The 288,358-nt window shown below is 42.1% G+C and overlaps 3 protein-coding genes across 12 annotated transcripts; all 3 read right to left on the bottom strand.

Moving 5' to 3' along the window:
* Nucleotides 1-1,165: 1,165 nt before the first annotated feature.
* On the bottom strand, nt 1,166-80,943 carry PFKFB4 (6-phosphofructo-2-kinase/fructose-2,6-biphosphatase 4). 5 transcript variants are annotated; one of them, XM_036738410.1, is made up of 15 exons: nt 73,490-73,771; nt 44,230-44,346; nt 42,567-42,663; nt 34,484-34,550; nt 32,671-32,745; nt 31,094-31,150; nt 30,126-30,247; nt 27,414-27,621; nt 24,319-24,465; nt 23,027-23,131; nt 17,195-17,324; nt 16,910-16,972; nt 14,511-14,575; nt 8,002-8,092; nt 5,292-6,086 (listed from the first exon to the last, which is right to left on the bottom strand). In XM_036738410.1, exons 1-14 carry the CDS (start codon nt 73,584-73,586, stop codon nt 8,033-8,035), a joined length of 1,410 nt encoding a protein of 469 aa, XP_036594305.1. In that variant the 5' UTR covers nt 73,587-73,771; the 3' UTR covers nt 5,292-6,086; nt 8,002-8,032. The 5 variants fall into 5 exon arrangements, with proteins under 5 accessions (XP_036594306.1, XP_036594305.1, XP_036594308.1 ...); XM_036738411.1 differs by lacking the exons at nt 5,292-6,086; nt 8,002-8,092 and adding an exon at nt 1,166-2,811 and having other exon boundaries at nt 73,490-73,791; XM_036738413.1 differs by lacking the exon at nt 73,490-73,771 and adding an exon at nt 80,797-80,943 and having other exon boundaries at nt 5,292-8,092.
* Nucleotides 80,944-108,826: 27,883 nt separating this feature from the next.
* Nucleotides 108,827-156,795, bottom strand: CARD19 (caspase recruitment domain family member 19). 6 transcript variants are annotated; one of them, XM_036738933.1, is made up of 7 exons: nt 156,688-156,795; nt 127,543-127,685; nt 120,091-120,244; nt 113,216-113,275; nt 112,239-112,310; nt 110,618-110,686; nt 108,827-109,196 (listed from the first exon to the last, which is right to left on the bottom strand). In XM_036738933.1, the coding sequence occupies exons 1-7, from the start codon at nt 156,701-156,703 to the stop codon at nt 109,081-109,083; spliced, it is 630 nt and encodes a 209-aa protein (XP_036594828.1). In that variant the 5' UTR covers nt 156,704-156,795; the 3' UTR covers nt 108,827-109,080. The 6 variants fall into 6 exon arrangements, with proteins under 6 accessions (XP_036594828.1, XP_036594829.1, XP_036594830.1 ...); XM_036738934.1 differs by lacking the exon at nt 156,688-156,795 and adding an exon at nt 146,554-146,650; XM_036738935.1 differs by lacking the exon at nt 113,216-113,275.
* Nucleotides 156,796-165,291: 8,496 nt separating this feature from the next.
* On the bottom strand, nt 165,292-236,262 carry SUSD3 (sushi domain containing 3). The gene is made up of 5 exons (XM_036738939.1): nt 235,657-236,262; nt 182,436-182,624; nt 179,173-179,320; nt 169,768-169,932; nt 165,292-165,971 (listed from the first exon to the last, which is right to left on the bottom strand). The coding sequence occupies exons 1-5, from the start codon at nt 235,748-235,750 to the stop codon at nt 165,746-165,748; spliced, it is 822 nt and encodes a 273-aa protein (XP_036594834.1). The 5' UTR covers nt 235,751-236,262; the 3' UTR covers nt 165,292-165,745.
* Between the last annotated feature and the right edge of the window lie 52,096 nt (nt 236,263-288,358).

A 288,358-nucleotide genomic window follows, 5' to 3' on the forward strand; every position in this document is an offset into this window, starting at 1 on the left:
AAGTCAAACTGGCCCACTTAGTCAGCAGCCATGCTGCCATGTTAGAGGCAGAGCAGAGCCAACCTTTGGGAGAAGAGGTTCAGGAGCCCATCAAGGATTGACTTGGCTATGAGAGGCAGTGCAGAAATAGGAATAAGAAATAGGAAAAGCCTTGGACTTGGAAACAGAGGACCTCGGTTCCAATCCCAGCTCTGCCAATTACTATCTGTGTGAGTTTGGGCAAGTCATTTCTGATCATCATTTCCTATGTCTGGGCCTCAGTTTTCTCATCTGTAAAATGGGACTAAGCTATATGACCTCTATGGTCCTTTCCATTTCTAACATTCTGTGTTTCTTGGTTCAGGGGCCAAATTGGCTTTGAATACAGATGCCTGGATCTGGGTCTAGGGATCCTTTGCCCAACACCAACTGCTGGCAGATCAGTTCTAGCAGATCCAATCAAGGGTGAGTGGTTAGAAAGTTGATGATCCATTAGAAATGTCAGCTGAGGTGGCTGATCCAGCAAGTTTATGAATTCTGATTTTTGCAACAGCTACTCTGCTTATCTTTTACAGTATCCCAGAATATAGGAAGAGGTACAGTTAAATCTGCTTTAAAAATATCAATGTTGGATCTGATGCTGGTTAAGCTAAGGCATAACCTGAAGCTTTTACTTGAAGACCTCAAGTGATAGGAAGAACCCACCATCTCCCAAGGCAGCTCCATTTGAGGATCATTCTCCATGTTAGGAAGGTTTTCCTTTCATCAAGTCTTAATTTGGCTCCTTGCAACTTTGGCCCAACACTCTGTTTTTCCCTCTGGGACAAGCAGTGAAATACCTTTCCCACTCAACAGAGAACTCTTTGAATATCTGAAGGGCTGTCATATGTCCCCTCTAACTTCCAAGGCTTCTCTTTCCCAGTTCTTTCAACTGCTCCTCCAAGCCACCCACCATTCTGCTCAATCCCCTCTGAACATGGTCCAAATTAATGGCTTCCAGTCAGGGCAAGGCTCAAGATGGGTTCCAGACCAATCCTTTCATTTCATAGAAGAAGAGACCAAGGCTGGTAGAAAGAATATGACTTTCCCAAGGTCTTCAGACACTACCTAGAATCGGATGGGACCAACACTCATCTGGACCCTATTTTCATAGTCCCGTCCCCCCCCCCCCCGCCAACTTCATGCTCTCCAGAGCTCCTCAGAGTTCTACCTCTCAGTTCTTCCTTTCCTTTAACTATGGCTATTTTGTATGTCTCCCTGAAGGACAGGGAAGGAACCATTTATATTTGTTTCTTTTTTGACACAGGGGGAGGAAGGCAGAAATGGTAATCAGTGAATCCCTGTGGGCTGAATAACTTCTAGTGAAACATTTTGTCTGACTTGCCCTCTTCTATTTTCTGCTGCCCCCACCTCTTTCCTCTGTCTGTTCACAACCCAGTGGCTTGGCTGAATTGTGGTTTGAAGGCTCTGCCCTGGCCAATAGCCCAGTTGTACTTTGATGGTCTAGCTCTACCAAGAAAACCTGACTCTCCTGACTCCCTTGTTTTGCTCTAAAGCCCTGGATCTTCCCCGGAGGAATAACTTTGCTCTAAGAGTCCATCTTTGCTCCAAGAGCCTGGCTTGTCTCATTCGTTGGAAAAGTCAGGAGTCCAGAACCCAGATGATTCAGTAACCAGGAGGAAAAACAGAAGTTTTAGGATTGCCCAACCTGGTCCTTGGCAGGTCCAAAAGGAACTTTCTTCAGTTCTGACCCTAGAGCTGCCTTGGCTTGTGGTTCTTATCTTTCATGACATGGCTGGTCAGATTTGGAGAACAGAGAAGCTGAAGGAACTTAAGGGACCTGCAGGTTATTTTTTTCTCTTGGTGACTCTGGAGCATCTTCTTGGCTCTGGTTGTAGATTTTTGCCCCCAACAAATGGTCCGGAATTGGGCTGCTGAAAGGAGCCTTGAATGGCCAAGAGGACTAGGAGGAAAACTGTCGTTCTGGATATGGATTTCAATGCCACTCAATCAACACTGATTATGCTATGGCTCAGATTTATAAATTTTCCGCCAAGATCCAATCACCCAAAAAACTCAAGAACCTAGGCTCACTGATAACCCAAGCTCAGTTTCTAGTGCTTTTTCTCCCCCTTCCAACCCTATCACCACCAACTCTTCCCCTCCCATCTCCACTTTTGGATTCACCAACTCAAGACCAAAAGCCAGTGGTGTTGCCTCTGCGACCTTGGAACACTTGCATCAGAGACCCATCCCAAGACTCATCCCTATCTCCATAGACCACAGGACACAGTCTCTGGGGAAGTTATGCTCTCTGGGTACTGGAGATACATCTGCTCTCCAGTCCTGGTCTCCTGTGGGCAGGAAGGTGCTTCATAAGGGACACAAAAAATGAATTTGCTGAACCTACCTCAAAACATCCATTTCTGCCCCATCAAGTTGGGAAACATTAGACACACAACTGCCCATAAAGATTAGAGCAGAGGTCAACAGGAACATCTATTTTCAAGCAGCATTTTAGAGTAAGAGATGTGTTGAAAATATCACAGAAAGAGGAGGGGTCAGTTTATATAGTCACAAGCTGTCCTTCTCTCAACATCCTTCCACAGGGGGTACTTGAAGCATGCTTGCAGCTGGACCCTTGAACACACCATCTGGTCTGAGGGTACAGACAGCTCTACCCAAGGGCTGGCAGGGGAGCAGAAGGCAAGGAGTGTGTGGTGGGCTGGGGTTAGGTAGGCCTCTTCTGGGCCCAAGCCTCCCTAAGCCAGGCTACAGGTGTTTTGGAACGGTCCTCAAGGCCTCCTCCCGGGAGCGGTGAATGTCCACATTCTGCAAACACAGACAAAGGACCATTAGGGCCCCACTGGACTTTTCCTTTGCTCCTCCCTACCCACCCAGCCACCTCCTTTAGTCTACGGCTGCAGGAGACTGTCAGTGGCTGGGCTGAGAGCCACTGCCCACTCTTCAGTGGCCTAAGGCCAACTGACCTTTGGGGATATCTGTTGTGTTTCAGAGGACCCTTAACCCTAAGAAATGAGGGTGGGGCAACATGGGCTACCCTAAATCCTGGGAAGTCTTGGATATGGAGTAGGTGGTTCAGAGGTAGGGAGGCTGGGGGAAAGGCAGAGGGAGAAGAAAGAGGTTCAGGGGTGAGATCCTTTCTGGAGTCTTTTTTTAGGGGTGGGGGGCTGAGGCAACTGGGGCTGACTTGCCCAGGGTCACACAGCTAGTGTCAAATGTCTGGGATTTGAACTCAGGTCCTTCTGACTACAGGGCTGGTGCTCTGTCCACTTTGCCACCTAGCTGCCCCACCTTCCTGCCGTCTTGACAGGATTAATGCCACCGACTCACTCCCCCTTCCTCTTAGTTTAGCCTTATCCAAAACAGGAAAGCAGGTATCACTTGGAATAGGAAATGAGTTTTAGGCAGTCTGATGAGGTGAGGTTCAAATGAAGGTTAAGAAGGTGACTTCTCTCTGGCACGCCCAGTCTCATACACCAAAGCCTCCTAAAGTCTGATGTTCAATCCCACCATAGGAAGCCCCCACATTGTCCAGGAGAAAAGGAGTCATAGCCATCTCGGCACTTAGTATGGTGTCTGGCAGACAGTAAATGCTTGTTGATTGATTCTTTTCAAAGGCCCCTCTGAACCAAAGGAAAAAGGTTTCTGAGCGTCCATGGCTCTCCTGGGACATAAGAGACAAGGATTCAACCTTGCCAGTCGTGGTTTCTCTAAGTGGCCCTGGGATCACATTGGGGAGCTAGGTTCAGGAGATAGGGCTTTCTGCTGTTGCTGACTAGGCCCTCTTTGGAAGATAAAGGACTGATTCAGGAGCAGAGGTCCACCAACTTCTATTTGTTTGATTTGTTGATTGGTTTCTTGGAGGAAACCTAGGACAGGCAGGGGCAACCCAAGAACCCTTTCTTTGTACATCTGTTTTCGGCAGAAGCTGTTTGTCTCTACTTTACCATACCCATCACAGCCCACCTTCTCTGTTCTTGCAAGGAACATTCCTCAAACTTGGGCATGGTTTCCTTCGGGGAGCCTTTCAGGTGACAGTGTATATTCTGGGGGAAAGCTTGAAGGAGTTGGGGTTATATGGTAGAGCTGGGAAGGGAACTTGAGCTTTTTTCAGAACCAGAGAGGAGTGGGGGACCTATAGTCCTCAGTTGAGACTCCCCACCCCACCCCCTCCTGAATCAGCTATACTTGGGACCCAGCCCCATGTGCTAGAAAGGAGATAGAGGAGAAAACAGCACATTGTAGCTGAGAATACTGGCAGACTTCCTAACCCAGGAACATTAACATTGGAAGGCCTGGTGACTATCATCAATACACATAGCACCCACCTCCTGCTTCTTGATAGAACGGGGTTCAGAGGACAACCTTGAAATGAGTGATAGGGAGATTGAGACCTCTACCTTTGAGTCTTGGTTTTCTCATTTATAGACAGGGAAGTTGGTCTGGGTGACTCCCAAGGTTCCCTCCAGCTCTATGATCCATGTTTTCAATCAGTTTGCCAGGAAGGGAATGGATAATGCATGACTAAAGGCAAAGGTCTGGATCTGATGGCTTGTCTGGGTCCCTCCTATTTCATGATTCTGAGGACCAGGCATATGATAGATTTCAAACAAGTCTTCCTCCAGCCTTTAATGTTGTAGTTCCTCTTCCAGGCAGCCATCCCATCCCACATTCAGCAAGGACCTAAGAGTTATGTATCAAAGCCTAAGAGTACACAGGAATCCTGTCCACCCCATGCCCACCCTACTTGACTCTCTGGGATGTTTCCACTCCTCTTGGGGTTCCTCATCTCAACCAAAATAGCAAGACTCTTCCCACTTCATCCAGCAAGCATTATAGGGTCATCTCTTCTCAGGGGGCTGATACACCCCAATTTAGTATGATCAGGCCCATACAACTCTCCCTATCACATTTCAGTGAGGTACAAGTCACTGGCTACTCCTCCTCACCTTGTCACACCTAGATGAAATAGGTAGTCAGATCCATGACACCCTGATAAGGTACAGTCATGACCATACAACTAAGTCTCCTTCCCTGGGACAGCTACAGGATATGTTGCAGGTGCCTGCCACATTTATACCAGCAATAAATTCATTTTTCCAGCCAGAGATGGAGAAAGAAGAACAAAATCAAGGCTCTCCCAGACTTGGATCAGCACACTGGGTAGGAATTGCTCAGATGACCTCAACTCAGGCAGTGTGGGAAATGGGGGAGTGCCCCCTCCTCCCCATCCTGAGGCTGAGCCTGGTGTTCCGCACAAATGAAGCAAGAAGTTTTCCAGGACACACTGAATTCCAAAGAGCATTTATTGCAATTAAAAGTCTGAAACAGTGCATGCACCATGGGAACAAGACACAATACAATTAGGTTTGAGAAAAACAAAACAAAACAAAACAAAACAGGAAAGGCCTCCTGTGAAGGTGTGTGTAGTTCAGGTACTACAGGCTAAAATGCAGAGTGAACAGAAAGTGGGGATTTTTTTTTCTCAGTGGTTTTCAGTTGAAACATGGCCTTGTGAGACAGGCTGTCCTGGAAGGGGTCCTTGCTCAGGCAGAAAAGCACTTTCCCCTCCTGGCAGGTGGGAACTCAACCCAGGTTTCCCGGAGCTCCCTCTTGACCCCTCTCTGGCCTCAGACTCCAGCTCTTTCCAGTCTAAAACCAAGGCCAATTGCATGCTAATGCCCCTGAGAACAGGCACATACGGCTACAGGAAAACAAGGAAGGCATGCATAGACCAAGGCCACAATAGCCACAAAGAAGCAGCAATTTGGTCTTGCTGCAGGGAACTCATACCTATTCAGGATAGCTCTATGACCCAGGACAACAGTAGTCACTGACAGGCCCATGTGTGACCCATACCAGTGGCCAGTGATGGAGCCATGTACCACAGGTTGCTGGGGGCCAGTAGTCACCAATGAGTCTATAGGGTCCAGGATACCAGGAAGGTTTTCTAAGGGAAAAGGTTCTGGCCCAGGGCAGAGGTACTGGCTGGTTCCTAAGAATCTTAAATGTCACAGGTCAGCAGGTGTCTGGAAGGATAGTGATTTCTGGAAGACACTCTCCTCTGAGTCATCCTGTGGGTCCTACATGAGACCAGAGGAGTCAAAGGATCAACTACCAAAGGCCAATCAGGCCCGGACATACAGTTGTAGGGTTACTGTTCCCTCTCCCTTGACAACCACTTGTAGAGTTTCCTTTCCTATTAATAACCTATGTGTGTAGTTTCTCAGGATAGCTGAAGAGCCAAAAATCAAACCTCAAAAATCTCTTAGCCATGGAAACACCAAATGCTGAGCAGGAGGCAATGAACCTGGCTTTAATTATTTGACTAATTTATTCCCAATGCCAAGGGAGTGTCTGGATTCATTTCTCTACAAAGCTTCAGTAAAGCAGAAATATCCATATAAAAATTTTCAAGTATTCTGTGTTAGGAGTCAAGAGACCTGGGTTCAAGTTCAGGGTCCCCCATGAACTCCTGGTATGACTTTACATAAGTCATTTTCATCTAAGGCCTCAGTTTCCTCACCTGTCAAACAGGAATAATGCCTTCCTTGCTAACCTCACAAGGTACTGTGATGCTCTAAGAAGAGAATGTATGGGAAAGCATTGGCCAATAGTGAGGGATTATTTTTGTTAAGCTTCTATAGACACATAAAAGACAGCCATGACCCTTCCATAAAGTGCTTGGGACCTTCTGGTCCCAGCCCTGGTATCCCCATCTCTCAGAAAGGACTCAAGCCACAAACCTGATCCACAGGGAAGATGTCAACATACTTCAGCCAAAGACTTTAAGGGGGCCAGAGAAATTTTTCTGACGCTAGTCACATCCACATCTCTTTCTCCTCCTAGGCATTTTAGTTTGAGTAGAGTTAGCAAGGGACTATAGTCACCATCTACCTTCCTGTGTGAATTACAGCTTGTGATTACACTCAGGAAGTGGGAACTACGGCTGTCAGCCTTCCATGGTAATCTCAGCACTGTATATAAAATCACAAGAATTTCTGTGTGCACGGCTGACTCAGGGTGATGATAGCTGCTGCCTCCCTATGAGAACTCCAGTGTGTGTACGATCCACAGGGGGCCATCAGCCCCTTTACAAATTTCAGAGTGGATACAAAATCAGCAAGAGGTGACTAGAACCACATACCCCTTGGGGAATTTCAGTGTGTGAACACCTGGCAAAGGCTCATTATGGCTGGTACTTTGCTATATGAAATTTGGTATGCGTATAGTCGAGGAGGGAACGATGACAGCTGTCACTTCACTGTTTGGGATTTCAGTGTGTATACAAATCAGTAGTGGGTGAATCTGGTCACAGAATGGAGTACAGTGTTTAGCCATGCAACTGGAGGTGGAAGATGAGTCTGGCTACTGACAGCTCCTGCGTTAGGAAGCTGCTGGTAATTTCAAGTGTTTAAAAGGGAAAGGAGATCTGGATCCCTCCAAAGTGAGGGTGCTCAACGGAAAGATGCTGCTTAAGGCAAACACCACCAGGGGAAGGCTCTTTGCTGGCAACAAGGTGTACATGCCCGCTGGTCCCAGCCCCTCCCCAGGAGATATTAGGGGGATGTGCTTGGGAATTTTGCCAATCAGCAAACTGTACCAGTTCAACAGCTCAGCAGACAAGGCAGTCTAAGGAAATGGCACTGGCTCTCCCCTAGGGCAGTCAACCCAGGGAATTTGCTAACATTCAAGTCAGTCCTACAGAGGACGCGAGGTTTCACAGTGGCAGAGTTTAATACTTTGGACAGGTCTGTCTGCTACTGCACATTAGAGTCCAAACATGGGAGTGGGAAGATTAGATGATTAGAAAACTCTGGAGAAGATGAGTCAGTAGATTAACTCTAATGATTAACGCAGAACAGGGGCCTGCCTAACTCTGGGGAAGCTCCTTTGGAGCCGAGCCCCTCGGGGGAAAAGTCTCTTGAAAACAACTGACTGAGTTGATTTAAAGGTGACTAGAATGATTGAGTTTATGAAGAATAATGAAAACTGCACCACAGGTTTGATGACTGATGAGGACACAGGTTCACTGGTGAGCAGGGACGGTGACAAGGGCTTCCTCTGGAGGTCTTGAAATGTCTACATTCTGCATAACAAAATACAGGAGAACACTTATCATGCAACGGGAACAGTTACTCTGACACCAAAAAGCTACTTTCTCAAACACAGAGTCCTGTCTACACAACTGAAACCCGGAATTTACAATAGGCAGTTTTTCCAGAAAAGTCATTTCCAGTATTAATTTTAAGTGTTTGTGATCTTTAGAGATGGTCATCTTTACGACTGTCTGTTGTAGGAAGGGAAATGTGGAACATTTTAGGGAAAAAAACCACTCACTTTTCCCACAGAATCTTTGTTTCCCTCTCCGCCCCATCCACCCACAAAAAATAAGCTGAGGGTGGGGTTGACTTTAATTTTGCAGGCACTCACACCTCTAGTGATTTTACCTCAGATATTTCAAATCCCTGAAAGTTAAGACAATATCCCTGGTTCACTGCCTGTACATCTTCCCTGGAGCCAACACACTAGTGAAGATTTCTGTCCATAGCACTGGTTTTCTCTAGCTGAGGATGAAAGGACTTCCCCAAATCTCAAAATGAGACTATGTGCCGAGCTTCAGTGTCCTGGGTCTCGCCATCCCTCCCACAGGTTGACTTCCTCTCCAAGGGAGAGGTCTGAAAAGACCCTACACTTCTGGAGTCCCCAAAGGAGTGGGCAGTGATTTACGTAGCAACTGCTAAATCTGAAGAGCAATGCAAACAGAACGGATAAAAAGTCCCATCTGTTCTCCAATTCTACCTATAAGCCATCAGATCTGCTCTAATTAGGAAAAGCTTTGCTTATGTTCTTGAGACAGCCGACTTCCAAGATTCCTAAATTTCTGTTCTAAATTTGACTTTTGACCTAGAGTTTCTTTCCCCAATTTGGAAACTGATCCCAGTTTTGGAGCTGGTTCCTTCTCTCCAGCTGCCCTTGACATAGCCAAACACAGAAGTGGTCATGCAGTAGCTGCTCAGTGAAGGGATATGTGAAGAAATCGGCCGTCTCAGGGACCCAAGAGGAACCAGAAGCACCTCTCCCCACACAAAGGCTTGTGTCACAACAATCTTGTACAGCCTGATTGTTGAAGATGGGAAGGGACAGAGGCAGAGACAGTCAGCAAGCATTTCTGTTAAGCACATATTATGGGCCATGCACTGTGCTAAGTGCTGGTGATACAGAGGTATGTAATAGCAAGCAAAGTAGGACTTTTTGTTTTGCTCTTTTTTGGAGTTCTTCTCAGTACTAAGGTAATCGAGTGCCTTTGATTAATCAAGAGTCTTTGATGACCTGCTTAAGTCACAATAAAGCCTAAGCCACGTTTGTGACATTTGAGTCACATGGGTGTGATGCCCTCTGACCCTGAAAAGTGTATATGTACTCTGAGGTTAGCATTTTGCTTCAAGGGGCTCACTCAATGGAAGACTGTGTGCTTTGGCCAAACGAGACTCTGCCCTGGCTTTGAAAACTCAGATGTCTGTGCTTCTCTCTCTGGTAACTATGTATGTATTGCTATGGACAGACGGTTAGAAGCCCTGTCTGCTGATTTGTGTTATTTGCTCTGTTTATATAATTTCTGCTTGTAATTTCTGTTTGTTTCCTCTGAGGTTCAGGGTGCTAACTTTTTCCTCTGAACTAAGTGAGTGATATATGTATGTTTAATTGAAGTGAGATTGTAAACCCCTTAAACTTGCTTTCCTTAGAAAAGCAGATCAAAGAACCTGTGCTAGCAGCCTTTCTGTATTGCTGGTGGTATTGGTCTTACACAGCAGCTGCTGGTAACATTGCTGTTACAAGGCGTTGCCCATACACAGGACTGCCCTGACAACAGTCTCATGCTTGGGCTCCAGTTGTACTTGTAGCTAGAAAGGGGAATCTGGGAGTGAATTGTCTCAGTTATCGTATTAGGGCAATGATGTAAAGGGTCCTTGTTCAAATAGGGGTAGGACACAGCTGCATTCTTCTTATCAAGCTAATTTAGATTCCTTGAGAGAAAACAGAGAATCCTATACTACTGCCTTCACCCATCTTCTGAGAAAGCCATTCTCCAGCTTCAAAAAGTCAACTTCCAAGATGGGGAGGCCTAGCCAGGCAACAAATTGTGTGAAAAAGATCTGGAGTTTTTAGTGGACTGCAAGCTGAATTAGTTTGACATGGAAGTCAAAAAAGCTAATGTGATCTTAGGTTAGAGGAAAACAAGCATGGTATCCAGAACCTGAGAAGTGCTGGTTTTGTTGTACTCTAACATAGCCAGCTGGTATCTGGAGTGTTGTGTCCTTTTTCAAGCACCATATTGGCAAGTAGGATTGGTGAGAGGGCTGGAGACCACAGCTATACAAGGATAAGTTGAAGGAAAGGGATTTTTAGTCTGGAGAAGAGACTTCTCAGGGGAGAGCAAGGAAAAAGAAACATGATGGCTGTTTTCAGATATCTGAAGGACTGTCCTATGGGAATGAGGTTCAAGTTATTGTGCTTAAATTAGCCTCAGAGAGCAGAAGAAGAAGCAAAGAGGAGAAGTTGGAGAGGAAGAGACAGTTTCAGTGTTTTCATCAACCCAATGGCTTGCCATGATTCTGAAGGACGGAGGAGGAAGCATGTCTGAAACACACACTTTTTGGACATGACCAACATGAGAATTCATCTTACTTGCTTATGCATATTTGTTACAAGGGTTTTGTTTTTCTCTCTCTCTCCCTCTCTTCCAATGGAGGATAGTGGCTAGAAAAATGCAATTTGTGTTCATTGACAAAATTAAATTTTAAAAGAACCTAAAAACACAGTGAGCTTCTCCTTACTGAAGGTCTTCAAGCAAAGGATGGACAACCACCTACTTGGGATGCTGTGACAGTATTTCTGCTCAAGTATGGATTGGTTTAGAGCATGGATCCTTAAACTTTTTTGTGTCATGGGCCCCTCTGGCAGTGTCTGCTGAAACCTATGCTCCTTCTGAGAATAATGTTTTTAAATGCATAAAATAAAACATACAAGTTTACAAAGAAAACCAATCTACTGAAATAGTTATCAAAATATTTTTAAAACAAGCTCACAGGCTTTTGGTCTAGATGGTTTCTGAGATCCTTCTCACCTCTGGGATCCCATGGGACCAATTCCTAACTTGTGGAAGGCCCTCAGTAGAACTGCAATGGAAAAAGCTGAAGCCTAGAGGGCCCCAAGTGAGAAGAGTCTGCCTCCTCAGCCTGCTATGTGGTGGTTCATAGTTCTGGCCTGAACTTCCTCAGAGAGGGTTTCTTTCTCCATTACAATGACCCTGCTGATGCTACATATAAATCTACTTCCTCTAAAGCAAAATTCTGATTCTATCTCCCCAAAAGGACCTAGAGAGACCCAGTAGCTTCAGGGTGTAATGAATTCTTCTACTGGCCACACCCACATAAGCATGCATTTTTCTTTAAACCTTGCTATAAGGGGGATGCCAGAATATGATCCCCAGTGACAATCCTCAGTCCAGAGGAAGACCCACCATTCACAGCTATTTCAGGGCAATAGATAAGAATACATGGAGACCTGAGTTGAGTGCACCCTATCTATCACAGATTCAGGGGATTAGGAAACCTTGATACAGCCTCAAACTGAAAGTGGGTGGATATGTAAGGTGCTTTTTTTTTTTTTAAACTACTTTCAGAAAATTGTTCTTTTTTTCCTGCTAGCAATCCAGAACTCTGGCATCAGAAAAACTATTCGGCTCCAGCATGTCCCCTGGGTGAAGTCTGATCCCAGCATCAGAAAGACTTGATAAAGGCAGTGGGATGTAGTGGTTAGAGCGCTGGACTTGGAGTCAGTCAAGGTTCCAATTCCAGCTCAGAAACCTATGAGTCATGTTAGTACGGGCAAGTCTCTTGGTCTCTCTGGTGTGGCATCTTTTTGTCACTGGAAAAATGAAGATAAATAATACCTATAGTATCTACCTCCCAGCCTGTTAGGAAGCTCAAATAAGATACCGTGATAAGGATGAAGCCCTTTGCAAAGCTTAAATCACTTCACAAATATTAATTATGACTTATCACTACTCAGTTACAGGTCATCCAAGCATGGGAAGGACTGCCCAGCCCCAAACTGTCCCCTGGGTTGACAGTGACACCAGCCTGATGCTCATCCCTAGCTTGTCCCCAAGACACAGCATCCGGACCAATGAGAACCATCCAGTCCTCTGGTCTGAGGTAGTAGATTGAGCAAAATAAGCACAACTATATAACAACTGAAAGAGAATGCTGCAGAATGACAAACAAGCATGGCCCAGGGAGGAGATATGAGAAGATACCCCCTCCCACTCCTTGGCAGAGACAGAAGGTCCTTGGACATGGAACAGAGCTTGTATTTTCTGACTTTTTTGATGTATTGCTTGGCTTGGCTGATTTTTTCTTCTTTATCTTTTTCTTTAAAAATATTCTTTGTTACATGGTGATAGCTTTCTGGGAGGTGAGGGGAGACATGTAGGCAATGTTAAACAAAATATACCAGTCTTGTCTAGATAGTGCTTCTGGGTCTGATATCACCTGACCACATCCTTATAACTACTGGTACCCAGCTCTACTTTCAGAAAGGAGTAAGCAGGATGAACATTTCTTGGCTTTTAGCAGACCAGATGCCCATGGGGCCACTTAATTCAGGATGGAGGGTTTCTCCATGCAGTTCCATACCCAGCTTCTCTCTGTATTTCTGTTCAGGTATGGAGAATTATCTGGAAGATGCTCTGTGCCTTTGCAAACAAGTCCTAGGAGCTTTCCCAAGCAGTCCATAAGGAAAGCTTCCGAAGCAAGCCCCAGCACCTGAGTAGGAATTCCCTCCTCAGAGATTCGAGGGTCGCTGGATCCATCCTTTCGTCCCTGGGGCTGGTGGTGCTGGACCCATGTTCCTAGGCTCCAGGGTTAGCTGGGCAACCAGCATTGTTTCAATGACACTAGCATTCAATACTTCCAGCTGGGCATTATCCTCCCCTGCCCAGCTATGGGTCTAGAAGGCAGAGTCCTTGCAATGTGCACCAAATCTCTTGTGATTTTCAAGGAATTTGCATTATGCATAACTGCAGAGGAACCAAGAAGGGCTATCCAGGTGGGAGAGTTCAGAGATACAAATTAAAGTTTAAAGGCTTACATGAACAATAGCTGGATCCTAAGTGGACAGTGAACTTCAGGTCCTCTTATTCTACTTAGTTCTCACCTTGGTCCTGCTCTCTTCCTACATGGTCTGCATCTCCTTCCCCCTCACATTCTAAGGGACCACGCATAGGAAACAATAAGCATTCCTGGTCATTATGTAAACAAGAGATGAGGCCAGTGTCCAGGCAGTGCATAGACCACAGTGAATACCTGGCTCTCCCTTTTCCACCGTGCTGCAAATGAAATCCCTGACAGCAGATCTTATGGAGTGGCCCCTTTTTCATTGCCAGCATGAGCTGCGCCATGTTTCTCTGCAGCACCTGAAGCACCTGACCAATCTCTTCAGCACCTGGTCTACTCCCTAACTACCAAGGGCTTTAGGAACACCAAACCAATGGGCATGACTGTAGGGGCAGCAGCAGGCCAGGTCAGAGGAACAAAGGTAAGTGGGAAGAGGGGCAGGGGTCAAAGGGGAAGGAGAATTTAGCCTGCTCCTGAGTTTCGAGGCAGCTGAATCTGTGCATGCCACCTATCACAGATGACAGGATGTGAGCGACCTCATGGGGTCATTTTGAAAACAAAGCATACACAGACTACTTTTCTGCCTAAATCGTCTTTTCACTTGTGTCTCATGGCTACTCTCTGCCACTATCCAGGTCAGGGTTGATGTGCCTGAAGAATCCTCTCTCTAAGAAATTAGAACGGACTCCTAGAACTCCCAGGAACCTGGAGCCAGTTTCCTGATGCCAAGCAGATAAATGCTGAAAATCAGCTCTAAGAGCTAGCTGAGTGTCCAGTCTGATCTCATTTAACCCTTTCCACCAACCAAAACATTCCTCAGCTCTGGCTGTGGCCAGAACTCAGGTAGAACTGTGCTCAGATCCCACCTCAGACACTTGCTAGCTATGTGACCCCAGACAAGTCACTTAAATGCTTTTTGCTTCAGTTTCCTCATCTGTAAAATAAGGATAATAATAACAGCGCCTCCTCCCAGGGCTGTTGTGAGGATCATGAGATAATAACTGCACAGAGTATGCACTACACAAACATTAGCTGTTACTATCATCCTGGCTCCAGCTGGGCACTGGTGTGTCAGGGTGTCCTGACACTGACTGGAAACTGTCCTTCTACATTCTGCCAGTCCTGACCGATGGATCAACTTATGGGTCAGAAACGGGCAGAGACCCTGAGGAAAACCAAGGGTTTACCACTGAGAATGCAGAATGTAAGCTCCTAGAGGGTAGGGACTGTCTTCAGTTTTGAATCTGTAACTTTAGCTCCTAACATAGTCTCAGGCACTCAGGCAACAATTGATAATTATTAACTGATAATGGGGCCCACTCCTACCTCAGGTCTGTCTCTGTGCGTGTTCACAGCTTCAACATTCAGGAATATGGATTCCAATTTACAACCTATAGATACAAGACAAAGCAAATTAATTGGCTAGAAACCACAATGATCCTTGTTTGTGAGTGCCTCCACACCAGGGCCCCCTAAAGCTACGTTTTTGGTCCTTGTTTCTCTTCTCCTTTGTAACCTCTCCACTGGTGATCTACCACTCCCAATTATTACCTGAATGTAGGTGATCCTCAGATTTATATCCGACCTCCCCCGAGCTCTAATCCTGTATTCCAAACGCTTGTATCAACACAGATGTCCTGCCAGCATTTCATATTTAATGTCCAAAATGAAACTCATCATCTCTTCCTTAACCTGACCCCTTGTTAAAAATGGCTCTATTTCTTTTGAAAAATAATTTCTTATTGACCTATTTTTTTGCTTCAACTATATTTCCTACTGTTTTCCTCCTTCCACAATAGACAAAATGAATAAGTAAAAAAAAAAAAAAACCAGGAAGGGAAAAAATTCAGCAAAACTAATCAACTAAACAATGAAAACTAAAAAGGCTGTTTTATACAGTGTTCCATACCCGTGGCTCACTGCTTCTGCAGAGCAGTAACTCCTTTGGGTTTTAAGAGTTTCACAGCCTATGGCTTCAACTGCTTTGTTGTTGCTCTTTCCTTTTACTCTGTCAAAGTCATCAGTACATTGTTTTGGTTTTTGGCGGGTAATCTGTTTACTCTGCATCAGTTCATTTATGTCTTTCCATGCTTCTCTGACACAGTCATTATATCTTACAGCATAGTCCTATCACATCACATGCATGAGCCTCAATTTGTTCAGCCATTTTCCAGCTGACGAGCATCTGTTCTGAGTTGTCTGTTGCCACAAAAAGAGCTGCTAGAACTATTTTGGTGTCTGGGGGAGGGGAAGTGTTTTTCTTTTTGTCATGAACTTTTCTATTTCAGTTGAGTTGGACCAGGTGTTCTCTGAGTTGCTTTCCAACTAAGTCTCAGGATTCTGGGATTCTCTCTCTGATCCACTCTTCATGATATTGGCAGAGGAATCTTCCTAAAGACAGCTCTCATCATGCTGCTTTGCTTTGAAACCTTCAGTGGTTTCACTGCGTAATGAACTAAGTATAAACTCCATGATCAAGCCATTCAGTGTGTTCCAGAGCCTGATCCCAACCTACCTTTCTAGCCTTATTCCACATTGTTGTCTTTCACATAATCTGTGCTCCGGCCAAACGAGATTAGGCACAGTGCTCCATTATCATCCTGCCCTCTTCCATCTCCCTGACTTTGTTCATGCCAACTTCTACACCCAGAACAGACTCCCCAGCCCCCCAGCCCATCTCCTCTACATGTCCATCTATTGAAATCTTGGTCTTCCTTTAACATCCAACTCAGTTGAAATGTTCCATGAAATGTTCTGATATTCCTAGCAATTTCCCACCCCCAACACTCCCCATAATATTCTAGACCTATTATTTATACATATACCATTTTAATAGGTATTATAGTTATCCATGTATATGAATAATCTCCCTATTCAACTAGTCTCTCTATTCTACTCCCTAAATTCCCTGAGGGCAGAAACCACATCTACTTTCACTTTTGTATCAAGGCTTTGCACACAGTAGGCTCTTAGATGCTTGCTGAATTCACTTGAAAGGAATGACATCTGAAACCACTTTAGTGGTGGGCGATTTCCCCAAAGTGGGCCCAAGAAGCAGCTAGACCAGCTGTACCAGCTGCAAGCTCATGTTACAATCTCCTCCCTTCATTGCATTTCTCAAATTCAGCATTACTCAGGCTTGAGTAGGATCAGCTAATCCACTTCCAATTATAATGGTAAAATCAGTGGCTGTACCCTAAACAAAAAAAGTGTTCTCCATCTTAAACTGGTGCTTCCTCAGGCCCTCACCAAAGCAAGATGGCTTAGGAAGAAATTTGCTTGGAAAGAGTGTGTGTGTGTGTGTGTGCGCGCGCGCGCGCGAAGAGCTAAAATAAATAAATGTCCCATCCTCATACAAGATCAGTAAATACCCAGCCAACACAGAGAATTAATAATGACATAGGGCCCACACGCCATTTGCTTTAAAAGCCACAATTTTTGGAATAGGAGATAGTGGGTATTGGAATCAATGGAACATGATCACTCTTTCTCCTTTTCTTCTAGAATTTAAACAAAATCCCCTACACATACAGTAACTTTGGGAAATCTCTTGGTAGGTCACTTCTATAAACCTCTTGCATACTAGGTGGTGTCTCAGATCATCATTCTCATTTATTCAATACATAGGCCACCTGGAATACCTGGCTAGGTCACAGCACACATTCTTTGGTACATTCAGGCAGACTGACTGGGCTGGAAGATAAAGAGCAGGTCTCTTTCCTTACCGTAGGCCACTGGGGTTAGCTTTAAAACTGTGTGCAGCGGGCACTTGAGATAAGGCAGCTGTTCTGAGAAATAGAAAGGGGAAGAAAGTTAGTCACATCACAGAAACACTGAATCCTCCCAAAGCACAAACAACCTCTACTGAAAGGCCTTTGCCCAAAGCCCACCACAGGTATCTCCTGTTTCCAATTGCCCTTCCATGACACATGGCACGGACACAAAGACATCCCAGGAGGCCGAGTTTGGGTGTTCCCAGGGCTGGGCAGTACCACCTTTGGCACCCATACCTGCAGTCTTGTCGAGAAAATAGGCAAGCAGGCAGCGCATTACAGCTTGGTGACAGATAACAAGGACATTCTCCTGCCTCTCCAGCTCCATAATGACTGGCTCCAGTCTCTGTACAAGGTCTTCATAGGACTGAAAGAGAACAGAATTGCTGAGCAGAGGTGACAGACTCAATTCCAGCAGAGGTAGACTAGGATGGAATGGGATGAAGAGGGAAAGTGGCCAGGATTCAGGGGGGCAGGGTTGTACAAATAAGGGAAGCGAGTATGTACACACCTCTTCCCAATGCCACAGTCCTGAAGACAATAACATCCTTCCTAAATCTGAGCTTTCTCTAGCTAGTAAGGCAGAAACTAATCCACAGTGAGGCAACAGGGTGGGGGGATAAGTTGGGCTCCCTCCCTCTACAAGTACATCCTACCCACCAGTTTCAATGTCATCAATGGGGCCTCTCATGCTCCAGTGACTGATGTCACAACCACAAGACTTCAGAGCCTGCAGTTCAATCTCTCATCTATACAGAAATCCCTTCTATAGATTCCCCCTACAGATGGAAAGGGAAGATAGATGGCACAGTGGATAGAGTGCCAGGCATGGAGTAAGGAAAGACTGAATTCAAATCTGGCCTCAGACATTTACTCGATGTTTGACCCTGGGCAAGTCACTTAACCCTGTTTGCCTCAGTTTCATCATCTGTAAAATGAGCTAGAGAAAGAGACAGCAAACCACTCCAGCACCTCAGTTAAGAAAACCCCAAATGGGGTCACAAAGAGTCGGCGGACACGACTAGGGGACAAGAGGCGGCCACCCAGATGCTGAACACAGTCAATGGCAGGGCACTCACTATGATTCACGAGTTAGCCCATGTTGAACATGTACTAGAGGTCCCAGATCCTTCTCACATGAACTCTCGTCTAGCTGTAGTCCCCTTATTCTAAAATCGTGTAGTAGTAGTAGTAGTAGCAGCAGTAGCAGTAGTAGTTGTTGTGGTTGTTGTTTTCACCTTAAATGAATGTCAGAATCTACAAGGTGAGCAGCCCAAGGCAGCAAACCTCATGGGAGCAGGCCAGGATCAGGTGTAGCCCTGCCTCCACACTAGTTAACAGTGTAATTAACTGTTTAATTTAAGTAAAGGAGAATCAAAGGAAAGTCACTGGCATTTGAAGACTGACTACAAAATTCTCTGGTGCAAGCAGACCATTCTGTGAAAGTGAGATAAGAGGAAGGCTGGCAGAAGGGGCGCCCAAGTGTCCCATGGTGGTTAGGGATTCTAAAGCACCATTCCTTCTTTAAGAATAATAGTTAGATTATGTAAATAAGTTTAACGTGAAGGTATACGTAGAACCTACATGCTCTCTTGGCGGGGAGGGGGGAGAAAAAAAATTTGGAACTCAAAGCCTCCTGGGATGTCTTTGTGTAGCTGGGAATAGGAGGTGCTTGTGGTGGGCTTTGGGCAAGGGCCTTTCAGTAGAAGTTGTGATGAGTCAGTTTTTCTGTGATGTGACTAACTTTCCTCCCCATCTGCATTCCTCAAAACAGCTGCCTTATCTCCAGTGGCTACTGCACACAATTTTAAAGCTAATCCCAGTGGCCTACGGTAAGGAAAGAGACCTGTTCCTTATCTTCCAGCCCAGTCCCTCTGCCTGAATGTGCCAAAGAGTGTGTGCTGTAATCTAGGCTTTTGGTGGCAACTCCTTTGCAGGCCAGGCACATTTCCAGTTTGACCTGTAATATCTGATAAGAGACTGAGCATGTAACTAAGAGCCAACCTGCCTCTTGAGGGAGATAAAGAAGATGAATGGAGGATGATTCCACCTGGTCAGATGTTCTTCCTAGCACTGAGTTGCTCTGGTAAAGGGGAGTATTGAGTTGGGGACTTCCCAAAGGGCGCTGACTAACTCTGTATTAGCATGGACTCTCGAAGACTGCTTTTGCAAGTCAGCATAATTATGGACCAATTATGGAGTCTTTTTAGTTTAGTTGGCACCAGGTGACAAACTTATATAACTTATGTAACAAATTTATATAACCAAACTGTATAAAAGTCTGCTCTGATTGTATGGGAGGGTCTCTGATCACTGAGTGATCACTGATCTCTATTATTGGTAATTGCTTGCCTTGCCAATAAACAGATTAAGCTCAGACTTTTGTGCCTCAATTTCTTTCAATCTAAGAATTTTCATGACACAAGTAGATGGGCACTTGGGGGTGGTCCAGGCATGTACAACATCAAAGAGGAATTGTGTAAATGTGGGGCATGTTCACTGAAGAAGTGAGTGCCCTACAGACAGAGCTATCGATGACTGCCAGATGTCCCCTCTTGAAGCCAGTTCCCTTCCCTTAGGGACTGTCCCTGGTAGAATCTACAAACCTTAGAACTTTCTGGTTATCCCTAATTAAATGCATTTTCTTACACTGATTTCCAGCTCTGGTACTTTACTGTGGCATGGAGACAATGCCAGTTACAAGAGTATGCAAGGAAAAAGCTTTGTCAGGTCTGGCTTAGTCTGGGAGGGTTTCATTTACTCAGGTTTACAGTGCTGGGGTCATTCTTGACTTTTCTCTCTCCCTCAACTTCCACATCGCCAATTATTAATGTATGAGCTGTATACCTGTCATGTGAGGACCAGCCTGTCCAAGTTCTGGAAGACACCATCCCAAAGGGAGAGCATCTTAGGCCATGGAAACTCTCAAAGGCCATCTGCTAAGTTGCAGAGGAGTTGTGATCAGTATAGATGCAGGATTCGCAAGGACAAAATCATAGATGTTTGAAGAATTGTAATATGTTACTTCTTACTAGCCTCAACCCATCCCATCAGTATCTTTAAGGTCACACAGCTAGTAAGTGTCTTTGGCTGGATTTGAACTCAGGTCTTTCTACTCCAGGGCAAGTGCTCTAACCACTCTAACTCTAACTAGCTGCCCCATCACCAGTATCTTTTTACATCTGAAGTTCTGAACCCTTTTAGGTGAGACCCTTCTCAAATGACACTAAATAGATAACAAAATACATAAGGTTACAAAAGAGGCCAATTATATTGAATTACAGTTATCAAAATAACAACAAGACAAGCTTATGGACTCTAGGAAAAGCACTCCAGATTTTGTAGGGCATGTATCATCCCACTGGAATCTCTGTTATCTGCATGGTCAGGCTATTGGTCTTCAAGAAGCACCTGCTGATTTGGGGGCAGAAGCAGCTGTCTCTGCTGTTGGATGACAAGAGACAGATTCCATGAAAGAGTTCTAGGCTATTCATATGACCCTAGGGCCCTGAAGGGCACTGTGGACCTCATCGGATGATGATTCCAAGAGACTTAAATGCACCCAGGGCCTCTTGGTGATACTATCTAGGGCCCTTAGATGAGACGCTGAACCACAGAGGGTTAATTAGTTTTGGGAAGGAAGAACCTCCGGACCTGGCCTTCTTCAAACGTCTCCCACAACGCTGTAGCCAACGAGGGGCTGCTATGCGGGCAATTTTTCTTTTTTTTTAAGTTCAGTTTCATTTGATTTTCAGTTCCAAATTTTTTCCTTTTCTTTCTTCTCCTCCACCCATTGAGAAGGCAAGAAAAACAAAACCCATTTCAATGTATTATCATGCAAAACAAATTTCCCTTTAGTCAAGTCCAAAGAAAGAAAAGAAAATATATGCTTCAACCTAAACTCTGAGTCTATCAACTCTCTCTCTGGAGATGGGCAGAATGCTTCATCATGAGTCCTTTGGAATTATTACTGGTCATTGTGTTGATCAGAGTTCTTAAGACTTTTGAAGTTGTTTATCTTTACAACTGTTATTGTATAAATCATTATTGTATAAATACTGTTGTTGTTATATAAATTGTTCTCCGGGTTCTGCTTACTTCGCTTTGTATCAGTACATACAAATTTTCTCAGGTTTTTCTGGAACACCCCCTTTTCTTAAAACACAATAATATTCCATCATATTCATATACCATAACTTGTTCGGCCATTCCTCAATTGATAGGCATCCCTTTAGTTTCCGATTCACTGCTATCCCAAAAAGAGCTGCTATGATTTTTTTTCTTTAATACAGGTTCCTTTTCTTTTCCAGGCCACTTTACAGCTCCAATACCAGTGCATTAAAGGGCCTGTTTCCCCACAGCTCCTCTAAGCATGTGTTTTCTTTTCTTTTTTTTTTTAATCTGATTATTTTAAGGTGGTACCATGGAGTTATTTTAATGTACATTTCCCTAATCGTTAGTGATTTAGAGCATTTGGAAAAAAATTATGGATATTGATAGCTTGGATTTCTTCCTCTGAAAACTTCCTGTTTATATCCTTTGACCATTTATCAATTTGTGGGGGGCAGGTTAGCTGTCCTTGGGAACCTTCATGCCAGAGATCTGTCTTGCTTAACTCCTAGCAGAGGGTCAGTTGGAAGCCTCTGTCACTTTAAAAGTTTTTAATTTTTTATTCTTAACTTAATAAATCCCAAATACCATGAGCATTTGCATAATACATAGTAAATGAGAAAAAGAGGAATGCATATGAAATATCAGATCTCTATTATGTAGAGCTTTTCTTTTTAAGTATAAAATACATTCAACCTGTGGCTTTCAAAGCTGTCTTTCCTGATTCTGCTTCTTTAAGGCCTTCTTCTGTTCTCCTCTTTGCATTAAAAAAAAAAAATCGATGCTCCAATGGCCCTCTTTTCTTTATTTTGCTTTTTTATTTTTTAATACTCCATCCCTATTTTCCCTCACCCTTCAACCCTCCCCTACTGGGAAGAAGTCCATGTAACAAATATGCCTAATCAAGCAAATCAAATTCCCACACTGAGTCTGCACCACTAATAAGGGCCAGAAGAGGGCAGCAGCAACATCAGGTTACTGCAGATGAGGACTGCTCCTCTCAGGGCTGACTGGGAGAAGCAAAGGTGTTTATCAGCTAGAAGCCCCTTTGGTATCTTAAGGGGCTTAGCTGAAGTCTGACACTGACGAGGCTGAGGGTCCTGGCCCAAGAGAGATAGAGTGACTATGGGTAAAACTGTCCTCACTAGCAGTTGGTCACCTCCCATGGGAAAGGTACAAAGCCACCTTAAATCCAGCCCCCACAAAGCAGGCTCAATTCTGAAGAGATCGTCCTGAGAGATCGTCCTGGGATCCAGTCTACCTCCTTTAGAGGACAGCGCAAGGTCCTAGGTTCATGGTGGTGATTGTTGGCACTTTTCCAACACTGGAAATTATTTCTAGGGACATTGAAGTGGCCAGACCTTCCTCAGGGATCTGGCTGAAAATTTCCAGGAAATTCATGCCCAAGTCAGAACCATCCCTGTGCAGTGACCTCAGAATTAGGACTGGCCAGATATGGATGGACAAGGGCCACGATGCTCTTCTAGGAGACCCCTGCTCAGGATGGGACTGGGGAGATTACTGATGGTCAAGGTCACTCAGGGGCTACTGCAGCTGCAGCCACAGCTCTTTATCCTTTCTCTATGTCCACGGCAAGAGACAGGCAGTGGTCCCAGAAGAGACCACCAAACCTTGGGAGACCCATCTCTAGCTAGATCAGAGTTTCTTATTCTAAGGGGATGTGAACTGATTTTCTAATATCTTGATGGCCATATTTCAATATATCTGATTTCCTTTGTAATCCTAGGTACTTAGTCTTACTAATTAAAAAACACTGTTCTGAGAAGAGATCCATAGGCTTCACCAGATTGCCAAGAGGGTCCATGATACAACAAAAGGTTAAGCACCCATGACCTAGATAATGATGCTACAGAACAAATCCTCTTCACTCCAGCCAAGCCTTGGCTCACAAAGGTCTGAGGCAAGTCCTAGATCAGGGGCTGAAGGAAGGACACATACCTCTCCCTTTGGGTATCGGTATCTATACTTGTCTTGATCCCGAAGCGCAAATTCCAGAGGATGATGCTCTTGAATTTCTTCATAAGTCATTTCTTCACAGACACCCTTGAAAACAAGAACAGAAGGCATTAGCTTTATCACACCCCCACCCCCAAACCATAGTTCTCTTATCCCTAGAGCTCCAGGTATCAGCTCTACCCGCTAGCCCTGGAGACATTAGCATTATTATGGGGTAATTAGGAATTACCCCATATATTCTAGAGGTCTGTCATCCAGGGATTGCCCCCCTACTCTGAGCCTTCAGTATTCTAGGTATTGCTCCCTCATCCTCAGCCTGGAAAAATGAGGTCCAATATGAAGGGCCACCACTCTGTGAGAAGAATGGGCTCAGGAATCAAGAAGCCTGACAACCAGTATGGATAAGTTAGGAACTTACCCCCTTCCTGACTGGTAGGACCTCCAAGCCTGGATGGGGAAGCATGATACATAAGGAAAATAAAACTTATAACAACAGGCAGCTTGTGCTAAGGACCATAGTAGGGGTTCTAGTAGTTTAGAGAAGCTCAGGCCCCTAGGATGGGGTTAACAGGGAAGCTTCTCGCAAGTGGGTGGCATCTGAGCAGGGCCTTGAAGGATAGGTAGATTGATAGGTGGAAAGTAGGTAGTAAGACTTCCAAGCAAGGGGAAGAATATTGGTAAATTATAGGGAGGGGAATCTATACAGGATATAAACAGTGAGGAGTCATCTCTATGGAAAGTTAAAGAGAAGTAGAAGATAAAAGCTGAAAAGACAAGATTGGACCATGTTGTAGACAGTCCTGAATGCCAGTTTTTACTTAACCTTATGGGTAGTTGGAGTCAATAAAGGGTTTTGAGCAGGGAAGTGACATGGACAGCTCTAATCATTAGGAAAATTTCTCTGGCAGCCTGTCTGGGATGGACCAAAGAGGGAGAGAAGGGAAGTGAGGCAACCATTTAGGCAGCTGATTTAGTTGTCTAGGTGAGAGGTGATGGGGGCCTGATCTAGTATTAGTGTGGAGACTGGAGGACCTCTCCCAGGGCACCAGTCCCGGAGATAGATTTTTCAGGGATAGAAGTTATTTCTTTTCTCCTTCAGCCTGGACATACACCCCTGGATATGTCCCTATTTACTCTATAGACAAGATCTACTCTAGATTTCACCCACATTTCCCAAGTAAATAGAACCATGTCTCCACTTGTTGATGGGTTAAGTAGGTGAGTGGGTATGATACTCATTATAATGGCATCAAGGTTGGGGGAGGGGGACTTACTGCATCAATTTCATTCAGAACCTTCCACTGCTCATAGGGGACTCCCAGGACCTCTGCAGTTTGAATTGTCCTCTTCATCTGGCTAGTCCAAACCTTCAGATCTTTGATATTCTGATCATTAATGAACCGGGCCAAGCTCTTAGCAAACTGAGGGCACAAAGCAAAATTAGACTCAGCAATCGTGGACTTGCCTTTCATTCATGGGTTCCCTGAACTCCCTGCAAAGCAGAAACCATCCAATCAAAAGAAATCACAGCACCCCTTCACCTGTGTTTCATAAAAGCATGAGAACATCCCCCATTCCCCTCAACCAAACAAAGCCTGTCCTGATTGTAGGTCTGCACAGATGGATCATCTGTATCTAATCCTGACCAAGTCAAATTCTGAGTGGTTATGTCCTCTGGATTGCTCCCTAGTGAAGGACAGTGGTTCTGATGTTGGGATGAATTCCAAAAGGGTCTTAGTGAATGCCTTAAGGGAGTCCTAGCTGCTCACATGTCTTGAGAATTCTCCGGCCTGTGGTCAAAGAAGCGCCAGCATCAGTCTGGCTCAGCCTCAAGCTGAATTCACCCCTATCAATTAGGGACTGTGATCTTTCACTCCCTGCACCCTCCCATTCCTCAGATTATTGCCTTCTCATCTCTTTCACAGCCAAACCCCTAAAAAAAACCCAAACCCCAAAAAACAAAACCTGTTTACACTTATCCGTGTCCTGTCCTCTCACTCACTTCTCAATCCCTTGCAATCTGGTTGCTGATTACATCACTCAACCAAAACTTCTCTTTCCCAAGTTACTAACAATCCTATTGCCAAATTCAAAAGACTTTTCTCAATCCTCATTCTTCTTGACCTTTCTTGAGCAATTTACACTCCTCCTGAATACTCTCTCCCTGCTAGGTTTTTGGTTTTTTCTGCCCTCTCTTGGTCCTCCCTCCCCCACACACCTCAGTTTCTTTTGCTGGATCATGATCATCCAGACCTCAACCCCTAACTAGGAATATACAACAAAGCCCTAGGCCCTCAGGTTCTCTCTCTCTTGGTGATCTCATCAGCCCAGCTCCCATAGGTTATATTATGATTGATTATGCAGATGACTCAAATATATACATTTAGCCCTAGCCTCTCTCCTTAGGTCCAGTCCCGTATCTCCAGATGCCTTCTAGACATTTTGAACTGGATGTCTCAGAGATATTTCAAAGTCAACATGTCCAAAACTCAATATCTGGCCCCCCACCCCCACCCCCCTGCCCAAACCTCCTTTCCTCCAAACTTCCTTATTTCAGTCCAGGTACCACCTTCCTTTCAGTGGACCAAATTTGCAACCTCCTAGTCATTCCTGATTCCTAAGTCCATCACTTCCCATATCAAATCGGTTCAAGGGCCACCTCCTATCCAAGCCCTTTCCTGATCCTCCCAACAACCAGTGGGTGTTCAGTCATGTCCAGCTCCTTGTGACCCCATCAGCTACTAGTACCTCCCCCCAATATTTCCTGTATTTATTTTTTATATATTGTATGGAGGGGTAGTGAGAACCAGCCTCAATGTTAGGAAGACCCACCTCTGACACAGACTGGCTGAGTGAAACCAGGTAAGTTACTTAACTTCTCAGTACTCTTGGTAACACTAAGCTACAAGTTGCAGAGAATATGTCAGTTTGCATTGACAGTGCTTTCTCACTTGAGAAACAACAGGACTGCTCTCTATTCCTAAATCTTACATATACTTATATAGGGTGTCCCAAAAGTCTTAGTGCTGTTTAGCCTTTATAACTTCACTTAAAACATTAAGTTTTAAAAACATATTTTATTATAATTCAACATAACTGCCATTTTGTGCCTTAATCAATTCCCAAACTTTGCAAAAGCTTTGATCACCTGTCACTCAGTGACTGAAAACGCCTGCATTTGTAATCCTAGCTTAAAAATCATCCAAAAAGTTTTGTTTTATGTATACATGATAGTTTTAATGTGACTCCCAAAGAATAAGTCTAACGGAGCTAGACCAGGTGACTGAGGTGGCCACACAAGAGCACCTCCTGTACCTATCCACTGGTCTGAGAAAGTGTCATCCAGAAAAAAACCAAAAACCTGTTGTACACACAATATATAACAACAAGGTACTTTGGTTAAAATTAGAATTTTAAAAATTATTATTCAAAATTCACAAAATTAAATAGAAAAGAAATTTAAATAACAAAGCTTTCAAAATGGCATTTTTGTAGGTTTGTAGCATTTCTATTTCTGAGGTTATTAAAGCTTAAACCTGTACCTAAACTTTTGGGACACCCAATATCTGTACATGCTGTCTCCTCCAAAGAATGCAAGGCAGGGAGGGACTGCTTTATTTTTGTCACTGCAGCTCCAGTGCTTAGCACAGAGCCTGGCACTAGTTTGAGCTTAATAAATACTTGCTGATTGACTGATTTCCCAGAAAGGACAATTTGCCTGAACATTCGGTGAGTTGAGCCGTCACCAGAGTGGCTACACTGAAGGCAGCTCCTAGTGTGCCACAAGCTTTCCACCAAGACCTGAGGATCCCCGTGATTCCACAAAACCTCAGATACAGAGCAGTGCACATTTCTAAGGAGAAAAGCTAGGAGCACCATCCTAGTCTAATTTCTGTTAACTTAGGCCCAGGTAATCAGCACTGATGCAAGTAAATACATGGAAAATGATCTCTGCCCACCTTGGAGGTTCTCAGCTCTACTTCTCACAGCATGAAGGGGAATTCTATCAAATCCCACAACCATAATTTCCTGCACAAAAGCTGTGCCATCCACCTGAGCTCAGTCCAGCTGGGCTCTAGGAAGGGAAGGAAGCTCCTGGTGGGAAAGATTCTACAGTGCAGACACACAAACCAGCCTGGGTGTTCTTGGCTCAGACTCTTCCTATCTGTGGGATGACCTTAGGGCAGTCACTTAACCTCCCTTATATTCAGTGTCTTCATCTGTAGAATATAACAGTCACTTACCCTACTTACCTCTCAGGGCTGTTGTGATGTCAAAAGAGAAAACATATCTAAAGCACTTTCTAAATGGTAAAGAGGTATGTAAGTATATCAGCTATCATCACTGTGACCAGCACATCATCACATACCTCCTTCCCCCTTGGGGACAGTCCCGTGTCCCCACCTATCCTTCCTTTAAGATTCAGTTCACTTTCTCCATGGCGACAGAGGTAGATGGATCGAGGGGTCACATGAATATTCATGAGGTAGTAAACAATCCGACTCTGAATATGGTCCATCACTCGATTTACCAGGTAACTCCGTCCCACATCCATGATCTTAATGTAAGAGAGATCCCTTTCCCCCACAGAGGAGGGAAAGAGGGAAAAGGGGATGAGACACAGAAAGGGGGTCAGAGAGAGGAAGTTGGGGAGAGAGAGAGAGAGAGAAGAAAATGAAGGGGAAAGAGAAAGATACCAGAAAGGAGAGAAGATAACAGAAGGAGAAACACACATAGGGGAGAGAAAGATACAGAGATAAAGAGAATAGGGAAGGGAGAGAAAGAGACAGAGACATGGAGAGGTGAAGTGGGAGGAGACAGGAAAGCGAAGGAGAGGAGAGAGATACAGAAAAGTGGATATGATGAGAAGGAAGAAAGTGGAGCAGTAAGATAAGGGGAAGAATGAGGAAGGGACATATAGAAAGGCAAAGAGAAGGGAAAGACAGAGTCAGAGGAAAACAGGAGAGGGGAGGAAGAGACAGAAAGGGTTAGAAAGCAAAGGAGAAAGAAGACAAGGAGAAAGATGGGAAGAGATTCTCATTAGGATAACTCAAGCTTCCAGCTCAAACAAAAAGGACATTTCAATCAAATTCTTAGCTATTTGTGGACAAATTCTAGCTCCTGTCATCACCTCATTCATGGCATACACTTCCATAACAAAAAAATCTTTGCAAACAGCTTAGGTTCATTAGTTGACAGAGGACGGACAGCAGGAGGCCACTGTGACGCTGGTAGGGTTGGACAAGGATCACGCGTGTGCTCGCTAGGCTTCTAGTGTAACACTGAGGTTCACTTGCACACCACATGTGACAAACAATCTGACCTGCAGAGCAGCAGAATCTCAGGCCCAAGGAGCCACTTTTAATGGAGTTTTATTGACTTTTCATAAAACAAAAGGCCAAGTGAGTCTGTCCCAAGTTTTCATCCTCACCACGCTCTTCTTGTCCCCCATAACCCTTTCATCTCATGACACATCTGTGAGTCAAACCAAGAAGCCATTTCAAGCACCATTCACCTCAAAATGACCTGGCCAGGTTGGTAGATATCACTCCCAGTGTCTCCCACTAAGGTTTTTCAGGCCATAGGAATGCAGATTTGGAGCTGGAAGGGACCTTGGAGGCCATTGAGGCCAATGCCTTCCTTTTACAGATGGGAAAACTGAAGCAGAGAGAGGAAATGACTTCCCTAAAGTCACTCAGCTACTAAGTGTCTGAGTTGGGATTTGAACCCACATCTTCTTGACTCTAAGCCCAGCATTGTCTCTGTTACGCTGTTCACAATCTCTCTCAGTCCTCATCTCCCCTTTTCTATAAAAGAGCCAGTGGTCAAGTTAATCCCCTCTCATTTATAGAGGAGACACAAGCCACCTGACACATCTGTCCAGAGGCCCGCAATGTGCCTGATGCTGCGCTAGGCTATGCTGGATGTGGATGGTGAATGTGCCAAGAAGAGGCACAAGAAAGAATCGATATAGAAAGTCAAGTCTTCTTTGTGCCCATCACTGGCTTTGGCCATTCAATAGGAAGGAGGGAAAGGACTAAAGTTTTCATGAAAGACCAGTGGCCGGCTTTCAGTGAGTCACATGGTATAGAAGAAGGTCATTCACCTAGTTCCAGGCCTCAGAGACCTTGCAACCTAAAAGCATTCTGAGTGCGGGTGCAAGAGGGGCTAGGAGGTGTCTATGAGCCAAAACAATGGGATAATTCTCAACATTCTCACACAGCTCTTCATGGACAGCAAAGGTCCTGTTGACCCCGGGAACTTCCTGTTGTCACCACTAATCATCACAGCAATAAAAGCATGCAGGACGATAACTGTCAGAAGAATAAAAGAAACAACTCTTAAAAGAAACGACTCGTTAGCCTCCATAGCTACCGAGGTCGGGGGAATCCAGCCAGGGACCCAGGCAAAGGGCTGCACTTGGATACGAACAGGTCAGATCTGGTCCTATGTCCTTCCTATAGTCCAAACCAGCAGACTCAGCCCCCAGCAGTCCACACCCAAGAAATTCAGGGTACCACTGGCTGCTATCCAGGGCACACGGTGAGGGTGACCGGAAGCTGCTCCCTGGGCCCTAGGCAGGGATCATCTAGGCTTATTCTAGAAGCATGATCAGGAAAGGCTATTTCAATGGGATTTTGAAAGGTTCCATTTTCTCTAGGCGGCTAGGTGGTATAGTGGCTTTTAATTCAGGAAGTCCTGAGTTCAAATCCTGCCTCAGACATTTACTAGCTATGTGACCCTGGGCACATCATTTAAGCTGCTGCTGGCCTCAGTTTCCTCATCTGTAAAATGGGGATAATAACAGCCCCTACCTTCCAGAGCTGTAGTCTTTGCAAAGCTTCAAGGGCTATGTAAGAAATGCTAGCTATTACTGCTTTTATTATCATCATTATTAGCACTGTTACTCCTTGCCCTCGCCCCCAAACAGTTCAGGAAGGAGACTCGCCTTAGACATGCCATATGGGACAGGACAGAAGAAGGAAGGGGCCTCTCTGAATCAGCCTACTCAAAGGCGCTTCCTGACAAGTCTGCTGAAGGAGGCCTGGCTCTTCTGGGACCAGGCAGCGGGGACACTTACTTGTCCAGATTTTCATCCAGCGTCTCATAGGAGTTCTTGTAGCATTCAATCCTGTTCATGAAATCTTCTGTGGCTTCATCATTCCCACAGTCAATGTAGTCGGGACTGCCCAGCTTCACTTGCTGTGGGAAAGAGAGGAAAGGGGCAGTGAACAGTCCATGGGAAGGAAGGAGGCGATGAAAGAGGGTTAATCATTTTTCCTGCTTTAAGGCCACAGCACTAAAGGGAAAATGCTACCCAGGGAGCAACTCTGCTCAAAACTGGCTTTGTGCACATCCTCTCCTCAAAGTCCTTTGGATGGCAAGACTTTTCTGGAAAAATGCAAAAGTCTCTCCTGAGAGAATTAAACTTCCCTCTCACCTTTTTCTAGTCAGGCAACATCTAAGTTTTGATAGGGAAAGAAAGTGGAATGGGCAGGAGAGGGGATAGCAGGGTGGAAAGCCTGGGTAAGATGAGGTGCTCTGGATAGCCAGAGTGTGTCAGGGTGCTGGAGCCTGGGAAGAAGGATGTGAGAAATGGGTTCAGAAAAGGAGGTAGGAGAGGGATTTATAAAGGGAGTTTGGGGGAGAGGAGGCACAAAAGAATTTGCCTATCGCAGGAGTGTTGTTAGTCATTAATCCTTGAGTTATGGTATTAGGACTAATTTATAAAATTAAAAATCTTGGCTACCCTCAATCCAGGCTGGGCCAGGGCTACATCTCTCCTTTCCCTTGCTGTTTTCCTTATGTAATCTGACCAGCCTCCACTCTAGGTATATACAGCAAACCCTCTCCCCACCCCACCCCCCTTTTTAATGATATAAACAGTGTTCTCAGGAAACTGGCCATTCTCACAATGCTGTGTCAGGCAGCGGGATGACAACAGACAGAAGAAAAGCAGAGAAGACTCCTTTCTTCAGCCAGGTTCTACTCTAGCTCTATATCATGGTCCCCTTAATGCAAGCAAAGACTTCAGGTTGATTCACTCACCACTATGTTGGCAGCAATGACATCAGGATCCACACAGATTGATTCAACAAAGAAGGTCTGCAGCCTCAAGTCCAAGGAATTAAGGACCCCCCCAAGAAGGGAAGAAACCGAGACAGAAAAAGGACAAAGTTGGGCTAGATGTGTTATCTGCTGAGACAACTTCAAGTTTAAAATCATGGCTCGGACATTGAGATCCTTTCTCCCCAGAGGGCAGACCTTAACTGCCCCAGGACTCAGAGAGCATGGAAGTCCCTTCCATCTCCCAGGGAATAAGCTATCCGAGGGAGCAAACGGTAGGAAGCTCCTCTCTTAATAATATTAGCTAACATTTGTGGAGCACCTCAAGGTTTCCAAATGGCTTTACACACATCATCTCATTTTTGCTTCACAACAATCCTGTGAGGTAGGGGCTGTTATTATCATCCTCATTTTACACAGTGGGAAACTCAAGCCAAGAGAGACTCAGTGACTTGCCCAGAATCATACAACTGTTAAATAGCGGAGGAAGGATTTGAACTCAGATCTTTCTGCCTCTTAGTTGAGCATGATTTGTTGTGCTACCTGATTTCTTTTAGAAATACTCAAGTTTGTATCCCAAAGAGATTTTAAAAAAAGAAAAGAACCTATTTGTACAAAAATATTTATAGCAACCCTTTCTGTGGTAGCTAAGAATTGGAAATTGAGGAGATACCCATCAACTGGGGAATGGCTGAATAAGCTGTGGTATATGAACGTAATGGAATATTATTGTGCTGTAAGGAATGATAAGCAGGCGGATTTCAGAAAAACCTCGAAAAACTTACACAAACTGATGCAAAGTGAAGTGAGGAGAACTAGGAAAACACTGTGCAAAGTAACGGCAATATTCTACAATGATGAACTGCGAATGTCTTATCTATTCTCAGCAATATAATAATCCAAGACAATCCCCAAGGATTCATGACAAAAATGCTATCCACCTCCAGAGGAGAAATTGATGTTATCTGAATGCAGACTGAAGCAATCTTTCTTTCTTTCTTTCTTTCTTTCTTTCTTTCTTTCTTTCTTTCTTTCTTTCTGGTGTTTTTGTACAAAATGACTAATATGGAAATGTTTTATGTGATTACACATGTATAATCTATATCAGATTGCTTACCATTTTGGGAAGCAGTGAACGGAGGGAGGGGTAGAATGTGGAACTCAAACTTAAAAAAATGTTTAAAATTCTTTTTATATGTAATTGGGGAGAATAAAATATTACTAAAGTATTAAAAAAATATTTCTCAAAGCTCAGACTCTAAGAGGAAGTTCTTTCCTAGGAAAAGCCTATTCCAGGGCTCAGAAAGCAGAAGGGCTCAGACAATGTAAAGCCTATTTCCTAACAGGGATGGAGCCTTACAGCGCAGATAGCAATATATCTCTTTCCCAGTGGGTCATATTCCAGCTAAGGACACAAGCTTTGGCAGAACCAGAATTCTTAGTTCAGGGGATGGACCACAAATGAGCCTTGGTTGAGAGACAAGCCACAAAGGGACTAGTGTTTGGACATTTGGCTCCCCTGGTCAAGTCACACAAGTCAGGAAAGACCAGAGATTCACCTTGTAGCCATTCTCCTCTCCAAATTTAAAGATGGTCTCTCTGCGTTCTCGTGTTGTGTTTGTGGCATCAAAAACCTAGAGTCAAATGGAAGAATATGACTATAAACAGTCCTTAACATTTGAAAACAGCAATAAAAGGCCCAGATGGACACCATGCTTTCAACAATGTCTGGTTTGGAAATAACGGTTCATATCAATGCCAACCAAGAAAAACTGGATATTACAGAGATTGGAAGGGAATTAAGGGATATAAAGGAGGAGAAGACGGAGAGAGCTTCAAGGGGAAGAAGAATGAAGCTACTCCCATGGCAGATTCTGGTTTGAACCACCTGCTTCATCTCCTCAACCCTCTGTCAAAATGAAAACTCCTTCCCCCCTCCAGAGCTGAAACAAGGATTAAACACACATGCACTTACGAGTACAGAGAGCAGGTGTTCTGTCCACAGAAAGTGCTGAGCTGACAGAACAGACCAGTTCTACTTTGATGATCATGTAGGTGGGGTACTAGGCCCCTAGTGCCCCTCTTGTCACTTGACCAACAAATACTGCTTGGAGGGGGCAGGGAAGGGAGGCTGGCATATATCCTGGTGAAGTTCTGATTTTTCAAAGCTGGCAAGACATGGTCTATGCCCATCGGGGACATCATGAAGGCCAAGAATGGGGCATATATGTCTAAATAGTCAATCCCCAGAGCACTTCCTCAGAACCTAGCTTGGGAATTTCTACACTAACTTCCAGATCAGGGCTTCTTAACCATTTTTGTGTCATGGATCTCTTTGGCAGTCTGGTGAAACCTATGGACCTCTTCTCATAATGTTCTTAAATGCAAAAGATCAAATCCATAGGATTCCAAAGGAACCAATTATATTAAAATATGGCCATCAAAATATCAGAAAATCAAGCTTACAGATCCCAAGTTAAGAACCTTTGCTCTACACACACACCAAAAATGATGATGATAATAGCTCACATCCACCTTAAGGTCTACAAAGTACTTCTCACATATTTCTTCATTTGGTTCTCACAACAACCCTGTGCTGTAGGTACTATCATTATATCCACTTTACAGACTGAAAGGTTAAGTGATTTTCCCAGGTTACAGAACTAGTAAGTGTCTAAGGCAGGATTAAAATCTAGGTCAAGTCTTACATTCTATTCACTACACCAAAGCGTAGCCCTGACCAACCCACCAGCTACCTGAGTCACAAACCATTAAAGCTTTCTATCCTATGAGATGTTAGAATTAGCTCCCTCAGATTCGGCGAGTGGGGGGTGAGGTGAAGGACCTAATGAAATTCCATCATTCGTTGGGGTCCAAACTCTCAGCCCTGAGACCCTAAGGATATGCTTCCATGAGGTTTCCTTCTCATAACTCAGAAGCAGGAAAATAGCTTTCATGGGGAAAAGCCTCACTTCCCCCAGAGGTCTTGGGATTTGGCAGCCTTGAAGAGAAGCACAGATGAACTCCCCATTTGGGGCTGTCAGGGACAGTGAACTGCTTCCCTCTCTCCTCTCCCCTCCATCTCTTGCCTTGGGTGATAGGTACAGTGTCATCGAGGCAGAGGGTTAGACATGGGAAGTTTTGCCTCAAGGATTACCTGAGCACCAAAGGCCAGCACATGCCCCACATAAACATGCTTTTTACACAAAAGTATTCAACCCTTCTCTTGCACACAAGGGCAGGAACTGTGACCTTGAGAAAGGCCCAGGGAAAATGGGCGCTATGAGTGTAACACACCCCACTGGGGTGTGTCTATGTGGAGCATGAGCACAATACACTGCCCTGTGTGCTGTGGTGGGGTGTCATACTCACCGCTACATGTCCACCCTCTTCACTGAGGAACCTCCTGACATCTCGGAGCGCTGCCTCTGCACACTGTCTGGGAAAGAGAAAACACCTGTAAACATTCCAAGTTTGAATCTACATTAAAGAAAGACAAAACCTCACACTGTTAAAAATGGTTCCCTCAATAATTTAAACATTATAATTAAGGTAAACTTTAATTTTTTTCAGCAGAGTTTACTGAAACTTCCTCTGACAAGTACAAATCTTCAAATATACAAAAGTAATTGAGCAACCAATCTGCAAGCATTTATTAAGGGCCTAGTGTATGTGAGGCCTTGTGCCAAAGGATCAGGATACAAAGATGAAATTGATGAAGTTTTTGCCCTCAAGAAGCTCATGTTCTATGAGGGAGACAAGTACATACAGCTATGATAAAGTTATATAGCCAATAGACAGATACAAGGTAATTGCTGGGGAGAGGAGTGGGGAGAAGGCACCAGATGCTCAGGGGATGAGGAGAGGACAGGAGTGGTACCTGACAAGTGTTTTGAAGAAGAGATTCTAAGATATGGAGGTGAGGAGGAAAGCACATGCCCTAGGCCTGAGTGGGACAGTCAGAGAAAAAGCAGGATATGATGGGGTGTAGTGTATGGGGAAAATAAATGAATGTAATAAAGAAACAAAAAGCACTAATAATTCTTTTTTTTCATTTGAAAGGAAAAAAAAAGAATTAGCATCTCTAGTTTCTCTTGCTTGTTACCTGGACTTTGTGAACTGTTGATACAGACATCTGGGACCATGTGTTTCATTATTGGGTCTTTTTTTTTTTAACATCTTGTCTTTTTTTTTTAGTGTTATTTTTTGTTGGCCAGCCCAGTTCCTGCAGTAGATACAGTAGAAGGGTCTACAGAATACCCCAGAAAAGGGCAGGAAGTACTACGTTTGGAAATAGGAACTAACATTGAGTAATACTGGTCACCAGGACTAAGATCTGTCACAATGGCCAATCTTACTCAGTGTAATAATATAAAGCTTGCTGTAAGATCGAATATTCACTGATGAGGTGAACTGTGATCTGTTGTGAGAAGAGGTAGAAAGCAGAAATTTTTGGTGACTGAGAAGGAATGTAGAAAAATAAGAACAAAAGAGCTCTTGTGTTAGACAATCAGGCCTAGCTCCATGGCCAGAAATACCCCTAGAATGAAGAAGGTTGGTGGAAATTTCCCTCAACAACATTTGAATGCCTTTGCACTACTTTTACATATACCAAGCATTCTGATTTTGTAGTTTGGCATTCCAAGGGGGAACCTACCCAGCTTCCACCAGAGGGGAAGAGCCTGTGGCAGAATGCTGCAACAGCCTGGTGCTCTTGCCAGGACTATTTAAATAAATGAACTGACATCTCGCTTGTTAACAATAAGACAAAAACAGATAACCTGTATTTCTAAAACACCTAACCAATTGCTTTCTTCACAATAAGCCTGTGAGTTCTAGTTTTACAGACTGGGAAACTGAGGCTCAGAGTGGTCAAGGAACTTGTTTATGAACATAATGGTGTGACTAGCACTCAATCTTCTAATTTCAAGTTCAGTGTTCAACCTACTAACCCACACTATCAGCACTTTGGGGGAGTTGGTTGGTATGAATTAGTTCCCTAAACCTCTGAGTAGACTGGGAGAATCAAAATTCTGACCCTGAAGATCTTGATAGTAGATCCTGTCCCAAAGTGATCTACCTTCCCCTCTACCCCAAATTCTATCCCAAGGGTCTTACCACGGTAGGAGTCACAGACTGATCAGCTGCCTGACCCCAGTGTCTTCAGACCATCCCTGCTGTGACAGGCAACACGGGCATTCAGTAGTAAGCGTTTACTGAGTAAGAGTTTAACTACAGTGCTTTTGTATGAAGTTTTACTAAAATTCAGCCAGCTATCCTGTATATTTAAGGATTTTAAAATAAGAATCTGTTTTTTTCTAGACTAGGGCTGTTCCACCTTAGGTTTTTATTGAAACAATAGACAATATATTTTGATTTGCCATCTTAGTGAGAGCTCTGTGATAGCTCAGCTTTTTTACTAAAGCATTTATGTAAATTTCTATGCTTGTAGGCGCATAAACCCCACTGCAGGCTGCATTTCGGACAGCCCTGTTCTAGACCAGTGGTCTCCAAATTTTTTTGTTTAACCACTCACAATATGTCTATATTTACTTTATAAATCATATACACGTTGTTGCTAAGTCATTTTCAGTCGTGTCTGACTCCATGACCCCGTTTGGTGTTTTTGTAGCAAAAATAGTGGAGCCACTTCCTTCTCCAGCTCATTTTCCAGATGAGAAAACTCAGGCAAAAAGGGTTAAGTGACTTGACCAGGGTCACAGAGCTAGTGTCTGAGGCTGGATTTGAACTCAGATCTTCCTGATTCCAAACAGGCTGGAGAAGGAAATGGCAAACCACTGCAGTATATTTGCCACTGAGTAAGAGTTTAACCCTCTTGAGAAGCGTCTGAGGCCAGATTTGAACACAAAGAGATGAGTCTTCCCTACCCACTGTGCCACACATCAGCCCCATGTACTACATGCACTACTGTATAAATGACTGTATAAATAATGAAGTATATTATAAAACTTAAACACAAAAAAGAAACATTTTAAAAGAATGAAATAGCATTTGAAACTAGAGTCACTAGGGTACCAATGCAGTTTGCAGAGGAGTGACATGGTCAGACCTATGCTTTAGAAAAATCACTTTGGCTGCTGTGTGGACTGGATAGGGCAGACACTAAGGGCAGAGAGACCAATTAAGTTATTGTTTGTCCTTCTTTCTAGAAGACCATGATGTCGGGAAGGTAATGTCATGACTTGCAAGTGAGCTGGATTTAAGTGAGGCAGAGCTGAATCCTGAAATAGGAGGTGACCAGAAGGATAGTGGGGCCCATTGACAATAAGGAAGTATGTAAACAAGAGGGTGGGGTGGGAGGGGTTGAGAGTAGGGTGAAGATAGTGGTGGCAGCTTATCAGTGCCTGTTTATTTGGTGCAGCACACTCTGGGGACCAGGGGATGAGTATGTAGGAGAAGAGGGATGTTAGAATTTAGCCATTTGCACTTGTTTGTGATGTTCTGAGAGTCCAGGGAGTAGTTTTGCCCTAAGGGGCTGACCCTTGGCTTAGAAGAGAATTTAGAAGGGATGGGAATTTACAGACTGAAGGCCAAGGAGTGTTTGGGGATAAGGGTAGATGAGATTATATTGGAGACAAGTCTCATGACTGGCTACCACCCTCAGACTACGTGATCACATATCCCTTGGGCTCAGGCCCTTCCCCCCAAGGGGATACGGGCCAACACTTTGGACTACCCTTCTGGACAATGTGTCTACACAATTGTGAATGTTAAGTAATTTTTCTCTTTGTCATTTTGCATGGGTATTTTTCAGGATATTTGTTTACCAAAATTAAATTTTCCTTGTTTATTAGGCAAAAAGCCACTTTGGCATGGATGAGTTGTGTTTATATGACCTGAACTTAATGTTCCTGCCTCTGTACTCACCAGGGATGCTGGATGGAAATGTTCTTAAGGATTTTAATTGGTCTCAGAATGTCACATACGCCTCAAAAAACAAATTTATCTTAGGACAATGACCTGTCTTTTAAAAGCCCTGCCTCCTTATACTCTTGTTTCCAAAGTTATCTTGATTTCTTTGATCTTAATTCTTAATAGAGCCTTTGATTCTGGTAGAACTGGCTTTTTAAGTTTTAAAGAATGGGGTGTCTCCAGAAGTTTAAAATTTTCCTCTTCTTTCACTTTAAGAAATACCTATTAGGATTAATAGCATTTAAAAGGTGTACTGTACCTTTATTTTTCACTTTTTTTTTTTTTACTGTTTTCATTGCTGACAGCTTGGGCTCATCTTTCCACAACTTTCATTAATGTGTCTTACATTTTCCATTTTGTAATTTTCCTTCTACTCTTGCTTAGATGTAAAAGCAAGTCTTTATCCTTGATAAGATATACATTTTGGGACATGGCCATGCAGAAATTTACTCTGCCTGACTAGGCATATTTGTTATAAGGGTTTAATTTTTATTTCTTTCATTTGGGAGGAAGGAAAGTGAGAGGGACAGAAAATAAGTGCTTGTTAACTGAAAAAGATAAAATAAAAAGTTCTTGGCTCAGACACTAACCATGCTGGATCGGTTTTTCCAGGATAAGGGAACCAAACATTCTCTTCCTGCCACCTAAACCACCGCTCAGACAATATGAAGTCCTCTTTGCTATGACTTGCTTGTCTCCAGATAAATGTATTCTCTACAGCTCCTCCTTTCACAGTGATTATTTCACAGTTGCCATTTGCTCAGGTTCTCAGGTGGTATTTCTGCCCAAACCCTCTGATGTTCTCAGACCTTTATTTGTTGTCTCCCTGGCTTTCATGAACCCATATTTTAGTCCCATTGACACCAATCACTGCTGATGATGAGACTTCTTGGTCTAAAACAACTTGTGAAATCTTTTTTGACAGCCACTGAGAGGAGAACCAGCACTTTAAAAATCAGATTCTAGCTTCTGCTGGGCCACTACTACTCTGATTTCTAGCTTCTTCCTCTGTAAAATGGGAAGATCTCTTGGCTACACAAATGCATAACATGCACATATGTGCACAAATACCGAGGAGGAAGGAAATGACAGCACATTGGGGTCGTCCGAGAAAGGATGCAAATATAGCTAAGATATTCACATCTTGTTCTAATTTTCTTCAAAGGGCAGCTGGTTTTCCATTCTTCCAATTTATCTACACTGAAGGGTTAAGTCTTATCAGGAAGGCCTATGTTCTCCCAGAAGTAGAAGGAATGGATCCTAAAGTCAACAAGTCAATTCAACAGGTTTTTATGAAGCACCTTCTATGTGCACTGAGATAGAAATAAAGGCAAAAAACAATGCCTGCTCTTAAAGGGCTATAACAGGGAAGACAATATGCAAACAACTATGTACAAAATTATATGTGTACAGAGTAAATTGGCGGTTACTTCAGAGGGAAGACTAAGATTAAGGAGGCCTGGAAATGGCAGGAGGTTAGTTGAGATGTGAAAGAAACCTAGAAAATGAAGATGAAGAAGGAGACAGTTCCAGTCATGGGAGACTCTGGGCAGTGAAAGTGCCTAGAAACTAACATTTTAGAGGAATGGCCCCAAAGAGGGCTACATGACAATGATTTGGGTTGGTTCTGACAAATGTTTTTCTCTTATCCAAAGACAATGGCACCACTGTCAAGAAGAACATAAAGTCCTGCATGTCTACTTAGCCAACACCCCTATCCCAGCCATGCCTCTACCAGAAGCCATGAGGAAGCCAGAAAGCTTTGTCCTGAGATGCCTTCCAAGCAGAAATAGATGAACATCTAGCTTGCCACTCAGAGACAGCCCTTTGGGAGTGTGAAGCTGAGAATATAGGGCAGAGCACTCTAATAGGTGAAGAGGCCACCAAACTAGGCTAATCTGATCATCAGTAACTTTAAGAAAGTATGGAGGAAGCACCAGGCAACAAGTATGGAATGGCGAAACATGACATACAGAGCTTGGACCACATGTAGGGCAGAAAACAGTATTCAGACAATATGAATGCCTGAATCAATACTCATGAAAACTAAGATGGCCTATTCTTTGCTAGGTTCTTGGGGTAACACGTAGGAAAATGTCAGAGTGAACAGCCAGGTGGGATTCTGGGGAACTGGGTAACAGCCCTTCAGGTAATGGTAATCAGTCTATCTTCTAAGTCACCTTGATCTTCTCCATGATTCTAGCTGTTGGCCCTCTGGGAGAGGTAAGTCAAGAATTCATATAACTTGTCTGTGTTCCCCCAAGAATATGCATATGGGTCCATGGTCAAGTTATATGTTCTTTTGGAGCCCAGACATATATGCTGTTATACAACCAATATCTCCCTAAAGCAGCTTCCTTCTTCTTACCTACAAAACGGGGAAATTTTACCTAGAAGAAAACAAAGCTTCTCCAACACTAGAATGGACCCAATTTCCCTGATCCAACTTCCTGGTCACCTGGAGATGAAAAAAAAAAGTCCTGGTCGTGTGGAATCTTGACATCTCAGACTTGGTAGGTGCCTAAGATCATATGAGTCACCATACCCTGATGACCCAGTGACAAGATGTATTTCCAAATGGAGATGAAAGGAGAAACTAAGTACCACTATATCCCTGTTGTAGATCCTTGCTGAGTTAGAGAAAAGTAAACCTCAATTTGTAGGTGTTCAATGACTTATAAGTGCCTCATTTTATTCCCAAATTGAACCTGACCCAAGTACTAGAGTTAGAGCTGTACTCCCAACACACAGATTTATGTATTTATTCATTAAAACTATCAGGCAATTTCCCAAGACAACCCAGCTCACTTTCCTTCTCCTGTTCAATGCTGGACCTAGCTTGCTAGAAAGGAAGAAAGACCAGACTATCCTGCCCTCAAGAGCTGTTGCCCTGTTTCCTGGAGTCTCATTTGGTTATTCACTCCCATACTCTCCCACACATACCCTCAGGAAACTTCAAAAGGGATGTGCCAGTTTGATGTTTACCAGCACTGACAGACCAATTCTAGGGGCTGCCCACCCAATTGTATATAATAGTCATTCTTCATCCATTTGGTTTTCCTTTTGATTTTAAGTGATTATGGTTTTCATTTAGGAGGCTCTATAATGTGGTGTAATCAGCAGCAACGTCATCTGCAAATAGAAGCATCTGGGGACTTCACTATCTATAGCACGAGTCCTTAACCTTTTTCTGTATCACACAGTCTTTTACAATCTGGCAATCTGGTAAAGCCAGTTAAAATGTATAAAATAAAATACAAAGGATTACAAGGGAAAGCAATTATATTAAAGTAGTTATCAAAATATTAAAAAAAAAAAACCAAATTCATGGATCCCAAGTTAAGTTGCTATTCAGTTATTTCAGTCATGGCCTCTTCACAGCCCCATTTGGGATTTTCTTGGCAAAGATGTTGGAATGGTTTTCCACTTCCTTCTCCAGCTCATTTTACAGATGAGGAAACTGAGGTAAACAGGGTATAGTGACTTGCCCAGGGTCACACAGCTAAGTGTCTGAGGCCAGATTTGAATTCAGGAAGCTGAGTTAAGAATCCCTGATTAAAACAGGTTAAGAACCCCTGGTATACAGGGAATTCCTTATTCACCTTAATAAAAGTAAGCCTGTAAGGTGATATTTTTTTTTTTGGAGGAAGGAGACAAGGAAATCAGGATTAACTTGCCCAAGGTCACATAGCTAGTGTCAAGTGTCTAAGGCTAGATTTGAACTCAGGTCCTCCTGACTCCAGGGCCAGTGCTCTATTCAATGTGCCACCTAGCTGCCCCAAGATGGCATCTTTTGCTATCGGATGAAAAAAAAAGTTCTTCTAGTTAACACATAATAAGCACAGTGGAACCTTGTATTCTCTATCTAGGAGTGGGGAACCTGTGGCTCTGAGGTCCTCAACTTTGACAGAATCCAAACTTTACAGAACAAATCCCCTTCATAAAAGGATTTGTTCTATAAAACTTGGACTCAGTCAGAAGGCCAAACCCAAGGACCTAGAAGGCCACCCATAGCCTGGAGGCTGCAGGCTCCCCACCCCCACATACCTTTCGGCCAATGGTGTGATGGTCAAAGATTGCGAGAGCCTGCTGGTTCCCTTTTTGAACCTTCACCAAGGATACCCTGGTTGTACGGGTAGATAATTCTCATCAAAATGCTAATGACACCACGCTCCTCATCTTTTTAATAACAACAGTCTTCTGTTGGTGATGCTGTATAGCTCTGAGTCATACAGTACCACGGTCTTCAAAGAATTCAAGTTAAATGTCACAAAAGATCAATGCATGAGCAGGCCAACGACTTGATGAAGAACACAGAAATGAAAGACTTATGGAAATGAAGGACTGAGGGGGAAAATGGTGGATTGATCATGTAATGAGAGCAAGGTGGGGAAGAAATAGGCTCCCATCCCCTTAATTAGCACCAAATCAAAGGCTAATCTTAAGAGTCTTCACAGCAAGTCCAGCCCTGTCTCCTCTTTCTTGGTCTTCCTCTATGGGAAAAAAGAAGGCTTCAACTTACTTTCGGATTTTCAAGCCTTCTTCATTGTCCGGAAGAAAGAACTCAAAAGATCTATATGTTTTCACCAGGTCTCGACGATACTGGCCAACGTTAAATTCTGAGATGAAAAAAGAGAAGTCTCAAAACAGTAGGGCAAGTGGGAGTTGCAGCACCTCTCAAAACAGCACGTTGACAGACCACTTTACCACACTGGCAGAGGACCCACCTCCTCAGCAGAGTCAGGGTCAGATCGGCCTCCTCTAGGATCACCAATGAAGGAGCCTATAAAGACCACAGGCCCTTTCATGCATGAGAATGACTGTTCTGCTTATTACCTTGTAAAAGAACAATGGGCAGGGGCCCCAGTTGGGCTCCTGCCATACTCCCTCTCATCAGCTCACCCCCAACCAGCATAGAGGCTTCTCAATGACCCAGAACCATGTAGGTCTGAACCTTATGCCAGGGACCAAGATAAATGTATTCAAAATTTCATACTCTGCCTCCCATCCCTGGTACACTTCAGTGTCCTCAACTCTGTGATCCCCCAGAGTAACTGATGATTCACAGTCAAAGCCCTCAGGCTTGAGACATTTCCTAAGGAATATGGCTGCCTCCCAACACTTCCAAATACCAAAACCAAAGAGGTGCCTAGGCAAGTTTAGACCCAGAGGGTAAATTCACATCATGGTATCCGGGTACCCTAACCCCACCCAATCTCCAGGAAGTCTTCCTTTAGACCCAGGAAACCCTCTTCATGTGTTCATCACCACTGCTGTCTGGCCAAAGTATAAGGTGTGAGGGTATCCTGCCCCTCCTCTTTCCCTCCCCTCCCCCCAGGCTTAACGGGCTCCTTTTTGGGATCCTCATTTTGAGGGTAGATTAGAGGGAGGAAGGGATGAAAGGGGAACTTTATCAGTACATAAAATTCTATGTTAATGTACATTTAATGTGGATTAGCCATTAAAGTTACAAACTTAGTCTGCAAACAATGATCAGGAGCAGGAATTTTAGATCCAACCTACCAGCCTGACTTGCAACAGATTATAAGAAAATTATTCTCCTAATAAAACTGAAAGTGTCCACTAAGTCTTCCTATCATGCCTTCCCATGCTATGGAGCTAACCCTGGGTTCCCAAAGTGAACAACATGGGCCAGCCTACCTAAGTGTGGAAAAACTCATTATGAGAAGCTTGGTCACCAAGCAATGAAGCAATTCATTTGGGAGGTTTCCAGCTCTATGAATGGAGAAAGGAACCATACCAGTGAACTTACACACCTTTCAGAGTATCAAGGCATAAAATGAAAAATGAGACTATCACTCCTCATATTTCAAGATAGTCCCAGGGAACAGTAAGATAATGTCAGAGTTTTCCTAACCTGGTCCTTGTGATGACACAAACCCTGTGACCATCAGTCCCTTAGCTAAAAACTAGGCCAGTGAGACTGTCTAGAATTCAGAGGTGGGGAACCTGCATCCTTGAGGCCACATGTGGCCCTCTAGGTCCTCAGGTGCTGCCCTTTGACTGAATCCAAACTTCACAGAACAAATCCTTATTTACCTCATCCGTAGACCTTACCCCGGGTCTATATGAAGAGCTGCTTCCTCCCAGAGGCATCAGTAAAGAGAGTCCAGCTCAGATAGGAGATAAATCACAACCCACACACCACACACTCTGGTCCTCACCTCTGGTTGGGACACCAATCCAGTTTAAGTAGCGTGTCAGCTTCTTGGAGATATAGGTCTTCCCTCTAGCTGGCAAGCCCACCATGACGATCAGTGTGGGACAATTGGTCACACAGACTGTAAGAGAGAAAGACACAGATAGTCAGCATCTCTTCTTGCCATGGGAGAGAAGCCTTGGGGCCACAGTCTGGAACAGCCTTAGTCTCACACACCCAATGAAAGTCTGTCTTGGGGCTCAACAACCCCCAATGCATGTCCATCTGTGTGATGCCAGTGACCACTGACACTGTCTTATATTTATATTTTGTCTTTCTATCCATAGTACCCAGCATTTTCTTATACATATAGCATTTGATAAAAGGTTGCGGAATTGAACATGCACCAGGTACAGACAGACCCATCACACATTAGGGACATGTTGCTAGACCAGGATGGAAGAAGTGAGGTATGACACTGTAGTAGGACTCAGGTTCAGTCATGTTCTAGGTTTTCTTTCTGACAGATAACAGATGGGAGGGGGTTCCACTGAGTCCTAACACAGAGAAGCCCCCAAACTATCAATAAATTAAACCAAAGGGGGAAAATAATGGAACACAGTCCTGGAAGTCAAGAGTCCCTTGATCACCCAGATCCCATTTAGGGCAGATGGGGAGGAAGAGCTGCCTGTCAGTGGGGGTGCCTTTCCTCATCACTTTCCTACAATCCCTCCCCCACCTTGGCAACCCAAATCCCACCAGGTAAGTGGGCTGGGAAGAGCAACACAGCTACTCAAACCATTTGGATAAACTGGAAGTCTCTAATATCCCACCCACCCCTTCCCCCACCCCCAGCTGGTGTTTGAGGTTGCTTCTAACATTGGATGAAGCCTCAGGGCTGCCCTCTCCCAAGCCCCATTCAGTATGCCAAACTCTACAGAGTGGCCTCCAGAAGCCTCCTGTAACTCGCTTTTCACCATAAGCTCTTCAGTTCCCACTTATTTGAGTCTTTCTCCTGAGTCTTCAGATGGGGAAATTCTGCTTTCTGGGCCTAAGAGACTGAAACTAGATACTCTCAAGGACTCTCCTTTGCCGCTGGTGACTTTGAGGAAACATCTTTTCCAAGGAGGTCTCTCCAGATAGGCTCAGCAGCCCAGCATGGCTGAGCCAGACCGGCTCAGGAGACCTCCCAGACTAGGCCAAGGTCTCTTTTTACCCAGGAGAAGTATGGTGAAAAGCAAATAATCCTACCTGGAGGTCAGGAAATTTAGGCATTAGTCTAGGCTTTATCTTTAACTCCCTAAGTACTTGGAGGTAAATCTCTTTCCTTCCCAAGGCATCTTCAGGGTTTCAGGGTTTGGTATTTTTTTGTTGCCTTTTTCCTGCCTTTTTGGTAACCTGCTTGGGCTAGAAAAAAAAATTTCTGAAGTCCTTCAGACTCTAATATGCTATGAGCCCACAGGATGTGTTTGCTTTCCTCTGTTCCCTGACCAGTTACCTAGGCTGATTTCTGCTAAGAGCAGAAGTTGCTCCATCACATTTGGGTTGGGGGGTGGCCCCCCTGGACAGCACTTGCTCCATCATGGGTCAGGGAGAAGCACCTGCTCCACCAGAGGCAGAGCATAAACAATGCATGAGGCTTGAAAAAAAAAAAAAAAAAAGCCACAGCTGACTCAGGAAGAAGAAAAACAAGTTAAGCAATGAATTGCCTTCTGGGGCCAAATGGTGAAAGCCTTGAACTGGGGGGAGGGGATGAAGACTCTACTAAGCACAAGGACCGTATTTCAGTCTCAGCTATCCTCCAGCCCCCAACCAGTGAATACACACATACACACACACACACACACACACACACACACAGAGTTATTAACAGTAGACATTCATAGAGTACTTGTCAAGCATTTTTAATATGTTCTCTTATGTAATCCTCACAACCACGTAATGAAGAGAAGACCAGAGTTGGAATTAGGATCTAGGTTCTAATTCTGGCTCTCTTAAGTCTCCCAGTAACCTCAGGCAAGTTACAACCTCTCAGAGCCAATTTCTTCATTTGTAAAATAAGGGAGTTGGCAAGACGGGGGCTGGAAAGCAAGGACTAACGTGACCTCCCCCGCCGAGTCCCTACAAAAACCTATAAAAATGGCTCTGAACCAATTCTAGAACTGCAGAACCCACAAAACAGCAGGGGGAAGCAGGGCTCCAGGCCAGGACGGCCTGGATGGTCTCTGGGTGAGGTCTATCCCACACGGAGCTAGGAGCTGGGAGCGGAGCGGAGCCCAGCATGAGCGGCACCGACCAACCAGACCAGGAGCCAGGCGGAACAGGCCCTAGCGCCCTGAATCAGTGAGCTGCGGCAGTTACCAAACTTCTCAACTCACAAACACCAAAGACAGCGGAGAAGGTTAGTGGGAAAAGCTGTGGGAGTGGAAGGAGTTCGAAGTTCAAGTTTGCCTTTCGGCCACCACCCCCGGGGGCAGTGGAGGTGGGGCAGCTACAGCTGCAGTTGCTTCCGGCCCCAGGCCCACCTGATGGGAGGAATTAAGTGGCAGATCAGAGCAGGAGTGCACAGCCTGCTGAAGATCTAAGCCCAGTCTGGGTTGGGGGTTCTTGGGGAAGGAGGAGTGCTGGTGTGGCAGAGCTGGTGCATCCCCCCCAAACGTGGAACATAAAACTCTTTAGTCTACAAGCAGTCATACCCTACTGAAAAACTCAAGGGTCAAGTTAGTTGGTTGGGAATATGGCCAGGCAGCGAAAATGCACCCAGATTCAGTCTCAGACTTTGGATTCTTTCTTTGGTGACAAAGACCAAAACATACAGCCTAAAGAAGTCAACAAAGTCAAAGAGCCTACAACAAAAGCCTCCAAGAAAAACATAAACTGGTCCCAGGCCATGGAAGAGCTCAAAAAGGAGTTGGAAAAGCAAGTTAGAGAAGTAGAGGAAAAATTGGGAAGAGAAATGAGAAGGATGCGAGAAAACCATGAAAAACAAGTCAATGACTTGCTAAAGGAGACCCAAAAAAATACTGAAAAATACACTGAAGAAAACAACACCTTAAAAAATAGACTAACTCAAATGGCAAAAAAGCTCCAAAAAGCCAATGAGGAGAAGAATGCCTTGAATGGCAGAATTAGGCAAATGGAAAAGGAGGTCCAACGGACCACTGAAGAAAATACTACCTTAAAAATTAGATTGGAGCAAGTGGAAGCTAGTGACTTCATGAGAAATCAAGATATTATAAAACAGAACCAAAGGAATGAAAAAATGGAAGACAATGTGAAATATCTCCTTGGAAAAACCACTGACCTGGAAAATAGATCCAGGACAGATAATTTAAAAATTATTGGACTACCTGAAAGCCATGATCAAAAAAAGAGCCTAGATATCATCTTTCAAGAAATTATCAAGGAGAACTGCCCTGATATTCTAGAGCCACAGGGCAAAATAGAAATTGAAAGAATCCATCGATCGCCTCCTCAAATAGATCCCCCAAAGAAATCTCCTAGGAATATTGTCGCCAAATTCCAGAGCTCCCAGATCAAGGAGAAAATACTGCAAGCAGCCAGAAAGAAACAATTTGAGTATTGTGGAAACACAATCAGAATAATCCAAGATCTGGCAGCTTCTACATTAAGAGATCGAAGGCTTGGAATACGATATTCTGGAGGTCAATGGAGCTAGGATTAAAACCTAGAATCACCTACCCAGCAAAACTGAGTATCATGCTCCAAGGCAAAATATGGACTTTCAATAAAATAGAGGACTTTCAAGCTTTCTCAGTGAAAAGACCAGAGCTAAATAGAAAATTTGACTTTCAAACACAAGAATCAAGAGAAGCATGAAAAGGTAATCAAGAAAAAGAACAAGAAAAAGAAATTGCAAGGGACTTACTAAAGGTAAACTGTTTTGTTGACATTCCTACATGGAAAGATGATGTGTATGATTCATGAGACCTCAGTATTAGGGTAGCTGAAGGGAATATGCATACATATATATTTATGTATATATATGGGTGAATGTGTATGTATGTATATATCTATGTGTATATGTATTTATCTATATCTATATCTATCTATCTATATCTATATCTATATATATATATAGAGAGAGAGAGAGAGAGGAGGGAGGGAGGGAGGGAGAGAGCAGACACAGGGTGAGTTGAAGATGAAGGGAAGATATCTAAAAGAAATAAAATCAAATTAAGGGATGAGAGAGGAACATACTGAGAGAGGGAGATAAGGAGAGATAGAATGGGATGGATTATCTCCCATAAAGGTGGCAAGAGGAAGCAGTTCTGTGGGAGGAGGGGAGAGGGCAGATGAGGGGGGAATGAGTGAACATTGCTCTCATCAGATTTGGCCTAAGGAGGGAATACCATACATACCCAATTGGGAATCTTACCCCACAGGAAAGAAGAGGGAAGAAGATAAAAAAAAATGGGGGGGATGATGGAGGGGAGGGCAGATGGGGGAGGAGGTAATCAAAAACAAACACTTTGGAAAGGGGACAGGGTCAAGGGAGAAAATTCAATAAAGGGGGATGGGTTGGGAAGGAGCAAAATATAGTTAGTCTTTCACAACATGAGTATTGTGGAAGGGTTACACATAATGATACACGTGTGGCCTAGGTTGAATTGCTCAACTTCTTAAGGAGGGTGGGTGGGAAGGGAAGAGGGGAGAGAATTTGGAACTCAAAGTTTTAAAAACAGATGTTCAAAAAAAAAAAATAAAGTTTTTGCATGCAACTAGACAATAAGATACACAGGCCATGGGGCGTAGAAATTTATCTTACCCTACAAGAAAGGAAGGGAAAAGGGGATGAGAGGGGAGGGGAGTGATAGAGGGGAGGGCTGACTGGGGAACAGGGCAACCAGAATATACGCCATCTTGGAGTGGGGGGGAGGGTAGAAATGGGGAGAAAATTTGTAATTCAAACTCTTGTGAAAATCAATGCTGAAAACCAAATATGCTAAATAAATAAATTAAAAAAAAATATATAAGGGAGTTGACCTCCATGATCTCTTGGGCCCTAATAGCTCTAAACTGATGAATAAGCACAAGAGGTACTATCTTGATTTTATCAGTGAAGAAACTGATGATCAGAAAGATTAAGTGATAGGAATTAAGTAATAAGTGATAAGATTAACTGGAATAGGAACTCAATTTTCACCAGATTCCAAGGCCGGTGCTCGGCGCCCTATAAGTTTAGGGCCTCCTAAACCATACTAGTAGATGACATTATTCAAAAACACATCCCCTTCCCAATCTACACTAGAAGCTAAATCACAGGGCTTACAGCAGGAAAGCTTGTGTCACTGGAAGACAAGGAAATGGTCACTCCTGAGAGGTTGCTATGCGAATTCACACAATACAAGACAAATATTTATTAAGCACTTTCTGTTCACAGAAGATTGTGCAGGGCACTGGAAGAGATTCAAAGCTTAAATAAGACAGTTTCTGTCATCAAGGGGCTCAAGGTCCAATAAGGGGGTGTGACATCACAGGAAGCTATAACAAATAATATCGTAGACTCGCAAAGCACAGTATCGTAGAGATCTGAGGGGGAGGACTATTATGGATGGGGATAGAAATGTGGAAAGATTCCCAGTATTGTGGATTATTTCAGCTGGGCTCTCCAAGGATGGGAAAGAGTAAAACAAAAGCAGGAGAGAAGGTACTTTAAGAGTAAAGAACGACTGAGTAAAAGAATGAAAGTACATGAGAACACGCAAGGGATGCTGGGTGGGGGCAGCAAAGTCATCCAGTCTGGCTGGAGGACAGTATTAAGAAATGAGGGTAGTCAGATGGGAGGATCCCAAATTTGACCAAGAATTTGGGGCTTTACCAGGCCAAGTGACAGGGGACCATGTAAGATTATGAGCAAATGATTGACACGGCCAGATCTCTGCAGAAGGAACGTCAGTCTGGCATCAAGTGAAAGATTAATGTGAGGGAGGAAGAGCAGAAAGGTAGAGCCCTGGTAGGAGGCTACTGCAACACTTCTGGTAGATGGTAATGAAGACCTCTTCTACTACTAGCTGCTACTGATGCTGCTGCTTCTGCTACTACTAGTACTACTACTGCTGCTGCTGCTACTACTGATTGCTGTTATTCAGTCATATCTGACTTTCTGTGATCCCATTTGGGGTTTTCTTGGCAGAGATAGTGGTCTCAGAGTGGTTTGCCATTCCTTCTCCAGCTCATTTTATAGATGAGGAAACTGAGGCAAACAGGGTTAAGTGATTTGCTCAGGGTCACAGAGCTGGGAAGTATCTAAGGGATTTGAACACAGGTCTTTCTGACTTCAGGCCTGGCACTCTATCCACTGCGCCACCTAGCCATTAACATTCACATAGTGCTTACTATGTGCCAGGCATGGTGCTAAGTGCTTTACAATTATTATCTCATTCGGTCCTCACAACAGCCCTGAGAGCTATGTGTTAACATTACCTCCACTTTAAGATGATGAAACTGAAGCAAACAGGTGACTCGATTTGCCCAGGGTCACATGGCTACTAAGTGTATGAACCCAGACAATTCAGGTCTTCCTGATGCCAAGCCCACTGCTATATCTACTACATCACTTACATGCCTGTATCTGTGCTAGGGGGGTAGCAATGGGAATAAGTGGAATGAGAGTCACAAAAGAGGTTTCAGGGCTTGGAAACTGTCTGGTTATGAAAGGGGAGGGAGAGGGAAGGGTTACTGATGATACCAAGCCCCTTGACTCAGGAAGCTGAGAAGTAACAGTTTTCAGAGAAAAGGCAGGAAGCTTGATTTGGGTTGTGCTGAATCTGAAGCGGCAGTATAAAGCTTAACATTAAGGTGGAGAAGTCCTGGATGTACCTGGAGATGTGGTTCTGGAGAGAACAGGATGTATGGTTTTGAGTCATTAATCAATGAATAAGACATAGGGGTTAATAGTATCACCAAGGGAAAAGAATGTGGAAAGAGGAGAAAAGAGGGCTAAGGACAGACTTTTGGGCAATAAATACATTTAAGTGGAAGACACCTTAGAGGCCACAAGCTAACTTCCTCATCTTACAGATGATAAAACTGAGGGACATATAGTTTAAGTGACTTGCCCAGGGTCACACAGCAGTTAAGTGTCTGAGGAAGGATCTGAACTCTGGTCTTCCTGAATCCAAGTCCAGCACTCTAGCCACCATCCACCTAGCTACCAGCCAAGTGTGGTATCTCTGAAGCCAAGAGAGAAGAGAGTAACCAACAGGAGTAAGTGGTCAACATTATGAAATATTATTGAGAAGTCAAGGAAGATAAAAGTTTTTTAAAAAAAGGGTCACTGGATTTGGGAATTAGCACATCATTAATGATGCTAGAGATAACATTTTCACTAGTGGTAGGAGCCAAAGCCAAGTTTGTGAGGGATTGGAGAGAGAATAGCCAGTAAAGAAGCAAAAGTATAGGGGGGAGAAGACTTTTTTTTAAAGATTAACCCCACTCCTCTAATATTCCACTCTAAAGTTAACCATCCCTTGCACTGTACTCTCTGGAATGCTTGTTCTATAAGTAACAAACTTGCTTTCATCTTAAAACATTTTGTTTTCTGCTCCTATCATCTCTCTTGTTTTATTTTAGTTTCTATTTTCAGTTCCAAATTCTCTCCCTTCCTCCATCTCCTCTCTCATCCATTGAGAAGGCAAGAAAACAAACCCTCATATGATCCATTCATATCTACTAGCTATCAACCTCTATCTCTCTTGTCCATTGTTAACTAAACTCTTTGAGAACGCCATCTACAATCACTGCATCTATAGGCTTTCTTCTCATTCTCTTCTTGAGTACGGTTTCTGACCTTATCATTCAAATAAAAGCACTCTTTCCAGAGTTATCAATGATCTTTTAATTGTCAAATCTAATGATCTTTTCTCTATCTCATCTTCTTGACCTCTCTACAACCCGACACTTGGTTACCCTCTTCTTCTTGCTATTCTCTTCTCTCTAGGTTTCCATGACATTATCACCTGATCCTCCTCCTACCTATCTGATCCGTTCCATCTCCATATTTTTGGCTGGATCTTCACACATGAAGATTCATGGGTGTTCCACAGGGCTCTTTCCTAGGTCCTCCTTTCTTCTCCCTCTATGCTACTTTACTTTGTAATTGCATCAGTTCCTATGAATTCAATTATCATTGCTGTTCTCACAGTTTTCAGATCCACTCATCCAGCCCTTCTCTCATGATCTCCACAGTCTTGCATCTCCAGCTGTGTATTAGATATCTCAAACTAGATGTCCTGTAGACATTTTAAACCCAACATGTTGATAACTGAGCTAATTATCCTCCCCCTCCAAACCTTCCCTTCTTCTTAATTTCCCTATTTTTTTCCCCAAGGGCCCTTCCATCCTCCCAGTTACCCAGACTTGTAACCTAGGGCTCATCTACAACTTCTCATGGTCCTCTCACCCTGTACAGACAATCTTCTCCTAAGTCCTGTCGATTTTGCCTTTGTGTCATTTCTCATACATTCCCCTCTCTAATATATGTCTCCTTTTCTCCTCTGACACTGGCACCACTCTGGCACAGGCCCTCATCTCCTCATGCATGGATAAACTCAATGGACTTTTGGTTGCTCTCCCTGCTTCAGGTCTCACCCCACTCCTGTCCATCCTCCATTCAACTGTCAAATTAACCTTCCTAAAACACAGGTATGACTATGTCTCCTACTCACACACACACCCCTTTTTCGATAAACTCCAGTGCCTCCACATTACCTTCCAGATTATGTAGAAAATGCTTTGTTCGGCTTTCAGAGCCTTCTATAATCCGGCCTCCTTTTGTTTTTCAGGTTGCCTCACATCTTGCTCCCTCCACATCCTTTGTGATCTAGTGGCACTGATGTCCCAGCTATTTCTTAAACAAGACACTCCATCTCCAGCCCCGAAGCATCTTCACTGGCAGTCCACTATGCATTCTTGTCTTCACCTCCTGGCTTCCCCAACTTCCTTCAAGTCTCTCCTAAAATCCCCCACCTTCTACAAGAATCCTTTGTTGATTCCCCCTAAATGCTAGTGCCTTCCTTCTCTCCAGCATCTCCACTTTACCTTGTAAATATCTGATATGTACGTAGTTATTTGCACATTGTCTCCTCATCAGAAGGTGAGCTCCTTAATCAGGAACTGATTTTTGTTGTTGCTACTGCTTTTCTTTGTATCCCCAGCATTTAGTATTCCAATCAAGGAAAACACCTCCGTTAAAGTGCCTGGCACATAGTAGGTATTTACTAAATGCTTGACTGACTGATTTTATACAGGTGGGACAGAGCCAGCGATGGAGAAAATCTGAAGAAGGTGATTTGAGAAAGAGGAGTGGCTGTTGAAGCAAGACCCTAGAGAAGGAAGTAAGGAATAGGATCAAGGTAAAGGGATTGACCTTAGAAGTAGACATAGTTCATATGCCACTGGAAGGAAAGAAGAGGAAGGAAGTGGGTGTTGATAATTTCAGAGAAATTCAGGAATGAATCTGAGAGAGTCCATGTTAAAGAGCCACAGAATCTTAATCAAAAGAGATCTCAGAAACCAAAAAAGAAGTCCCGCTACAACAAGTGCTCATCCTATCTTTGCCGAAAGACTTACAGTGAGGACTTACCTCTCGAAATAATAGCTCTAGTTAGCAAGTTTCTCCATATATCAAGCTTCAATTTGCCTCTTTGCAACTTCTACCCACAGCTTTTAGTTTTGCCCTCAAGGGGCCAAACATAACAAATCTAATCCCTCTTTTACAAGATAAGCTTTCTTTTTAAAAACTGTATTTTTATTTATTTCATTAAATATTCCCAATTACATGTAAAACATTTTTTAAGATTACATTTTTAATATTGAGTTCCAAATTCTCTCCCTTTCTCTTACCCCTTCCCTATTCTTTGAGAAGGCTAGCAATATGATATCAATTTTACATGTGAGAAGTTATGCAAAACATTTCTATATCGGCCATGTTGAAAAGAAAACACAATGAAAAAAGTATGCTTCAATCTGCACTCAGAATTCATTGGTTCTATCTCTGGAGGGGGATGGCATTTTCCATCATGGGTCCTTGAAACTGTCTTGGATCAGTGTCTTCACAAGAGTGGCCAAGTCTTTCACAGCTGATCATCATTATGATATTGCTGTTACATTGTCTATAATGTCCTCCTGGTTCTGCTCACTCCACTTTACATCAGTTCATATAAGTCTTCCTAGGTTTTTCTGAAATGATCCTGCTTGTCATTTCTTATATTACAATAGTGTTACACCACAAATATATACCACAACTTGTTTAGCCATTCCTTAATTAATGAGCATCCCCTCAATTTCCAGTTCTTTGCCACAAAAAGAGCTACTATAAATATTTTTGTACAAATAGGTCCTTTTCCCTTTTCTTTGATCTCTTTGGGCTACAGCCCTGGTATTGCTGAGCCAAAGGGTATATGCACAGTTTTATAACTCTTTGGATATAGTTCCAAATTGTTCTCCAGAATGGTTGAACTAATTCACAACTGCACCAACAGTGCATTAGCATCCCAATTTTTCTACATCCCCTCCAGCATTTGTCATTTTCCTATTAAGTCATCTTAGCCCATCTAATAAGTATGAGCTGGTATTTCAGAGTTGTTCTAATTTGCATTTCAATAATTGATAATGACTTAGAGCATTTTTCATGATAAGCTTTCAAATGGAGACACCTAGAATCTTACCCCCTAATTGTACTTTCCAACAAATATCCTCTATTTTCAATTCTAAACATCTCCAGGAATTCAACTAATTCCTGGACCTGAAGGTCCTTCACCATCCTGGTTACTCTTCTCTGGACACACTCCAGCTTACTAACGTCCTTCCTAAAATACAACGGCCAAAAGTGAACACAACATTCCAGATGTAGAATAACCAGAACAAAGTACAGCAGGATTCTTACCTCCCTAAGTCCTGGACAATGTCAAATGACCACTATCTTCCAAGTGAAGAAGGAGGCCAGTTCATCTGAGGTAATCATGGGATTGGAAGGTATAGTTGGGGATTAGAGAAGAAAAGAGTTGGAAAAGTCACTGTTGGGAATGAGATAAGGAGTTGATATGAGCAGGGTACAAGAACTGCTAAGCAGCTTCAAGGGACCAGACGGAGCCATATACCATGACATTTTAACCGATTAAATCAACTCAGCTTCTTTTGACAGAGAAACTCGGGAGTCCTGGTGTAAAAGCAGAGAAATTAAATGATCAGGGTCATCCAACAATTCAGATTAGCAAGTAAAAATGGCAGGCTAGAAAGGAAAAATATCCCAGAACAGGAGCTAGTGAAACACAGAAATGGCAGATTGGCATGAAGGCTTAATGCAGAGTCAGATGAAGCCAGAATAGGGAAGCCAGACTTGGTGACTAGGGAAAGGTCAAGGCACCAAAAGTCAGTGACTGTGAAAAGTCTGTACTGTGAATGGGAACAGTAGAAGGAAGAGATGTTGTGGAGTCTCAAAGTTCTAAATGTTGGAGGTAACATAATTCCAAGAGATGGTAAGATCTATGGTTTGACCATTTTGGAATATGACTAAAGTAGAGTAGAAAAGATCACTGGAGTCTCTCCATTGCATAGATGAATAATATAGCCATTTCTACTATCCCAGGCAGAGCAGGGAGTTTGGAGAATGGGGAGATAAAACCAAATCAATCTCTTTTCTGGTCTTTGCTGTAAGAAGCCAAACAAGCTTATATATTTTGAAACGAAAGGCTTTCTAGCTCTACCCCTAGAGCCAGAAGCCTTTCTCCAAGCTTCAGCCAAGAGGGCCTAGAAGCCTGGAACTAAAAGCTGTTTACTGACTTTTTCTGTAATAGCATTCACAGCAGGACAAAGGCACTCGATCTGTGAAGAAAGAAGCCTTCAATTCAGTGGTCATTTCTGCAGGGACAGGGGGAAAAGTTGGGTCAACCCCTGCCTGTAAAGTGCCAAAGCAATATTCTGTCCTTCTTACCCTCTCCCAAAGAATGAATTTTTTTAAATTGAAAAAACCTGCAGCTACATAACAGGACAAAACAAATTCCTCTATTAGTCAGTCATGTCCAGAAATGTCTCTTCCTGCATTTTTAAGTCCATCACCTCTTTGACAGGAGATGAGGGGTTTTGTTTCATCATTACTCTTTGGACTCAAGGGTTATTACATTGATCAAAGTTCTAAATTTTTTCAAAAATGTTTTTCTCTACAATATTGTTTTCATTACTTGTATAAATTGTTCTAATCCCAGCTCATTTTGATCTGTTGGTTCAGTCTTCTCCATCCTTTGAAATACTTAATAATTTCTTGTGGCACAATAATATTCCATTATATACACTGTTTAGCCATTCCAATAAAAAGACCCCCCAGTTTCTTTGTTTTTTAATTCAACCTCCTCCCCCTCTCCACCCACTGAGAAGATGATAAAAACAAAACATTACAACTGTGTACAGTCAAAGAAAACAAATTCCTGCATTAGCCAAATCCAACAAATAAAATAAAATGTTTTAATCTGCACTCAGAGTTTCTATCTGGAGAGGGAGAGCATATTTCATTATGAGTCCTTTGGAACTGGTCTATTGGCCATTGTGTTGATCAGAGTTTCTAAGTCTAAGTTATCTTCACAATATTATTTTTATTATATAAATTGTTCTCTGGTTCTGCCCACTTCACATTGCATCAACTCATACAAGTCTTTCCAGGCTTTTCTGAAACTATTCCCTTCACCATTTCTTCATATTCATGTACCATAATTTGGCTAGCTTTCTCACATTGATGGGTAACTAATGAAAATAGCTACAATAGATATATACATATGTACATATTTGTAATATACATTTTCCTCTTTTGTCATCTTTACTAGTCTGATAAGTGTTAAGTGGAAAGTTTATTTTCCCATTGATTAAGAATATGACTGAAATGCTTTTGTTTGTGATTTTACTTAAAGCTTATAGCAGATAAGATATATGTTTTAAGATTTTTAACTGAGAAAGTGTCTTCTAGGCAAAGCTTTTTGAGAATCCACTGCTAATATTAAATAATTATTATTTTGCATGGCTATATGTTGTTTCACCAATATGAGTTTATTTCTCAATGACCAGTTGATGAGAACTGGCACATCTGCCCCACTCTTTTCTGTGGGAGGATTTAATCTTGGTCTATCAGAGCACATACTAAGCACAAAAAACAAGCTAAGGGGCTGTGGTGTGTCAGCTGGGTCCAGATATAGCTGAAATGGATGCATGCCTGGGTCCCCACTGTAGCCCAGTGGGTACTGCTTATTTCTTTCATCTAAAAGATCTCAAACCCAACCCAGAAATTGCACCTACTAACTGATGAGGTTAAAGAAAAATGATGATCGTAGGGAACCATGTGTTTTTAAGGGTGCTGGAGACTCCAAAATACCAACATGCCTGGTCCTACCGAAAGAATTCAACCCAAGCCTTCTCAACCAAGGAAAAAGACAAAGTTTATTAAAGATTCGCCATAATGGGTTGCCTTAAGAAATCTCACCCTTTATGACAAGCAGGCCAGATTCAAACTGAGCTAGATTGAATCTGAGCGCCTTCATGGAGGCAAATATGAAATTCATATACAGAAAGATTGTAGGAGGGATCTAGGGTAGTCCTGGGGTGATGGGAGGAGCGGTTTAGGGAGGGTCTTGAGGAGTCTTGATGGGACTGGGATGAGGTCAGACTCCAGGAACCAAGAGAATGGGATTAAGGGTGGGAAGTAGCAGAAGACACGGATATTGATAGTACCAAGGGTGGGAAGTAGCTGGACAATAAAGGGCAAGGCTAGGTAGAGATTTGGGCCTAATGATAATGTGAGGCTTATGGCCTTAGGGGAAGGCCAGATCTACTGGGAAGATTCAAGGAGAGTTCAAGGGGGCTCCCAGAGACTGTATTCCAGGTTCAAGGGGGTTCTCAGAGACTGCAACCTCATCATTCCCCCCCTCAAACAAATGGGACCCAAATTCTTTTGGATTCCAAGGGGGTTCCCAGAGTCTAAACCCCATCATAACCACTATGACCTAACCTGTCAAATTCTTCTAGGAGGGTGGGAATGAGAGGGATCTGGAAAGGGAGAGAGTAAACAGGCATTTTCTATGAAGAAATCAAAACTATACTTAGTCATGTAAAAATGCTCTAAATCATTGATGCATCTAAGTTACTGATTAGAAAAATGCAAACTAAAACAACTTTGAGATATCATTTTACATTTATCAGATTGGCTAAAATGACAGGTGCCCTTCAACTGGGGAATGGCTAAAACAAGCTGTGGTATATGACAGCGTCAACCTGAAATGAATTCAGGAACTCAAACCTTCTTCCACTTGGGGTGAATTTTATAGTAAGGCCAATAGAAGCCAGAAGGGTTCCTAGTGAACCTGTGACTAATGCGGGTGAGAAGGATGCTTATCTACAAAACGGACAGTGAAAGGATCAGGATGGGATTAAAGAGTGGGTAGGTAGTCTGGGGTAGGCCAAGAGTGACTATGAAAGGAGTATTAAGTATCTAGGTGGGTCAGGTGCCTTGGGCAGAGGCCAGTCATCTGGGCAGCTGAAATGCATGGGAAAATTCAGGAACTGGGTTGCTTTTTCAAAGACATGGTCTTTTCCTTTTAGGGGTCTAGGTCTCATCACCTCATCATTCCCCCCTCAAGATATAAGAAAAGATGAGCTGGGTGATTTAGAAAAACATGGGAAGACTTGAACCTATGAAGGAAGATGCTATCCAACTCCAGGAAAAGAACTGCAAATAGAAATATGCATAGTATGATCTTGATGAGGGCACAGTATCTGGGAACCCCTTGAACTCTTCTTGAATCTTCCCACTTGATCTGGCCTTGGCCTGAGGCTATAACCATTAGGCCCAAATGCCTACCTTGCCCAGCCCTCTATTGTCCAGCTGTTTCCCACCCTTAATCCTGTTTCCCATCCTTAATCCTGATCAAAATATCTATACCCTGGCTCTGTTACCCTAGCCCTTTATTGTCTGTCATTTCCATGTAGCCTTCAGCTATTTCCCACCCTGGGGTCTGACCTCATCTTGGTCCCATCAAGCTCCTCCTTAGACTCCTCCTCAAGTCCTCCCTAAACCCCTCCTCTGGTCACCCCAGACCACCCCTCAATCCCTCCCACAATCTTTGTGTATATAATCTCCATCTTGCCTCCATGAAGGTGGTCAGATCCAATCTAGCTCAGATTGATCTGGCCCGCTTTCCTTACAGGTGTCACAAGGGGTGGGATCTCTTGGGGCAGGCCTATTTGGCTAACTCTTAATAAACTTTATCTTTTCCCTTGGCTGAGAAAGCTTGAGTCAAATTCTTTCAGCAGGATCCGGTGTGTTGGTGCTTTGGGGTGTCAAGCACCCCTCACCCCAAACCCTCTTCATTATGGTTCCCTGACCAGGAGGCACTGCTAATCTCAAGTTCTTCTCCAGCCAAGACTGAAGGTATGTGAGCCTCCTCCTCTCCCAATCCCCCTCCTCACTCTCCAAGCATTTTGGAGGTGCTTCTCGGGCCTGACCTTAGTGGTCCCAGTGGGTCGGACAGCTAAGAGGCTGTCCTGTTCAGCCTGACACCCTCAGGTGGTACTCGGTCCAGTGGTCATGTCGGAGGCCATGAACCTAAGCATGGCTTCTGAGGCATGGAGGACATGGACAGATGCCCCATCCGGAAGCATGTGCCAGATCCTTTCAATTGTTTCGGCGCTGGGAATTTGGGAAAATTTCAGGTACCTTCTATATATTTTGTTTTCTTGTTTTATTTTGTTTGTCTCCCAACAATGACTCCTAACTTCTCCTTTACTAAGGAGGAAGGAATTTCCAGCCGAAGGGACCCCTACTCAGGTTTTCGCCTCATGGCCTACACCACCATGGGCCCTACCCCCAAGGCAATGCCTACTCAGGTTCCAGCCTCGGTCCCTGCCCCCACAGCAATATCTCCTCCCCTAGCTCCTCTCTCTGAGGTAGCACCCACCTGGGTCTCTGGGGTATCTTCCCCTCTGACCTCTACCCCTCCTCAGGTATCAACTGATTTTCTCCCTTGTCAGCCTGATCCCCTGGCCTTGCAGTCCAATCTAGTTCAGCCAGCACTGCCCAGTCCCTACCTCACAGGAAGTGGGACTTCCTATATCCCACCTAGCATGTATTTCATTAATCCGTCTGCCCCAGATATTAGGAGGAAACTGCAGAAATTGGCAATGGGACCTCAAACTCCTCAGGTCCAGTTGCTGGAGACAGCCTTTGGAGTTTTCAACAATAGAGACTTGGTTGCAGCAGAGGAAAAAAAACGCAGGAAAAGGGCTAGAGACAGAGAACATGCTCTATTCTTGGCTGCTGCCATGGCCAGGAAAAGACCCAAGGAGCGCCCCTTCAGGGAGGCCCTTGGAAGCCCATTGGCTTGGGCAGTGGGGAAACCTGCCTTCAATGCCACAAGGAGGGTCACTGGTCCAAGGAGTGCCCCTCTAGGTTGCCCCCCTGGAGGAAGCCCCCAGGATCCACGCCTCCAGGACCATGCCCAACATGTAACCAGGAGGGACATTGGAGGAAAGATTGTCCCCAAGGTTGCAAAAGTGGTAGAGCCTCCTCCCAGTACCCTGTCCTCCAGTCTTCTGAAGACTCGGAAGGAGGGGAAAGCCTGGCCCTTGGCAGTGCTCCCACTTTTTCCACCTCTCTCACGGAGCCCTGGGCAAAATCAAGGTAGAAGGTAAGGTTACCCACTTTATCACAGCTATGTTCTCTTGTTTTAACTAATTGCTCTGGCCCCACATGCCCCTCGACCCATCGGGTCATGGGCATCAAGAATCTGTTGTTTGAACACTCCTTCTCTGGCCCTGCCCCCTTGTTGGGAAGGGACCTGATGGTGAAATTGGGGAGCCAATTTTCTTTAGTTAAACCTCGCAGGTCTCTTTTCCCTCTGCTCACCAGACCTCCCCCAGAAGTGTGGAAGACAGTCAAACCAGTTGTTTGGGATCAGGGAATTCCTGGCAAAGCTGCTCAAGCCACCCCTGTCCTTAGTCGCCTCAGAGAGTCTAATGTGTTCCCCAATTGCTGTCAATATCCAATTAAGCCCAAGGCCTGGGAGGGACTGCAACCATTAATTGAAATATCCCTTAAGAATAAAATCCTTGTTCCTTGTCAATCTCCTTGCAACATTCCAATCCTTCCCATAAGGAAGCCTAACGGAGAATACAGAATGGTTCTAGATCTCACGGCTGTTAATGAAGCTGTTATTGCTATGCATTGCCACAACCCATATTGGGGTACCCAATGGTTTTCCACCCTGGACCTCAAAGATACCTTTTTCTGTATACCTTGGCACACAGACTCACAATTTATTTTTGTCCTTGAATGGATTCTTCTAGGGGAATCAAGTTCATGTCAGCTAATATGTACAGTCTTGCCCCAAGGGTTTCGAGATAGTCCTCATTTATTTGGCTAGGCTTTGGGAAAAGATTTAAGGGACCTGAAATTAACTGGCAGTAGCTTAATTCAGTATGTGCATGATATTCTTATTTGTAGCCCCACCTGGAAGGCTTCTTTGGCCGTGGCCCCAGAAACCCTGAACTTCTTAGTTACTCGAGGCTATAGAGCCTCCTTGAACAAAGTCCAGATAGCATGCCAATCTGTAAAGTATCTGGGCCACGAACTAATGCCTACCTTTCAATCCTTAACCTCAGAAAAGAAGAGGACAATACTGCCCATTAAACAACTCCAAACTTTTCTAGGCATGGCTAGATTTTGTAGATTCTGGATCTCTAATTTTGGTCTCATTGCTAAACCTCCTTGTGACTCCACTCAAGGCCCTGACTTGCTCCCTCTAGAGTGGGGCCCCTACCAGGCTAAAGTTTTTGAGGTTTTGAAAAAAGTGACCACCACTCCAGCATTAGCTTTACCTAAATTAGAAAAACCTTTCACTCAGTATGTTGATGGAAGGAGAGGACAGGCTTTGGGAATCCTAACCCAGTCCTTAGGGTCTGACCCCTGTTTTCCAAAACAATTAGATTCTCTGGCTGCTACAGCCATGCCAATTGAGGAAGCTTCTAAGCCTCTAGCAGACCAGCCCCTAGAAGCTCTGACTTGCCAGAGCACCCTGGAAGCAGAGGGCCACCAATGCCTGGCTAACCACAGGCTCACCAAACATCAAAGCTTGCTCTTAGAAACCCCCGATCTAATTTGCATGTGCTACACACTCGTGAACCCCAAAGCAGTGTGGTACACAGAACAAGTGGTTAGGGGAGCTAGGTATGAAATAGTCATCTTTAATTCCCTCTGGGGAAATTGTCTTTTCTCAATACTCCTATACTGCCTGTTTGTTGCGTGTTTGCTTGACCTCTTTGCCAAGTTCATCTTCTCCAGGCTCCACGCCATCAACTTCCAGATGACTGCTCAGACCAGGACCCATCCAGGCAGGGACAAACTCTACACCCGTTGCCAGCAGGAAGCAATTTCAGAAGCTGAGACCTTCATCCCTGACCCCAAAAGAATTTGGGTCCCATTTGTTTGAGGGGGGAATGATGAGGGCACAGTCTCTGGGAACCCCTTGAACCCTCCTTGAATTTTCCCACTTGATCTGGCCTTGGCCTGAGGCTATAACCATTAGGCCCAAATGCCTACCTTGCCCAGCCCTCTATTGTCCAGCTGTTTCCCACCCTTAATCCTGTTTCCCATCCTTAATCCTGATCAAAATATCTATACCCTGGCTCTGTTACCCTAGCCCTCTATTGCCTGTCATTTCCATGTAGCCTTCAGCTATTTCCCACCCTGGGGTCTGACCTCATCTTGGTCCCATCAAGCTCCTCCTTAGACTCCTCCTCAAGTCCTCCCTAAACCCCTCCTCTGGTCACCCCAGACCACCCCTCAATCCCTCCCACAATCTTTGTGTATATAATCTCCATCTTGCCTCCATGAAGGTGGTCAGATCCAATCTAGCTCAGATTGATCTGGCCTGCTTTCCTTACAGGTGTCACAAGGGGTGGGATCTCTTGGGGCAGGCCTATTTGGCTAACTCTTAATAAACTTTATCTTTTCCCTTGGCTGAGAAAGCTTGTGTTGAATTCTTTCGGCAGGACCCGGTGTGTCGGTGCTTTGGGGTGTCGAGCACCCCTCACACCAAACCCTCTTCAATATTACACATATATATGCATATAACATATATGTGTGTACATGTTTATAGATGTGTATATATATGCAGATAGATGTCCATGTTTTAATTATAGCCATTTCTAGGGGGAAGGGAAAGGAGAAAAAAAAGTGCTCATCAGAGAACAAAAGAAAACCTAGAAGGAAGCACAGAAAAGCTGAGTAGCTTTGAAAACAACGTGTGGTATTTACTACATAGGTTTTCTTGAAATGGAAATTTATTGTTTTCTATCAAATCTTCTCTTATGTTCTACTGGGTTTCTCATTTTGTATTTGAGTTTAAAATGAATTTTTTTTTAAAAGATAGAAAGAAAGGGAGAGAGGCTTAGCTACCAGGAAAGTTTGGGAGGCCTATGACTAGTTCTCAACCACAGTGGAGGGGTGGGGAGAAGCATTAAGTTTGAAGTCAAATGACCTCCTCAGTTCAAATCTCAGCACAGCTACTTAAATACCTATTTGACCTGAGGCAAATCATTTATTCTCTCATCTGTAAAATGAGGGCTTTGGTCTAGCTGACGTCCAAGCCCCACCTCACCTTGTAGCTATAAATCTATGACCCTAGGAGCTTGGTGGTTCAGCGTGCAGATCTATCCCCACCATTCCAGTTCTGGCCAGGCCTATATTCCTTCCCACCAGAGAGTACACACTTGAAGGTCCTATCAAGTCCATGCCACTATTATATAATCCAACCTTCTCCTTTTACTGATCACTCAAGTAGTAGCATTGTTGGAGACATAAATCAAGGTCCTCTAACTTCAAAACCCATGTTCTACCCAAGATGTCTATCCTTTGTTCTACAATCCTGGAGAGATTTTGAAACAAAAGTCTGACCCCATGCATCTGAATTTCCCAACAGCCAGTTATTTTTCTGAACTTAGCAGCAGAGCAAGGTCAAACCCCATAAGCTTTCCTCTATGAGAAAGTCTTAACATTTTGTTTTCCAGAGCAATGGCCTCCCCAAGACCCCCTCGATGAAGGTAAATCTGTCCATTTCACACCCACCAGAATAATTCCATGTCTATCCTGAAGAGAGAAAGCAAAAATAGTGAGTTCTCCTTCCATTCTTCAGGGTACCAACTGCTCTGCAGATACAGCTGCCAGGAGATGGGCCCACAGGGCAGAGGTCACACAAACCGGGAGCCTCTTCCCCCAAAACACTCGGGCAGGGTGTGAGCACACACTGACACAAAGCACAACAGAGTCTGCCTAGTAATATTTTGACATCTCTGTTGCCAAACAAGGCACTGAGTTGAAAATTAATTCTCTAAACCTAAAGAGTATCATGTACATGTAGCATTTTATTTTGGTTATTTTTCCAATATTTAGATCAGATATGAGTTCATAGTCATTACAGATAAGGACACTCTCCCCAAACCAAGTGACTACCTGCCTGGCAACTTGAACCCAAATCTTCCAAAGCCAGCTCTGTAACCACTACCCTACAATGCCACTCACAGTTTAAAGAGAAAAATTTAAAGAGAAAATTTCAATCCCAAGCATGAAGTTCCTAGATTCCCAGGTCCTATACCCATTCTTTGGTATTCTGCTTATGCCATTAAGTCACTGATCTCTGGCTTCCGTGCCCCATTTCTGAGCACCCTGGGCCAGTTCCTAGATTCCCAGGTCCTATACCCATTCTTTAGTATTCTGCCTATGCCATTAAGTCACTGATCTCTGGCTTCTGTGCCCCATTTCTGAGCACCCTGGGCCAGGCTATAAAGCTCTTACACCCCCAGGTCCTAGGAAGTCTATTTCTGAGGACCTGTTTAGACTAGGCCAAAAAGACTGAGTCTTGCAAGTAAGTGGGACATAGTTCATTCATAAAGGCTAAATGGGACACTATCCCCTGCCTTGCTTGGAAGGGAATCACAGAAATTAAGTGGTTTGGTTCCCCTACGGATAAAGATTCTCTGAATGTACCAGGAAAGGTATGGCAAATAACTGGAGATACCAAGGCAGGATGGTACAAGGGAAAGCACAGAGGACTGAGACAGCCTTTGGGCCTAGATCTTGTCTACAGCCAAGTGAGTTAGTGAGTCAATCAATATGGGTTCACTAAGCTTCTGTCCAGCACCAGGCCCTTTGTTACAAAGGCAAACAGACAAGTGTATGCCATTGAGGAGAGCTCACAATCTACTGGAGTCACTGAGCCTCAGTTTGTTAATCTATAAAATGGAGATAACACTGGTACCACCTATCTCATAGGTAGGTTTTGAGGATGAATGGAGGGAAAAGATGTCAAAGTACTTTAGAAGATGGAAGAGCTTATGATAGGAGAAAAGAAGGGAATAAGTATTTATATAGTCCCCACTATATGCCAAGTACTGTGCTAAGTAGTTTTTTCTTACAATAATTATCTCATTTGATCCTTACATCTGAAAAGTAGGTGCTATTATTTCAATTTTACAGTTTGAAGAAACTGAGGCAAACAGATTAACTGACTTGACCAGAGTCACAAATCTAGTAAATATCTAAATACAGATTTGAACTCAGGCCTTTCTGACTCCAGGTTCAGCACTCTAACCACTCCGCCACCAGCTACCTCCCATTAATTTTGTTATTGATAACAAATGCATCTCTAAAACCACTTGTGATAACTTAGTAATAAAATCCAAACACTTTGAGGAAGAAGAGGCAAAATGAAACATTTCCCTAGGATTACACCCTGCCTTCAGCTCGGTGCTTCCTAATAGCCATGGGTAGAAGAAACTCATTTAGAGCTTGGATCTAATGATTTTCCAACTTCCCTGGGCCCCTTTCCTCATTTGAAAAATTAGGAGATTGAATTAGATGATCTCTTAAGATTTCTTCCATTTTTAGAACTGTGATCCTATGATTTTCTCACTAGAAAAGAAAATTAGCCCCTCCCCCAGCCACACAAAGCTCAGGATTGACCTTCAACATTGCAAATCTCTTACAGTGTCTAACTCACCAGCAAGGCCACCAACCCTGAGGAATCTGTGACCCTCCAAATCATCGCTACAGCCAGAAAGTAAACAAAGCAGTTTCAAAAGGTCAAAGATTATAAAAGGAGATGAGTTGTCAGAAAACAAGAAGAAAAGGTCTAAAGGGATGTTCTAAAAAGCAAACGATTTTTTTCATCTTATCTTAGAATCATTAAATGACAGCACATGAAGGGACCTAGAAGGAATCTGTTTGGACCCTGGTGTGTGTTTTTTTTTTAAACAGATGAAGAAGTGAATACCAAGCATTTGCCCAGTGGTTGAGCAAGGTCTAGAATACAGGCGCTCTAACTATAATCCAAATTCTTTCCACGCACTAGATTTTACTATCCTACTTTTTCCTCAATTTTGAAATCTTTGTCAAACGTACCACTTGAGAGGGGGAGACATATTGTGGATATTGATGTCCCTCCCCATCACAAGCCCTATTATGACATCATCAATGATGGAAGAACATTGAGATTTTATGAGAATTAAGATTCGTTTTTCACTCTTCATCTGTCCAAAAAAAAAAAAAAGGAACTAACCAAGAGAATGATGTGTATGGTAACAGCAATATTGTTTAAAGAATAACTGTGAATGACTAAGCTATTCTGAATATTATAAATATTGAAGTCAACTACAAAGGATTATGAAGATGCTAGCTACCTCCAGAGAAAGAACTGATAGAGAAGTATGCGTAGTATAGTTTTAGATTAGTACATATTTGTATCAAATGTTCACCGTCTCTAGTGCACGGTGGGGAGGGAGGAAGTAAGGAAGGGAAGGACCTCAGAGCTTAAAATGTAACAAAAAATTCAAGAAATTTTTTTTAAAAAGCATGAAAGATATTAAGGAAAAAAAAGAAGTGACAGCAGAAAATGCTCAAAAGTTGGTGATGCTGCACAATCCTATCAGGGACAGCATTGAGGGCTTATCTGCATGGGATAGAAGGTTAGCCCAGAAACCTCAGAGGTCTTTTCTCCTCAACTCCCTCTCTTCTACCTCTCAGGCAGCTGTCTTCACTTCCTCTGCAATTCTGCCTATTGGTTATGGTGTTATGGGAGTGAGCTTCTCTGTATATATGTAGACAGTTGTGCTTTTGCTGATGCTGCTGCCACCAATTTATGCTTCAGACTCATACTGAGCCTATAATCCACTAACCTGGGGTGGGTTTTTTTTTTTTCATAAACTGCTGTCTGTTCAACTACATCTCTATGAAGCTATAATTTGTGTTTCTCACGCAAATGGAACTAGATCAATGAGACCTGACAAAGGAAAGATGGGACAAAGAAGGCAAACATTCCTTTTTATTCCAAGCTCCACAAATCCTTGAAACCTTAAGAAAAGATTTTCTGACTTCACCCTTACCCAGTCTTCTCCTACAACAGCCTTCTGAGGGCTGAAAGCCTATATGACTGCTCCCTTAGAAATATTCACTGCGTAGCCAGGAAATCATGGTACACGTAGCATCTTGGTTTTTTGCAGCAAGAACACAGGACTGATTCCCCAGTTGATAAATGGTCAAAGGATATGAACAGGCAGTTTTCTGATGAAGAAATTAAAGCCACCTACAGTCATATGAAAAGATGTTCTAAATCACTATTGTTTAGAGACATGCAAATTAAAACAACTCTGAGCTACCATATCACACCTATCAGATTGGCTGATATGACAAAACAGGAAAACGATAAATGTGTGACTCTTTTCCAGAGAGGGGTTAAGAAAGAGAAAAATGGCACCCTGCAAGCCAATTCATTGTATGGATTGAACTAAATGATCTCTAAGATTGGAGGACCAAGAATGAATGGCATGGGTCAGGAAATGTGTGAGTGTGCATGTGAAGGAACCTATTCTTAATGCCATAAGTGCCAGTATTGGAGGGAAGACCATGATGGGACTGTGATCATCTTCTCCCCTGCCTGTATGAGTGCTCTGGGGCTTCTGGCATATACAAAGAACCACAGGCACACAGACTAAGACCACAATCTCTTCTTGCTAAGGAGAGATCCCTCCATTTTTGTGCAACCATGTCACTCCTTTGCTCAACAAGCTTCAGTGGCTCCCCATTCCCTTTAGGATAAGAAACAAACTCCTTCTTCTGACATTTAAAGTCCTTCACAATCTCGCTTGCAACCCCTTTCCAGACTGGTTTCACATTACTCACACACTGTATTGCAGACAAACCAGCTTACTTGTTAATGCTCAGGAAACAACATTCTGAACCCTACCTGTCCCTGATGCCTGGAATATTCTCCCTTCACACCTTTCCTTTCTGATATGTCTAGTGTCCTTCAAGGCTTAGCTTTAATGCCACCTTCTATACCAGGCCTTTCCTGATCACCCCCAGTAGGCAGTGATCTTCCTCCCCGATCTCTCCATCTCTTTAAGAAGGAGGTTGTTCTGTATCTATTTCCTATTTACTTATCTGGTGGACAGATTTTTTCCTCAAGTAGAATGGAAAGTTCCTTGAGGGAAGTTTCATTTTTGGTTTTGTATCCTCACAGCCTAGCATAGTGCTTTGTACATCTAGCTTCTTAATAAATGCTTCTTGAGGTGAATTCATTTTTTCTGAGACAAGGAAGCCAGGAGAAAGACTGGTTTGTTCCTTTTGCTAAAATATCCAGAGAAAAATACTAACACTTTTGCTGTTTCCCACTCCTACTTCTCAGCTTCCTGTAATTAGGCTTAAATCCCCACCAGTCTAAGGAAATTGTCCACTTCAAGGTCACAAATGACCTGATACCCAAGCCTAAACAACTTTATCCAAACAGTCTTTTATCTTCTTTCAGGCCTCGGTTGTATTTGACAATATTGACTGGCTCCTCCTTCCACATTCTCTCTTCCCTTAGATGACACAGATCTCCTTTGGTACTTCTCCTACCTCCCAGAGTACTCTTTATAGAAAGTTTTCCTTGTGTCTTTTTCCTCATCCTGCCTCCTGAATGTGACCATCACTCTTTCCTGCAAAACTCTATCCTTGGATCCCCTCTTTCTCCCCCTAGAATACTGCATTCACTCCCATGGCTTCAACTATCACCTCTATGCAGCTGTTCCCCCAATCTTTTTTTTCTAGCACTGACCTCTCTTCTAAGCTCCAGACCCACAAATCCAACTACCACCTGGATAGTCTACCAGCACTGAAAACTCCCTGCTCCTCCTTCAGATTTTGTATGTAAAATTCCTTCTTCAGACTTTATATTTAAAACGTTTTATTGACAAATTTTGTTTTGTCAACATAGATCCCACTATACTAACCAATAAGGTGAGACAGAAACCCCAGGATGCTGTTCCCCCACAAGGCTATGGATAGAAAGCTGGCCCATCTTTATATTCAAAAAGTAAGCTAGATGGTTCCTTCCTAGCTTAATTTTTCTTGGTAACTTCTACTCTACAATACTAGTAGCTCTACTACTTAGTCTAAATCTCCTAACCTCTACGGGCCTCAGTTTCTTCCTATGTCAAATGAGGTAGTTGAACTAACTGTTCTCTAATGTCCCTTCTAGATCCAAGTCTAATTAATTTAGATGTAAATCACTATTATACAAGGTTATTTGGAGTGATGTTTGAGGTTAAGTTTCTAATAAAAAACAAAATCCCCAACCTGGGGAAAATTTCCTTGGGTAAATTTCCAGTTGCCCTGAGTGCTCTAAGAATAGCATTGGATAAGACAGATGAGATAAATGGTGACTTGTGCTACAAGAGGAATAAACCATATTGATGAGATCAGAGCCTTTGGAGTGTTTCTCTTCTGAATTTTAATGATGCCCTTATTTATGCAGTTATAGTCCATATATATATTCTTCTTCTGGCTCATCTTTCCATCCTGGGAGCCAAGTATTCCTCCGCTTCTCTGTGTTCCTTAGAGTCCTCATTTCTTACAGGTCGGTATTCTTCTAGGTCACGTAACTTACTCTGTCATCCTCCAATTGCGGGGCACAGAGTTTGCTTTCAACTCTTTACTAATACAAATAGGGCTGCTGTGAATATTTTCGCATGGGCCTTTTCTTCCCTGTCAATAACCTCATGCGATTAAAATCCTGAAAGTGGGATTGCTGGGGCAAAAGCATGAACAGTTTTGCAAATTTTATGGTATAAATATGTATTTCTTTCCAAAACAGTATTTCACCAGCATTCCAGATTATTTCACAATATTTCCAAAACAAAATTTCATAGCTCTGCCGGCAGTAAATGAACTCACTTTCATCTACCAAAATGAATGTTATTCTTTTTCATATTTACCAGTTTGGTGATGTAAGGTGAGTGTCTTAACTGCACTTCATCATCTATTTCAGAATTGCATTAATTTGCATTTCCCTAATTACTAGCACTTTCCTTTTTTTCCTCCTGAATGGTAGTTGGCAGTTTGAGTTTTTCCTTTTGAAAACTAACTGCTAATATATTTTGACCACTTATATACTAGAGAATAGCTTACAAATCATTTTAATTGTTTCTGTTAATGGCACCACCAATTTCAACACTAGCCTTTAAACTCTAAAGTCATCTTTGATTTTTCCTCCTCTCATCTCCCATATCCAATCAAGTTCAAAGTCCTGTTGAAGTTACCTTCACAATAACCTCTCAAATATGCCTCCCCTCTACCTACTCCCATAGCTACCACTCTAGCTTATGTCCACACATCTCTCAAATGGCCTATTAAAGTAGCCTCCTAACATAGTCTCCCTGTATTTATAGGCTCTCCCCTAGAATGTATACTTCATATAGCTTCCCAAACAATCTTCCTAATGTATACATCTAACCATTCCCATGCTCAAAAACTTTTCAGTTGCTCCCCACAGTTCACTGAATAAAATTCCCTTTTATATTCCAGTTGGCCTGGAGGTCCAGATCAAATGTCACTTTCTTTAGGAACTATTCCCTAATCTTATCATCTAACAGCCATCTTTCTCTCTGAGCTTCCTCAGTCCAGTGTCTATAACCACTCACGGTGTTTAACACAACTTGCTTTGCTCTATGTCCCTATTTTATTCTCCCTCTGCAATCCCAGACGATGACCTTCTTCCAGAGTGGGGAATCTGTCTTATCTCCTCAACTCCCTTCCCTTCCCTCCACCCCCCCACCCCGTCACAGTACACAAGTGATTAAATATTTGTAGAACCAATGAAGGGTGAAAAATCCTAAAGGAGAAGCAGAAACTTATTTTCTGATTGGCTCTATTTTTAAGTGTGAATTCAAACAGAGAAATGTGGATGGTTTCCCTGGAAACAGAAAAGAAATTCTGCCAAAAGGATGCAGGCACATGTATTGTATATAGATAGTATGGTTTCCAACCCCCACTGAGTATAAAGACAGAACTAGCTTGGAAAGCAAATCTCATAAACGAAAGCCAAGTTCCCAAGTTTTCCTGATAGCATGTCTGACAGGAGAAATGTAGCAGATTTTAGGGAACTTGAGTCAGAAAGAATCCAACTTTGGCACCATGAGAGCTTTTAGTTGCAAAACTGTATTGCTTGAGGTTGGAAGGGGTGGAGGGAAGTGCATGATTGCAGAGACATACAGTGATGGGGTAAAGGTCTTTGCCTATCCTCAGGGGCTAAGTCTACATTGGAGTGGCCAACTTGAGGCCTGGGGTGGAGTGACAGGGTCCACAAATCAAAAGGAAGAGGCTTACTATGTGGGGATTTGCCCTGATTGGTCCCATTCAAGCGTGACTGCTCCCTTACTCTAGCACCTCAGGGTTGAAAGATTCATTATCAGATGTGAGGGTTCCACATGGAACTTAAACTTGTCAGACCAGAGGATGAAGGAGAGGAAGATAAGAGGTAAGTCAAACTTACAAAGATTAGGGGTAGGGGTGGGGGAAGGGAGGGGAAATGAAGTTCTGTCATAAAAGGTTAGAGGGGAGCGAGAGGACATTTACGCCCCCTCCCCTCTGGTCCTTTGCCTCTCACTCAATGTTCCATCTAGACCCATTGTTGATCAACCAATGAAGGCAACAGGGCCTTCACCGGCTGCCAAGGACTTGCCAAACACAGGGTGCTCAAGGGCCCTTGCCTAGAAAAGGAACAGCTGGGCTGCAAACCAGCTGGTACACGGCCTTCCTCTGCTTCCTCTTCTGAACCATGAATCCTGGACCCTCTTCTGAGGACCAGCCCAGGTTAGGTTGCCCTAACCAAGGCTACCTTGGCTTCAAGCTCATATATATCCAGAGGGTGGGAAGAAAATGTCTATACATATACATCATCAACACACATACATTAGAGACTGGAAATTCAATAGAAGGGAAGTTCAGACACACAAGTACACTCAGAAACACTATCCTGAGGGGGAAAGGTAGTTTTCTCACAAGTACACAGACTGACACACCCAAAGGTCAAAGTGCAATAAGCCTCACTCTTAACTACTGTCCTGCCAATGCTGGCCTATTCTTCATAGCGTCATAGACCATTCAATAGCTCAACACCTGGAAAGAGCCTCAGTCATCCTACCCACACTGAGACTTCTGACTCCACTCACCCTGGGCAACCAAACAATTTTAGAATTGAAAAAGGCTTAGAAACCCCTTTAGGGAAACTGAGGTCTAAAGAATTGACGTGGTTTGTTCAAGATTGCACATCCAGTCAGTGTCTGATCTGGCTCTTAGAACCCTGGGCTTTTCCCTCTGCATAAGAAGGCTTTGCTTTCCTGTCCCCACCCCAGCGTCTAGGGCTGCCTTCACCCACCTCCCAATGCCCAGGTCTCCAGACTCCATTCCATATTCCAAGGGATCCTCACCACCTCTCGGGTTAAACTGGGTTTCCTGCTACCAAGAGGAACAGCTTTTTCTGACATATCCCCCCCTTCCTTCCCCAATGTCCTTTCCACTCGGCCCCAGCCGCTACCGCCCTCTAAGGGCACTCCGCACACCCCTCACTGACAGGTGAAAGGTGCACGGGCCAGAAGCACACCTCCGGAGACAAGCCTGCTGATGCCCCCTACTCCACGCGCAGACACCCGTGCAGTGACCGCCATGCCATCCCACCTCCGGGGCCACCTGCGCTATGCCTGCCTGCCCTCCACCCCCACATCTTTCCAGGTGCACCCACGCCCCTCACTTCCACTCGGACATGCGTGGTGCAACACAGACGCGCGCGCCCCCTCCTCCCAGAAGACAGACACATGTATTCACCACCACCCCGCTCAGCGCGGAGACGCAAGCTGCACACCCCCCCACATGCGCGCCCCCTCACGGGCACGCGAGCGGCAGCCTAGCCCCTCACCTCCGCGCGGACACGCGTGCTGCGCCGGCCGTCCGTTGCTATACGGCATCCAGATCTTCTTCAGGGGGTTCTGCGTGAGCTCCCGGGGGGAGGCCATGGGGATGGGCCGCAGCGTTGGCGGGCGCTGCGCAGCCGGGAACAGCTAGCGGGCAAGCTGGCCTGAGGGCTGGGGGCCACCTCCTCCTCAGCCGGCCCGAGATGGCGCCTCCCCCAAAGGCGGGGCCCCGAGGCTCCACCTCCGCAGCCCGCCCAGCCCCGTGGCTCCGCCTCCTCCTCCCTCCCCGCTCTCCGCCCGAGGCTCCGCCCCTAGCCCCTAGTGGGGGCGGGGAACCCTCCCTCAAGCCCCGCCCCGTGGGCTGGGAGAGGGAGGGGAGAAGGTCGGACCCGGTAATCCCGGGGCCCTCCGCTGCTCGTACCGGGCCGAGCAAGCAACTGAGTTAACTTCAGAGACGGCACCACGTCCCCAGGAGCTCCCCTGGCAGCGGGGCCTCTAGATACAAGGCTGTCCTCCCCCGGCACACAGACCCTTCACATCTTCCAGCCCCAGGGCCAACCCCTACCCTTGACTCCTTCTCAAAGATCCCCAAGGGAGACCAGCCCCGGCAATCTCGACAAGGTCCTTTCGCACTCAATTTCTCAAGCAGAAAATGGGGAAGGGGGTGGTTATAAAGGTCTCTAATACCTCTCGGGGTTCTGGAGGAGGGTATGTGTGTAGAGTTGGTCAAGAATTGTTAACATTGAATCATTACTGAAGATGACTTCTCTTGCAAAAGAATTTAGATTAATTTTTTTTATGATCTTGCAAAGAACTGAGAACCTAACTCTGGGGTCCCAAGGATCAAGCTGCTCTGGACTCAGGAGTTCGGAGTGTGAGGGGAAGGTGCCTTCGGGCCCTCAAGGAGAAGTGGACTGGAGGAACAGAGCAAGGGAAAAGGCCATGGGGTGTGGTGGGTAGGGCTAACCCAGACGCCAGAAGGAGCCTGGAGTTTGCCCTCTTGCCCAGGCACAGGCCCATGAAGTGTGTGCTCTGTTCCTGCATGACCAGTTGATCGCGGAAGTGGACTCCATGTGGGTTAATTAATGGTTCCTATCTTGCTCTAACTTCATAGGTCAAGGGGCACGGTGGGATACCCCTCTGAGGCCCTTCAGCATCATCTTACCCTATCCCCACTCTCAGGCTTACACTGGAGCTCAACCCAAACTCCACAATCCATCCTCTTTCCCAGGCCATCACTGAAACAGGTGCTGAAGTATCCCCTCCTCCAAGAAGTCTTCTTGGATATGAAATTTGGGTCAGAGAACCTGAGTTTGAATCTGGGTTCTGCCACTTACTACCTGTGTGATCCTGAGCAAATCAATTAGCCTCTGGGCCTGGCTTCCTGATCTGTGAAAGGAGGACATTGGACTACAATGGTCAGTTCTAACTCTATGAACGAACGACAACCTTATATTTATCCTACCTATCCTTACCCAGCTGATGACAAGACTATACCCCCAAATTTCCTCCCATCCTCTCCATATTTATGCTCCCCCATTACTAGCTGTTCATGAAGTGATTTCCATGCACATCCTACAGTGTTTCTCATCTATGTATCCTTCCATAGGTTCCCAAAGTGGGCAATACCGCCCCCTGGGGGACACAGGACCCATTGGGGGGAGGTAGTAGCCTAGGGTGACACAAATTTCAAAATAAAACAAAAACGTCAAAGGGTTAAAGAAAGTAGATTTCTAGAGGGGGCACTGGGTAATTTTTTTAAAAGGGGGCAGAAGGCCAAATAAGTTTGGGAACCTCTGTATATAAACGAATACCCTACAAATCTGTATGTTCTACATTGAGCCCTAGATTACTGGGCCAAGTCTCTGTTTGGGTCTATCACCCCGATGGACTCATGTGTGTCTATGTCTAACCAGGGCAAAGCCAAAGCCTGTCCCAAGCCCAGCTTCAGAGATTCCAAGAATCTGGTTGTGGTGGCAGTGAAAGGCATGACCAGGATACCAGAGGGAGAGCTCATCCACCCTGAAACAAGAGCATTCACTCCCTCCTGCCCCCAGGGTCTCAGTATATACATTTAGGAACTGCCATATATGAATCACTTCCTTAAGCATGAGGCCATAATCAAGGTCACAGGGTCCAGGCCACCCCTAGAAGGCTAGGGTAGAAGGGAATTGAAGCAGCAGATACTTCTCTACATTGTAGCTGGAAATCCCTTTCCATCACATTCTTCTTAGAGGCCAGAGACTTTCTACTACTCACATCACAGATAGAAACACCTGGGCTCGTATGATAGCATTGCTATAATGCTTTAAGGTTTGTAAAGTGCTTTACAAATATTTCATTTTATCTTCACAACCCTGGAAGGTAGGTACTATTATCTCTACTTTATAGAAGAGAAAACTGAAGTTAATTAACTTAACCTAGGGTCACATAGTGTCTGAGGCTGCACTTGAACTCAGCTCTTTTCTTTCTTTTTTAGAAGAGGGGAGACAGGGCAATTGGGGTTAAGTGACTTGCCCAAGGTCACACAGCTACTAAGTGTGTCAAGTGACTGAGGCCAGATTTGAACTCAGGTCCTCCTGACTCCAAGGCCAGTGCTCTACTCACTGAGCCACCTAGCTACCACTGAACCAAGGTTTTTTTTAACTCCATTTCCAGTGTTCTATCTACTGCACCCCTTAGCTACTAAAAGCCAGACACAAGGACATAGCTCAAGTTCCAAACAGCTTCTTCTCTACCCATCCTTCCCTGCTTTCACTCCCCCCTGCCCTCCCATGTAAAGTCTGCTGATGATGTAAAAATTTCCTCTTTCTGAGAAAGTAAGCATCTTGACTGAGTCCCCTAATTCACATTTGGTTTCCTTAGGAGATATTCAGTACTAAGGTCTTTGCCTGACCCTCCTCCCTCCCAGACAGCCTGCAAACTTGCCTTACTCCCAGGTACTCTGTGTACCATGGACAGATTTCAGGGGAATCTGTGAACATAAATGGGAAAAAAAATACATCTTTATTTTCACTAACCTCTATCTGAAATTTAGCATTTCCATAAATTATGAATTGTAAAAAATACACTCTTAGAAGAGGTCCATAGGCTTCACCAGACTGCCAAAGGGGTCTGAGACACACAAAAAGGTCACAAACCCCAGCTGTGCACGAGTGACCACCAAGCCTCTATTTCTGCATTACTGAGGGATGAGATCCAGGAGTATTAAAAACCAAGAACAACTGAGAGGCTATTCCTGACGTGAGTCTATGCACACTCCAGCTATAGCCTGGGTACTGACCAATGGGTGTTCTGGCTGCCTTAAGCTACTCTGACAGTACTGCTGGCTCTAGGCTCAAGGGTAGAAAGAAGCCTGATAAACCCACCCTATCTTCATGGCTCATAGAGGGAAGAGCCAAAGCTCTTTAGGTAGAAGAGGATGGCTCATAGGCTGTCAGCAGGAAACTGTCAAGCCTTGACAGGACCATCAATGAGTTTCAACTTGCCCTAGCCTAAGGGACAACTGGAAGTCTGGACACACACACTCATGCAAAAGCAAACATTCATACACAGATGCTCAAGCAGACCTCCTTCCTACCCCCAGCATGGCCTCTCCCCTGGGACCTAGGCCGTGGGAGCCTGGGACAGATTCTCCCTGGGATCACTGTTAGACACTTTCCCAAGAGCCTTCAACCTTCCTGCTCTTGGGAAGATGAAGAGGAGGAGGCTGGGGAGTTAAGCCCTGTGATACAAGGAACCCTTCTCCTAGAAACCAGCTCTTTTGAGCATCTCCCCCCCACCCAAAGCAGACCCCCCTGACCCCAAACACACAAAGTCCTACAACAACCAATCAGCTCTCATTTCTCTCCACAAGTAGTAGGCAGACATAACTAACCCAGAATGTTCCATTTGACTCAGAACCTCATCAGAAATGAATTTTTCTTCATTTCTCTCAGTGGCTCATTCCTCAGCTCTAGAGCCTTTGATGACTTTCCACTGCCAGTAGAATCGATTTCAAGTACCTCAGTCTGCCATTCAAGGTTTTCTACCAACTGGTCTCAACATACTTCTCATTTCTCTATTTTCTTCACCCTTTTTCTTTTATATCTCAAATGATTTGATACTTTTTTTTTAAATGGTAGTTACTTCCCAATGGTTGTCACTTCCATATCCCTCCTCCCTTTCCCCCTTGTAATAAAAGACAGTTAAGCAAAACCAACACACTTGTCACATGGGACAATGCCTCATTCCACACCTGTAGTTTACTGCCTCTGTGCCAAAGTGAGAGAGGCATGCTCAACATCAGCCCTCTGAAGTCTAGCTTGGTCACCACATTAATCAGAGTCCTGATTTTTTTTTCTACGTTCCTTTTTATTTACATAATTGTCTCATCCGCACCCCCACCCCCACACCACAGAGGCTATAGTCATTCCTGGTCCCCATTCAACACCCCATTCAAACCTAGCTATTCTTCAAGGTCCAACTCATTTCACCTTCTCCAGGAAGCTTTCCCTAACCCCTACAGCTCATGTGGATTTTTCTCTCCTCTGAACTGTGCTCGCCAGCAGGAAGGAGGTGGGGATGGAGAAAGAATAGTAGGGATAGTCTATTTTTGAGGTGATGGGTGGGGGGAAAACTACCTGCATGCAAAAGTTCTTTATATCCTTTCCTGCCCCATCCCCCTTGGGTAAGAAAGGAGGCACCTAGTGGGTGAAATGATTATACAGTAACCACTGACTGGCCAAGAGAGAGCATGGGATTACAGAAGGGGCCAATGAATATTACCCAGAGCACAGCATGTGGACAAATCCTAGATTGGCACAGAAGTGTATGAGGAATCTTCATGCCTTTCTAGGATTTCCAGGAAGGCTGAGGCTCTGGATTATGGAATGATGGTCCAGCTTCCTCCTAGAGAACCTTAAATATCAGGCTAGAAGGCTTAGGCACTATCCAGACTGGTTTGCCATTTGATAGTCTTTTTTATTCATTCTAATTTTCTTCCTGTTATGAATCCTTTCTAAATCTGTTGATTCTCTTTAACCTTGTGAATTGACTCTAGGAAATACAATCATGTATGTGGTCTAGATGGTGGGGAGACAGAAAGGAGAAGGGAGAGGGAGTTGGAGGACAAACTAGGGCACAAAATTACCTTGGGGAAGTGGAAAGGTAATTAAGACTGGAGGCTTAAGGGAGAAGGGACAGATTTCTGAGTCCAGGTAGCTAAGCAGTATTCAGGAACTAGGAAAGTTAGAGGTTCAACTGCCTAAAAGTTGAGAGTGAGTTGCCAATGAGTATTTAGAAGGTGGGGGAGAAGGTGCTATGAATGAACTGAAAAAAATGCTGGTACACAAGGCTAGCAAGCTGTGAGATCTTTTACAGGGTCCTGAAGGTCAGAGTTTAAAATGACCATAGATTTAGAGCTAGAAGGTATCTTAAGGGTCATCTAGTCCAACCAACTGGAAAGGATCTAGCCATGGGTCTGTCATTATCTGTATGACAGTAAAGATAAGGCTTCCCTTCTCTAGGCTTTGGTTGGTTTCCCTATCCTAGAGGTGGGTAATAGCCCCTATAGTTACTTTTGTCAAGACCTAAATGATCAGTGGCTATGAAAGCCCTTTACAGAATTCCACACAGATGTCAAAGAAGGCTGTCACATGTACTATCCAGATGTGAGCCTCAACACATCCTGTCAAGATGTTGGGGGGGGGGGGTGTCACATGCTTTGCACAGATGTGAAAGAAGCCTGCACAGAAGAGAAGAGGGACCATCATAAAACCTAATGCACTGGCTGGGCCATGTCACTGCCATGTTCAAAAATGGTCCCTGGCTCATCATTGCCTATAGGATAAAACACTGCTTAACTCAAGCATTCCCTCCACAACCTGTCTCCAGCCTAATTTCCTAGTACTACCCTTCATACACATTACCTTCCAACCAAATTAGACTACTCTGTCTCTTGTTCTCATCTTGCTCTCTTTTGTCTTTGTTCATGCCATCAGCGAACAGAACCTCCATCTCCATTCCCCATCCTTGCTGTCTACGTACTTGTTGAAATTTTCCCTTCATGACTCAACTCAGGTGTCCTTTCCAACAAGAAGCCTTCCCTGATTTTCCCAGGTGAAAGTGATCTCTCCCTCCTCAAGCTTTGCACTTATCTCATCTTCCTGGTATCACAGCTATTTGTGTACTTGTCCTTTCCTCTCCATTAAACTGTAAAATTCCTGGGAGCAGGGTCTTCAGTACATTCCATATGAGGGTAAGCTAAAAGGACAGGGGATTCTTAGCCTGGAGAAGAGGAGACTCAAGGGACATACAGTAGCTGATCTCAAGCATATGAAAGGATGTCATGAGGAAAAGGGATTCCATTTGGTCTTAGAGGGACCTTAGAAATAATGTGTGGAAGTAGCAAAGAGGCAAATTTGTACTTGTTAAAAGGAAAAACCTAATAATAAGAGACATCCAAAAACACAGTGGGCTGCCTCTGGAGGTAATGGGTCCCCCATCATTGGAGGTCTTCAAATAGAGGCTGGATGAACACTTACTGGGTTTGTTGTATCGGAGAATCTTTTTAGCAGGAGCAGGACCAGATGCTCTGTGAGGTCCTTGCCAAATCTAAAATTCTGGGGTTCTGTAATTCCTGGTTGTCTCTTTATCTCAGCACAGATGAGCACGAGGTCTCACACCCGTTTGGTTCTTAATACCTTTTTGTTTCTTACAGATTGAAGAGAAGAAGGGTTGGGGGGAAGTTTTCACTAGACACTGTACAACTATAAACTAAAGATCCAAATCTGGGGGGGGGGGGACTCAGACGCTCTGGGGCGGGAAGAAGAGGAAACCTCCACATGGATGAGTCCAGAAGGGGTTGCGCTTCCCACTACTGCTCAGGACAACCTCAGAGAAGAAAGGCTATTTTTAGCTCCCACTTCTGCCCCACCCCCCCACCCCGTACAGCAGTTGGGGGTTGGGGGGTGGTAGGAAGAGGAGTCTGGGGCCACTCAGATGAACCGCTCAGGAACCCCGAGGGAGTGAAAGTGGGAGTCTGACTCTCAGACGTCTCAGCCCCAAGCAACAGCGACGCCGGACAGACAAACTGACTGGACAGACAAACTGACCCACTCCTTCAGCTGCAGGCCCCGCCCTCCCCCCTATAGTCTACGCTCCAGCAGTACCTAAAGGTGTACGCACCGGCTTATACCACACTCCCTGCGAACTAGAGGCTAGTTCCCAGAGGAGGGAGGTGGACTTGAGGTCAGGCTAAGCGAGCTAACAGCCAAGAAAACCCTGCCTGGGACCCCTTCGCCCCCAGTCCCAGTCCCATGACCTCTCCTACCTCTCAGACCCTCCTGGGGTGCTCGCTGGCTCTTCAGGTCGGACATCGGGATCAGGCGGGACCCCCTACCCTGGGGCGCGAGCAGCTGTTTGCTCCAGGGGCCAAGACCCACCCGGGCCCGAGGGCGCAGGGGCAGCCCCAGCCCCTCCTCCCGGGCCCCGCCCCTGGAGAACACACCCTGTCTCCGCCCCCTGCACGCCTCAGGCCCCGCCCCGGACGGATTAGGCCCCGCCCCCTCCTGGCGGGCTTCCACAAACTCAGAGCCCACATGGGCTGGGGGCTCGTTGCTTCTACACATGAATGGGAGAAGGGAACAGAGGGAGAAGAGAGGGAAACTTTCCGGCTGAAGCGGAGCAGGGGAAGGGGGGGGACTTCTACGAGGGGCAGAAGAATGGGGGAGGGGGTTCTCTGTGTAATAAACAAGATCTGTTGGCTAGTCAGATGTCAGATACCGATCCGCGGGATCACCCTCTCGCCCCCTCCCCCGCCCACATACACACCTTCCCGGACACCCCAGTTCTTGGGGTGGAGAAACTGAGTCACTGGTTTTACCTTGCTCATTCTGGGCCAGTCCCTCCTAGCCACCCTGGAGTCAGAGATGGGAAAGCCGTTCCTCGTCCTGGTGTCCACTCTAAGACGGTCAGTGGTGTCCAACTCCAGTAGGAACCTCCTCCACTATACCTTTCATAAGGATCTCTGAAAGCTGCCTGTTAACATAGTTTTAAAATGTAATGTTCTCTATGTTTTGTTGTATTTTAAAAATTTATTTTGTTACATATTTCCGAATTACATTTTAATCTGGTTAAGGCTGCAGGCCAGGTGTGGCCTGGGTCTGACCTAGCTGCTCTAAAAAACACTATGTTCCCTGACGGTAGTGATGAGGGCACAGTCTCTAGGAACCCCTTGAACCCTTGAACTCTCCTTGAATCTTCCCACTTGATCTGGCCTTGGCCTGAGGCTATAACCATTAGGCCCAAATGCCTACCTTGGGCAGTCCTCTACTGTCCAGTTGTTTCCCACCCTTAATCCTGTTTCCCATCCTTAATCCTGATCAAAATATCTATACCCTGGCTCTGTTACCCTAGCCCTTTATTGTCTGTCATTTCCATGTAGCCTTCAGCTATTTCCCACCCTGGAGTCTGACCTCATCCCAGTCCCTTCAAGCTCTTCCTTAGACTCCTCCTCAAGTCCCTCCCTAGAGCCCTCCTCTGGTCACCCCAGACCACCCCTCAATCCCTCCCACAATCTTTGTGTATATAATCTCCATCTTGCCTCCATGAAGGTGGTCAGATCCAATCTAGCTCAGATTGATCTGGCCCGCTTTCCTTACAGGTGTCACAAGGGGTGGGATCTCTTGGGGCAGGCCTATTTGGCTAACTTTTAATAAACTTTATCTTTTCCCTTGGCTGAGAAAGCTTGAGTCAAATTCTTTCGGCAGGACCCGGTGTGTCAGTACTTTGGGGTGTCGAGCACCCCTCACGCCAAACCCTCTTCAGTAGGACTTCCTTAGCATCTTCTCCATCTTCCCTATATTCTGAGTTCTCTGTGGATTTCAGTTGCTGTTCAGTCCATTTTCAGTCTGTTCCACTCTTCATCACCCCATTTGGGGTTTTCTTAGTAGAGATACTAGAATGGCTTGCCATTTCCTTCTCCAGCTCATTTTACAGATAAGGAAACTGAGGCGAATAGGGCGAAGTGACTTGCCTAGGGTCACACAGCTATTGAGTGTCTGAGGCCAGATTTAAACTTGGAAAGATGAGTCTTCCCGACTCCAGTCCTAACACTCTATTCACTTTGCCACCATAATAAAAAAAATAAGGATAATAGTTAATGAACAAACATTTATCATACACTTAATATTTTCTGAGCACTGTGCTGAGCCTGGGGATACAAATAAAGGCAAAAACAAGATCCCCCCTTTTAAGGAGTTCATGTTCTAATGAAGGAGATAACATGCAAATAACTCTGTAAAAGGAAATTCACCTCAATGCTGGGGCTAGGGAGGAACATGGAAAAGCCTCTTATGGACAGCTCATTTGAGCTGAGCCTTGAAGGAAGCCAGGAAAACCAGAATGTGAAGGTAAAGATCCAGGGCATTCCAAGAATGGGAGTCAGCCTGTGACAGTGACTAGATCTTAGAGTAAGTATGTGGAGGAGATTGAAGGGCAGGAAGACTGGAAACGGGCAAGGCTGTGAAAGGATGTGAAAGCCAAGCAGAAGGTTTCATATTTGATTTTTGGAGGTTATAAGGAGCTACTTGGGTTTATTGAGCATGGGGGTGACATGGTCTGACCCTCTATTTAAAACAATCATTTTGACAGCTGGGTAGAAGATTGGCTGCAGAGGGAAAAGACGAGACTGGGATATGAATCAAAAGATTATTTATTGTGATGTCCAGGCATGCACAGGGTCATATATAAATGCTAGCTATCTCTCTGAAGTCAGCCCATCTTGGGTTGAGTGGCCCATACAGAGGCTTTAGGAGGAAGCAGAGGCCAGTATTATTCCCTATCTCAGGTTCCACCTGTGACTAGGCCCCACAGGTCTGAATGTGGTTGCGATTGTATGTGACTATGACTGCAACTGTGTGAAAATGTAATTTTAGGTGACTGTGCCTGAGGTTGAGGTCATGAATATTTGTATGATCCCTTAAGTGGTGAGATTTTGGGATAAGAGAGATACTTTATGTGAGAGAGGGAGGATGCTGTTATTTCACCAATGAACCCATTAATCAATGAGCCTTTATTAAAATCTTCCTAAAATGGGAGTACAAATAAAGGCAAAAACTTGGCCTCAGAGTTCATATTCTAATGGAGGATACAACATATCATAACTATGTGCATACAAGACGTATACAAAATAGATGGAAAGTAATATCCAAGGGGAGGTGCTAACAGTTGGAGGGATCTGAAAAGGTCTGTAGAACAGAGATGTCAAACATGCAACCCATAACTCTCCTGAATGGGGTTGAATCAGATTAAAATATAAGTGGGAGATATCTAACAAAATAAGTAAAAATACAATAAAATATAGATAATGTTAATTTGTATTTTTTTAAGTCAATATGTGACCAGTATGGGTCATTTTATTGTTTGGTGGATTCAGTCATGTCTGACTCTTTGTAACCCCATTTGGGGTTTTCTTGGTAAATATACAGGTGTGGTTTGTCATTTCTTTCTCCAGCTCATTTTATAGATGAAGAAACTGGGGCAAACAGGGTGAAGTGACTTGCCCAGAGTCACACAGCTAGTAAGTGTCTGAGGTCACACTTGAACTCAGGAAGATGAGTTTTCCTGGCTCCAGATCCAGTGCTCTGCCCCATTTCTGGTTTAGTCGTGAGTTCTATTTGAGTTTGACACCCCTGCTTTAGAAAGTGAGATCTGATCTGAAACTTGAAGGAAGCCACAGAAGAGAGGAGGTAAAGATGGCGAGCACTCCAGGAATGGGGGACAGCCAGTGTAGAGTGTGTGGAGGAAAGGAAAGCATAAGAAAACCGGAGAGGCAGGAAAGGGCCAGATTATGAAGAATTTTAAATGCCAAATTTTATATTTGAATCTGGATGTAATAGGGGGCCACTGGAACATAATGTGTGTCAGGGAAGAAGGCGGGGAGAATGATGTGGGGAGACCTGCATTCGGGAAAGTCCCTTTGGCAGATGAGTATTGATTGATGTGGAGAAAGACTTGTGGCGGGAAGATTTAAAGGCTGTTGTCATAATCCAGGCTAGAGGATTGAATTCCTGTACTAGGGTGCACAGAAGGAGACATATATGAGCCATTTTGTGAAAGTAGAAGCAACAAGAATTGATACCAGACTAGATAAATATGGGGGGTGAGTGCAAGTGAGCAGTTGAAGACAGTCAGTTTGAAAGATTGGTTGACTGAAAGAATTCTGGTGCCCTTGACAGCAATATTTAAGTTGGAAATAGGAAACAGTTCAGGAGGGAAAAGATAATGAACTCTGTTTTGAATATGTTGAGTTTTAGACATCTGCAGGACATCCAATTCAAGCTGCCCAAGGGGCAGTTGGTGATGCTGGACCAGTTCTAATGGCTAACTAAGCTCAGAAACCCTCCTTCACACATAATGCCTAGTAGGAAACAAGGCCAAGGGGGTGGGGGGTGGCAATTCATCTATCACTGCCGTGACAGCTTTCTGCTGGGTGCCCAGTTCAGTTTCCATTCAAACGTGGAAATTTTCCAACAACTGGTCAGAGGAAGATTGAAACAAATAGACATGAAAACATCATTTATTGCTACATATTTGTATCCCCTCCCTTCACCCCAGTTAGAATCCACTTTTTTTAGAACAAAGGTTGTTAACCCAGGGTCCATGGAGAGGTTTCAGGGAATCCATGAAGTTGGATGAGTAAAAAAAATACACACACACACACACACACACACACACACACACACACACGCGTGCACGCGCGCACAAAAAACTGTAGGATTTTAATGGACTGCAAACTAAATGTAAGTCAATAGGGTGACAATACAACCCAAAAAAATGAAGGTGATATTGTCATTTTACAAGAGGGATAGTGTCCAGGAAGCAAGAGTCCTACTTTTCCCTGTCTTGGTTAGATCACATCTGGAGTATGGTGTTGAGTTCTAGGGACCTTAGGAAGGACATAGACAAGCTGAAAACTATCCAGAATAGGGTTGCCAGGATGATGAAGAGTCTCAACATTGTCTCAAACAAGAATTGGATGACAAACATTTACTTTGCAGAAGAGAAAATTTAGGGGTGAATCACATTGGCAGGGCAGGGTGGGTTTATTCTACTTGACCTCAGAGAGCAGAACTAAGAGCAATGAATAGAAAATTATAGAATGGCAAATCTAAGATTGATATAAAGGAAGATCTCCCTAACAATTAGAACTGTCCAAAGATGAAATAAATTGTCTCAGGACTGAATGAGTTTCCCCTCACTGGAGGTTTTCAAGCAAAGGATAGATGAGCCTTGGTTGGTAACTAGAGGAAATTGCTATAGGGGTTGGACTTCACTCAATAATCTCTGAAGTCCCTTCTGGCTTTGAGATTATGCGGTTCTATGAGGACAATCATATGCACATGTGAGAGCTATACAATGATGAAATATCAGAGCCACATACTCATATAGATACATACCCATGACTCATGGGCTAGAGGAGAGAGAAGACACAGTAGGGCAAAGGAGGGAGAATGTCCTTCTCTTCCCTCCTCCTCCTCCTAGGCTCCATCGAAGTAAAAACAGAGGGTACAACATGAAGGGAAGGGGGAGAGGGAGAAGGGGGCCACTGGGCCAATCACATATAAAGCACTAACCCATATAGAGCATTACCACACACAGAAACCCTCCTTCACCTCTGCACACACCGTATCTTCTTCCCCAGGATTAGCACTAACCCTACTCCTGTCCCCACCTGAGTAAAAGGTCAGAGATCAAAAAGGTACACAATCTTGCCCATATAAGGTCATGTGTGGAATTGTCCACCTAAGTCCATACTCATATAGAAAACTGGCCACATGAAGCTGTACCACATACAGAACTATCCACATAAGGCTGTCTCATTCTGTCCCTTCAAGGAGCATCGCTTTCAGCCAACCTGTGCCAGGATTTGAGCATTGAGAGCTGCTTGGGTCCTGTGGGCTTCAGCTCTGGCCTGCTCTATCAAGATCTGTAGGAGACCTGTGGGGACATCCAGGGAGAGGGTGAGCCGGGCTCCTCGGCTGGAGAGTGCAGAGGTTGGTTTCCTTGTAGCCTTTTGGCCATGGGGTTCCTGGACTCTGCTTCCTACAAGATAGTCTTCCCCAGAGGACAAGGGCTGGTGAGAGGCCATAGGGAGGGAAGCAGGGGGTTCCTGTGTGGTCAGATTCCAGCCTAGACCTTGATTTATTACAAGGATCACCAGCATCATCAGAGTCAGCTGTGTCATTGTCCGGGAGGGCAGTCTGCTAAGAGAGGAAATAAAAGCTCAGACCAGACTCACTGGGCAATTCAGTACCCAGTCCTGGGATTCAAGAATCTAGAGAGAAACAGAGACAGAGAGAGAAACAGACAGACAGAGACACACAGAGAAACAGACACACGCACATACACAGAAACAGACAGACACATATACACACACACACACACACAGAAACAGAGAGAGACTGAGAGACAGAGGGAGGGAGGGAGAGACAGAGAGACAGAGAGACAGACAGAGACAGAGAGACACAGAGAGAGAGACAGACAGAGAGACAGAGACAGAGAGAGACAGAGACAGAAAGACAGACAGACAGAGACAGAGACGGAGAGACAGAGAGAAACAGAAACAGAGACAGACACAGAGAGAGAGAGAGAGAGAGATTCAGAACTCAGAAACTGAAGGATCCAGACCAAGACTCATAGATCTAGAGACTGACAAAGAATCCAAAGATTTAGAGATTGGAGACCAAGAGATTGAGAGACCAGAAGAATCAGAGAATCAGAGACACAGATAAGTGAACACACAGAGACCGTCCTTTACTTCTCCACTTTCTGACCTTTCCCCCCTCGCCCCAAGAATTAGCACTAGCCCTACTTCTTTCCCTTCTCCTTACCCAGTTAAAGGTCAGAGTTCAAAAAGGCAAACTACTCCATTTAATTCCCCAGGTGCCTTAGGACAGCCAGGAAGCTTCACCTTCTTCCTATGAGCAGATCCCAAAGGATGGTCCCAACTCCTCGGTCTGCTTTGGTGGATATGTTGGACCTGATGCTGATCCCTTTGTCTCTGAGTCCCACACAGATAAAGAAGAGTACTGTTATGTGAAGATTCCCAGGAGACTGGGGTCTCAGAAGTTGTTCCAGTCTCTTTGTCCTTCACTAGAACTCGATCCCTATATCTCCCTCAGATTTCAGACCATGGGGGGCCATGTAACGTGGGGGGTCTGATATGGGGGAGACTATGACCCCAGCCATGTGGGCACTGGGTGAGTTCCAGGAATCCAGGCAGCAGACCTTCCCCCTCCCCTCAATATGACTCAGACCTCCTCATTATCTCCTTCCCCTAATACCAAAGCAGAGAAGTGCCCTTACTTCTTTGCCGCAGATAGAGAGTTGGGGTACAGAGGAAGTGGGCAATTAAAGGTCATTCTCTTCCTAATACCTTTGATTTTGAGGTTAAAGGATGAATTGTTTTGCCCTAGGGATGAGGGAGATGCTAATAAGATCCTAGGCATAGAGAACACTGACCATCCTGGGAGGAAAAGTGGCCAAAGTTAGAATCAGGGAGCCAGGACCTAGAAACCTTGGGGATATGAGGCATGTGTCTAGGCACGTGGCAAGGAGGAAGCAGAAGGAAGCTGATAGAGAGATGCACAGCTGCCCACACTCACTTGAAGTGTGAGGATGAGTGGATCCTGGAGGGACTTTGTAGAAGTAATAGGAGGTTGGCACAGCAAGGCCATGTGAGATCATTGAGGAGATATTCTGTCTGGGTTCAACTTCTGTTACTTTTGTTTCCAAGAATGAGAGAGAGAGAGAGAGAGAGAGAAAGAGAGAGAGAGAGAGAGAAAGAGAAAGAGAGAGAGAGAGTGTGTGTGTGTGTGTAGAGATTCAGTATTACTTCCTCTATCCTTTCCCTGGCTATTCTCCCTTATAGCTAAGTACATAAGTGCACCCTGCTTGCCTCACAATTTTGGGCTTTCTTTGAAAACAGCAGCTTCAGTGATCACCAGGAACTATATCCCTTCTGAGAGCTAAGAGGAGGAAAATATGTCAACTTTTCTGGTACATTACCCCGTGCCAGCCCTCCTACCCCCACCCCCGTCATCATTTTGTGAGTGAACAAGGGGAGTGTGGGCTGAAGAGACAAGTGCTCAGTCATAAGGTCAGTTCTGGAAGTATCATCTCCTGTCTCCCAAAGGTGAATCATCTCATCCTGGGGGACTGGGATGGCCTGGGTGGTGTGGCTATTTGGTCCTTTCAGTGGATAGAGCTTCATGGAAACTCCCACCCCCACCCACATGCGTGTAGAGCCAAGTTTCCATTGCACCAGATCCAAGGGGAGGGGGGAGCTATCCAGACCCAGCTGAACCACAACAACTCAGACTCTCAGTCTGGCCATTTCATTGCCTCTTGATGTAATTATTTCTGTCCTGATCTTTTCTTGGTAAAAAGCATCTGCTCCTGGTGATTAAATCAGAGATGAGGCCAGAAGGGGGCAACTCCAAGGACCATAGGAGAGGTCAGGACCCGATAGTGACAGGAATCTGGGGATCCCTGACCCCCTGGAGAGTGCGGCTCAGGTCATTATAAAGTATAATATCAAAAATATGACTGTGAGCAACAGCTTTCACAGTGGATGGAGGAGTTTTGATTCATTCAGATTGACTCAACGAGCATGACTTGTTGGGCCTGCTGTGTTAAGGAATGTCACCCCTAGGATGGGGGGTGGATATGAAAGGTACAGATTGCCTCTGTGAGACTTAGTCTACTGGCCAGGAACCAAGCACTCCCCCACCTAACTCTGACATAGAGCAAAGTGTAACAAATGGCCAGGGGGATGGGATGAGAAACTGGGGAGAGATGGGGGTGAATGAAGATGGTAGAGAGGGAGGTAGAGAGTGTGGTGGGAATAAGAAACCCCTCCCAGAGTTGCCTTGAGCCCAGTTTTAGCAGCTAAGCACAAGATTCGAGAGGAGATCTACCTTCATCCTAATACATCCACAATATTTTTTTTTCCTCTCTTCTGGGAAGATTGAGGGTATCTTACCATGAGTAACAGAGCAAGAAAACATTAAGGGGTTATACCAGATGGCCTGTAAACATCTCTGCAAGTCTGACATTCTAGAAGACCTTGAAAATCTGTTGGTTCCAAGTAATAACTCCCTGTGGAGTTAACTGGTAACAAAGATAGGGATAAATGAGACAGGGACAGAGAGACAGACAGACACAGAGAGACAGACAGAGACAGAGACAGAGAAACAGAGAGAGGGAAACAGAAACAGAGACACAGACAGACAGACAGACAGACAGACACACACACACACACACACAGATTCAGAAGAAAAACAGGAAATTGGGAGAAAAATTTTGCAGTTTTCATGTGAAGTGTAGGTAGCTCTTGTGGCTTCGTGTTCTGTCCCACTCTCTTCTCTAAGTCTGTTGTTTCTTTTTCAGTTATTTTGCATTGTCTTCGCATCTCCTAAATTTCTTAGATACACAATCGTATCACTTGCAAGTGGGTATATTTCAGCCTCTTCAATGACATTTATTTAATTTCTAAGATCTTTCTGCTTCCCTCTAATGGCTCTTTTCTTGAATATCACTGGTTTTTTTTTTTAATTCAATTTCATTTTATTTGCAGTTCCAAATTCTCTTTCTCACCTCCTCCTTCCCATCCATTGAGAAGCCAAGAAAAACAAAATCCATTACAAATAGATATAGTCAAGGAAAACAAATTCCCACATCAGTGAAATAGGAAGGAAGGAAGGAAGGAAGGAGGAAGGAAGGCAGGAAGAAGGAAGGGGGGCAGGAATGAAGGAAGGAAGGAAAGAAGGAAGAAGGAAGGAAGGCAGGAATCAATGAAGGAAGGAAGGAAGGGAGGACGGAAGGAGGAAGGAAGGGAGGAAGGAATGAAGGAAGGAAGGAGGAAGGCAGGAAGAAGGAAGGGAGGCAGGAATGAAGGAAGGAAAGAAGGTAGGAAGGAAGGAAGGAAGGAAAGAAGGAAAAAAGGAAGGAAGGAAGGAAAGGAGGGGAGGAGGGAGGAAATCTATGAAACATAATGACATTTTCAGAGCAGCTTTGATAGAGGTTAAAAACAAGCAATTGAAAGGATGTCCTCTGAACATGGATGATCCCTATGGTAAGATGCCGTTACTTGCCAAATTAATTTATAAGCTTAATGTAATAATAAACAAAATACTAAGGGACTACTTTTTCTTTTTTCTTTTGAACTTAACAAACAAATAAAATAGGCATTTTTATATAAGAGTGGAACAGAAGAAAATAGAAAATAGAAGATGAAAATGCAGCTTTCTATTCAGTACACCTTGCTTAAAAAAATGCAAGTACCACATGTAGCTTTTCAAAGCTGTCCTGTTTATGCTTCTTTCTGAACTTCCCTTCTATTCTATACTCAGCATTTAAAAAGAAGACTCCCTCAATAACCCTCTCTTCTTTATTTTCCTTTTTTGGGGGGAGGCTAGCCTCTTCCCCTCCTTTTCCACCCTTAATGGAAAAAAAAAGAAGGAAAAGTCTTTGTTACAAATATGTATCATGGGAAGAATATCTCAATGGAACCTCTTAGGTGAAAGGAGCAAAGCTCCCTTGATTGTATGAATTCAAAAGGTTTGGAATGTACCTTGGTATTCTAGAGTTTGGGTTCCAGAGCCAGCGCAGCATCAGTGCCCTAAGGAGCAAGGGGTGACCTTTGGGAGTGTCCTTCAGGACCAAGCCCTTGGAAGAATGAATCTCCATCCAGGAGTCATGCTGAATCTGGACATGAACTTGGTAGGATCAACACTACATGAGAACTGAGCTGTTATAAGCCTATTTTTCACATACCCCCCACCCGCCAAGGAAGGTACAGGGTAGGGTGTGCCTCTGTGGTGTTGGGGAAAATGTTGCTACTTTGTTCTATATCTCTGGAGTAAATATTTCTTTGTAAAAGATATCCAATACTGAATAAGCAATAGATGGTATTGGGGCAATGTAAACATAGCCAAGAAAACAACATACACAATGACTACATCAATGTGAAAGGAAAAAACTAGACGCATAAGTCAAAAACAAATATTATAAAATTATAAAGAACAAATATGGCTCAGAAGAGATATGAGAAGACACTTTCAACCTATCGTTTTATAGAGATGGGAAGTTCATAAATATTACACATTGCACGTATTTTCAGACTTGTTTGCTGTATTGATTATGCTAATTTTTTCCCCTCTTCTTTTTCTTTTTTTGCCTTTAAAAAATATTATTTGTTATATGGGATGGCTCCCTGAGAAATGGGAGGGGAGGAATATTGAGGAAAATTGTGATTAAAAAACAAAAAACATCAATAGAAACTTTTTAAGGTAATTAAATAATTCGAATTATGATACTAGCTGGTTCCCTAACAGAGGGAGGGTGGAGAAGGTAGCTAGCGGAGGCTTGAGCTGATAGCAGTAGGAGACAAAGCCCTTAGAGTACCTGGGGGCTCTGAAGGGCCAGTGTAGCAGGCTGGCTCTGGGAGTGTTCCAGAATGTACTCACTGCATATGCACAGTCTAATGAAACAAACTGCTACATGTGGATGGATTGCTTTCTAGAACTAGGAGAAATGATAATGAAATCTATATAGAGAAACAGGTTTGTTTGATTGGAGGAGATCAATCAAAAGAAAAGTTGATGAAGAGGGACTGGACTGCCGTATTTCTGGAAAATGTTTAAAAATTGGTATTTTAAATCATTTTCATTTCCTAGTATATCTCTCTTCTCTCTTCCTACCCATCCCTTATGTGAAATGCCTTTCTTTCCAGGTTGCAAAGTGCTTTATAGACTTCATCTCATTTTACCCTCACAATAACCTTGTGAGAGAGACATTTTAGCTATTATTCCCATTTTAGAGATGAGAAAACTGAGACTCAGAAAAATTATGGGACTCGTTTATGGTTGCATAACTAGTAAAGTATCAGGGGCATTTGAATCCAAGTTTTGCTGACTCCAGGCCCAACACTTTATCTGTTGCTCTACTGGGATTATTTTGCCATTTTTCTATGATCACCTGTAAAAGGTTAATTAATATTTCCTGCCTTTGTGTAATATTGTCATTTTGTTTGTTTCTGTGTAGACTAGATATAAGTATAAAAACATATCCCACTGGCCCACTGTGGCCGGGAACACCCTTTCCCACTAAGGGGCCCCAGTTCTAATCTCAAGCACAGACTGGTTCAGTCCTAGGAGGAGCCTGGCCCCTAGAGAAAAGGAAAAGGCTCTTTTGTACAAGATAGACTACGTGCAAGAAAGATATTGCAAAAGAAATTACACAAAGTTCAAAATATTTAAAAGTGCTCTTTGACAAAGACTTAAAACATGATCTAATAATCCGTAACTCCTATTATACTTCCCCTGGAAGGATGATGCTTAAAACATTAAGACAGGAACAATTACTGGGATTTTGGAATAGGCATTTCTCTTTCATCTCAGTTCTTCACTATCCAAACAAGTCCCTCAGGGTTCATATCTTCTAGTAGGCCAGGCCAGGGCTTGCTTGGGCTTATCTTTTGTCAATGGTCATCTTCTCCGAGAAAGATATACTTTCAGAAAACTTCCTCTCTTTCCATTCAGTTCTAACTGAGGGTCTCAGGAACTCCCACTTCTCAAACTGATAATTTTAGCTCCAAAGCTGGAAATGTTCATTTTAGGATTACTATTGCTATGTTCACAGAAAGCTACTCAAAAGAGAAAATCAGCTAGGACCTTTAAATCTCCTTCAGTCTCACTTAGAGCTCAAACTCTAGCTGCCATCTGTTCCAGAGAGGAGAAGCGTTCTTTTCTTGAGTCTTTTTTCTACAATGAAGAAAACTGTTTGGAGGCAGGCATTGTTGTTCAGTCATTTTCAGTTGTGTCCAACTCTTCGTGATCCCCGTTGGGCTTTTCTTGTCAAAGATATGGGGATGATTTGCCATTTCCTTCTCCAGCTCATTTTACAGATGAGGAAACTGAGGCAAATAGGCTGAAGTGACTTGCCCAGGATCACACAGCTAGTAAGTGTCTGAGGCTGGATGTGAATTCGGGTCTTCCTGACCCAAGGCCCAGCCCTCTATCCACTGTGCCCAGAGGTGCTGCCCCAGGTCAGCTTAAACTCATTAATTTCTCTCTTACCAGTTCACAATTCCATTGTCATTTCTAGGCTCACTATTGAAGTCTTCGGATCTCTGGAGTATTATTTGTGAAGCCATTTCAGTGGTTAAAGAAATTAAAATCACAGCCCATCAGGACTGCCAGTTTTTAGCCTAAAGACACACACATTTGAGACCTACGGTTTGTGACTAATGAACAAGCCTGAAGGAGTACAGCCAGGCAGAATAGAACCACCAAAACCCCAGAGGGCAATTGTGGCAGTCACTTTTGGAGTGGACACTTGGCCTCCTGTTCACTGGGTTGAGGATTGAAGTAGCTTGTGCTGGGTAGGGTAGGGAGGCAGAGCGGAGCTATGAATAATCTGGTTTGTGCATGGCTTTTTAGAAAAGCTCTTGAATCCCATTGACCTCCCTAAGCCACATAAGGACTAAAACAGTGAGTTCCAGGAACTTCTGTTCAGGCTGGGGAAGAATCAAGCAGTTTGAAAGCCCACATCACAACAGTCATAGACATGGTATTTAAGGCTTAACAAAATAATCACAGTAACATAGTAGATTATGCTATCCGAGCCAGGGAGAGCTGGACTCAAATGCTCCCTTTAACACTTGCTAGCTGTGTGATCATGAGCAAGTCCCCACCTCTCTGAGCTTTAGTTTCTTCATCTGTCAAGTGGGGATAATAACCTACGTACCAGGGCCATTGTGTGATTTTAAGTAAGATGTCTGTAAAGTCATTTACAAACTGGAGAAGAGAGCAAACAGAATGGTGAAGGGCTCTTGATAATTTTTTTCCAATGTCTACTCAGGGATAAAAGTATGAGAGTCAGAGGAGGTGTTTTCATTCAAAGCCACTATCCCATTGTTACCACCAATTTCTCAATGACAAGTCTAGCTTTAAATAGGTGGAGAATGGGATGGAAAGCCTTTGGGAAACTATAAAGCCCTTTCAATGACTCCAATCTTCCTGGGAAAACAAAGGTCCATCTTCTTAATAGTGATGTTCCATTGGTGTTGCTATATGGCAGCAAGACAGAATACAACCAAATGTGAAGAATGTAAAATGAGTACCACAGAGGGCAATGGAGAGGCACATGATGGGTATATTCAATGAGGAACTTTGAAATTGAACAGGAGTTAAAGATGTCTTCAAGGAAACATATGATAAGATGAGAAGATAGGCTGGTTAAATGGCGAGGGTGAAGGATTATGGATAGGTGGACAGCCAGAGTGCTCCATTGGTACCACCATGATGTCAGGGGAAAGGAAGGAAAGCTGGCAGCAAGTCACATGGTCCCCTTAAGTTGAACTTTGGGAGACACTGGACAAGAGTCAAGCGGGATGGCAGGGAATGGATGGTTTTCAATCTGGCTCTTTGAAGAGAATTTCTAAATTGATGAGATCACGGGTAGGAACTTGAGAGCAACATGACAACCAAAGGGGTATCCCTTTGGATAACTGGACTGTAAGGGCGGGGACTACATTTAAGCTATTCTCTACATCTCCCTCAGAACTGTGCTCTGTCTACAGTAGCTACTTAATATGGGAGATCTAAAGTCCCAGTGAAAACTGAAAGCTATACTACGAGTAGGTGTTTTTTGAATAAATCAGAAAGAAGGACCAAAGGAAGCAAATGACAAAGTTTCTTCCTACTCGCAGTACCATCTTGGAACTTGTGCTTCATGCTTAGTTGACCTCTGGAGGGCCCACCATCAAGATGATTATCATTCTTGAAGATTAGGACTGTTTTGCTTTTGTATTTTTATTTCTAATGCCTAACACAGTGCCTGACATATAGCAAGAACTCAATAAATGCTTGTTGATTGATTAAGCAAAAGGATTCAGTGGTACTTGTGTCTTTCTGGTCCCCCTCAGAGCTAATATCTGAGTCACATCCAGAGAAAAGTTATCAGGCCAATGCCAGATACTGATAGCATCACAACCATCCATGCTGTTTCCTTTTTGTTGTTATTGTTTGCTAAACTATTTTATTTTATTTTTTTTTGTTTTTTTTTTTTGTCAGGGCAGTTGGGGTTAAGTGACTTGCCCAAGGTCACACAGCTAGTACATGTGTCAAGTGTCTGAGGCCGGATTTGAACTCAGGTCCTTCTGACTCCAGGGCCGGTGCTCTACTGACTGCGCCACCTAGCTGCCCCTAAACTATTTTATTTTACAATTTATTTAAGTTAAACTTTTTTTTTCCAATTAATAAGCATCTATCCTCATTCCCATCTACCTCCCTCTTCCTTATTGGAAAAAAGAAAAACAAAATCTCTACAACAAATATGCACAGTCAAGCAAAAGAAATTCCCACATTGGTCATGTCCCAAAATGTGTCTTACTCCACATATCTAATCCATCCCATCTCTGTCAGGAGGTGGGCAGGAATTCTAAATATTTGGTCTTCTGGAATCATCATTGATCATCACGGTGATCAGAGTTCTTGTTTTTCACAATTTTTTTTAACGTTGTTGCTGTTAATATAAATGGTTCTCCTGGTTCTTCCTACTTCTCTGCATCAGTTCAATGTGAGGTTCAAGTTATACCTGCTCCCCTCCATCCCTTCCTTGTTGGTATAGACTTCTACTTGTACCCTCCAATTATGTGGGCTAAGTTCCTACCCCCATTAATCCCTCTTTTCTTTCCTAATATATCCTACCCTCTCCTTTTCCTTTTTTCTTTTAAAATAATCAAAACATAAGCAAAAATCACTCCCAAGCCCTCCATCTTTTTTTTTTGAGGCAGTTGGGGTTAAGTGACTTGCCCAGGGTCACATAGCTAGTAAGGGTTTGAGGCCACATTTGAACTCAGGTCGTCCTGACTCCAGGGCTGGTGCTCTATCCATTGTGTCACCTAGCTGTCCTGCCATCCATTTTATCTGACTCCTCCTATGACCCTGCTGACATTTGTAAGGGCAAGCAAAGTGGGACTTTTTGTTGTCTTTTGTTTTGGAATGTTTCTCAGCACTAAGGCCACTGAATGCCTTTGATTGAATCTTGCCTTTGCTGTAGAAAGGCCCACACCCTTTTGCTAAATTAGGTCAGGAGAGGTGTGAAACCTTGGAGAGGTGTGAAGTGCTCTGACCCTGAAGAAGTGTATATATATTCTGAGGTTAGCATTTTGTTTGGGGCTCACTCATTGGAAGAGAGTTGGTGTGGAGACTCTGGGTAGCTGTTGGAGCCCCCCAGCTTTGAAAACCCAGATGTTGGTGTTTCTCTCTCTGGTAACTGTGTATGTATTGCTGTAGTCAGACAGATAGAAGCTTGTCTTCTGATTTGTGTTATTTTATTCTGTTTATACAATTTCTGCTTGTAATTTGTTTGTGTTTACTCTGAAGTTCAGGGTGCTGACTTTTCCCCTGAACTAAGTGAATGATATATGTATGTTTAATTAAAGTGAGATTGTAAACCCCTTAAAGTTGCTTTCCTTAGAAAAGCAGATCAAAGAACTTGTGCTAGCAGCCCTCCTGTGTGCTGGTATTATTGGCCTTACACAGCCACAGTAGCAGCAAGCAGCATTGCTGTTACAACATTATAGAGATGCTTGTATCATCTCCCCCATTAGAATGCAAATACTTCATCTCTATAAAGTCTTTTCCAATTTTTCTCTTGCATATACTTTTTGATGTTTTTTTTACTCCCATGTTTGTATATCAAAATTTCTAGTCAGTTCTAGTTTTTTCATTAGGAATGCTTGGAAGTCTTATGTTTCATTAAAAATCTATTTTTACCACTATAAGGTTGTACTCAAATTTTCTGGGTAACTTATTCTTAGTTATAAGCCTTTGGAATATTGTATTTCATGCTCTTGACTCCTTTATAACAGTAGCTGCTAGGTCTTATGTAATCCTGAGTATGGCTCCTCAGAACTTGAACTCTTTCTTTCTGGCTGCTGGAAGCATTTTTTCTTGGATCTGGAAAGTCTAGACTTTAGCTATAACAATCGTGGGAGTTTTCATTTTGGGGTTCTTTCAGAAGGAATGACTGGTAGATTCCATTTCCATTTTTACCTATGGTCTAAGAGTTCTAGGTAGTTTTCTTGTATGACTTTTTCAAATATATCCCTTTTTTTGGGACACGGTTTTCAAGTAGTCCAATTATTCTTAAATTATCTCTCCTAAATCTGTTTTTCAAGTCAGTCATTTTTGATAGGAGTTACTTTACATCTATTTTTTAATCCTTTGACTTTGTTTTAATATTTCTTATTGACCACAGCAACAGCAACATTGTGTGATGATCAACTATGAGTGACTTGGTTCTTCTTAGCAATACAATGATCCAAGACAATTACAAAGGACCCATGATGAAAAATGCTATCCACATCCAGAGAAAGAACTGATGGACTCAGTGCAGATTAAAGCATACTATTTTTCACTTTATTTTTTTCATTTTTTCCTTTTGGTCTGTTTCTTCTTTCACAAGATAACTAATATGGAAATATATTTTATATGATTGCACATATATAGCCTATATCAAACTGCTTACAGTTTTAGGAAGAGGGAAGGGGAGGGAGAAGAAGAAAAATTTGGAACTGAAAATTTTGTAAAAATGAATGTTAAAAATTGTCTTTACGTACAATTGGGAAAATAAAACACTATTAAAATATTTCTTATTGACTCATGGAGCCATTAACTTCTGTTTGGTCCATTTTTATTTTCAGGGAATCTGTTAGTTGGGTAAGGCTTTTATACCTCTTTTGCTAAACTATTGATTCTCTTTTCATGTCTTTCCTCCATAGCTCTCATTTGTTTTGTAATTCTTTCCTCTATCACTCTCATTTAATTTATAATATCATTTAAAAACTAATTTTTAAACTCTTGTGTCATTTTTTTTTCTAGGAATTCTAATTGATGTTATGAGTAAACTGTATTTTCTTTAAGTGTTTTCCTTGTAGGAATTTTAGAATTATTCTCCTCTTTTAGGTTCATATCTTGGGCATCTCCCAATAGCTCTTTTTTTTTGTTGTTGTTTGTTTGTTTAGTTATTCTTCCAGCAATCTACTTTAAGAAGCCTAGTGTTGCAGGCCTAGTTGGGAACTCTAGGAGCTGAGTCTGCAATTCTGGCAATTCTCAGAGATGCTTTGCTGTTGTCCTGGGTGGGTAGGTGGGTGGTGGTGGTGATGGTGGTGGTGGTAGTGGTGGTGATGGTGGTGGTGATGGTGGTGGTGGTGGCTGAGACCCAGATCAGCTTTGGGCGCCGTGGTGTTGCTGGCCTACTTTAGCAATACTTAATTCAGGCTTCTGGCCACCGAGGCTGTGTTCTCAGAAGGACTCTTCTAGGAGAGTTGGAGCTGGTGTTCTGAGTCCAGGATCTGCTCTGGGCAAACTTAGGTTTGGGGCTTAAGGTGCTAAGTCTACACTCCAGACTCCGCTGGGAGGCACCTCCCTGCTGGCCTGGGCAGGGGACTGAGTCCCCAGTCAACTCTGGATGTTTCTGCACTACTTTCCTGGCTCCAGATACTGAGTCTGTGATCCCAGCTCCCCACTGTTCCACAGATCTTGCCTGGCCATTTGCCTCTAGGTCAGATTTGTGATCTTGGGCTAAAAATATGATTCACTATACTTCTTTGATTTCCTGATCACTACCATGTGCTTACTTAGATCAGTACCATGTTCTTAGATTGTTGTTGGAGTTGTTGTGGGGGGACCTGGGCTGTACTGCTTCTTGTACTGTTGTCTTGGCTGGTCTCCCTGTATTGTTTCCTTCTCACTTCCCAAGGATAATAAGCCTTTTACACAGTCCCAAGAAAAACCCTCTGGGGCAAAGAAGCAGAAACCATTGCATGACTGCCAGGGTCCCATCCCATTTTCATTTTTCTTTTTGTTGTTTACAGCAGATGGCAAGCGAGTTGATCATAGAGGTTCTGAAATGCTGGAAATTTGGATGTGATCCTCACACTGCTGGCTAGGTGAAGAGGGAGACACATCATAAAGAACCTTGCTAGCCTGGAAGGAACCTTAGAATTCAGGGCCTTGTGAATGACTCTCCAACTTTGCCAGGATTCTAAACTACAGTGTCCAGGACTCAGATATAGGTGGAAACTCAAGGATGGATCTGCCATCTCATTGATGTGCCTCTTGGAGGCACATACTGCAATCTATCCACATTTTCCCAGTCTCCCCACAAGTTCACCACAGGGATCTACCCAATGTGATGAAGGTTTATTATTGGTTTTCACTCACTCTCACCGAATATAACAATGTTCCCCCCCCCACTCCAAACATTGCAGAGCCTCCTCAATGGGATCCATAATCACTCAAAAGAGTGATTGCACAACTACCTACGCAAGAAAAAACAAATGACTAAAAGAGTGTCTATGGTCCAGAGTATGGGGGTATAGCTAGAAGGACAACCTATAAAGCCTGTTTCTTTTTCTGTCCATACATTTCCCACCCCCCTCCAGTTCTTCATCGTTCTTGATTTGTTAAACACTGTATCCCATTCATGAACATCCCATGTCTCTTTATTTTCTTTTGGGTGAGCCTTAATTTCAGTTATTTGAAAATTGTAACTCACCATTACTCATTGACTTACAACACTGGATGAATACTGGTATTGAAAAGATGAGTCTTTGTTTTTACAAGAAGCTTGAAGGACATGAAAAGACCTTTGATATTTATCAAAGGCAATGCAATCCATACTTTTCTTGCTGCTTATTTCCACTGCACTCACCCCATTGTCCATTTGCAGTGTCTCTCCAAGATATATATATATATATACCGGGTTTTCTAGGTTGGACTTTATAGGTTGTTTTCCCAGCTGCACACTATAGTCTGGATCATAGACAAACTCTTTTAGCCATTTGGTTTTTCTTGCATAGGTAGTTATGCTAAACTCTTTTGAGTGATTATGGATCCCATCTAGGAGGCCCTGCAATGTTTGGGAGGGTGGGGCATTGTTATAATCAGCACTTTGAAATCTGCAAACTGGAGCATTTGGAGGAAATCACTATCTCTAGTAGGAATTCCTAACTTTGTAAAGCGTAGATCCCACATGGCAATCTGGAGAAGCCTAACTGATCCCTTCTCAGAATAATGTTTTGTTGCTTACATTCATAATGGAAAGAAATGTTAAATTTTGGTGAGAGGTAAGTGAAAATAAAGATGTCATTTTCCCATCCAAGTTCATAGTCCCCATGAAATCTATCCATCAAACCCTTGGGAGGGTCTGTGGAACCCCAATCTATAGGGAAACCTTCAAACTCGAACTCTGAGCTGGATCTACTTCCCAATAATGAACAACTTGGGCAAGAAAGAGTACATTTTCTTATTTTGTGCCTATGAGAGGGGCAGCTAGATGGTACAGTGGATAGAGTGCCGGGCCTGGAGTCAGGAAGAGCTGGGTTCAAATCTGACCTCAGACACTTACTAGCTTTGTGACCCTCTGCAAGTGCCTTAACCCTGAGTTTCCTCATCTGTAAAACAAGCTGGAGAAGGAAATGGCAAATCACTCCAGTATCTTTGCCAAGAAAATCCCAAATGGGGTCCCAAAGAGTCAGACAGAAGTGAAAGGCCTGAACAACAGCAATGCTATGAGGTACCTCAAACAATGTTATTTCTGTAATTACATCTTCCCCAAAATGTCATGTAATACAAGCAGATAGAGAAATTTAAGCAAGTAATTAATAATGTCTTTTATATCTAGTACTTGAAAGTTTATAAAGCCTTCTCCTTATAACAACCTAGTGAAGCAGAGAGCCCAAGTATTATCCCTATCTTATAGCTGAGGAAACTGAGTCTTAGAGAGGATCGATGACTTGCTCATAGCCATTCGGCTAGTAAGTGAATCCACAATGTTCCTAATGGTTAAAAATTTGGGATCTTAAGGTCAAAGTTGGGCTTGTGGCAGCATGGGCAGGAACATTGAAGAGAGCATTGGATTTGGAGTCAGGAAGAAATCTTCCCTCAAACACTAAGCGTGTGACCCTGATCAAGTCTCTAAATCTTCGCTTCTTCATCCATAAAGTGGACGCTGGACTCAATGGCCTCTAAGGTGCCTTCCAGCTCTAAATCTATGATCTTATGAGATGTAGCATAACATAGTGGAAAAAACCCATGAAACTTCCCATCAGAAGATGTCAGTTTTAGTCCTGGCAGTGTCACCTCAGAAACTTGGGCAAGTCGTTTTCCATCTCTGGGCCTCAGTTTCCATAAAATTGGAGATAATAAAGCTTGTACTACCTACCTAACAAGGCTATTGGGAGGCTTTGAAAAACCTCAAGGCAATATACAGATGTAAGCAAGAAATAAAATTTAGCTACAAAAGTGTAAGCTATTATCATTCAGGTGACTGGATAGTCAATTAAAAGCTTTTCTGTTTTCCAAAATGTGTTTTGATGAAGCCTGGATAAGCTTGGTGGTAATTTGTTGTTCTAGCCTAAGTGCAAGGTGCTAATTATGTTTGCAAGGTCTGAGCAAAAAGAAATTATACTTCATTATGAAAATAAAAATAGGCCTGAGAGCATTAAACCTGAGGCAAGTGAATAGGTTTAGCTGGGTACAAAACATGCATTTACAGCCTCCAACAATGTTCCTGTCTCCCAGAGTGCCTCTTAGCTAGCAGGCTTCCTTCTCCAGCCTTTCTTTAGGCTGCCTGCCCCCTTTCTCTCTAACCTTTATGTGTTGTTTTTTCTGCCTTAGAACATAAACTCCTTAAGCATAGGGACTGTCTTGCTTCCTTGGCTTTGTACAAAGATTAGAGCTTACTTAGCACAAGGCCTAGTACTAGTAAGAACTTAAAAATGCTTCATCAATCAATAAACATTTATTAAGCATATATAAGCCAGGCATTATGCTAAGCACTGGGGATACAAAAAGAGGCAAAAGACAGTCCCCATCCTCAAGGAGCTGGTACTCTGAGAGGGGAATCTACATGCAAACAATTACATGCAAAGCAAGCTATGTACAAGATAAATAGGAGGGCTCTGGAATTAAGAGGGGTTGGGGAAGTCTTCCAACAAAAGAAGGGATTTTAGTTGGGACTTATTAGGAAGCTAGTGAGGTCAGTAGGAGGAGCATTCTAAGAAGAAGTGTTCCAGGCAAGAGGGACAGCCAGGAAAAATGCTCTGGACAGACTGAACAAATGTGAATGATTTCTTCTCTTCTAGGGTTTTCATCCCACCAAACATAATCGACAGCAAGGTAAAGTCTGATGAGGATCACACAAAAAGTTACTTATAAAATGCCATATAGGTTAGAGGCAGACTCCTCACTTAGTACTATACTCAATTCTCACAGTATGTCTAGGTATAGAATGGTACTGCACATGTACGGGTGGGACCAACAGGTTTCTCAAGGTTAGACTTCTAAAAGTGGGTGCTCTTTAAACAGTTGCCCTTGGCCTTTCTCTTTCTGTTCTGTCTCCCTTGGCAATCTCATTCATTCCTACGACTTCAACTATAGCAGTGTGATACAGTGAAAAGGCTGCTTGGAAATGGAGCAAGAGGACCAAGGTTTGAATCCTGACTCTGCCTATGTGACTTTGGGCAAGTCACTTAATCTCTCTGAGCCTCAGTTTCCTCACCTATAAAATGAAGGATTTGGATCAGATGATCCTTAAGGTCCCTTCCACCTCTACCTTTCTTGTCCTCCATGCACATGACTTCCACATCTACATCTCTAGTTCTGATATCTCCTCTGAATGTCAGACCCACACCTCCCACTGACTAGGGGATAATCCCATTTGGATGTTAAACCCCTAACTCAAATTCAACCCATCCCAAACCAAACTCATTATCTTTGGTTCCCAAACTGGCTCCTTTTCCTGACATTTGACTTAAAGAGAAACTATCTTCTAGGTTTGTGTAAACATATGCAGAGTGAAATATGCAAAACCAAAAGACAGTCTACTGAATGATTATAACAACGTCAATGAAAAGCTCATTAAAAGGAAGCCAAGCCGATCAACTGGAAAACCAGTAATTGCCTTGGAGAATAGAGGAAGAAGCATTCCTTTGTCTTCTCGGCAGAAAAGCAGGGCACTTGTAGGGCACCCGTATTGGATCAGGATTTTTGCTTAGCCGTTTTTCTTTGTTAGAAAGGAAAGTTGTTTTGGAGTAGGGTGGGGAGAGAGTATTTCCAGAAATGACTGATGTGGGAATAAACGTCAATAAAAGTATATTTTTAAAAAACCTGTCTTTCTAGTGTATAAAGATATTGATTTGAAGAGAGAAGGAACAATTTCCATAATTTTAACCAAGTTATTTTAGGTTGGCCTCCGCGTGAGGCTGTTTCATGCCTCAGTCAGATAGCTGGCTAAGTTCCTCACTTCTCTTTGCATACACACCCAAGAATAACAACAACAGCAAAAATGATGACTGATGATGACGATGATGAAGAAAGTGCAAATAAAAGTAAAGTGCATGTGCAATAGAGTGGTGGATCAATGGAATAGGTTGGGTATGCAAGACACAGCAGACCATGACTATAGTAATCTACTGTTTGATAAAGTATGTGTGCCTACAAACAAAGGCAACCTAAACTTCATGTGCCTCCTAGGGGCCGTGTTTGGAATAACTATTTGGGGGTGCAATAACTGCTTTGACCACCAGGTGGCAGTCTAAGACCAAGCTGCTCTAACCTACTAGCCCTATGCATGCTCCCAGGTTTCAGTGGAGCCCATTCGCTCACTACCAATTGAGCATGCTCAGTGTACAATGAGGCAGTTCCAGTCCTCTACATACCTGCATGATCAGTCTACAGCAGAGCTGGCCCTTTCCCTCCCCCCACCCCGCCTGGCCTCCCTGGCTCTCTGCCTAGGGATATAAATAACTGTAACTCATAAATCTCTGAAATGGTGCTAGTCCCCATTCCTACAGGGTTGTAATTGCTTTCCCCATCAATGTGATCGGAAAGGATAATTCAATCACATATAGATTAGAATACATTTATTGAATGAAAGTGAAAGTGAAAGTCTAAGCATTCTTATCCCAGTGGCTGAGTAAATCATAGCCAATTATATTATTTCGAACCTTCTAACGCTTCTCCTTTTGTGTTGTCATCAATTAAACAAACATATCCCAAAGCATACTTGGTCTCAGCAATATGGCAGATGTGGAGAAGGCTTTGTTATGTCATCATTGTCCTGTTCACTCAGTCTCACTCCAGGACCAGTGATCATCCATTCTGCCCCCTGTAGGGATAATATTCACTTCCTGGCCCATTGTCAGCTGAAACCCGAGGTCCAATGTATCTGGAAGCTGATCACCAGAGGTTCTGAGGTCAGTGCCATCTCAGCATCTCCCATGGACCATAACCGTATGTACTTACCCATAGACCTACTAAAAGATTGTCAATATGGAAGGGTGTCTGCTGTTCCATATCTTCTCTCACTGACCTCTGATTTTTGTTTTTAAATATTGCTGCCAGACTGATGGGGTAGGGAGGGAGAGGTAAGATCTTCAGTCAAACCAAAAGAGTAACCATCTCCTGAGGGTACATTCTAAGTTTAATACCCAGAAGAGCATATCCTCATAGGTAGAAATATAAAACATTCCCTCCCCTTTTAAAATTCTTATTGAGGCTTGCACCCTCTCAAGACTCTCCAGCTTTGTCTTTTAAGTTAATCAAACACTTTCCTCACCAATCCCCACCAATTGTATCTTTCCCTCGCACCTCCAGAAAAAGAAAGGGAAAGCAGTGAGCAGATGTAACAGATGCTGGTGTAGATGGAGGTTAAAATAATAATGGTCTCCATAGCATTGACAATTCCCAAGGTGCTGTCCTCAGAACATCTGGGAAGTAGGCAGTATAAATTATCCCTATTTTACAAGCGAGGAGACTGAAGGCTAAAAAAGTCAAGTAATTCGCCCATAGTCATTCAACTACTGAATAGCGGAGTTAGGATTTATTTATTTATTTTGGAAGGGGGAAGGCAGGGCAATTGGGGTTAAGTGACTTGCCCCAGATCAGACAGCCAGTAAATGTGTCAAGTCTCTAAGACTGGATTTGAACTCAGGTCCTCCTGACTCCAGGGCTGGTGCTCTACTCACTGTGCCCCCTAGTTGCCCCCAGAGTTAGGATTTAAACCGAGGTCTGGCTGATTTCAAATTGGGGATTCTTTTCACCATACCAAGTTGCCTCTCCTAAGTAGAAGTCCCAGGATTTCAATACTGAAAGGGTTCAAAAAGATGAAATAGTATGATTGTCCTACATTTTACAGTGAAAGAAAGTGAGGTTCAGAGAAGGAAAGTATTTGACCAAAGGCACAGAGCAAGGTAGTAACAGAGAGCAATCTCAAAGCCAACATCCTCTTTCCCCTGCATCACCAGAGACCACCCATGTCCTGAATGAGTTTTCTTTGTTTGGCCGTTGGCTTTTGAGAACCACTGACACTTCAGCAGCCCTGGAGTACCCCTTCAGTTTCATTCCTTGTGAGCAGATGTGTTCGAGCCCTATTTTCCCACCTGGATGTGAGAGCAGGGTCACAGAGAAGACCCTTTCTTTCTGCCCAAGTATCTTGGGGAGACTCATTGGAAATGCCAGTAGCATCTGATGCTTTAAAGACTCAATATAGCCGTGAGACTTTGACAAATTACTTCCTGTCTCTTGTCTCACCTATAAAATGAAGATAATAGGACTTCCACTATCTGTTCACAGGATTGATAGGGCAGTGCCCTTTGGTCTTTGATAAGGCTGGTTGAAGTTGGAGAGCAGTTTGAATGCCTATGGCATTCCCTGGAAATGGATTCTTGGATTAGGTCTCTGATACCACCTTGTGTTCTTGACCTTTTCACTTTGAAGAAAATATTTCAGTTGATTGAGTGTTGTGATTAGACTGAAGTTTTTAAATATTTGGTTTCTGTTACTACGAATTTTCTTTTTTTTTTTTCACTATGAACTTTCAAAGGCAAAAACTATGGAATTATAAGACTAGAGCTGAAAGGGCTCTTAGAGGTCAACTAAATCTAGTTGCCTTATTTCACAGATGAGGAAACTGAGACCCAGAAAGGCTAAGTGGCTTGCCCAAAGTCATTTAATATTTATAGAAGCCAAGATTCAAACTCAGGTCCTGTGACCCCAAATACAGAGCTCTTTCTCCCGGTGAAGGAAATTTGGTACATTGGTAAAGGAGATTTCCTCCTTTGGGAGTTCCTGGTACCGATGAAATCCCAGGTCTGGTCTCTATTGATTTGGAAACCTGTGCTGAAATGGTGGGGGAGGGGATAGAATCGGTCCTTCAAGATGGCAGACTCTAATGCCGTGACTCAACTCTCTTCTCACCTTGGAACTTCCATTGGCACCAGGAGCTGAAGGACCCTGGAACGTTACTCCATCACGCTGGCCTCCTCCTCTCGCTAACGAATTTCTTCCTGGGACTTGCACTTTAGAGACAGGCCCAGGCCAGCCAGGCTTCATTCCTCTCCCAGCTGTGCTTCTGACTGTGAGGACTTTTGCTATAATGCCTTTTCTCTCTGGTGCCCCACTCTGCCCCTTTTCTGTCTCTTTTTATGTGTACTCTTCCTCCATTAGAATGTAAGTTCCTCCAGGGCAGGGCATTTCTTTCTTTCTGCTTATATTTATATCCCCAGTACAGTGCCTGATACACAGTAAGCACTTAATAAATGCTTGAAACCTTATTGTCTTGTTTGCTCCTGGCTATAAGAAAAGCATTTATTAAGTGTCTACTGTGTCAGTACTGCACTAAGCATTTTATAAATATTATCTCATTGGTTCTCACAACAACTCAGCGAGATAGGTGCTATTGTGATACTCAGTTTATAGATAAGGTAACTGAGGTAAAGGTTAAGTGACTTGTCCAGGGTCCCACAGCTGGTACCTGTCCGAGGTCACATTTGAACTCGGATCTTCGTGACTCCAAGCCCACAGTCTATTCACTACACCACCAGATGCCTCTGCTGTCTCTATAGCTAATTCTATAACTTCTCTTTTGTCCTTTCTGACAGGCGCCACTCAGCAAGGCCCTGGTGTTCCTGCTCTGGGCACCATTCTGGGGTATAGCATGTTCCCATCCGCCAGTATTCTTGATGGGCCTGTAAAAGCCTTTGGCAGTAGTCCGGCTATGCTGTGGGTTAATCTACCCTGCTCGCAAGCCCCACACACTTGAGAGGAAGCTTCACAGGCAAGAGATCTTCTCCAGTCGTCTCTGCTGGTTAAACCACTAGCAAAGGAAAACAAAGCCTATTGGGAATTTGGAAGATGTCTTTTAGAGAAAAGAATTAACTCCTTAGGCTTTCAAAATGGGGTCTGGCCATCTAATAGAGTCCAGAGTAGGACAAGCTATTGGGGGGGGGGGGCAGAAGGGGGTGGCACTGTTCAGTTTCTTTTTTTACCTGCTCTAGTTTTCTGAAGCTGAGACTCAGGAACAGAAGGAAATGAGATCATCATAGCCTTTTGTTGCTGAACGTGAGAGTAAATATTATACTTAATGAGATCTTTTCAACAGAGCAACCAAAAGGACTACCCAAATAGGGCACAATGGAAAGAATGCTGAATTTAGAGTCAGAGGACCTGGGTTCAAATCTGCCCTCTGCTCCTCACTACCTGGGATACTTCAGGTATCAATTAAAAATCTCTCTGGGTCTCAGTTTCCTCAACTATAAAACAAAGAGACTGGACCTCCAAAGTCCTTTCCGATTCTAAATATAGGCTCCTATGATCTTTGTTCCTGTTTGGAGCTCATAGCCTGGACTACTGAACATCTCCCTCTTTAGTTTTTGTCTAACTGCTATGTTTCTCTACATGGTCTTCCCTGGACCACATTTGAGTCTCCTTTCAAATGTGGTCTCACACATTATATTGTGTCTTGTCTATGAATACATCTTATGCCTTCTGGCATGATAGACTGGATAACCTTCATTTAAAAAAATATTTTGGCTTTTTTTGGAATGACTTTAAAATGAAAACATACACTGAGTGACCCCCAGGTTGTAAGCATGTAGAATTTTTTTTATCCCAAGAGGTTTAAGGTAAAAACAAAAAAAGTTTCAAGAAGGGCTTGGATAAATTCATAATCTGTTATAGATCCATGAGATCAGGGATATTCAGGTAATGTTAGTAGTCTTTGAAAACTACATCATAGAGGACAGTTATGTTCTCCCACGGATGGTCCACTTGGAACTTCTTTAAAGTGCCCCTGCAAATACTGGTTGTAAGAAATAATTACTTACCATTAGGAAACTTTTATAGCATCTTCAAGAAAAAGATGAACATCTTATATAAAAAAAAGACTGTTAAGACCCAGTCATTTAAAACTGTATATTGGATATAGTCAGCCATGCTCTAAGGTTTGAGTTAAAAGTGATTTTTATTGAAGTTATAAATATTTAAAAATAAGCCATTAAAAAAATAAATGATCTGTTCCCACCAACAAAGCAGGGGATACAGGGCTGACTCTTGGAATATACTCGCAATGATACAGTCACTGCTGAAGCAAGGTCAGGCCAAGCAATCTTTGGTATAGGAACTTCGTATATGCTGTATACATGTATATACTCCATCAGAGATCAGGAGATGAGAAGACAGAGAGAAGCACATTTGGTTCATGGTTCTTTGAAGCCCTTTTCCAAGTAGGCTAACAAATAATGACTGACATGTTTCCCAATGATGATGGGAGAGAATCCTATCACTCTTCTGGCTCCCCTGAGAACTCTGGGATCTGAAAGAAAAGATGGGAGTAGGAGGAGAACAAAGGAGCATGTCAAGAGCAAAACCTCCCCAAAAGTCCCCTCCTTGAGATGCCTCCCAGGGAGAAGTCTATGAACAAGACTGTTGAACAATTATGATAGTTGTTTTCCATCAGGGCTATTGTAATCTATCTCTCTGTTTTTTACCTCTCTCTTCTGAATAAAAATCATTCAATCATTCTAGATGAATGGCTACCACCTGCCAGTGGTCTGTCTCAAGCCCAAGTCTCTCCTGATCAAACATGAGGTACATTCCATGTTGACTGGGGCCACTTGGAATGGGCTAAACAGGGAAACAGTATGAATCTCTCCCTCTTAGAGATTGGCTGCAACAACAAAAGTATAGAGGAAAATACCCTTAGTTCTGGTGTAAACTTTGGGGAAGGTGAAACTTGGCATACAGGGAAGGGAACAGCCAAAGAGTGAAATGTCAGACTCCTTTTTATCTCCCAGTCACCGAGGGAGAGCTCCTAGCTCTTGTGACTGCCCCAAAAGGTAGGTTTGTAATCACTCCTGTTGGCAAGCTCCTATGGAGCACAGGCAGAATCCCCTGGAAGATAGAAAGTGATGGCATGAAACACTCTCTGAGTTAACCATGTTCTCATCTAAAAGTTTTTCGCTGATTTATAGGGCACTGGGAAAAACTCAAAAAAAGAAATATCTGACAGATAAATACCATCCAGTTGCATTAATCCAAGTGAATCAGAAAACAATGTACTGTTCGCTAGAGAGCCTTGATATGAGCATACAATCGAGACCTGGTCCTTCTTTATTTCCAATGTGGCTAGAGAATCCCTCCCTTATGTAATTTGCCAGGAGACATGACTTAGAGGAGAGCTTTGTAAAGTCTGAAGGGAGTGAAATGATTATTAGTAATTATCAAAATTATCTAACTAGAACATTCAAGCAGCTCATCCGAAGCTACTCGATTCCATTCACCAAACTTTTACAAAGTGACTACTCAGGGTCTTAACCGTAGTGTTAAGAATTGAGTGGAGCACAAAATTTAGATAAATCAAGATCCCTTCCCCTGGAGAGCTAGTGGAGGGATCAAGGAAGACTACGAAACATACTTAAATAACCAGAATACAAAATAATGCATATGTGAGGTCCAAGATAGGAATCTACAATGCTATGTCTTCATGAGTTTTTTCTGCCTCACTCAGCCAACCATCAGGTGCATCGAGATTGAAGTTGCTGTTGTCCTAGGTGGGATCTGGGAGCTTGCTTTCATCCACCAATTGGTTATATGCATTTATTCAATTTCAATAGCTATGTGTCCTCACCCCACCCCCATTGGTGGTCCATTTTTATAGGTCTTTTTAATAAGGTACTCAAGTGTTGCTTTGCTATATTCCCTTTAGCTACTGAATACAGTCATTTATTCACTCACTCGAATGCCTTTGGCACCTACTGGGTGCCCAGCACTGTCTTAGACGATTCAAAACTTGCTGCCTGCAGACTGATAGGAAAACCAAGTTAGAGAGACACAGAATCACAGAATCTCAGAGTTGGGAGGGACCACTGTGGTTGCTTGGTTCAAATTCTCCACCCAGTGAAGATGTGTCCTGTATAGGGGCACAGTGCTTGGCTTCTTGTCACTAAGGATTGATGGCATTACTAATGGGATAACATCACATTACTAAGCTGTTCAATTAAGAAGTCAGCGCTCCTGTGTGATTATAATGATCAAGTCTGGCTCTGAAAAAGAGAGGAGAAAATGTATTTCCCTATCTTCTTTGCAGAGGTGGGGGACTACGAGCAGAACACTGCATACACTATTTTTTGTGTTGGTTAGTTTTACTAAATTGTTTCCCACCTCTCTCTGTGCCAACTTTCTTTGTTTTTATTCTTTGTTAAAATAGACATCTCTCTCAGGAGGAAAGGGACAAGGGAGATATTTTGAAATGAAGGTGGGGTAAAAGCAAAGGCTATCTATATTTTTAGAAATGTTTTTTAAAAGAAGTCAGCAGTCCACCCTGCTGGATCTGCATACACATGGAATAGAAAACACACCCACCAACAACAGTGGGTACTATAGATAACCTGGTGAATACTGCAATGTACAGAGACTTTACTTGATATTAGGAAAGGAGAGAAGCACTGCTTTAACTCATTGGGTCTTGAGCTCCCATTCATTCATTTAAATAATGCTAAAATTTCATTTCTTCTCAGTAAAAGAGATGAAGATTGTTTTTAGTTTTGTGTTTGCAGGCAACTCTGCTGTGTGAGGTCCCTTTGAACCTGGACCAGCACTAAATGCTAAAGGTGTCTAGGACCTATCAGCAGCCCAACTGTTTGTCCTGAAGGTCACCTTTCCACTTTGACATCTTCTAAGCTACAGATCTCCTTACATTTACATCTGTGGGTTTGGGACACATTGCCCAGAGACTGTGACTACTCAGGATTATGGGAAAATAGGAAGTATTTGACAAACTAGGATTTTAAGAAGGGGGCGGGGACACTGCATTTCTTAGTCAAAGTGTTGGGGGGCCACTATTCTAAGGGCTTCATCTGGCTAGTGCACAGGTTGCCCTGCTCACCTTCCTGCAAAGGTCTAGGCTCAGCACTGTGATTCTGTGGTCCTGGGAATCCCACGCAAAACCAGGTTCTTTCATTGTATCTTCCACTGCTGGGATGATAGAACAAGATCCCCTCAAACTAGCCATCTGTTTTGTGTCCTCATGATTCACACCACCTGTTTGGGTGAGCTCAGCAGTGTCATTTTGTACATATGGACGCCACGGTAGTATTTACACAGGACTTTACACACACCTCATATTTAAGGTTTCATGATAAAATATGAGAGAAATAGATTTCATTTAAATCCATAGCAGAGGCAGTGAGGTGGTGCGGTGGATAGAGCACTGACCCTGGAGTTAGGACCTGAGCTCAAATCTGGCCTGAGACACTTACTAGTTGTGTGACCCTGGGCAAGTGGCTTAACCCTGATCACCTCCAAAAAAAGGAAAGAAAGAAAAAGAAAAAAAAAACATTGCAATATTCCAGCTTACCTGGTGAGCAGTAATAAATCAAGAAAGCTAGTCCTGCAGCCACACTGAAACAAGCAAGAAAGAACATGGGACCTGAAAGGGAAAGAGAAAGGAATAAATAAGATATCATTTGGAATTGATCCCGCTTGAATCAGCCTTCTCCTTACAGAGACAGAAGAGTCAAAATAGAGAATTACACATGGTCAGTATGGACTGAGTCACAGGAAAGAATGAGGCTTATAAGTTACAGACATGCATGCATTTCTATAGGGAAAAAAGTGCCATCCATATATTCCACAGTGGAGCAAGAGACAAGACTGGTACAAATGCAAGCTTTAGAACACAAATTGTTCAGTGTGGGAAAGTGATGGGCACAAATTTAAAGGCCAGAATGGAGCTGGCTGAAAATCTGGCCCTTCTATGCAGGCAACGCAAAAGCAAAACAGAAACAAACCCAAACCCAAACGACAGGAATACTCCAGAGTGGAGAAGGTAGTGGGTGAGAAGTGGAGTATAGACAGCTTCCCCCTTCTTGCCTCTCCCGGTCTTCCTCTTCCAAACCCGCAAGATGAATAAAGGAAGCTGCCCATTTCACACACTATGAGATAACATCTGAGGATGGGCTGAGAGGGAGGAAGAAATAGGCTGGTCTCTTGAATTAATTTTTCCAAAAGCATCCCGATTTAGTTGACTACTTTAGTCTCACCTTACCCCATCCCTCTTCCAAGAAGACACAGAAAGTCTACTCGGTGTCTCTTTTGAATATATTTTATCCGTTTGGAGAAAGCTTTGTTTTCTGGAAAAACAAAGAATTTACATGGTCGCAATGAGGAAAAATTATGATGAATTTTCTGTTATTCAGGAATAAATCAAAACCCAGAAGAAGCAGCTTCCCATCACCATGGTGATTGGCACTTTAGAAGTACACGAATAGAGAGGTAGATGGAAATGAAGAACTTAGTGGAATGCCCTCCAAGGGGCTGATGTGTTTTATTTACCCCTGTCATTTAGATTATATTTCTCCTTGTCAGGGTCTAGCTCTGTGGAATCTGAGGTTTCTAGAAATAAAATAATACACCAACCATTAGTTTGGAACTTGAAGCAAAACATGCATTTTGGTATCAAGTCAGGCAACAGTGAATGAAAGAAAATCATTAATAACTGCTTTTCCAATTAGGATTAAACATCACATGAATAACTCCCATTTTAAAGATATCTCAGTAATGTGATATGTTGGGGGGGGGTGGAGAAAGCATTTACTCTTAGAAATTTTAGAATTTACTCTTAGAAATTTTACTTACAAATTTACTCTTAGAAAATTTAGAATTTTCCCTCCTGCCCTACTCCTCAGAGAGAGTTAGAAACTCAGGATTCCTCTACAATGAAAAGCATGCTAAAATTCAATTTAAAAACATTTATTAAGTGCCTATGATCTGTAAGATGAGAAGCCACATGGTATAAGGGATAGAGTCTGGAAGATCTACATATAAGCTCTGTCTCTGATACAAGGCTATATGACTGTGAGCATGATGCAACTCTCTAAGAAAAGAAGCTAAATTTGTAAATTAATATTAAATTTATAGAGGTTTGTTTCCACCTTGAAAATTCCTCACAAAGATGAAATTACAAGCCTGGATCAAAAAAGGGATAAAGCATTGCACTACACAAGGTAATACAAATGCAAAGACAAAATAGTTCCTGCCCTCAAGACCTTACAATCTAAAGGTGATAACTCTCTTAAGTAACAGGAAGCATGTTAACCAGGAAGGAAGGGGAAAAACAATGAAGGGCATTGGGGCAATTAAGCATTTTGACACCTTGTCTCCAAGAGGTACAGAGTTGAGATCACAGGCTGGAGAACCTATGGACAATGACCGTAAGTCATTGCTCTATGAGTAAAGTTGGTCACAAACAATTGCAATCCTGAGCTTCAGGCCAGGAGACAGGTGGCCTGTACAGCTCGGGCCTAAGTCAAAATCAGAGCTGCAAAAACATATTGGCAAATAACATTGGATAGTAATATGTAATGCCCATCTTGAGGGGGCTTAGCCAGACAGCATCAGAACAACCACATTGCTTGCAACAGAATACCTACCAAACTCTATAAATTCAGATGTAACTGCAGTTGTATTCTGATCAAAGCATTTTCTGGACATCTTAACTGTCTAAAAGTTTTGAAATACGCTTTTGGCACATTTTCCCATGGGAAGTAATGGGGAGAAATATTTGCTTCACAGAAAGCATGTGTCAAAGTAATTCCCAACAATGGAATCGATCGTAGCATCTAGGAAAGCTGAGCACCAGGCTGTCACTTTGTCAGAAGGCTATGGTGCTTCCTTCTAAAAAAAAAAACGTTGGGTTTCTCATTTCTCAGTCAGGAAACTGGGACCTGAAACCACAACACTTGCTATAGTATTTATAGCCCCAGCTCTTAGCACAGTCTCTGAACCATAGGAAGTGTTAAATAAATGCTTGTTGACTGACTGATTGTGGTGTTATTGGCAAAAGATTTCTGGTTTGTTTGCTCTGATCCATTTTAAAAATCTGATTCTTTGACTTATGGATTTATAAGACTTGCATAGGTAAGGCTCTCTATAATTTCATCCAACAGAAGAGAGTACAGACTGCCTCTCTCCCTCCCCAACCCTGCCCCAAAGGAACATGTTGTAGCCAGCTACCAACCCTTTTTAAAAGATACTGTTTGAACAGCATGTGGACATAGACCCTGGTCGGGTACAGCACCTAGGAGGGGAGTAGATGGGGTTCTTTTTTTCCTCCTCTGGACAAAAGGCGAGCCTGTCCAAGGCCCATACAGGTCAGAGAGCCCTGACAAGGAGTCTGTGAATACCATGTCTTTAAGAAAAGGCAGATGTGATACGTATCAAATCTTCCAACAACAGTCATGTTCTCGTGATCCCACCCTGAGCCTGGCTCCCCAGTGACAGACAAGTCTCTCTATTTGCTACCGGCTTTGAAGCTCTTTTTCATGCTGATAATGGAAAACTCCCCTGAGGAGCAGTATTTTCCCAAAACGAAGCCGATCAAAAACTTGCAGTGGATAAATATAACCCTTTGATCCCCTCACACGTCAAACTATAATGAAAACTGAAGCACAAATGTCATTATTTGAAATATCTGTGAGGCTTTCGCATTACAAAGTATTGTTTTAAAATTCATTTTGCTATAAGTATGTCATCTCTACTGGTCAATTTGGGAAAATTAAAAGAGCCATTCACCAAAGTTGTCCCAGGACCACTATTTCCACTCTACCACCCCGCCCCGCCCCCAACATATGTATACCCAAGAGGTGAAAATGAGAACCCAGGAGAGAGAAGAGTTAAGTTGTCCTTCTGCAGCTGCATGGGATCGGAAGAATGGGATAGAATATGTGACCTGGCCCCACCAAAAAAAAAAAAAACAAACTCAAAACAAAAACCAACCCAAAACAACTTTATAATCCTCAATTAAGAAATTTATAATTACCTAAAATGTTAGCAAAAGGCTGTAGGATACTTGTATATTGACAATTAAAATTCTTTACTTCATACCTTCAATTTTTCTTCTTAATTGGTTTTTAATTAGAAAGCCTTTAAAAAGAGTTAAGTCACAGTTTACAAATTAAAAAACTTCTTTCATGCTAATAAAATATGAAGGTAAAAATTTTAATTGTAAGGTTCTCTGTTTTCTTGTGGGCAACTAGGTGGCACAGTGGATAAAGTGCTGGGCCCGGAGTCAGGAAGACATCTTCCTGAGTTAAAATCTGGCCTCAGACACTAGCTGTGTGACCCTAGGCAAGTCACTTAACCCTATTTGCCTCAGTTTTCTCTTCTGTAAAATGAGCTGGCAAAGAAAATGGCAAATACTCCAGTGTCTTTGGCAAGAGGACCCCAAATGAGGTCATGAAGAATTGGACATGACTGACAAGCAACTGGACAACTGTTTTCTTGTGAGCAAAATGAAAAAAAGGAACCCTCTATCTGACACTCTCAAACTAACTTTCCAATTACAAGCAGAGATCAGGTGGGTCCAAGGCTCCCTCAACATACATAGCTCCTGTGGTAGGCCGCCCAGACTACTGGAGGGGAGAGGAAAGTTGGGGCCACTATCACTCCATTTCTCATTTCTTCCACAAAGCATCTTTTCAGTATAATTTAGGCTTAGTCAGTTATTCACAAAATAAAATTTACTTGCTTTTTTCTCCAAAGATGTCTTCATACCGTAGTAGTCTATATCCAGGTGATAAAGTATGGGTGCCCACTTTTGTTGCTTAAACTACTGTGCAAAAGCTTAATTCACAAAATCAGGCCCTTACTAGGCTAGTATTGTAGTTTCACGTGAAGACAGGGCTGCAGGTACCTTCAGCCCTGACTCGTATGTGATATTACCCTCCCTGCTTCACATGTCTCCAGGTTCATCTCTTGGTTCATGTTTGAACCAGGGATCTTTTGTTATCCACATAAACTTCAATTCTGGGGCAGCTAGGTGGCACAGTGGATAGAGCACCCACCCTGGAATCAGGAGGAGCTGAGTTCAAATCCGTCCTCAGACATTTAGTAGCTGTGTGACCCTGGGCAAGTCGCCTAACCCCAATTGCTTCCAAAACAACAACAACAAATCAATTCTGTGGTCACATCCTCCTCTAGCTTCAATTATCATGCAAAGTGGATGAACTCCCAGTAATAATGAACTATAAAATAGCATAAACATAATTAAGAAGCATAGGATTTTGAGTTAGATTTCAATTCAACAAGCATTTATTAAGTGCCTACTGTATTCTCAAGGCCTTGGGGATATAAGGACAAAATGAGAGGAAGCAACGGGTCAGGAAGTCCTAGGTTCAAACTCTGTATCGAATACTCTGTAGCTGTGTGATCCTGGGTAAGTCATTTAACCTCTGTGCCTCAGTTTCCTCATCTGTAAAAAATGGAGTTGGGCTCAGTAGCTTCCAAGGTTCTTTCTAGCTCTCTAGGATTCTATCAGTTCCTACCCTGACTACAGACTCTAAACTGGTCTTCCTGCATCCAGCCTCTCCTTATATAATCCATCTTTCACCAAACCATCTCTATAGCACCACCTTAATCATACCATTCCCCTGCTCAAAGATCTCCAATGGCTCCCCATTGCCTATACACTAAAGTCCAAACTCCACTGTCTGGCGTTCAGAGTCCGCCACAATCATTCCCCCACCTACATCTCTTCAGTTTCCTTGCCTATAAAAAGGGAGAAAATAATGTCTATAAAGTGACTTGTGAAGTAACTCAGGCAACTCTTTGGGACTCTAAATTGCAGAGGAAGGGCTGACCCGTATCGGGAGGGGGAGTGTCTTCATCCAAGAATTCCTTAAATCCAGCCGCTATCTCTAAAGTAAACAAAAAGTGAGTTAAACTGAGCTTAAGGTACAGGGTAACCAAATAACGTTCTGCTACAAACTTGGGCATAGCTTGGAATGACCTCAGAGTAGAATCAGGTGAGGCCGCATCTGTTCTTCCACAGCCCCAGTGTTCCAAGGCTCTCCTCTCTCCTTCCCCTGGAAGCTTATTTTTTTTTTCTTGGAGGAGAAAAGGCAGGGCAATTGGGTTAAGTGATCTGTCCAGTAAGCGTGTAAAGCGTCTGAGGCCACATTTGAACTCAGGTCCTCCGGACTCCAGGGCTGGTACTCTACTCACTGCACCACCTAGCTCCCCCAGAAAGCTTATTTTTTAAAATGAATGACATTGGGTAAAAAGAAATAAGATGGAATGTCAGGACTTGAACCCTCCCAGAGCAGGACGTAGTTTGAGAAACAGGAGGAGGTGAGAGGGCTTTCGGTGGAATTGATCCCTGCTGGTCTACTTTGCATTTTACTTGAAGTGAATGTACTTTTGCCTTAAAAGATAAAAATAAAAAAGAAGTGAGAGAGCATGGTGGTAGTGAAATAGAAGGAGGACTGGACTGGGAGTGGGAAGTCCTGGAAGCCAAGTTCCTGGGCTTTCTCCCTTACTGCTTGTGCGGCTGTGACCAAGTCACTTAACTCCTCTGGGTCCCAGGTTTCTCATCTAGATAAACTCTTCCAATCCCCTTACAATCCTATAGATACTGAAATAACCAGTGATTTTAGCAGCTGTCAACAAACCTATGTTAACTCTAGGTGGGGAACCTGAAAAACAACCCTTTGATCTCCATGGACCTACGTGCTATGCTTTACACAATAGCAGTTGACATGTGTTGTCCTGGTACTATAATATTCCGGTAATATAATATGATTATAATAATAAGCAGGCTGATAGAGTGAGGTCTCACTGGCCCCGGGGCTCCATTCACATTGTTAATAATGATATGCACTGTTGAACATGGCACTGGAGGGAACTTTTTTGGATTTGTAGCTGATCAGACAGTCCCTGAGAAGCAACTAGATGACTCAATGGATAAGATGCTGGGCCCAGAGTCAGGAAGACCTGAGTTCAAATCCAGCCTCAGAAGATTCCCAGCTGTGTGTCTCTAACTAAACGCCACCTACCTCAGTTTTCTCATCTGTGAAATGGGGGTGATAATAATAATAGCAGCTACCCCCCCAGAGCTGTTCTGAGGACCTAATGAGATAATATTTGTAAAGCACTTTGCAAACCTTAAAGTGCTATTTAAATGCTACCTATTAATGCATGACGCAGCAAAGATGTCAGAACAAGGGAAGTAACAGGCCTAACTGTGCACTGGGCTGGTCGGGCCATAAATCTGATTCTAAGCTTTACATTTTAGGAAGGACATTAGCAATTTAGAGCAGAGGCTTAGAAATCATGCCAGATGAAGGCGCTGAGGGTGTTTATTTAGTCTGGAGGAAAAGAGGCCTGGAAGAGCTGTCAATGTTGTCTTCCAATACCTGGAGAGTCATCACGGGCCTGAAGGATTAGAACGACAGTATTCTGTCTGACTGGGGAAAGAACTAGCATCGATTAGGACACATTCCAGGGAAGTAAATTTTGATTTGAATTAAGGAAATGACAACTGTCCGGCAGTGGAAGGGGCAACCAGAGGAAGCATGAGTATTCCATCACTAAATTCTCCAAGTAGGGAATGGATAGCTATTTGTGGGGGTTGTTGTAGTTAGGATTCTTATTTAGGAATGGGCACAGCTCAATGATCTCTTAGGTCTCTTTTAGATCTGGGATCCTATAATCAGTCAAGAAAATAGCTTTGCTGCTAGATCTCCCATGCAAGGAGGGGGAGGGGGGAGTGTGTGTGTGTGTGTGTGTGTGTGTGTGTGTGTGTGTGTGTATGTGTCACTGTATGTGTCTCTGTGTGTGTATCTTACACATACCATACTAGATTGTCTACTTCCTATGTGGTATTTTTATGTCAACAACAACCCAGATGTTTCCTCTGTGTAATTTAATTCTACCCAGAATTAACTAAAAAGCAATTTTAGAGATTAAAAAGGAAATTAGTCAAGCTTCAGCTATCTTTTCAACTGAGAGCCACATGGGCCGCCGTTAAGTTTCCTAAGACCCCAAAGCAAAGGCCCAATCCCTCCCAGTCAGTTCAGATCCCAAATTCCAAACAGCCTAAATTCCCTTAGCTTGTTCCAAACCTGGAATTTTCTCGAATGCTGCCCCAATCATCTATCTCTCCTAGAAGCATTGTGGAGAGGAGAGATGGGCTATAGACAAAGCACCCACAGGACAGCAACAGGGCAAGTGGGTAAAGTCAAAAGAAGTATCTCTCTGGGCGGCTTTGATATCCAGGGACTTAAAAAACAAGTAGAGTTGCAACAACAGCAAATAAATAGATTTAAAAAAAACACCAAAGCACATACTGAATTCTCAGGCTAAATGCAAATGTTTGAAACATGGCAGCCACCAAATGCAACTTCAGTATGGCTCTCGTGGCTTAAACTTACTCATGGCTTTCCTGCTGGGCAGGCTGCTGTACAGATGCTGGGCATTGATGTACAGAGCTCTGTAGAACTCCTGGCAGTCTCTTTCACCTTTCCTCTGCAGGTGGGTCAGGAGGTCGCATAAACGTACACGGAGAGATGTTTTGGGGTTCCGGAACTAAAAGTCAGAAAGAATGAACAGGACGGGGTCTAAATTCAAAACCCATGTACACGACGAAAACAGAGTCAACGTAATACATGCCAGATGGTGCTCTGCATGGTGCTGAAGTCAGGGAGTCCTGAGCTCCAAGCCAGCCTAGCTGTGTAATCCTGGGCAAGTCACTCTACCTTTGTCTTTCTCCATTTCCTCATCTGTAAAATGGGGATAATAATAGCACCCATCTCCAGGGTTGTTGGGGGGATAAAATAAGATCATATTTTTGAAGCGGTTTACAAACCTTGAAGCAATATAGAAATGCTAGTCATGATGATGATAACGCATGGATAAGAATCACATAGGATGGGCAGGGATGAATGGGTTGTGACCTGCATGGCTGGAGAGGGCATGCACATCGAGGAGAATATAGAACCATAAAAGCATCAGATTATTAACAGCCATTTACTTTTCTACAGTGTTTCAGATAAATAGAAGTATTCATAGAATAATTTTACATATATACACATTCATACATACATATATATGCCTATTTGTGTCTAGTAGTAGCCATCTCTAGGGTGGGGGGAAGGAAGAAAAAAGGGAATACTTTAACTTTATTATTGTTATTATATAATATATAGCATATATTATATATTATTATATTATATATTCTATAAAATATAACGTTATTATTAACTTTATTATATATTATATTATATATTATTATATATTCTATAAAATATAACATTATTATTAACTTTATTATATATTTATTATATATATATATTATATTATATATTCTATAAAATATAACATTATTATTATTAACTTTAGTATATATTTAAAAGGAATAGCAAGTTGTACATAATAGATTTGCAGTTTCATGTGTAATCATCTTTCTTATTATACTACATGCTTGTTTTATTCCATAAATTTAAAAAAAAGATTTACAGAGTGTTTACTTAAAATAACCCTGAGAGGTAGACTATAGGAGTATTCTCATCTTTACTTTATGAATGAGAAAATGAGGTTCCAATTTTGTGAAGTGGTATGTCCTCTGTCATACACTGAGTAACTATTAGAATCAGGACTCATACCTCACACTTCTGATTGTGGAGTAGTAGAAAGAGTTTGAGTAGAAGGATCTGAGTTCAAATCCTACTTCTACCATTTGCTGCCTATGTGATTTTGGATGAGTCACTGAACCAGACATGCTAGAACTGGCTCATACTGTTCATTTTTGTTAAATTTTTAGTGTGAGCATTTACACTTTAGAAATTGGCAAACACTATAAATCAAGGCTTCACTTATTTTGTTGATTTCTAGACTTAAGAAAGTGGTAGAGAAAATGTTAATAATGCAGTTTAAACTTAAAAGGGTGTTATATGTACATCACTATTCCCCACATCCTCTTGAAAGCTTGTTGTTAGACAATTACCTGCACGCTCCAGCATTTAACTTCTCTGGGCCTCAGTTTCCTCATCTGTAAAGTAAGAGGACTGGACTAGATGCTCTTTCAGGTCCCTTCCAGCTTTGAAACCCGGCACTCCAGGTGGAACACTTGTTCCACCATAGATGATTCTTCTTAGCTTAAGTACCATGACACCTCCTTGCTCAATAAACTCAAGGGGCTCCCTATTATCTCCAGGATAAAATGAGAATTCCTCTGAAAGGTATTTACCACCTAGCTCCAACCTAATTATCCAGGCTTATTATTGTATTACATTCCTTCACACACTCTACATTTCAGCTAAAACTGGTCTTCTCACTGTTCTTCACACACAACATTCTATGTTCCATCCTCAAGCCTTTGTACAGACTGTCTCCCATGCCTGGAATGCACTCTCTCCTTGCCTATGCTTCTTAGAATCCCTAGGTTTCTCAAAGCTCAGCTCAAATGGAGCCTCCTCCAAGAAGCCTTTCTTGATTCCCCTTCTGGCTCCCTATTATCTGCAAGTGGCTTCCTTCTGAAATAAGTTTGCATTTATTTTGTACATATCTTGCAAATACTTATGAGTATTTGTTATTTCCTTGGATTAAATATAAACTTCTTGGGGCCATGTCTCTTTCATTTTGTCTTTCTATTCTGAGCACACAGGACAGCAGCTGGCACTCGGCATCTGCAGCTCTACCTCGTTTCAACTCCACTGAACAAGATGCCCCTCCCAGGATAAACTCATCACCTCTAATCTTACTACCAAGATGTTAATTCAAGCTCTGATTACTACCACCTCCCTCAGTCTCTTTTCCTTCTGATTAGATGGCAGAATACCAAACTCCTCCCAATGTCTTCCTTCATAGGGCGCAGAAACTGAACTCTCAGCTTGCCCCACTTTGCATCTGCTACTCTGCCTGGTTTCAATTCTATGGAACAACATACTCTCATGTTTCCTTCCCCATCTGTTTTCCTGTTTCCTTTTGTATGTTGTCTTCCCTCATTGCACTGTAAGCTCCTTGAGGGCAGGGACTATCTTTCTTTTTTATGAATTGTATGCTCAGAGTTTAACACAGTGCCTGGCACCCAGTAGATGCTTAATAAGTGTTGATTGAATAGGATAATGAGTACTTCATACAAGCTTGAAGACTGATTACAAGGCAGTAGAATTAAAGGAACATACTCAACTGTAACCAACATCTTTCAAAGGAAATTCATGCAAGATCCTAATTCCTCAGAGTGGCAGCACAACTGTTTCCGATTTGCTGGGTGAATAGACTGGATAACGGTGCTATTAGCCACCCAGTGTGTGGCAGCTATGACTCAAAGGAAAAGTATGAAGTCTGAATAGCCTACTCTAAGAATTCATTTTTTAAAGGTTACTTTTCAAGCACTGGAAAAACTAAGTTCCTGGTCTAGTTTCAGAGTCAAGCCTGGGGTGATGAACAAGAGACAAATTAAATACAGCTGCCATGGCTGCACTTTACTCCCAAGAAATCAGGGCTGTCTTGGGAACCTGGGGTTCCAGAGATAACAGTTCAAAAATCATAGGCTTAGCGGTCCCATCATTGACTAGGAGGCCAGTACCACCTCTGTCACTGGCTCACTGAATAACGTTTAAAAATCCTAGTAGGGTAGAGTCAGGGGATTTGAGTTCAAATACCACCTTTGACATCTAATAATTATATGAACTTGGGTGAAAAGCATCCTGATGTAGAAGACAGAAGGTCAGACTCAGAGCCCAGAACACCTGGGTTTTGTCAAATAAATAATCAATAAACACTTATTAAGTGCCTACTATGTACTAGGCACTGTGAACTGGGAATACAGAAAGAGGAGAAAAGACAGTCTCAGCCCTCAAGGAGCTCACACTGTAATGGAGGAGACAGCATGCAAACAAACATATACAAACAAGCTATATTATGGAATAAATGGGAAATAATTAACAGAGAAGGCACTAGAATTAAAAGGGGTTGAAAAAAATCTAAACTCCGGCACGTACTGGCTGTGTTACCACGGTGAAGACACTTAGACTCTCAGTGTTCCAGACAAATCTTTAAGTCTATAGGGTACTGACCAGCTCCTGACCTAGGTCAATAGAAGGAATTCCTATACCAATAATTTCTTATACCAACAAATGTACAGGTCCAGAACTCCACCAAAAAAATTAGGTTGGGCAAGTCAATTAACTATTATAAATCTGCTTTCCCCATCAGTAAAATGGGAACGTCAATACTTGCCCTGAGAAGTAGAGTAGTGGAATCAGGTAGACGTGGATTCTAAAATTGCTTCTGACCCATATTGTCTGTCTGACAAGAGGCAAGTCTTCGAACAGTGCTCTCTAAGACTTTAAGTTACAGACACATTGTCCGTTAGAAAGTGTCCACACTGAGAATTCCTTACACCGATGAAATCACAGTTCTGGATCCATCCCCATCCCCTAATCTTTGCTACCAGAACAATTTGTCCTCTATGTCATATAGATTATTCGTAAACATGTAATTGCTATAGAAATAAATTATTATTGCTATCATTTGTACCACCGTCTCCTGAAATGAACATTAAAAAATTCTTGCCTTTTCCTATCCCAAAGTGATAGGATGGGAAGGAATATCTTCTTTCCAGTGGGTCAACTGACATTGCTATCCTTAGTTCTGACATTACCTACAACTCTCAGTATGTTTACCACCCCATGCTTAGAGAACTATTCCTTATAATAAAGAATTTAAAACTAGGGGAAAAAAGTTTAGTAAAAACTAACCAACCTAAGTAACCAAGTCCAACATTATATATAATATTCCACACTCACACACCCTTCTACCACTCCAAAGATGGGAAAGAGATAAACTCTTTTTCTCTTCTTTGGGATCAAGCTTGGTCATTTATAACTTTACCATAATCAGTTTTAATTGTTTTGTGTTATCGTTCATTCTTTGTAGTCTTTGTGGATATTATTTTCCTGATGCTACTTAGTTAACTTTGCATCAGTTCCTATAAGTCTTCCTATGATTTTCTGTATTCATCATATTCATCATTTCATACAGAAAAGTAACATTCTATTGTAGTTATTATACTATAACTTATTTAGCTGTTCCCCAAAGGATGGGCCTCTACTTTGTTTCCAGTTATTTGCAAAATACAAATGATACAAAGAGTATCACTAGATACTTTCTTTTTGTCACTCACCTCCTTGGGGTATATATCTACCAGTCGGATCCCAGGGTCAAAGGGTGTAGACCTTTTAGTCACTTTCTTAGCAGAATTCTAAATTGCTTTATAGCCCAGCTGGAGCACTGCACAGGTCCAACAACAGTGTACCAGGACATGCACCCTTCCACAACCTCTCCAGCATTGATTCTCTCCAACTTTTGTCATCTTTGCCAATTTATGGGTGTGTAACACATACTTTTCTTTTTAGCAGACTAATAAGAAAAAAAGCATAGCATCCCAGGTAGCAAATTCAGAGTTAGAAAGACCTGAGTTCAAGTCTCACCTCTGATGTACACTGGCTGTGTGGCTCTAGGCAAGTCACTCAGCCTCTCAGTGACTCAAGGCAATTTTCCAAGACTCCAAATTGCAGAAATATTGGCGATCTGCACTGCTGCATAGAATTTCCTTACCAGGAATTTGTATGTCAGGGGTGGGGAACCTGTGGCCTCCAGGCCACATGTGGCCCTCAAGGTTCTTGGGTGTGGCCTTTTGACTGAGTCCAAGTTTTACAGAACAAATCCTTTTACTAAGGGGATTTGTTCTATGAAGATATCTAGATAGCATGTGGCCTCAAGGCTGCAGGTTTCCCACCCCTGGCTAGGAGCAGCTAGATGGTATAGTGGATAGAGTCCCAGTCCTAGAGTCAGGAGGACCTGAGTTCAAATCCAGCCTCAGACCCTTACTAGCCGTGTGACTTTGGGTGAGTCAAAAAAAAAGAAAGAAAAAAGAAAAAAAGATAGAAAGAAATCATATATCTGAACTCAAAATAAATGAGACCAGTAATTTTCTGTTTAGTTTCTATCTGATTATAAAGACCACTGTCACTTTAAATCTCATTAACTGGAACAATTTCCAGTAGAAACCAATTAGTTGCTAAGTACTGAAGAGAGAAATCAGGTTAACAAGTCTGATCTTTAACTCCTGGGGGCCCAGCAAAAGGTCCAGTTAGACAGGCTTCCTGCCAGGGTGGGTGAAGAGAGGTGGCAGCATTCTCCTCCTCAGGCAGAGAGTAAGAGAGGAGAGGGGGCAAAGAACTAGCGGCTGGAGAGAAAGAAGTGGGGCATGTTGAATGCTTCAGAAAGCAGAGCAATGAATGCTTAGTCTATTTGCTACCTTCTTAGAGGATCAGAGATGAGCTCATCAAACTCTAGAGAGTGAATGCACCAAAATGAAAAAGAATTGGGCTGTGAACGTTGCCCCTGAGGGAAATGAGCCCTAGGACACAGTGAAGAGTGCTAGAATGGAAGTCACAAATCCTGGGTTGAAGCATCACATCCCTCACTTACCACCTCTCTGAATGTGAACATAGCCTCAGTTTCCCTATCTGTAAAATGGAGGTTTTATTGCTACATCTTCTGCACAAGGTTGATGTTAGAAAAGGGCTTTTAAAAAGATTATTGAAACCTGTTTCTACATCACCTATATTTCCCAGTGTTTTCCTTCCTCCTCCCAGAAAGCCAAACAATTGAAAGTGAACCCTGTGAAAATTTCAGTGATCAGGATTGGCCCCAATTCTTTGCAGAGATGGTGGGGGAAGGGATCATGGGTGTGGAACCCTGCATACACAGCTGCCTTTTTCGATATGTTGGTTAGTTTTGCTGAATTTTTTTTCCTTCCCTTAAAAAAGTTTTATTATAAGGGAAGGGATGGGAGGAGGATACAATGGGGGAAAGAGAGTGACATAAAAACAAAAGATATCAGCAAAAATGTATTTTTAACAGAACAATCACAAAATAAAACAAAGTGCTCATTTGTTCCATGTGAAACTATTGGTGGGAAGGTTTAGATTTCTCTGACTCCTGTGCTCATCATTCAACTGCAAATGGTCTCTCCAAAGTTACAGGTGACCTCTTAATTGTTTTTCTTGCCTTCTCCAAAGGATTTGATACTATTGACTACCTTCTCCCAGATACTCTCTTCTCTCTGGTTTTTGTGAAATCAACTGAATGCTTCTTAATTAACTTCAGATTAAGGGTATAAATCTTAATGTCCTCACTTTCAAAATCATTATGAGAACCAATGAAGTTCTCCTGGCTTCTGACTATGCATAGTCAATGCACTGAATTGGTCAACAGAGGTAAAAGACCTAACTCTTTAGCATCTGGGAATCCATCCAGGTTGACTCTAGCAAGAATAAGTATAATCAGAGTCATAATTAGGAATTTTTTTGCACCTGGGGTAAGAAGAGGTGGAGAAGAGAGAGGGAACAATTCACCTGTATGGTCTAAAGTTGGGGAGAAAGAGTATCCCAAGATGAAACCTTTGTCACCAAAGGTGGAGCCAGGTAGAGAAGAGCCTATCAGGGTCCAGCCCTTGGGGATGGGGAATAAGCATCTGCTGGAGCAGGGATGGGGGATCTGTAGCCTGGAGGCCATGTGTAGCCCCCTAGATCCTCAAGTTCAGCCCTTTGACTGAATCCAAACTTCACATAACAAATCCCCTCAAAAAAAGGATTTGTTCTGTAAAACTTGGACTCAGTCAAAAGGAGGCACCCAAGGACCTTGAAGGTCACATGTGGCCCAGAGGCCACAGGTTCCCCACCCCTGCCCTAGGGCAATGCCATTCATGGACACAAAGCCTAGGTCCCTCTGCCCAAGTTACAGCCCTGGAGGAAAGGAAAGGCAGGTAGCAAAAAAAGAAAGCAGATGCAATCATTTGCAGCAGTGCCCAATACCTTTTCTGCTTCTTTGTTGGTGAGAATTTGTGGGTAAAAACGATTTAATTGGAGGATGATTTTGTCAACTTGCTGCTCACTCAATCGACCATTGCTTGTAAGAAAAGGTGTGTCTTGGACCAGTCGGTCACAGTAAGTCTGATCTGAAAAATGAAAACAAACACACATCTTTATAAATTTTTGTCACAAGCTGGAAAAACTTGTTTTGAAATGAGCCAAGTTTACCTGTTCTGAAAAGCCAAGCATGCCAATTTGAAGTATTTGATAATTCCACAGTTTCCTGAATCTCATTTTCACAGCCACTTCAGGGGATTAGTCTTACAAGCCTCTAATCCCCAGGTGAATAGCTGGTTTGGGGATAAGAATTCAATGTAATGAACAATTTTAGCACCTGCTCGGTGCACTAAACTAGGAAGATGCACAAATAAATAAAATATTTCCTGTCTTTAAGGAGCTTCCAGTCTAGACATAAGCAAATAGCTACAGGACAAAATTCAACGTCTCAGGAAGGCACAGTGCCCGAGTGAGGGCAAATTGGAGAAGAATCATTCACAGCTGGGGCAGGGGATGGGGGAGGGAGAAACAGGGCTTGAGGGGGTGGCATTTTAGCAGAGTTGGGAAAGATTTCAACACAAAATAAGAAGAGGACATTCTGGATATGTAGGCCCAGCATAAGCAAAAATACAGAGACAGGAAAGCTTGTCTAGGGGATAGATATTCGTCTTGTTTGGCTGGGGCACAGAATATGTAGGAAGAACACACGGAACTAAACCTGGGAAAGTAGGATGCCACAAAATTGTAGAAGGCTTTGAATGTCAAGCGAAGCAGTTTGGACTTCATCCTAGAGGCAAGGAGGAATCACTGAAAAGCTTTTAAGCAAGGAAATGACAAGATGAAAATGAAGCAGCTGGGTGAAGCAGTGTTTGATCCAAGTCAAAATTGGGATTCAGATGCTAACTGGTTGTGTGACCCTGGGCAAGTCACTTACCCTCCTTAAGCCTCAGTTTCCTCATTTACAAATAGGGATAAGAATAGCACCTGCTTTGCAGGGTTGTGAGATAACATGTAAAGTACTTTGCAAAACCTCAAAATATAGGCAATATAAATGTTAGCTATTAAAATGGTGTTTTAAAGCAGACTGTTGACAGCTTGATGACCAGGAAATGGCAGGTTATCTAAACTGGGACAGGATTTAAGTGGGAGAGATTTTATTCTCTAGACACAAGGGAGCCATTGAATGTCTTTGAGCAGAAGAGGGCCATGATATTAGGAAAGTTAGCTATGAGAACATTTAGGGCTTGATAATTAATAAAGGCTTGCTGACTGGCTGGTTTTTACATTTCAATATATTATATACTGAGGCAGAAAAAGTGATTCAGCCAAACTGAGTTTATAGCAAGCGTGAAGATGGTTTTAGCTCTTATAAGGACAAACTACAAGTTATACTGTGACGTATTTATAGAGCTAAAGACATGGAGAAACAACTGACCATCATCTCTTGTGCTTTCTGTCTAGGCCATAACAAAATGGTTTCCTATACAATTCTGTGGACTACATTTTCTAGCTACAAATGGTTTTGTCCTTGGCCCAGAACTGCTAATAGAAGCTAATTACTGTGATTTTCTCATTGGCAGTGTTTTTTTCTCTGGAGATGATGGAGAGTATTCATTTCCTCATATTCAATTCTGATATCATTGGAGTGAGTTGTCATCCCCTGGCTTTCGATAAGATGACTTCTGTTAAGTTCTAGGCCTAACTCATGGCATGATTTTAGGCAAGTCTTGTCCTCTCTAAGCCTCAACTTGCCCATCTGTAAAATGTGAGGCTTAGAATAATTTCAGAGGATTAATGATGAGGAATCACTCCTAACAGAAACATGATGGATTAACAAGCATAATGAGACACACATTTTTGGACAGGGCCAATGGAAGAGTTTGTTTTGTTTATTTGTTGAAAAGGGTTTTAGGGTTTGTTATTTTTCTTTTTTGAGAGAGGGGTTGGAGAGGCAGGAGGAAAAAAAAATAAATGTTTATTGAAAAAAAAAGTAAGAGGAGGTTAGCCTAGGTGATGTCTAAGGCCTCACCCAGCTCCTCCATTCCATGGTCTTTGATTCCAAATAACCATCTTTTACCATTTTGCCAAAATTCCTAGTACTGAGCTTCTCGCAATGCATGGCATCAGCTAAACCGGCCAGACACAAATAGTTTCCCAAGCCCCCAAGTGCTAATGCTTTCAAGAGGAGCACTTAACTGGGCTCCCAAGTCAATATCTTTGATCTGAATATTCTATTCCATGGGGCTTTTCAATACTGAAGCATCAATTATTTACCAAATGAGCTAGCCCTTTATTTTATCAGGAACATGCATCATGCCAAAATTTCATCTTAATTTACTTCTGATTCCCAGAAAAAAAGATCCCAGGAAGGTGCCTCCTAGGAGCCTCACAATACACTTGGATGCCTGCCACTCTTCAGGCGATCAATATGTCTGGGTTTCTCCCTCAGAACAGCTAACTATGTTTGGCCTAACCTGTCCTTGCTGTCCTCTTTTACAGAAGCTGAAGTAGAAGGAGTAGAAAGTTTAGACATCTGAACCCTAGTCCTGACTTTGCTGCTAATTATTTGAGTAACCATGGGCAAATTCCTTGCCATTCCCCACCCCCACCCCCACCCCCATCCCGCCTCATTCTCCCCATCTAAATAATGAGAAGGTTGGATTAGCTGAACTCCTAAGGTTCCTGCCAGTTCTAACATCCTATGATTCTAGAACCAGACTGTAAACAAGGAAATAGGAGTTTGTAGTTCACTTGGCTAATTAACATATGCAAAATTACCTGAGGGCACTTCCCAGAACCTCCAGAAAAGTTTCAGATAGATTAATCTTGAGCACCCCTTCCAGCTCTGACTTTTTGCGCCCTAGCTTCCCTTCCCTTCTTTGTATACCCTTTGACCCAGCAACACCAGTAGTAGGTCTATAGCCCAAAAAGATCTAAAAAAAAAAAAAAAGAAAAAAGAAAAGAAAAGTACCTATATGTACAAAAATATTTACAGCAGCTTTTTTTTTTGTGGTGGCAAAGAATTGGAAATTGACGGGATGTCCACCAGTTAGGTGGCTGAACAAGTTGTGGTATATGATTGTGAGGGAACGCTATTGTGCTATAAGAAGTGATGAGCAGGCTGATTTCAGAAAAACCTGAGAAGACTTACACGTACTGATACAAAGTGAAGTGAGCAGAACCGGGAGAACATTGTGCATAGTAAGAGCAACATTGTATGATCAACTATGAATGACTTAGCAATTCTCAGCAATATAAAATCCAAGGCAATTTTCAGGGACATATGATGAAAAATATTATCCCCCTCCAGATAAAGAACTGATGGAATCTGAATGCAGATCAAAGCATACTGTTTTTTTTTTTAATTTTCTTTATTTTTCTTGGCTTTGGGGTTTGTTTGGTTTTTTTGGTCTGTGTTTTCTTTCACAACATGACTGATATGGAAATATGTTTTGCATGACTGCACATGTGTAACCTTTATCGAATTGCTTGCTTTCTAAATGAGAGGAAAGGGCAAGGAAAGTGGGAGTGCCTTTGGAACCTAAAATGTAAAAAAAAAAAAAAGGTTAAAATTGTTTTTACATGTAATTGGGAAAAATAAATATTAATTTTTTTAAAAATTCAGGGCTAAGAAATATAAATTGTCAGTCCTTCCTCTTAGCTCTGTCACTAAGGGTCCTTCCTCTACTCAAAAGAACAAAACTGTTTTTAAGCCACAGTATAATCTTTTCACACAGTGTTAGTTTTATTGAAACAAGGCTAGAATAAATAGACCAAATAGGCCAGTGAGCCCCATTCAGAGTTGATGGTAAATGGTGTGGAAAAGACAGATAACAGAATGGGTTGAAGATTAGATAACTTCAGTGCAATCAGGTTTAAAAAAAGAGATTGATGAGGCATTTTGTATTTAGAATTACTGTAAACAATGGTGTGCTGGCTATAGGAAAGCTGTCACTCACACCTCAGTGTTTCACAATCTTAAAGCACTATATAAATCTGTTATTATGATTATTATCAACAATGTGGTGCCATAGAGAGAGCTCTGGACTGACATCCAGTCTGGGATCCAGTCTCAGCACAGCCACTTCCTAGATTCCTGACCCTGAGCAAATCCTTTTCTTTTTAACAATAAACATGGTAGGGCATAGTGGACAGAGAACGGGGCAGAGAGTGAAGAAGACTTGGGTTTGAATCTCATCTAAGACACTAAGCTGTGTAATCTTGGGAAAAATCACTTAACCTCTCTGAGCCTCAGCTTAATAATAGTAATATTATTAATAATAACTAGTATTTACACAGCAGGGGGCAGCTAGGTGGTGCACCTAGTTAGAGCACCAGGACCGAAGGAATCAGGAAGACCTGACTTCAAATCCAGCCTCACATATATGTGATCCTGGGCAAGTCACTTAACCCTGTTTGCCTCAGTTTTTGCTCTTCAGTCATTTTCAGTCACGCCTGACTGGCAAACGTACTAGAGTAGGTTGCCATTTCCTTCTCTGGTGGATCTAGTGGATCCATTTTGTCAAGCAATCAGTTTCCTCGTCTGTAAAATGAGGTGGAGAAGGAAATGGCAAACCACTCCAGTATCTTTGCCAAAAAAACCCCAATGGGGTCATGAAGAGACAGACATGACTGAAAATGGCTGAATGACAATGACAAAATTTCCATAGCACTTCAACATTTGCAAAGTGCTTTACAAATAAGATCTCATTTTACCCTCACAACAACTCTAGGAGGTAGGCGATATTAATATTCCTGTTTTATAGATGAGAAAAACTGGGGCATACAGAGATTAAGTGACTGGCCCAGGGTCACATAGCTAGTAAGTATCTGACTCTAGTCTGAAGTTAGTAAGTGTGTCTGAGGTCAAATTTGACTGACTCTGGTCTAGTGCTTTATCTACTGAACCATCAAGCTTCCTCATTAGTAAAATGAGGAGGTTGGATTTGATGACCTCTATGGTCCCTTGTGACTATAAGTCCACAATTCTATGAGTCATTTCTGGGTCTCAATTTAACCATTTTAGTACAGGGAACAGGTAGGACTAGAACTGATGGTCACTAAAGTGCCCTCCAGCTCTTATATTTTACTCGTTAATTATATTTTCAGAATAAAGAATAGCTCATGTTTCTGGTACGATGCTAAAAGAGGTGTGGATCCTACCCAGCCCACGAAAGCGGGTAAGGAGGGGTAATGGGCCCCTCAGGAGCAAGGTGAAAAAAGTGGGTGAGGGGAGGGGCAGGGAAAGGACTCTTGCTAAGTTTTTCTTGGAGGACTAGAATTCAAACTTGCCTCACCAACCACCTTCTTGCTCTTCCCTTCTAGCACGCACAATGTCATCTATTTTACTTTTTGCCCTGCTGCTAAGGCTGCTATTCTACCCGTCCAACCAAACCTCCAAAGACCATGCCTAGGAGGAGTTAAGACACTCAACTATGAAATCCCTCCTCCTCCTTTTGGGCAGCTCCAATCATTATGAAGGTCTCCTTATATTGAGCTAAAATCTTCATCCCCACAACTTCTATTTACTGCTCCCTGTTCTGCCCTCTGGGGCCAAGGTCTGAGTCCTCTTCTAGGAGGCAGACCTTAAAATTCTAGAAGGGAACTGTCACATGCTCTTCTTGGACCTAAACATTCCAAATTCTTTTAATTGATCTCCAAACAACATTGTCTCATCAGGTTCAGCCACTCTCTCTAGGGAGATTATAAATAATATGAATAAAGAGCCATGTTCACTTTCCTTTGTATTCCACCATATGGCTTTTTAAAATAAATTTTAATTTTTTGGCTAACAAATATTGATTTTCTCTCCCTCCTATCTACCACCACTGAAGAAAAAAAAAAAGGAAACAAAATCCTTGTAACAAATATGCACAGTCAAGCTAAACAAATCTCCAAAATGGCCATGCCCAAAGATGTGTGTCTCTTTCTGTATATTTACTCATTGCCTCTCTCAGGAAGTCCACCATATTTTTTTTTTTTTTGCAGGGGAAAGGAAGGGCAATTGGGGTTGAGTGACTTGCCCAATGTCACACAGCTAGTGTGTCAAGTGTCTGAGGCTGGATTTGAACTCAGGTCCTCCTGACTCCAGGGCTGGTGTTCTACTCACTGCACCACCTAGCTGCTCCACCATATGGTTTTAATATAATCATCTATACACTCGAAATTAGAAGAACTGTGGCAAAGGAGAAAGTACAATGAATTGGAAGTATAAGACTGGAGTTCCAGTTCCAGGTCTGCGTCTAACTCTCTATGTGATTTTGGTCAAATCTTTTCTCTCTAGGAACCTCAGTGTTCTCTATCGTAAAACAAAGGCACTGGATTATATGGTCTCTACAACCTTTTCCAACAATAAAGTTCCATGATTTTCTGATAGTGGTGGTTATCTTCTTTATAGATGATAGACCACTTCCAAAATAATAGGCACTCTGAACCGTATCACTTGAAGGGAGGATGTGTTACACCTACTTCTCCACACCTTTTTGCCCAGTTATAACTGGAAACAGATACGAACATCTGGGAGGCGCTGGCTGGGGCTAGAGGCATGGCTCTGGCCATGAAACAGAGTGAAGCTAACAGACCCATGTGAACCTGATCACATGATCTCACCTGTGAAAAGAGCACTGGATTTGAAGTTAAAAGATGGTTTGAATCCCAGCGCTTATTACTCCCCACATGATTGTGGGCAAGTTTCTTAACTTCTTTGAGACGGAGTTTCTTCATCTGTGAAGTAAGTGGAATGGGACTAGGTAACCTTTAGAGTCCCTACCAACTCTAAATCCTATGGTCCTTCAAATCATCAGGCCTAGCAGTCTTAATGACTTCATTGAGTGTCCTGCCACTCAACACCACAAATGAATGGCCAAGTTTCTGACTCCATCTCATTTTCCACATACTTGATGAATCAGTTTTTCTCTTATGGGGAGAAATGATTGCCTAATGGAGACTGATGTGCAACCTCCTCCCAGAAAGGTTGTGGGAAGGCATAAAAATTTAGGTTAAGTCAACAGGCATATGACCCAGATTTTCTGCCAAGCTCTGAGAGTCACGTGCTCTACCAAGTTACCTAGTATACACACTAATGTGGCTTTGGAATGAAAGACCCACACCCTAGGCCATCCCAACATCTTCACCGCTCTGGCTGGCAACCAGAGCTTTTCTTTCTTTTTCTTTCTTTTTTTAAATTTCTTTTTTAAAAATTCTAAACTTAAAAAACAAATAAAGTCAGCGTTTTTATATACAAAGTAAAATGGAAAAAGAGGATAATACATGAAGGTATGAATCTGCAAATTTTTTTTCTTTAAGTATACAATAAATCACCATGCAACTTTCAAAGCTGTCCTGCTAGTTTGTGTTTCCTTCTGTTCTGTGCATTTAAAAAATACTTCAATTATCCTCTTTTTTTTTCTTTCAGTAACTCTATTGCCAGGCCATCTCCCCTCCACCAAAGAATAAAAATAAAAACAAAACCGTTGTAATAAATATGCATAGTCAAGCAAAACTCATCCCCATATTGCCATATTCACAAATTTATGCCTTGGCTAGTCTTGGTTGGTCATTGCACTGATCAGATCTCTTAAATACTTCCAAGTTATCTGTATTTTAAATGTTGTTATTATATAAATTGTTCTCCTGGTTCTGTTCCTTTGACCCTTTACCAATTCATACAATCTTCCAATGTTTCTCTAAAGCCATTTCTTTTGTCATTTCTTCCAGCATGATAATATTCCATTACATTCATATACCATAATTTGTTCTGCCATTCCCCGCTTAATGGGTATCCCCTTAGTTTTCAGTTCTTCAATATAACATAAAGAGCTGTTAAAATATTTTTGCATATGTGGGTCTTTTTTGTCTTTCTTTAATTGTCTTAGTGTATAGACCTAGCAAAAACTATAGCTTTTTGATGAGGATTGCTCCTGGAATAAGAAAAGTGCAGCTACAACCAGCTGCCCAAATGCAGAGGAAGCAGCAATAGGAGTGGTTTTAGATGTTTAAGAAATAAGAGAGGTGGACATATAATTAGCATCCAACAGCAACTTCCTTGCATTTGGATACATTTATGCCATGCCAAATGAGTGGAGAAAAACTGTTGAACCAGTGGATCATGGGGCAGTGCTTGACAAATATTTTTTTGCATACAGCTGCCAACCCCAAGATCTAATGTGTCCAGTGAATGTTTTAGCTTTCAAGAAATGAAAAACAGAAGGCCAATTAAAAACAACCACTGGCAACATATTCCCAAAATGCATAAATTCTGGGCTTTAGAGACACAAATTAATATATGAGCTAGGAGTAATCTGGGGCAAGGAAGAATCCTAGTGCCCTCTCCAGTCAAGAACCCTCAGGGCAAGCAACTCTGTGTGTGTGTGTGTGTGTGTGTGTGTGTGTGTGTGTGTGTGTATGTGTGTAAAACAGGTGTGGTATTGCTGAGCTCTCAGATGGATGCCTACTCCTGCCTGCCCTTTACCTTCCTATCTGGAACTCTAGTTTCCTTTCAAGGTATTATAATGGTAAAAACATGAACATGAATGAATAGAAAACATGATAGGCATGAGAGTATAATTCCAAGTAAGAATACACTAAAAAAATAGCAAGTCATAAGATCATAGACCTAGAGTCGGAAGGTACCTCAGAGACTATGTAGTCCAGCCCCACATTTTACAGGTGAGGAAGATGAGGCAGAGGGAGGTTAAGTGACTTGTCAAGGTCATACAGGGAGTAAGCATCAGAGTTGAGATATGAACCCAGGTCTTCTGATTCCAGAGTCAGTCCTTGTATCCTGCTGCCTGCCAGAATGAAGTTGCTAGGTGTCATCCAGGATTTGTCAAACCCAGTAGTAGGGCTCCTCCACCCAGAACCAAGTCTATTATTAGATTTCAGCCCCCAAGTACACTGGTACCAGTTCACCAAAGGGAGTGATTCTCTGTCTTCTGACTGTTTAAGAATATCTTATAAGGAATTCTGAATCAGTCCAGCCACATTCGCTCTCATCCCTCTGGAAGGTGACCATACTGCCTGACTAGCCTGCTCACTGTTTTGGAGGACAGTTCTTCACTGATTAGTTCTACTGGAAGACACCCCACCCACCCCTGTTACCCTGAAATCCAGCTTTGTTGTCTGTTTTTATTCCTTGGAGGATCTTCTGTGTTCCAGATTCATGGATTTTGGTTTGTTTTTTTTTTTTGTTTCTGTCCTACTTCTCTGCTCTGAATCTTGTTAGAAGCTTCAAGGAAAACCTAAGAGGACTGATTCTCTCCAAGTTTACCCCAAATTCTATACAGATTTGTCTTATGTGAGTATGTAGAGGAGACAATCCTGAAAAGAGGCTACTTCTTCATGTTAATCCCCTCCTTCCAAAAATCTACCAGTGCGGAGAGGCTGGTGGTAACTTAGAGAAATGTTACCCCGATACTTGTGCCCCCTAGTTACTTTGCATTTACTTTTCTATATTTTGTATTTGCTTATATGTATACATGTTGTTTTCTCCAATAGAATATAAATTCCCTGAGGGCAGGGCTTTTTTGCACAGTGCCTAGCACATAGCTTAATAAGTACTTTTTGACTGACTATAGTCTTGTTTTCCACAGTTCTTTGGTCTTTCTCCTCTCCAATCCAACATCCATACAGATGCCAAATTGATATTCCTAAAACACAGGTCTCATCATGTCACCCCTCTAATTAAGAAGCTCCTGGTGCTCCCCATTGCCTCTGGGGCAAAAATATAAATTCCTCTCTTGGGGATTTAAAACCCTTCATAACTCATCCTGTATTTCCAGGCAAATTACATATTATTTCCCTTCACAAACTATGTTCCAATCAACTGGCCTATGTGCTTTTTCTCCTATACAACAGTGGTGTCAAACTCAAATGAAAACAGATCCCTGAAGGCCATGTATTGACTTAGAAAAGCCCAAATTAACATTACCTATGTTGTATTGTATTTTTATTTATTTTGTTAAACATTTCCCAGTTACATTTTCATCTGGTTTCTCTGCTACAATACTGTCTGGGCAGTCTCCATGCCTTTATACCAGCTGGGCTCTCATCTTTGGAGAGCCCTCTCACCCCCACCTCTTAGAACCCCTCCAAGGTTCAGCTCAAGTACCATCTCCTTCAAGAAACTGTTCCTGATTCCCCTACCCCCATTAAAAATTATTTTGCATTCATTTTGTACATATTCCATATTTACTTATCTGTAAACATGTCCTATCTCTTTAATAGAATATAAGCTCCTTGAGGGCAGGAATGCCTCAATTTTAAATTTGTATCCCCAGTTTCTGGGATAGAATATCTAGAACAATAGACTTCTGCTGCACTCTTTACCCCTAAATATGCTGCTGAATGTCATTTTAGTAACTTATGTTTTTTAAGATGTCACGGGAAATCTTGCCCAGTGGAAACCTGGGTTCTAATCCCAGTTCAACCACTGTATGGTCTCAAGCAAGGCATTTCATATTTATGAAGTCCAGTATCTTCATCTGTAAAAATGGAAATGCACTACTGAGCTCACAGGGTTGTTGTGAGGATCAAATGAGACCAAGCATGCAAAGTGCTGTGTAAACCCTAACGTAAAGACCAACTCTTAATAATGATGATGTTAATCTTAATAATTAATAATACTTAATAATCTACATTGATAATTAACATAAACAATTATATTAATAATTAATATCTATGACAATAATATTAATAGTGTTGATAATGGTAGTATTAATTATTATGAGCTACCTGTCAATTAGGGGATAACCGAATAAGTTCGGCTGTATGAATGGGATGGAATACTACTGTGGGATACTATGATGAAAGGAAGGTTTCAAAGAAAACTGGAGAGGCTCATATGAACTTTAGTGATCAGAACAATGTAGACTGCATTCTTGTAAAGATCTTGAGAATTCTGATCCATACAACGACCGTTGGAAATTCCAGGGGGCTGATGATGAAGCTTGCTACTCACTTCCCGACAGAGAAATGATGGTGCAGAATGAGACATATGTGTTTATGTGTGTGTATGTGTATGTGTATATATAATATATAAATATATGTACATATTATATATACACATATATGTTTTAAACCATGAAATTTTTCACTTGACTATGCATATTACAAGGGTTTGGTTTTGTTTTTCAGGGTAGGAGGAAAGAAAATGGATCTTTGTTAATTGTAAAAAAATTAAATTAAAATTTTTAAAAGGGACAGAAATAAATTATGTTAATTATTTTTTCCTGGACCTATGATTTTTATCACATGTGGAACTCTGTTGAGGAAACACCCTCATAATGTAGATCTCTATTTTGCAACTTCTGGTCTCAGTGAGTTGCCTCGGCCCCAAGAGTATAAGTGATTTGCCCAGGATCACATGGTCGCTAAATGTCAGAAATGGTACTTGAACCTAGGTCTTCCTGAGTTGGAAGGTGGCACTCTATCCACTAAGATATACTAACTCTAAAATTATTATTAATAGTGAAATGACTGGGTTTATCTGTATGACCTCTAAGATCCCTTCCAGCTCAGACATTTTATGAGACTCTGAAATAATCAGGTACAAACTCAGGGCAAGGATAGCCTGTGGCTACTCCTATAAATGCATTTGGTTTGAAGTAATGACACCATTCAAAATTTCCTCTGGGTTCCAATGCAAGGACCCACAAACCAGATCCTAGATTATAGGCTTCACTTGTTAGGGGCTGGAGGGGAGGAGAAGCCCCTGTATGTGGCAGGCACTGTGTGGAGGAAAGGACAACAGTAATACAGAAGGAGGGAAGGGCGCTGGGCAATACCCGAAAATACTGGTTTTGAGGATGGCCTTGTTCAAATGGAAAAAACAGTAACACTAAAGCATTTTCACCATTCTTAGGCTGACTACCACAAGCCAAAGTCTACTATCAGAGACCTAGGATGTAGAATCCTAGAATATCAAAGCTGGAAGGTGGCCCAGATTTTCATGTAGTACAGCCCCTAATTGAGCAGGGAATCTCCCTAAAAAAATCACTGACGAGTGGCTACCCAGGTCCTGCTTGCACACTGTACAGAGAATGCACACCCTTATTAGGTGGCCCATTCTACTTTTAGACAGATCTAGATGTTTTCAGAGGCAGCATGGTGGCACAGTAGAGTGTCAGATGCAGAGTCAGGAAGACGAGTTCAAATCTAGCTTGACACAACTTTAGTAAGTCATTTAGCCTTGTTTGCCTCCGTTTCCTCATCTGTGAAATGAGCTGGTGAAGGAAATGGCAAACTACTCCAGTATCTTTGCCAAGAAAATCCCAAATGGGGTCACAGAGAGTTGGACATGACTGAATAACAAATGGTATAATGGAAGGCAATTTAGCCTTGAAGCCAAGAAGATCTGGGTTCAAGTTTAGCTTTTGACACATACTAGGTATGGGTGTGACTGGGCAAGTTACCTCATGTGTCAGTGCTCTAGGCAACTCTAGGACTGTAAATTGCAGAGAAGGTGCTGACTTGCAGAGGTAGAGGACCTCACCTGGGAGGTCCCTATACCAGTGAAATCACAGGTCCAGGATCTATCCCTCATCCCAAAACGTTTTGTTTTCGAATGAATGAAAATATATTATTAATCACTCACTATATACTATAAGCTACATGATCTTGAGCCTAAATCTGCCTCCCTGTGGCTCTGCCTATTGGTCCTAGTTCTGCCCCAGGTTGCCCAATGAAATAAGTTTAAATGTCTTTCACATGGTAGTTCTTCAAATACTTGATGACAGGGCTTGAGTCACCCAGGTCTTGTCTTCTCCAGGCTGAACATCTCCAGTTCCTTCAACAGGTGTGGAATGGTCTCTATTCTTCTTCTGGCTCTCCCTCCTCTGGCTTATCATGGGCCAAATGCATGTGTTCTAGCATGAGAAACATGAGACCTGTGCATGTGATGCCTAGTTCTTGACTAAACAAGTGGCACATGGGGCAGACACAAAATCCTACATAAAAACAGACCAGCCATTCAATGATTCAATATTTTCCATCTAGGATGATTCTAAATGGCCAGCTTAGCTTATTGGAGGTCTGCCCTTCCACCTAGGCAGATGGATTCAGGAACACAAAGCATCTAACCTACCCCTCCAGACTTATTGCATCCCGTCCTCTTCACACACCCTGAATTATAGCCACACTGGACTAATACTACCAATTTATAATGGGGTGCTGTGAAAAGGGTGCTATACAGTTATCCTTTCTACATTTTAGGGGTTAGGAGTGTGGCACCCCTGTGATCTGGAAGATCTAAGTAAAATATTTTGGCCTTCCCTTTGTGCCATAGAAAAGGTCTGAATATTTTTCTTTTTCTTTTATGGGGTGTTTACAGTATGTTATTATAAATTTGGGTTGATATCATACAATACTACACATATATTTTGTGCATTTCTGGGTTTCTAAACTTTTTTCTATATCATTTGCTGGCCTCCACATGTCATCTGTGGCTTCCACAAAACTTCTTCAAAATTCCCATTTAATTTCTTATGCCAACTCCAATATATTGAAACGGCACAATAGGGAAAGTGGCAATGTGGAAGGAATAACTGTCCTTGAATATATGAGAAAACTGGATTCAAATCCCACTTCTGACACTTACTAGCTGTGGGAATATGAACAAGTTACTTAACTTCAGTTTCTGTATCTGTAAAATGGGGAATACTTACAAGATTTTATGTCTGTCTTAGGACTGTTGCATTATTTATACTGAAGTCTTATTTTTATTCCAGAGGCTGCACCTAAGTACTTACCTGATGGGTACTAATGTTACTAGTCTTAAAGCCCCCTATATAAAGTCGGTTATTACTATTATTATCATGGTTATTTCCCAATCCCAATTCATTCTTTGACCTCTTACTTCTGTGCATTTGGACAGGCAATCTCACACGCCTGGAACGTGTCCCTTTCTCATCTGTTGAAATCCAGATTTTCCTTGAAGCCTTTGCTCAAATGCCATCACTTCCATGAGGCCTTCTCTGATTCCTCCAAACTAAAATGATCTCTCCTTAAATTTCTTACTATAGTTTGCCTGATAGCTCACAGGATTGAAAGACCAGCTAGTTCAGACCATACCAGATAGGGAATCCATGTTATAATGGCTGCCACAAATGCAGAGTTGACATATAGTTGTACTTCCCTCACCTGGTACCTGTGAAATTGATCATTGGAATTCAAAGGCAAGACTTCATGTTCAATCCTACTAAATGTCACCACACTTACATTCCACCTCACATTCTAGCCTGTGGAGATTTTGTGGGATCCTGACGCTGTCACCCAACCTATGGATAAGCTTTCTCTCCGAGTTTTGTGTCACTGGCAATTTACTAAGCAAATTTCGTATATATTTATCTAAGTTACAAATTTTTAAAAAAGTTGAATGGCCCAAGACCAACCACAAATCCTTGGAACATTCCATTAGAGGCCTAGCTCACATCCTGTATTATTAAGTTGGTATTTATATAGCACCTTAAGGTTTGCAAAATCTACTATGTATATTATCCCATCTATACCTAATAGCAATCCTGTGAAATAGGTACTACCTGCATAATTATCCCCATTTTACAGACGAGGAACTGAGTTTTAAAGAAGTTAAGTTACTTGTCTATATAGGCACACAATCATCAGAGGTGTCATTTGAACATGTCTTCTTGACTCCAGGCTCATTATGGAGCCTTCCTCAGCATTGAGGATGACCTGGAATATTCATCCTCCCCAGAGGCCTTCTCACCCTGAATATTCCTCTACCAAGCTGGTCCCATCCCAATTCTTCCATTTGGGGAAGGGGCTCAGACCTGCCAATCTTTATTCTCCTCCTGGTTGTGCTTCTGCCTTTTTGGACTTCAGTACCATACCTCAGTATTCCCCCTAGCTCCATTTTGTGTGTTATCTTTCTTCATTAGAATATAAACTCCTTGAGGGCAGGCACTGTCTTTTTTTTTTTTTTTTTGCTTCTCTTTGTATCCCCGGTGCCTGCCACAGTGCCCAAGTGACCACCTTGCCATTACTGTATCCACTACATCAATGCACCTGGCCATTCAATCAATTTGGAATCCACCTGTCCCTACTGTTATCTAAACCACAACTCTCCATCTTATCTACAAAGATATCTCCTCCAACCTTATCAGAACTAGATGGTACAGTAGCTAGTGAAGACCTGAGTTCAAATCCAACCCCAGACACTCATTCCCTGTGTGACCTTGGATAACTTGCTTCATCTATCTGCCTCAGCTTCCTCATCAATAAAATGGGATAATCATAGCACCTCCAGGATTGTTGTGAGGATAAAATAACATTTGTAAAGTGCTTTGCAAACCTTAAAGCTTCATCTGAATAATAGCCATAATTATTTTTTATTACATTGCATCATACTCTTCATATACATGTTGCAGTACTGTATGGCTTTCCATCTTTGTATTTCTGTGACAGTACAAGGCTAGACACGTGGCTGACACTTAACGATAGTTGTTGTGTTGAACATCAGAGCTGAAAGAGTACTGAAAGGCTTTCTAGGCTCATAAGAAGCCTGTATTTTAATGGAGAACAGTAGAACAATATGGAAAGGTAGAATCCTAGATTACCAAGTGCTGGAAGGAACCTTAGAGTCCAAGCTCTTATTTTACAAATGAGCAAACTGTTGGCAAAGGTCCATGAGGGGTCCTGGCCAACGTCCTAGAGTGAGTTAGTGGGTAAGACCTCCAGCTCATGCTCTTGCCAGTCCATTACTGTGCCTTCGATAGGCAGGGTATGATTTTGATTTGAAAAAACAAAAACACAAAAATGGGAGGAGAGAGAACAAAATGAGGGACATACCCATGAGCTTTTGGGAGGGATGAGGGAAGAGGAAGAAACTTAATACATTGCTAACATAATATGCATCTTTTAAAGTTTTTTTCCTCTTGAATGTCATTAATATAGAAGATGCCAGTTGAGGGCCTAGCTAGCCTTCTTCCCTATGGGTGTCAGTCAAGAACAGCTTTTTCAGGAATCTCTGGAGGCAGCCAGTCAAGCTCTGACTACAGGAATCCCAAACCTGATGCCTCAGCAGGAAAGGCAATTCAGTTGTTAACTCTATCTTTACACCTACACTACTTAAGAACAATTTAAGAAATGATCCCATGTACCATGTAGGACTCTATTTAAAAAAAAACCCAAAGCAATTAATGGAATATAAATTGTTTAGCTTTCCTAACCTAGCATAATGAGAATGAGTGCTTTTTTTGGAGTTAGGAAAGCTGGGTTCAAGTTCCAACCGTACTGTATGACCATCAGCAAATCAATTAACCCCTCAGAATGTCAGTTTCATCTGTAGGCAATAACATATTAATTATAATTATATATTATCACCAATATTTATTATATATAATTAATATTAGATTATATATTAATATAATTATATATTAATTATATTAATATAATAATATATTAATTATAATATAATATAATAGGCAATAAAGACTTACCTCACCTACCCTACCAAGGTTGGGGTGAACAAATTGCAAATGTGAGTTGTTATTATTAATATTACTAGTACATGAAAGCATTTCCTTTGCTGGGCTCAAGTTCACAAACAGGCTTATGAACTTAAATAACTCTTAGATACAACCACTGGTCAACGGAAGGGTTGCTGTGAAAGTCTCTCTACAAGACAGCTAACAGCAAGGACATTAATAGCTGAGTTGAACTTGGCATGCACCAACTCACTCGTTGTCTAAATTCAACAACACTCCTGGGTGTTTGATACATGCTGCCTTAAACATGCTTTGACAACCGGAATATCAGAGTCTGGAAGTCACCTGGCTTTCTCCATCTTTGTAATCTGATTCGCTCTGCCAGTAACATGGTGGGGGGGGGGGGGCAGGTAGAGTAGAGTTTCAGCACTGTAAGCTGCATGTGAGTACTGCAAATTGTAATTATCTTGCTTGAGCCTGAGCAAGCACTTCTTGTCCACTGTTTTTTTTTCTCTGCACTTCATCCCCATGATCCCAGGATAGAAAGACAAAAAGGCATGAGTAACAATGAATAGAGATCTGCCCTCTGGAGAAGGGTGGGGTCCTTGGAGAGAGTTTCAAGAGATGGTCCCTATCTTCTCAGTCCCAACCACAGACAGTACAAAGATTGCTCAGGCCAACATTCTCCTTATCAGTTTAATGTCATCATTCAAAGCAAAAGATTTTATCCTGTTGCATCATTTATACCGAAGACTTATTTTTATTCCAGGGGCTGTACCTAAAAAATTGCCAAGATTGGGGCTGGGGAAAGAATAATGGTTTTAAAAACCAAAAGATCTGGGTTTGAATCTCAACTCTCCCATTTAATGGCCTTATGATTTTCAGTAATTCGATTCACTTTTCTGAGGCTGCCTGATCCTCATTAAGATGAAAGCAGTAATACTTAGACTGCCCCACCTCCAGATAACTGAGTTGGATAGAAGGGCCAAGGAGGAGGGAAAGAACCATCCCAAGATTTCAAGCCTGGGTGATCAGGAGAAGGGTGATACCACATGTGACTCCATGAAGACAGAATGGCATAGTAGACATAACACTGGATTTGGAGTTAGAGGACCTGTGTTCAAATCTCAATTCTATGTAACTTTGGACACATTCTCTAGGCTTCAGTTTCCTTATATATAAAATGTTAGGGCTGGATTAGGTGATCTCTACGGTCTCTTATACATTAGAGTTTCTTAACCTGGAGTTCATGGGTAGACTTCAGGGGTGTCCACGAACTTGGACAGGAAAACAAATCTTTATTTTTAATATTATAATTATAATTGCTTTCCTTTGTAATCCTATATATTTAATTTATGCTCTTAAAAACATTATTCTCAGTAGTCCAGGGACTCCACCAGACTCTCAAAAGGATTCATGGTGTATATACACACACACACACACACACACACATACATATACACACACACACACACACACACAGATTAAGAAACCCTGCTGCAGATCTATGATCAAGGGAGATTATGTATGTAAAATACCTTGTAAACCTTTGAGCTCTATTTACAAGACGCTCAATAGATACACATACACACACACACAATACCAGCTTACATTTATATACTCTAATAACTCTCCCAAAACCTTTCGGTCAACAAGTCTCTTCCCAGAAGAATGGAAAAGTCAGCTTTCTGTTGCTTGGGGCCAGAGTTATTGGGTTTCTAAAGCATACACTTTGGGGCCAGAGGGAGCAAGGTTGATTATCCCCTCTAGGTGAGAGAGAGAAGTCCTGCAGTTTACTCAACTGGACGCATATCCTCAGGAACAAAAGTTGGAAGTCACTTGTTTGACAACTGAGGGCCATTGATTTTCACCCGTTTACTTTAAGTAACAGCCAAGGGGAAAACCCTGACGGCTGCAGTGAGTCAGACCCAATTCTCTTTTTCCGGATACAGTTGTCTGTTCTGTTGGCAGAGGGATTCTCAAGAAAACCAGAGGTCGGTACCAAGGATGCACTCTGTGCCCAGCCCAAGCTCGATTGACCAAAACAAAATATCCAAGCTGACCCAGGCCACTGAAAACATCTCTCAGGTCACTGGGGACTATGGGGGGAGGGGGTGACACCCGCCCCTAGACAGAACACACCGACTCTTTCCCGGGGACTGGGGCGGTAGGAGGAGAGGTGGCTGTGCTCTCAGTCTCACCCCACTGATTGCCCTCTCCCCTTCTAGAAGTGGCGCTGACCGACCCCACTCCTTCCCACCTCCCCAGCGACCCAGCCTTCTCTCGGGGCACTGAGCAGACACAGACAAACCAACCTGGCACACACAGCTAAGCGTGCGCGCCGCTGCGGGATACTCGGGCTACCGCGCCTTGCCTTTCCCTTTCTCTCTGTCCCGATCCCCAGGCCCTGGGGGCTCTGCCAGGGCCGGCCTGGGACCCCCTGGCCCGGGCCCAGCCCCTGCCTTTGCTCCACTGTGCTCGGCAGGAGTGCTGAGTCCAAGAAGGCTGCACTGACCTGACATGGTGACGGTGACCGCAGCGGCAGCGGCTCAGGAGCCGGACAGGGCCGGCCCTGCAGACTTTCCTGTCTGTGTCCGGGCCCGGGCTTCCCCGTATGGGCAGGGCGGGGCCGGGCTGGGGCAGTGGGATCCCCGCCCCCGGCTCCGCCCCCGCCTCCCCCGCCCCCGCCCCAGCTGGCCTCGGATTACCGCGGTCCCGGGGCCTTCCTAGGATCTTGCTCTCCAATCTTCTCCCCGTCCCCGGGGAGATTGCCCTCTGCTACCCCTCCTCGAGATACTGCCCTCAGACCTTCAGCCCATTCCTCTTCTCCGTCCAATCCCTAACCTTCTAACCTAGGTACTCAACCTCCAACCCTTCCCAGGCAAGCATCAGCCAGCCTCCTGTAACCCTCCTTCTTTTCCAGCCTTTCTCGGTCGGGCCAGGCCAGCTCCTTTCTCCTGATCTACAGTGTTTCCCATCTTACTGCACTTCCACCTTCCCCTCCACCCCATTCTCTCTCTTTGTCTATCAATACCACAGTTCCCAAATGGGCATTACCAGCTTGTTAAAGCAGAAAGATTCGACCATACCCCATAGCACCATCTCTCATCCCTAGGAGAGAAATGAGGACATGGCCTACTCGTTGGCACCTTAGACTTAGATTTCAGCTTATAAAGAAGCATAAGTAAGAACTTTCCACAAGTGGAGCTGTCCAACCAGGCTATCCTGCAAGGTAGTGGAATTCACCTTCTTAGACAACGTCAGAATGTCAGAAGCCATCAAGTCAACTCTCTCAGTGTTACAAAGAAGAAAACCAAGGTCTACAGAGCCCAAGTGTGCCAAAGGTCACATAGATGGAAATATTGAAGAGTGGTTTTGAACCCAAGTCCAGTGATCTTTCTACAACCGAACAGTCCCCTCTTATCAGGAATTCTGTGACTTGGAGTCCTGTGTCAGACAGAGGGCTGGAACTCTGGCAACCCTTCCAGTTTTAGGATTAACAGATTTGCTAAGCAGGGATCATTCAATTCCTCCTTCCTGATCCCAGCTCTAGTAACCCATCAGGGTAGAGTGGAGACCCAGAGGTCTCACCTGCAGAGGAAGAGAAAGGCTCCCCTGAGTAAGGGTGCCCAGGGTGCATGTGGCTACTTGGGAAGTTAGCTCAAAATGGAGAAGCTAAATAGGGCAAAATAAGTAAAGGATTATACATGAGTCAGTTCTTCCAAACCAGCCTATATGCAGCCACACCCAAGAGATGCCAAACCCTGGCCTTGGCCATAAGCCATGAGTGTTCTGAACACACCCACTTTTGAGTAACACATTCATGAATAAAACGTGTTGCAGGAAAGACTAAATAACAAAAGATTAACCTTTCAAGAAGGAAGGAAGCAATAACTCCCCTTCATAAGCAGCCATCTGGGGAAATGTTAACACGAGAGCAAACCCTCTTCCAATATCCCCCCAAAATCAGCCTTTTCAAGACCACAGAGAACAACAGGCATTTAGAGAACAAGGAACTTTAGGGATCATCTAATCCAGTCCTGTCTTTGTATAGAGGGGAGATCGAGGCAGCCCAGGGAGTTGTCCAAAGTCATACAGAATTTCAGGGCAGAGTCAAGATTAGAACCTGAGTTTTCGGACTACCCGTTCTGGGCTGGTTCTACAACATTATCCTGATGTTGAAAGTTTCCTATGCCTTCTGAAAATATAACCTTACTGTATGTAAGGTGGATTTTAGTGTATATAAGGTGGATTTTTGTTATTCTTTCTTAGAGTTTAGTTTCCCAGGATCCATGGCCATAACAATCTCTACTTCCCAGGCTCATGACTTGAAAACAATTCCACCAAGCTTGTGTAGCATTATATAATGATAAATAATATAAACATTTATGCTTAAAATTGTAAATATCCACTGTGACTGCACAGTGAAATATAACGGTGAGATAATTTAAACTTGTGAGGCTATTGCTGGCAAGATGCCTTCTTTGTCTGTTGCCCTATAAAGCAGGTGGGCACTAGTCAGTGAGTGGGGAACCCTTAGGTTGGATACACAAGCTGGAATGCTGTGTGTGCCTTGATCGGCCCCCATCAAGGCTTGGGAGGAATCTGTGCTTGTCTCAACCGATCCCTATTGAGGCTTAGGGGACTTAGGGAAGTGTACAAGCTGTGCCTGTCTTGATTGGCCCCATGGAGATGTAGGGGTAGTTGCCCCCCTTTCTCACCGGCCCCTGAAAGAAGGATGATTAGGGAATACTGTAGGAGTTGGTGCTCCTGTTATCAACAAACCCTCTTCAGACTAGACTAGAATAAAGTAAGCTTATTAACCCCTCTGAGGCTGTCTTAGTGTCCTTCCTGTCTGACCAGATCAAGAGTGAATCTGTGCTAGCAGCTCTCCTTCCTACGTGTTACCTGTCTTACACTTAGCGACACATTAGAGCTAGGAAAACCTTAAAGATCAGCTGGTCCTCAAAGATGAAGAAATTAATCAGAGACATAACCATTTATTAGAACTCCAGAACAAACTGAGATGTATGGTTGTGAGGGAATACTACTGTGCTATAAGAAATGATGAGCTCATTGGTCTTAAAAAGGCATGGAAAGACTTGCAGGAAATAATGAAGTGAGAAGAACCAAGAGAACATCGTATACAGTAACAGCAATACTGTTTTAGCAATGACTTTGAGCAACTGAGTAATTTTGACTATTATAAATACATAAAGGACATATGAAGAGAGACACTACCTGCATCCAGAAAAAGAACCGATAAGTAGAAGTATGTATAGAATCATTATGTATATATATATATATATATATATATATGTATATATATATGCCTATTTGTGTCTAATGGTAGCCATATGTAGGGTGGGGGAGGGAAGGAAAAAAAGGGAAAAAAGAAATTTACATGCTAACTGTTGTATATTTGGAAGGAATAGCAAGTTGTATACGATAGATTTGCAGTTTCATATGCAAACATCTTTTTTAGTATACTGTGTTATGGAAATGTGCTTGTTTTGTTCCCTGAATTGAAAATAAAATAAATTTAAAGAAAAAAAAAAAGAAGCTATGACTTGACTCTCTGCCCAGAACTCTTTGCCCCCATGTCACATGGCCTTGCTCCAAAGAAAATGATGTGGAACTGGAAAAAAAAATAGGATCATAAGATTTAAAGTTAGAAGGGACTTTAGAGATCTTCTAATCCACCCTCTTCCTTTTACAGATGAGGAAACCAAGGCCTACCGAGAGGAAGTGATTTGTCCAAGGTCGTAAAAGTAGAAGTAGCAAAGCTGGAATGTAGGCCTAGGTCCTCTGGCTCCAAATTCAGTGTTCTTTCCGCTATATTTGCTAGAAGCAGAGCATGGACCAACAGGCACACCAAGAAGCTTATAAAAAAAGCTGAAGGCATTATTGGTGTATTAAATGGCTCCTTCAGAAAAGAGTCCAGGAAACAAGCTTCCTCATCTTACTTTGCCACACACGTTCAGAGCTGAGTAGATGAAGGTGCCAGAATTCTTTTTTTTTCTTCTGGAGGGGGGAAGGCAAGGTAATTGGGGTTAAGTGACTTGCCCAAGGTCACACAGCTAATAAGTATGTCAAGTGTCTGAGGCCAGATTTGAATTCAGGTCCTCCTGACTCAAGGGCCGGTGCTCTACTCAGTGCACCACTTAGCTGCCCTAAGGTGCCAGCATTCTCACCAAATTACCCCACATTAGGTCAGACAGCCGGAGTGACATTGTTTAGTTTCCACCCACATGCCGGTGTGTGGGGCAGGGGCAGGGGTGGGGTCCGGAGTCATAACAAAAAATATTGGCTCTTGGAGGTGTTAGGGAAGCCTTGGTGACCATCTAGACCAGCCCTCTTATTGTACAAAGGAGGAAAGCGAAGCCAAGAGAAGAGGAGGTCCTGCCAAGGTCCTGTGGCAGAAAGAACAATGGCTCAGAAATCAGGTGTGGATTCAAGGTCTCCCTTCTCTGTGACCTTTCAAACATTTCTCAGCCTGTTTCCTCATCTGCAAAATGAGGGGGTTTGACTAGATGACCTCTAAGGCTTCTTCCAGCTCTAGATCTGGGATCCTGGTATTGCAATCCTAGGCCACATTGTAACAGATGCCAGGGTGGTATATACTTTAGCATCCCGTGTCATGGAGCAGAATAACAAGAAGGGGTGACTCAGCCTTAGAAGGACCAGGTACCAAGCCTGTGTGTCCCTGGGCATGCTCAGTGAGGCCAGCCAAAGGGCAGGTACTCACTCTGGTAGCTCACAAAGGACTCATTCCACCTCCTGAGGAGCTCCCTCTCATTTCCTGCCTTAATAGCAAATAAGGTCAGGTCATTCGCCGGCAAATCTCCCACTGACTAAGAAATCCAAAGATAGCCCAGACATAAAAAAAATTCACTGATTGTCTGGGACCGTACCGAGGATAATGGGAAGCTGACCCTATTGAACTCTCTCATCAAATGTGGAAATCTCGAAAACTGAGTTATGACTTGAATTGTAAATCTAGGCTGAGCCTTTGAATGTGCCTGGAGTAATCAAAGGAGCAGAAATGTGGAGCTGAGAAAGACTATATTGAGATCATTCAGTCCAAAGGCTCTTAAACTGGGGTCCGCATGCCCCTAAGGAGTCTATGGATAGATTTCAGGGTAACCATGAACTTGGATGGAGAAAAAATGACATCTTTATTATCATTAACTTTTGATTTCCTTTAAAAAAATCCCATGTTTCAAAAAAAATTTTGTTGTTCAGTTGCATTTGATTGCTTGACCCCATTTGGGGTTTTCTTGGCAGAGATATTAGAATGGTTTGCCATTTCCTTTTCTAGCTCATTTAACAGTTGAGGAAACTGAGGCAAACAGGGTGAAGTGACTTGCCCAGGGTCACATAGCTGAGGCCAGATTTGAACTCAGGAAGATGTTTTCCTGAATCCAGGTCCCCCACTGTATCCACTATACCACCTAGATGCCTTCCCTTTTTATTTTTTTTTAAGTTTTATGCATTTAAAAACATTATTCTGAGTTCAAAAGCTACATCAGACTGCCTAAGGGGTCCATGCCACAAAAAAGGTTAAGAACCCCTGATATAGTCCAACCAACTCATTTTATAGGGCAGGAAACTGAGGCCCAGAGATGATAAATTACTTTTCCAAGGTCATACAGTATAAACAGGATTTGAAACCTACTCCACTGGTACCAAGTCTAGCACTTTATTTTTTTTTCTTTTAAAAAATTAATCAATTAATTTTTAGTTTTCAACATTCATTTTCACAAGAAATTTAGCACTTAAAAATATCATCTTGCTTATATTCAAGGGGTGCACTTGTTAATATTTAACGACTGGCTCTCTAAAAATGCACAAACTCTTTTTATGTTTAATCTGCATTAATAACATTTTCACTTTGACTTATTTAAGTCTAGTCAATCAACAAAACAATAAATCAAACACTGTTTTGTAGCACTTGCCAATTTCTGGGCTGTATATGCTCATATAGAAAACTTAACAATCCAAGAACCTTTTGAGCTGATTCTAGTATGCCCCTGCTTATGTTCCTCCCACGTGTTACCTTCTTCCCACATCTAGGAAAATGGAAATCAGTTCAGTATATATAAGGGGAAAGGGAATCAACGTGGAATCAAGAGAGCTGGGGACTATTCCCAATTGGCATTCATTTGCTTGCTGACTTTCAGCAAGTCTCTCCCCTTCTGGACCTCAGAAAATGAAAAATGAAGCGCTGAAAAAAAAGAAGAAAAAGAAAAATGAAGGGTTGGACAAGGTCATCTCTGAGGTCCTTTCCGACTCTGACATCCTGTGACTCACTAGCTGTTAAAAGCAATTCCCTCTGTTTTCTAAAAACAAAATTCGCTTTTAATTCCAGTAATTGACAACAACTTCTGTGCCTTCATTTTGAGTTCTAAAATACAAGATAGGCACATTTAATTTGTGCTTACATGACCAATTGATGTTAATGGCTGGATTAGAAGCTTGTTCTCATTGATTTTTTTATACAGGTCAGAGATGAGAGGCAGGCAAGAGAGTTGGATTGTCAATACTAAGGAAGGCTGGGGTCTAGAGTCCATATTTTCTAAACTGAAGGAAGCAATTAAAGCAATTTTTAAAAATAAACCTTCTCTTTCTTCAGTAGAAGCCATGAAGCTCTCCATGTTAGGACAAGTTCCCTGTGGCACTAGATGGCCCCACCATGGAGGTGTTTAACAAGGTGGCCCACCAGGTGGTCCTAGGTTTAGAAGGAGACTGACCTTTTGAGGTCATCTGGACCAGTGGTGTCAAACTCAAATAGAAACAAGGGCCACTAAACTGTATACAAGGATGTGGTCATGTGTTGGCTTAGAAAACTACATATTAATATTATCTATGTTTTATTGTATTTTTATTTATTTTGTTAAATATTTCCCAATTCCATTTTAATCTGATTCGCGACTGTATTTAGGAGTGTTTGTGGGCTACCTGTGACCCACGGGCTTCATGTCTGACGCCTCTGTTCTAGTCTGATGTCTTTGTTTTACATTTTGGAAACTGAGGCCCAGAGAGGTCAAGGTCATATGGATTGTAAGTGGAAGAGCCAAAATTTTAACCCAGGTCTGCTGATTCTATGTACATCAATCTTTTCATTATGTTAGCCTTAGACAAAGGCCAGGAGAGAAACATTAATAATCTCTTTATGTTCCTATAGCCTTTTCATACTTATTTTTTCATTGGATCCTCATAATTACCCTAAGAATGAGCCAAATCAAGGATTGTTATCCCCATTTAACAATGGCTGAAAATAAGGCACCAAGAGAAAGTGGCTTGCTAAGAAGCAGAAAGGGATAAGTCACACTTGTATGTAGTTAGCAATTGAGGGAGGACTGGAACCTAGGTCTCCTAACGTGTCCCATTGCCAAATTCAGCCCTCTTTTCACAATCTCTGGTTGTCATTTTGTTGTCTTTTTAACTAGTGTCCTTGAAGTGCCTTCAAGCACTTCAAGCAGCTTGTGGAGCAGCAGACAGAGTGCCAGGCCTGGACTCAGGAAGGCTCATCTTCCTGAGTTCAAATTTGGCCTCAAACACTTACTAGCCATGTGACCCTGGACTAGTCACTTAACTCTGTTTGCCTTTGTTTCCTCCTCTGTAAAGTGAGCTGGAGAAGGAAACGGTGAACCACTCCAGGCTCTCTGCCAAGAGAACCCCAAATCGGGTCACAAAGAGTCACACACAACTGGTCAACAACAACTTGAAGTATAGACAGAAGGTGAGTCCAGGCTAGTGCTCAGTGGACTACAGTGCTCCACTCACACCCTCTTGGTGCATCCAATGGAAGATCACCCATTGGCCTGCCTTCCATATTTGTATAAGAGACTGGGAGAATCTTCATTGATCACTATGTAAGAAAAGCAAGAATGCCTCGGGGTCTCCAGACTGATAAACCCTCACCCTAAATTTTAGTACTGCCTTAATTACTAATTACATGAGTGATCTTGGGTGAGTCACTTTGCTTCTCTGGGCCTTAGTCTCCCTCTTCTGAAAAATGGGGGGGGAGAAGTAGAGACACAAAATTTCCCCATTTTCATTCCATCCTAGGAGAGGTCAGTTTGGATACTAATCAAAGCCCAGAGATGGCAGCCCCAGGGTCAGATTAGGATGTGGGATTATCATGGGTTTGCCCCTGAATGACTTAAGGAAGGCCTTTCTAGAGCCAGTTACTGATAGGCCTTCCATTTATAACTTTTCACTTTGGGGCAGAGAATTAAATCTAACACTACTCCAAGAAGGAAAGGGGTTGAATGGGAGAGAAGGAAAGATTCGGGTTTATAGGAATTAAGGCTAACCAGAGTGCCTCCTCTCCTAAAAGAATGAATATGCATTAGAGTTGATTCTTCTGAACCTTTTGAGCTATTCAGGTATATTTTGGCAAAGAGGTTAGATTTTATCTAAGTTTGAGGTAGGAATGACTCTGGAGGACAGAATTTTCAGCTACAGAGATTCTGATTTTTTTTTTATGTTGAGGTAGTATGGTGTAGGGGGTAGAGTACAAGATGCTATATCCTGGGGTGGCGGTGGGGGGAGGGGAACCAAGTAATTCACTTTCTCTGGATCTCAGTTTTCCCATCTGCAAAATGAGGGTGATAATATCTCTAGTACCTACCTCACAGAATTATTTATAAGGCTAATAGCACTTTGTAGACTTTAAAATACTGACCTTTGATCCCCACCCCAGTTGCTAGTAACCTCCCTTTGGAGTTAACCAATTTGTATTTATTTGTAATTTTTCACTTTATATTTATGCTGTATATGTTTCTGTATGTACTTGCTATCTCTCCCATTAGAATGTGGGCTCCTTGCAAATGGGGATTATTTAATTCTCTGTACTTGTATCCCCAATAGCTAGCTCAGTGCTTGGCACATAGTGGTGCTTAATAAATGCTCGTTGATTGCTTGATAATAAAAACACCAGTCATTACACTAAACCCTTGAGAAATAAATCAGTCTGCCTCTGTTTGCAGCCTTATTTTTGTGGATAAAAGAACTTTGTGTATGTTTCCATATGTACTTGCTCTTTCCCCAGTTAGAATGTGGGTTCCTTACAAATGGGAATTATTTAATTCCTGGTACTTGTTGCTCGATGTCTGGCAAATAGTGGGTGTTTAATAGATGCTTGTTGATTTCTTGATATAAAAACACTAGTCAATATACTAAATCCCCAAGAAATAAATGAGCCAGCATATATTTATAGCCTTATTTTTGTGCATAAAAGAACTAATAACCATTTCTAAAACAGGGTTCAGTAAGCCTTTTTCTCCTATCAGGAAGTACTGACCTATTGGCCAAAGGAAGGAAGGAAGTTTAAGTGATTTGCCTAAAATCGTACTAGTAGTGTACATCAGAGGCAAGATTTGAACTCTGCTCTTCTGACTCCAAATACAGTGCTCTTTGCATTGTACCATGCTGCCCCTCCCTTAATGTCCCTGGGTCTCGGTTTCCCTTTTTTCCTCTCTCCTTTCAGTGTTTCCTCTCTCTTGGACTTCCAGAGAAAAGTGCCCCAAGAGAATTGAGGAGAGGATTTCTCCCACCCATATCTTCAGGAAAGGGCATCTAGCTGCAGAATCACATTGCAAGCTGTTTTTGCTTGCCCAAATACCCTGAGAGGAAAGCTCATGGATGTGGTCCAAGAGAAAGAGCCCCTAACATCAGAGGACGTGGATTCAGATTCCACCTCTGATGCTTAGGAATTGTGTGACCTTGGGCAAGTCACTAAACCTTCTGGTACTCAATTTCCTCACATCTAAAATGAGGGGGTTGAGTAGATGGCCTCTGAGGTTCCTCCTAGTTTTCTATCTATGATCCTAAGATCTGCTGACTAGAGGAAGTACATGAAATGTAATGATTTTAAACATATCAGCACTTGTACACCCAAATGCCTCCTGCACTACTGAAGGGCAGCCATGGCTGCCAGCCCTCCCATTCCTCAAACTGTTTCAGGAATTCCTTTTTTGGGGATTGCCTTCAGAGTTCAAAGCCCAGACGCAGAAGCACAGAGAGGAAGGTAGAGGGACTTCTCTTTGGGTGCTGACTGAAAGGGTTAGGTCTCCTTAGTCAAGCTGGCAAGTTTAATCATAAACTCAGGTGTGAACTTTTGGTCTTGGTCTATAAAATCATGGACTGTATGGAAAAGGGTGGACTTGACCTTGCTCACTCAAGCCTGAAGATCAGAATTATTGGACCACCTTAAAGCCTGAGCAAGATTAAGATCAAGAAAGAGAAGTCTCTCTTGCCACAGCTGGTTAACTTGAAGAACAAATCATAGGATTCTTTCACTGCCCCAGCACAATGGGAGTTTTGTTTAGTGAAATCCCTACAAATGTTAAGAAAATAGATCTGGGCAGAAAATAACAACACCAAAGGATGAGAAGGACAGTTTCCCCCAACCAAACACCAAAAAAACAAAAAACAAAAAAAACAAAACGTGTGGTGGGAAAATACCTTCAATTGAACTTTGGAGGAGGAAAAAAAAAGCCTTTGACCTTTCTCTGTAAAACGTCTATCATTTCCATTGTCTCCCTGATTAGCAGCCTCGGAGGCTTGGGGGAAAGGTCTTTGAACTTGTCAGCGGCTGACTCGACAGAAGAAAGATTTTCCTGAAATGCCAGGTACTTACATTTTCTGCGGAACATCTTCCATGAGGCTGTGGAACTCAGAGTCACTGTAGCCAGGTCTGACAGCTGAGCTTTCAGCGGCTCCCAGGAAGCCAGACTGCCTCCTACACCGAACCAACCACCAAGGCTTTGGTGAGGTGAAAGTGAAAGCTGCATGCAGGGCTAGCTTCTACCAGCAGGGGGCGTGGGAAAGTGGGGAAATGCCACAGGTGATAATGAGTCCTAATTCTACACCAGACTCTTCAAAAGATGGGACATTCTCCCATACCGTGACATTTACAGTAGATATAGGTGATGAAAAAAGGAGGATGATTTTTGCTCCCCTTCCCAAACATATTTATTATGCTAATTGTTATTAAGGACATTTTTGGGGAAGGGGGGAATCAGAGGAGATCTATCATTTCATTAACATAGAAAATCTCTCTGCTGATTTAGGTTGGGAACTTATCTATCCCCTAGAGCTTTTTGGTTGTTAAGTCTTTTCAGTCATTTCTGACTTTTCATGGCCCCATTTTGGGGTTTTCTAGGCTGGAGATACTACAGCGGTTTGCCATTTCCTCCTCTAGCTCATTTTACAGATGAAGAACTCAGGCAGACAGGGTTAAGTGACGTTCCCAGGGTCATATAGCTGGTAAGTGTCTGAGGATAGATTTGAACTCAGGAAAATGAGTTTTCCTGATTCTAAGCTCAATGTTCTATCCATTGTGCCACCTAGCTGCCCTCCTAGAGCTTTGGAGACCACTGATTAATTAAATGACTTGTCCTTGGTCAGCTAATATATGAAAAGGGGCAAGACTTGAACCCAAGCCTTTACCGCCCCATCCATCATTATTAAGGATACATCACAGATATGGGTAGTAGTAAGGATATATTACTGACAAGACTATTCCTCCACCTCCCAAATATTCCTAAAACACTTTTTCTAGCCATGTCCTTTACATTTCTGTACTCCCTATTATACCTATCTGCATGCATGTTGTATTCCACTTACCTTCCCCAGTAGAACGTGCACAACTTGAGGACAGGGAACGTGTCATGGTTTAGTCTCTGTATCCCCAGTATTCAGCATAATGTCTTGCACATAATAAGCACTTACTAAAGATTCACTAGACTGAATTAAGGATGATAGTCGTTCACATTTACCAAGGGTTTCTGTCTTGTGAGGAGTGCTGGGCTTGTAGTCAGGAGGGGTCTGAGTCCCAATCTCTGATCTGGTGCTTATTAGCTATGTGACCATGGATGACTCATTTCAGCCCTCTGAGTCTCAGTTTCCTGGTCTACAAGATAGGGATATCTCGTACCCAGCCAACAAGGCTCACGTGAGGAACAAACGGGACAATGTACTTAGAGTGCTTTGTAAACTCCAAAGTGCCATAGAGATATTGGTGGTGGTCACCGTGGTTGTTCTATCCTTACTACAAGCCTTTAAGGCAAATGCTATTATCTCTGTTTTAGGGATAAGGAAATTGAAAAAGGCATTCCCAAAGTTATATACCAGTAAGTGGCAGAGTCTGGACTTAGGCCCACATTTCAGGAATCCATTCCTAGACTTGCCTTTCTCCTGCTTTGCTGCCACCCAAGGTCAGGCTTCGGCATAAAAGTGGAGCAAATGCCCCTCAAAGGTCCATGAAGTAGGTGCTCAAGCTGGTCGCATCTTGCCCATGCTCACACTGATGCTTTGTTATATCAGGAGCAAAATAAACATTCTGAGAGAAATGATTATTAAATAACAAATTATTGGGGAGATCCCTGACATTTCCCTAAAATTTACCCCACCTAGAGTATCTTATCTTGCTCCCACTCAACTAGAAAACCTTACAAAGAATTTAATCTAAGGTGAATTCTACCCCATAGTGTTCTACTCAGGCAGGTTTGGGCACAGAGGTAAATCCTTTGTCTAAATTGCCCAAAGCTGAGGGCGATTTGGAAGTAAATGACATAATCGAAGTTCCCCAGCCCCTCATTAGAATAGGTCCACCTCTCATTAGAGTATTCATTTTTAATTAATTGTTCACCAATCAGAATTGTCACCCTCAGGAACCCTAACCCTAAATTTTTTTTGGAGGGGGGTTAGGGTTAGGGTTATGCCTCTTCCAAGGGCATATAAGCATTGAGCGAGTTCCATGAAGGGTCTTTGGCATTTGAGAGTGTCACCGACCAATTTTATTAATTATATGCTAGGAAGATTACCCAGAAACTATGTCTCTTGAACTTTTTACACATCACAATTCCCAAAATAATTAATTAGTTCATTTTTTCCCCAAAAGTAAACATATCAAATACCAAATAATAGAACAAAAGAAAATTAAGTTTAAAACAGGGACTATATTATTGTAAGCATCCAACGGAAAGAGGCGAATTCTAATCAATCAGCCCTTCAGTTGTTAGGTGTTTTTTTTCTTCCTGATGACAAACACCTGAATATTTGGGCACAGCTGATGATTTAATTGAGCTTCCGACCTTTCACCCAGATTCTATTCTATCCAATCCAACAAACATTTATCAAGCGCCACCTGTGTGCAAAGGTCTGGGCTGGGAGCTAGAAATAGAAAGGTGAACATTTGAATATACAGTTTCCCTGGTGAAGGGTTGAGAATGGAAGAGAATGCTGGTCATTAAGCCCAAGTAAAAGAGACAAAAAAGCATCATGGAGCCAGGCTCGGGGAACATGAGCCAGGAGCAGACACAGCTGGAGATGACTTCAGTGTGATGACGGACTCAGACAGCGGTCACTTGAGAAATAATAGCTGAATGAACGAATATACTTAGTTCCACTGGACTAGGGAAGTTAAGGTCAGGAGAATGCTGAGGTGCCTGAGGAAAATCAGGATTCCAAATGCTCAGATCACAGGAACCACAAGGTCATTCATTCATTCCCTTTTATAATCACCTCTGGTGGTTAGGGCTTTACATTGTGTCTGGTAGTCAAGTCTACAGTCAGCAACTTTCTTCTTGTTTGGGGGAGGATTCATTGAATGACTGAAGTACCCACCCTTCCCAGCCTGGACCCTTTCTACATTTCCAGCCTTCTTCCACACCATTCCTTTCCATCTTCTCTGTGGTCTAGCTGTCCTGGCCTTGTTATACCTCCTACATGATCTTTCCTGTACCATGATTGCCATGCTCTCTTTTCTCTCTTAGAATCCTTGGCTTCCTTCAAAACTCAGTTCAAATACCATCTTTTGCAGGAGGCCTTTCCTGGTCCCCCAGATGCTAGTGCTGCTCCCTCTAAGCTTACTCTTCATCCACTGTATCTTGTACGTACTTATTTATGTGCATGTTGTCTCCCCTATTAGAACATAAGCTCCTTGAGGGCAGGAACTCTTTCTCTCTCTGTCTCTCTATCTCTGTCTCTCTGTCTTTCTGTGTGTCTGTCTCTGGCTCTCTCTCTCTCTCTCAGGTGTGTGTATCTCCAGTGCCTTACCATAATGCCTGATAGATATCAAGAACATAATAAATGTTTATTGAATGATTGATTGATTGAATTGGGGGAAAAAAAGATCCAAAATATGTAAAGCAGTACTTTTTTTTTAACAGCAGCACCCCTCCCCCCAAGTGTATCCATGTTGTTTTAGATCTAGAGCTAGAAGAGGCCCTAGAGGCCATCTGACCCAACCCCCTCATTTTCAGATGAAGAAACCGAGGCTCAGGAAAGTTAAGGGGTTTACCCAAGCTCATCCAGGCAAAAAGTGAAAGAAGCAAGGTGTGAACTGGAATCTTCTGATCCCCAAACCAGCATTCTTTCCACCATACCAAGAGGGATACCCCTTGTTTGGGGATAGCTGAACAAAGCATTGCGTGAGAATGTAACTGCATACTGGGGTGCTGGAGGAGAGGAGGGATATGAGGAATTCAGAGGAACAATGGGCAGACATATGAACTGTGTAAGCCCAAAGCAAGCAGCAACAGTAGAAGACTGCACACAATGACCACGACAATAGAATCGTAATTAGGAATTCTGGCTCCTCGTATGAACAAATTCAGTTGAGGAGGAGGGAATGAATGAGGGAAAGTCGTTCAGGAGCTGATGTCACAGGATGTCCTTATACAATGTCCATCCGGTCAATTAGAAAGGTTTACTTAGCAGGCAGACCCCTGGAGGCCTGAAATACAGACCCCTTGAAGGAAGGGTCCCTCAGTTACTGCCCCAAGGTCCTGGGCCCCTTAGCTCCCTTTCTAGTGGACAAGCTGTCTCCTTCCCAGCATTCCAGGCTCCAATGTCAAGCCCCCTCCCCCACTGGTTGTTATGGTATCTCAGGTTGCTAAGAACACTCCTGCAAGCTGTCTGCTACAGAAGTTAGTTGGCAGGGCAGATTGTTGGCATAGCTTGCCAAGAATGGGATGCTACTAGAAGAAGCAGGGGGAGACTGGAGGTCTTGCTCCTTAATAAAGGACTGGGATCTCTTAACCATTAGGCCTCCTTTGAAGCTATTCTAGGAATTTTTCTCTCCGATCCAGTGGGGGAAGGTCTGGACTGGGGGGATCATAGATGACTCTAAGTAATGATTCTTTTTCCCATAAGAAGAATAAGAAATCTTTCCCAACTAGGCTGGTCCAAGGAAGAATTTGTATTTGTACTAGCTTTCTAACCTTAGTGGATTGTCTTCTCCAGGCCTGTTCACCTTTAATTGATAAGGCGATCAATTGATAGGAGACTGATGTCTAGGAAAGTTCCATGACAATTGACTCAGTGGATGGTTAACTAAGTTTTTAGGCTGATCTGAGAGGCTTGCTTTTTGTGAGAATTGCTTCCCTCTCGACACACACACATGTAGCATGTGCGCATTACACATGTACATACATATACATGCACACACATTGCATATAGGTACATTGTATACATATGTGTCTATGGAGATATACATGCATGTATGCATATATGTCTATAGACATGCCAATGTGTAAACATACATCTATGTATCTCTAGATGCATACATAAGCATACATGTATATACATGCATATATATATCTACATATATGTTCTCTCTCTCCTCTCTGTCTCTCATTTCCATCTTCTTGAATGTTTCCTGAAATGTGTTTCCGTGAGTCAGTACCACCAGCTGGCCAGCTGGCGAGAATGGGAGGTTACTTGAAGGTTAATCAGAGCAGAAGTTTGGGCCACGCTTGATCTGCTCATAATTCAAAACTAGACCGGGAAACTGAAAGACAACAAAGGCCCTCTTTGAAGGTCTGGCTGCTACCTACCACCAGGAGCGAAGTCAATGAAGCATGTAAAAGGACAGGATCCCTCTGCTGAGGTGATGAGCCCCAGGCTGGTATCTAGCTCATGCTAGCTCCCTCTACTACGTGGTTTCTGTGGGCTTGGTTACTTCTCTCCTTGGGGTGTGGCTTTCTCTCTAGCTATATCCTCCCTCCCTCCTTGGATGAGTGATTTTCCTTTCCAACCAGGCCAATGCTGTTGGATGCTGACCAGCTAACTGCCCGGCCTCTGTGACTCATTCATTTACCCAGAAAAACCCTGGTAAAAATATTTCCTCTGCCTTGGGAAGTTGTAAAGATTATTCAACCCTGTTAACATCAAGCCCTCAGCCAGAAATCGTACTCTAGCAAAATACTAAAGTTTTCCTTCTATCTCCTCTCCTGGGAGATTCTTGACAATCCACCATGTTACATGTGTCACATTTGCCTAAGAATTAAATAGACTTTTAAATACACAAAGTATTTGGAGGGAAATCAAAGATAAACCAGGAGGGAGATAGACCCAGAAGTAGATAACCAACCTCTTCAGAGGAAGAGAGAAGGAAGTAAGGGAACAAGCATTTATTAAGCATCTACTAATGCCTCTGCGCTAAGTGCTTTACAAATATTATTTCATTCAATCCACACAAACAACCCTGTGAGATAGGTGCTATTATGTATCTATATCTGTCTGTCTGTCTGTCTGTCTCCCAATTATACAGTTGAGGTAACTGAGACAGACAGAGGTTAAGTGATTGGCCCAAGGTCATACAGCTACTAAGTGTCTGAGGTCAAATTCGAACACGGGTCTTCCTGACTCCAAGCCCAGAGCTCTATCTGTCCACTGTGCCATTTAGCTACTTCAAAGAGAAAAAATGGAAGTGATGAATCACAGCTTGGTCTGTAATCCAAATAGGTTCCAACAGCGTAGAATTGTCCCAATACCTTTCATGTAGGATTTTATCCACACCACTTTGGAGTCAGAGTCCTGGATCTGCTGCTCCTGACTGCTATACTTCCTTCTCCTTCACCTCCTCAGGCTTCTCTTCTTCTCCAAAGTGTGAAGGGAGGGGATCTTAGCAATTAGCCCAACCTTCCACTAGTTCTAGTGTCAGGGCAAGACTCTGAAGGAAGAGGATCGGGAAGAGGAGGCTAAGAGATTTCCAACAGAAGCAGAAGGCATGTATCTCCAACATCCTGATCTTTTTGGTGATACATGTACAAGGCATGTCCAAGACAAAACTACAAGTGGAGTCCTACAAGCCCTGAATAAGATTAACGAGAAAGTATTATTTATTTTATGGTTTTTTTTCCTCTTCTCTGCCTAAATAAATATTTACCAAAAGATGGATCACTTAATACTCCCAGCTAGTGAGAATATTTCTGTAAGGTCAGCTGCCTGACATTGATTTGAAAAGTTTGCTTATGTTGCTGGTCTGATCTTAGGAAGAAAGTCCATACAGATTGGGCATGAGAGGGAATAACTCATTCCCTGGAGTTCAGGGGCCTTCCTTACCCCAGGTTCTGGGGGCCTTCCCAAATGGAGGAGGCGAAGGGAAACAGCAGGCTGGGGGGTGGGGTAGAAAGAAAGCTGTGGGTATAACAGTGGAGAAGGGTGGGGAGCCTTGGGGTTCCCCTGTGTCAAACACAGGAAGGAAATGCAACCCCACACCCGTTGTTGTTGCTGCTATTCAGTCGTTTCTGTCATGTCTGACTCTTTGTGATTCCATTTGGGGTTCTCTTGGCAAAGATACAGGAGTGGTTTTGCCATTTCCTTCTCAAGCTCATTTTACAGATGAGGAAACTGAGGCAAACAGGGTTAAATGACTTGCCCAGGGTCACATAGCTAGTGAATTTGAACTCAGGTCTTCCTGATTTCAGGCCCGGTACTCTATCCACTGAGCAACCTTAGCATGCCCTGCACCCATGTCCATGGGTAAAGCCAGAATTACACTCATCCTTGTTATGACCTTGCAATAATGAAATAGAAAACGCTAAAATACAGCTCATTGAAAGCAATCTTGTTCCCAGAGAACACAATCTCTCCCATCAGTGGAATTAGAGGACACCAGGTGTGGAATGTTGGCACCTGCTTTCAGATGTAGTTATTTTTCTTTGTCACAAAGAAAGGTTGGGCGTGAGGGATGGATTGAAAATAACTGATGTTAAATAGAAAAGGCACCAATAAAAGCTCTGCAGGAAACCAACTTGGCCTACTCTTTCCTACAGTGCCTCCAGCCTCCAAAATGACCTCAGTCCCTCCCCTCAGAACAAGGGCTGGAAAAAGAAACAGACCAGGTGATTTCTTAACCAACTCTCGTCTCGACTCTTTTAAGAGGACTGATACATATATGCTAACATATACCTTGTACATCCTCTCGACGGAGTTCTCTCCAGGTAGAGCTGGTCTACAGCCAAATTTGCCCAGGATACCTTTCTCCTGAGCTCTTCTTTCTGCTCCTTCCTCTTCACCAAGATACTCACTGGACTTGGGCTGTCCCCCAGGCTATTCTGCTTGATCCTATACAAAGCCCATACTGTGTACTTACTAACTTCCACCAAACTTATCTGATACAGGTATATGTTAGTGTGCTGAGCTAATGTTAGGGGTGAGCCTACTACCAGCACCCTGTTAGGTCAGGTTTGATTCTGGGATAAAAGGAGGCACAGGTCACTGAAAGGGTGTACTTTGCCTTAATACAGAAAAAAATATGCAACAAGGAAAGCGAGGTACTTAGCTTCTATAACATGGCCCCACTTATCTCTATATGGAGTGTGGGTATGACATTCACCAAATCAGAGGGGCCCTGACTCCAGAGCAATAGGCCTTTTTTTGTCCCCTTAGGTGAGCAGGAAGCTGCTTCGAAGGAGGTAAGGGTCAATCAGGTTTTGGGGACAGCATTTTTGCCATTTAGAGAAGAAATCTTGGTTTTGGGGAAATGGGGAATATTAACCCTATGACTAACACATTCATTAAAATGAGATCTGCATAGGGGGGGAAAGTCCAGAATAAAAATAGAGGAGCTAATTATAGACAATTCTGTTGTAGAGGTGTAGCCTAAAGATTGGTCAGCACCGAAATTCAGGGGACAGATAGGTGTCTTAACTATTGGCAGATTCTCATCACTGGGAAAGATTGACTGGCCCAGGTAAAAGCCAGAGTGGTTACCTACACATTCCTTCATGGTCCCTTTGAGCCCAAGGATCAAAAGATTATATGGAGGGAAAATGAGGCTATAACACAGAACTCTAAGATGATGAAGTCTTAACCCCCTCATTTCTCAATGACATAGTACAACCAAAGAAAAGTTAGTACTGTGTAAAATATATATACACATATATATATATAATATATATACATATATATAATATATATATTCTGTGTATGTATGTATATACGCATCATCTTTAGAAAGAAATATTTTATTGTAATTTTCTTATTCTACTGTGCAAAAATATGTTTTAAAAATGTTTCCCCATTTGAAGTTTACAAAAGAAATTCAGGTTAAAGGAATTCAGCAGCTGAAGGATGTTACGCTCCTTGGTGACATTCAAAGCAGTAAAACTGACATGTTGCTAATGTTTCCATTTTTGTGCAAGATCACGATAGGATTTTTTGGTGACAGCTACGATTTCAATTAATTAGCCAGCTAGCAACCAGCATCACTGTTCATTATCGACAATGGTTATGGTACTCAGGTTAACCCCAGAAGCATGTTTGAACACAATCTTCAGATACAGATTAATTTTCCCGACAAATGCCTGACACTGTCCTGTCAATGGATTTTTTAAGGCACATAGAGCGAGGTCTTCTAGCAGTGTCCTGGTCTGGGCCCCACGAATAGGTTCTGTCTTTTTTGGCTAACCAGGGATGTATGATGTCGGCTTTTTAGGAATCCTCACATCTTCTCCAGAAACTTCAGACAGGTGGATTGTGCTCACTGTTGGTATACCAACGCTGACTCGTGGCAGGAGGCATCTCCCGTGTGGCATATGGCCTACTTGCTCCACGGACCATAAGTCATTTTCATTTTGACGTTGAGTGCTCACGCTATTCCCCATCCATTCTGCATGGTCTTCCTGGTTTCTGGAGAGAAAAAAAAGTATTTAGCATGCTGTGGGAAGAGTATACAAACAAGCAACACAAAGAGTTAAAATTCTCTTGTGTGTCATGTAGGATTGTGGGATTGTAAATTTAGAACAGGGCTTTAGAGACTAATCCCCTCATTCTGCAGATGAGATGTATTTTATTTTATATTTAGATGTATCTAAACAAGGATTTGAACCTAGGTCTTTCTGACCCCAAGTCCAACTCTGCCATGTATTATGTGACCCTGGAAAATATTTTTTGCTTATCTGAGTTTTAATTTCCTTATTTGTAAAAGGGCATGGTGACATTAGCACCTCACAGAGCTGTTAGAAGTGTTAAGTTAGATGAACTACATGAAAATGCTTTGTGATTTAAAAAAAAAAAAGTACTGCTATCAATGTGAGCTGCTCCTATTTAGGGGAGATCCTATGATTTTAAGTTGGTAATGCCACTAAACAGAGTAGGGAGATCACGAAGGAATAGAAGACCCATTGGCTCTAAATCAGCCACCAAAAGAGCCACCTCATTTTGACAGCCCTTTAAAGACCAAAGAAAATGAACAAAGGGTGTGGGTGGGATACTTGTTCCATAATTGCCTTGGCCATCTGCCAGGCATCATGAAACTTGGAGCACTTAAATGGAGGTAAACAAAAACCCCAATGTAGTTTCCTGGAATTGTTCCCCAAGCCTTCTCCACCCTCTCTGCTTCTACTGAATATGGAGCCAGCATCGGAAAGAGGATAGTTCCTTCCCTCAAAGCAACAGCTTCAAATGAGCTCCCCTCTGCTGGCACAGTGTCAGAAGCATCCTCCAATGGTGGAGGGTATTTAGGAGCAGAGAAAGCTCTACTCCTCCCCTCCTGTCAGCTGAAAATATCTCATCCTCAGGCCTAGACTAAAGTTTCCTGGCAACTTAAGGTCTAGAAATTTTTAGAAGAAGATTTCACATTACAATGACCATCTTGATGATGGTGTGGAACACGGAACCTATAGAAACATATGCCTTCCCTTGGACCTCCCTCCTTACCCTCCTGAAAAGGAAAAATCGTTAGCTTGTGGCCTGGGATGAGTCACTTTGCCTTGGTTTCTTCATCTATAAGATGTTGGGATAGACATTTCAAATCTCTTCCAGCTTTCAAGTTTAGGACTCTGTGAGTCAAATGTTACCTGGAAGGGTGATACGTGAAGTTATCATTGTCCATTAAGAGTTTAGATTAAATTATTGGATGAAAGATAGGAGAGCTTTGATATGAGTTGGTGCAAGAGAGGGGGAAGAATTAAGAAAAGGTTTTGTATCAGGGTTTCCATGGAGTTCTGTAACAGTCTGCTCTGAGTCATATAAGGTCCTTGAATCCTTGGGGAAGGGGAGGATTGGAGAAGAGAGCCTCCAGGGCATAGGCTAGTTGCTTAGAGGGGCACCATCCCCATCCCTATCATCAGACCCAGTGTGATTCATCTGGTTCTGTACCTACCCCCAAGGATGGCCCTAGACAGTCTGGTAAGTGGAGGTTAGGGGAGTACAATTCCTGCAGAATTTCACAGAAGGAGGACGTTTGTCTATTCTGCTCCCAGAGTTCAGGGTGGCGTTGAAGTAAAGCATTCAGAATGAGAGAGGTAATAAATTTCACTGTACTCTGCCCCAATCAGACCATTTCTGAAACCATGTTCAGTTCAAATTTTAGGAATGATGTTGGTAAGCTGGAACCTGTCCAGGAGAGTAGCTAGACTGGTGAGAAGAATAGAGGAAAGGGCAGAGATGAATCTTTAGGTTACATGGTTGCCAAAAAAACTAGTATTTTATATATTGAAATAAAAATACACATGCACGCATGTATTCATGCATACACACATACAGAAAAACTTTCCCAATCCAAAGGCTGAATGTACTCCCTTGGAATGTAATGGACTGACTCTCACTAGAGATTTCCAAGCAGAAAGTGGATGGACAATCATTTCTTGGGGGTGTCAGTCAGACCAAATCGAATAGCTCTGAGGCTCCTTCCAACTTTGTCATTCTGTAAGGGAAGACGGGACCCATGGAAGGCAGGGCCAGGGTCCTTAGGATTACAGATTTCAGCTAGAAGGGATGAAGTCACTCAACATCATCTTTGGCAGTGATGCTGTCTTTTGGTCAAGTGCCTGCTAAAGCTAGGAATAATTATCACTCATGAAGGGGGCCTTAAGTAATCTCTCTCTTATTCAAGTTTGATCCATTATTGACTTGCTGGGATTTGATAGCACCTTGTAACAGCTTGAGTGGTTATCTAGCAGAAACACTAATACTTTGAGAGAACTAGATTGTCATACCTTGGAGGCAGAGATTGACTTTGGAAGGAGAACAAATGCAAAAAGTGGTGTGAGATACCATTAATTCAATTGGATTGGCCCCAAAAAGACTTGAATGTACCTGACTCTATTTATGTTTTAGAAACTCTGACTCTCTCTAATATGAGGAGCTGGTATTAGCCACTGGATACCATGGTCATTTTCTTCAAAACTATAGTTTATCATGGTATTTTTGGACCAGAAGAAAAGAAATCCCAACAAAATGCACTTTTTTCCTTTTTTTGCTAATGTCAACATTGTAAGACCCGCAGCTGTTCTAAATGGATTCTAATCTTTCTGTAAAACTGGTTTAGGGGGTAATCACGTATCATTAGCTTTATCAATTTTCTGAAATCTTAAAAGCTAAAAATGCGACCCACAGATTTTGGTCAAACCACACTGTGTCCAAATGCACTTAATAGCACAAAAGGTGTTTTGATCAGCATGTTATACAACTCTGATCAATACCCCCTGGGGGGCATAGGCCATTAAAGGTCTACAGCAAATTAACAGTAAGTGCTGGCTGACAGGTGAATTACTTTGGGCTTCTATAAAGCACTGTCAAATGTCAAGGGAGAAAGATAGAATTACCAGGTCTTCTTCTTGGTGAGGGGACAATTGCAAATGGAACAGACAAATCAGAGCTAAGAGCACATGTATCTAGATGCCAGGGTACTTCAAGTTCATGGTCTTCCATGCACTTGAAAATGAGGCCCCTACTTGAATCGGGATCTTCTGAGTTATAATATCTCTTGGCTCTTATTTAAGTTTTAAAGGTTTTAAAATAGAATTCTAGAATGACAAATATTAGAGCTGGGAGGGCCTTAGGAACAGAGAATATAAGAGCTGGGAGGACCCTTAAAATGGTGGTATCAACCTCAAATAGAAACAGAGGCTGCTAAACAGTATATAAGGATCCTTGCAAGCCTCGTAAAAACTTAGAGAACCACATATTAACATTGTCTATCTTCTACTGTGTTAGTGGGTTTGATACGTCTCCCTCAGAACACAGAATGTCAGAGCAGGAAGGGACCTCAGAACACAGAATGTCAGAGCAGGGAGGGACCTTAGGACACAGAATGTCAGAGCAGTAAGAGACTTCAGAACACAGAATGACAGAGTTGGAATTGCCCTAGTCCAACATCATCATCTTACAAAGGGTGATACTAAAAAGTCTAGAGAAGGGTCAGGACAAGCCCATGATCATCATGTGAGTTTAGTGTTCAAGCTAGGGCAGAACCCACTCAGATCTCTTGACCTGTAACCTAGTGCTCTTACCACTAGACAAGGACCTCTTTGCAGAATGTTTTTAAATGCATAAAATAAAATACATAGGAATACAAAGGAAACTAAAGCCTAGTGAAAATAAAGATGTAATGTTTTTCCCCATCCATGTTCCTGGTCCTCCAAGGGTCTGTGAACATACAGTTCACTCATTCTGCAGTAGAGAGGCCACAAGAGGCTCTCACCTGGAGAAACCTGGGTTGTCGTATGCTGCGGTATCCTCTTCAACACTTGTTAATCTGTTCCCAGCCCGGTTGTTGTTACTGTTGTTTCGACCCTTATAGCCGAAGTGAGCAGCCTGCATGTCTTCCAGTTCTTCGCTCCTGAGTTGGTACCACAACTGCATGTCTCTGGAAGGACAAACAATAGCTTTTCAAAGTTGTGTAGCTGAACACATGCTGTAGAACCCACCAGGGACCCTCATGACTCGCTTCTGTCTACGAACAGGGAAAAGAGGTCACACCTTCTTCCACATCAGGTCTTTGAAATTCACTAGGGAGGCAGGACGGTAATAGCAGAAGAGACCTTGGATTTGGATTCAGAAGACCAGTGTTTGATTCTGAGTTCTGCCACTTATTAGATAGAAGTACTTACAATTAGTAACTAGCTTTTAACTATCAGAGAATGATGATAATGATGACTAGTTTCTGCCTACGAACAGGGAAAATAGGTCACACCTTCTTCCATATCAGGTCTTAGAAATTCATTAGGGAGGATGGATGGTTTAGCAGAAGAGGCCTTGGATTTGGATTCAGAAGACCTGGGCTTCAATCTGAGTTCTGCCGCTTATTAGCTATAAGTAAACACTTACAATTAGTAACTAGCTGTGAACTATCAGAGAATAATGATAATAACGATGATGCAATTTATGACACCTGACTTCTTTCATTTGATCCTCATTATAACTCTCTGAGAAAGGCAGGTTAGGTGGTATCCTTGTCTTAGCGAAGAGGAAACTGAGGCTCATTTACTTTCAGTTAAACAACAAAAAAACAAACCTCTTTTTTGCAGAAATCTTTTCTGGAGAAAAATCATTGCTAAACAACAACCCCTCAGTCAAAGCTTTCATTTGAAAACATTCTGTGAAATTGCTTGTGTAGGAACAGTCTGATTGCCCCTGCAGATTTCTGCAAATTCTCCATCTCCCCAACCTGTTCACTGCACCCCAGGAAGGCTTACTGTGGCTGCCAAGGTAGCTTTCTGAAGGAAATAGTGATGACATAGAAAGAGAGCGACTATGGCCGAATTTGAGGAGTGGGCAGAGGCAGTGAGAGGGAGTATACTGGTCTAGTGCTGGATTGGGAGGCAGAAAGGCCTGGGTTTGAATGCTTCCTCTGGCACTTATAAGCTATAGGACCATGCTCAAGTCTCTTAACCTCTCTACAGCCTCAGTTTCTTTGTTGATAAAGTAGGGAGAAATAGAATTTATTGCTAGATGCAGAGTCAGAAAATTCTGGATCCAAATCTTGCCCAACACTCACTGTGTGACCATGGATAAAGTCCCTTAGTGTCTCTGGAGCTTCAGTTTCCTCACTGGTAAAATAGGGATAGTACCCATAGTATCCTCACTAGTATTAATACCAATAGTATCACAAGGTTGTTGTGAGGCTCAAATGAGAAACATACATACATACATGTGTATGTATATAATTTTGCAAACTTTAAAATACTACGTAAATTTACATTCTATGCAATTATAATGACTAAGCTTGACCCCCAGAGAAGAACTGACAATGTATGGCCCTTTCTTCAATGCAAAAGTGAAGGGCTATGGGTGTGGAATATTGACTATGGTGTCAGACATGGGCAGTTTTGCTGAATTTCTTTTTTCCTTCTTCTCTTTCAAAATCTTTCTTACAACAGATGGCTTTTCTCCTTCTCTGCCCCCACCTCCCACCCCTCACCTAACATATTCCCTCTAATACTGACTCAGTGGAAATACGGAAGCTTGATAGAATTTGAAAAATTTGATCCCCGATGACACCAGGAAATATAATCATTGCCTTTACATGAAAAGTTGTGACTGAGGCTGTTGCTAAAAATCCTTAATGCTGTATGGAAGTAGGAAGAAATATTCTTCCTAGATCTCACTGGAACTTCACAGAAGTAGAGAAATAGGAGATCGGTAGCTGAGGCTCCCTCTTGTGGTTATCCCCCAAACCAAAGCAGGTCTAGCCCAGGTTGCAGTCGTTGGTCAGTTCATAGATGCCCTCGGTTCTGCTCTGGGTCAGAAGGCTAACTAATTTAACTGTGATGCATGAGTATGGTATACGTCCTGGTCAGTAGTCTAAAAATTATGGGCATGAAATTACTGGGGGCCCAAAGCTAAAGATAGTATAGGGCTGGTTTTCTGCATTGCCAACTGGAAAGGCTACTCAAAGTACTGAGGTATATTGGAATCATAGAGTCTAAAATATGGAAGTGCCTTGGGGGCATCTACTCTGGCCTGCACTTGACTGAGAATTTCTATCACAAAAAAAGAAGTGGTCATCCATTTTCTGTTTGAAATCCTCCTATGAAAAGGAACCTGCCTGAGGCAACTCCATACCAGCTTGGAGGTAGCTCTAATTCCTAGTATCCATCCTAAATCTGTCTCTTGGCAATCAACACTCATTACACAGTATTGTGCTCTAGGGCCAGGAAGAACAAATCTAACCACTCTTCTCCTACAGGACACCCTTTCAAATACATGAAGACAGCCATTATCAAATCCTCCCTGAGGCTTCCCTTCTCCAGGCTAAACACCTTCATTCCTTCAATCAAACCTCATTTTCCAATCCTCTTACCATCCCAGCCACCCTCTCGTGGTCACACACTGAAGCTTGTCTAAGGCTCCCTGAAATGTGGTGCTAGAACCGAACCTAGAGGCCAACATGAAGACTGACTAGAGTAGAAGATACATAAGAACTTCCTCCCTCTGGATACTATGCCCTCCTGCCTAGAAAGGCACTACCTTATTTTGACAGCCTATACCATTGCTCGTATTAAGCTTCTAGTCTGCCCAGCTCTTTTCCACAGAAACTGTTGTCTAGATACATCTCATGCACTTTACACTTGTGAAAATGATTATTTGAATCCAAATGTAGAACTTCATATTTGTTCCTATTAGATTTAATCTTATTTTATTTGGCTCATTATTCTGGCCCACTGAGATCTTTTCATTATCTGGAAGCTATTAGCTTTCCCTCCAAGTTTCATGTCACCTGCATTTGACAAGATTGTATTTTTTTTTTAATTTTTTTGGAGGCAGGGAGGCAAGGCAATGGGGGTTAAGTGACAGGCCCAAGGTCACACAGCTAGTAAGTGTGTCAAGTGTCTGAGGTCACATTTGAACTCAGGTCCTCCTGACACCAAGGCCAGTGCTCTACTCCCTGTGCCACCTAGCTGCCCCAACAAGATTGTATTTGACAGGACTGACAAGATCTTTGTGATTTGCACTTAGTATGTGATTAATAAATGCTTGTTGATTGATTAATAAATACTTACTAACCTTCTCTTACTCTGCCCCAGCAAGCACTGTGGTGGAGAATTGGAGACCTTCTCATCTGCCCACCAAACCCCTATTGCCCAGATCCTACCAAGGAACTCCCATTCTGACCTCCTCTAGATGTAACCCAGAGTCTCACACCACTCTGACCCTTGATCCCCTTCCCAACAGTTGCTAGTCAGTGACCATCTGTCATGCCACTGTTCCCCAACGTGTATGGGACCTTACCATTTGCCCGCTGCTTTGCCTGCCAGAGCCTACACACCACCTGGTCTTTTCATCTGCCAGGAGGCTGAGTCTTCCTTTACACATTATCTCTTCTAATTAACATGTGAGCTCCTTGAAAGCAGACACTGTCTTATCTTTCTATTTGTATCCTCAGCACTCAGCACAGGAGTGCTCGGCAATGCTTAATGAGTGCTTTTCTATTTCATTCCATTGACTAAATTAATCTATACCTTCATCTAAATAATTGATTAAAATGTTGACATTGTAGGATCAAGGAAAAATCCCAAGAGTATTCTGCTAGAGACCTCTCTCCAAGAGGATATCAACTGACCAATGACTACATATTGTGTCTAGTCATTCAACAAATTCCAAATAAACCTAATTCTACTATAATCTAACCCAGTATATCTCCTGGTTGTACAATAATCTCCCAGCACCTTCCCCCCCTACCCCCCCACCTACTTAATAATATTTAATTCTTTACAATTATAAGATAGTTTTCAACATTCACTTTTATAAGATTTTGAGTCCCAAACTTTTTTCTCCCTCCCTTCCTCTCTCCTCCCTCCCCAAGACAGCATACAATCTGATAAAGGCTACAAGCATACAATCATATTAAACATATTTCCACATTAGTTATTTTGTGAAAGAAGAATCAAAACAAAAGGGAAAAACAAGAAAGAAAAAAAAGAGAAAATAGTTTTGATCTGTATTCAGACTCCATGGTTCTTTCTCTGCATGTGGTTAGCATTTTCTATCACAAGTTTATTGGAATTGTCTTGGATAATTGTATTGCTGAATCTCCCACTATCTTGTCTACCAGGAGAACATGAAGGACTTACTTAAATGCTTTGCTGTTATCTAATTACACTGTGTTTATAACATTTCCCTAATCTAACACTCTAGTCAGCGTGTCAAAAAAAGAAAATAAAATCAGTTTGTTCTTGATGAAAACATGCTGGATTTTAGTGATGATTGCTTCCCTTTCTAATTACTCACACATCCTCTTCTTAATACTGCATTCTAAAACTTTGTTAAGACTCCAAGTCAAGCACCTTGGTCTACAGTATGCTTTCTCAATAATAATCTCTCTCAAATCTTCAACCTCTCCCTATCAACTAGTTCCTTCCTTACTGTCTTCAAAAATGCCCTTCTCCTCCATCTTCAAAAAACTTCCTTCTTTTCTATTTATCTACTGCATTTAACACTCTTGACCACCCTCTCCTCCTGGATACTCTTGATTCTCTGGGTCTTCATGACAATACTCTTTTCTGGTTCTCCTCCTACCTGTCTGACTGCTCCTTCTCAGTTTCTTTGGCTGACTTTTCACCTACATCATGTTCCCTAACTGTGGAGCCTCCCCAAGGCTCTACCTGGGACCTCGTCTCTTTTCTCTATATACTTTATATTTTGATAACCTCATCAGGTCCCATGGGTTTAAGTATCATCTTTATGCAGAGGACTTATGGGTCTACGAATCCAACCTCAGTCTCTCTCCTGAGCTTCAGTCCCTTAACACCAATGACCTATTGGACATTTCAGGCTCAATGTCCTGAAGACACTTTAAACTCAATATGTCCCAAGCTAAACTTATTATCTTTCCCTAAACCCTCCTCCTCTAATATTTCCTATTTCTGTCAAAATCACCATCATCTTTCTAGTTTTTTAAGTTATTACTTTCTGCATGATCCTGGACTCTTCATTCTATTTAACTTCACACATCCAATTGGTTGCCAATTCATACCATTTCTACCTTCACAATATCTTTGAAATCTGATCCATCTCCCAAAGAGATCATACAAATGGGAAAAGAACACACAGGTACAAAAATATTTATAGCAGTTCTTTTTGTGGTGGCAAAGAACTGGAAATTGAGAAGATGCCCATTAATTGGGGAATGACTAAACAAGTTCTGGTATATGAATGTAATGGAATACTACTGTGCTATAAGAAATGATGAGCAGGCAGACTTCAGAAAAAACTGGAAACACTTATATGAACCAATGTTGAGTAGGGGGAGCTGAACCAGGAGAATATTGCACACAGTTACAGTCACATTATGCAATGACTAACTTTGATAGACTTAGCTCTTCTCAGCAATGCAAAGTTCTAAGACAACTCCAAAGGACTCATGATGGAAAATGCTTTCTACGTCCAGAGAAAGAATTACTGAGTCTGAAAGCAGAGAGAAGCATACTATTTGCTCTCTCTTTTTTGTTTTGTTTTGTTTCTTCTTGTGGTTCATTTCATTGGTTATAATTCTTCTTTGCAACATGACTAATGTGAAAATATGTTTAATGTGAATGTATGTGTAGAGCCTATATCAGATTGTCTGCCGTTTTGAGGAGGGGGGAGGGAAGGGAGGGGGAGAAAATCTGGAACTCAAAAGCTTGTGGTATTGAATATTGTAAACTAAAAATGAATAAATAATTTTTAAAAAAATTAAAAAAAAAAAGAAATCTGACCCACCTTAGGTCAGGCCCTCATACCCTCTTAATTACATTATATAACATTCTGCTTTAAGCCCTCTCTTCATTCCATCCTAGATTCTACACCCAAAGTAATTTTCCTTAAGCTTGGTTCTGACCACATGACTCCCTTCTTAATGGCAATAGCTTCCTATGGCCTCTCCTCTGTTTAGCTTTGAAAGCTCTTCACAACCTGGCCCAATCATTCACCCTCCCACCCTCTAATTCAGCCACTCTGGCCTCCTCTCTGTTCCTCACTTAAGACACGTCATCTCCCAACTCCAGGTCTTTGTACTGGCCATCCCACATGGCCAAAAAGTACTCCCTCCTGACCTTTGCTTCATAGGGTTCCTCTCTTCCTTTCAGAGGCAGCTCTGGCACCACCTTCTTTCTGCATGAAGCCTTTCCTGATCCCTCAACTGCTAGGGCTTTCTTTCTCTCTCAAATCACCTTTTATTTAACTACTGTCTCTATATTTATATTTATTAATGCTGCATATATTTTTATATGTGCTTGTTTTCTCCTCCATTAGGATGTAAGGTCTTTGGGAGCAGGACTTACTTCATTCTTTGTGCCTGTATCCCCACTGCCCAGCACATAATGGGCACCTAATAAATATTTCCTGGTTGATGGATTGTTTGCCGATTTCACCCTGCTCCATTTTTTGGAAAATTAGGACAATATTTGACCTTCGCTGGTCCTGTGGTCCCCCACAACAGGAGCAGCTCAGCAATCATATCAGGCAGTTCTTTCAGGACCGTAGGACGCAGTTCATCCAGGTCTGCCAACTCAGCTAATTCAACTCCTCACTCTTCTGGGCAACAGCTAACAAAGTTTATTCTCATTAAAGGGGAAAAGAGAAGGAAATTAAGAAATGAGCAGGTCAGCCTCCTTTCCTTCATTCGTTATCATCACCACCTCATCCACTTTTTTTCTTTTTCTTCTTGCTGGGTAGATAGAGTGCCAGGCCTGGAGTTAGGATGACTTGAGTCCCAATCCAGCCTCAGACACTTACTAGTTGTGTGACCTTGGGTAAGTCACTTAACCTCTGCTTGCCTCAGTCTTCTTAACTGTAAAATGGGGATAATAATAGAACCCATCTCTCAGAGTTGCTATGAGGATCAACTATGATAACATTTGTGAAGAGCTTAGCACAGTGCCTGGCACTATATAGATGCTAGCTATATTATTATTATTTTTGCTATTCCCAATACTGCTCTAAAACAGTGATTCTTCAAGTGTGGTCTGCACACCCCTGGGGTCCCTGAGACTCTTTTAGAAGGTCTGCAAGATCAAAACTATTTTCAAAATAATGCTAAAATGTTTCAATTTTGAATATGGTAAATTTTGAAAGATATAACCCACATAAACAAAAAGTCTATGGCAGGGAGGGCAGGGATCACCATATTTTTAAGAGTATAAAGGGATCTTGAGACCCAAAAGTTTAAAAACCACTGCTCTACAACAAAAGGGAAGCCCACAATTCTTTGTGATGTTCTGAGCATTCATTGCTAGCCCCAGCTCATTATAGGCCAGTGGTTTCCAACATTTTTTATCCCCGAACTCTTTCTGAAAACAACAAAAAAATGTGTTGTCAACCCCTGGGGTCATTTAACACACCACTCATGTTCTTTTCAATTATTTACTGCTTAAGATACCACAAAAGAATTTTTAGATGGAACCCAGGGTTGTGCTTGGAGCCAGCTTTATCAGGGTAGAGCTGATGGTCAAATTATCAGAGTGAGCATTTATACCTCCAAAACTGGCAAATGCTAAACATCAGAGCTTGAGTTATTGTTTTATTGATTGTCTAGATTTAAGAAAGAGATGGGAACAATGCTAATAGTGCAGAATAAACTGAAGTATGTTATGCATACATTTTGGGGGGTGGAGGGAGGGTCAGTTCTCAAGCATTTACCAGCACATCACTGCAAAAACCCTGTGGAACGTCATCAAATACCCTCAAGGGGTTCACAAATCAGTAAATGGGAACCACTGGTCTGGGCTCCTAGCATTTCTGACACAATTCTTACAGGGCTATGTATAAGACTTTGGCATCTGTCCTTAGTTACTTGCTCTTGCTTCCATCTTCACATTTCATTTTAAAATCTAAATTGCTAAATGAGTTCCCTGTATTGCTCCTCTTTTCTCTCTTCAGAATAATTTCTGCCTAGAGTATTCAGAATCTTACTCATGAGAGCTTCCCATGCCCTCCTCTGTAGAATTTTGGTCTAGGAAGTCTTACTCACCCTTGCTCTAAACCCTTTAAAATCATTTCTCTTGAAATTCATTGTCAGGCTATGCCCGGCTTATTTTTTCCACTATCATAATGGACACTCCCCCTCAAGGTACCCCACCATTTCCACTTTAAAAACCTGTCCTTCCTCTGTTGGTGGGAATCAGGTCAGTGGTTCCTTCACCTTGTGATGGGATGCCTTCTGTTTCTGCCTCTATAGATAGTCTTCACCCAAATGCTCTCCCAACCATGAGTTTTTCTTTCTGGTCCTTGGATTTCTCTTTAGGATTATATCTTCTTAATATACGTTATTCTGTTTCCTTTTCCTTAACCTTTTCATTTGATCTCTCTCTCTTTCTTTCCCTCCCTTCCTCCCTCCCTGCCTTCCTTCCTTCCTTTCCTCCATATCTCAACTAGGCTAGAAGTACAAGGGCTACACATGAGCCTGGTCTTACTTTGATTGGCACAGGAACTTTGACCTGCTCCATTTCCAACCTGGGTTGGTTCAGCCTTCCTCGGGCAGCCTGGCTGCCCCTCTGCTCTCAGGAACTTACCATATTACTGTTGAACTCAGTTTGGACACTTTATCTGCTTAGCCCATTGAAGCTCAGAACCCTTGAATTCAAGAGATCCACCAGCCTCAGATTCCCTGGTAAATAGGATTACAGGTGTGTACCACCAAACCTGGCTGGCTGACTCTTTCAAAAACCAGGTATGGCAGCTACGGTTCCCACCCTACCAAGTTTCAATGCCACTTTTAGGAAAACAGACCTGCCTCCCAGCATTAGGAGCTCTATTCATGCTTTGCAAATTTGTGTATCTTTTAGTATTGGCTCTCTTCTTCAATCAAATGTCTTAGGTTGTTTCTTTAAAAAAATAAATGAAATTAAAATCAAGGGGGAAGGAAATAAAATCCTTCCCCCAAATCTCAGGAATGTTGCAGACTGTAGCCCCTGGGTTTGATGGATCAAGACTGGGTAATGGCAAGATTTGGAGTAAGAACTGAATTCCAGCTCTGCTCCTTATTATTCAAAGTACCTGTGGCCAATCACTTCCCCACAGTGGGCCTCAGGTGCTTCTATAAAATATTCTTATATAGAATGAGGATTTTGAACTAGATGGTCTTGAAGGTCCCTTATGGATCTAACTCCTATGATATACCAAGATGTACCTTTCAGTTTGACGCCGTTCTTTCTTCTTCACACATTTGAGGAGACAACAGGTTAAAAACGCGACGGACATCAGCAGGATGATGGCACAGCTTATAATGGAGGCGATCACAGCAACCTTAAACCCAAAAGTTTCATACACGGGCAGAGCTGTACAAATGGGGAATGGACATAGAAACAATTTACAAGGTGCCACAGGCCTGATGAAAATGAGCTCAGCTTTCAGCTTCCCACAGATCCCTGTTTCACCCTAGAGAAGCTTTTCCTATAAAAGGGAAACAAAACTGCCAGCCACAAAGACTCCTGGAATGCTTTGCTTTGGTTTCCAGTGGAGGCATTTTGCAAAGCAGATGTTGCCTGATCATGTGCTTCCAGCAATTTGTCCCCACAGATGAAGAGAATGTTAGTCTTTCTGGGGCCCCTTAACTGCAAAGCACCATCAGATCAAATGCCAGTGCTCTCCCCTCCCCTTTCAACCAGCATAAGCCCATTTCAGGAAACACTGGCATCGGTTCTGTGAGTCTGTCACAAATGTCACTATTTCTAGATTGAGCAGCTGTTTGACTGCCAGCTGTTCCTCCCCCATGGGCAGAGACCAAGGATGGTTTGATTCAGCCTGGACCTCATAAGGTGAGATTGTATTTCACTGGTATTACCTTGAGTTCAAAGCCCAATCTTTACTTCAAGACCTCAGTTATCTAAGTCCACCCAGAAACGATCAGTCTTTAGGAAAATAATTTATATAAACCAAACTTGGAGTAAATCGACAATGGAGAGAGCATTTAACTATGCACCTTATTAGCTATGTATCCTTGGTGTTGAGTTACCTAAACTATTCAAGCTTTGGTTCACTGATCTATAAAGTATAGATAATGGTACACCCACCATAGGCTTACTGGGACAGTCAAGAGAAATAAGGAAGAAGAAGGACCTTTATGTGTTGCAAATCACAATACAATTATTATTCTTATGCTGGGAGAAGTACCTGAACAAAGACTTCATTTTCATAGGGTACCACCTTGCTGGATACCACAACCCAGGTGTCCCACTTAGGGAAACAAATATTCTTAAGGGACTTATGTATCAGACTGTAGTAGCTTGAATGTCCTGTTTCCATTCCAGAAATGTGTCCAAAATACAAGATACTCTCCTCCCTGCCTAGAGTCCAGAATCAAAGAACTACCCATCATATGTAGGGCATTAACATGTTGCCCTTTCTAAGATTACAGCTCTTAGACATGAGCTACATTTCAGACTTCTCTGGTGACTTCTTGACATCAAGATCACACAACAGTCACATCATAAAGAATTCTACAAATTGTTGTTTTGAATATCTTCTACTTGAGTCTTCCTCTGGTATGTCATTGTGGTTTGGAGGTGACCTTGGGTTCTTGAAGGTTGTGCCAGAAGGATATAAACTCAGGTAGATCCTAACCACATAGAAAGTCTTCAAGTACAGGCCTGTCATGAACTGTCTGTCACCTGAAAGCCAGCCTAGCCAAACTCAGAGAAGCTGATTACCGGATTGGCCATAGAGTGGTGACTTTGTAATAGCAATGATTGAAGATCGTCTGTGGCCTGTGTTGGTGAAGGGAATATCATGCTGATTAAGTCACATATACCTAAATAAGTTCTCCCCTGTAGTGCCCCTCTGGGAGGAAAAGTGAAGATGTCTCATCTGAGACTAACCCAATCATCAACCTCATAAAACAGGCAAATGGCAGGTAGAGCTAGAAGCTAGGTCAGGGAAAGATGCACAATGATCATTGCTTCTACAGTATATTGTTTATTCCAACACTGCCAAGGAACTGGGGGACAAGGGCATGCCAAAATGGGATTAGGACCCAACAAGGAACAAGGGCTTTGCATAGAAAAAACCCATTCAGCATGCTGGGGATCCTTTGTTACCTCAATACAGAAAACTGGACAATTGATTTTTTTTTTTTTTAAAGGAAAGCCACAGCTGTTGCCAATAACCTTAACAAGGGCACCAATCCATATCCATTATGAAGCTGCCTGGAACCAGCTTTGCCGAGAGCTAAACTAGCCCAGACCTCTGAGCAACAGAGTTGAATACATTGTTCACGGAATCACATTTAAAGCTAAGAAGATATTAGAGATGAACTTGGTCTAGCACCAACGCAGTGAAATGACTTGAAGGACCACACAGGAAATAAACATCCAAGAAGTAGGTTGTGATCCCGGTTCCCTGACTCCAGAACCTGTGTTTTTTCTTCTCTACCACTGGAATGAAAGTGAAAGAGCCAGGTGAGATGTCAGGTCAGGCAGCATGGTTACCTGGCTCACTTTCCCTATGGTTTGTGTTCACCCCTGGAAAAAGGCCTGTGTACCGGGTGTTACTACAAGCTGCTAGCTGTCTTAAGTCAAGGCATACCAGCAGAAGGCAGGGTAATGATGATGTCATTGACAAGATCATTGACAAATTAATTCTGGGCATTTACCAAGGAAATCACAGAGCCAATGTCTATCCCATCCCTAGATCAGATGGTTCCTAAGGCCCCTACAGCTACAAATCCTTTGATTTCATGATCCTTACAACCTTCCACTTCAGAGTGGTGCTTCTTGACCTTCCTTAGAGACAGGTTTATACCCTATAACCCTCCAGCCAATGACTACATCAGATGGGGGTCTACCTTAATTTAAGAGAAAAATGCAGGATAAAATACATGGAGGAAAGAACAAGCGGCAAATTCCCGAATTATTCCTCTTTCTGTTTCAACTTCTTTTTGCTGGCGGGTAATCCTGGCTTCGAATCTTTATTTCTTCATCTGTAAGATGTGATTAACAACCTTGCACCATGACTCCAGAAGGTTGTGGAAGTCTTGTATGTCTTAAAGCTCTCGAAGTGTAAACAATTACTATGATTGCTCCTTTTCCAAACTAATTATTTGTCTAAATAAGTATTTCTGCCTTAATTGTAGCCTTTCCATAAGAAAGTGACTTAAAGTTTCCATGAATGTATTTGCATTTCTACAAATCTTGCATTTTCTCTTGAGAACCCATGCCTAATAAATATAATTTTCATGTGCTAAATTCTAACAGAAGCAGAAGACCTTTCTTAAACAGATAATCAGCCTCATGACAGAAGGCTAAGCAGAAGCACAATGTGGACTATACAATTTTTTTTCTTTCTATGGATGTTAGTGGGTCTTCAGTCGGAGAGTAACATTTTGCTAAGACTGACTTCAGTTAGAGGGAGACGGCAAAGTTGGGGGAAGGCTCGAGGAGGGGAATGGGTCCTTACCCTTGCATGTTGGTGTCTTATTTGTCCACTCTGTGCCGTTCTCTCTCCAGATGCAGCTAGTAATGCCTTGTCCCAGCATCTGGTGGCCTATAGGGCAATGGAACATCAGCACTGTCCCGATGGCGGTGCCATTGCCATGGATTACTTGGAAGGTGCCCCCTTGAGGTGGAAAGGCTCGGCTACACTGACCTGTGGATTTAATCAGAAAGATCCATTGTGAAGACTGAGTACAAATGCAAAGAATCTTGTGGATGGAGAATGAGGTGACTGGATTGTGGCAGTTGATGTTTTGTGTGACTGATGCGAGGGACCAACCCCATCCAGCAGGCCAGAAAAGGCAGCCTGGTTAGGCACATGTTGTTGTCTTCCGCCAGTGATCTCTTGGTGTTCGCTCTGTTTCTGGTGACATCTATTTGTGTGTGCTCATACACAGTAAGGGCTACGAAAGGCCCTGAAAGGTAGAATCACACAATGTCATAGACAATCGAGTCTATTCCCTTGTTTTACAGATGAGACTGTGGACCACAGAGAAGAGATTTTGTTCAAGGTCACATGGTGAATTACTGGAAGGCCCAAGACTAGAACCCAAGTCCACTCCCAAACAGGGCTTTCCCCCCATATCATAAAAGCACAGTCAAATAGTCCCAACACAATGGGCTGGTCCAGAGAATCATTAGATTCATTTAAAAACCATTTTTTTTTAAGTCTGCTTTTTCAGAGCTATATTACAAGACATTATGTGCAGTAAAAACTGCACAGGACAAAAAGTAAATTGTTCTAGTGTTTAGAAAAAAATCTAGCCCCCAACCCCAAAATACCTTAGAACAAATAAGCAAACAGAAATGACATTCCTACAGACACAGCATCCACATGTAAGGATATGATGCCCCAAGTGGTGAGAGGGACCATATGTGGGCTGTAGTTGTATGAGAGGCAGCATGGTCTGGAGCAAAGCACACTGGTTCTAGAGTCCCAGAATCAGGGTTCAAATTCCACCTTTAATGAGATTTGCTACTTCTGTGACTTTGGACAAATTCCTTCTCCTCCAGGGGCCTCAGTTTCCTCATCTATAAAATAAGGAGGTTGGACTAGATGGTCTCTGAGGTCTCCAAGTTTTACTTAAGATCTTACAAATGTCTACTCTAAATTTTTTTTCCCAGTCTGTGCAAAACACTGACCTCAGTTCCTGTTTTTCCTCCAGGGACCATCATGTGAGCTACTCCATGCCCTCACTCTCCTGTGCTCTCTTCTAACACTAAAAAAAGACAAGTCTCCTCTTACTCATTGGAGAAAAAGTGGACTTCTGATCTCCATCGATCTTGCTGCTTCTCAGCCTCTGAATGGCTTCTCTTAGCAAACTCATGAAGAGCCGAAAGCTATTGCTGAGGTCATTCATTGGTCATTATTGGTATTACCCCCTACCCCAGTTGAAATGTGAGCTAGAAGCTTTCCCAGTAGGATTAAGGGTAAGGCAAGGATGTCCATTGTCTCTACTTTTAATTTTCACAGTGATAGAAATGCTAGCTATGGCAAGAAGACAAGGGATAGAAATTGAAGGAATAAGTATAGGCAAAAAGGAGCCAAAATTATTTCTACTTGTAGATGATGTGATGATCTACTTAGAGAACCCTAGAGAATCAATGAATAGGCAAAACCTTCAGTAAACCTTAGAAGAGACAGAAAATAACAGTAGAATTAATTAAAGGCCTTAAACATATGTATAATTACAGATAAAGGAAAAATTATCAGACAAGGTATAGAATAGACAATCTCAAGACATCCAAGCTTGTTATGACCGTACACAGAAATTTTATTTTTATTTGTAAAAATAAAATATTTACTATGCTTTTAAAAAGTTTAAAAATTAAACAGCACAAGACCCATGGGCAATACCTACTTTTTCCTTTTTAATACTTAACCTGCATCATTTCTCTAGGCCTGGCCAGATACCAAACCACAGAATTATAGACTACCAGAGACCAGGCTTGTGATTTCACTGGTATCAGAAACTCCTGGGTGAGGGAGCTCTACCAAGGCAAGTCAGCATTCTCTTCTCTACAATTTATAGTCTTACAGGGTGGTCTAGAACACTAAGAGGTTAAGTGATTTGTCCAGGGTCTCAAAGCCAGTATGTTTGTGAGGTGGGACTTGAACCCAGAGCTTTCTGACTTTGAGGTCAGTTCTCTGTACCACATTGCCTCTTCCCCCCAGAATCACTATTCTTGTAAAAACAACACACCCATTATTAAAAACTTTGTCACTACCGAATGCAGATCGAAGCAAACTATTTGCTCTCTTTTTTCCCCTTCTTTTTAGGTTTTGTTTCTTCTTTCTTATGATTCATTCCATTGGTTATAATTCTTCTTTACAATTGGACTATTATGTAAATAAGTTCAATGTGAAGGTATACGTAGAACCTATATAGGATTACATGCCATCTTGGGAGGGAGAGAAAATTCGGAACTCAAAAACTTGTGGAATTGAGTGTTGTAAACTAAAAATAAAAAATAAATTAAAAAAAGTAAAAACTTTGTCATTATAGATCTATTTTTACAGTCAGAACAACCCTATGAGGCATTTTATAGATGAGGAAATAAAGGCCTGAGGAGACTAAGTGTCTTGTGAAAGGACACAGTAAACTTTAGAGTTGGGCTAGTTCAAACCTAGTCTTCAGCTGTTAAGCCTAGGCCACACCCTGCTTTCTTGTAGCTTCATCCTAAAAGGGCCAGGGTCTCCCAATGCATCCTGGGCCATCTCCAGTCATCCTGGTGAATATCAGGTCACTGGACCCAGATAGCTCTGGAGGTGAAAGTGAGGCTGGTGACCTTGCACAGCCCTCCCTCACTGAAATCAAAGTCAACTGCAAGTCATGTCAATCATTTCCCTCATGTCATGGTCCTCTCCGAGAATGAAGGACAAACGTAACAACAACAACAACAAGGCCAAAATACCAAAATATCGTGATTTTATTTTGCTTCTTCCAAACCAAGGAAAGGTAACCTTAATCCTGTAAATTTCTATGGATAACCAATCTCCTGTGTACTTGATACTTTGGGGAGTGACATGGAATTCCCAGACAAGTCCAGTTCCTTATCTTTAAGGAGCTGCTAGGACAGAGAAAAGAGACTTAGGAAACAACTGGAGAGGGAAGAAAAAGATTTTGGACCAAACCTGCTTTCATCTACATAGGGAACCAGCAGTGATCAAATTCTCTCTATAGACACAGATTGGCAGCAATTCTGCAATTTAAGGGTCTTAAGAGAACCCTGAGAAGTTTTAGTGACTTATGCAATGTTACCCACCCAGTATTTGTCAGAAGTGGGGCTTGAATCCTGGTTTTCCTAAGTGAAAGGAAGGCAGCTAGGTGGCACCATAGTGGATAGAGCACCAGGCCTGGAGTCAGGAAGACTCATCTTTCCGAGTTCAAATCTGGCCCCAGACACTTACTAACTGCGTGACCCTGGGTAAGTCACTTAACCTTCTTTGCCTCAGTTTCTTCATCTGCAAAATGAACTAGAGAAGGAAATGGCAAACCACTCCCGTGTCTTTGCCGAGAAAATGACTGAAGAACAACAACAGGTGGCGTTGTGAATAGCATGCTGGACTTGGAGTCAGGATGACCCAAATTCAAATCCTGTCTCAGATGCTTAATAGTTGTATGACCCCAGACAATTCACTTAACCTCTCCAGGCTTCAGTTTTTTTTATCTGAAAATAGGGATAATAAGAATACGTTTAACTTAGAGGGTTGGTGTGAGGATCAGATGAGATAACACATTGTAAACCTTCCAGCATTATATAAATCTCTTTTTTTAAAAAAAAATTATTTATTTTTGGTTTTCAGTATTCCCTTTTTTTTCAACATTCACTTTTATAAGATTTTGAATTCTAAATTTTTTGCCCTTCCCTCTCTTCCCCCTCCCCAAGACAGCATGAAATCTGATATAGGTTGCAGTATATATAAACTGAAGCCCAAACAGGGAGGTAGTTTGCTAACTGCTCAGACTGTTCCCCAAAGTAGACCCCGGTTGAAGCAGTTTTTACTTGAGTCATTCAAATGGCAAATTGTCTGGGTTATCATCTGAGCAGCAGTTCCTAGGCTTCCTTTAGAACGTCACCTTTCTAACAATTATTTTAAGGGAGAGAATGCTAAGGTGTTGGCAGCAGCAGCAGCAGCAGCAGGATATGCACTAACCCAAGTATACTTCTCAACCATGACCTGTCACTAAGAATATGATATGATTTCTCCACTCGGAAACTCATAAAACTGTTAGAAGGAATTTCACTGGCTTGCTGTCTCTGATAAGAGGACCACAAAAGAGTCTGTGGCAAGTTCATGATGAGTCGTCACAAATTCAAGCTGATCCCTAGAAATCAGGCTAGAACAGATCTGGGTGGGGGGGAACAGGGAGGACGGGGTAAAACTGTCATTGTTTCTTGGCTGGAACTAGAAAGTCAGAAATTTGGCTGCCAAACACTTCCCCTATCTCGCCTCTACCTTGTCCATTCCATCCAGGGTCATCCATTGGATCAGCCTGTTCCCCAATGACAGCTTACCTTCATCCCCAGCATGTCTTACCTCTCTGGATTCCCCAGTTTCTTTTAATTTATTTTTTTATTTTTAGTTTACAACACTCAGTTCCACAAGTTTTTGAGTTCCGAATTTTCTCCCCCTCCATCATCTCCTCCCTCCCCACAAAGACGGCATGTAATCCTACATAGCTTCTACATATACCTTCACATTAAACTTATTTACACAATAGTCTAGCTGTAAAGAAGAATCATAACCAATGGAATGAACCATGTGGATCTCCCAGTTTCTAACAGTCTATCCCAGTTCTGACTATCCCTTATTCTCTAGGTTGGAGCAGAATTCAACCCCCTCATTTGACAGAAGAAGGAAGTAAGGCTCAAGGAAATTAAGTGATTTGCTAAGGTCACAAAGATAGTTGTCAGATGGTGAGATTTTAACCCAACGTGGGTAAATCAACAGCAGCTGTCACCACTATCACTAATTTCTCTTCCCCCACCTTCCCTCATGCACCACTCCCTGAAGACTGACTCTGAAATGTTTCCCTTTGGTGTATAGGGGACCGCAAGGTGGCGCCACAGTGCACAGAGTGCTAGACCTGGAGTTAGGAAGACTCTTCCTGAGTTCAAGTCTGCCCTCAGACACTTACTAGCTGTGTAACCCTGAGCAATTCACTCAATCCTGTTTTGCCTCGGTTTCCTCATTTGTAAAATGAGCTGGAGAAGAAAATGGCAAACCACTCCCATATCTTTACCAGGAAAACCCCAAATGAGGTCACAAAGAGTCAGACATGACCGAAAATGACTGAACGACAACCAATTTGGGGTATAGGTCTAGCAGTGGTATAGCTGGGTCAAAGGGCGTGCACACACACACACACACACACACAGTTTATTTAGTATTCACCAGTAGTGCATCAATGTGCCTGCTTTCCCACAGGCCCACAGCCTCTTCAACATTTATCATTTTCCATTGGGGGGGAGGGAGCACATCTTTGCCACTCTGGTGGTTATGAGGTAGAATCTCAGAATTGCTCTAACTTTCCATTTGTCTGATTAGTAGTGATTTGGGGCATTTTTTCATAAGAAAGAATTGTTGTTACTGAAAGACGAAAAGGTACATCTAAAAATTTTGCAAATGCTACATGTACAAAAGATAAAAATGCACATACTATGTATGCAAACTATCAATAACAGCTCTTTTTGTGATGGTAAAAAAAAACAAAGTGGAAACCAAGGCTGGGATTGTAAATTGAGTAACAGCTGAGTAAGTTATATAAAGGTGATGTAATACTTCTGTGCAAAAGGGAGGAGGACATAGATGATTTCCAAAAGATATGGAAAAACTTCCACGGATCAACAGAATGAGGTAAACAATCTATAAAAATGCACATTTCTCAGGACTTTTACAAACAGGTGAAAAATGAAATGAACAGAATGAGAACAATTTCTATGAAATAAACAACTTTGAAAGCTGTATGAACTATGATCAGTACCATGACCATTCATTAGACAAGAGGATAGATGATGAAATACGCTCTCCGTGACAAGGTGATAGATCGAATACTCAAAATCACACATACACATTGCACACATGTGTATGCATGTACGTATGTGTTATATATGCATGTGTGTATACACAGAGCCATTAAAGAAATTTGTTTTGCTTGACTGTATATTTGTTACAATGAATTTATTTTTCTTTTCTTTTTTTCTAATGGGGGTAGAGAGAGAAAATAGATTCTATTAATTAAAATAAAATAGAGAGGTAGGGAGGATGCTACAGATATGGAATGTTACATGTACTTTCATATGCATTTAATATTACTTTCATTTGTGTTATAAATGTTTACCTGTATTATGAATTGTACTTAATTGTTTTACTTTGTTATGAGAGACTTCTCACAGAGTGGGGATGATCTGTAAATGTTTATAATGTTACAGCAAAATACACCAGTAAAACTTTTTCTTAAAAAGGTGGTGGGGGTGGGGGGGAAGGAAGCAAGATATTCCATCAACTTTCCTTACTAATGCAAAACCAATCCTGGCACAAAATAGCCCTGCCTCTTGACCCCTATACTGAGTCTTACTGTGGATAGGATTTTTCAACATGGGGGTGTCATTCCCAAGACATCAGAAACCTAGTTCTCTATGGGGAAGGGAACATATTTTGCAAGTTCAGGTTAATAAATTATTTGTGGAACTCACCTGACATTAATTCGTTCAAACATTTACCAAACATCTACATGCTGGGCATAGATGTTTGCCTTGAGTCTCGCTTTTAAAATGTGAGTTCTTTGAGAGAAGTAAAAACTGGGTTTTTGCTTTTTTTTCTTTTGAATCTATATGTAGAAAGTACAGTGCCTGCTTGCATGTAATAAGCACTAAATAAATGCTTCTTGTCTTGAGCACTTGGTCTGGATCTCTGCCCTCATCATTCCCTCCCTTATCTATGTACATATCATATCCCCATTCCTCCATCTGGAAGAATGTAAGGTCCTTGAGGGCAAAAATTGTGTTCTGTGTGTCTATATCCTCAGCCCTTGGGACCGGGTTGCATATCATGTTTATTGAGTCGAATAGAAATGAAGAAAACCTGAGTCACAATCCTCATTTGAGGAGCTAGGTCTTAGTGGGGATGTAGACTTTGAGCACTGCAATAATAACATCCAGACCTGCCTCTTTAGTCCCATGATTCTGTGGGGTCTCCTGCGATGTTGCCCTCACCCTATGGAGTAAGGAAGTTCTTGGAGCAGAAAAAGCTGGAGGAAGAGTTTAGTTGGCCGTGATCTCAGACACGGACTGGTCAAGTCGGCTAAAATAAGCGGACTTGGCTCCCGGTTCCTCATTTAGGGTTTCCAGTTCCTCATTCCTGGAGGCCCAGGGAAGCTGTTTATTTCTTACAGATACAAACTGCAAAAATCAGACAGAAGGGTGAAACCTTCTCTACCGTCTTATTTGTTATTAGTGTTCACTTTCAGGTCCTAGGCTTTCTATTAAAGAAAGGGACAGAGTTAAGGCAGCTTTCCTGGTGCTGCCCCACCCCAGGGCAGTCTGCTGCTACTCCCGCCCCCCCCCCCCCCCCCCCCCCCGCCCCCATTCTCCTCCAAGGTGAAGAGAACCAGAAAAAGCCAACTAGAGATGAGATGAGACTAAGAGGAACCCAGATATGATGTAGCAGCTGGGAAGAAGAGGCAGAATTCACTCCTATAAGGTCTAAGTCTCTTACGTACTATTCTGCCTTGAGTAGTTATTTATTTTCCCAGTTGGAAGAGAAGGGAGAGAGACAACATGTGTAGCCACTAACATGTTTTCTAACATAACTAGACATGATGTGGAATGGCCCAAGGCTGAGTTAGTTTATCTAACAAAGACCTCAAACTGGCATTTTAAAGTTTTGTTTTTTAAAAAGTTATAATACATTCCGGCGGATTCTAAGTTCCTTGAGAGCAGGGATTGTTTAAAAAAATTATCTTTTGTTTTTTACATTGCCTAAATTTTCCATGTATTCCTCCCCCTCCCCAAGAGCAATCCCATATAACAAAGTACACACACACACACACACACACACACACACAGAGGAAGAGAAAAACAATCAGCAAAAATAATCAAGATTTGAAAAAGTCTGAAAATATATGCAATATTTTATGCCCATGGACCTCCTCCTACTTGGATTCCTTAAGGAACTTGCAATGTAAGAGGAATGATGCTAACGCTTACATGGGAAAAGTAGTGGATTATGTGGCAGATATACTAATTAGGTGATAACTTACAACCTTGGTCACAGGTGTCATTCACTACTGGAAACCAGGGGAAGGAGTTTCTCAGGGGTGTATTTTTGATCTGTAACATCTGTAGTAAGATATCTTTGAGAGTTGATGTCCACAGCTTGACCTCTGGATTGAATATGATAACTTTGAGAATCAATACACTATAATTCTGTGGTTACAAGATAGTCCTGTTTTTTCAAGAGAATTTCTTCAGAGGTCAGCTTGTTCTTGTGCTTGTTTTATTGGGGCCCACTCATGAGTAATTGTGGGGAAAGGTAGTTTGTCTTACTGGGGCCCACTCATGAGTTATTGCTAGGCATAGTGTCCTTGGGCTGGGGAGAAAACTTCCAGGGAGCTAGGGAGAAATGTGATCTTGGAACTGGGGTCCAAGCACAAGCACCCCATCAAAACCAGGAGCTTAATAAGTGTCTGTTGAGTTGAACTGTTGAATTATGGGACCCTCAGGGCAAAGGGACAGATTGGACGAGGATGCTGATGCTACTCCAGGAGAGAATGCCTTCAAGGTCACTAATTCAATCAACACTTCAAACTCCCTAGCACTCCATCATACCTTCCAGCCTGGAGGCTTTCACTTTCCAAGGTACAGGGTATGTGGGCATATCTCTCAGGTGCCAAGGAGATCAGACAGACTGGTTTGAATGACAGCCCACACTCCTCACCAAAGGAGTTCCTTTCATCAATCAGGCATTAGGTACCATAATGCGATGAGTAAGGAAAGTAACACATCAGCCTGTTACCGACCTTCTTACTAAAACCATCCCGAATTTCCTCCTCTCAGTGGAGACTGAAGACCTTAATGCTTGAGGCTCCTTGTCGACATCCTTGGTTGGAGGTGTTCTAGTTTTAGGGGTGTCTGCAGTACCCCCATGTGTGATGGGGAGGTTCATGTGCTGCCCCAGTTTGGAGAGGGTCTGTTACTGTCTCTGTTTGGGGGACTGGATCTCACTCTTCCTTTATTAATCCTTACATCCCCCTCGGTTTCCCCTTTGGTGTCTCCAGTTAAGCCCTGAAATGTAAAACCGCCTATTGCTTTCAGCACTGAATGGTCTCTAACATTTCCTACCTCCCATCCCCACCCCAGCAAGACACCACAGCAGCTACTAATCACTGAATAATAATGATAAACAGTCAGTCAGTCAGTCAGTCAGTCAATAAGCAGTCAGTTCATAAGCATTTATTAAGCCCCAGTTGTGTGCTAGGAAACTGCGCTAAGCACTGGAGATACAAAGAAAGACAAAAAAAGTCTCTGCCCTTAAGCTCTCAATCTAAGGAGAAGACAAGCAAATACATACAAAGAAGCTATATATAGGATGAATAGGAAATAACAGAAGGGAAGCACTAGAATCAAGAGGGATTGGAAAAGGCTTCCTGTGGAAGGTGGGATTTTAGCTGGGACTAAAAGGAAGCCAGGAGAGAGAAGATTCCAGGCATGGGAGATGGCCAGAGAAAAAGCCAGAAGCCAGGAGATGGAGGATCTTGTTCTGGGAACAGCAACGAGGCTTCTGAATCAAAGAGTATGTGGGGGTTGGTGTAACGTTGGCATTGGTCAGTTGTGTCTAACTCTTCATGACTCAATTTTTGGATTTTCTTGGCAAAGATACTGGAGTGGCTTGCCATTTTCTTCTCCATTTTATAGATGAGGAAACCGAGGCAAACAGGGTTAAGTGACTTGCCTAGGGTCACACAGCTAGTAAGTATCTGAAGCCAGATTTGAATTCAGGAAGATGAGTAATCTTGATTTCAGGCTCAGCAGTCTATCCACTGAGCCACCTAGCCACCCTATGTAAGGTTTAAGAAGACTAGAAATATGAAGGGGAGCATGGGTAGGTTCTGAACAGCTTTGAACAACAAAAAGAGGATTTCATATTTAATCCTGGAGGTGATGGGAAGCCACTGTATTTTATTGAATTTGGGGTGACATGGTCAGACTAGCACTTTAGGAAAATCATTTTGGTGGCTGAATGGAAAATGGGCTGGAGGATGACAGTAATAATCATGGCATTTATATAGTCCTTAAGCTTTACACTGAACCTAACTTCACTTGGTCCTTACAAAGAATCTATAAATACTATAGATACTATGTTTGTTTTACAGATGAGGAAACTGAGATTCAGGTTAAGTAACATGCCCATAGCACACAAGAACTGTTGGGTCTCTCCTGACTCCGGGGTTAATGATAGTCTTTCTCTTAAATCATAGTGGGACCTACCTCTCTGGGACAGGGGCTGACCCAGACAAAACTGGAAAATCCATCCATTTACTCACTGACTATCAATTTCATGTAAAATATTGCTTGCTTAAACTTCCTACATGAATGCCCAGGGCCTTTCATGTGGCTCTGGGTTTCTTCTACCAGGGCAGAAAAGTTCAGTATGAAAGAACATCAGAGGTGGTAAGGGCTTCCTATATGAATCACCTCCTTCCAGGTGTGCCCAGAGAGAGGAGGCACAGCATTTAACACATAGGAAGAAATTGTTAATGGTAGAACTGGGGCCTACAACCCTACAAATTATACATTTTAGGCAAAGACTGCCTGGATCCTGTGCTTGACCCTTACCCAACTTAGAAATCAATTCAGAAAGTGAAAGAAGACTTCACTCAACATTTTCCCACTCTTCCTCTCAACATGAACTCCTGTAAAGAAAGAGACCAGAGCTAAGAAATAAATACAGCAGAGGGACTGGCTACCTACATAGAGGGTAGGCTTGAGTTGGGGGGAGGGATTGGGAAGCCTGCTTATCTACGCAGTTATACCACCCCCACTCAGGGAACCTCATCAGCAGAAGAGTTTCTGGAGCCAGCTTCCTGGAGACAAGAGCTCAGCAGTGAAATACACTCCCTTTTCTCAACAGATAGGTGGGCAACTACAGGTGCAGAGTGAGATATAAATTTTCAGACAAGGCCAATGTGGCTGTACTTCTTTGTTACAAGAGGTAGTTCCATGACGGGGAAAGGATGTCGTTTGGAAGGACAGCAACGTCTGACGAAACAGAGCTGAATTGTGAAGGAACAAACCAGGATTTTGCCCTTCATTAGTAATAAACTCAGGCATAGTTTATTTGTAAAAGAGAAACCCTAGGTTAAGGCATGAATCAAAAAGAGTGATCTGTTGCAATGTCCTCAAGATTGAATGAATTCAACATAAACCTATACCTGGAGTTCTGGCCAAGGATTCCTACTATTATAACAGTTTGAAGGCTTTTAAAACTTTGTAAGGAGTTTTCCCATTCATTATTTTAACATGACTAGCAGTAAAGACTATATATATGTTCCTCAAATCTTCTTGTACTGACTTACCCCAAAGTAGAATTAAGTTCTTTGAGGATAGGGTCTCTTTTTAGCCTTATAGCCCAGGCTTAGCACAGGGTCTTGTACACAGCACACACTTACTAAATATTGGTTGAATTTAATTGAATACCTAGAGAGAACTCCAGAGAAGGCAGAATAGTCTCGGAGAGAAGAACTAGGACCAGTAGGGTCTGGGAGCAAGGAGTACCTTCCCCTCCTCCCAGGAAATTTCAACTTAATATGAGAATAATGAATGAAAATACATTTATTAACATAATGTATTATATACATTTATTACTAGGTACCAAGCACAGTGCTAAGCCTGACGGATACAAATACAAAAGCAAAGACAGTCTCTGCCCTCGAAAAGTATATCTTCTAATACAGGAAAGTGGAGGCCAGGGAAAAAAGGCTTTAGTTTAGGGTTAAGGGGTGATGAGTGGGGTCATAGGGAAGTAGATGGACACATCTCATCAAGGAATAATGGCAGAGTTGATTTGAACATAGCAGAATTGGGGTAGGGGGTGAGTGGTAGAGTAGTGGAGAGTTGACGATGAAGCGATGGGGAAGACCAGTGGACACCAAGATGGCCTGGAGTAAGTAATGAAGTATGTATGACTAGGACTGTCTGAAATAGTGAGCCATGTGAAGAGCTTTATCTAATCATTTAAGCTGTCGGACAAGGATGGAAACCACTAGGAAGCCACTGAGCAAACAAAGTTTCCGACACTTAGCAGACGCGATGCTAAAAGAAGAATGGAGTGCGGAAGTTGGAATAGATGTACTATTAAGTTCTTTGTAACTTTTAAAGATGTGATGATGGCTCTTTTTGTAGTAACAAAGAATCAGAAAATGAAGGATGCCCATTAATTGGGAAATAGCTAGATAAATTATGGCATATGGCATATGAATATGATGGAATACTATTGAGCACAACAAGAGTTTTCGAAAAACTTAAGAAGACTTGTAGGAATTGATGCAAAGTGAATTGAGCAGGACCTGGAGAATAATTTATACAATAACACCAATATCATGAGGACGATCATCTCTGAAAGACTCAGTAATAATACTGACCAATACAAAAGAGAATGAAGCTGAGGACTTTGTGCAATTCTGCCTCACTTCAATCTAATTCACACACAAGTCAAGACATCACCCCATGATGTCACTGGTCCTCTTTGGAAAAAATGAAAGGGAAACAACAACAAAAAAATTGAGGGCTTTTGCGATCTATCTTTCCAGATTTATTTCATACCGACATCCCTCTATTATATATATATGCTATACATATAATACATCTACATATAACATATCCTATATATTATGGGTATCTATACATGGTATCTATCTATATCATATTATCTACTTTGATATATAGTTCATGCCAACATCGTTCTGTTTATATATGATATGTAATATATATTTAGTTTACATGATTTTACATGATTGCACATATATCAGATTGCTTACCATCTCAGAAAGGGGGGAGGGGAAGGTAGGAGGGATAGGATTTGGAACTCAAAACTTTTAAAAAATGTTAAAAATTGTTTTTACTTGTAATTGGGGGAAAATAAAACATTAGTTTTTAAACAGTGCTCTATATACAACACATATCTCCAAACTAGGCTTTTTGCTGTTCTTCCCCAACCTCAAGCCCCTGAGCTTTCCTATTTCTATTTAAGCCTTTGTCCATAATATTGTCTCTCCTTGGAAGGCCTCCCTCCTTCACTCTTTACTTGCTGAATTCCCACCCATCTATTAAGGCCTAAATCAAATGCTATCTTCTCCAGGAAGCCTTCTCTGACCCTGACCCAGACCCACTCCCCTAGCTGGTAATGAACTTTCCAGTGTTATTTCCCTCAATTTCATATAGCCTTTTGTTCACACCTACTGCATTTATTATTTTGTATTGGAGTTATTTGTGCATGGGCTATGTCTAAAGTCTCCTGGTTCCATTCCCTCCACGAGGGCTGAGACAAATATCTTAGGAGTCAGTTGTGAGGCAAGAGCATCAGAGAAAGAGGTCTGGAGTCAAAATATCAGAATGGCAGCCCTGCTGCTTTTTAATTGTGTGACCTAAGACTTGTCACTTAACTTCTCCTGGCCTCAGTTTCCTTCATCTTTAAAATGAAATGGTTGGCTTAGATAATCTCAGATGCCCCTTCTAGACCTAAATCTTATGATCCTTTGACCTGGGCTCATTTCCTGGGTTTATATATAACTAGCTGTGTGACCTCGAGGCGAGCAAGTCACAACCTCTCTGTGCTTCAGTTTCCTCATCCATAAAAAAGGAAGGGAAGAAAGGAATAAACATTTATTAAGTGCCTACTGTGTACCAGGCACTGTGCTAAGCACTTTACAAGTACTCTCTCATTTGATCCTCACAACAACTCTGGGAGGTAGGTGCTTTTATTACCCCCATTTTATAGTTAAGGAAACTGAGGCAGATGAAAGTTTAGTGACTTGCCCAGGGTCACACAACTAGGAAGTGTCTGAGACTGGATTTGAACTCAGGTCTTCCCAAGTTCAAGCCCCAATGCTCTGTCCACTGCTCCACCCAGATGCCTCATTCCTGTTTCGTAGGACTGTTGCGAGAATCAAATGTGATCATGTATATAAGGAGTAATAAAAATGTCAGATATGTCCTCAGTATAGTCTACACAGCACTTACTAATATCTGTGAAACTGAATTGGTATTGATAATGAATTGACTGGTTATGCAAGGCTCAGTTTCTCCACTTACTCCATGTTGATAACATCAGTATCTGGATCTGACTCACACTTTATTCCAATCCAAATAGGCACCCTCCCCTTTTTCTATTTTTCTAAAATGTATGTCAAAATGAGATATGAAACTGTAAAAACTGAGGGGAAAAAGGTGGTTGAGAGGCAACAAATGCAGAGATAATTAGGCTAGCTAACTGCCCACATTTCAAAAATATTCCCTAATGATTTCAATGAATAAATTTGTTTGGCACCTAACCATTTTTTTTCCTACCATAGCAAAAAAAAAAAAATACATAAATAAAGTCATGATGCCCCCATACCCTCAAATTAAGTAGATGATCTCATTTGAAAGCAGCCCTTCCGTCCTTGCTAATCAAAGCTTCATATTCCACAGGGCCAAATTTAGTTTAGGAAATCATCTGAAGATTATATCCTGAGGCTATCGACAAGAATTATTCATTACACTGATGGAACCACTTTTGTCCATAGGGAGTAATGGAATTCTAGAAGGCTCGATCTGGAGTTGACCTTAGGTCACATCTCTTCTCTGCTTAAAGGATGAGTGTTGTCTAAAGCATCACTGACAAATGGTCACCAGCATCCACTTGAACACTGCCAGTGATAATGAAGTAGCCAGTTCTACTGCTGGACAGCTCCGACTGGCAGGAAGATACTCCTTGTAATGATCTGAAACCTGCTCTAGAACTCCAGACCCCTGATCTTAGCTCTCCTCTCTGCAGTGATATAGAACAAATCTAATCCCATTTCCTCATGTAACTATAGCACTTGGTATATTGGAAGGCAGGGATTATGATTCAGCTAAGTCTTCTTCAAGCTAAACATTTAATTAATTTAATCAATAAATGATTATTAAGCATCTACTGTATATAGAGCACTGTTTGAAAAAAATAATGTTTTATTTTCCCCCAATTACAAGTAAAAACAATTTTTAACATTTTAAAAAAAGTTTTGAGTTCCAAATTCTATCCCTTCCTCTTTCCTCTCCCCCCTTTCTGAAATGGTAAGCAATCTGATATAGGTTATACGTGTGTAACCATGTAAAATATATTTGCATATTAGTCATTTTGTGAAAGAAAATTCAAAGCAAAGGGGAAAAAAATAAAGTGAAAAAATGTCTACTTGAGGCTGTATTCAGATGCCATCAGTTCTTTCTCTGGAAGCGGATAGCATATTTCATCATAAGTCCTTTGGGGATTGTCTTCGATCATTGTATTGCTAAGGATAGCTAAGTCATTCTCAGTGGTTCATCATACAATATTGCTATTTCTGTGTACAATGTTCTCCTGTTCTGCTCACCTCACTTTGCATCAGTTCATGTAAGTCTTTCCAGGTTTTTCTGAAATCATCCTGTATTGAGCACTAATAAACACAAGGGGAAATAAAATGTAGCTAGGACATGGTCCCTACCTCACAGAGTTGGCAGTTTTGATCTTGACAGGTCTGGTTGCTACACCAAGGGGTCTAATCTAACAAGATGAAATAGGGACAAGTGGAAAATCCTACACTTTGGTTATAAATAAACTGCAAAGTGTAGGGTGAGGGTAGTGTATATAGCTAGATAAGAGTCCCTGTGGAAAAAGACCCACAGGTGTTAGTGGATTGTAAGCTCAATGAGTCAACAGCACGAGGTAGCCAAGAAAGCTAATAATAGAAGATATAATATAACAGAATGTGTTCTAATAGAGACATAGAACAGAGGGGAAGTGAGAGTCCTGCTGCCTTCTGTCCAGGGCAGACCACATCTGGAGGCCTGTGGTTCAGTCTTGGCCACATTTTAGGAAGTACATGGCTAAGTCAGAGCATACCCATGAGGGCAACCACGGTGGCTAGAGGAATAGAGACTGTGCCCCTTAAAGGGCCTGAGAATGTTTATCTCAGGAAAGAAAGGAAAAGACTTATAAGGGCTGTGACAGTGTTATTGTGTTTGGGTCATCATATGTCATGGTTTCTAGTTTTCTCCTCATTCTGCTCAGCCTTTTCTGGCGGTTCAATACCTTGTTCATATATCTTCTAGAATGTGGTACCCTCAAATGCCCTCTACGCCACAGCTGTGTTCAGAATGAAGCACTCAACTGTACAGTGATTTTTAATGAAGAGCTAGCATTTATTTATATATGCTTTACAGATATTACCTCATTTTATCCTCACAACAATCCTGGAAGATACGTGCTATCATTAGACCCATTTTGCAGTTGAGGAAACTGAGGGGGAGAGAGGTTAAGCAACTTGCCTGGAGTCACACAGCTCATCTGAGGCTAGATTTGAATTCAGGTCTTCCTGACTCCAGTCTATCATTCTTATCCATTGTACCACCTAGCTGCACAACCATTGCCTTTCTCTTTCTGGACATTCACACCTAAGCTATCATTGGCTTGTATTACAGTCTTCTTCCCACCATGCACTTTTCCTTAAGAATTCTGACATAAGACATTTTGATCAACAAGATGACCCACCATGATTCCAAAGGACTGATGATGAAGCATGGTACCCACCTTCTGACAGGAGGTGATAGATTCAGGGTGCAGAATGAAATACATATTTTTGGACATAGCAAATGTGAGAATTTGTGTAGCTTGATTATATATATTTGTTATAGGGGTTTTGAATTTTATATTTGCAATGGGAGGTAGGAGGGAGAGAAAACCAACTTTTGTTCATTAAAAAAGTAATAGTAATAAATTATTTGCACCAGGGGCAGCTAGGTGGCGCAGTGAGTAGAGCACCGGCCCTGGAGTCAGGAGAACCTGAGTTCAAATCCGGCCTCAGACACTTGACCTGTGTGACCTTGGGCAAGTCACTTAACCCCAATTGCCCTGCCAAAAAAAAGCAAAAAAAAAATTATTTGCACCAATCTATAGTTTAATCCACAGTGTGCGATGGTTTAATACTATTTTTTGTTGTTCAGTCATGTCTGACTCTTTGTAACCTCATTTGGGGTTTTCTTGGCAGAGATATGGAGTAGTTTGTCATTTCCTTCTCCAGCTCATTTTACAGATAATGAAACTGAGGCAAACAAGGTTAAGCGACTTTCCCAGGGTCACACAGCTAGTAAGTGTCTGAGGCCAGATTTGAACTCAGGAAGATGAGTCTTCCAGGCCCAGTACTCTATCCACTGTGCCACCTAGCTACCCCTCTGTGTGACTTCTGGCAAGTCACCTAACCCTGTTTGCCTCAGTTACCCCATCTGTAAAATAAGTCATTTAGACTAGATGACAACTGAGGTCCCTTCCAGCTCTAGATCTATATTCCTCTGATCTAACTTCATTTGAGATATGTAAGTTGTTCTAAATGTTTACCTTTTATCATATTATAAGTTTTAGCTTTCCTTGTTAGAATATAGCTAGATGCACAGTGGCTAGAGCACTGGCCCTCAAGTCAGGAGGACCTGAGTTCAAATTCAGATTCAGACATTTACTAGCTGTGTGACCCTAGGCAAGTCACTTAACTCTAATTGTCTAAAAATAATAATAAACTCCTTGAAGACAGGGATTGTCTTCCCCCCCTCCCCCCGCATTTGTAACCCTACTTAGCCCAATGTCTGGCATTATAAGGGCTAAATATGTTTTTTTAAATTCCTTTTCATTCATTCATGTTGGGAATTTTCTCCATTATTCCTGTCTCTTTTATCTTAATTCTTGTTTCCATAACTCCTTGATTTTGAAAAACTTTCTTCAAGTTCATCATTTATCTGGTCTTATTTCCTTTCGTAATTCTTTATTATTTCTTTACTCATTCTCACTTAAATTCATTAACAGTCACTCACGTCTCAGGGCATCTTGCCTCCTTCCTCTATTTATCTGCATCATCCTCATACTTTAGCTGACTCAGTTACTAAAATGAGGCTGTTACCTGAATGCATAACTTACTCCTCAGGGCATCTGGTGAGAAAAGTACTTTATAAGCTCTTTGGAGAGGCAGCCCTCCTATCTTGGGAAAAAATGCTGGATGTGGAGCCAGGAGACCTTTAGTTGAATCTAGCTTCTGCCACCATGATTAAAACTAAGGGAAAGTCACTGAACATCTCTGAGCCTTAGCTCCTGGATTTGTAAAATGGGAAAAAATAATACTTGCAGGACCTGCCTTTCAAGGGTGTCCAGAGGGAAGTGTTTTATAACCCTGAAAGGGCTAAAAAAAATTAAAACTAAAAAAGCAAGCTATATTCCTAAATAAATCTTAAAATGCTCTATGAATTGCAATATTATTAACTCATAATACCTCAAGAATCTGATTTTTCTTTCTTTTTAAATAATTTCAATTGATGTTTTCTGTCTTATATCATGATAATATCCCATATATCGTACCCTCTCCCCTTCTCCAAGAGCTATTCCATATGACAAATAGTATTTTTTTAAGAAAGGGGAAAAAAAGAGTCTGTACAACTGATCGAGTATCTGATTTTTCAGTGAGTATTCCCTCTAGCAACTTGGATGAAAGAATGAAAAAGCACCCAAGAGCCTCTCTATGGGCACTGGGCTGAGGCAACAACTCCAAATACAAACACGTAAAGTAGTCTCTGCCCTCAATGGGCTTACAGTCTAAGGGTATTACAGTTGGAAAGAGGATGGAAATGAGAGTACTCTGGTGATGGTGGCAAGGTTTGGGAAGTGCTATTGTGGGGCAGTGGGAAACAGTCTAAGTTCACTCATTTGAGGCTTATTTTAGTCAGTTTTGACTTGGTATTACAATCATCAGGCTGATCTTTTCTCTGATCTTTCTATCCAAAAGGAATGCACATTCCCAATGCCAGTGGTAGGAGAAATTGGACCAGAATGTGTAGGCAGCATGGTTTGGAAATGTCCCACAAGTGGCATGGTAGCCTGGATCTGGCCAAGATAAGGTTATTTCACCTACCAGAGCCCACGGTTCCAGTAAGCAGAGTGCCAGTTCCAATGAGAAAAAGAGGGTTGGTGTGCAGGTGGTATGGTTTGAATAACTAATTTAGTAGACTTGCTGCAAAATTCATTATCTTGAGGCCACTCTGGTGATAAGATTGTCACAATTTATCTAGGCTTAGACAACAGACCTATGGAGCTGCCAGAGCTGAAACTTGGCTGGAATAGCCTTGGAGAAGCTACCCACCAGACCAAATACAGGATTCAGAACAGGACTTTAGTGAAAGAATAACAGTAATGAGAATCTACCCCATAGTTCATAACCAGTAATCACACTTCCAATCTATATTCCTAGCTCCCCTTCAAAACTAAGTGGTTCCCTCCCCTCAGCCTGAGTCTCTAATGCAGGAGGATTCTTAACCTGGGGGCCTTTGAAGTTGGTTTATTTATGTATTTATATCTTTATATTGATAACTAGGTATCAATATAGAGAGATTGATAACTATCTCCATGTAATTGGTTTCCTTGGCAATCCTAAGTAGTTTATTTTATGTGGTTAAAAACATGATTCGGAGAGAGGGTCCATGGGCTCCACCAGGCTGCCAAAAGGACCTATGACATAAAGAGCATTAAGAAAGCTTCACAGCTCTAATGTTTCCCTTAATCCCTAGTGTAGCCTTCTCAAAGTCCTGATCTTGCCTTCCAACCCCTCTCCAGGAGATCCTTCCTCTACCCCTCCAAAGGTAATTTCTCCAAATCCAATCAGTTTTCACCATCTCTTCAGAACCAACATCAGTTAAAACCCCTCTTTACATTTTTATCCACATTTAAAACCAACTTTACCTGCTCTGGCACAAAGGTTTTTGATGGAACCCTGAGATAAGTAGATATTTACAGTCAAAGTACATTAAAATTGATTCATATCTAGCCACTAAAATATTTATTAGGTGCCCACAATGTGCAAGACCCAGTGGTGTTTTTAAGCATGCAAATGTCTGTACTGATGAGCCAGGAAATGAGGTCCTAGTTGAGCTAATTTCCTGCGGGTGGGCAAACTGCTAAAGGCCGGGGACTCAACAAAACCAGCTGTATCCCTAGCACAGTTTGATTTAAAAAAAATTGTACCATTAAACAATTCTCTTGCATTTGCAGATCTACACGGAAAAATGTCAACTCTTTAATTTTTCAGTGAAACATTTTAAATATGTTTTTATTCTATGGTTTTTAGGTGCACTGACTTGTCCTGGAATCAGAGCAGTAACAAAGACTAATAAATTTTTTTTGAACTTTTTTAGATTTTTTATTTTTAGTTTACAACACTCAGTTCCATGAGTTTCAGAGTTCCAAATTTTCTTCTCCTCCCTCCCCTTTCCCCTCCCCAAAAGATGGCATAGAACATATAACTGCACATGAAACTTATTTACATAATAGTCAAGTTGTAAAGAAGAATTATGACCAATAGCATGAATCATGAGAAAGAAGAAACAAAACCAAAAAAGAAGAGAAAAGAAAGAGAGAGAGCAAATAGTTTGCCTCAATCTGCATTCAGACTCCATAGTTCTTTCTCTGGATGTAGATAGCTCTTTCCATCATGAGTCCTTTGGAGCTGTCTTTGAGCCTTGTATTGCTGAGAAGAGCCAGGTCTACCAAAGTTAGTCATCACAGAATCAATATGTCTGTGGTTGTGTACAATGTTCTCCTGGTTCTGCTCCTCTCACTCAGCGTCAGATCATGTAGGTCTTTCAGGTTATTATGAAGTCTGTATGTTCCCCATTTCTTATAGCACAATAGTATTCCATTACATTCATATACCACAACTTGTTTAGCCATTTCCCAATTGATGGGCATTCCCTTGATTTCCAATTCTTTACTACCACAAAAAGAGCTGCTACAAATATTTTTGTACATACAGCTCCCTTTCCCACTTGTGTGATCTCTTTGGGATACAGTCCTAGAAGTGGTATTGCTGGGTCAAAGGGTATGCACATTTTTATAGTCCTTTGGGCATAGTTCCAAATTGCTCTCCAGAATGACTGGATCCATTCACAACTCCACCAACAATGTAACAGTGTTTCAATAATAAAATTTTTTAATATGCAGTAAGATGCCCATACATTTATAGAGCAATTTATGCTTTTCAAAGCCTTTTCTCATGCCTCTTCTTTGAAGTTCACAACAATCATGGAATGCTGGGCAATGCAAGTAATGTCATCTCTACTTAGCAGAAGAGGAAAATTGAGGCACAGAGAAGCTATATAGTTTTCCTAGGATCATTCAATAGCAGGAGGTAGTAGAACCAATGTGGTGCAAAAGAGGGCTGATTTGGAATCAGAGGACCTGGTTTTTTAAATGCTAGTCCTGCCACCACATTACTTGTGTGACCATGGACAAGCCACTTAATCTGTCTGGGCCCCAGATTCCTCATTAGTGAAACAAAGGGGTTGGTCTGGATGGGATACTTTTCTAGCTCTAAATTTATGATCTTATGAGCCCTGGTGTCATGATTTTGTATCTATTTCTACTAAGTTTATTCATACTCAGTTCAGGGCCATCACATTCTTTCTTGGCTGTCCACATCTCAGTGGCCAAGATTTGCCTGACCACTGACTGTATGTCCTTACCTCCCTGAGGCACAGGCTTTTTTTTTTTTTCAACTGTAAGTCACTATATAAATGCCAACCATGACTACTATTACTTCCTACTATCTCCCAAATCAGCCACAAAGCTTTCCAGACCAAGTCAGAACCTGTTCAACCAAGTCCCATCTGGAGAGCAGATACCAACCACAGACAATGGAGGTGATCAAGTTACTTATTCTAGTGATCAGGGCTTTCTACTGGTGAGGATCACAGCTTCAATCAATCAAGTATTTATTTGTCGTTATTGAGTCGGTTCAGTCCATTTGACCTTTTCTTGGCAAAGATGCTGGAGTGGTTTGACATTTCCTTCTCCAGCTCATTTTATAGATGAGGAACTGAGGCAAATAGAGTTAAGTGACTTGCCCAGGGTCACTTACAGCTAGTAAGTATCTGAGGCCAAATTTGAACTCAGGAAGATGAGTCTTCCTGACTCCAGGCCCTGCACTCTATCCTCTTAGACACCTAGCTGTATTTATTAAGTGTCACTATGTGTCAGGTACTGGGCTATGTCCTGGTGTATGAGAAACTAAAAAGAACGGAAACAGTAATTGAAAAGAACGGGAACAGTAATTGTTTCAATGGTGGAGGAAACAATAGACATACACAGCATAAAGTGAATAAATACAATGAATACAAATATATTCAAAGTAAAATAAAGTATTCGGGGGGGAGGGGAGATCAAGAAATGCTTCAAACAGAAAATGATGCCCAAGCTGCTTCTTAAAGGAAGACAGCGACTCCATGATGCAGAGGTAAGGAGGGACTTACCAGGTTCAGAAAATAGACCTATAGAGGGGCCAGAGGTGTATACATGTACACACACACACATATACACTCACACATGCAAATATGTATATTAGACAGATAAATAAATGTCTTGCCATATAATTGGCCCCCTATTGGCCATTGCACAGGCACGGGGGACTCAGAGGAGATGGAGTACTATGGGTGAAGAACACAGAGAAGGCCATCTTGGCTGGATTGTGGAATGTAGAAGGGGAGCAATTTTCAATAAGGTCGCTGTATGAATTGACTTGGAGTAAAGTGAGTAGAACAAGGAGAACAATTCAATATTGTAAAGATAAACAACTTACGGTAAACTTAGGAATTTTGATCAAAGCAATGACCAACCATGATCTCAGAGGACTTATGATGAAACATGTCATCCACCTCTTGACAGAGAGGTGATACACACAATGCAGAGACATTTTTTTTTGATATGGCCAATATGGGAATTGTTTTGTTTGACTACATGTGTTAGTAACAGGGGTTTTTCTTTTCTTTTTTCCCCCCCTCAATTCAGAGGGCAGGGTAGGAGAAGGAAAGAAGAGGTTTTTTTGTTGATCAAAACAAAATTTTTACACAATTTCCAATGAGGCTGGGACAAGGTTAGGAAGGGCTTCAACGGCTAAACACAGGAGTTTCTATTTTATTCTAGAGGCAGTAGGAAGCCACTGGAATTGATTGAGTAGGGGAATCATATGGTCAGATGTGTGCTGAAGGAAAATTACTTTGGCAGCAGCATGTAAGACAGACTGCAATAGCTGGAACACCAATAATCTAATATTCAACCTCATACAGATATAAAGATTTATCAGGATTTCAGGCTGCAGCTGGATTAGAGAGCTCACTATGTGGGGACTGACATAGATTCTTTACAAATCAAATATCACCCCAAGGCACTATCTACACTTTCGTCTTATTGAATTTTGTGAAATTGGATGTTATGTGAAATTAGATGGTCATTGACCAGAAAAGGTTAGAGATTTCAAAAGAAATATTTGGTCTGAGATTAAAAAAATAAATCTTTGGAATAGGATCTTTTGTTCTGTTATGCTACATACACTATATTATCTTTGTAAATTTTTTTCTGTAGCATTATGTTGCCTTGTATGTTATAAATTTGACAACCCAGAGCAAGTTCTTAAAGAGGAAATAGTATTATAAGAGAAAGGATTAAGTGCTTCTCAAGGGTATCAATATGTAAACTTGACTTGCTGAAGCTGTGCTTGCTGTAAAGGTTGGAAGAAATGGACATTTTATAATTTCATTCACTTTAATTTCAATAAAGAAATATTCATAATGTAATAGTTTAGATTGACATAATATGGTCCATTATTAAAATAAAATACTGTTTAAACTGTTTAAAAAAAGAAACATCTGGGGACTTTTGTCATTGATTACCAGTCTCCAAAGATTTAATATTTGGGGTCCTCTCAAAGGCAATAGAGAAACTCATCATGGGTTTATGTAGGCTACAACACCTTGCTAATGATGAATCATGCAAGAGAAGTGGCCTAAAGGATGTTACTAAAGAGAGATATGATTGGAAAACTGGGGAGATCCAGGGACAGCCCATGTATTCCACTGGTATCAATTATCCATGCACTGTCATGAGATTTAGAGGAAGCCCCCCATCATGTTGAATGGATACACTGAAAATGATTTATTGAAGGACATGGACAAGAGACACTGCATGAGAGGGCATGAATGAATTACTATCTGTGTTGTTGGAAGGAGTACCCATGTCATCAGACCTCAGATCTATTGAAGCATCAAAGTATCCAAGAGAAATTCCAGGAGTAATCCAGACAACATACAGATGACATAAAATTTTCAGTAACACCTGCAATCTCTACCTCACAGGATTGTTTTAAGAATCAAATAAGGGCATCTAATAATTTAAAAGCCCTCTGTAAGCAGGAATTATCACTCAAATTCAATTGTTCCTAGAAAGATAGCATGCAATAGCAGAAAGAATGGAGGGTTTGGAGTCAGGAGACTGGCGATGTGACCCTTAGCTCCCACGCTTGCTTGATGCTGTACAATTTTAACTCAATTTCCTCATCCATAAAAGTAGTTGTGAAGAAAAGCATCTCGCAAACTTGCAAAATGCAAATCAATGTCACCATCCCCTTGCATCCTGTGTAGGTCTGGCTGGTTAGTGACAAGTGTGTCATGAAAAAAAAACCGCAGTTAACACACAGAGGTAAATTCTGGAAATGGTGTGGAAATGGTTCCCCAAGATGTAATTTTAAATATCCAAGCCCAGGAGAGAGGTCAAGCTGTAAAACTCTTTGAGACCATAAAAGATAAATCTTTATATCCTCTTTCAGAGCTCAGGGCCCAGAAGGAGAAGTAGGGACCTGAGGTTTAGAGAGCAGAGTTTTGGAATCTAAAATTCTTCAGCACTTCCAGACCTGCAGGGCTCTGTTCTATCACAGTGCTTTTCTTAGCAATAAATATCATTTCTCATCTCCAAGGGAAAGTTTCAGCCATGCGAAAGCAAAAACACCTACTCAGTGGGTTCCACAGCTCCAGTTCTTCCTGAAGAGTCACCAAATTTCCCCAGGTGGCATTTACGTAATTTTGTTTCCATATAGCAGATTAATCAACTTTTTAGAGCTGGGAGGGAAAAGACATCAGCGATTCCATTGCTTCTACAATAGCAAGCCTAGATCCTAACTTTTCAGAAGAGTGATCTCTCTTCTAACATGGATCAACCATTTACAAAGTTTTCTCTAAGCTTAACAAGAAGAAGGGGGGTGAGAAGGGTTCTAACATGGCTTTCTCACCAGCCCCATGACAATTTTGGCTTTGGGATGACCCCGGCCTAACATGTTCATACATCTGGGACAGTTGTGATAACATGACTGAAACATACACAAGTCCTGCACACATCTGGCACCAGGAGTAAGCCTGTGTTTGTTCCCATGGAAACAACATCCAAGGGGTTACTCTGGAAATTACTTCCTCTGGGCTGCAATTTGTCCTTAGGTTAAAGATTTTTATGGTCTACATTTAACAGCACAGATTGAATGTAATATTACACCTCAGTTTCTGGGAATCGTAAAATCTCATACTGTCCCCAAAGTCTAGCTGCTAATGACATCCCAAGCCAGGCTGGCTTCAGATGGAGAGGGGAGAGGGCAGCATTCACAAACACTCCACCCTGAACTCCACTCAGAACAAGGTCATATAACATTAGACTAATGCCTTTGACACAAGCAATCCCTTATGATGTCACTGCTCCTTGTTTCATTCCCAGGACACCTCTTACCAAGGGACCTGTAAGATTGGAATCTGAAGCCTTTAGGAGGAAACAGATCAAGAACAAAACACGGAAAAACTGAAGAAGGGTAGGAGTCACAGACTCTGAAAACAGGCAGATTGGGTGGGGTGAGAAGAGTCTATCTACTCTATCTCTGGCTACAGATCCAGCTTCACTTAATTAGCCTGGACAAGTTGGTATCTTTTGTGCAGTGAGGTGGGGGTATGCTGATGGCTATTTAACCCCCAGAAAGATGCAACCATTCCCAAAGGGCCATTTCTTAACAAGTTTTCTTGATGGTCCAGATGCAATTCTTAAATCTTACACTGGACAGAATTCTAGACACTGCCTCAACAATACATTTGACATTGCTTATACTATCAGACACAATTAATGTAGTCAACTGGTTTTGCCAAACTGTCTTGCTTTTTCCCTTTCTTTTTTTAATCTATTACAAGGAATGGATCACTGAGGGAAGCAATATATTTGGAAAGAAAGATGACGTAAAACCCAAAAAGATATCAAAATAAGATTTAAACAATACCAACACAACTGAGCCTTTGAAACTCTGGTCAACGAGGGAGGATAAGTCGCCTTGCCCTTGTTTCCTCAATCTCAGAATGTTTCTCTACCTTCCTCTGAGGACACAACAATGATGATGAGGACTTTATGTTCTAAAGAAGGGTCCAAAAGGGTCAGTTCCATTCCACCAATATTTATTGGGAAGATACTCTGTGCTGAGCTCAGTGAGGAATACAAACTGAGCGAGATACGTAGTTCCTGCCCTCGGGGGCTCATGGTCCAGTAAGGTAGTAAGAGACCAGATAATTATAATAAAAATTGAATGCTTTGCCACAAGATACTGTAAAAACAAAACCTCAAGGGGGTCCAGAGGAGGGAGACAGCACTTCAGTTGGTAGGTAAAGAAGAGACAAGGAAAGGTATCAAGAAAAATGAAACATTGGAGGAGGGCCTTGAAGGATGAGTAGAATGTCGAAATGCAAAGGTGAAGAGGAAGGATGCTTTAGATAAAGGAAACATAATCTCTGCCCCCACTACCATCTCCAGCTCCTTCTTTGGCTTTTATGTAGGAATTAGTGACTTCCTTTGAGACTTCCACTTAATGCAGGGTGACTTTCCTAATTCCCTCCACCTCCCTTCCCCAACTTCTCTCTTCTAAGGTTACCTTCCACCTACTCTGTATGCATATTGTGTGTGTGTGTGTGTGTGTGTGTGTGTGTGTGTGTGTGTGTGTATACACACACACACACACACACACACACACATATATATATACACACACACACACACACACACACATATATCTTTTGCCTCTTTTAAAAAAAACCTTTTAAAAGTTCTGGGGGCAAAAAATACTTGAAGCATGTGAGGAAACATCAAATAGTACCATTTGACTGGAGGGTAGGAAACATGTAAGGAAGTAGTGGGAGATAAGGCTGAATAGGCAGATTTGGGTCATGTTTGGGAGGTCCTTGAATACCTAGTCAACAAGCATTTATTAACTGTTTACCATGTTCGAAGCACTGTGCTAAGCACTGGGAATAGAAAGAAAGGTCAATAAACAAACAAATAAGGGAATATAAAGCAGTTCCTGCTCTCAAGGAGTGTATAATCTAACAGGAGAGATGACATGTAGATATCTAGGTACACCCAAGACATATACAGTATATATGAAGATAATCTGAAAAGTGAAAGCATTAGCAGATGGGAATGGGGGGGAATAACTGGACTTACAGTAAGACACAAGAGAGCCATGGGAAATGATATGATCAAGCAGTGGGTGAGGAAAATTAATCTGACCAGGGATATACAGAATGAATTAGCTGAGTGGGGGGGGTAGGGGTTAGGGAGGAGCCAGTGCCTGGATGCTGGAATGAAAATGAAGGGATAGATTCAAGAGAAGCCATGGAGCAGATTGGATGTGGGATACGAATGAGATGGAAAAGTGAAAGATAACTCCAAGAACATTTCTATGTCCTAAAAATCAATGAATATGAAGAATTCAAAAAAGCATGAGAAGACTTACATGAAGAGACATGGAATGAAATAAAAAGCTGGAAGAGGATACAGGGTCACAGAATCATCAATTCAGAGCTGGAAGAGACCTTGAACCCAGATGGGCTCTTGAAGACTCAGACAGGACTAAAATGACTCAACAACAGCAAAAGGAAATCAGTTAGTCAATAAACATTTATTAAGTACCTACTCTATGCCAGGCACTGTGCTAAGCATTAGGGACATAAAGAAAGGCAAAACATAGCCCTGTTCTCACGAAGTTCAGAGTTTAATGGTGGAGACATGTTAACATTATGTACAAAGAAGATATAGAAACGATAAATTAGTGAGTAATCAACAGTAATGGCCCTAGAATTAATTCCCTACAGGAAAGGCTTCCTGTAGAAGACATAACCTTAGCTGTGCCTCGAGGAAAGCAAGAAGGCAGAGAGATAAGGAGGGAGAGGATTCTAGGTACAGGAACAGCCAGTGAAAGTGCCCAGAATCAAAGATGGAGAGTTTTATGGGGGGAACAGCAAGGAGGTCAATGTCACTGGACTGAATGTAGGGTGTAAAGTGTACGAAGACTGGAAAGATAGGGGGATGGGGATGGTAGCAGATTATTGAAGGCTTTCAGCATTAAATAGAGAATTTTATATTTGATCCTGGATGTGATAGGGAGTCACAGAAGTTTATTGAGAGGGGAATGATGACAAGGAAGGACATTTGAGTGGAGTTTGAAAGGCAGGGGGAAGATCTCCATAAATACAAAATGACTGTAATATGAAAAGAAAGGGTGTTAACTCCCCAAACTTATTTTAAAACAAAATAAAGTTAAGGAGTTGGATTATACAACCAAAGAGATGAAGTAATTTGCCCAAGGTCATATGTTTAATAAATGTCAGAGATTGGATTTGAACCCCAAACTTCTGACTCCAGGTCTAGGGCTCTTGGCATTATACTTATCCACAGTAATTACAACAATGCAAAGGAGGAAATGGGGGGGGGTGGGGACTGAAAGCTGTGACATTATAATGATCAAAGAACCCAGCTCTAGAACTGAATCTGCAATTGATCATCCAGGATTGATCAACCTTCAGAATCTCACTAATCTCTTGGGAGTCACCTGCACAGAGGCATGGGAATGAATTGGAATAGAAACAATCCCGGATTTCTGTAGTTTTTTCTTTTTTTTAATTATTTATCTTCAACTTAAATACTAAAATTTAAATAAACAGTAAGAAAAGAAAAAGAAATGTATTAGAAACTTAAATACTAAAACAAAACAGGAAAAGAAAAAAAAAGCATTGCCATGCGCATAGCAGAACATAAGAAAGGATTCAAAATATCCAGCAGTAGATTTCCATTTCAAGGAAGCCTATATAACAAATACTTTACATTGTGTTCCAAGCTGTCCATCTTTTCTTTGCTTCCTTGTAAGTTTTCTTTTGTTCTCTGCTGTGCACTTTTTACTTTGTTCTTTTTTCCTCCTTCCCCTGACCCAAAAGGCTACAATTAAGTGTAAATATATTTTCATATATACACACCCACAGATATATACATATATATGCACATATACACACACCTATATACATATATGTATTTATATGTGTATATAAACGCATATATACATATACATACATATATACGTATACTTACATACACATGCATATACTTAGGGATCTATAGTCATAGTAGTATATAGACATATACATTCATATGCATTTATGTAAGACCATACTATACTTGTTTGTCCTCTGTTTCTCTGAGGGTGGATAACATCTTCCTTCATAGGTCTAAGTCTTTCCATATTTTTCTGAGTCCACCAATTCATCATTCCCTATACCACAGCAATATTCCAACATTGTACTGTCTGGTTATTTTAAATAGTCTAAAATTTGGCTGTTTTCCATACAATTGTGTGAAACAAGTAGTACAAGTATTATTAAACTAATCTTAGAGATGATGAAACTGAACCTGAGTGGTAATTTGCCAAGTGTCATTCAGCTAGTAAACGGGGCACCTCTGGGTCCAAACCCTAATCTTCTAACTCCAATTTCTGAGTTCTCTCTCCTAGACCACACTACTTTTCTTAGGAAGGAGATGTAGAATAAGAGACACAAGCCAGGAAGGAACCTTAGGAGATGCCTACATTTATTTAGCAAGTGGGAGGGAATGCCAATAGTAGATAGACAGGCAGGTAGGAAAACCAAACTTGTTCAATGATAAGAAAGACAGGGAGGAAAGGGTGTTAAGACAGAAGAGGCTCCATAAACAATTTCAAATGCAATAAAAAGGCCAAGGAAGGCAAGACCTCACAAAAGACCATTGGACGTGGTGACCTTTGAGGTAGTAGCTTCAGTAGCACACTCGAAGGAACCCAGCTTTTAAATTGGCAAAAAACCTTAGAGATTATCAAGCAAAACTCACAAATTTTACAAATGAAGAAACTGGGGGGCAGAGCCAAGATGGCAGCTAGAAAGCAGGGATTTGCATAAGCTCCCCTCCAGGTCCCTCCAAAAACCTATAAAAATGGCTCTGAACAAATTCTAGAACAGCAGAACCCATGGAACAGCAGAGGGAAGCAGGGCTCTAGCCCAGGACAGCCTAGATGGTGGCTGGGTAAGTTCTATTGCACAGAGCTGGGAGCAGAGCAGAGCGGGGCAGAGCCCAGTGTGGGCCGCACCTGGACCAACTAGATCTGGGAGCCTGGTGGAACAGGCCCTAGCACCCTGAATCAGTGAGCTGTGGCAGTTATCAGACTTCTCAACCCACAAACACCAAAGACAACAGAGAAGCTTAGTGGGAAAAGCTTCGGGGATAGACTGAAAGGAGTTTGTGGTTTGGCCACCACCCCAGAGGCAGTGGGGGTGGTGCAGCTACAGAACTACAGCTGCAGTTGCTTCTGGCCCTAGGCCCACCGGGTGGGAGGAATTAAGTGGTGGATCAGAGCAGGAGTGCAGAGCCTGCTTGAGATCTGAATCACAGTCCGAGTTGGCCGTTCTTGGGGGAGGAGGAGTGCTTGTGTGGCAGAGCTTGCTATGTAGAAACAGCTCTGAAAACAACAGCGCAGCCCCTCAAGCTTGGGACAAAGTACTCTCTACTCCACAAAGCAGTCATACCCTGGCCGAAAAACTCAAGGGTCAAGTAGGTGGCTGGGAACATGGCCAGGCAGCAAAAACGGACTCAGATTCAGACTCAGACTTTGGAATCTTTCTTTGGTGACAAAGAAGACCAAAACACACAGCCAGAAGAAGTCAACAAAGTCAAAGAGCCTACATCAAAAGCCTCCAAAAAAAACCTTAACTGGTCCCAAGCCATGGAAGAGCTCAAAAAGGATTTGGAAAAGCAAGTAAGAGAAGTAGAGGAAAAATTGGGAAGAGAAATGAGGGTGACATGAGAAAACCATGAAAAACAAGTCAATGACTTGCTAAAGGAGACACAAAAAAATACTGAAGAAAATAACACCTTAAAAAATAGACTAACTCAAATGGCAAAAGAGCTCCAAAAAGCCAATAAGGAGAAGAATGCCTTGAAAGGCAGAATTACCCAAATGGAAAAGGAGGTCCAAAAGTGGACTGAAGAAAATACTATCTTAAAAATTAGACTGGAGCAAGTGGAAGCTAGTGACTTTATGAGAAATCAAGATATTATAGATCAAAAAAAGAGCCTAGATATCATCTTTCAAGAAATTATCAAGGAGAACTGCCCTGATATTCTACAGTCAGAGGGTAAAATAGAAATTGAAAGAATCCATTGATCGCTTCCTCAAAAAGATCCCAAAAAGAAAACTCTTAGGAATATTGTCACTAAATTCCAGAGCTCCCAGACCAAGGAGAAAATAGTGCAAGCAGCCAGAAAGAAACAATTTGAGTACTGTGGAAACACAATCAGAATAATACAAGATCTAGCAGCTTCTACACTAAGGGATTGAAGGGCTTGGAATATGATATTCTAGAGGTCAATGGAGCTAGGATTAAAACCAAGATTAAAACCCAGCAAAACTGAGTATCATGCTCCAAGGCAAAATATAGATTTTCAATAAAATAGAGGACTTTCAAGCTTTTGACTTTCCAACACAACAATCAAGAGAAGCATGAAAAGGTAATCAAGAAAGAGAAATCATAAGGGACTTATTAAATTTGAACTGTTTTGTTTATATTCCTACATGGAAAGATGATGTGTACAATTCATGAGACCTCAGTATTAGGGTAGTTGAAGGGAATATACATACATATATGTGACAGAGGTCACAGGGTGAGTTGAATATGAAGGGATGATATCTAAAAAATATAAAATCAAATTAAGGGATGAGAGAGGAATATATTGAGAGAGGGAGAAAGGGAGAGATAGAATGGGGTAAATTATCTCACATAAAAGTGGCAAGAAAAAGCAGTTCTGTTGGGAGGGAAGAGGGGGCAAGTGAGGGGGAATGAGTGAATCTTGCTCTCATCAGATTTGACCTGAGGAGGGAATAACATACACACTCAATTGGGTATCTTACCCCACAGGAAAGAAGGAGGAAGAAGATAAAAAAGGGGGGAAGATAGAAGGGTGGACAGATAGGAGGAGGAGGTAATCAAAAGCAAACACTTTTGAAAAGGGACAGGGTCAAGGGAGAAAATTGGATAAAGGGGGATAGGATAGGAAGGAGCAAAATATAGCTAGTCTTTCACAACATGAGTATTGTGGAAGGGCTTTGCATAATGATACACATGTGGCCTATGTTGAATTGTTTGCCTTCTTAGGGAGGGTGGGTGGGGGAGGGAAGAGGGGAGAGAATTTGGAACTCAAAGTTTTAAAAGCAGATGTTCAAAAAAAAGTTTTTGCATGCAACTAGGAAATAAGATATACAGGCAATGAGGCATAAAAATCTATCTTGTCCTACAAGAAAGTAAGGGAAAAGGGGATGGGGGGGAGTGAGGTGACAGAAGGGAGGGTTGACTGGGGAAAAGGGCAATCAGAATATATGTCATCCTGGAGTGGGGGGGGGGTAGAAATGGGGAGAAAATTTGTAATTCAAACTCTTGTGAAAATTAATGCTGAAAACTAAAAACATTAAATAAATAAATAAAAATTTAAGAAAAAAAAAAAACAAAATCAGGAACATAATAAATACCGTGTTACAAATGAAGCAACTGAGGCCCAGAAAAGGCAGCTTGGTACAATGGAAAGAGCCCCTGATATAAGGAGAAATAATTTTTGTCTAGGTTCACACAGGTGGTCTGTAGCTGAGCTGTGATTCCCACCCACGTCTGCATCATGAGATCTGTGATATCTAGCCTGGCAAACAGTAGGAACCAGACTAAAAGAAGTTGAGGAATAAGTGAAGAAATGAAGGTAGTGATCACAGGCAGCTCCTTTAAGGGGTTAGATGGTGAAGAGAAAGAATCAGACAGTGGAGAATTAGAGATAGGCAGCATGGCTAGAGATAAGAAAAGGAGAGGCAGGATAAAGGGAACAGACCTGAGCGTGTCTGTTGTGGTTATGGTGGTTGTTATTATTCAATCATTTCAGTTGTGTCTGACTCTTCATGACCTCATTTGGGGTTTTCTTGGCAAGATACTAGAGTAGTTTGCCATTTCCTTCTCCAGCTCATTTTACAGATGAGGAAACTGAGGCAAACAGGGTTAATTGACTTACCCAGGGTCACACAGTAAGTATCTGAGGCTGGATTTGAACTCAGGTTTTCCCGTCTCTAGGCCCTGTACTCTATCCACTGTACCACCTAAAGAGATGTATTTTTTTTTTCATTTCTTTTAACTGAATCATAGCAATACTTTGGATTCTTTTCCTCACTGGGCAGATGAACAGAGTAAAGGACCTTGGCCTGTAGCAAATATTTGGGTGAATAATTAAACATTTAGAAAAGTTAAAAAATATTCACAAAGGGAAATGGGAGGGGGTTAGGGGGAATTGACCTTGCAGCCCCAGTAAACAAGCCGTGGGAGAAGTTTCTTTAAACAGGTCCCCAGCTTCCCCCCAGCCCCACCCACCAAACCCACACCTGGGGCCTTCCGTCACTTCTGGGAAACGGAGACTGTGGCTAGAGAGAATCAGCCCTTTTTAACTGGGCTGCAACAGAGAGCTGGGAAAATGTGCCAAACCACAGACCCTTCTCCCTGGAAAGGGTCACATTCATTCAGTGTAGTCCCCCAGCCTCTGCCCATTGGAAAACTCATCAGCCTTTTTTTTTTTCTTTTCAGATGATGACCTGACCGTATAAGTTGAAGGTATATCTGGATAGCCTTTGTTGCAACACAGAGTTTGGTCTATAATCAAGCAACTTCTTCAAAAGTTATTACGAAACAGACAGAAAGATTAAAAAAAAAAGACCAGACCTAATTTCAGTTTGTCTGCTGTAGCACAGGGAGGGTTCACTAGGCTCAACCTTGACTCACATGTCTCCAACAGAGTTTTCTAGTTTCCACCAGGGCGAGCACAGGCAGGAAGAGATGCTCAAGGAGGAAAAAGACCTTTTGGGTATTCCAATCCAAACCACAACCTGCCTGAGAGGTAACAGAAGCAAATGCTGCCTGCTTGCTAAGGGGGACTCCTCTGCAGGACCAGTTGGTGAGACCATCTGGTCATGCTGGGTGCTCAGAGTGGAGCAAAGGCTTGCTCCCCTCCTTCGGAGCTCCCCACAAATAGGATGAATTTTGGTAGAGGTTGAATTAGGGCATGTCTAGAGGATGGGAAAGTGTTAGAATTTAACTCAGGAGATCTGGGTTCAATTCCCACCTTTGTGGGATTTGTCTGACCCTGGGGACAAGTCACCTAATCTCTCTAAGACTCAGTTTCCTTACCTATAAAATGGGCAAAATGAAACTCTGACACCAGTTACCCCACAAGATTGTAAGTAAAGTGCTTTGTAAATCACAATTTGATATAGAATTGTTAAGATATTAGTTATTATTTTCTGATTTAGCTATATCTCTTCCTTATTGGGATGTAATGATTTAGTCATAAGCCCTTGAATAAATAAATGGTGTTGAGGGACTATTGCCATTAGGATAACAACTCTCATTTACATAGGGCCATAAGTTTTGGAAAGTGCTATTCAACACGAAAACCTTGTGAAGTAGATGTTTTCCCCCAAATAGAGACCCACAAAGCTTGCCCATGTGACCACCCAATTAGTAAGGGTATAAGGCAGAACCTGAAACTAGGTCTCTTGACTCCAAACCCAGTGTTCTATCTATGATACCATTTTTCTTGTGCCATGGACCTGTGTGACTGTTCAATGAAGCCTATGGACTGATCCTCAGAACAATATTTTTAAATGTATAAAAAAACACAATTCTATTGAAATTCAGTTATCCAAGTAGCATAAAATAAAGTTTGTGGACCCAGATTAAGAACCGTGAGCCATACTATCTCTTAGGAGGGTTTACGAACATAACTAAATTTACTTCTCAAGATAACATACTCAGGAAGATTTAATGGTACAACCATATGTATTCCCTTTGATTCAGTACAAACGTCAAGTATAGAATGCTTAGTTGATATTATGAAATAATAACCCAAAGAGCAATGGAAAAACACATGGTGGAAGTAAGGATCATGCTGGGTGTTACCAAACACCACTTCTACTTAAAAAGTGGTATAAAATATATTGTCAGGGACTGGAAGAAGATGTAGGCTGGTTATGGATCAAGGAAAGAGGTAATGGACAGAGAACTCAAGGGTTAAATTGGAATCATAGCAGAAAGAGCCAGAAGAAGGCTTCCAGGGCATTGGGTAAACTATACATGGGAGACTTGGACAAGAACGGCATTGGATGAAAAAGCCTGAGGGAGCTACATTCAGCTGAAGGGAAAGAAGGACTCATACCAAGGAGCTCAAGCATCCAAGTATTTTGTGTAGGGCATAGTGTTGGTGCTAGGCATATGGACAGCTCCCTCACACCTAAAGCTCTCACCACATAAGGTAGAAAAGGCATGTATGCAAATATCTGTGATATAAAGGAGAATGTGATTGTTTAAAAAAAGCAAAAGAGAGGTAGGTTCATAGAATTTGGGGGACTAAGTAATTGCATTCTGCTAAAGGAGGCAGATGACCTGGGGGGATTTTAAGGAGGTGGCATCTAAGGTATTGTTGTTTGTCCTTCATTTTTGAAGAGAACTAGTGACATCACAGGCAGGAGAGAGCAGTGCAATGACAACTTAAGAGAGGGTAGAGTATCCAGAAGAGGGAGAAGGAGAATGTCAAATGTTTCCAAGAGCTTAAGGATCAAGGAAATAACATTAGATTTGGCAATTAAAAGATCTTTGGTTATTTGGAGAGAGCAGTTTCAGTTGGATGATGAGGTCAGAAGCTAGAATGGAGAACTTGGAAGAAATTTCAGATGATAGCATCTCAGAACTGGAAGGGACTTCAAAGATTATCTCATCAAAGGGAATCTTAGCAAATCGCTCTCTATCCCTATAGCATCCCTACTCAGCCAGCCTCCACTTGAAGACTTCCAGTGGCAGAGAGCTCACTACTGCATGAGGCAATGTTTTCCATTACCAGGCAGCACTGGTTTTGGGAAAAGTCTTTCTCACATTGAGGAGGCAATGTTGTCTAGTGCACAGAGCCAGTCTTAGAGTCTGGAGGACTTCGGTCCCAGTTCTTCCTCTAAGACATATTGTCCTGTGGTCCTTCACAAGTCACTTAATTGGTCAGTGTCTAAGGCAATTTTCTTAGATTCTAAGTTGAAGGGCACTTGCAGATCTTTATTGGTAAAAGGAGTTTCCTCACTGAGAGCTCCCTGTATCAGTGAAGTCAGAGTCCCAGCAACCCTCTCCTCTACCTCTTCAAATGAGCCCAAATCTGCACCCCCTGCCTTCCAGCTTCATTCCCTGAGCCACACAGTTTTCATATGACGAACCTTCAAATATCTGAAGCCAGTGCCCATGATTCTTGAGTCTTTTGTTCCCCAGGCTAAATATGCCACTTTTCAAGTAGAAGTGGTGTTTGGTAACACCCAGCTGCATCCTTACTCCTACCACATGTTTTTCCATTGCCCTTTGGGTTACTGTTTTGTAATATCAACCAAGCACTCTATAATTGGTGTTTGTCCTGAAGCAAAGGGCATACATACGGTTGTACTATTAAACTTCCTAACTAAATCTTCCAAAGTATGTTATTTTGAGAGGTAAATTTAGTTAATGCTAGTAAATCATTCTAAGAGATAGGGTAGTTCAAGGGTTCTTAACCCAGGGTCCACAAATTTACTTTTTAAACTGTTATTTTGATAACTGAATTTCAATAGAATTGGTTTCTTTTATAATTCTGTGTATTTTATTTTATACATTTAAAAACATTATTCTAAGGATGGATCCATAGGTTTCACTCACCAGCCGAAGAAGTCCATGACACAAGAAAACCAGGCGTGCTACAGCTTCTTGGAAACACAGTTGAGTTGAGTGCCAGGTGGACACCAAGGGTAGATGAACAGCCCTGAAAAGGGCTCACAAACCCTCACACCAGAGGTTCTAGTTCTAGGTCTCTAGTTCTAGGTCTCTAGTTCTCCTTGAAAATCCCGTATGCCTTGAATGAAGGAAGGGAATAATTTCACAACAGGTAAAGCTTGGTAGGTGGGTGTGGGTTCATTCTAGGAATAAGGGACAACAAGCAAAGACATAGAGATGAGAGAAGGAAGTACAAGAATAGGAGGAAAGGAGAAGTCCAGATTGGATCCAACAGCAGTACATAGGAAGGAGTAGTATGGAGAGGAGGAAGGGAATAAATATTTATAGAACACTTACTATGTGCCGCACACTGTGCTATGCACTTCACAGACACGATTTCATTTGCTCTTCACAACAGCCCTGGGAGGTGGGTGCTATCGCTATCTCCACTTTGGTTGAGGAAATTGAAGCAGACAGAGATTAAGTCATTTGTCCAGGGTCACACAGCTAGTCAGTGTCTGGAGCATGTCTCAAATTCAGGTTTTCCTGATTCCAAGCCCAACATGCTATTTGCTACACCACCTGGCTGCCTCTAGTTGCATAGTCAAGTTTGACACAGCCCACAGCATGGGCCATGGACTCCTGGAATTGGGCCAAAGGCATCCAGACCCAAAGGAGGGCAAAGAAAGAAGGAAATGGCCCATATGTACTAAAGTATTTATAGCAGCATTTGGGGGGTTGGTACAAAGAACTGGAAGGAAAGTGAGTGCTCATCAACTAAGAAACAGCAGAACAGATTGTGGTATATGAATATAACGTAATATTACTGTACCATAAGAAATGATGAATATGAAGAATTCAAAGAAACTTGGGAAGACTTGTATGAATTCAAACGAGCAAAATGAGCAGAAAAGTGAGAACAATGTACATGACTACAAAAACCCAAAGGAAAATAATACTGAGTGACTTCCCCCATTATGCTGTAAGCTCCTTGAGGGCCCCTTTTTGTTTCTCCAGCTCTTAGCACAGTGTCTGGTACCTAGTAGATGCTTGATAAATTTTTCTTTTTTGATTGAGAACTCAGATCAAGATATGGCCAATCATTAATTCAGAAGACTGATTGGGAAGAGATTAAGAAAAAGAGGCAAAAGGCAGGTCAAGTTTCAGAAGAGAAGCAGTAGACTAGAAGTACAGAATGGGGCATATGTTTTCTGACACAGCCAATGTATAGATTTGTGTTGCTTGATTTATTTGCTACAAGGTGAGCTAGATGGCACATTGGATAGAATGCTGGCCCTGAAGTCAGAAAGATCTGAGTTCAAATCCAACCTCAGAATTCACTAGCTGTGTGACCCTGGGTGAGTCACTTAGCCCTGTTTGCCTCAGTTTCCTCATCTGTAAAATGAGCTGGAGAAGGAAATGGCAAACCTCTCCAATAACTTTGCCAAGAAAACTCTAAAAGGGGTCACAAAGAGTCAGACATGATTGAAGATGACTAAACAACAGCAACGAAAATTTGCCACAAGGGATAGCGCTACTGGGTGGGAGGTAAGTCAGTGAGATATGACAGAGATTTTCTAAAAGAATATTTAAACTTTTAAAAAGTGATAGTCATCTATCTTCTCAGAGGATTCTCCTGAGTGGCATATATACTTACCTCACACTGGAAACCAACTGACTCTCTGTGTTGGTAAGCAAAATGGGCTCCTTAGCACTTAGTTCAACAAGTGCCCTTGAAGAGTTTGGCTTTCATTCCCTTTGAGTGATTCAGTGTATTTCATTGAGTCTTACTAAGTGCTAAGCCCCAGGCTTTAACCCCTATTAGGTGTTAACCTAACCTATGTGGATGTGAACCTCCCAGGGTCCTAAGGGAAGGGACTAACTCAAGAGCCAATCATAGCAGCCTAAGTTCTGGTCATTCAGATGACGTTTGATGACGTCTGAAGCCCTATAAAAGAGGACAGAGCCATTTGCGCAGGGCTCTTATTTGTGATGGTGCTGATGTGGAGACTCTGGGCAGCTGTAGCTAAGGAGCCCTCCAGCTCATAAACCCGGATGCTGAGACTTTGTTGAACTCTGGTAACTACGTATTGGGATTTGAATCAGACAAGGTCTGTCTGTTGATGTTTGTAATTTGTTTGTATTTGTTTTGAAGTTCAGGGTGCTGGCTTTTTCCTCTGAACTAAGTGAATGATATTTGTATGCTGAATTAAAGCAAACTTGTCAACCCCTTAACGTAGCTTTCCTTACTTAAGCAGATCAAAAGAACCTGTGCTTTTGCAGTGTGTTGGCAGCTTTCTGGGTGCTGGTTATTGGTGGATCTTGCACCCCCACAGAAGCTGCTAGCTGGATTGTTGAAACACTCTCACACATAGCCAGGAAAGATCACACAGCTAGTAAGTGTTTGAGACTGAATTTGAACTCAGGTCTTCCTGACCCCTGACCCAGCGCTCTATACACTTTGCCACTAGCTCCTTGTCACTTTATCTCTCTGGGTTCCAGTTTCCTCAACTAAAGAAAAGGGATTTAGACTAGATGATCTCTAAGATTCCTTCCTACTCTAAATCCTATGATCTTGAAAATGGGCAGAATTCAGAAACTCCAGACAGGTCCTCAGATCCAGAAGCCCATTTCCAGTTGTTGTACACTATAGGAGAATCTCAAAATTGAGCTGATTACAGTCACTATAAATTTATGTTGTGCTACCCTCGGTGGGTCGTCACTGGTGCCTGGAAATACTTTTATTAAATTTTTATTAATTCTCTCTCATTCCCTACAAATGATTCCAAACCTTCTCATCTCTCCTCAAGGCCTTAAGCACCCCACTATCCACTCTCATTTATGGCAGATGATAGTACTTGCTACTCTACTAAAATAATATAGGTCAATTGTCCTAAGCTATCTTAGACTTCCTGCTTTTACACCCCAAAATTTCTTGGTGTCTTCATTCATTCTTCTCTCTCCTGCCTCATAAGAAAAGGTAAACAATTCTATTCTCTTTTTTAAAGCTAACTCTTTTACCTGGGTGTGTGATTTCATTCCTTCCCAAGTCTTCTAATAACTTGCACTAATAGTCATCCTCTCTTTCATGCATTTTCAATCTTTCCTTCTCCCATAACTCCTTCCCCTTAGCCTACAAATATATCCGGGTCTCTATCTTAGGAAAAAAAATCTCTTGGAGCTTCTATCTCATCCAACTGTAATCCAATCTATTCCTATGCTCTTCATTGTCAAACTTGATAAAGCTATTTATAACTCTGTGCCTTCAGGGTATCACCATTCACTCCATATTCAGTCATTTGTAATCATTTGCCATACTGACAACCATGGAAATTACTCTCAAAAAGTCACCAGTGATCTCTCAATAAATCAAAGTCCAATCATCATCATCTTTAATATCTCTAAAGCATTTGAGATTGTTGACCACTGCTTCCTGCATAATGTTGTGTCTTTCCTTGGCTTCCATTACACCATATTTCCCTCCTCTTCCTAAGCATTGATCATCTTCAGTACCTATCCTAGGTATAAGTGATGATGGACCAATTCAATGAACTGGTGATCCAATTACATGTCATTATCGGGACAAATGACAACTGACATTTTTCATCCACTTAGTTTTCCTTGTATGGCCTATTGTGCATATCTCTTGAGTAATGATCTCAGTGAGGAGCACATTTAATGTTCTGGGACATTATACAATCAGCATAATATCATCTGCAAGCATGAACATTTTAAGGATCAGCTGTAGGGAATTTCACTACCATTGACTCTCATATTGGATATCCTCTATGATGCTGGCAAACATCTTTGGTGAGCATTAATTTCCTTTTTATGCCTAACTAGACAATAATCAGAGAGTCACTGAAAATTTCTTTCTGTGTTTGCAATTATAAAGGAATCTTATATCATCTTAATGTGTACGTAAGACCCCTTCTTAGGGGAGAGCCTTGAAGACTCTTTTAACCAAGTAAAAATGCTTCTTTTTTTTGGAATTGAAAAAACATTAATACCACAGGATCTTATATTTCATATATCTTTTGGTCATTTGTGTAACTATAAAGATGTGTGGTCTGTTGTAGAAAACCTTCCTCTTCCTTCCTCACATTTTCATCAAGGATATCCTTAATTTACACGTAGATCACTTCTGTAAAGATTTTAGAAAGATGCAAAAAAAATCCCTAATATTTTCTTGATGGCCTTTTTAATGGTTTAATAACATCCTTACATTGTTTTTTCCATTCTTTTGGTATCTTCTCATTGAAATAACTTGTAAAAATAATCCCTCGATGTTTTCAAGATTATGTCATCTCCAACATAGATCTCTTTATTGGGTTTTTGTTCCAGTCCAGCTGTATTTTCTAACTTCATCTTAAAGTAACATTTCAACTTCTCTGTATGGGACATCAGGGAGTGAAGTAGTAAATTTCAAGTATGGTTGTTGTTCTGTCAATGATAAGTGGCCATCAAACCTTTAGTTCAAGACCTCAAGTGAAAGAGGTGCCATAATTACCCTAAAGCAGCCCATCCCACATTTTTATAATTTTAATTGTTAGAAAGCTTCTTATTAAGACCTAGAGTCCGTCTTCCACGTAAAAGCTCTTCCATATTTAAACATAGCTGACAAGCACTCCCTCCCTTCCCCTTCCCTGAAGTCTACTCTCCTTCAGGCTAAAAATTTCTATTTTCTTCAACAAAACCATAGCATGAAAGAGATCCTTCATTATCCTGATTTCACTTCTCTGGAGACTCTCCCGTTTATCAGCATTCTACCAGAGCTGAACACAGTATTCCAGATAAGGACTGACTAGGGCTATCAGCCCCAAAATAAAAGAGATTGTTCTAAAAATGTTAACAAATTTGCTCCATTCGTCTATTTCTTGTCCTCCTGTTAATTCATATATTCACGAAATCTCTTAGAAACATCTCATTCAGAGGAGTCTCTGAATTTGCTCCATTCGTCTATTTCTTGTCCTCCTGTTAATTCATATATTTATGAAATCTCTTAGAAACATCTCATTCAGAGGAGTCTTACACCAAACTTTCTATAGACTTGCTTTGCCCTTCACTTCTTTTTATGGTCTCTTGAGATAAGAAACATCTTGGCAGAGTGGACCGTCCCCCAACCTTAAGATCAAGAAATTTTAAGAGCAAGTCACTTAACCACTGAGTGTCTCCGGCAACTCTAAAAGACCAAGTTGTGGAGCAGTTGCTGATCTGCCAGAGTTCTCTACAGCAATGACATCTCAGGTCCAATTCCATCCCATTGCAAGCGGAGACACTGTTTCCAAAACCTTTTGCTATTTCCTCCATAATAGAATTTATAGTCTAAGCCACTGTTGCATGAAGTTGCCATTTATTTTTGCTTGGCAAAGAGGGCAAATGGTTTTTGGGTTCCTTTGTTCTTCCATTTCTGGTGCCTTCTCCATATCATTTCAGTTTTTAAAGGAAAGAGTGATGATCAAGATCAGAATCATTGCTTATTTCCATTTTATGTGTCATCAATAGTTCACCGACTTCTTATATCTTTATCCTTTCCTCAAATTTGATGTTGGTTTTGGACTTTTCTCTAATTCTAACTTTGCTAACTAGTAGATAGATTGAACACACACATGTTAATTTGACAGGACTTCCATATCAGTACCTTTTAAGATATGGTTAGTTTTATTGTCGTAACAGTGCTAAAAATAACAATAAATAGCAAATATTTACACAACACTTTAGGGTTTACAAAGTGCTTTACATGTGAACTAATTTGATCTTTACAACAACCCTGTGAGGCAGGTTCTATTCATAGATGAGGAAACTGAGGCACAGAAAAGTTAAGTGATTTGCCCACAGCTAAGTAGCTGAGCTGGATTCAAACTCTGGTTTTCAAGATTCCAAGTGCTGGACTGTATCTACTGTGCCACCTATAATCAGACAAGCAACTACAGTGTTCAGTGGTAAAAACAGACTGTATCCTGTGACCACAAACTGCATTTCAGTTCCAATTCCCCTTCCCACAAATGTGTGACTGACCACAGTGAGGATAATTATCATAGGAACCAACATTTGTATATGACTTTAAAAGCTTCCAATTGCCTACCAGATAAAAGCAAACTCTTTATCCTCTAGCTAATCAATCAACACGTTTACTTAATGTTTACGTGCCAGCAATGTGCTAGGTGCTAGGGACACAAATAGGTAAGAAAAAACCTACACATAAGAAGCTTACACTTCAATGGAGTACATTACATAGATATAAGTACATATATAAATATATGTAGAATGAATAATTATAAGATCATTTGGGAGAAAGGCACTAGCATGTGGGGCAGGGGAGGCTGAAGAGGAGAGAAAATTAGGAAAGACTTCATGTAGAAATAGGTGCTTAAACTGAAACTTAAAAGAAGAAAAAGATTTCATGTGACAGCAGTGAAGAAGGAATGCATTCCAGACAAGAGATCTAGTAGTTAGAAAGGCATAGCCTCAGGTGATGGAGGAGTGATATATCTTGCAGAAGAAAGAGAGAGAGAAGGCCAGTTTAGCTGGATTTCAGAGTTGAGTGCCTGAGGAAGACAGAGCAATGTCCTCTGAGGTCAGAAAGATAAGATGAGGGCCAGGTTATGGGTGGAAACTAAAGAGAGGAATAGGTGTTTTTTCCCAGAAGCAAAAAGGAGGCAGTAGAATTGATGAGAGGGGAGGAGTCACTTGGTCCGATCTGAGTTTACAGAAAATCACTTAGAAGATGGTGCAGAGAATAGCCTGGAGTGTGGAGAGACTTAAGCCAGGGAAACAAATAGAAAAAAAGAAATCGAAATAGATGTTGCAGTGATTCGGGTAAAAGGTGGGGAGGGTCTGAGGTTCTTGTAGCTGTGTGAGAAAGGTTTGGATGAGAAAGATATCATGGAGACAGAAATGGAAATATTTGGCAACTGGTGTCATTGACAGAAAGGGAATTTTGGAAGAAAGGAGAGTTTGAGGGGAAAGATAATGAGCCCAGTTTGGGACACATTGAATCTGAGATGTTTCTGGGACATTCAGTTTGAAATATCAAATGGGCAACTAGTCACATTGGACAATGAGATTACCAAGAAAGTATGATTAGAGGGAGAGAATAAAAGGGCTTAGGACAGAACCTTGAGGTATGCCCACAATTGGGGGCGGGGGCGGGGTGGGAGTGGGGGTGGGGGTTACATGATGAGCCAGGAAAGGAGCTGGAGAAGGAGCAGGTGGACGGGCAGGAGAAACAGGAAAGAGTGATGCCACAAAAATCCAGAGAGGACGGTACCCAGGAAGAAAGGGAAGTCAACAGCCTCATATGCCCAGATATAGTCTGAAGAAAAAAAGGAGAACTGAGAAAAAATTTTGATTTGGCAACGAAGAGATGGTTGGCAATTTTGGAGGGAGCAGCTTCAGTTGAATGGTGAGGTCAGAAGTCAGATTGCAAAGCGTTGAGATTGGGAGGTCAGGAAGTAGAAGCAATTGGTATAGGTGGCTTTTTCTAAGAGCTTGGGAGCACAAGGGACATAAAACAATACAATAAGGCAATGGTATGGTTAAGTGGGATTTGGGGCCCATTTGTGCACATCATAGAAGGAACCAGTGAGACAGAGAAAGACTGAGACAGAGATGGAATCAGAGAATGATTGGCTCTTTGATCTGCTCTAAAAAATGGGAGTGGATAGGTTTCAAGAGAGATGGGTAGAGAGATGGGCCTTGGTGAGGAGCAGAGCCACCTGGAGAATGATGTCAAGAAGTTCAGAGATAGAGAGATAGGGAGAAGAGACAGCTCACATCATGTGGTCTCAATTTTTTCAGTAAAGTAAGAGGCAAGGTCTTCAGCTGAGAGAAGGTGAATACAAGCATTATATTCAAGAACCTTCTTAATCTAGTGTCCTCTACTGTTTCAACCTTCTTCTATTATTCCTCTCCAACTACTTTACTCTCCAGACTAACTAAACTATTTAATATCTCTTTTTAAATATCCATTGCTTTCTTAACTCTGTGCTTTACCTCACACTGCACTATGACTGTAACATTCCTTTTCCTCCTCAGAGAGCAATCCATCTAAGACAGTAGACAGCATCAGGGTCAGCTAGATGGTGAAGTGGATAGAGTACTGGGCTTGGAATCAGGAAGACTCATCTTCAAAAGTTCAAATCCAGACTCAGACACTTACTCGCTGTGTGACCCTGGGCAATTCACTTAACCCTGTTTGTCTCAGTTTCCTCATCTGTAAAATGACCTGGAGAAGGAAATAGCAAACCACTCCAGTATCTTTGCCAAGAAAGCCCAAAATGGGGTCATGAAGAGTTGGACAGGATGGAAACTAAGACTGCATGTAGAAGGTAAGTGACTTCAATTGGGTATGAAAATCTATCTTCCCCTACAGGAAAGTAGGGGGGAAGGGGATAAGAGAGGTGAGGATGATAGAAAAGAGAGGGCAAAGGGAGGAGGGGGTAATCAGAAACAAACATTTTTGAGAAGGCACAAGGTCAAAGGAGAGAATAGAATAAATGGGGGGGCAGGATAGGATGGAGGGAAATATAGTTAGTTTTTCACAACATAACTGTTATAGAAGTGTTTTGCATAACTACACATGTATAACCTATAGCAAACTGCTTGCCTTTTCAATGAGGGTAGGGAGGGAGAGAGGAAGAGAGAGAATGTGGAACTCATAGTTTTAAAAACAAATATTAAAAATTGTTTTTTACATGCAACTGAGAAATAAGACACGCAGGCAACAGGGTATCTATCTTGCCCTACAGGAAAATAGAAGTGAGAGGGATAAGAGAAGGGGGAGGGGTGTGATAGAAGAGAGGGCAGATTGGGGGACGGGGTAAGGTGTGGCAATCAGAATGCATGCCATCTTGGGGTGGGGGGAGGGGAGAGATGGGGGAGAAAATTTGGAACACAAAACCTTGTGGAAGTGATGTTGAAAACTGAAAATAAATTAATTAATAAAAAAATACTAGTTAAAAAAAAAGAAGTTAAGTGATTTGCCCAGAGTCACAGAGTAGAGGGATCTGATTCCAGGCCTTTTTAACTCCAACCCCAGCGCTCTATCTACAATGCTGTGTTGCGCCTATTTCTCAAGGGCTCTTGTTACGTTCTATTTGGCACTATACTTAGTACATATTTGTTGTACATGTAGGGTTACCTTTTTGAATGTTTTCCCTAACTTTCCTGCTAGATTTGTTAGCTCCATGAGGTCAGGGGCCAAACTTTAATGATCTTTGACTGTCTCCCAAAAGGGCAGAGCACATCTGCACATTCTCCAATACTTTAATCAGTGACTTTATGCTCCATCTGCAAATGCATCTCACAACCTCTGTAAAACTTTAGTAGACCATTTCATGAATACCTATGGTCTCCCACAAAAAATACCTGCACTTAGCTAGTTTCATCTTTAGAAAACAGACACCTGAAGGAGATAAGGAGATAAAAAACAGGTTTCAAACTTAGAGAAATTTTCCTGGACCAGACATCACAACAGAATAGTAATAATAGTAAAGGCTACCAATAGGCACAGACCACGAGATTTGTCAAATTTAACAAAGTGTTTTACCTCCAAATGAAACCTATGAAATGGCCGAAGCCCCAGAGTGGAATCAATAGGCCTGCTCCTTGCTGCCAATACCAATAAAATGCTGATAAAGCTCAAACAAATGGCTGGCTCACGTGGATTTATTTGTGGAAAGAGAGGAGTTTATAATAGTAATAAAAGACTGTCATTCTCACCAGAAATCTCAAAAAGGTTATCTTAAGGAGCCTGGATTTAATGATCAGTAAAGACTATACAAGGAAACAGCAGAAATGGTACAGTGATGCAGGTTACAGAAAGTTCACATCAACCAACATCTACAAAGATACAATCAAGTGGCCAAGAATTACATGCAAGAAGCTTGTTATCCCACATTAATGGACAGATGACAAATTCTTATATTACAAAATACAAACCCCCTACATATCCTTGAGAATTTAATAAGCTGTACTAGAAACAGACCATTATCATAGTACAGAACATAGCCCACAATTGTCAGGGAATAAAACTGATCCATGAAAATGTAGGAATAACAGTTTTTGATATATGTCATCATAGCATATAGTCATAATTTCCACATTAAGTTGAATGAAAAGCTTTCAAAATGGAGAGAACTAATGGAAGAAATCAAAATCACATGGAAACTCTTCTCCGGGCTTTACTCCTGATTCTGTACTCTTCAAACCTTTATCCCAGCATGCTTCTCACCTTGGAGATTCCTTTGACCCTATGTCTTTTTCTCCCCCTGCCCCAATCAGTAAATTCCTGCCCAAAATTCTCATTTAAGGATGTGTTCAGGGCTGTCATGTTCATTCCCCTCCTGGATCTGTTCTTATCCTGACTTTTTTATAGCTCCCCCTAGCCTTTCAGTTTCCTTTTATGTTCATCTTCTCTCATCAGCTCTCATCAGAAGGTAAACTCCTTGAGGGTAGGAACTGTCTTTGTCCTTATATTTGTATTCCCAGCACAGTGCCTGCCCCATTTTTGTTGGTGTTTAGTTGATTAGTCATATCTGACTGTTCGTGACCCCATTTGGGGTTTTCTTGGCAAGATGCTAGAGTGATTTGCCATTTCCTTCTCCAGGTCATTTTACAGATGAGGAAACTGAGGCAAACAAGATGACATGACTTGCCCAGAGTCACACAGCTTGTCTGAGTTCAGATCTGAACTCAAATATTCCCTACTCCAGGTCCAGCACATACTTAATAAATGCTTGAACTATCTAACAGGGTCAAGTTCATATCATCTCTATTGTCCTGTCTACTACTGAGGTTGTCTTAATGATGCTTTCAATGAACCTATAGATGCCCTTCTCTCCTAATACTTTTATTCAATGATAAAAAGCAGTCATTTTACCCATGTGTTCAACAGTCCTCAGAATAGAAAATATAGGGGAATAACAGGATAGAAACTTGTCCCATTTCCATCTAAAAACCCCATCTAAATATCTGAGAAGAATGAAACAATATGGGAAATCATAGAAACCATGCAATGTATCGCTGTTAGCTGGGAAAAAATAGTATCTGCCAAATACCTAGAACAAGAGGTGGCTGGTAGGATTATACATCGGAAGCTAGATATGTGTCCTGTACTTCCAGGTGACAACGAAACACAGACCTCAAAACATCCTTGAAAGTTCAACAAATAAACAGTAAGGGACCTGGAACACCATCACAGATTGTTGCCCACAATTGCCCAAACATAACATTGCTCCATAAAGATTTGAGATCAACATTTTAAATAATAGATGCCACTGTACCAAAAACTCAGCCTCTCCAAGTTACATGATACCAAAAGCCTTTCAAAATATAGGGGACCTAGGAGAAGAAATCAGTCATAAAGGAAGAGGGTGAGGGACAAATAACCCTTATTCTCTTGTCTCCTATTGGAGTTGTCTTCAAGATACTTTCAGTGAGCCTGTGAAAAATGAGCTTATATCCATATATTTTTCTTCAATTAAAAAAGCGGTTATTTATCCATCTATGCACCAGTCTTCAGAACATTAAATATAAAAGAAAAATGGCAGGATAAAGACTTGCTCCTACAGCATTTCTCTATTTGAACTCTACCAGAAAAGATAAGAAGAAAAATAATAATGGCCAACATTTATGTACCACTACAAGGCTTAAAAAGCACTTTGTAAGATAATGGCTTATATTTCTATATATAAATTATATACATTATTATATATATTTATAGATATATGTCTATATATAAAATATGTACATATTATATACACACACACACACATATATATTTATATACACACATATTAATTCCTTTGATCCCCACAATACAACTGTGCACTAATTACTGGAAGTATTATTACACCCATTTTACAGATGAGGAAACTGAGGCTCAGGGAAGTTAAGTGGCTTGCCCAAAGTCATGAGTTCCAACAATAGGTGTTAGGTGAAAGATTTAAGTCTAAGTATTCCCTGGCCCCAAGTCCAGCATTCTTTCTACTACACCATGCTGCATCTCAGAAGAGGGATAAGAAACAGAGTGAGGATGGGTTAAGGCAATCCATCCCCACCAATAGAAAAATAGCAATAATGCACCAGGAGTGTCATCTTTGTATGACACACACACTGTCCATTTTCTCCCAAAGCATGAAGTTTTTAAGGGAGTACTGATGGAAAACAAAAACAAAAAACCACGTTTGCAAGTACACATCGTAAATCGGCCAGAGCCAAGAGTAGGTAAGGAACAAACACAATCTGGAAGCATGAATTCCTTAGGACATTAGTCTCCTGATTCTTCTGATGCTGACCAATCTTTATTCCAAAGAGATGAGGGGACAGATGTTAAATAAGAAAGGATGGCCAGTGACCACAGGGAGCTCTTTATCAATGTCCATACTGCTCTGTAGATAACCTCCGCTTATGTGGAACAGACATAGCCAATCAAGATAAAGGTCTCAGTATGTAAAGTAATAAATAAAAACTGGACTGACAAAGGAAGAAAAAAATAAGAAAAGCTTCTAGCTTCTCTACAAGCTGTATATGTCTAATAACCATTGGGTACAATGACATGAGATGAAATACATTTCTATGTACAGGCATTAAAGGGGTTCAGACTATTTCATTTGCTATTACACTGAACATAGGGCAAACAATGGGAGATAGTAGAGAGCAAATTGGATTTGGTTTCAGAGGAATTCAGCTTTCCTTCCAGCTCCCTTACTTACAATTTGTGTGACCTTTTACAAGTCACTTCTCCTCTGTGAGTTTCCTCATTTGCAAACTGAGGAGGTTGGAGTAAATGGTCTCAAAGGCCTCTTCTAGCTCTTAATATCATGATCCCGAACAGGGAAGATTATATTTTATTCTATGCTTTAATATTATTATAAGCCTTTTAACCAAGAAGTAAGTAGTCTCTGCATTCCTGCTGGGAGTAATCAGAAGCAGTGTCAATTTCTAGACATCTACAAAGTGCAGACCTCTTTAATGATTGTTTAGGTCAGTGTAAAGACCGCTCCTCTACAACGTGAGAGAGCTGGACCAGACAGTCTTGAAAGGTCCCATCCAGTGCTAAATTCTATGATTCCATTCAGTGGAAAAGGATCCACCAGATTTGGTCAACCATTAGCTTCCAACCAGTCTCTCTCTTTCTCTTTCTCTCTCTCTCTCTCTCTCTCTCTCTCTCTCTCTCTTTTTAAAAATGGTGATGTTATTAAAAATCATCATAATTAAGCCTTTAGTGAGGTTTATGTTTAGCCCTGGCTAGGATAGGTGCTGTGGGGAATACAGAACATATATTGACAGTCTTTATCCTGAAAGTGGCGGGGCTGATGGCCCATTTTTAAAGAAAACATTAATGACCCTAATTAGTGTGTTCATTATATATAAAAGAATCTATAATAAGCATTGGACTGGGCACAGACTAGGAGTGAAAGGAATTCACAGGAGAGTAAATACAATTAATAATAGCTAACACTTATATAATTGCTAATTAGAATATGTATGTATACATACATATAACTGCAAGTTGTCTCCAAGATAGAATGAAAGCTCCTTGAGAACAGGGACTTTTTTTCGTTGTCTTTGTATCTCCTGACCTTCTACAAAGGGGGCACATGATAGGTGTTTAATAAATGCTTATCAATTGATGGATATGCTGCAAAGTACTCTCATGTTTTGTATCTCATTTGATCGTCACAACAACCTTGTGATACAGGTATAATAGTTATTTTATACCCATCTTACAGAGAAGGAAACAGTGGTGCAAAGAAGTAAGTTAATATGTGCATGGCCACACAGCTACTAAGTGTCAGAGGTAGAATCTAAACCTTCCTGGCTCCCTACCCAGCATTCTATCCACTATACCCATATAATTGTCATACCTGTAGAATGAGAAAATTCTCTCAATAGAGTACAGGAGACATGAAACAATCAAAATTTCCAAGTGTTTCCATCCCTTGTTTCAATCTTCTTCTTAAAGTGCTCGCATACCTACTACCCTGTCCATTTTAATGGCAGGAACAATGTCCTGGCTTCATATTCTTTGAGACAAGTGGCACACTTGTCAGGAGAGTTCTCATTTCTTTTCCTAGCAGAAGGCTGGGAGTGAATATGCCATTTCTGTGAAGAGTCTTTCCCTGAAAATTTTCAGTATGTGCTTTTCACAGGCACTGCATTTAATTCAATGTTCCTAGAACTAAAAGCCATCTTCAGTCCTTTCCAGTCATTCTAAATTTTGTGGGAGGAAGAATTCCTGCTTGCACGGGCTACTTGGTAAAGTTGACTTGCAGGAATGCATTCTGGTTTGTGGCTTTTAAAGTCACTGTCTTGTAGCAAATCCCATCCGGTGAGCAGAAATAATTTAATTGTATCAATGTAACTTGCCTTCATCCATTAAGTGTCCCCAAAACAAATTTCTGCAAGGAGACATTTGTTTCTCAGAAGCCTGCCACTAACGCCTGTGAAAACAGACAGGACAATGTGAGTGACTGATTTCTGAATGTCACTGCTTCCTGAGCAAAGACCCAAATATCTTCTGCAGCTGTCACTGGTACTGTGCTAAAGAGATGGGAGCTGAGGCATGGAATTTTAAGGCTGGGAGGCAGATTGCTGTAATTTTTTGAAATCATCACTTTTTAAAGAGACTCCCTACACTAAAGAAATCCATTTCAGACCCTCCAAAAAGGATCCAAATCTGGTGCAGTGAAAAGAGTACTGGATATGGAGCCAGAGAAAAGGGTCAGAATCTCTACCCCTTACTGTCTGTGCCACCTTAGACAAGTCACCTTAATCTTTCTGGGCCTCAGTTTCTTCATTTGTAAAGTGGACTGGATGCACTCTAAGGTCTTTTTCTGCCCTAAGCCTACGATTCTAAATTCATCACTCCAATCAGCTTGCCTTTTCTCTTTCTAAGGGAATGTAGGGCTTCGGTTACAATTCTCAAAAATGGTCATTTAGAAGGCTGCCTTGACCCCTTTCCAAGGTAAATCACATCTTTTTAATCATTTTAAAGGCTCAGCCACCAAACCTTGTTTAAAAACAAAACTCGATACCATCCTGGAAGTAAACCTAAGGACCATTTCTGGAGGTTGTCATCTATGGCTAAATGTCTGCTCACGTTAGAGTTCTATCCCTCACACTTGGGTTAGCGCTTGCCCGCTTTCACAAGGGTTGGGGGTTAAGTTCCTATTTCAAAACTACATCAGCATTTCGCCACAGCTGAAAGGAAGAGTTATAGAAGCAAACACATCCGCACCTACTGCCGCCCACAGAGATCTGTGAGCTAAGAGTGCTGATCTGGGGGCCCTCGTTTGAAAAACAAAGTTCAGCAAACCCAAACGTCGGGTTAAAGGGGGAGTGCAGAGGGTTAAGGCAGCTAGTCCTATAAAAACTGGGTGTCTCTGCCCCAGCACTGCTTCAGAGACAACTCCAGTTATCTTGTCACTTACCCCAGCACTTTTCTGCAAGGCTGTGCAGAAAGCCTTACAAATTATCTGACCTGAAGGGAAGATTGTTTCACTACCACGTTTGACATCACTTCCCTCGTTATCCTCTGGGCTACGGTATTAAACACTGCACTCCGAGGAGGGAGCTCTCCTTTCCGGGGAGTCATGAAGTCTCCCCTAGAAGCAGTGTCAGCCAAATCCAGGTGTTTCCTCTCCCTCTCGGCGCCGCCCCGCCCGCAGCTCCCCTGGGCCAGCTGACACCTCCGGGGCACAGTAGCCCCGTGGCGTCCCCGTCCCCGAGGGGAGCAGGCGAAGCCCCAGGCTCCTGCAGCTGCTGAGGCTCCTGCAGCTGCAGCGGCTCCAGCGCCTAGGCACTTTCTCCTCCCTCCTTCGCTCTTTCACCTGGCACCATTTCCCTTAAAACAGCCTGGGGGCAGCCAGTCCCAGCATGGTTCCAGCCCAGCCCTGCCTGGCCCCACCCCACCCCGAAGTCCTCACCTGTGCGGTTCTTCGGCACCGGATCCTCGCTGTCGTCCGCCAGCACCGCTGTCCGGGACACATCGAGGCCCGACGCCGCTGTGGCTGCGGGCATAGCTCCGCGCCACTTTGCGCTGCCCCCGCCGCCTCCCCCGGGAGCACCAGGCTCCGGCAGGAACCGGGGAGATAGTGAGAGGAGGGAGCGGGGGAGAGCGGACGGGACGAGAAAGAAGGAGAAGAGGAGGAGGAAAAGGAGAGAGGGAAGAGCCGGAGTGGGCAGCGGGAGGGCAGCTCTGTCTATGGTGGCCTCGGGCGGCTGGCGGTCCGCTCCGTCCCGCTCCCTGTCCCGTACAGCTCTCCTTCCCTGCCTCCCTCCCTCCCTCTGGAGCGCCCAGCCCAGCCTGGCCAGGAACCACTCAGCCCCCAAACGGTGACAGCTCCATGCAGCCCTCTAGGGCGCTGGGTCCTGAGCGCAGTGCCTCTGTCCCTGGCCAGTGGAACATGGGCCAGCCAAGCGGGCGGCAGGCCGGGGTTGGGGCTGAGGCTGAGGCTGGGGCTGGGGCTGGGACTGAGACTGAGGGGGCGCTATTCTAGGAACAACTGGCGCCTGAGCTCTATCCCGGGCTCTCGCAGCCGGAGCTGTGAGCTCAGTTTTCCTTCTCTGACCGCCCCGCCCTTTCTCCCCCCACCCCTCCCCTAGCCCAGCCCAGCCCAAGCCTCCCTGCAGCAGCTTCTGGGGGCCTAATGGGGCGGGCTGAGAAAAGAGGAGATGCCTCCAAGGGGCGGGGCCGTTAGGGGCGGGGTCTTGTTCAGGTAAAGTGACTGTGGCCGCGGAAGGCCCTAAAGATTGGGTAAAAGGCGCAGCACAGATGTGTACGACTACTCTCAACAGCAGAAGAGGAGGGCATATTTCATATGCATGCCAGACTACCCTACAGGTCTAAGCAGGTGAATGCAAAGGGGACCCCATGAACCTTCCATACCTGTTGTCCCAGACCAGGACTGTCCTCCAAAATAAGAGCTCACGTTTCAACTGGACTTTCAAGTTTGCAAAGTACTTTTCTCAAAACCACCTCTATGAGACAGGTCGTGCAAATGGGATGAATATCTCCATTTTACACCTGGGAAAACTGAACCTCAGAGAATTGGAAGTGACATGTCCAAGGTCCAGGAGATAAGTGTCAAAACTTCGGTTTGACCCCAGACTTCAATTCCAAGGCCAGGACTCTTAGAAGATACACTTCCTCTCAGAAAATTCAGTCTCACAGGTTGCAGCAAATTCAATCTCACAGATCTCTAGACTGTAAGAAATCTTAGAAATTATCTAGTCAAAACCCCCTATTTTACACATAAGTAAACTGAAGCCTCCAGAGGGGAAAGAACTTGTCCAGGGTCACACAGTTAGTGGCAGAACCTAGACTAGAATTTAGGTCTTCATCAAGCAGCCTCTCTCTCCTAATATGTAGGCAGCTCTGATAGTGGGAAGAATACCAGATTTGGAACCAAGAGACCTAAGCTCAATCCTTGTCAGCTGTGTGGCTTTAGCCAACCTTCTGAACCTCAGTTTCCCAATCTATAAAATGGGCATGAGAATACTCAAAACCATTTACCTCACAGGACTGTTTTGAGGATCAAATAAGGACAGATATAATGTGCTTTATAAAATCATAAAGCATCACATCCTATAAAGTCCCCTGTCATTATAAACCCTCACTTCCTGTAATTAAACATTATGGTGCTATCATCCATAAATTTATCTAAACTTTTTTTTGGGGGGGGGGACAACCTGTTTACATTTTTAGTCTGTTGTCTTTAGAAGTGAGGTCCTGCTGTGTGAAGCAGGAATTTACTTTGTCCTAAACTTCTCTCTCTCTCTCTCTCTCTCTCTCTCTCTCAGGCTTCAAGCGTGTTTATGGCTTTGGAGGAGAGGATCAGAAAAGGCATGTATGTAATTCTAGTATCCAGTATTTGGCTAACAAGCCCTCTATCAACTTTGTGATTTTTTTTTAATCATAGTCCTTCTTTAACCATAGCCTTTCTCAACAATTTTCTTTCCATACTAAAGAAGCCTAAAGCTGTTCTCTATGGGATGGAAAAGAATATTCCTAATGCATGGATACTAGGAAATTCAGAGCTTGGCTACAGGATGCAGGCTTTTTCCTTCCATCCCTGCCTTTCTGTTCTTTCCTTCCCTCAGGGATCATCTCCATCTTCACTAAAGCTTCTGAGCTATGATAGATGAGCCTTGGTTTCACTAACCAAGAGCTTGGAAGCATCATCTTGTGCCTACTTCTGTCATGGCTGAGGTAGAGAGAGATGAGAGAGGACAGAAGCAGCCTACTCCAAACACTCTTCTGCTAATGAAGTAGGGGCCAGAGCTAGATGTGAGACCAGTAATCGTACTTGGGTAGCCTGAGCTTGAGTTTGTAGTCAACAAGGGGAAAGTAATGGCAAGTATAAGATCTTTCTTTAGGAAGTGAATAAGAAAGAAAAACCAAAACAAAATACTTAGCTCCTTGTATAAGATACGTTGTATTTTACACAAATGTATGTGTCTTATATAAAATGTATACACACATCTTATACATACATTATGTTTGCATAATACATAACTTTTCCTTTAAAATAATTTGCTGGGGCAGCTAGGTGGTGCAGTGAGTAGAGCACCGGCCCTGAAATCAGGAGGACCTGAGTTCCAATGGGCACCTAGTTGCCGTGCCTCTTTCCCTAGGATGTCCAAAATGTATCATTATTGTCTTTTGTTGCCTTCTACAATCTAATGGGTATAATGTGAAACCTCAGAGTTGTTTTAATTTGGATTTTTCTTGTTTTCGGTAATCTAGAGCAACACTTATGATTTGATAAAGTACTTTTACATTCATTATCTTATCTGAACCTCAAGTCATTCAGGTAAAATGTGCATCCTCTTCAGAGAACAGATGGGGAAACTGAAGCAACTAAAAGGTAATAAGTGCCTTACCCAACGTGGACTAGGTAATGGAAGGGTCAGAGTTAGAACCCAGGTCTCCTAACTACCAATCTGAAATTCTTTCCACTCTGTTCATTAGAGTATGAGTTCCTTGAGAGCAGGGGCTGCTTTGTTTGTTTTAGCCTTTCTTTCCCCAACCCTTAGCACAGTGCTTGGCACATAGGAGCTGCTTATTAATAAATTCTTGTTGGCTTGACTCAATCTCCTACCAAATACCTTTTCTTCAAATGGCATCAGTGATTGGAAGTCTCTAAAAACGAAGTGAACTTTCTATTGCTGTTCCTTGCTTAGAAATCCACAGAAAAAGTATCCTTAGATTCAATCTTCAGTTCAATTCGATTTGGCAAATATTGATTAAATACCTACTAAGGTGTGTATCAATCCTAAGGTATTCTGACTCTGACTGCTAAGCACTGGGATTACAAATAAAGGCACAGACAGTCCCTACCCTCAAGGAGCTCAGACTCTAATGCGAGAGACAACACACAGACAGAAGCTGAAAAACAGAATGGGGAAGGAGAGGGGGAAGTTGACCTGGCAGGGGCATGATGGAGCATGATGAAGTCCTGCAGCCAGGTAGGGAGATGATCTGAGGAGATGAGAGTTTCAGAGTTGATTATATCTTGAAGGATGATGAATTTCTGGAGATCATGGAGCTCAGGAAAGCAACCAAGTGATACAAAGATGTAAAAGACTCAGCTCCCCTTCCCTTAAAGGGCTTACATTCTACTGGAGGGTCTACATCTACATAGATAGGTAAATAAAAAGCAATTTCCAGGACAGGATACCAACTAATGGGATCAGGCTATTATGTCTTCACTACCTAGAACACATGGACCACTACTCCTCACCCAACCCTCCTTTGTCTGATTCACAATGAAATTTCAGCTCCTGAAAGTCCCATGAAATTACCATGAAACCTTCTCAGAGTCACCTAAAATGACTATTTATTTGGAATTGTAGAAATAAAATGATTAACACAGTCTTCTGACTCAGAGATGCCACTTCTCCTCCCCGCTGACAAAAAGAAAGACTTCCTTCCCATCAAAATGTGTGATAGTGAAGAAACTGGGAATCAAGTGGATGCCCATCAATTGGGTAATGGCTAAACAAATTGTGGTATGTGAATGTAATGGGATATTGCTGTGCCATAAGAATCAACAAACATGAATACAGAGAAGTGTGAAAAGACTAACATAAACTGATGCAAACTGAAGTGAACAGAGCCAGGAAAATGATACACGTGATGCCTATTACAATGTAAATAGAAAGAACAGCAACCATCACTATCAAACAATCAAAATTAAATGTCTAAATTATAAAGAACATGCTTTGCCCCCAAGATAAGACAGGAGAGACATAGGCTATGTTAACAGGATATTAGATGTAGACTAGACAGGACTGCTCTCTAACCTGTGAATATCTGAAGCTGAACAAAGCAGGCCAGAGACAGGAGTTCCAAGAAACAAGTAGTGGTTTAATTAATTGCTTTCAGAGTGAGGAAAGCTCTCTATGCTGGAGTAAAGGCCCAGCTTATATATATATAAATCACAAGTGGGGAAGGGAGAGTGAAGGTGGATTACAAAACAATTATTTCCAGGGCTTGAGTGGTTTCCCACAACAAGCCCCCAAGTGCAGGACATTAGAGATGCCCCCAGTCCTGTGGGAACAATATAGTTTCAAGTCTTTGGGGTTTGTTACTTGGTGGGGTACCAGAGTTCTGTTATGGGACCAAGTTCTGCAATCTTTGATTTACTTCACTTAAGGTACGCAGGCACAGGAATGTAGTGATTATGAGAGGGTTAGCACAGGTTTGAGTGATCATTTCAAGCTGCATCGTAAGCTTCTGATTCCCAAGCCAGAAGAGGCAGCTCTTGAGAAACCCAATTTGTTAGTATATTTACTACACATATCATATCAATTAATATGAAAATCATAATTCCCTTCACAGCTATATGAACCTTTGTATGAGAGGTAAAGGTCCGTGGGTGTGGAACATTGTATAAAACATCAGGTATTTTCTATGTGTTGTTTGGTTTTCCTGGATTTTTTTTTTCTTTCTTGCCTTTTTTAAAAATTATTTGTTATAAAGGGAGGGGGAGCGATACAGGGAAATAAAGGTGAAATAAAAGCAAAAGAAGCATGAAAATCTTTTTTTTAAAAGAAAGTGGTTACTTTCCCTAGCCCTGCTCAGTCACTGGGGCACTCTAGGGGATCAGGAGACCCACAGAATACCAGAACTGGAAGGGCTCTTAGAGGCTGTTGAATCCACCTCCCTCATCATACAGATTAGGAAATTTTGGACAAGGGAAAGGCCTGTCCAAGGTTACTGTCTTCTATTGTGTATTGACTTTAAGACCCATCTTTCCCAAACTCTATTTAAATGCATCTATATTTGCCATGTACATGATTTTAATCCATAATGGGGGAATGGGGAAGATTGGTCCACACTATAAATCTATACCAATGTATCTGTGCCAGGCAGCTAAGTGGTACAGTAGATAAAATGCTAGACTTGGAGTCAGGAGGAACTGAGTTCAAATTTGGCTTCAGACACTTACTAGCTATGTGACCCTGAGCAAGTCACTTAACCCTGTTTGCCTCAGTTTCCTCAACTGTAGAATGATGATAATAACAGCACTTACATCCCAGGGTTCTTAGGAGGATGAAATGAGATGATGTTTGTAAAGAGCTAAGCACAATGCCTGGCACATAGTAGGTGCTTAATAAAGGCTTGTTCCCTTCCCCCAGGCTCCAATTTCCTAGAGCACAGGGACTATATCTGCAAACTTTTCTGTGTATACCACCCAGCATCATTCCATCCTCTTAGCCTGTAGAGCTGGGACTAGAATCCAGGTTTCCCAACTCCTGGTCCAAGTGTTCTTTCTAGTGCACAGTATTACTGCCCCACTTTACAATTATTTGAAATGAGTTTTGTGATGCTGATCAAAAAATAAAAATCAAAAGGGACTAGGAAGCAGAGTGGTCCGTTAGAAGGAGCACCAGATTTGGAACACTGGGCTCTACCACTTTCTACCTGAGTGTCCCTGGGCAAGTTACTTAAATGCTTTTGGCAGACCCTCAGTTTTCTCCTTTGTGAAATGAAGGGTTTGGTTTAAATGACCTCTGCGGTCCCTTCCACCTCTAGGTCTATGATCCTATGACCTAAAAACTCCCATACCTGGATTAGGTATAGAACTGGAACACAGATCTTGGAAATCATCTGGTGTCAAACTCAAATAGAAATGGAGCCACTGAACTATACATAAGGATCCCTGAGGGGAGCAGATTGACTTGAAAAATCACATATTAACATTATCTATGTTCTATTGTATTTTAATTTATTTTCTTAAATATTGCCCAATAAAACCAAATTTTAATCTGGTTCAACAGCACTGAGTCTGTGTGGTTGACACCTCAGATCTAATCCAACATCCCATTGTACAGTTTAGGAGAAGGGAAGAGACTTGTCCAAGGTCACAATGGACTTGTGATCCAGCCTCTCCCTGAATCATCCCAAGGTTGGGAAACAGTATTGAAAGTAACTCTCTTCTTGCCGCATGGGGAAATTGTTACATATAGCTGGAGGCAGTGACTGATAAATAAGTTTGAAATCCTGGGAACTAAGACTCTGTAGCATGAGATGACACTAACTCCTCTAATCTGCACCAGAGTCTTTGAGGAATGAGAGTCTGGGCTGCTCATGATACCACAGTCCTCTTCTCCCTGAGAAACCTGGGGAAGCCTTTCCATCCTTGGAGTAGTTTGCTTTTCTTATGGACAGGCCTCTGTTCCTAAGGTCACTTCATTTTTGTAATAAGTTTTTTTAAACAGAATGCTAAAAGTCAGCTCCAGAAGAGTCAGCCTGAGCAGTCTGTAAAAGAAAACAATTTGGCTCAGAATAGGTGCTTGGCTAGAATTAGGACAAGGTGGGCTGGAGAAACCACCTTGAATGGGATAAACCACCTGCTAGACCTAGGCAGAAGGAGAGGGAAAGGGGACAGAATGAGGGTAAAAGGAGAGAAGGAGATGAGAAAAGAGGAGAGAAAAGGGAGGAGGACAGCAAAGAAGAGAGAAGGAAGAGTGGGAGAAAGGATGAGCAAAGAAAAGAAAGGCAGGAAGAAGAAGTAAGAAACAAAGGAAAGAGGGAAGGGGAAGTTGGGGAGGAGGAATAGAAGAGGAAAGTCTTAGTCATAATCATAGTCAATAAACATTTTTTGTGCCTTCTGTGTACCAGGCACTGTGTTAGATACTGGGGATACAAATACCAATTAAAAAAGAAAGTCATCCCTGCCTTCAAGGCACTTAAGAAATAATTGTTGTTCAGTTATTTCAGTTGTGTCCGACTCTTAGTGACCCCATTTGGGGTTTTCTTGGCAGAGATAATGGAGCGGTTTGCCATTTCCTTCTCCAGTTCATTTTGTAGATGAGGAAACTGAGGCAAACAGGGTTAAGTGACTTGCCCAGGTCACACTTACATATAATAGGGGAAGAGAACATACAAATAATAGGGGAACATACATATAATAGGGGAAGAGAACATACAAAAGGAAGTTGAAAATGAAAGGGGTTGGGGTGAAGGTAACCAGTGGGTGGGGATGGAGAGTGGGGGGAGGGGGATGGAGAAGTCAAAAGAAGTCCAAAAGCAGTGCAGCTGGTGGGGACCGAAGGGAAGACTGGGCTGGGCATCCTAATTAAATGGAAGTTTTGGAATTCATGGCTCTGCCCTCCAAGTCAGAAGGTCCAGTCAGTGGGGCAGAGGGTACCGATGAGATGTGAGTACCAAGGCTTATTTAATCTTGCAGGTTAATGAGGTGAAAGGAGAGGAGGAGGAGGAAGAGAAGAAAGAGGAAAGGGTATAGTGAGGAAGGAGAGGAGGGAGAAATGCAATCCCAGAAGTCCCAGACTGGAACATTTGACCCAGTTCTCCCTTTGACTTTACACTCAGTATGGTTATAGCTGCAGCAGCTCACCCCACTTACTCTATGAAGCCTAATTTGGAGATTTTATTGTTCCAGGCTCAGCTCAGGTACTGCCTGCTTAATGGTGTTTTTCTTGATTCCCCACCCCCAAGAAGTAATCTCTCCTCTTTTCGGAACTCTCAAAACCCTCACACTCTGCCTCGAATTATAGTTATCTGTGTATTTCTCATCTTCCACCACCAGACTATAAACTCCTCAAGGACAGGAACTATGTTCCTCCACAGGAGAAAGGCCTCATGCATAGGAAGAGTTCAGTAAATTCTTGTTGAACAGATGGCTGGATGAATAATCTATACCAGTAAATTTTACAATCTAAGAATATTTGTCCTTTTTGGGAAAAGAAAAAAAATAAAAACAAAATCGTGATTTTGTCGATTTTACAGATCTCTGGAGATTGCCAAGATCCTGGATCTGGGCTAATCAGAGTAAATTCTTTTTTCGTAGATTTTAGAGGAGTCTTTCATTAGACATTGGAATTACCTGACTTGGAGACTCCTTTGCTGTCCAGGTTCTTTGTAAAGACTTTAGGGACCGCTTACATTTTTGTATGGCTGTATTGTTTACAGTAGCATTTTTCTTACAACCTTACCTTATAAGGAACTTAGTGCAAAGACTTCCCTTCCCTTGACAGCAGAGGTAGCTGAGACTCTTAGAGATAAAGTCACATCCCCAGGGTCACATCTGAGGGTGGGGGTGGGGGCTAGAATGCAGCAGCACAGGAATTTGAATCCAGGGGCTCCGAATCCCTAAACCAGGTTTCTTTTCACTACATCATTCTGTACTTTGAAGATAAGACAAAGAGTAGAAAGGTCTCTTTTCATGTCTCCCAAAGTGTTCCTTGTGTTTTTCTTATACTTTTTTTTCATCAAAGGACCTAAAGTTTGAATTAGTCAAAGGACTCACTCAGGCAGATTGGGCTGAGGGCTAGAAAAGAAGAGTTCTAGGTACCTCAGTGGCTCCAAACTCAGCCTTCAATTCTCTGGCTGCAAGAAGCTTTATTGCTATCACATATACTCTTTAAAAAAAAACCGTACCTAGGAGAATTTCCATTTCATATGCAATCATCTTTTTTCATTCTGCTTGATGTTTTCTAAGTTCGTAATAAAAAAGAATTTTTAAAAAATTTAAAAATCCCCCTCCTCAAAATAACACATGAAGCAATATGATTCTCAGATAAAGAATGCTACTGGTGTGTTAGATATTTCAGCTAAGCTTCCATATGCCAATATACCTAAGGAATGGCCTTTATCTGATCGAAGTCTTCGGGTAACCTGAAACATCAATAAATATCTGTTGATGTATTGGTTCCCCTCTCAAGCCCAAGATGCTACCACATGGTACAACCAAATCCTGGGGCACTTGCTCCACAGATCCTGTTGCCAAGACAGAACTGTCCTGTGTCTTCTTTCTCACAACCCAGGCAGAAATGAGGTCTAGATCAAACCCTCTCCCCTAGGCAATTGTAGTCATAGTGGCACTGTCCTTTGCACTACTACCATGCCACCCCCCTCTAGCTGTTTATGCCCTGAGTAAAAGCATTTCTAGTTAGAGCCCTATCACTAAACATGTAGCCATACCAATGACGTCTCCTGTAGGACATACTCTTTTAAAATATTTACTAGAGAAAGCAAAGCAAGACAATACCCAAAACCCCAAACATCTCAGATCCCAAACTGTTTTTCCAGTCATTTCTCGTCTTGCCTTTCTCATAAAACAGAGTGTGTGTGTGTGGGGGGGGGACGTCCCCTTGATTTGAAGCTCACCTGTGTGAAGCTAATGGTGATTATTACTACAGACTCCAAGCTGTCATCACTTCTCTCTGCAACCCTCTCAGAGAGGTGCTTCAAGGATGAAATGAAATGATGAAGGTAAAAACACTTTGTAATCATAAAGGTCTATGCAAATGTGAGCATGTCCAGCACTGGCACCCTTAGGAGCATGAATGCCGGCACTGGGGGAAATCAATGAAAAATAGGTTGCAGGGTTTCCAGGCCAAGGCACTGCTGGCCAGATACCTGCTTAAGGACACAGAGCACAGTTTTGAGACTGCTAGTCCTTGGGCACTAGACAGATAATGAAACCTGGTCTTTGGGCAGGGAGTGTCTATCTAAAAACTTTTCAAAGAATGGCGCTGAATGTCAGAACCGAAAGGGACCTTAGACATCAGGAAGCCCAACCCCCCAACTTTAGAAGAAGAAACCAAGGCCCAAGGCAGAAAGGGGTAGATGTACAGTGAGTGGGAGAGGCAGGATATAAACCCAACCTGAAGGTGATGGAGAGTTCAGGAAAGATGTGGTCCCTGTTTTCATGGGGTTTGTGGATTTTTGTTGTGAAAAGTGCTTTGTAAAACCTGAAAGTGCTTTAAAAAATATGAATAATTAAGGAAGATAGCAGTACAGAGGAAAGAACATGGGGACCTGAGCTCAAATTCCAACTCTGCCACTTATTATCTATGTGACTTTGGCACTTTGACTTCCCTGTCTGGGCTTCATCTGTAAAATGAAAGAGATTGGACTTTAAAACATTTGGTGGCCTCCAGTTCTAAACCCATGATCCTACCTGTTTCACTTGACCTGTCTCTGGGATTCAGTGTTCTCCTCAGTAAAATAAGGGGGTGTGGACTAGATAACAAGAAGTCCTTCAGCTCTAAGCCTATGATTCTATTTGTGTCACAACCTCTCTGTGCCTCAGTTTCCTTATTTCTAAAACAAAGGGCTTCAACTTTTTTCAACATCTCTAAGATCTCTTTCAGCTTTAATTCCTCTTAAGCAAGTCTTCTGATTCACAATTCAGAGCTCTTTTTTTTAAACTAGATGGTACCACTTGATGATGTCAGAGTTCCAATCAATAAAAAACCATATATTAAGTGCCTACTATATGCCAAGCAGTAAGCACTGAGACATAAAAAAACAAAAAACCCATCCCTATTCTCAAGAGTTTAGATTCTAATAGGGAAGACACCAAGTACATACGTAATTATATGAAGAATAAATGTAAAATGAATAAGTAAATCAATACAAAGTAGTTGAATATAGAGTACTTTAGGAGGAGGGTATACTACCAGCAATTGAGGGGATTAGAAAAGCTTCCTATAGGAGGCATTACTTGAGCTACACCTTAGAGAAAGAGAGGGATTCTTTAAGGCAGAAGTGAACAGAAGTAATGCATTCCAGGCATGGGAGACAGCCCATGTTAAAGATATGGAGATGAGAAATTGAATGGCCTGAGTAAGAAAAAGAGAGAAGACCAGTGTGGCTGAGACACATAGTGTTTGATGGGGAATGAGATCTAGTGAGGTTGGAAAGATAGGTTGGGATCAGATTGTGAAGGGTCTTAAAAGCTAAACAGATGGATTGATGTTTTAACCTAGAAGTAAGAGCAAGCCAGGGGCATTGATAGCATAGGGGAGTGATATGGTCAGATCTGTACTTAATGAAATCACTTTGGCAGCTGGGTAGAGGATCAATCAATCAATTGATCTACAAACATTTATTAATTGCCTACAACGTGCCAGGCAATGAGCTGGGCACTCAGGATGCAAGTATAAAGGATGAAATAATCCCTTCTCCCAAGGAGCTAATATTCTGGAGCAGGAGAGAGACTTGGGGCATAGAGACTAATTGGGAGCCTGCAGAAGTATTCTAGGTTAGAGGGCCTGAATCATAGCTATGTGTAGTTATGTAAACAGAGGGAAGAAGGTGATGCAAGAGGAGTAGAGATAGAATCCACCTAGTATGCCTAGTACAATGGAAGCTGAGGGGCAATGGCCAATGGGGAGCCAATTCTCAGGGCATAAGTAGGGAGTTCTGCATGCTGCATATGGGTGGTTTGGGGAGCCTAATTCTACAAGTTGGTGATGACTTATAATAGAGGGTCCGTGCCCATAATGTAGAACTTACGCAGAAATTTTGTGACCATTTCCTGTCTACTTATTCTGTGTTGAAGAAAACCTTTTAATTGGTTTCTGGATCTAAGTATGCATGCAAAAGACTCCAACAGAATGACTCTCTCTCTTTTTACAGGTGTAAATTGAAAGAAATGCTGTCAGTTCTTTGGATGGGAAAAGAGGCTCAGGTCCTTCTCCTGACACCCATACTGCCATAGTGAACATGACCCTGATGGTTCTTCTGTTCCTCTTATGATTATTCTTTCCTGGTCTTAGAGGAAGGATGATGATGAGAAACGAGAGTATTAGAGATGGAAATGCCTTGTAGGCTATAAAAGAACCAAAAGTTGGTAGAGTTTTCTGGCAAGTGTAATAGTAATTAAGGTGGGACTTCTTGCTGTTGACCTTTAATGATTCTGGCCTTTGTTTGAATGGGGTAGATGAAGTGGGATGTTTTTGTATTTCTCAGCACTGAGACAATCAGGAGCTATTGATTTGTATCTGATGTGATATTGGGTGTGGGGAACTTCTCCATGCCCAGCCTGGGTGAGGTCGGGGCCTTCCAGGGGCCCTGAACAGGCTATATAGGCACAGAAGTTAGTGTTCTCACTTGGAGCTCTGTGCCACAGCAGGAGTGGCAAGTGACTCTGGGTCAGCCGTTAATAATGAGCTCCCCGGCTGAATACACCCAGATGCTGATAACTACGAATTGTATTTGGTCTGTAATTCAGGGTGCTGGCTTTTCCCCCTGAACTAGGTGGATGTTATTTGTATGCTGGATTAAAATAAGATCATTAACCCCTTAATGTTGCTTTCCTTAAGTAAAACAGATCAAAAAGACCTGTGTTGGCAGCTTTCTGGGTGCTGGTTGTTGGTGGATCTTACATCCCCACAGAAGCTGCTAGCTAGATTGTTGATACAGCAAGTGAGCCTGGTAAGGAGCCAGCACTGAAAAATGACATGCTTGATCTGGTCCAGCAGTGGATCAAACTGACAGATGCTTTTAGTTTGGGTCCAGTCTCCTTAGTGACTGAAGTGGTAAAGGGGAGAATGGATCTCTAGTGAAGGGAGATATTTTTGTCCTTCTGTTCTTGCTATATCTTTAATAAACAGTCAGTAAATATACTATGTGCTAGCTAGGCACTGTACTAAGCAGTAGGGATACAAAGAAAGGCAAAAGATAGTCCCTGCCCTCAAGTAGCTATATACAAGTTAAATTGGAAATAATCAACAAGGAGAGGAGGTTGTAATTAAGGGGGATTAGTTAAGGCTTGCTGTAAATGGTGAAATTTTAACTGAGACTTAAAGGAAGCCAAGGAAGCCAGGAGGTGGAGACAAGGAGGAAAAGTACTCCAGGCATGGGAGAAAGCCAGTAAAAATGCCCAGAGTAGGAAGATGGAGTTTCTTGTTCAAGTAACCACAAGGAATCCAGTGTCACTACATCAAAGTGTATGTGAAGGAGGCAAGGAGTAGGATGTAAGGGGCAGCTAGGTGGCGCAGTGAGTAGAGCACCGGACCTGGTGTCAGGAGGACCTGAGTTCAAATTTGGCCTCAGACACTTGACATACTTACTAGCTGTGTGAACTTGGGCAAGTCTTTTAACCCCGATTGCCCTGCCTTCCCCCCTCCAAAAAAAAAAAAAGAATGAAGAAGTAGGATATAAGAAAATTGGAAAGGTAGAAGGTAGCCTGGTTACAAAGCACCCTGAATGCCAAACAGGATTATATATTTGATCCTAGAGGTGATAGGGAGCCTCTGGAGTTTATTGAGTAAGGAGAAGATACTTTGGCAGCAGAGTAAAGCGTTGACTGGATGTAGGAAGAGACTTGTGGCAAGAAGACCAACCAGCAAGCTCTTAAAATAGTCCAGGTGTGAAGTGATGAGGGCCTACACCAGGGTGATGGCAGTGTCAAGGACAAGAAAGGGGCATATATGAGAGATATTGTGAAAGCAAACACAGACAGGCTTTGGCAATAGATTGGATATGTGCAGTAAGAGAGTGAGGAGTCAAGGATGATGCCTAAGCTGTGAGCCTAGGTGCCTGGGAAGATGGTGATACCCTCTACAGTAATAGGTATGTTAGGAAGAGAGGTGAGATGGGGATGGAGTGAATAATGAGTTCAGTTTGGGATGTGGTGAGTTTAAGACGTACATAGGACATTCAGAGTTTGAGATGTCCAATAAGCAATTAGAGACTGGAGGCCAGCAGAGAGGTTAGGGTTGAATAAGGAGATTTGAGAATCGTGGGCATAGAGATGATAATTGGATCCATGGGAGCTGATGAGATTACCAGGTGAAATACTATAGAGGGGAAAGAGAAGAAGGCACAGGATAGAACCCTTGAGGTTGTGGCTTGGATGAAGATCCAGCAAAGGAGACTTGGAAGGAGGAGTCAGACAGGTAAGAGAAGAACCAAGAAAGAGTGGTGTCATGCAAACTCAGAGTGAAGAGTATCTTAGTAAATATTCTTTTGTAAAGTTTGATTGAAGTTAATTGCTTATGGATGAAATTGAGGAGATATTAACTGGATGAATCATGCTAGGGAGATTCTAGCTTGGGTTAGTAAATGATATTGGGCAGTAATGATTGTTGATTGATACTGAGAATGGAGACCAGAACCTATAACATTAGAAAAACTCCAGTGCTTCTCAGGGTCATTAGAACCCAGAGGGGGAGATGTGGTCAGCTGTACTTTGGGGACCTATCATGCTAGTGCATGTATAGGCTGGGAGAGTAAATCCAGAGTCTCAATATAGCAGTAAGGAGAAGAGATGTGAATGAGATACCAAACAGGCAAGAACAGTGTAAGAGTGACCACCATTAACATTCTGCTGGTGGCAATGTGGGAAAGAAAAATTAAATGCCTTGGAAAGATAGTCAAAGGCCAGGCCAGAGAATGTCATGAAGATTCTTACTCTCTGCATCAGTCTTTGTACTCTGAGAAGAAACGTGGGCTTTTTATAAACCCATAGATGGACAAATGAGAGAAATCCTAGAGACTGTAGAGTGAATAGAATTGATGTATCAACAAGGAGCCTGAGGAAGACATAAAGCTTAGAGCAATGAGGAAAAACTCCACATTCTCATAGGAAATCCAGCCTGTGTATGTCTCAATGGTTGAGAAGAGAAATGGTAAGCAGAAGTAGATTATGACATATTATTACCACAGATGACTTGTCTACACAGGTGATAATAAAGACATTATCAAGGACACATAACTAGAGAAGGGAGGTGGGTTTGAAATGTAGCAAGAATTTAAAACAATAGATTTGCTTGAAAAAGTTTTCTACAAAATATGTTTAATATGATTGTACATTTATAACCTACATCAGATTGCTTGCCATCTTACAGTGAGGGGAGGGGAGGGAGGGATAAAAAAATATGGAGCTCAAAATCTCATAAAAGCAAATGTCGTAAACTATCTTTACATGTAATTGGCAAAAATAAAATACTATGGGGGGGGGGAAGAAAAATGTTTTCTACATTTGATGTCTCTTCTTCCTTATTACCTACTTATGGATCAACTCTGCAGGTCTCCAGTCCTACCATTCTACTGATATTTTGCTGTCTCTAAGGTTACCAAGGAGAGGTGTAATGAATAGAGGGCCATCCTCAGAGGGAGGGAGACCTGAATTCAAGTCTTAACTCTAACACATACCAGGTGTGCAGCCATGGGCAAATCACTTATCCTCTCAGTGTACCAGTTACCAGTGATCTCTTAATCACAATCTGCTGGGTTTTTTTTTTTTAGTCTCCCTCTTTCTTAACCTTTTTGCAGCTTGTTACATTGCCATCCAAAGGGAAAAGGACCCACATGTACAAAAATATTTATAGCAGCTCTTTTTGTGCTGGCAAAGAATTGGAATTTGAGGGGATGCCCGTCAATTGGGGAATGGCTGAACAAGTTGGGGTATATGACTGTAATGAAATGCTGTTGTTCCATGAGAAATGATGAGCGGGCAGATTTCAGAAAAATCTGGAAAGACTTACATGAACTGATGCTGAGTGAAGTGAGCAGAACCAGGAGAACATTGTATGCAGTAACAGATAGCAACATTGTGTGATGATAAACTTTGGTAGACTTAGCTGTTTTCATCAATGCAATGACCTAAGACAATCCCAAAAGACTCATAATGGAAAATACTATCCCCATCCCAAAAAAGAACTTTGGAGTCTGAATGCAGATTGAAGCATACTATTTACTCCTTTTTTGTTTGTTTGTTTTGTTTCTCATGGTTTTTTCCTTTTGTTCTGATTCTTCTTTCACAGCATGACTAATGTGGAGATATGTTTAATATGATTGTATACGTATAGCCTATATCAGATTGCATGCCATCTTAGGGAGAGGGGAGGAGAGGGAGGTGGGAAAATTTAGAACTCAAAGTCTTATAAAAGTGAATGTTGAAAACTAAAAATAATCTAACTAATTTTAAAAAATATGGTGCTATCTACTCTTTTGACTCATAGTCTCTCCTCCCTTAACTTGAGATACCATATTCTTCTGATTCCTTTCTTATCCATTCTTTCACATTCTCTTTTGCATGGTTTATTGTCTTTTTTATCCCTAAGTCTGGCTGTCCTTTAAGGTTCTGCCTTTGACCTGATTTTCTCCTCTCTCTCCCCTCTCTTCTTTGATGTGTTTTTCTGCTACAATGGCTCAGTTCCTACCTCTAAGCAGATAACTCCAAATCTCTACCCACATCTCTGATTATGAGCTAGTCAAACCACCAACTTTTACAGAAAAGGAAACTGAGGCCTGGATGAAATGATTTCTACAAGGCCTCACAGGTAAAAAATAGCAGAAGATTCAAACTCAAGGTCTCATTCCAAATCTAGGACTCTCCACTGTACCACACTGAGCTTCAGATCCCTGTCTCTGTTTACTGGAGCTCTAAACTCATCTGTGTATGTATAGAATAGTTATACATATACATATACAAATACACATACATATTTGTGTCTAATCATAGCCATATCTAGGGCAGTGAGGGAAGAAAAAAGGGGAAAAAAGAAAGTTATATGATAACTTTATTATATATTTAAAAGGAATAGCAAGTTGTCTATAATGATTTGCAGTTTCATGTATGATCATCTTTTTTTTTCTATTCCACTGTTATGGACATGCTTGTTTTATCTTCTCCCCAAAAAATCTTCCATGGCTCCCCATTGCTCCTTGAGGAAAGGTTAGAGTTCTTTTCTTGGCATTCAAGACCCTCCACAATCTGGCTTCATATTTTCTTGGCACACACTATCTCATATAAATCCACTTCCATATACTACATACTCCCATACTCCAACTGAACTGGAATAGTCTCTTTCTCTCTCTCTCTCTCTCTCTCTCTCTCCCTCTCTCTCTCTCTCTCTCTCTCTCTCTTTCTCTCCCCCCACCTCACCCTGCCCCAGGTTGTTTCAGTCATATCTAACTCTTCATGACCCCATTTGGGGGTTTCTTGGCAAAGATACTGGGAATGGTTTGCCATTTCCTACTGCCTCTCATTTTACAGATGAAGAAACTAAGGCAAACAGGGTTAAGTGACTTGTCTAGAGTCACACGGCTGGTAAGTGTCTGAGGCTGGATTTGAACCAGGGCTGGTGCTCTATCCTCTGGGCCACTTAGCTACCCTAGAGGAATATTCACTGCTACGTACATATTTGCTTAGCAATTCTGCCTTCATGCATCTGCTGGCACTGTTCCCTATACTTGGAATGCCCTCCCTCCTCATCTTCACTTGCTGAGTACCTACCCATGCTTTATATCATAATTTAAAATGCCACCCCCTTCATAAAGTCTTTCCTGATATACCTCAAAATCAGTAACAACTGGCCCCTTGGATCTCATATAGAACTTTGTTTTACAACTCTCTAATACACTATGTAATACAAATTCATAGACTATAGATTTGGAAGAGGCCTTAAAGATGATCTAGCCCTGAGGTTCTTAACCTTGTCATTGACCCCTTTGGAGACCTGGGAAAGTCTATGGACCCTTCCTCAGAATAATTTTTTTTAATTCATAATCGAAGGAAATGCTAATTTTCAGTTAGACTTTAGTGAGAATTGACGTAATTTTTTTCCCCATTCAAATTCACAGACTCCTTGAAATATATCCACAGATCCCTTGAGGGGTCTGTAAAAATCATGTTAAGATCCTCGGCTTTGGCCAAACACCCTCATTTTACAGATGGGCAAAGAGACCTAGAGAGGTCAAATGAGTCCTAAAGATAGTAAGGACCACAGCTCAGATCTTCTGATGCCAAAGTTGTTACACTTTGCATTTCACCTCATCATCTTTCTCAATAATTCCCATCTCTTAAATTACTTTAAGGTTTTTCAAAGTACTTTCTAAACAGTCCTATGAGGTAGACAGTGAAAGTATTAAGATGTTCTGTGTTTTTGTCTTTCTTGATGGTAATAATAGCTGGCATTTCTATGGCACTTTAAGATTTACAAATCTCTATATGTGGATTGACAGCCATGATGTGTGTGTCTGTGTGTGTCTGTGTCTGTGTGTCTCTGTGTGTGTGTGTGTCTGTGTGTGTGTGATAGATAGACAAATAGATTAAAAGAACCAGAGGAAGGTCTCCAGTGCATTGAATGGATCCTCTGTGAAGGTCTTACTGAAGGACACAAGCAAGGTTTGCCCAGCATGAGAAGACCTGAGATGGTTGCGAACTACACCAGAGGAGAGAAGATCATGGATGCATCCAAGTCTAATACGTAAACAAAACAGAGCTTCATTGGGGCCTCTTACATATAATGTCCCAATTTTGAAAACACTATTCTCTATAATTAAAGTCCTGGTGCTCACTCAGCTTAATTTACAATTCTCTTTAAAGTTCGAGGCTTGTTAGTCCCCAGCTCTCTCAGCTGGTTGATTTTATTTGCCTCCACAGTAGGAACACGTGACACTTAAAATTTCCCTCTCCAATTAATTAATACTTGCTCATCACTTGGACCAAACCTAGGACTTCTTTGTTATGAAAGGCAGCATGGTATAGCAGATAGAACAGCTGTACATGGGAGTCAGGAGACATTAGACAATTACTAGCTATGGGATAGGCGAATCATTTAAACTTGCTGAGACTCAGTTTCCTCATCTATAAGTTATAGATAAAGTCAGCTAGGTGGCACAGTGGTTAGAGTGCTGGGCCTGGAGTCAGGAAGAGTCATCTTCCTGAGTTCAAATCTGGCCTCAGACATTTATTAGCTGTGTGACCCTGGGCAAGTCACTTAACCCTGGTTGCCTCAGTTTCCTCATCTGTAAAATGAGCTGGAGACAGAAATGGCAAACCACTCCAGTATCTTTGTCAAGAAAACCCCAAATGGGGTCATGAAGAGTTGTACATGATGGAAAATGACTGAACAACAAGATGAAGATGATGATACTTCCACTACTTACCTCCCAAGGGTGCTATGAGAAAAGTATTTTGCAAATCTCAAAGAACTATATAAATGTGAGGGTGAGGATTATGATTATTTTGGACAGTTATTATCAGCAGAGCAATGCCTTCATTGATTCCCACTCTCTCTAAGTCTTTCCTAGAGTAAAACATGAAGAATTTTGCTTTGCATGGCCTTTCCTGGCCCTGTAATAATTTTTCCCCAGTTGGTCATGAATCAGAAGCATGATTCTGCACCTTCCACCCCACAGGCCTCCATTTAGCCGCCCATGTCTGCTTTAGGTTTTCTTCCCTCTTGTCTGGGTAGAGTTATTTTAATGTACTCACTGTTGCACTGGTCAATTACCTAACAAAGGGTACTTCTTGATAAGATTGGCAAGCATCCAGGTCTATCCAGAAAGCGGTCTATCAGTCAACTGAGACTTCAGCTGACAGGCTTTGCAAATCTTATTCCTTTCATGAGCATAGGTAGGTAGGTAGGTAGGTAGATAGATAGATAGATAGATAGATAGATAGATAGATAGATAGATAGATAGATAGATAGATAATGTGTGTATATTCACATGTGTGTATATGCGTATATATGTACATATATGGAATTAGACTTTTTGACAATACAACTCATATATGTACTTTTCATGCAATGTTGTTTTCTTCATAGAACCAATCCAGAAGTATTTATTCGGTGCCATCTATATGCAAAGTCTTGTGTTGATAGGGTACTGATGATATCAAGGTTAATCGATTAATCAGCAAGCATGTTTTAAGTACTTGATATGTTCCAAGCACTGTGTTAGGGACTGGGGATACAGAGGTAAAAAAAAACAGCCCAGCCCTCAAAGAGGTTACATTTTACTGAGAGAACCAAAATATTAACCTATAAGGAGGTTCAAAGCTAATACAATTTTAACTATAGTCACACCCTCAAGGCATTTACACTTTTGTAGAGATAGTAATATGTGTGTGCATGAAGAGTTAAAGATTAATATGTGATGATCTGATTCTAATAACAGTTCTCCTGAGGGGACTGCCATCCTCCCAATCCTTGGAATCATCTTCATTTTTGCTCTGTCCCTCACTGCCCTGGATGTGTGGTGTGTAAATACCCATATATACATATGTATATGTATCTGTACATTATATATATAACATAAACACACATACATGTGTATGTATATACATGTATGTATACATAGCACCTTACACAGCAGGTGAATTCATCTTGTGCCTTCTAGATTCCATAGCGGTCAACTCTCCTCCATTTGTCTCCTCCTCCACACTCCCACTGTACCCACTCCTCAGTCAGGCCTTCATTCCCACTTTCACTATGATAATGGCTTCGTCCACGCTGACTTCACTCTATCACCCTCAAAAGCCATCTTGGAGATTATTGCCCAAGTCATCTTTCTAATGCTCTTGCTCTGACCAAGGTACTTCTCTACTAAAAAATTTCATTGCTTTCCCGGTGCTTGAAGAATATAATAGACACTTGAGATTCTGGCATTTAATGCTTTGACACTGACCCCAACGTCCTTTTTCCAGACTGATCTCATCCTACTCTCCTTCATAGAGTCTTTTCCGGTCAAACTGCAACATCCCCATCTCACTCTTTTTTGTCTCTTGCCTTTGCCAAGACTATTCATACTTGTAACGAACAGCCTTCCTTACCCTCTCCATCTCTATCTGTCCATTGAATTCCCTTCTCTTTCTTCAAGGCTCAACTCTTGGTGCCACCTTCTCTTGGGGGCCTCCCCTGACCCAAGGGAAAAACCTGGACCTCTCTGATGCCCCCTCACTATCTCTCTTACTTTATATACGTGCTTCTTTATATACATGGAGAAGCATGTATATAACTCCCTAATGGCAGGGACCGTATAATTTTTCTGTCTTTATATCTCCAATGTCTTGCACACAGCAGGCTCTGAATAAATGGTGGTTGAATTGAATTGAAAATAGGTATTGAAAATCTATGTCTATGCCAAACACCTCTTGGCAGAGAAGTAGCGGACCAGAGATGGAGATTAATGTATACATTTTCAGACAAGACCAATATACTGAATTATTTTGTTTGACTATACTTACTTGTTACAAGGGACGGCTTCTACTGGTAAGGGCAGAGTGAGTTAGAGAGCAGTAAAAGAGATTTTTAAAAAGAAGGAAAAGAAGGTCAATAAAACATTTAAAAGTATACAAAAAAAAACCCAAGAAGTTCAAAAGAGGACAGAAACAGGGCAATATTGTTACAAGCATGCTAAATTTTAAATATACTTTTTAAAAAAGTAACACAAATTCACTTACTGATCTGTTTGTTTCTGATATAATCATCTGTTTTTTGTTTCACATACTGAAATGTTCATATTTGTTCATTATTAAGTTCATTTAAAAAATTTTACCTCCCCCCCCCAAAAAAAAATCCAAGGGTTATGAGATACTGTGTAAAAGACAACATGTCCTAGATCCTTCAATCTGTGGCTCTGTGTCTGTGGTATTTAGGAACCCGAATTTATAATCTAGATCCTGGGTCCTACAATATAAGGGTTAGGGTTACGGTTATTGTACATCTAGATCCTCTAATATGAGACACTATGAGGCTCTTATTTATGTCTCATTGAGTTGTTGCTGGTGCCAGTTTGGACTGGCTACAGAGAACCAACAGTTAAGTTTTCTGTGTGAGCATTTATACCTCAGAAATCAGCAAATGCTATAAATCCAGGGCTTAATTTATTGTTTTGTTGATTGTCTAGACTTAAGAATGTTGTTTGTCCTTTGTTTTCAAAGAGGACCAATGACATCACAGGGTGATGTCTTGACTTGCGCAGAAAATGGATTTAAGTGAGGCAGGGTTGAATAAAGTCATCAGCCCCACTCTCTTTTCCTGAGTCATTCAAGTCCAGTGGCATGATAAAAGTCAAGATGACTGGCAATGGTCCAGGATGCAGTGGATGACCTTGGTGTCTTCAGTGTCTGACCAGTCCCTATGTCTTTAGCCCCCTTCATGGCTGTTGGAACAAATTGTTCTCATCTTCCCATTCTTCTGGGGAAAGTCTCCACATGCTTGGGCTAGATATTACCCCTAACTCATTGACAGGTTTGAGGCCTGTCAGTTAGCCTCAACTTGATTTAGCCAGTCTGCCAGATGGTTTTACCAGGATGTGGCCACTGTGCATTCTACAACTTTTTGGAGCCACAGGTAAGAGTTGGGTGGATCAGGTAGGCACCAAACATGGATGAGAAGCCCTGAAAAAGGCTCAGCAAGTGCTTACACTAGAGGTGCTAGCTCTCCCTGAACACCCCATACACTTCAGACTTACGAAAGTGATGGGCAATAGGGGCAGCTGGGTGGCACAGTGGATAGAGCATTGGCCCTGGAGTCTGGAGGAGCTGAGTTCAAAGTTGGCCTACATTTAATAGATGTGTGATCCTGGCCAAGTCGCTTAACCCCGATTGCCTCAAAAAAAAAGTTATGGAGGAAATCTTAATAATGCAGATTAAACTTAGAGGTGTTTCATGCGTTTTTAGATAGCCAGTGGTTAAACATTTACCAGAACACTCCTGGTGATGCATCCAAATCCTCCAGTCTGAGAGTGTATGTGAATGTTTCGGGTGCAATTCCTTAGTCTGGGGCTATAGGTGCCTAGAACCATTCATTTGAGATCCTCTAAGTGAGATGCCACATCTGCATGGAACCATATATCTTGGGATCCTCCACTCTGCACTGGTGCAAGGCATTGAATATATACAGGAAAGTATAACCAAGATTCCCCAGGCTATCTGAGGTACCACATGTGGGGTCATATATCCCAGATTCTACTGATTGTGGTTTGTGTTTACTGAACGTGTGTGTGTGTGTGTGTGTGTGTGTGTGTGTGTGTGTGTGTGTGGTGGGGGAGAGGGGAGAGTCAAGACCTGTGATTTCATTTGTATGGAACTGCAATTGTAGAAATTCCCTCTCCCATGCAGACAGACATTATATGTAACGTATATGTAACTTACTTGGAGAATTTCCTGGAGCATGAAAAGATTAAGGGATATACCCATGGTCAAACAGCTAGGAACTGTCAAAGATAGAACTTGAGCCCAGGTCTTCCCATCTCCAAGGCCAACCTTCTATTCACTCTATTCTGCTGTCTCTGTTCTTACTGAACAATATGTATCAATATACAAGGACAGCCTTGGTACTAAGAAAATAATGTATTTTTCATGAAGCTTTGCAAAGTAATATTCTATGTCAGATAACATGTCTTAATTTTGTGTTCTGAAGATATGGTCAGTATTTGTACATAGGAAGGTATTGGTGGGGTCAAAGACAGAAAGAAAGGACTGTGATGATTCGAAATTTCTGAGAGTTTCTGGGTAAATTAAAATCAATTTATTGACTACATCCAGAAAGCAATAACCAAACCAGGCTCATTGTCCCTTCAGTAGCAAAGAGACTGAGCCTGTTGAACCTTCAATATTTATAAAGTCTTTTGAAAATGGGGTATGCCTGAGGGTAAGAATCAACTCTGATTGGTTAACAAGTAATGGGAGAATGAACATTATGATGAGAGGTGGGCTTATTCCAATGAGGGTCTTGAGGTACATGATACTGAGAACCAAATCTTGGTCAAAGAGATTTATCAATTTCCCCATCAACCATCTGACAAGAGGGGAGAATCCACAATTTCCCAGACCTGTCTGAGTAAACACAGTGAGCAAGAATTCATCCATTTGCCTAAAGTTAGAATTTCCTTACTGTCTTTAATTAGATCTTAGCCATCTTGGCTGGGTAAGTCTTTGAGCGAGATTTCACACACTGGTTGATTTCTGGATGAGAAAATAGAAAAGGGGGAAAATCTTTTCCTTAATTCAATAATTAGTTATTAAATACAAGAGAGAAATAGTTATTTCTCTCAGGTCCAAACATACATTGAAAGAGTCATAGCAACTCTAGTAGTGAAGAGCTGGGAACAAATTAAGTGCCTATGGATTGGAGAATGACCATATGAACTATGGTGTATGGATGTAATGGAATATTGTTTTATGATAAAAAATGAGGAATAAAATGAATTCAGAGAAATACAGAAAGATTTGTACAAATTGATGCAGTGAAATGAGCAGAGTTAGAACAATATTACTTGACTATAATAATGCAAATAAAAGGAATACTAAATGGAAACCAAACACTCCAGTAACTGTATGATTAATCTTGATCCAGAAGAACATACAATTAAGCATATTTCCCTCCTTTCAGGAAAAGTTGGGCAACTATGAGTATAGGTTGTTTTTCTTAGCTGTTTTTCTTTGTTATAAGGGCATGGTAGAGAATGGAGGTAAAGGGAATATTCAGAAATGACTATAATATTTTTTTAAAAGGCATTACTACAACTTTATAAAAAAAGTGTTTGTGGCTATATTAGATTAGACCACAAAGTTTTAGACACTTAGAATGTCAGAGAAAAAGGTACTTCAGGTAACAGCCAATTTAACTTTTCCCTCTCTTTTTATATGGGCAGAAACTAAGTCCCAGAGAGGCAGAGAGAGAGAATGAGTCAGTAGCACACCTGGGTCTAGAAGCCAAAGGTTCTGTTTAACAGTCCAAGACTTCTTCTCAGCCTCCATGTCAGTCTGATTCCCCAGGGGGTCTCCATATGGTTAGGTCTTGTTATGCTGACCTGAAAAGACTTATCTATCACTTATTTGGCATTAGGAGAATAGTTTGGAAATAAACTGACCCCAAGTTTCAATTTCTGTGTCCAATTTATCCATGTCCCCACAGCTCTTGTCCAGGAGTTCACACCCTCAGTAGAACAAGGACATAGAAAGTCTCTCAAAGGATTTATAGAACACAATATAGAGAGACCTATATGGGTCATACCCAGGAGGAAAGAAATCTGGAGGGAGTGTGTAGTGAAGCATATATCTAGGGATCTTCTAGAGGGGATTCCTTAAAGAGAAGCTGGGCTCGAAATCTTCTAAAGATTCTTTAAGCCCTATGAGTGGGGTGGTGAAGACCTCTCATGGAATCTGGATCTCGGCCCTTTTGTAAGTTAAGTGGGATGAATGGGGGTGGCAACCTTTCGGCATGACTCAGGGCTTCTGATTGACAGCTAGGCCTTAAGTTTTGAGTTACTAAAATCACCTGAACTGTGTCCTTGCCAAACAAGGATAAAAGTGTTCCTTAAGAGTTGGCATTGGCTAAATTGTACCTGGGGTAATAGATTTCTGAATTTAGATCGTGAGCCTGGACTCCACCAATGAGAGTAAAGGGTCAGGGTGGGCTGAGGGTTGTTTGCATTAGAGTATAAAGCTAAGTTCTGCCCTCTGGGAGCCACCTCTCCCTATCGGTTTGGAGACAGCCCTTTCTCAAGAGATCATAATAAAGAAGTTTTCTGTTTGTACTTTGAGAGACCTCTGACTCTTTTAATTAACTGCTGGTGGGTGGTCTCACCCCATACACCTATAATTACTACTCTATGGCTCAAAGAGTCAGTCACGGAAATTGCCTAACAATGTGACTTCACTTTAACAACTTTGGGCAATCTCTTTTCACTCTCTCTGTGTGTCAGTTTCCCTCTCTGCAAAATGAGGCATTGGAATAGTTATTGCTAAGGCCCTTTCAGCTCTTCTATTATTCTATGATTCTTGCCCATCAAACTTTTCCCCTCTAGTTTGTTGTTGTTTAGTTGTTCACAGTTGTGTCCAACTCTTCAAGACCCCATTTGGGGTTTTCTTGGTAAAAATACTGGAATCATTTGCCATTTCCTTCTCCAGCTCATTTTACAGATGAAGAAACTAAGGCAAACAGGGTTAAGTGATTTGCCCAGGGTCACACAGCTAGTAAATGTCTGAGGTCAAATTTGAACTCAGGTCTTGCTGACTCCAGGGCTGGTGCTCTATCCACTGCCCAATAGCAAACAGAGAAAGAAACTAGTTTGAATTTCTCTTCTTTTTCCCTCTCCCAACATCCTAGTAGATGTGTGAATGGCTAAAAGTAAACAGAATTGTACTGAGGCCAACTCAAACTGCTTTCTCAAGAGCTGATTGTTAAATTTTTCAATGCTAACAATTACACTTTGAAAATCAGCAAATGCTACAAATCAGGGCTTATTTTATTTTGTTTATTGTTTTGTTGATTTTCTAGATTTAACACAGTAGTAGAGAAAATTTTAATAAAGAAGATCAAACTTAAAAGTATGTTGTGTATACATTTTTGGGGGGGGGAGAGCCAGTTGTTAAATATTCACCTGTACATGCCTGAAAATAGGACAATTGGAAGGAAGAAATTAATTCAAGTGATGATCTCGGCTTTTCTTAAAGACTTCCAGTGAGAGAGAGCCCATTGAGGTAGTCCATTCCATTTGGGAGTAGGAATTATTAGGAAGTTTTTTCCTTACCTCAAGCCTAAATCTATCTCTTTCCATCTTCTCACTATTGCTGCTAGTTCTGCTCTCTAGGGCCTAGTAGAACGGGTCTCATCCCTCTTTTGTTGACAACTTTTCAAATACTCGAAGACAACAAATCATGTCTCCTTCAAGTTTCCTTGTCACTGAGGTAACACAAGACACATCTCCTTCCTTTGGTGCCAACAGGGCTCTCAAGACAGCTAAAAAGACTGAAAAATTCATATCAAATATACATGGCTTGTGGAGTGTGCTATAAAACACTCTGGTGATTTCACTTGTCCTCATTTGTCATTTAGATTACACTCCCTCATTTGGCTGTATCCCCCCCTCCCTCTTAAGACTTGGCACTGATGAATTCTTCCTGATCCTAGCTGGTATTCAATTAAGTCAAGAAACCAAACTCAACAGAACACAGAAGCCTATGTGGCAACATCTCCCTCACCAGAGGAAACGTGTGCTTCCTTCGGTGCAATTTAAATTGCTACTGGATTATAAAACAACAAAGTGATCTTCTGCAAATAACCCACGATCTCAATGATGAAGCAAGATGTTAAAGCCAGACCAGATAATTCTTCCTCTTACTGTACATAGTTCTCTTAGAAAACAAAGGACAAACACAACCTGTGAGTAGACCCAGCCACCTGAAAGGGAATCCAGCTAGTTGAGTAACTCAGCTCCTCCTCTCCCTCTCCCTCTCCCTCTCCCTCTCCCTCTCCCTCTCCCTCTCCCTTTTCTTCTCCTTCTCTTCTCCGAAGGGAGGTAAATTTTGATGGCCAGAAGCTGCCCTCTTTATTTGGGGTATACTGGGTAGACTTCTTCCTTCCTTCCTTCCTTCCTTCCTTCCTTCCTTCCTCTCTCTCTCTCACTCTCTCTCTCTCTCTCTCTCTCTCTCTCTCTCTCTCTCTCTCTCTCTCTCTTCCTCTCTCTCTCTTTATTCACAAAATATTGAACCCATTTCATTCACTCTGAAGCTCATAGATTGGACCACAATAGGTCCCTCCCTGCCCAAGCTCCACTTAATGACTGTATGTTGGGCCCTCCTGGCTTAGAGTGAATGTCAATGGTAACTGTTTCTCTCTGAAACAACAACTCTGAGGGTCTTCCCCTCCCATCCTGATTTTTTTCTTTTTTTTTTAATTAAAGGGGCCATCCCTTGATTCATCTCTTAAAGGGGCCTATTTACTGAATGGGCCCTCTAAGCGAGTACATGAAAAGGCCTTAGCCTAAAAGGGCCAAGGTCTCCCATTGCATCCTGGGTCATCTCTAGTCATCCTGATGAATATCTGGTCACTGGATCTAGATGGCTCTGGCGGAGAAAGTGAGGCTGGTGACCTTGCATAGCCCTCCCTCACTCAAATCGATGGTCCCTGATGTCATGATCCTCTTCAAAAATGAAGGACAACCACAACAATAACAAGAAGACATACCATCTTATCTGGGAATGACAAGTGACTATTAGAAAGTACCTCCCAATAGGAATTTGTTCAGAGTAAGTGGATTCAATTCAACTTAACAAGCAATTATTTAGTGCCTGATATATGCCAGGAATTATGATAGGCCATGAGAATGAAACAGAAAAAAAAATGCATGAACACACAACAATTTATGACCAACAGAATGACAGAATCTCTAAAATTAAACCTGGAGGTTATTTAGTCCTACCCATATTAATGCAGCAGGGAATCCTTTATTAACTGCCCCACCCTGCCCCCCCCCATCCTGCGGCTGTTGAAATTCAGCTTAGATTTCAAGAATTCAAATCTGTAATTATCAAGGTTTTTCTTTCATAGATAACACGGAATTTGAGGCCTCAGCCACCTCCCTAATCTTGGGCAAGTCTTAATTGCTTATCTGCAAAATGAGAGGGTTGGTCTAGATGACCTCTAACTTCCCCTTTGAGCTCCAAATCTCTGACATTTGTGATGAAAGAACTGCTGTCATCCTGGTTATTTCAAACACTATAAGCATTTCCTGGCAAGGGATCCAGCTGCAGAGGACCTGGATACAAACCCTATCTTTGTGTTTACCAACTGAAAGAACTTGGGCAAGTTACCAATCCTCCCTGGGCCTCAATGGTCTCTTCTGTAAAATGAGGAGATTGGAGTTGATGGCTTTGAAGGATCCTGCTAGTTCTAAGCCTATGATCCCACCTAAAATGCCAGACCTGTAAATGTGACATCTTATTTTCCTGGAATGAGGAGTTTAAGGATTTCTGAATAGAAATACAAAGTGACACACATATAACACTTCCCGCTTCTTGAAGGCTACAGTATCCACATCTTTGACATGGCTATGGATGACTTTGTGGTCTATGTACAGTCTGTACTATTTTATCTATTGGCTGCACACAGTAATAGAGTAACACTGTATCTATGCAATGAAGATTCAACTATACCTGTAAGTATAGATGAGAGTATCTGGGACATAGATCTTTTGTAGCGGGATCTCCCTTCTGAGTTCCCAATCAGCCCCTCCCATAGTTTACAGGACCTCTCCAGGTGGAGTTTCCATTCTCTTCCCTTAGATACCTTAGCTGAAATATGTCCAAAGCAGAGAATATCATCTTTCTCTCTCAATCAGCTTCTCCTTTTGACTTCAATGTTTTTTATTAGCAACAACAGCATCCTCCCATCTTAAATGTTCCAAACTTTTAAATTACGGTTATCTTCCCTCTTTATCTGCCCTCATCACTGGAGGAGGAGGGAGTGAACAGTAACTAAGGGATTCAGGAAAGGCAAATGAGCTGGGCCTTGCAGGAAGGCAAAGATTCTTTCCCAATCCCTTTGTGTCTTCCTGTGTATACCCTACAGCAAACTGCTTGCCTTCTCAATGAGGGGGGGAGAGGAGATGAGAGAATTTGGAGCTCAGAATTTTTAAAAAATTAATGTTAAAAAATTTTTTTACATGTAATGAGAGGGAAGAATAAAACATAATGATCCTTGTAAAAAAAATCCTAGTACATTCCCTCTCTTACTTTTTTCCTATTTATTCTATCTATCTATCTATCTATCCATCTATCTAATCTATCTATAAATTGTACATGTGTTTATTTATTGTTTCTCCCATTAGATTGTGAGCTTCTTGAAAACAAGGATTGTCTTTTGCCTCTTTTAGTAACCCCTGCAGTTAGTATAGTGCCTGGCCTGTAGTAGGTACTTACTAAATGTTTGACTGAATTTTAAAATTCAAAACATAGAAGATATGGAATGCTGAAGTCAAAGAACAGCAAGTTGGCCAGTTTTGACGAAATGTAGCCTACAGTGGGCTAGGGCCACACTATGAGGGGCCTTAAATAGCAAGCCAAGGAGTTTGTACTTAAACTTTGAGGCAATAGAGAGCTACTGAAGATTGCTGAGAAGGGGAATCTCACAGTCAAGTGCATACTTTAGAAATATTCATTTGGCAAGCATTTGGAGGTGGGAAAAGAGACTGGAAGCAGGAAAAACATTTAGAGATGCGTTTGTAATAGTGCAGGCAAGAGGGCTCAGTGAGAAACTGAGAGTGCTGGTTATGTGAGTGGAGAGAACAGATACTTGATATGTTGTAGAGTGAGGTGGACAAAACATGGCAAAGTGATCGGATTATGGAGGAAGAGTGAGGGAGAGGGAAGAATAAAGGATGTTTTGCTGCTGAGGTTACAAAACTGGGTGACTGAAAAGATGGTGGTGACTTCATTCAAAATACAGAAATTTGAAAGAGAAGTGGATTTAGAGTGGAAATTCATCAGTTCCATTTTTGACATCTCCAATCAGCTACCAAATCCAGCAGATTCTGCTTCTGCAGGATAGCCACCATTTCCCCATTTCTATATGTTTGCTTATGCTGTTCCCTGTGCCCAGGAAATCTTCTTTCTGCCAATTTGCTTGTTGAATTCCTATCCAGAGGAAGAAGAGGGAGCAAACACTAAGACCTAAGGCAATGAAGAGGGGCTTCCCTCGATGAAACATCCTTCCAGTTACCCAGGTTTGCCACCTCACATTGTCCTCTACTCTTTCCTCTGTTCCCCCTCCCATATCTACCAACTGTCAAGACTTGTTCATTCTACCTCATATTTTATGGGGTGGGGGGCAGCTGCGGGAAATGGAGGCCGTTTTCTATAAACTCCTTTTTCTGCCATCTTTTTCATCTCACGTCACCTTCTGCCACTCTCCATCTGTCTCACATGATGAAATGGACTTACTCTTTACCAAGGCTAACTCTTTTACTTCTTCAGGCAATCCCATTCCATCTCATCTCCTCCAACATATTGCCCTTTCTGTCATCCCCACTCTTTCATGTGTTTTTAATCTCTCCCTGTCTACTGGCTTATTTTCTACTTACCACAAAAATAAGCACGTCTCTCCTACCTTGGAAAAATCTTTACTTGATCCTTTCATCCAAACTAACGGTCATCCTAAAGCTCTTCTGCCCTTTGCAGCTAAACTTCTCAAAAAGGCAGTCTATAATACACGACTCCACTTTCTCTCCTCTCACTCTCTCCTTAACCCCTTACAACACTCTGGTTTCTGACCTTATTCTACCAAAATCGCTCCCTCCAAAGTTAGTAATGATTCCTTGGTTGCCAAATGTAATGGTCTTTTCTCAATCCCAATTCTCCCTGACTTCTCTATAGACTTTGACACCACTGACCACTCTATCCTTCTTGATACTCTCCTCTCTCTAGGCTCTTGAGACATCACCCTTGCCTGGTTCTCCTTCTGTCCATCTGATCAATCTTCCTCAATCTTATTTGCTGGATCCTCAAACATGCCTGTCCTGCCCCAGGTTCTCTACTGACCTCAGATCTCCAACTGCCTTTGAGACATCTCAAAATGGATGTCCAGAAGACATCTTAAATTCATTGTGTCCAAGATGGAACTCATTTTCTTCCCCCCTAAACACTTCTCCTTTCCTACCTTCCTTATTACGTAGAGGGGAATAGCATCTTCCTAGTCTCTCAGGCTCCTGACCTAGGAATCATCCTGGATCCTTCACTATCTCTCACCTACCATATCCAATCTGTTGCTAAGACCTGTCAATTTCACCTTTAGTACAACTCTCAAATATGGTGGCTTCCCTCCTTTGACATTGCTGCCACTTTAGTGCAGGTCCTCATCACCTCACACCTTAATTAATGCAATAGCATGCTGGCGGTCCATGAAAATAAAATCTCTCTACCTCAAGTCTTTCCTTAGTCCAACATGTTCACCATTCAGTCACTAAAGTGATTTTCCTAAAGCACAGCTCTGATCATGTTACCCTCCCCCTCGATAAATTCAAGTAGCTTCCCATTGCTTCCAGGAACAAAAGCAAAATGCTCTGTTTGGCATTCAAAGCCCTCCATGGCCTAGCCCCCTCCTTTCCACTCTTCTTACCCCTAGCTCCCCAATACATACTCCTCAATCCAGTGACACTGGCCTCCTGGACATTCTGCAAACAAGACAATCTCTCAGCTCTAGGAATTTTCTCAAGCTGTCCCCCATGCCTGGAATGTTCTCTCTCCTTCATTCAGACTACTGACTTCACTGGCTTCTTTAAAGTCCCAACGAAAGTCTCACCTTCTAAGGAAGCCTTTCCCCATCTCGCTTAATTCCAGTGCCTTCCATCTGTTAATTATTTCCTATTTATCCTGTATATAGCTTGCTTTGTATATATATATATTTGTTTGTATGTTGTTGTCGGCGGCCGGACGGGTGTGCCCCACAATAGCACCCCGTTCTCCCCGACTACCGCCTCACACTCACCCTGCCCACGGGTCTTCGGACGTCTCCGGTTCCTCCCCCCGGGGGACGCGAGAGGAGAATCACCAGGCAGCTACCGGAAGCGACAAGCAGCTTTATTGCAATGGCGTACCAGAAATCTTACAAAAGTCCCACTGACCCTCTCTGGGGTGCTCCTTATATTGGGTGTTTCGGGTTAGCTCCTCCCCAGTTCCTCCCCGAAGGTGGAGCCCTTCCAGTTGGAGCCGCCCCGGTACTGACGTGACAGAAGCCACACAGGCACTGCTGCGTCAGCAGGTCCAGACTCCCTGGAGTCTCACTACCCTTTCAGGAGGCCCAGGTCCAGAGCGCCCCTAACAACTCCCCCTTTTTCTTTAATGACATCGGCTTTCACAGCCTCTAAGGAGCGGCGCAAAACCCCAATCATACAGGAAATCAAGCAGGGCAGGCACAAACAGATGAGAAAGGCTAGTATGAGAACAAGTCCTCCAATGGAGGCCCATTGGAGCAACTGGTGGACACTGAGAGTGTCCCACCAGGCCTTAGCGTTGGTATAGTTCTCTTCCCAGTCGCCATTGAATTGTATAGTGGCATTCTGTATGGCCGCAATGACCTCATCTAGCATATGCAGTTCAGTGGTGAAAGTAGTGGCAGTGCTAGAAGTCTTTCTAATTGTGCATACTGGGAAACATGGTAGGGAATAGGGGTTACACAGACAGGATGGGCTGCAGGTCACCAACTGGAACATCGGGAGATTGGGGTAAGGGCCCAATGCGTGGGAGTCACTGCCAGGGGTGGCAAGACGGCAGGAGCAGCTGTGGATGGGGTCGCCAACTGGATCATGGCAAGCAGGCAGCTAAGGGCGTTGTTCAAGGCAGCCCTCTTTCTCTGGACGGTCCTGTTCTTCCCTGGGCGTCGACGGGGGCGCAACCTCACGGACCCGGCGGAGGGGCACCCAGATTTGTTCTCCCGTGGCGTCATCTGTAGAGACACAAAGATACCCTCTCCCTCTGATTACGACCCTTCCCGGCCTGTGCCACACCCCTTTCTCGTCTTTCCACCAGACCGTGCTGCCCTGAAGGCACGCAGTTGGTGGTGTTTCCTTCTGGCCTGGTTTCTGTTTTTCACACCGGTCCCCAGCATAGTACTTTAATGCGGGCGTGAGGCCATCGTCACGAATTTGTAAAAAATTGGCATTAAAAGTAGCAGTAAAGGTATCTGTAGCAAGCTGCGCATGGGTCAGTCTACCCACTACTCCCCCTTTTTGTTTTATGACAATAGGACTCACATACATAAGGGATTTAATTAAACATCTTTCATTCTCTACGTGAAACTTGTCCCGGTGTAAAGGCTAAATATTAGAATCCTTTCTATCTATTGTACATTCAGTTCCTCAGCAAGTCAAGTTCATTGTTTAGGACCTACATAACTCAAACAAGTTCTTTTTCTGGGCTGATGACCTTGCCCATGCAGAGAGTGCAGAGAGTTTCCAAGGGCCTTGGGAATGTTACAAAATAAGGAGAAGCAACATGGTCTCTAGGAAGGGGTTACATAGAGAACTCTGTGTGCTATCTGTTGCTGTGCCCCTGAGCAAACTTATTCAAGGTCGAGTCTTACCAAAAATTATGCAAAGGAGTGCACAAAACTTTCCTTCATAAAAAATCTCTCTTTCTCAGACAGCTTATAATTTATCCTGATATTATTAATTACCACCTTCTCCACATAATTAAAAAAAAAGGAAAACTAAACTCACCATAGTAAATACTATCTCTAAGCAACAACATCAATAGCTTAATTAATGATCTCACAAATTTCCCAAATGATAGCAAAACAATTAAAGACAAAATTTGGTAATTTAAGTGCGTTTCTAACAACACAGATGATATAGCTGCTTACCAATTTACGCAATAAGAAAAATTTGAGACGTATAACAAAATATCAAAAAAACCATAATTACCATCCATTAAAACTTGAAAACCAAGACCAATTAATTTCCATTTTGGTGGCTTTACCGCAGTCAGATAGGACCCCAAATTGCTTAATACAGAGAATCATTCATTTCATTACCAAAACTTCACATTGAAGAAAATCCACATAAAGTTAATATAAAGCAATTATTTTTAACTTAAAACAGGTTACATGTAAATAGCATGTATCTTATATCAAGTAGTGTGCCAAGCACGTTTACAATCATGCGATCTTTGTAATATCCCTGGGAATGGATTCCACCACCATTCCCTTATTGAACAGTAAACTACAGTAAACAGAATTTTCTCAGGGTTATACAGTTAATAAATTTCTCAATGCCAAATAACAATGTGCACCTTTTAAATTATTCAAATATGAATTTCTAAGTTCCATTCACATTTTTCTTGGGAAAGTTTTACAAATAGTTTGCAATCACATATTATAATTAGCTCGGTTTAAAATGTGCTGGGCCAGTATTCTGGGTAAAAAGGAGACCTAAGAAATTTGAATCATTGCGAAGAAGGTATAGTCGGTTTCCCTTCCAGGCAGAGGGGGTTGATAATTAATGGAACAGCAATTATAACAACTCATAATAAGCAACATCTTTACCCTAATCAATATTCGTATAAAATTTAATAGAACCCACCCACAAATCTAGGTCAAAAGGTGGGTGACATAATTTCTTTTATCTCTTCAGAACTTAATTGGTTTTTAACACTAAAACAGTAATCCCAAATAACCTAGTTAACAATCTTACAAGTTTCCTAAGTGCTGGCAGAAGTGTTTTAGCTGTGATCTTAACAAGGTAGGGTTAGCAAGGCTGAGAAAGTAACTTAACCAGTTTTACACAATTGTTTTCATTTTGTAGTTTCACCAAAATGCAAATTAAAGATCACTTTGTCTAATCTCATATCTGGTCACTTAAATTTTACAATGTAGGAGAATTTTACTACAATTCAGAAGTACAATAAAAGTACAAACAGAAAAATTTCAGATGACATTAACTGCATTCCCAAATCATTACATACATTAGGCTTACCAAGCATAGAGGCTTTTCTTCTCCTCATAGTTGCAGAGCCTGGCTGTGGACTGAAAGGGGGAAAGGTGCTGGGAAGCTGCAGAGTCCAGCACCTGAATTAAAGGTCTAAGGAATCATTGAGGGGTCCCTGAGAGATCTTTACCTTCTTATAGGGGTTGTCAGGTTTGGAAGACTAGGAGCAAAAATCGTAAGTTCTGGTGGTGTGGGAGCAAGGACTTGGGGGACAGGGAGGAGAGGTTCCTCTGTTTACCTATTGCCTAGAAGTGTGGGCTTCAGGGGTCCAGGGCTGTAGTCAGCGGGGTACGAGAGGGCAACAAAGTAGCAAAGTCAAGAACAGGGAATAGAGCCTTTGTTGCGACATGTATTTTAATTTCTACAGTTTCTATGTATTATGATTAATTTATTTGAGGACTTTTAGGGGAAAGGCACATCAGAATAAAAGGGCCTAAATAAGAAAAAGCAGCTTGTACACAGGGCAATTATTTTGAAAAGAAGCCAACTCTCTATTGTATATTTGCAAATCACTTTCTAAACTTTCCAAGTAGCAAACGTAGGAAAATCACAGCGAGCTAGAAATGTTTTCACCCAGGCGGACTGGGTTATATCTATGGAGATAATTCCTATCTGAAGAAGTATTTTTGTTTCTCAGGACTACAGTAACAGTCTTTTGGGTACACTATGTTCAGATTGGCTTTCACGTTTAGCTTTCATTTCTCTGTTTTGGAAGCTTTAAACCACTTGTTTCAAATTCAAACAGGAATGAGGGTCACTAAATTGCACATAAGGATCTCTGTAGTTGTATATTGAAAACTACTTATTAACTCTATAGATTTAATACCGTTATGTCATTAAATATTTTCCAACTTTTCTATCTATACTAGTCTCATGGTGATTCTCATTCACCACACAGGAATTAAAACATCTTTGTATATACTTCTGACATAGAGCTGGAATTCTTAACCCCCCAAGGAGTCTACGGATCGGAGGGGGATACAGAATATCTTTTGTCATATAAACTGATTTTTCTTCACATTCATACGTGTATTATTATGTTGAAAAGGGTTTCATATACTTCACCAGATTATCTATGGTTAACAGAATCTGCTAAATCAAAATCTTAATGGTTCTAATTTTTTCTCGAGTAAATTTTACTTCTGTGTTCACTCCTTAGAAACTTTTTGGAAGTGAGAACTTTGAATTTGCCAGTCTAAGGTGAGTGGGACTCTGGAAAAGATCCAGTGGTACCATGTCCCTTTCTCCTCATACCGGGGAGCTCAAAGTGTCTCTTTAGTAGAGATTCATGCATTTTCCGAATTTGCATTTCCGAATTTGCCTTAGTGCCAAATGGTATGAGAAATTCTGACTTTATCTTAAGCATCAAATCAGGAGTAACACATTTCTTTCAATTTCAGGGAAAAGGTCCCTGCCTCCTTTCTTATCTCTCCTCACATCCCAAATTGGCCAGATTTGGGATGAAGGGAGAAAGAAAGAGCATTATTTCCAACAACTATAAACCGTTAAACAAGAAGACATTTTCCTCTCTCCTTCTCCCCCACCCCCCCCCCCCCCGCCCTCCCGCTCCTCTGAAGAGACTGGAGTCAGGGAGGGAGAGAAAGAGATAGTGGACATTACAGGGTGTCAGATTACACACACAGAAACACCACACACAGAAACACAGATACAGCACACAGACACAGAGACAAAAAACACAGAGAGGATTTTTTGAATCCTATGCACAAATTGCTTGGCCCTCTGATGTAACGGAGGCCAGGTGCCGTGCTTTATTGGGGTCTTGGAGACCCTGCTTTTAAGATGATCAGAGGCAGATCGCTGGCTGGTCACTTCCAGTTGTTTAGGAGACAGCTTTCTCTTACTAACTTCTTCAAAACTTTCATATAATGTGAGGAGTTGGGGGAGGGGCTAAAGGAGACTTCATTCTTTCCTCCGGATCATATTCTAAGTTGCCTTTTTCTGGTATCTTGTCCTTGGAGTCTACCGAGTGTGCAAATTCCTCCTCTTGCTCTGTTCCGGGAGCCACATCTGTAATTCGGGGAGTGATTGTACACCCCTGATCTTGGCCATCTCGTATATTTCTTATGAATGTGGCCTGATCCGTGGCAGTTCCTAAGCACTCCGCGGAGTCGGGCAGATCCACCCCGGTGTGCTCCAGCCACGGGCTGACCACCCGGATCTTCTCCACCCACTCTCTACATGTCCTTATATAAATTCTAACGCCTTGCTCCTTACAGACCTTGTAGATCTGGCAGGCGAGTACGCCTTTGTCCTCCGGCTCAACACGGGCTTTACAGACCTTCGGTCCCATCCCAAGGGCTCAACCTGTCTCCTTGGGTTCTGCCTGGTCTTCCGCTCCCCTTATCTAATGGGAGCAGGAGCGGCCTCACTGGTCAAGCCCCACGTTGGGCGCCAGCTGTCGGCGGCCGGACGGGTGTGCCCCACAATAGCACCCCGTTCTCCCCGACTACCGCCTCACACTCACCCTGCCCACGGGTCTTCGGACGTCTCCGGTTCCTCCCCCCGGGGGACGCGAGAGGAGAATCACCAGGCAGCTACCGGAAGCGACAAGCAGCTTTATTGCAATGGCGTACCAGAAATCTTACAAAAGTCCCACTGACCCTCTCTGGGGTGCTCCTTATATTGGGTGTTTCGGGTTAGCTCCTCCCCAGTTCCTCCCCGAAGGTGGAGCCCTTCCAGTTGGAGCCGCCCCGGTACTGACGTGACAGAAGCCACACAGGCACTGCTGCGTCAGCAGGTCCAGACTCCCTGGAGTCTCACTACCCTTTCAGGAGGCCCAGGTCCAGAGCGCCCCTAACATGTTGTCTTCCCCATTAGATTGTAAGATCCCTGAGTGCTGGGACTATCTTTTACCTCTTTGTGTATCCCCAGTGCTTAGCAGTGTCTGGCACACAGTAGGTGCTTAATAAATGCTTATTGGTTGATTGATTGATTCTACCTCCACGACATCTCTTCTATCCATTCATTTCTTTTCACTCCTAAAGCCAGCACCCTAGTTCAGTCCCTTATCATCTAAAGAGCCTCTAAATCAGACTATCAGTTTCCAGCCTTCCCCCTTTCCAATGAATCACGCACCTGCCAATGTATTGCAAGTAGCTTCATAACTGGAGATCAAAGTAGTCATTCAAAAGCAGGTGTTCAGACATACAGCCTGAAGAAAGCAAAATGTTTCAAAAACGAGAGATTAATTGAGATCAATGACTCTGACTGGTGCTTGAGAACTTCTACTTAAAACCTGTTCACCTACATGGTTTTCTTATAGGTATGTAACCCTGGTCTCAGTACAGATTGTAACTCCACTGGAATCATTTCTGTGGAGGCTCAGAGGGCCAGAAGTATCCCCCCCAAAGTGGGCAGACAATAGTAATTAGGAGGAGGAGGAGGATAGTGATGAATAGCAGTAATACTAGTAGTAATAATAGCTAGCCTTTATATTGTGCTTTAGGGACAGTGAGATGGTGCAGTGGATAGAGTGTTGGGCCTGGAGTCAGGAAGACTCACCTTCCTGAGTTCAAATCTGGCCTCAGACACTTAACAGCTACATGACCTTGGGCAAGTCACTTAACCCTGTTTGCCTCAGCTTCCTCATCTGTAAAATGAACTGGAGGAGGAAATAGCAAACCACTCCAGTGTCTCTGCCAAGAAAACCCCCTATGGGGTCATCAATAGTCAGATGCAACTGAAATGACTGAACAACAAAATATAGCGCTTTAAAGTTTGCAAAGTGCTTTACATATTTACATTTGATCCTCACAGAAACTCCTCAGAGATAGGTGCTATCCCCATTTTTCAGATGAGGAAACTGAGGCTGGGAGAAATGAAATTATTTGCCTAGGATTACACACAGTAAGTATCTAAGGCAAGATTTGAACTCAGTTCTTCTGACTCCAAGACCAGCCTCATATTCACTACACAGTCTAGCTGTTCCTTTTGGGGGCAGGAACTAATAGGAAGTATTTCTTTTTCCTCAAGCCTGAACCTACCTCTTTGCAACTTCTCTCTATAACAACTAGTTCAACTCTTTATGTGACTTTTGACCTTTAAGTAACCACTGCAGAAAAGTGGTGACCATGCTGAGAAGTAGAGTGGAGAGGGCCCATGTGGACTGATTGAGTGACAGGACAAAGCCCTTCTGAGATTCCATTCTGGACCATCTTGTATGGAGCCAAGTAATGACCAGTGGCCATCTCTCATCTGGACGAGATGAGCAGAAGATAGTGAAGACCAAGACTGGAGCAGAGGAGTTGTTCAGATGCAGGTGAGGAGGAGATAGGCTGAGTTTGGAGCAAGAAACTTAGAGCAGGTTGGTCAGATGTGATTCACAGAAGCCATAGCACCTTCTTTACCTGTCATTTCTTGGAGCAGGGAGAGCTCCTTTTCATTGTCCTTGTCACTCATTCAATTCCTGTTTCCCTTTTAGCTTGGAGGGAAGAGACCTGGAAGGGAAGTTATTTGTCTCCTCCCAGGTTACAACCCAAAGAGCTAGCATTTGAATTAAAGAAACTATTTCTTCAATTATTTGTTCTCCTTTTTATGCTGTTGGAAACTAATTCATTAAAAACCCAAGTGACAAAAGGATGTGAAAAAATAAGTGCATTGGCGCACTGCTGGTGGAGTTGTGGACTGGTCCTACAATTGGAGAACAATTTGGAACTGTGCCCAAAAGGGCTATAAAATCGTGCATACCCTTTGACCCAGCAAAACCACATACCTACATGTACAAAAATATTTATAACAGCTCTTTTTGTGGTGGCAAAGAATTGGAAATTGAGAGGATGCTCATCAAGTGGGGAATGGCTGAACAAGTTGTGATATATGATTGTGATGGAATACTATTGTGCTATAAGAAATGATGAACAGGACGGCTTCAGAAAAACCTAGAAAGCTTATATGAACTGATGCAAAGTGAAGGGGGCAGGACCAGAACATTGTATACAGTACCAGCAATTCAGTAATGATAATCAACTGTGGAAGACTTGACTACTCTGATCAATACAATGATCCAATGATCCAAGAAAATCCCAAAGAACCCACGATGAAAAATTCTGAATAGAATAAATAAAATTTTTTTAAAAATAAAATGAAATGAGGGCACTGGGGGAAAAAAGAAAAATACTAAAGGCAGATTGAAGCTTACTTTTTTGTCCCACTTTATGTTTCTTGCTTTTTATTTTTATTTTATTTAACTTTTTGTAACATGGCTAATATGGAAATATGTTTTACATGGAAAAATACCCCAGATGACAATTTAACATGAATATGTCTGACTGCAAATTTGCCAGTGAGCAAGACTGAAAGAGAGGAAATCAAACCCAGGGGAGAGAGGAAGAGATTTTTTTTTCTCAGTGCAGAATTCAGGTGGGGACAGAATCAGTGAGAGTGTTTGCTATTCTTAATATTTTTCTAGAGTGCTTGTATGTTCAGATCATACTAGGGTATTAACCCTGGTAAGAACAGTGAACTTGTGTGTGTACAAACATATACATATATAACAATTATACTGAAATATTGATACCTGTATTTCAATATAATTGGTTTCCCACATAGTAATCCAAGTATTTTATTTTATGCATTTAAAAATATTATTCTAAGATGGACTCTATAGTTGGTGTCCATTAGACTGCTAAAGGAGTCCATGACACACAGGTTAAGAAATCCTTCCCTAAACCTTTTCCTTTTTTAGATACAAAGAAATAGATGTATAAGAAAATGAACCTGGAAGCCAAGGGAGATTTGATGAATTTGTTATCTAAGGGTATTTTGGTACTGACATGGGTAAAGCAACTATGGCTGTTGCCAATATGGCATGGAATTGATGTCTCTGGGCAAACACAGTAAGTACCCCAGGAGAAACATCAGATAACAGAATGTTGACATTTGAAAGATCCTTAGACTAATTTCTCATTGTGTTGGAAAAGGAACCCTGGGGAAAAGTCACCATTTCCATAGTCTTAGCTTCATCCTGCTTCTATAACTATCTAGCCTTGGAAAGCCTAGGTTTTAATACTGCCTTGGACACTTTGAAGCTGGATGACTCCAAGCAGGTCATTTAAACTTCCTCATAGGTGTGTAGTATGGAGAGTAGATTTGCTTTCCCACCACCACCACCAGCCCCACTGATGTACAGCCATACTTTGTTTTATTGCACTTTGCTTTGTTGCACTTCGAAGATATTGAGTTTATTACAAATTGAAGGTTTGTAGCAACTCTGCATTGAGTGAGCCTATTGGTGTCATTTTTCCAACAGCATGTACTCACATCGTGTCTCTGTGTCACATTTTGGTAATTCTCACAAACTTTTTCATTATTATCATATCTGTTATGGTGATCTGTGATCAGTGATCTTCAATGTTACTATTGTAATGTTTTGGGGTGCCACGAAACAGGCCTGTATAAGATGGTGAATTTAATGGATAAATGTGTGTTTTCTAACTGCTCCACCAACCTGTTTGGACCTCCCGATTCCTGAGACCAAACAATATTGAAATTAGGGCAATTAATATCCCTACAATGGCTTCTAAGTGTGCAGGTGAAAAGAAGAGTCGATGGATGGAGCAAACTTCATTACTGTCTTATTTTAGTAAATTGCCACAGCCACCCCAGACGTCAACAACCACTATCCTGATCAGTCAGTAGCCATAACACCGAGGCAAGACCCCCCACCAGCAAAAAGATTACTTACAACTTGATGAAGGCAGATGATGGCTAGCATTCTTTAGCAATATTTTTGATTAAAGTATGTACATTGGTTTTTAAGTCACAATACTATTGCACGCTTAATAGACTACAGGATAGTGTAAACATAACTTTTATATGCACTAGGAAACCAAAAAATTCATGTGACTCACTTTATTGCGATATTCTCTTTAATGTCGGTAGTCTGGAACCAAACTGGCAATATCTCTGAGGTATGCTTGTACTCAGAAAAGGTGTTAATGTGGAAAATGAAATCTATTTATCTTTCCAAGCACAGTTATCCCTTTATGAAGTGTGAAGGAGTTTCATGGTCTGCCAGGTACTGGGTCTCCTCCATACTTGGAATTCTCTCCCTCCTCTTCTCTGCCTCTTAGAATTCTTGACTCCTTTTAAACTTAAATGCTCAAGTACCACCTTCTGGGAAAGTACCAGAAGCCCTTTCCCAGTCTCCCCCCTCCCCCATCTACCCCCAGCTCCTGGTGTCTTCCCCTCCACAGTTGCCTTGTATCCACTCTGTAGGTATCTTATATATACTGATTTATGTACTTGTTGTCTCTTCCCTTACAACTTAAACTCCTGGGGTGGGGATGGGGGTAGGGCAGAATTTTCTCCTCTCCTGTTTTGGATATCATCATGCCTTAGCACAGTGCCTAGCACACAGAAAGAGCTTAATAAATGTTCCTTGACCGATTGCATTCAAAAAGCTCAAATGTTAATAATCACCAATAAAAAATAATTCTTAACCTCGATATTCAGAGAAACAAATTAAAACAACTTTGAGACACTACTGCTTACACCTAGCAAATTGGCAAAAATAAGAAAAAGCAGCTAAATTCATCAGAACTGGCAGTGTGGGCTGATGGAATTGAAAGCTTGTGCAATGTTTTTGGAAAGTAGCCTGGCAATCTACGGTAAAGGTTATGAAAATTATAGTAGCCTTTGATCCAATCATTCCACTGTTGGGAATATACCTTGAGAATGTTCAAATATTTTTACAGCAACATTATTCATGAGTACAGAAGGCCAAAAGTAATCTGAATGTGGAAAGTGATTAAATAAATTTTGTTAAATTAATGTAATAGAATATTATATACTACAATTAAGATTGACGAGTTTGAGGAATAAATAAAATCTGGAAAAGCTTTTTATGAAATAATGCCAGCAGGGGAAAAACAGGAATAGAACATGAATTTCCCTGGACCTGAGAATTCAGTGATTATAGGGAACAATCAGATGAGAAAAATCCCTCAGCCAATGTAGGGCTGGACCTTGTCTGTTATTTATAGTTTTAATTACCTAGGGAGATTAAATGACTTGCTCCAGTATGTGTAAGGGGTGAGACTTGAACCCAAGTCTTTCTGATTGCAAGGACAGCAGTCAATCAATAAGCATTTGTTAAGTCATTTATTAAGTGCCAGGCACCATGTTAAGTATTGGGGATCAGTGAAGAAGGAAGGGTGAACGTAGAAAACTCCTCCTAGAACCTTCATTTAAGGAGAGTACCCAGTGCAACCAGTTTACATCATTTCCTACCCAGCTGCTCTCTTGGATTTCATTATGGCCTCTAGAAACACATCACCCAGCAAAATCACATCAACTCTGAAACTCTCTCCCTTTGAATGGAGAAGACGGCATGAAGAGTTTCATTTTCCACCTGGCTACAGGACTTCATCTACCCCCTACCCTTTCAGCTTGAAAAAAACAATTATGCTGCCTTCTCCCATTAGATTTTGCCTTTCCGTGTTTAGCACAGAATCTGGCACATAGTAGGCACTTAATAAATGTTTCCTGACTGATTAGAAAAAAAAAAGGCAAAAATTGTTCCTGACCTCCAGGAGGTCACAGTCTAATGGACTTGCCTGATCTCTCACAAAGACCACAGAAGTGTAAAAGCCATGGGAATGAATGACCAAAGAATTCTAATGCAGAATCAGTAGTGACTAAAAAGTTATGACACTACGCATTAAAATTCATGTATTTTAAATACAAATATTTGTAAAGCAAATTTAATTGGTCATATAAATATTTAACATTTAGTTTATGATATGCTTTTTAAAAGTCTACAGCTGTCCCATAGAGAACAACAGGGTTAGCTGCTGCCAGGACTGTCCCAAATATTCAAATGTATCTATAATCACTATTTGAGTTTTCCCTCTACAGATGCATAATTACAACCCATCCACGCCTCTCTGTCCTGGGCAACTTTTATCTGGGTCCTCTTTCAATCCTTTCTAGGGAGTTCTATTCCTTGTACTGGGGTCTTCCATGTTTTCTCTTGATATTTCAAGATCAGTAGAGTTCACAGGCATTTCATCACTTACTTCTCTAACCACATGACCAGTTCTGCTCCTTATTAAATCGTATATTACTTTAATAATATCCTTTATTTTGTTCTTTTTAATAGTTCTGTATTTGCTAGGTATTGTGGCTTGCTCACACCCACCAAGTGTTTCTACATTTCCTTCTCTGTGATGCTCATTTTTTAAAATAATTTTTTACTTTTTAAAAAGTGCCAAGCATTTATTTTTTTTCTTCTTCTCCCATCCCTCGCTCAGTGAAAGTCAAAGTGATGAGGGCACAGTCTCTGGGAACCCCTTGAACCCTTGAACTCTCCTTGAATCCTCCCACTTGACCTGGCCTTGCCCTGAGGCTATAACCATTAGGTCCAAATGCCTACCTTGCCCAGCCCTCTATTGTCCAGCTGTTTCCCACCCTTAATTCTGTTTCCCATACTTAATCCTGATCAAAATATCTATACCCTAGCGCTCTATTGTCCTGTCATGTAGCCTTCAGCTATTTTCCACCCTAGAGTCTGACCTCATCCCAATCCCTTCAACCTCCACCTTAGACTCCTCCTCAAGTCCCTCCCTAAACCCCTCCTCTGGTCACCCCAAACCACCCCTCAATCCCTCCCACAATCCTTGTGTATATAATCTCCATCTTGCCTCCATGAAAGTGGTCAGATCCAATCTAGCTCAGATTGATCTGGCCCTCTTTCATTACAGGCGTTACAAGGAGTGGGATCTCCTGGGGCAGGCCTATTTGGCCAACTCTTAATAAACTTTGTCTTTTCCCTTGGCTGAGAAAGCTTGAGTTGAATTCTTTCGGCAGGACCCGGTGTGTCGGTACGTTGGGGTGTCGAGCACCCCTCACCCCAAACCCTCTTCAAAAGGAAAAGGAAGAAAGAAATACAGAACCTTTGTATCATATAAATATAGTCGAGCAAAACAAATTCCCACGTTGGCTATGTCCAAAAATGTGTTTCTCATTCTGCTGGACTGTTCTTATAGTCCACCATTTTTCTGTTATGAGGTGGGCATTCTTTTCATCAATCCTTTGAAATTACGATTGATCGTTCTTTGGAGGAGTGGAGTTTTCCATCACTCCCAGCCATTGAACAGCACTAGTATAATACTAGCATTAAAAATATATTTTGGGAGAAGTTTTGTGTCATTTAAGGAATTTTGGAATTTCTTGAAAGAAAGCCAGCCCCCTGTCCTTCTCCTGTTTAATTCTGGGTCCAAATCATTGTCCCTTTATAGTATCTTTCTACCATATGTGTACTGATGCAGGATGGTATGGGGTGAGGGAATAGAGTAAATGAATATGTTCTTGAGTAATGTGGAAAATATTATACTATTTTATATCATTTTTAATTTCAACTAGACCCAGAGCCTGAATTAATGAGTAACTGGGTGAAGATCCAGGACCTGGGCTTCTTTGTTCTCTAAAAGTTTGCTCAGGAAATACCCTTTCCTCTGTCAACGAAGACATTCTTACCCGTTAGCCATTAAGGGATGAGACCCTAACCCCAAGAGAGACTACCTCGCTTAATATTAACTGACCTTTGTCAACATTCTTTCCATTAAGGAAAATCCTCTTGTATCATTGTTAAACATACATGGGGGCCATAAACGTGAGGTAATACAGGTTTGTTAGGTCTGCTAAAATAACGTATATAAGTTTTCTCATTGCTTTGTTCAGACAGCCAGAGCCTATGCTCTGACTCCTACATACAAGTAAGCTAGCTTAGCTATGCTTTAAGGGAAAATAATAAACAACATGGATTTTTCTATCACCTAGCTCTGTTGTTTCCTTCAACCAAATTTTCAGGCTTAACAGTGGTTACATATATTAACCTATTGCCCACAGTGATTTAAACTCCTGGATTTTGTGTAAGGGCGCAATAGACCAGTATGGCTGGGGGATCATTGATTTAGAATGGGAACTGCCCCTACTCCATAAAAATAAATGGGGCATGGAGAGACATGCTGGAACCCCTTCCCTTGTATTCTGTAAAATCAAAGGCATTTTGAAACTCTTCCAAGTCACATTCCAAGTACTACCCCACCTTCATATGGGAGGGGATGGGGAGATAGAAACTCCCCAATTGGCTTGGAAGGCTGAATCAGGACTTGGACAAAGGGGCTCCCCAGAAAGAGACTCTCCACCCAAGGACAACAAACCTACCAAAAAATCTCTCTGTTACAAATACTCATCTTACCAAGAATTCCACTTGGCCATGAGTGAATTTAGAAAAAAAAGATTTTTATTTCACATCATTTCTGATGGGTGACTCAGGCCTTTACCCTTATGAAACAGGGTCCCTTCCTAGGTGCAAGCACATCTCAAGATAATTACAAAACTCTTTTTTTTAGTTATCCTTTGGTCAGCATTCCAGGGTTCACTAAACCCCACCCCAGTTTACATCTTCTCAGTTCCACATTTCAATCCTCCCCTCCCCCTTTTCATCCTCATATACATTATTCTTTATAAAAGGAAATGCCAAGTCTTCTGGTTTGTCCTCATCAGATAGCATGAGAAAGGAATTTTCTCAATGACTAAGAGCTTTGACAAAAACTTTGAGTTTGAAGATTACCCATGACAAAAAGTCCCATTATAAGACCCCCATCTGGGTTAATGGATCTCTTATACCAGGCCCGGCAGTTCTTTTGTTGTTCAGGAAAAGGCCTTCTCAGAACAAAGAAAAGGAGTCTGCCTTTTATATGTGTTAATTATCAGGTGGCCAACATCCCCCACTGCCCCCTACAGGTAGTTCTCTTACATTAGCCACCAGTGCGGCTTCAAATCATATCATTTCTGTAAAAACAAAATTCAATTATCCTTTACATCCCTAACTGGAGTAATTGATTCCCACCTATCGTCTCAGCACTTTCCAAAGGAGAAACCCAGAGTCATCTTTACCCAGCCTCTCTTTAAGCCTGAATCTGCCCAAGATCTGACCTCTAGTCCTGATATTCTCAATCTCTCCTCAACTCACCACATTCCCAAACCCCTACCCCCACTCAGCCTAGTTTTAAGGAGACTCAACTCAGTTGCTAAAAAGTTGTAAACACATTCACTAATCTTTGAAATGTATCGATGAAGGGAAAAGCTCTCCTTAAGCACTTACTGAACAGATAATCCATTGGTGATGGGAAATACAAAAGCAAAGGAGCTCTTTGCTCCTAAGGAGTTGATACGCTAATAGGGAAAGACTACACACAGTTTAATGGTGGCCAGGAAGTGTTCCTCTGGATGAGAAAGTTAGGAAATGCTAAGTGTGGGTTTTGGGGAGTTCCCTTCCAGGAACAAAGATAAGAATTGTTGATCTTGGTTTAGAGCAGTAAGGAAGAAAGGAGGTTATGGCAACTATGACTTTTGAGAAGTTTTGAAGTAGTATTAAGCACAAGGGACTTTGTGAGGTTTTTTGTTTTTGTTTTTGCTGATGCATTATGTAGTAACTGCCCTCAAGAATCTTATATTTTGGGCGGCTATACAAATAAATAGGGTAGAGAGAGGTTGTGATAGAGAACAAAAGAATCAGACAAAGAGGGAGAACACATTTAGCAATGAGAATCATGAGAGCCTAGACAGAAAGTAAGAGAGAGATTGTGCAAGATACAAATGAGCAGATTCAAAGTGTGGCATTCTCACCCCACCCCACCCACCCACCCACCCTCTACTTTTAAATTCCTTTGTGTGTGTGGTTTTTCCTCATTAGAATGTAAGCTCCTTGGGGACAGGGACTGTCTTTTTTGCTTGTATTTGCACTCCCTGATTTGAGCCTAGTATCTGCCACTTAGTAAATGCTTAATGAAAGCTTCTCGCTTTGCCTCTCGTTCATGGGGTGAGAAATACACTGGGGTTTGGAGTAGCATCATTAGGATGTAGGATTTGAAGGCTTGGAATGGAAGCCCTCAGGACAACCAGGCTGCTGCTCCTGAGCTCAACTTTCATGTCACATAGGTGGGGCCAAGGATCTCAGGCTGCTTTGGCAAATCTGATCTGCAACCTGACACAGAGATAAGTCTTTGTATGCACTTATCATCTTCTTGGGATCAGAAGACAGTACTTTGGTACAGGAGTGGGATGGAGAGGAAGGAGTAGACTGGGGATATTGTTAAAAGGAAAGGGTTGCCTTGAAAGATATTTTGATGAAATTTGTGGGACTTGGCAAATGAATGGATATGGGGGGGGGGAGGTGTGAAAGGAGAGAAGAGGGTTTGAACTTTTTTGATCCCATTAACATTCCACTTGCAGGTCAGAATTTCATCCAAACTACTCTGGGACCTGGTCAAATGAATTTTTTTTTTAAGGGCAACCCTGTGCTTTTGTTGGATGAATAATAAAAAATTCTGGTTGATTGGTTGAATAGTAGGTGTAATTTTATCTCTTATTCTGGAACCAGAGAATCAGAGACAGAGTCCTAACCTTGAAACTCAGTCAAAAGGTCATTTAGTCCATCTTCCTTCTACCTTTGAAGAAGCATTAAAACCAAATCATCTTGGATAGCATTTTACCTTGTGCTTTTCTTAACATTTGTAAAATCTTCCACTAGGCCAGAAACAAACAAGGAGATAGTAGATGGGTCCTTGAAGTCAGGCCAGGAGAAACTAGAGGACATTGGAAATCCCCAGACACAGTGCTTGAGAAGAATATACAAACATGGAGGAAGTAGATGGCATCAGATAAACCTCAGTCTTCTCTGAAGCACAACAAACAGTTTGGTATAGAAAGAATTCTAAATCAGTTGAGAAACAAGCAGGACTGGAGGGGTGCTAATAGTGATCTGGGAACAAATACACAAATGAATACACAAACTCCTTGTGTATTCACACTAGGGGTGATTAAAGGGGTCATTGAAGCAAAGCCCAAGAATCTAAGCAGGTGCCCATCAATCGTGTAATGGCTGAACAAATTGTTGTATATGAATGTAATGGAATAATATTGTGCCATAAGAAATTATGAAAAAGATGGATTCAGAGGAAAGCAGGAAAACTTGTATGAACTAATGTAGAGTGAAGTGAGAAGAACCAGAGGAGCAATTTACACAAGGGCAACAATATTGTAAAGAAAAACAACTTTGAAAGACTTCAGAACTCTTGTCCATGCAATGACCTGCTTTGTCTCCAGATGAGCTTTGATGAAACACCCTACTCATTTCCTGACAGAGAGGCAATGGACTCAGGATACACAGATGCATGGTTATTGTGTGAGTTTATTTTATTTAACTATGCTCATTTGTTAGAAAAGGTTTTTTTTTTTTCATTCTTTTTCTCAGTTTTTACTTAAGGTGGAAATTGGAGGTTGGAAGGTGGGTTAGCAATAGTAATGCCCAAAAAATGCTATTGAAACTTTTTTTTAATGCGCATAAGAGAAAAAAGGAAGTTCAGAAGGAAGTACAAACAAACAGGGCAGTTTGGAAAGTAATATATGGAATTGTTTGTGTACTTTTTTTTTAAAGCAAGTTATATGAAGTGGAGTCTCACAATTTCATATACGATCATGTTCTACTGTATATATGGAAATACTCTTTGGGGTGTTTAAGTTCAGAATACACACACACACACACACACACACACACATATATATATATATGTGTGTGTGTGTGTGTGTGTGTGTGTGTGTGTATGTATGTATATATTAAGGAAGGAAATCCCCTAAGCTGGCTGTGGGGTCAAGAAGTGAGAAGAGAGACAGCTCCCAGAAGCCCTCGGGGTACAGAAGAAATGTCTTGTCTTCAGCCTAGGGGAATTTCTTTATAGAACCTTGGATGTGTGACCCATACTTCTCTTTCTGGTTGCAACATGACACCACTTCCTCATATAGGGAAATGGAGGCCAATAATCGGCATCTGCCCTTGAAGCAGATCATTTGACCTATATGGCCCCAGGGTAAGTGTGAAGGGGGTGGGCAAATGGGACTGGCTTTTTGATGATTCTTGTGAGGTCACAAAATGCAGCTACCTTGAGAAGTGGTTGTTAAGCAAAGTAGAAGTAGAAAGCACAGGTTCTCTGTAAAAGGACAACTGACTTCACAATTCAAAACCAGGAGAGGGACATTTCTCTGGACCTGGGTCCAGGAAGCAGGGCAGAATGCATTTGAAATAAGGAAAACTGGGTTCAAGTACTAGCTCCACCCCTTAACTAGCCATGCGACCTTGAATAGGTCATTTCATTTCTGAAAGACTGATCTATAAAGTAGGTGTAATAATATTTACCTTTTCAACTTCATAGAGTTGTAAGGAACTAATATGTATAAACATGTAAGCTGTTATAACTATTCTACAAAATGGCACAGGTAGGAGAGTAGATTGTGGACCAGATCAGTGGGTCGCAATCTTTTTGGCTTTAGGACCCATTTCTAATCTTAAAAATTGTTCAGGACCTCTCCTGCCCCTCCCCCGAGCTTTTGTTGGTGTGGGTCATAGTTATTGATATTTACCGTATGAGAAATACAGTAAAAAAAAAAAAAACCAACATCTTAGGATCATTAAAATAGTTCTGACCTCATGGACCCCCTGAAAGGTCTTAGGAATCCCCAGGTGTCCCCAGACCACACTTGGAGAGCCACTGAGACTAGATCATCTCTAAGGTCCTTCTCCCTCTACCAGTCAATCCATCCATCAATCCACAGGCTTTGATTAAGTATCTTCCGAGTGCTGGTCACTTGTGCTAGGTATAGGGACTGAACATGAGACTTCATGGGTGAGGTTGGCACCTTCTGTACGTTTTTTAGTCTTAGAGAATTGTCAATGGCATTGAGAAATTAGAAGGCTTGATCAGGTCACATGACACCAGTGTGTGTCAGAGGCGTGACTTAAAGCTCTTCTCTAGACACCATTCTTATCTTCTCCTCCTATATCTGAAATTGTGCTTCATCTCTTCCACCTGGAGACCAGGCCTTCGTTGGCAAGCAACAATTAAATGAATATCGGCAAGATAATCTATTTCCCCTAATCCCTGTGCTGCCTTGAGCAAACTTCCCTTCCCAAGCTACCATTCCCCAACATCTCTTATATCCTGTAGTACTTAATATGGTTTCACTTTTTAAAGTCCTATATAAATTGTTATAGAAATTGTCATACTATTATATTTAATATTATTGTCAATACAATGAACATATGTTAATATGATAACTTTAATATAAAATATAATAAATACATACACAATATTTCTAATTATACATAATAATTGTTAAAGTTATCATATTAACATGCCAACCTTCTCTGAGATAATCACAAGGTAACAGGCAGGAAGAAAAAAATCTTAAACCAAGCAATAAATCCATAAAGTGGGAATTGTGGGCAAGAACCATCCCATGTTTTTGTGTTGGAAGGAAGAGTGAAGTGGGAAGGGCTGCTATCTGAGGGAATGGAGGGCTCCTTTTGGTATTCTTTGGAATCCGGGCAGTTTTGAAGTAAGTCCTGCCCCTCCTCCTTGATGTTCATCCTTTGTACTTGAAGGGGATCAATGACATCACGACGTTGGGGTCCAGGCACAGTGTTTTCGACTGTGGCTGATCAGTCCAACACGACCTGGGAAGACTCTGCCGTAGGTCGAAGCACAGACATTGTTGGAACATTTGGGATGGAGATGTGTCTGGATTCTTGCATTTTCCCATTCCCTTTGTGCTCCTGGGCTTCGGCTTTGCTCCCAGAGCGCAGCACCTTCTTTGATGTGGGCACACCATTCTGAGCAGTCCTGAGGCAGCGTCCCCTCCTCCTGCCTAAGGTGGGTCAAGGACAATGGCAGTAATTAGGAGCTTTAAAGTCTTGACACAGATCACCTAATTAACCCTTCCGGAGGGTTGGGTTTGAGAAGATCTTTGTAATCCGAGCTCTGCCTTTAGTTTGAAATGGTTATTAGAAGTTTGAGATTCACCCCAAGTCCCAAACCAAACCAAAACTCCTCCCAGCTCTCCAGGCTCACCTCCACTCTCTCCACAGTCAGATCTTCCCCTTGCTATGACTTGTTCCAAACCTGGAAAAAGCCTGTCAGGCACCAGAGGCCCTCGAGCCTCAAAACCTGCTTAGTACTAATCACCTGTGGGCACTGAGGTCTTAACCTTAGGTTAATAAATGCTGCTGAGCACAAATATCTGGGATTTCAGCGTCGCTAATACGGGTCAGGGGCTCCTACTGAAGAAATATACTTTCAGAGCAAAAACCTCTGCTTTCCAGAGAGCCCTTTCATGCAGAGGAGGGGAAACAGCCCTGGCCCTCACTGCTTTAGGGTCTGGGAGGACCAGCAGCTCATAATAGCCCTTCACCTAGGCTTGGTGGTCACAGTTTAACCTAGTGCTTTAATAAATGCTCTCATTTCTATAGGGCTTTGGATGTTTACAAAGCCCCTGTGGAGATG

Source organism: Trichosurus vulpecula, chromosome 9, assembly GCF_011100635.1.
Source record: "Trichosurus vulpecula isolate mTriVul1 chromosome 9, mTriVul1.pri, whole genome shotgun sequence".
Lineage (NCBI taxonomy): Eukaryota > Metazoa > Chordata > Mammalia > Diprotodontia > Phalangeridae > Trichosurus > Trichosurus vulpecula.

Coding starts and splice junctions, on each gene's coding strand:
- PFKFB4 (XM_036738409.1), bottom strand. CDS start 73,586: ATGGCCTCCCCCCGGGAGCTCACGCAGAACCCCCTGAAGAAGATCTGG. Junction 30,248..31,093: donor TCATTGCTGCCAACATAGTG/GTGAGTGAATCA, acceptor TCTTTCCCACAG/CAAGTGAAGCTGGGCAGTCC. Junction 14,576..16,909: donor GCTAACCCCAGTGGCCTACG/GTAAGGAAAGAG, acceptor TTGTATCTATAG/GTTGTAAATTGGAATCCATA.
- CARD19 (XM_036738933.1), bottom strand. Junction 113,276..120,090: donor GCCCAGCAGGAAAGCCATGA/GTAAGTTTAAGC, acceptor TTTTATTTCTAG/AAACCTCAGATTCCACAGAG. Junction 110,687..112,238: donor GATTTATTACTGCTCACCAG/GTAAGCTGGAAT, acceptor TTTTCCTATCAG/TCTGCAGGCAGCAAGTTTTG.
- SUSD3 (XM_036738939.1), bottom strand. CDS start 235,750: ATGCCCGCAGCCACAGCGGCGTCGGGCCTCGATGTGTCCCGGACAGCG. Junction 182,625..235,656: donor GGTGCCGAAGAACCGCACAG/GTGAGGACTTCG, acceptor TTAAATCCACAG/GTCAGTGTAGCCGAGCCTTT. Junction 165,972..169,767: donor GACAACCCAGGTTTCTCCAG/GTGAGAGCCTCT, acceptor TTTTCTCTCCAG/AAACCAGGAAGACCATGCAG.